We start from the raw sequence: 264,915 nt of genomic DNA, 5'->3' as shown, positions 1-264,915 counted from the left end.
TCTGATTTTATTTCATATTCTACCTATGTCCCATCCACCCATAAAGACTCCTTACTCTCTCAACACACCAGGTCTGCCGTGTTTTCTTGTCTTTGAAAGCACTTAATTCATGATCAGGTAGGAACTTTTCACTTTCAACCTTTTCAGTTACTTTCATTTCAATTGAGATCCTATCCCGTTGTACTCCCCCAAAGGCCTCCAACAGGTGAGCCAGGCTGACGTCCAGGCACAAGGACTCCCTCTGGGGCTCCCCTGTGGGGGACAGAGACGGAGGTGCTCCGGCCATCACCTGGCTTCCCAGGGTGTGCGTTGGCAGGAAGCTAGGTCAGAGCTGTAGTCAAGCCAGGCACTTGGAGATGTGGGCACCTCAACAGATACCATTTTCTGCTTTACAGAGATTTATGTATTTAAAAAGCAAAATTATGGGGAGAGGAAGAGAGCTAGCTCTTGAGTCTGCTGTTTTGTTCCTCAATGGCCACAGACGGGGGCCAGGTGTGGCAGCAGCAGCTTCAGCCTTGGCGTCACGGTGCTGCTCCCTGCTTTCTCTTTCCAAGAGGAAGTTCGAATGGAACCGCTCTTCTCTTTTCTCATTCTTGTATTCATCCATCCACCCATCCATTCACACAAAGTTTGATTGCAGTATGACGGCGGTAGGCCAAAGGCAGAGGGTCACCTTCACCATGCTCTCGGAGGGCTGTCAGGGGAGACTTGACCAAGCCCTGGTGGGGGCCAGTGCTGTGCACAGCAGGTAAAGCTGTTGCCTGGGGATGCCAGCCTCCACACAGGTGCCAGTTGGAATCTCAGCTGATCCACTTGGTTGTGTCGTCTCACAAAGGAATGTCTTTTTGAACAACTCTCAGTTGGTATTGTACGCATCAATATGCACCTCATTTTGTTGTTGTTGTTGCTATTGTGAAGAACTTTTTGGTTTCAAAGTCAGAATTACAGGGGCTGGTCCTGGAGTGTAGTAGGTTAAGCCTCTGCCTGTGGCACTGGCATCCCATATGGGCACTGTTTGTTAAGTTCTGGCTGCTCCATATCTGATGCAGCTCCCTGCTGATGACATGGGAAAAGCAGTGGGGGATGGTTCAAGTCCGTGGGCCCCTGCACCCACATGGGAGACCTGGAAGAAGCCGGTCTTAGCCCTGGTTTTGGCCTGGCTCAGCTCTGGTTTTTGCAGCTACTGGGTACTATATCAGCAGGAAGATTTCTTTTCATTCTCTCTCCCTCTTTATAACTTTTTTTAAAAGATCTACTTTTTAAATGAACACTAATTATCTTTAAAAAAATTTTTAAATTTTGGGCCCAACACAGTAGTCTAGTGGCCGAAGTCCTCCCCTTGCAAGCACCGGGATCCCACATGGGTACCAGTTCATGTCCTGGCTGCTCCACTTCCCTTCCAGCTCCCTGGTTATGGATTGGGCAGGCAGTGGAGGATGAGTCAAAGTCTTGGGACCCTGCACACGCATGGGAGACCTGGAAGAAGCTCCTGGCTTTGGATCAGCTCAGCTCTGGCCATTGCAGACACTTGGGGAGTAAACCAGCAGATGGAAGATGTTTCTGTCTTTCCTCCTCTCTGTAAATCTGACTCCCCCTCCAAAAAAATTAATAAATCTAAAAAAAAAAAAAAGATTTTCAAATTTTAAAGGCAGGTTTGCAGAGAGAAAAACAGAAAGATCTTCCATCTGCTGGGTCACTCCCTAAATTGCCACAGCGGCCAAAGCTGAGCCAGGAGTTTCTTCTAGGTCTCCCACGAGGGTGCAGAGGCCCAAGCACTTGAGCCATCCTCCACTGCTTTGCCAGGCCACAAGTAGGGAGCTGGGTGGGAACTGGAGCAGCTGGGACTCAAACCATCACCTAAATAGGATGTTGGTGCCATAATTAGAGGCTTAACCTACTATGCCACGGTACCAGCCCCTTAAGTCAATCCCTAACAACATGTTAATGTTGATGAATACATGACTGTCTAGGGCATGCTCTGGAAAAAAACAAAAACAAAACGAAACAATTCTACTTGTTGCGAGGACAAAACCAAGGAAGCTCTCCTAGCTGGGGAGGAAGCTGTGGGGAGAGGGGTTAACATCCATTTGTTAGAACGTTACATTGTTATAACTATTATATAAACATACTATCCATGCTGTATCCGGATACTGATACACATTGTTATGGAACCTGATTTAGCCTCATTAACTGGCCAAATCGGAAACAAAACAAGGACAATCTAGACAGAGGGACAGGACGGGGAGACACGCCGAGGAGCTGTGTTTGGGTGCGCTCGACACCCAGAGCCTGTCTCGGGCAGTCAGCCCGGCTCAGGTGGCCAGCCCGGCTCGGGTGGTCAGCCCGATTCGGGCGGTCGGTCATGTCGGCTCGGGCGGTCAGCCCGGCTCGGGCGGCAGGTCATGTCGGCTCGGGCGGTCAGCCCGGCTCGGGCAGCAGGTCATGTCGGCTCGGGGACCGGGAGCCGCCGCCGGAAGCTTCCTCTCGGCTCGCCAGCCTGCACCCGTCCCCGCCCAGTCCCCAGACCTCGCGAGAACTACCACCAGTCCCGTAGCGGCCCCGCCCCCGCGCGCTCCGCCCTCGGATTGGCTCCGTGTTTTTTTTTCCCTGTCCAGGAAGCGGCTCAAAGAAGAGTCCTTGTGGCCCCGCCCTCCCGGCCCGCGGATTGGCCTGCGGACGCCGATGTCACGAGCCTCCGGCCCAGCCAATCAGGAGCTTGGCGTATTTTACAAACGGAGAAAGTGGCCGCCGCCGAAGCCGAGGAGAGTCCGGGCAAGCGGCGCGCCAGGCGGTCCTGGGAAGGTGCGGGCCCGGGCACCCTGCGGGGAATGGGGGCCGTGGGGGTTCACAGCAGGGAGAGCAGTTCCAGGTGCTGGGACGACACGGGGGATCCAGCACGTCGGAGGTGGCACCCAGAAAAGCGGCCTTGCAGACGCCCGGGGAGGCTTCCGGGCGCCCGGCTTTGGAGGCGTCCCGGGCCCGAGCCTGGTTGATCTTTGATCCCCTCCTTCCAGGCTCCACTGTAGCCATCATGACCACCCTCCACGCCTCCAAGGATCCCCTCCCCCGGGGTGTGTCTCCCACCCCTAGCAAGATTCCCGTGCGCTGTCAGAGGCGCCCACCTTTCCCCACAGTCAAAGCACGCGCCCCGGACCAGGAGAACCAAGATCCGAGGGTAAGAGGGGCCCGGCGGGGGGGGGTGAACTTAGTAGTTACAAGGAATCGGTTCACTCCAGTCATGCATCCCAATGCGTTTTGTCCCCTTCCCTTCCCTGCCCCCCCCCCCCCCCAGGGAGCGATGCAGAAGCCACTGCTCACCCTTCAGCGCCCTCTCCAGCGCGACTCCCCAGGCCCCCGGTTGAAAGCCAAGCAGCAGACCAAGAAAGCACAGTGCTCGGAGGGCATCACTCCGGCCCGGACCACTCTGGAGGAGCTGAGGCCTGACACTGGGAGACAAAATGTGGGGCCTGGGCTGCCTCCCCATACAGGTACCTTTTTGGGGAGGGTCTGGGAGCACAGCCTGGTCAGCTGAATGGAGGAAAGGAAGAGCTCGGTGGGCTTTGGGGCCTTGCAGTCTCCCTAGATCCCAGTTCACTGTTGGGGGGGGGGGACAGGGCCTGGTCCCTGATCCTGGGCAGCCCTCTGCTGTTCAACCCTGTCCCTCCTCCTCACAGCACATCTCATCCCTTCTGAAGTTAATTCCAGTCCCCCCCCCAACCTGTCTTCCTAATATCTCGATATGCAAGGTCTGCATTCCGGCTTGAAACTGTTATCTCCATAGTTTGAGGATAAGGGTTTTGTCTTAATTTGTTGGGGGCTTGGAGGAACATCTTTCATGAAGTCCAGTGCTCATCTGGCGAGCTGGGTTGAGTTGAACGGGTCTCTTCTTCCCATTCCCGCAGCCCCGGGTGTCTGTCCAGCTCCCTCCCTCATTCCTCCCTGTCTCACCTTCCCTTCCTTTCCCTTCCCTTCCCTTGCAGAGGCTCCAGCAGCTGTAGAGTTTGTAGCTGATCCTGTAGCCCTGGCCACCATCCTGTCAGGTGAGGGGGTGAAGAATGATTTTCTGGGGTGCCACTCCGGTCTGGCTAGGAGAGTCCTGATTCAAGGCAGCAAGGGCAGCACCTCCCAGAGGGCCCAGGTAATGAGACAGGTTGCGGGGTGGTCGGGTCTGATGGGCAGAGGAGGCACCCGGGCCTGGGCGGGCTGACAGCCTCTCTTGGGGTCCCAGGGTGCTCGGGCCTCTGCGTATCTGGCTCCCAGAACCCCCATCCACCCACTGGATCCTGCCAGGGCTTCCTGCTTCTCAAGGCTGGAGGGCCCAGGACCCCGAGGCCGGATTGTGTATCCCCAGAGGCTGGAGGCTGTGGTGAGTGCCCTTAGGCTCCCGGGGACAGAAGGGGGTCCTGTGGGCAGAGTGGGAGCGGGCCTTAAATCCTGGACCCACCTCTGACACTGCATTCTTCTCTCACTCTTGTGCAGCAGGCTCAGCTGGCAGGACCCTCCTTGCCCTTCTCTGCCACCCGCCCCAACTTCCAGGAACTAAGACAATTGGCAGGTGGTAACAGCCGGTGAGGAGGAGAGACTGGGGCAGGATGTTGGGGAAAAGAATGGGTCCTGTGGAGCCAGGGCCTTGCTGTAGCTTTCAAACTCCCCACCACCCAAGGAGGGGATCGGGGGACATCTGTGGCTGCCTTAGGGACCAGGCCTGCGTGGCCAAGACTTGGTGTGACGTGTCCTTGGATTCTAGTGGGGAGAAGGGGGCAGGCATGTGAAGCACTGAGTGGCTTAGTGGTCATTGTGGACAGTGACCCCAGATGGAATCTGGGTTGAGTCCTTGACTGCTACTCACTGGCTGTACAAGCTGGCCTCGCCCTCTCTGGGCTTGGGTTTCCGTACCTGTGGAGTGAGGACAGTGTTTGCAGTGACGTCAGAAGTCGTGACCATAGAACACAATGATGTGTGTGAAGCTCTTAGCACATGGCCAGGTCACACCTGCTACTCAGGGCCTCCTAGCTGTCCTTCTTGTCATCAGGAGTACGGCGAGCCAGGCTTCTGAACTGCTTCTAGAGACCCCGGCCCAGCCTGGTGAGTTGTGCGGCTGTGGGGGAGAGATCAGAAGTGGGTGGGCTGCCTGCATTGGGAACCCAAGAGAATGCTCAGTAGGCTGTGTGCGGGTAATGGGGGCCACGACAGGGGGCAGGTGAAGCTGAGGGAGGGGCCTCTGATGGACCAGCAGTCAGCCCACTTGCCCTTGGGACAAAGGAGATGGTCTTGACTTCTTCACTTTCTCTGCCACCTTCCGCAAGGTTTGCTTCATGCAGCCCCCAAGAGCCACCACCATGTCCTCAGCCCGCTCAGGGTGTAGGGAGGATTTTCCCGAGTCAGTGCTGGCCCTTGCATGGGCCCTTGTCCTGTCCATGTAGGCTTACCCTCAGGGCAGGTATTCGGTATGCACTTAGGGACCCATATTGGATACTCACAGTAGAGTCTCTGGGTTCAAGTCCCGGCTCTGTTTCTTTCTTTCCTTTTTTTTTTTTTTTTTTTTTTTTCTTTTTTAAGCCATCACCGACTGCCTTCCCAGATCCATTTGCAGCAAGCTGGAGCAGCCAGGACTCAAACCATTGTTCCAGTCTGGTCCAGCTTCCTGCTAAGGGTCATCCTGGGAGGCAGCAGATGATGGCTCAAGGGCCTGAGTCCCTGGACTGTGTTCCCAGCTCCAGCTACTATGGGCATTTGGGGGAGTGAATCAGAGGGAAGATCTTTCTTTGCCTGTCTCTGTGCCTTTCAAATAAATAAAAATGTGAAAAACCAACTAGTTCACCCCCTTCAGAGGTTGCCAGATGCCACGCTAGGCTTTGGGGGATGTTCTAGGTTGTACAGTAAATTTCCCGTCTTCTCCTCCTATCTTCCTCTCTTCCTGAAGGAGAGCATGAGGTTGCCCCTCACTCAGATGAAGGAGGAGGGGCTCCCCTTGGCCTGGCCCAGCGAGTACCCTTGAGAGAAATCCCAGAGATGCCACACAGCAAGGTGAGAAGGGACCCTCCTGGGATGGTGGGTAGGGGAACAAGGCAGGCCTGCAGAGCCTGGCAAGCTGGGCCTTCAGGTATTACTGGAGTAGGGTTTGCTGTAGATGGACTCAAGCCCTCGCTGGAACAGGACCGGTCCCTGTTTCCCAGGGGCCTGGGGTGAGAGGTTACAGATGGGGGTGTGTTTGTATCACTGGTCTGTGCTGAGGGCGAGACAGCTGACACACCTGTCAGCCACACACGTTGATCCCTTCAACTCAGTTATAGGCTGCCTACTGGTACCAGACCTTCTCCTCCCTGGGCCTTGGACATACAGCAGCAAACAGGTTCACAGTTTAGAAGGGGGAGGCATAAATAGAGTTTTCAAGATGGTGCTAAGTGCTCTGTAGAAAATATAATGATATGTAAGTTGCTGATGGGAAGTGAGGGGTGAGTTACAGTTCACAATAGATCAACGAAGTCCAGGAGTGCAGGGAGTGAGCTGGACAGATGTTGGGAGGGGGGTGGGGTTGGGAGAATGTTTTCAGGCCTAGAGAACTGTGGAAGCCAAAGCCCTGGAGTGGGAATGTGCCTTGCGTGTGCGTGCGTGTGTGTGTATGTGTGTGAGAGACAGAAAGAGAATGAAGCAGAGTGAGGAGAACTCTTAGGAGGTGAGGCTACCATGATGGGGAGAGCAGGAGGGATGAGGACTTGTGAGGTGGTGTCCTTTGTGTGTGATGGGTGGAAAGCTGTGGGGAGAAGGGGGAACACGGGGGTAATGGGCTGCAGTCCACGGAAAGGGGAGCCTCACGCAGGCAGGGATCATTCCGCTTACGTTGTCTTCCCGCCATAGGATCGCCAAGGCTCTCACCTGATGCCCTCCCCTGCGACCCAGCCCATGCCCGGCCGTGTGGTGCCTCCTTCTATCCGCCACCCGTCGCCTTTTGGGCGAGCTCAGCGCGTCCCCTCCCCTGGCGTCCCCGCAGCAGCGGTTTGTACCCGTAGCAATCGGGAGGGCTTGGGCAAGGGCAGGGTAGCTTGGCTGGCATTCGCCACTCAACCACTCTCATCTCTTCCCCAGACATCCTATTCAGTATTGCGGCGTTTCACCATGCGACCCAAGACCCGATTCACACCCATCTCATCAAATCCCAGGGTTCAGCAGGTAGGAGAGGGCCCAAGGGAGGTAGCTGCATAAGGCCAAGAAGGGGGAGAAGACAGGTGGGGGAGGCAGGGGGTGGCTAAAGCAGAGGCAAGGAGAGAGTGGGTCCCAGGCAGGGGTGTGGCCTTTGCTGACCTCTCATTTCCCTCCCAGGCCCGGTGGCTGCGGGGCCTGTCCCCTCAGTCCTGCCGTGAGGACCCGGCCCTACCCTGGGTAAGTGTGGGAGACACCCGTGTGTAGGCCTGGTGGCTGCAGGTCCAGCAGTTAGGAGCAGCTGTGCTTCCAGGAACCATTTCTCCCTTCCTCTCTGCTGCCCCTTCCAATCCAAGTCCAGGGCCTCTCGTTTTGGGGCTTTGCCTCCCTTCCTCCTAACGGTTGGGCTCAGGCTGCTCTTCCCAGCCAAGCCTGGCTTCCTCATGTACCCCTTCCACCTCCGATGCAGGGACAGATTGCAGTGCGGTTGTTTGACCAGGAGACTCACGGTGAAGTGCAGGAGAGTCCGGGGGAATCATCAGTGGCCCCTCTTGGTCTCCACCCCAACGCAGCCTCCAGCCTCCAGGAGCTGAAGCTGCAGGTGAGTCAGTGGGGACAATGGGAAGAGGACGTTGTGGAGGGCTGCTTGTGCCTTGATGTCACATCAGGATACTCTTCCCCCCCACCCCACCCCATCCCACCCCATAGCGTATCAGCATCCTGCAGCAGCTGTTACGGCAGGAGGTAGAGGGGCTGGCATGGGACAAGTGTGCCTCCCTCAATGGTGCCCCATCTCTGGACATGGCTGAACTTCAGTCCCTGCTGGCTGAGATGTCTAGAACTGTGAAAGCCGCAGAGCCTGATTCTGGGACTGCCTGCCTTCACAGACTGTCACAACCTGCTGGGCTGCTGGAGTCTTGCCTTCTAGACAAGGGTGGGGAGGCACAGCCCTGCCTTACGGCTATGGCTCCGGCTCCCCCAGAGTCCTGTAGCAATGAGATACCAGAGTCATCTCCCCAAGAACAGCATGGGGTGCCAGAGCCCTGCCCTGCAGCAGAGCCTGAAGACCAGCAGCCCAGCTTCCAGGGGCAGGCCAGGTGCCTGGAGCCCAGCCCTGCAGCAGAGCCCGAAGCCCAGCAGCCCAGCTTCCAGTTGCTGGCCAGGTGCTTGGAACCCAGCCCTGCAGCAGAGCCCGAAGCCCAGCAGCCCAGCCCTGCAGCAGAGCCCGAAGCCCAGCAGCCCAGCCCTGCAGCAGAGCCTGAAGCCCAGCAGCCCAGCCCTGCAGCAGAGCCTGAAGCCCAGCAGCCCAGCCCTGCAGCAGAGCCTGAAGCCCAGCAGCCCAGCCTCCAGGGGCAGGCCAGGCACCTGGAGCCCTGCCTTGGGGTGGAGCAGAGGGCCTCCAAGGTCTGTTTCTTGCAACACAGCAGCCCAGGGTCAAGCACGCAGCCCTACTGCAACCTGGGTACCCCCGGGACCACCAGCCTGAGCTTCTCTTCCCAGCAGCCACTTTGTGCCAACCCCCCTATCTACTCGCTCCATTCTCCAAGGTCCCCCATTGGCCAGGCAGGTAAGAGAGGGTTGGGAAGGCCATGAATCGAGGAGATCCTGGTGTTACCCTGGGAGCTGGGCCCTGCCCTGGGCCAGGCAGGGCTGTTCCTGCTCCTCCCACTCCTCTCTGGAAGCAGGGAGGAACTGCCACCAGTCTGGGTCTTGGTGGATACTGGGAGAGTCCCCAGGGGACAGGGCTGGGGAGGGTGCAGGTGGGACTTCAGGGTCCTCTCTACTCTCTGCGGCCCTCAGGCCCCAGCAGTCTGGCGCCAAGAGCCCTGGCCCTGAGGCAGCGCCTCAAAGCCTGTCTGTCAGCCATCCACGGCTTCCATGAGGCCCGACTAGATGACGAGTGTGCCTTCTACACTAGCCGGGCCCCGCCCTCCGGCACCAGCCGGGTGTGCACCAATCCTGTGGCCACACTCCTCGAATGGCAGGATGCCCTGGTGAGCCACTGGCCCCATTCCAGCCTTCAGGGGGAAGTGGGGTGGGACAGGGAGCCAGCCTCAGCTGCTTGACAGCTAGGGAGGTGGGTGGATCTGCCAGTCTGCCAGTCTGTGCCAGACTATAACCAGGTCTGCTCTCTCCGCAGAGTTTCGTTCCAGTTGGTTCTGCTGCCCCCCAGGACTCTCCACCCTGAGCCACCCACTCCACCTCCACTCACCTTGCATGCTCCTTCCCTTTTAGCCCTTATTTATTGCCTGTCCGCCTTTGGGACTGGGACCCAAATCCCGTCTGTGCTTTAATAAAGTTTCTAAAGTCTTCAGATGTCCGGCTGGGGGGAGGTTGGACTAGGCCAGGTCTGCTGTTGCTCCCCAACTGCCCACATGGTGGCAGTGTACCCTGGCCTAAGAGGCCAGCTTGGCCCCTCAGGTCCCCTCAGCTCCCCCCATCTGCCATGAAGGGAGCTGTGTCCTTCCACTCCTGCCTGCCCCACCCCTGGGTTGAGCTGTTGTGTGGTGGTGGCCATGTAGCACCTGCTCCTCTCCCAGGGACCAGCTGCCACTCCCTCATCCCCTGGGCACCAGGCCCACACCCTTGTGAGAGCCACTCTGATGGGGTCTCCCTCGGCCTGCAGGTGGGAAGGAGGCTGCAAATCTCCCTCTTGCCTGCCTCCTTCCTCCCCACTCCCCCAGGGGCAGGCCTTGCCATCAACGGTTTCCCCCTGCCCCCCACCATGCACCAACCCAAGCAGCCACACACAGCCCCCCAGCCCCACTTTATTGGAGGAGGCAACAACAGCTGTAGCCCCAGGGTCTGGCCCAGCCTAGGGGTGGAATGGGACTGTACAGAATGAGTTTTCAGTGCCAGTGAAGAAATCGGTGTTCCCGCAGCTCACAGGAAGGCCACCGTGGCTGGGGCCTGGAGATGCCGATGAGGGAAGGAGGAAGTGGGAGGGAAGTCGCGACAGGACCAGCACCTACCCCAAGTCTCCTGTCGCCTCAGACGGGCTCCTTCTGTTTCTGTTCTTTTCCTTCTGCTTCCAGGGCCTCTGAGCCCCGGCTAGTGGAGCTGCGCCTCCAGGGCGCTCTCGGTGTGGGTGGTCCGCCTGCGGGCAGTCTGCTCCTCCCCCGGGCCCCTGGCTCACCCCTTCAGGCTGCTGTTCAAGCGCAGGAGGACCTGCCCCACTGCCGGGCTCTCATAGGACTGGTGGCGCCCGTGGGGCTGGCGCAGGTGGGAAGCGGGGAGGTGGGGACTCGCGCGAGGGGCGGGGAGGGGGGTGCGGGGGCGCAGGCTCAGTCCGGGTAGATGATGAAGCCAGAGAAGGTGCTGTACTTGTTGGTGTTGCCACCGTGCACCTTGCCGCCGTCCAGCTTGATGAAGACCTCGTCACCCACGTCCAGGTGCAAGATGACGCTGTTGCTGGCGTAGTCGTAGTTTTGGTCGGCGTCCTGCGCTATGGCGCTGGCTCGGACCTAATGTAGAAGCAACAAGCCCTGTGCCGCACTGGGGGGACCGCAGGTGGAGTGCCCCAGGGCAGCCGGCCGGGCACGTGAGCCACCAGTGGTCGGGACAAGGGGGGACTGGGAGAGGCCTGGAGCCCGCGCAGCACCCCAGGCTCTGCCATTCTCCGACTGGGTGACTCCAGCAAATCTCACTTATGGCCTAGAACTCAATTTGAACTACACAGTTGACAGTAATAATGGAGCGTACCCCCTAAAATGATTAGGATGAAAGGAGTTAGGTGGGCGTGGTGTGTTCGGAACTGCGGTTTTCCTACAGAAGATGCTATGTGGGCTTTGCTGTTAGTATTCTCCTTTTGAAAATAAAATCACCCCCTAGGATAATTGCCTAGGTTTGATGCGTACAGGGCACTCCTGTTAGTGCCAAGCTTGGGTTTCACTTCCCCCAGTGTGGGGCTGGGAGGGAGGGGCACTGTGGTGCTCTGGCCTCTGGGGTGCACATTCCCATCCTAGGGGTACTTGTTGGTGCTGGGGCTCATCTTCCACCCAAATAGGGAGCCCTCCTCTTCTCTGTTCTGGTGGTGTGGGACCCCCACAGGCCACCAGCCCCCTCTTCCGGTCCCACTGGGGCTGGTTATTAACTCATTAATTATTCATCATTATTCTAATCATTATTTACCGTCCCCAGGGCCGCAGCGCCCGTGCAGTGGAATACAGAGTGGGAGCGGTGCAGCCCCCGCCTCTCTGAAGCCTGCATAGATGGCTACATGTAGGTCCTGCAGCCTCTCCCGTATGTCCTGCACAAGCAGAGCACCCTTACCAGGTGCCACAGGCACATGTCACCATGTGACCCCTCTCCACCCTAGGCACCACAGACACATACATCTTGCAAAACATGCACACTTGGTTACACATACAGAGCGCACCCCCATTCACACATGCACACACATCCTGGGTCTCCAGGGCAGCTCTGCTGTGAGAAGAACCCAAAGCTGGCCTACAGATGGGGGAGAGGGCAGGGGGCACCACGGCTGAACCAAGTCCATGGCAGAGAATAGAGAGGCAGGTCCAGCAGGCCCTTGCTAGCCTCCCCTCCATCATTCAGGACATGCAGAGGTCACCTCTCAATCCCCACCTGCAGAGGCCCTGGCACCTCCTCTTCCTTCAAGCCTGTGCCAGCTGTCTCCCTCTGTGCACACCCTCCCCCCACCCCCCAAGCAAAGTGCTTGCGGCTATTTCTTCGGTCCCTGGTGACAGTGGCTCTGGCTTTGCCCATGGGGCTGGGGAGCAGGCACAGCTGCAGACCAAGGCTGCTAAGGCCAGGCTGCGGGTCTACCTGCCCCCTTGCGTCTCTGCTGCCAGCTCTCTGCCTGGGCTCCGAACTGCCAGGCCACCTCCCACCTCCGCCTCTGTCTCGGGCAAGAGCTCTCTGGTGGGTTTGGTCACAAGCCCTGGGGCGAGGCAAAGGTTCGCTGCCTGGGGAGTGAGGCTGCCTTTTTTTTTTTTTTTTTTTTTTTTTTTGCCTTTTCTTCCAGAACCGATGCTGAGCACCTCCTGTTCCTGCCTCCCACCCACCCCCCTGCCCTCATGGCTGACCACTCTCCAGTCCCTGGGACGCATATGCCATTCCAATCCGCAGCAGCCAAGACTCTGAGCAGCTCACCCAAGGCAGGAGAGGAGCCCAGAGGCCACAGGGCTGTTAGAGACGCTGGGTAGCCACGCAAGATGAGAAGAGCAGGAAGTAGCGCTGCCGAGGAGAGCTTTGTATCCCAAGTTCTAATTTTCATGCCATTTCTCCCATATCCGGAGACCCCCAGCAAGTTCCCCCACTCCCACAGCTGGCCTCCAATTGTTGTTTGGCCCAATGACACGATTTATGTTGTTGTTGTTGTTTAAAGCAGCCTGGTGTTTCCAGGTTTGGCAAGGACGTTGGCGGAAAGGAGCTCAGGATGAGGACTGATTGCGGGGGAGAATCAGAAAGCTAGGGGCAGCGGCCCTGGGCGGGGCGGGGACTGGGGGACACCTCACCTGTCCGTTCTTCATCAGGTCTGCCCACATGCTGGTACCGTCGCCCCCGCGCATGAGCACGTGGTAAGCGAAGAAGTAGACGCCCGGCATGGGGCAGGTGAATTTGCCGCTGGCGGCCTCATATGCATTGCCCACGTTGGTCACCACGTCGTCGAAGCGCAGCACCTCGTAGCCCTCGTGAGGCCGCCGCAGGCCGGCATAGAAGGCAATACGCGGCACGTAGCCGGCTGGAGGCGCCACCCCGCCGGGGCCCGGCCCAGGGGGCCCTGGAGGCCCGGGCCTGCCAGGCTCTCCCGGCGGTCCTCTAGGTCCGGGCGGCCCCGGAGGTCCTCGGAGGCCCGCCTTTCCGCGGCGGCCCACCTCTCCTTTGGCTCCCGCCGGGAAGGGGGCCGCAGATGCGGGCGTGCCGTCGGGGCCACGGGGCCCGTGCGGGTCGCACACCATGCGGCAGCGACCCAGCATCTCGTAGTGCGCCGGCCCGCGGGAGCTGTGCACCAGCAACGGGATGGCCACTAGCAACAACAGCACCATGGCCACCCCGACGGCTGCGCCCGCCACCCGCTTGCGGCGGTTCAGCCGCGACGCGGCCAGGGCCAGCAAATCCTCCTCACTCTTGGGCGCAATGGCGGCGGAGGCCCGGGGCTTTCCGCGGGCCCTGGAGAAGGAGGCGGCGGGACTTCTGCCCGGGTCTGGCCACCCCCGACGGCTGCGCCTGGGCTCCCCCGCCCCCCGCGGGCTCTCTCCGCAGCTGCTGTGCCGTCCCCCCAAACCGTCCGTCCGGGCGGAAGGCTCCCCGGGTTCGGCCAAGGGCGGCTCCAAACGGCTTGGAGCCCGGGGCCCTAGGTTACCCTCCGGTGCAGTCTGAACGGTCCCGGGCGCAGGAGCAGCTTCGCGGCTTCTTCTGGGACGGGCTGGCTCTCCCACAGGTCAGTCTAGGGAACCTGCTCTCCAGGCAGCTGCTGTCTCCCCGTTGGCAGAGCCAACCGGCGGGGCCACCCGGACAGATTGCTGCCAGCCGGCTTGGGGTGGCGTTGGGGGTTATTCCTCTCCTGCGCTCCGGACGTCCCAGGCTTGGAGCTGCGGCTGGCGCGACCTTCTAGGAGGTGTTGCGCTGCGGCTCCCGGAGACCACGGCACGCCTTGCCACCCCAGCCACGGCTCCCCCCTGCCTCTTCAAGCCCCTGCCCGCGCGCACTCCAGCTCCCGGCGACCCTAACCTTCCTCGCCTCCCTCCCGGGGCGGCGGTGCGGGTGGTGTGCGAGTCGCCGCGCGGCGGGAATCGCTATAAGCGGCCGTCCGCGGAGCGACCCCTGGCGTCGGCAGCGGGCAGCGCGGGGGCGGGGCGCACCGCGGCCCCCTGCTCCAGCCAGGTCCGGCGGGCTCTGCGGGGAGGCGCGCCCTGCCCACCCCGGCTGCACTCTCCCCGCTTCTACCCGGAGTTTGGCCTTCCCGGCGCCTAGAAGAAGGCGGTGGGCAATAAGGCAGGACCAAAAATGCAAGCACGCAGAGAAAAACAGGTGGATCCCTGGAGCGGAGAAGATGTGGGGTGGGAGCCTCTAAAACCAAGCAAGGAAATGAGAAGGAAGAGAAGAGGTGTTGTCACCTCTCTCCCTCCCTGTGGCTAGGCCCCCATCATGTACTGGCAGCAAGGGCTGAGTCAAATGAGTGCACCCTGGCCTGGTCCATCCCGGGTAGGGGGCTGCAGAGCAAATGCAAGTGTGTGGGGAGAGAGAGGCGGGAGGGGAGGGGAAGAGCGAGGGCGCAGCAGAGGTAGGCCAGTCCCTGGGAGCCAGCAGGAAACCGACAGAACAGAGGGGCAGCGACAGAGGAAATCAGACGGAAAGCCGGCAAGAGGCGCAAGGACAGAGACAAAGCTACTCTTAGAGACTACCTGACGGCATTCCCCCCCAGCGGGCGGTGGGGGAGGGAGCCCTGACAGGCTGACGGATCCAGAGGGAGAAATGTAAATGGCGCTGCGGAGACACCCGGGTCCGTGTTCGGACTCCAATGTGACATATCAACTGTGGGGCCGGCGCGGGGGCGGGGCCCTCCTGCAGGCAGGGTGGCCGCTGTGGGCCTGTGCCTTGTGACAGGGGGTGGGAGAGGGTGCAGGTGGCCACAGGATCCTGGGCTGGTGGGCTGGCCCCCTGGGTGAGTGGGTTTGTGCCTTTGTTTCTGTGTGTGTGTGAGGGCTGAGCGAAGGGGACAATGCCTGGATTGAGTACCCTATCAATGCCATTTCTTCTGCCTCCGGATTTAAAAGTAGGGAGTCTCCTCTGGGCAGTGGGGTGGAGAAGGCCACTCTAACTCTACTGGCCCTGCCCAGCCCAGCCATCCTTACCTGTGCCAGGCTTGTCTGCCCCCATCCTCTTGGCTCTTAGGGGAAACCCAGCAACACACAACGGGTGTTTTTACTGGAGAGGGGTGGGAAAAGAGTGAAGTTAGTTATGCAAATTTAAGTAATTAAAATGCAGATTAAGTGCTGGGCACCCTCTTGGAAAAGGCAACCTTGACTACTTTCAGAGTGACCAGGAGGGGCGCGAGCTTTGACAGGTGAGGGTCCAGCGCTAAAGTGATCATCTGCGTCCTGCAGGCCCAGCCCCTCCTTGGGGAATCACAGGGACCATGGGCCCAGAGGTCCAGCTCCCAGGATAGGTGGAAATGGGGCTGTCTGGAGGTGGACTGCTGCAACAGAGAGCACAGGGCACACGGGGCGTGATTCCTGGGTGATGTTCTCTCCCCTGCATCTGCCGCTCCAACACCACCATCACCATACGGTGGTGCAGACTGAAAGAGGCTGTGAGGGGCACGGCCAGTCCCTAGGAGCCTGCAAGGATTGGCAGGCGGTGGGGGAGGGGCCTTCTGCAACCATAAATACAAATTTTATTCAAGGTCTTTGTCGCCATTTGTCTTCCTCGGGGGGCTAAGGGCCGTGTCGGCCCCTTGCATGTCTAATTCCAGATCTGCTCCCCCAGGCTGGATGATGGATGGATCAGAGAGGAGAGAGCAAGGCTGAGCTCACCCTAGCCTCCCTGCCCGATCTCCAGGGCCAGCCGCCCCTTTCCTTTTCCCTGTCCCTCCCCAGAGGCCCTCTCTGGCCCAGCCACTCCCGGGACCCCCTTTCGGAGCCCTGCACCTCACCCCCTTCAGGTCAAATTCTGGCCTCTCTTTAGAGCATCCCTTTTCCTGCCAGCTCCAACCAAGGCATTGAGCTGCAGTGGCCAGCGGGGCTGCAGGCAGCAGCCTGTGTGTGTGGTGGGGGAAGTAGGCTTGGCTCACGGAGCTGAGGGGCCAGCCGCATGCATTTATTCATGTTCTGTTGCTCTTTCCCCACACTCTGGAATGAGGCTGCCAGCTCACCGGGTCCTTGTTGCTTCCCTGCAGCTGTCACATTCGGCCCAAGAGGGATCCGGGAAGGACCAAGGCCAGCCTGTGCCCCTGGGACTGGAAGCCATAGGAAGGAGTGTTGGGGCCCTTTACCCAGAGCTGTTCAAGCAGCCAGCCCCGGGAGGCTCCTGGGAGGTGGGGACAGGGTTGGCAATGAGGAAGAAGCGATGGGGCAGGTGGGGGAGGGGAGAGGAAGATGGTCTCAGACGTGCCCAGTCTGGAGTCTGCACTAACCCTAACGCTAACCCCAAATGACACTCTGGACTCCTGCTCAGTCCTAGACCTCTTCTTAACCCCATTGCCTAACCCCGCCTGGAACACACTCCCACCTGTCTAGGAACCCCAGGTCTCCCCAGAACTCCCCCCTGGGGCTACGGTCAGGTGTGTGCCAGAGTTCTAAGGATCAGGCTTTGGATTAGCGCGTGATTAGCATATGATTTGCATGTGCTATGTGCCTTCCACTCTGCGCAAGTTTTCATGTTAAAATTTTATGAAGTCTAGCGGAAAGGTCCCGGCTCCTTGAAGGCTCTCTGTTCTCCTTCCTTCGCTCATACCTCTTGTCACTGACCCAGACCTCTCCCCAAGGGAAGCAGAGGTGTGAGGAGGTGACAGCCGCAGCCCCATGGGTGACAGGATTGTGGCAGTGTAGTCTGCCCCCACCGCTGGCACAAGCCTTGGTGTCCTTGGGTGTGAGGGGAGAGGAGCCAGCTGGCGGATGTTCCCTTGTAGACCTAAGAGAGCATGATCCCCCCCCCCCCGTTTTCTCCTTCCTCCTCTTCAGTGGCTTCCCCGCCACACACAGAGCACACTGGCTTCCGGTGCCCAGGTGGAGCTGTTGGTTCCAGACCCTCCCCGTGCAACAAGGGATGTCTGTCCACACGAGAGGCAGTAGTATCAAAAGGAAAACAACATAACTGAGTGTGCATTCAAGCTCAGGGTTTTAAAAGTCATTATTCTTTATTTTTCATTAAAAACTGCTAGCTGTTCTTTACATAGGCAGATTCCAACTCCTGGTCTACTCACCAAATATGTACAGCAGCCAGGGCTAGGTCCAGACTGGAGCTGGGCGCTGGCAACGCAACCCTGGTCTCTCACAAGGGTAGCAAAGACCCAGGTCCTTGAATCATCCCTAGTGGCTGTGCTAAGGCTGTTCGCTGCCCTGCAGCCTACTCACCTTACACCCTCAGAAGCCGCCCCCTCCCATAGACACATTGTCTCTATTTCCCAGATGAGGAACCTACAGCTTGTCACTGTCACCTTGTAGAGGACAGTGCTAGAGTTAGGTGTATGACCTGGCTTCCTTCTCTCCACCCTGCAGGCAAGACTCATGGCACCCAGGCCGACGGAAGAGTGAGAAAAGCACGACGGAGAATGGGCAACAGGACCCGCACAGCCTTCACCCACAGGAGACTTGGTGTGAGACCAGCTAAGCAATCCCTCCCCGAGGCAGCCCAGCCTGAACTCGTCGGGTGCTCACCTCTTGGCTCACGTTTGGCCAGCATGAAATGTAGACAGTTACTGTACTGGGGGAAGAGAAGAGGGCATGGAAACATAAGACAGCCATAGGGGCAAAAGGGGATGGAAAGAGGCTGAAGCTGGCTCCATGCTGGCCCCAGCACCTGCACAGATCTGGCTACCGCGCTTAAAAACTACCGAGGAGGAGCCGGAACCGTGAGGGCAGCCCACAAGCGTGTCCCCGGGGCCAGTAGCCCAGGCCCGGCAGTCCAGCGCAGCCTCGGATCGGAAGGGTTCTGCGGGGCGCGCAGGACTGATAACAGGTTCCCAGCAGCTCTGAGTATCCGGTAGGCCAAAATGCACTGAGGACTGGCCTCGCAGCCCGGGGCGGTTCCTAGTCTTGGAGGTCTTCTCCACCCACCCCCGTCTTGGTGCCTCGCTCGTCCCCACCGCTCATCCCCTTCAGCTTCAGGTTAATGAAACAAGGAGACTGGCTGCACAGACAGCTGTCAGGCCCCTCATTTCTCCGCCGGGACGTGGGCTGCGGCGCGGGGGAGACCGACAGGTGGGAGGAGGCGGGCGCCAGAAGCCCAGGGAGAGGCAGGCGCCCGCCGCGCGCGCCAAGCCTCAAGGTCCTCGAGGCGTGGTAGGCCCTGGGATGCTCTTTGTGCCTTGAACCCCGAGCTCTATCTCCATGTCTGCGGAGCAAGCGACTGAACGAGCCCCTCTCCTTCTCCCCTTGCCCCCAATTCCGGGTCTACTCCGGTTCGGCTGCCGCGCGCGCCTGTGGCAGGTGCGGCTGCGGAGCGCGCTGCGCGCACCTCCTGAGTCCGCGGCAGCTGCTGGGCGCTTCCTCCCACCTCCTTGCATCGCTTTCCTCCGGCTCCCCCTCCCAGCCGCACTCCCTCTCCGGCGGCCGCGGCCTTTATTAGGGATTCCGCGGCTGTCGGTCCCGCCATCCATCCTGTCCGCCGGCAATTAGGCGGCCAGACAAAGAGCAGCTTCGGATGGATGAGGGTCCCGGCGGATCGGAAATGTGAAGGGTCAGCGCTGCCGCCCGCGGCGCACCCCGCTCCCCCTTCCGCATAATCACCGGCCGCCCGTCACTCAGCTGGCCTCCCGGGGAGCTCAGGGGCCCGGCCCGGCAGAGGGCGGGGCTGCGACTGCAGCCTAGGCGCAGAGGGCTGCGAGAGGTCGCGCCCGCAGCAGGTGCGCCTCCCACGGGAGGGCTGAGCCGTGTGGCCTCAGGCACCTGGAGACGGAAGAGGACGGGGTGACTGCCCGGCCGTTCCCTTCAGGGGTCTGGGGGCTGGAGGCCCAGGAGGGGACTCGAGAATGGCCCGGAGCGCCCCCTTCTGACAGCGGGAAAGGCCTCTGGCTCATCAGTCCACACAGGTGGAACTGCGCCCAGGGAGAGCTCCTCTCAGGGACACTGAGGCTCTCCAGCCCCGGGCGCCTCCTATCGGAAAAGAAAGGCTGAGCGCGGCCCAGCGCGGAATCCAAACCCACTCCCACCCACTAAGAAAAGTCCCAAGGCAAAACCCGGGGGGGTCGAGGCAGCGAATTCAAGGAGCCCGGGTCTTACTGCGCATTCCGTGGCGCTGGCTCCTGGCTGACAAATCAACATCTCAATCTGACAATTAGTGGTCGGGTGGGGTGGGCAGAGGGGCTCTCGCAGCCCAGCCGCTTAGCCTTCCCAGCGGGAGGCAGAGAGGTGGGCGGTGCTGGCAGTGATGAACGACTCTGGGGAGGGGGGACCCGCGGCCCCGAGCGCGCATTCATTACTCGGCTGACAGGCGGGCGGCAGGCGGACGTGCGGGCAGAAGGCCCGCAGCCAGAGGGAGAGGGTCCGGGAGGGGGGCACAGCACAGTCCCACTGCCCGGCGGGTGCTGGAGGTCCTAGAGCTGTGCCCCCCGATGTCGTAGTAGGCCCCGGGGTCGGTGTTTGAGAAGGCTCTCAGCGATCTGAGGTCGGAAGGGGTTGTAGGAGCCGGCGCTGTGGCGCGACCCCAGCAACAGTGCGCAAAGCGCGCTCCGAGGCGGTGACAGGGATGGATGGTCTGGTTGGAGTGCGCAGGGGGACAAGTGCCTGGATGTGTCAGGACCGGGCCTGATTTTGTCAGCGAAGGTTTGAGCCTCGCCCGGCGGAGGATGGGCCCTCCTCGTCCGATCCCCCCACCCCCCCGCCGCTGGCTGTCAGTTCTGTCTCCAGTTTTGGAGGCAACGGTGGCGCGCACGATGACAGCTGAGGTGTGTGTCTGTGTGACACACGTTAACTGTAAGAGCGCTGCTGCTGGGGACCACCGCTCCCTTCCCAGCTGCAGTGACAATAGCAGGTTGCTGTCCACAAAAGTCTGCAGAGCTGGCTGCTGAGTCCTGGGCACACGATTCCCACCAGGGCACCCTGTGCGCACCTCCCCATGCATGTACTCTCCATCGAAGACATACCCCGCCCAGCTTGCTGAGCAAGCGATGCGGCAGGCCCTCTCTCTTTCAAGTGCCCATCTTTGGGGCCCCCAGCTGCAGCCTCTGGGAACCTATCTTTGGATTTAAGTGACACCCTGGGTGGATAAGGAACATTCTAAATGTTCTTAGGAACCTCCTTTCCTCGTCTGCCTTTATCTCTCCCATTCTGCCCCCATTCACCAAATCACGAAGAAGTCGAGCAGTGTCCCTTGCCCTCTGTGTGAGCAAGGTCCACACAGCAGGGCCATGCGTGACCCTTGCTTTCCAGCCACCTGCTTTTCTTTAAGGTACCCTCCCTTTGCCCTGCTCTTCCTTAAGGCTATCGTCTTCACCTTGCAAGTCCAACCCCCTCTTTGTGTAGGCCTGCTGCTCTAGTTAGGGATCTGTTGCAAATTCGGGGAGGTTTTGGTTGCTCTTGGGGCTCCTCCCTCTGGGAATACCCTCACAGGACAGGGAGACCCCCTGGGAATTGTGCGGATGAGGGGAAGGGAGAGTGGTGGTGGGCAAGGCTTTCTCCCTGGGCTGCATCCGGAGGTGACTGCGCAGGCGAGCATGGTCACAGAGTGTCAGGGTCAGGGGCAGGCTTGGGTCGCTTCTCATTCCGGGCACAGGCGGCTGGTCGATGCCCCGCTGTCCTCCCCTGGTCCAAACCTCCCTCCTCCCGGCCCCCGCTCCCTCCGCCCTCCTGGAAAAGGCAAATTTGACATTTTTAAATCCCGAGCCTTAGAGGGATCGATGCGGCCCGGGGGCCCCGCCCGGGGTCGATATTCCTGATTGGGAAGCGGCCGCTGAGCGGAGCCCGCGTGTAAATCACCGGGCAGGGGGAGGGGGCGCCGGGAGCCCAGGCCGCCCCGGTGCACCGAACCCGGCGGGGGTCGCTGCGAAATGAGAGCTACGCCCTGCCTTGAGGACCCCCTCCCCTCCTTCTCCTGAACCCTGCCAACTCCCCTGGACCGCTCCGGTCTCGCTTCAGCGGCCGCCACCCTCCGCTGCCCCTGGAGCCGCCGGGGAGGCCGGTGTCGGAGCCAGCCATGCGGCGGCTCCTCTCCGGCCGCTCCCGCGGGGCCCAGGCTTTGGCTGCGGCTGTCACGGAGCCGACAGGCCGCGAGGGCGGGGGCGGCGGGCGGGCTGCGGGGGGAGGGCTGGTGGGGTGGCTGGTGCGGCTCGCGCTCAGTGCGCGCGCAACAGATGTCTGCGGGCCTGAGGCCGGGTCTGGCGGCCAGGGATGCGGAGGGCACTGGCGGGGTCTGAGTTGGTGCTGCGCGAGATACACCGCCTACCGTACAAGGGAGCCTTGAGTATAGAGGAAGAGGGAGCCTGGTGGGCACGCAAGTTTGGGCTGCCCTTGGCCTTCAATCATCCTTGTCGCGATGTGCGGGGAGGGGGGGGGAGAAGAGGATCAGCCGGGGCTGGGCAGAGCCAGGGAAGGCCAGAGCGGGGTCAGCGACCAGGATTCCCGCATAGGTCGGCCTCTGGGTTCGTCGTGTCACTTGAATCAGTGTGCACGCCGGTGCAAGCGTCGGCTTGCCTCCGTGGCGACTTGGCGCAGCCTCTTTGCTCCAGCGCGCCAGGTGCTCCCACCTCCCAACCCCGCTCCAGTTTATAGAACAACAGTTTAGGGAAAAACAATCCGGGCCGAGTGACGGCCCCGTAATTGTGACAAAGTGAGTGCGTGCGGCTGCAGGGAGCACAGGGGCGGGCGCGCGGCGGGGCGAGGCGTGCACCGGCCACCCCCGCCCGCGCCGCCGCCCCCGCGGTCTCATTCCGCTCACCCGCGTGCCTCTCCTCTCGGCCCCCCACGCTTGCTCCTCCATCGCTCTTCCCTTTCCTCTCGGTAACAGCTCTCCTCCGCTCCCCCCCCCCCCGGGGAGGGGGCGCCCTTTCCTCGCTCGCGTCTTTCTCCTGCGCGTTCCACTCGAGTCTCCATCTTTTCCTCGCGCTAACATCGCCCTCGGGCCCCTCGCTCCCTCTGCTCTACCTACACAGTTTGCTCTCCAGGTTCTCTAAACGTCGAGCCCTGCCACCTCCCCCTCTTTGTGACCCCCCACTCAGCATTGCGGACGACGGCCTCTGGGCTCCCACCGCCGCCGCCCGCACCCGACTCCCGCTCCCAGAGCGAGTTTGTTTGTCCTGCGGCCGCCGGCGCCGTCGTCCGCGCTGTTTGCCTAGCTTAGCGCGCTGCGGCGCAGTGCGGGCCCAATTAAGTCTCATTCATTATTCAGCGCCCCGTCGGTCCCCGCCCCCAGCCGCAGGCTAGGGCGTCTCCTGGCCGCCGGCGGGACCCCAAGGGGCCTTGTAAAGGAGCGCATTTCCTCCCCCACTGACCCGCTGGGGTGGGGATGGCCAGACAGGGGCTTAGAGGGAAACAGAACCCCTCTGCCTGCTGTAAGCGACAGCGGCCGGCGGGCCCTGAGTCGAGGCTGGGAGACCCGGGAGTTCCAAGTCCCTTCGTTACAGGCGGGAAACTGGAGGCCCAGCATGCGTGCGGCGAGACTTGGCCAAGGTCACCTAACAGAACCCAGGACCAGAACCGGGGGCAAAGGCCTGGAGGCCTCTGGCATCCTGGCCGCACGTTAGTGCCGAGTCCTCCAGCCGGGCCCGGGCTCGCCTGGAGCGGCATTCCACTTTCCTTGCCTCGGCTGTCAAGTTTTCAGCCTCTCGCCCAGGGCACGGGGCGGAGCCGCCTCGGGGCTCCTCTGCCTTGGGGCTCCGATCTAGACAAAGAAGACCCTAGTAGGAGGCCTGGCTACTAGGCAGCCAGGCACACCTGCGGGAGGAGTCAGACACCGAGCCGTCCAGCGTGGCCTCCGCGGAGTGCGCAGCCTACGCGAAGGGCGTAGACGCCCTTTCGTTTGTGGTACGAAGGGCAATGCGGGCCGTGGAAGCTGGCTTCCTTTTTGTTTTAGCGGACCACCGCATCTTGACAATCGCCTGGCAGCCCCTGCGTGGGAGACAGCCCCGGGCCGCGGCAGGGCCCGTAATCGCGCCAAGGTGAGTCTGGGGACGCGCGTGCCGCAAGCGGGAATGCCAGATGGCAGCCGGGGCGCCGCGGTGCTCTGGGGGCAGCGTGCCCAGGGGTGGCGTGGGCGCCGCGAAGCACAAGTCAGGGCAACTCAAGCGCGCAGGCCGGGATCTCCCTGGAGGAGGGCCTTGGGGAGGGGCCTGGCTTGCTGTGACCCGGCAGACACAGCAAAGACAAAGTCCAGTCGGATGTAAGTGGGAGGGGAGTGACAGGGGCCATTTTGGTTCCGCGGAGCGTCGGGGCTGCCCGCGGTGTGACCAGGTATGGCTGCTCCACTCGGGCTGCGGATACTGCCGGGTGGGCACTTAGGGGGCTGTGAATCAACACCCGGGCTTTCGGTGAGCTAGGCTAGGCGTGGTGCAGCCTCGGAAGGAGGTGGTCGAATTTGCGTGGATGTTAAGGTCCAGGTCAAAATGTAGTTTCCAGAACGTTTCTGTGCTAGGGCAAGGAGCTGAATCCTGGGCCAGGGGTGTCTGAGGCAGCCATGATGGGACTTGAAGGGGCTCAGGAGGACATGGGAAGCCTTCTCTGGCTCCATTCCTCCTGCCTGCCTCCCAGGCCCTCTGAGACCAAGAGAAGCTGTGAGCTTTTCGCTTATGTTGTTTCCTTTACAGGGCCCGGTTTCTCAAATCAAAGCATTGAAAGCATTCTTCATCCCTAAGTTTGGAGGCTGTGAAGGGCAGAGCTGGATTGGCACAGGCGCTTATGCTCTGTATAAGCTTTCTAAACTGGAGTGGTTCAGACGCTTACATCCGCTGTCAACAGGCCTGCACTCTGTAGCAGGCTTCTGTCTTCTGCTGATGTAGACCTGGGAGGTGATGACTCAGGTAGCGGGTTGGTTCCTGCCGTCCAGGACACCTGTGTGGTGTTCAGCCTGGCCCAGCTCCAGCCATCACAGGCTTTTGGGGAGTGAACCAGCTATTTGTTCTCTTTGAAACGAATGAGTAAAACGTGAACGCACGAGACTGAGGCGCTGGAACAAGGAGTAAGGGTTAGTTAGCATTGCAGGGGCACACAGGCAGGTTTAGACTGCAGAGGAGATGGTTCCTATGTTGGGGCCTGAGTGTAATCATCACATTGTGTGTTTTATTTTTTCTCTCTTAGGGGCTAAGGCTAACCGTGGGTCCACGAGAACCAGGAATCTGGCAGAGTGCCCTGAGATGAGCTCTGCACTCCGAGCAATGACAGGTCCCACCGGACTGGGCTGAGACCTCGCCCTGGACAATGGCCAAGGGACTCCTGGTGACCTATGCCCTCTGGGCTCTAGGGGGCCCTGCTGGGCTCCACCATCTGTACCTGGGAAGGGACAGCCACGCCCTGCTCTGGATGCTCACCCTGGGTGGCGCTGGACTGGGCTGGCTCTGGGAGTTCTGGAAGCTCCCAAGCTTTGTAGCTCAGGCCAACAGAGCCCAGGGCCAGAGACCAAGCCCGGCAGTGGGGATACCCCCTCTGAGTCCCATTCGTTTTGCTGCCCAAATCCTAGTGGGTATCTATTTTGGCCTTGTGGCTCTGGTCACTCTTTCTTCAATGGCCAACTTCTACATTGTGGCTCTGCCCCTGGCAGTGGGCCTAGGGGTCCTGCTGGTGGCTGCTGTCGGCAGCCAGACCTCAGACTTCAAGAACACGCTTGGGGCAGCATTCCTCACCTCTCCCATTTTCTACGGCCGCCCTGTGGCCATCCTGCCCATCAGCCTGGCTGCCAGCCTCGCAGCCCAGAAGCACCGGCGTTACAAATCTCCCATGAGGTCTGAGACACTCAGTGTGCGGCTGTACCGCCTGGGCCTGGCCTACCTTGCTTTCACGGGCCCGTTGGCATACAGTGCCCTTTGCAACACGGCTGCCACCCTCCGCTATGTGGCAGAAACCCTGGGCTACTTCCTGAGTTGGTTCAGCTTTTTCCCACTGCTCGGTCGCCTCGTGGAGGGTGGCCTCCTGTTGCCTTGCCGTGTCTGGTGGCTGCTGCTGGGGGACCCTGGCTTCAGCAGCAGCTCCTTCCAGGAGTGGGAGAAGCTCTATGAGTTTGTGGACAGTTTTCAGGATGAGAAGCGGAGGCTGGCTTCCCAGGTAGGCTCCCCTTGTCTCACTCCTGTCTGGGGGGCTGTGGAAGCTTAGGTACTCCCACCTGCAGAGGTGGCCTCTGTTGTGAATTCTGCCACCATAGATGAGTGGCCTCCATTCCTGACCTTCAGGTAAATGGAGTTACCTAGCATGTGTTCCATTGAGTCACAGGCACTTGTGTCCCTTTGCATGATTCGACTATCATTTGTTCATTTGCGTCATTGCTAATGAGTATGTGGGTCGTTGCTTCTACGATACTGGTTTCTACTAAGAAAGCTACTGTAAACAATGCTTATGCACATCTGGTTTTCTTGTGGGGAGATCTCATCAGGGATGTCAGGTTCCACGTTGGAAAATGGACAGTTGTGAAGGGCACCTTCTGATGGCTGGCTTTGTGGTACAGGCCATTAGCACGGAACTGGATTGGAAGTAGAGTGGCTAGAACTTGTCTGGTGCCCGTATGGAATGCCAATGCTGCAGACAGAAGTTTAGCTTGCTACACCAGGGCTTTGTCCCCCTAAATATTTTCCTTTATTGGAACATGTAGCTGTTGCTGTGAGGCACACAGCTCGTCCAGAGGCTGGAATTTTGTTTTCTTTTTAAAATTTTTTATTTTTAATACTGATTAAATAGTTGAGAGGGATGGGTCCACATGTGGGCCTCCAGTTAGGGTGGGGAGGATCGAGGCATGGAAGACAGTGGGTGGGACAAATGCTTCATTTACTTAATTCTTTTTTTTCTCCTGGGAAAGAGAGGGGACTGCTCCTTGCTGTCATCAGCACTTGGGCATAGGGGACAATCATTTGATGACATCTTGTGGGGAAGAATGTTCGAGGGTGTTACTTGAATGGTTTTGATAGTTCTGGGACATCAGCTTCATTGAAGCAGGGTTGAAAAAATTTTTCCAAGGTTTATTGGCTGACCAGGTCCACCTCAGGGTGCATCCATAGAGCCAGACACTCCCTGTAAAATTTGGCCAGAGTGGTCCAATCTGTTCTGCTTTCCATCCTCTGATGAGGCACTCGGTGTCCTCTGCTGGCCTAGGTGAGCTTGCTGTCGTGTTCTCCCTGTGCTTCCGGGCATGCTGTCCACTGCACAGGCATCAGCCTGTGAGGAGGCCCAGTCCTGATGCTCGCTCTCCAAGGCTGGACCACATAGATGGTGGCTGGGATTTGAGTGGCAGCATCTAATTGGGAGTTCCCCAAGAAGCCTTGCCTGGGGTGACCTCAGACGACTCTGGTGTGTGTCAGGTAGTGCAGTGTCAGGCTTTAGTTCATTGCCTGCACCAGAGGATGCGCACACCAGTGGATGCAGCTGCCTGGTCAGTTCTGATCGAGCTGCATCTGTCATGCTTTGTGTGAAGTGATGGGTCATGTGACCCAGCCAAGCCCATGCAGCCATAGGCCTAGTCTTCACACACACCAGCAAGTACTGTAGTCTAGTTGGGGTGGTCCACAGTAATTCCCAGCAGGCCTGCCCCAAGTCCTAGTTTTTGCCAGCATGTGCTGTGGTCCATCCCTCATCTCATCTGACGGTTGTGTACCCCAATGGATGCTGAAGCTTAATTCAGCCCAACCTGCATCCAAACCCAGCCTACATGTATGCTGACAGGTGCCGCTGCCTTGACCAGCCTGGCGCATCCCCAGCCCTGGCTCTCACGCTCATTAGTGGGATCTGCAGCCAAACAGGGAAGTGCCCACAATTCCCAGCTCTGGATTGTGCCTGCCAGGGAGTACTGCAGTAAGCTGAGACCTTGCCTATGAGCAAGTAGGAATCAGTTCAGCCTGACTTAGCACCTTAGCAGGGAGGGGGCCAGGTTCACAGCCTGTGAAATGATGAATTCTGTTTCCATCAGGTTTTGGGCCTTTCAGAAGGGGCAACAAATGAAGAAATACATCAGCGCTACCGGGAGCTGGTGAAAGTCTGGCACCCGGACCACAACCGGGAACAGTCAGAGGAGGCCGGGAGGCGCTTCCTGGAAATCCAGGCTGCGTATGAAGTCCTGAGTCAGCCCAGGAGGGCCAGGGCCTCCGGGAGGTGAGAGCCAGCCTTCCTCACAGTGCAAGCTGGCCAGCAGTGCTGGAGTCTTGCTTGCTGACACAAAGCATCCCAACGACGTTGAAGAAATAAGCTTGCAGTCGAGATGAGCAAACTTTAAAGGGGTGGGAAGGGTTATGGTGAAAGCCTGTGTGTGTGTGTCCCCCCAAATCTGAATTTTTTTTGCTTTATTCCTGACCATTTTTCTTAAAGGCAGAGAACGAAAGATGTGTTACAAAAATAATAAAGCATCTTTTTGAAGAATACAAAAAGCCTCTGGTCCAACTTGTTGTACATTAGCATGTCATAAAGAAATCTTATTTATCATTTTAAAAAAAATATGGAAAGCCTGAGGTTAGGGGATGGCAGAACAAATGGGAAGTTTCTAGTGTGTCATAAAACTGCCTGTAACAGGAGGGCTTAGGCCTCTTGTGTAGATGAACAAGGGCTGAAACTTGGGTTAGAATTTTGAAATTCTGGGGCCAGTTGCTGTGCTGTGTGTGTGTGGCAGGGGTGGGGCAGTGCCTTGGCTTGGGGGAGAACTGCATGGCAGACTGGAAGGGCAGAGTCCTCAGCCCTCCTGAGACGTGAGGTCTGCTCTGATCACACACCCTGCTCCCTTGGGAGGAAATGGCACGGGGACACAGGCTTGCTGTTTCCAACCAAGAGCCATGGGGAGTGTTATTGGGACATTGGAGAAAGGGCAGCGGGCCTTGTTTAGGGAGCTTCATGGAGAACATGTGTCCTTATGATGACTTGGGGGGACCGTGAGGAACAAGCAGCTCAGGCACCTCAGGGGACCTTATTTAATTCTGGGTGACTGGTCAAGTGTCGAGAGCCAGGAAACCTGTCTGCAGAGGAAGGCTGGAGACAGGACTACGGTGGCAAAAATTTGAACCTTTGCTGCAGTTTTCCTGCTTGGGGTATGTGTGTGTGTGTGTGTGTGTGTGTGTATGTGTGTGCGAGTGATGATGTTCATGGTGAAAGAAAGCAGGAAATTTACTCCAAAATACTGCATCCTGGTACACTGATGAATTGGAGAGCAGTGAATGCTGCATCAGGCTTTGTTTTGATGCTCTGTCATCTGCCCAAAGACTGGATCCGCCCAAGAAGAAAACAATTACTTTACTTCCCAGCTTGAATTTGTGCCAGCCAGTTCATACTTGCAGGATTGAAGGTGAAGGAAGAGAACCACCATTGGACAGATTTTAACACAAGCTATTATTTCTACTCTTGGTTAATTCAATTCTCAAAGAGAATAGCTTGCTAGGTGTTGTGTGAACACAGGACCCATTCCTTCACAGGAAATCATTTGCTACTCATTGGACAGCCACATTCTGCGCGGCACCCTGCCCTGTAAAGAGGGGCATCTGCATGGCATGTCTCATGGGATTGCTTGGATAATCACAGGTGCAGTTCTCATCCACGCACTGGTTTTTTGTTTTGTTTTGTTATAAATTTTATTTTTGATGTTTACATGGTTGATTAACATGGACAGCATAGAGGTTTAGGGGAAAGCGAGTGAGACCATTGTTTCCACACTTTCTTTTTCTTCTTCCTGTGTCTGGGGGAAGGAGGCAGATGAGGGAGAAGTCACACCCAGCCTCCCAACTGCCTCAGTAGCTGGGAGTGGGAAATGGCCAACCAATGTCATCCCAGGGACACCAGTGGATTCGGCTCAAACAGTTTCGAGAGCTCTGAAATGCTGTCATTCTTGCCACTCCAAGGATGAGGTAATCCTTCCAAGGTCCATTCACTGACATAGTCCACCTTAGAGTCATTCCCTCAGAGATATTTGTTGTCAGTGCTTGGCTGGGGTAGTTGATCAATTTGTTCTGCCCTTCCTCCTTCTGCTATGGTACCAGATGTCCTTCATAGGCTCCAATAGACTGCCATATCCTCCATGTGCATCTGGGCATGCCGTTCACTGTTCTGTTCTAAGCCACCGAGGAGGCCCAGTTCTGACACATGTGCTCCATGGCCAGACCACAGATCCCACAATTCTCCCCATGGTTAGAGTTCTGAGTCCAGCGGTTCAGTGTGGGGGGATTCTCAAAGAAACCTCATCTGAAGTGATCCCACACCTGACTCTTGTGTGTGATTACAGTCTGGGGTCTAGCTCATCTGTCACCCACATCAGCCAACGCACACACTGGTAGTTGCGATTACTGGGTCAGTTCTGTCTCCAGTCCTATCTTTTATGCAAACCAATGGTTGCTGGGGTCCAGTCCAACCATGCCCGCCACACTTTTGACCCTCATGTACACTAACAGGCGCTGCAGCCTAGTTGGAGTGACCCCCAATAACCTAGGGTAGGTCCACCCCCAGCCCTGGTTCCTGTGCTTGCCAGTATGTGCAGCAGACTGGTCCCATCTGTCCCACATCTCATTCAGGTCTCATACATGTCAATAGCAGTTGAAGCCTTGTTCAACCCAACCAACCCCACTATCCAGTCCACACTCATGCAGGGGGCATCTCACTGCCTGTCTAGCCATGCCTGCCCCCAGCCCTGGTTCTCATGCTCACCAGTGAGAGCTGCAGCCCATTAGAGAGATGCCCACAGTTTCCCTACTGGCTCCACTCACAGTCCTGGATCTTGAATTCTCCAGGTGGTTCTGTAGTCTAGCTTGACAGGACTTGCCCCCAGTCCCAGCACTTGCCAAAGCCCAACCAGTCTGCACTTACTCTGGCTTATGTATGCACCAGTGGGTACAGTCAGCCCAGGTTGGCTCTCCCCCTAACCCAGTTCATATGCAGATTAATAGGTGCTGAAGCCCTGCCTGGCCTGGTCTGCCCCTGATCCCGGTTCTCATGCCCACCCTTGGGACCAGTGTCCACACAGGGGAGCCCCCCGGGTAGCCACCCCACTGGGATTGCACCTCCTACCCCCAGGTCTCATGTGTGTTGGTGAGTACTGCTGTCCAGTCTGACATGGCCTGACTCACCTTGGCATTTGCTGGAGGGTACTATAGTCAGACCCTGCCTGTCCTACCCCCAGTTCCAGTTCATGCTGGTGGGTGTGCCAGCACCAGTTCCAGCCACAGTATGAACTGGCTGCTGATGCAGCCTGACCCAGCCTGTCCTGCACACTTTCCTGGGGTCTCAGATCTGCCAGAGGGTGTTATTTTTTTTTAAAGATTTATTTATTTTATTGGAAAGGCAGATTACAGAGAGGAGGAGAGACAGAGACAGAGAGGATCTTCCATCCGATGATTCACTCCCCAAGTGACTGCAATGGCTGGTGCTGCGCCGATCCGAAGCCAGGAACCAGGAACTTCTTTCTGGGTCTCCCACATGGGTGCAGGGTCCTAAGGCTTTGGGCCATCCTCGACTGCTTTCCCAGGCCACAGGCAGGGAGCAGGATGGGAAGTGGAGCGGCCAGGATTAGAACCGGCGCCCATATGGGATCCCGGCGCGTTCCAGGCGAGGACCTTAACCTTTACGCTATCGCGCCAGGCCCCAGAGGGTGTTATTAATTGGCCTAGCTTGGCCCATCCCCAGACCTGAGCCACACGTGTGCCAGCATGTACTGTAACCTGGTATGGTTTGGGCTGCTGCCAGCCTTTGTGCTTACCGTAGAGTTGCTCAAACTCCTCTATCAGGTCTCTTCCCAGTGACAAATTTTGCTCCCATGGGTCCTGGGCTAGATTGACTTAGTGCACCTTCTTTCCTGGCAGGAACAGTGGCCTTGCTCAACCAGCCCACACCCATTCTGGTTCTTACTGTTGGGTACTACAGCCCAGCCACCCATGGACCACACCTAGACACAGCTCTTGGTTGGCTCAGTGGGAGCCGAGACCTAGCCTAGCCCATTCTACACCCACCCTGGGTCTAATGAGCACCAATGGGTGCTGGCGTCTAGCAAAGTCTGGCACCGCCCCCAGACCCAGTCTACATCCATGTTAAGGAACATTGTAGTCATGTCCAGTCCAGATTGCCACCCCGACTTTGGCTCTTGTGCTCACCAGTGGAAAGTATGATTCAGCGGGGCATCCCTTTAGCTCCCGAAGTAGACCTGTTCTCAGCCACAGCTTTTGCATGTGTCAGTGGTTGCTCTGACCCAGCTTGGCATAGCCCATCCATTGGCCTTTGCCATTGGATGCTGTAGCCTGACCTGGCCTGACCTGCCCCAGTCCCAACTCTCACTGGCGAATGCTGCAGCTAGCCCTGCCCCATCTACTCCTATCCCTGGCTCATGCAAACCGGTAGGTATGATAGCCTAGCCAGCCATACCCGCCCCCAGCCTGACTCCTGCACTTGCCAGTGAGCTATGTTTGGCCTGGCTCTGCCTAGTTGTCCCCCTTCCAGAACTAACCTGTACAGTGCAGACAAGGTGGAGCTACTCTGCTCAGCCTGACCAACACCCAGGGCTGAATTACATGCTCACAAGCGGGAGCTACAGCCCACCAGAAGAGTTCCAGAATTTCCCGGCCAGGCTCACTTCCAGACTCAGATCTCACATGTTCCGGTGACTGATAGGCCCCCCATCTGGCATAGTTTGCCCCCTTCGACCTGGCCTTTGTATGAGTTGGTGGATGTTGTGGCCAAGCCCACCCCACACCCTCTTCTTGGGTATGCCTGTGGGTGCTCCAGCCTGGACCTCCCTGGTCTGTCCCCAACCCCAGCACCCATGAGTGTCAGAGGGTTCCATGGTCATGCCTGGCTCGTCACTACCCCCAACTCTTAAAGCAAACCAGTGGAAATTGCAGTTCCATACAGGGGTGAACTCACAGATCCCCCCACAGAATCTGCCCCGCAGACTTGGTTTTCTTGTGTTGGTTGGTATCATGGGGCAGCCTAACATTTCTTGTCCCGTTTCAACTCTCATTGGTGGATACTGTGATCTAGCCCTGCCCCTGCCAGTTAGGCTTCCAGTCCTAGGTTCAGTGTGGGCCTGTGAGGAGTGGTCAGCTGTGATCCATGCTAATTAGCTCAACTCAGATCTCCCGTGTGGTTTGGTGCACTCTGCCTGACTCACAAAAGTCCTGCAGTGTCCCCCCTGCAAACCGCTCTCTCAGACCCCTTGCTTCCCTGAAAGTACTATGGCCTTGTGGGTGGGAGTCCCTCAACAATCCTTCCTCCCCGCATTCCCTTACCTCTTTCCCTGATCAATCTGTAGTCCCTAGGTCTGGGTTTTCCAGCCTGGTCCACCAGCACCCCACACCAGCATGTGAATCCAGGACTCCACGCCGCGCCCCCTGCTGGGTCAAGCATGTGGGGAAATCCCTAGTCTTGCACTACCTGCCTGGACGAGAGTCCCCAAGTCCCTGCAAGCCCCCGCTGGAGCCATCCCGTGTCTCCCTCCCTGCAAGCCCACACCCCCAGTCTCCTACAAGCCCAGCCGTGGCTGAAGCCTACGCCATGCACTGTCAAATGTCAAGGTGATGGGTGAGGAATAATATCAAATGAAATTAATGTGCATTTCCTTGGCTCCCAGAGGAGTTCAGCATTTCAAATGCTATTGTACATTTACATTTTCTTTTCAGTATGTGCCTAACTTATGATTATTTTAAATATTTATATATATTTACTTAATTAGAAAGGCAGATATACAGAGGGAAGAAGATACAGGGAGAAAGATCTTCCGTTGGCTGTTTCACTCCCCAAGCGGCTGCAACAACTGGAGCTGAGCTAATCTGAAGCCAGGAGTCTGGGGAAGCAGAGCAGCTGGGACACAAACTAATAATAATAATAATAACAGAGAAATACTATTTTCCACCTGCTGGTTCACTCCCCAAATGGCTGTGACAGCCAGTGTTTTGGGCTGAAGTTAGGAGCTTGTAACTCCATCTGGATCTGCCATGTAGGTTACTGGACCCCAAGTACTTATCTGTGGCTTTCCTGAGAACCTTAGCAGCAGGAAGCTGGATAGCAAGTGGAATAGCCAGGATTCAAACTGGTACTTTGCTGTAGGATACTGGGATTGCAAGCAGCAGTTTAACCCACTGTACTACAGTGCCTGTCGCTATTATTACTTTTTTCAAAAAGAGATCACTTGTTTATTTGAGTGAAGAGCAATCGGGGGCGGGGGGAGATCTTGCATCTGTTGATTCACTTTTAAATGGCTGCAGGCAGCCGTGATTGGGCCAGGAGCCCCATCTAGGTCTCCCACATGGGTGGCAGGAGCCTGAACATCCGAGTCAGCACCTACTGCCCCCCAGGCGTAGTGGAGGCAGTTCTCAGTGCAGACGCTTTGATGGGGGTGTACGCACCCAGCAGTGACAGCCTGCTGTGCCGCATTGCCTGTCCGTTCTGTTCTCTGTTGGGTGCGTTCTTTGTAGACTCTGCATGTAGGTGAAATCATGGAAGACTCACCTTTCGGGTCCTGACTTATTTGTCTTCCAGCTCTGTGTCTTCACAAGCAGCAGGCTCTCCTTTAAGGCTCGCTAGCTCGTGGTTTCTGTGTATAACTGAGTGTTTATCCACTGTTCTGTCAACAGGCGCTTAGGGTGACTACAGTGAACAAGCAAAAATGGATGATCACTGAGATGCATGGGGTTGCTAAACCTTACAACAGCTTCATTTTTACTTTTCTTTCTTTCTTTTTTTTTTTTCTTGAGGAATCTTCATCATGTTTTCCACAATGGCTTTATTCGTTTTGCATTCCCTGCCACCCTGGTGGCAAGCCACCCTCACTCATGGCCTCACTCATGGCCTCAACAGTTCTGGCTGGGGGAGTAAAGCTGTAGATGGGGTATCTTTGTCTCTCTACCTTTCAAATAGAATAGCTAATTTAATAAAATCTCTCTTTGGTTCCTGTAAACTACTGTATGAATGCCCACACAAATGATCATGAGGAAGTAAGTGGGAGTGTTGGGTTCCTGGGGCACACCCGGTGAGCCCTCCCATATCCCAGAGTGTCTGGGTTGGAGGCCTGGGCCTGTTCCCGAGTCCGGCCGCCTGCCTCCTGCTAATGCAGATTCTGAAAGGCAGCAGGCCATGATGGCTCAAGTTAGCCTGGTCCCTGAGAAAACTGGTTTGAGTTCTGGGCTTCAGTTTTAGCCTGCTTGCAGGCATCTGGGAATGAATACGCAGGTGAACAGCTGTCTGTCCATCGGCTTCTCCCGTTTTATTTCCCATTGAAGGTTTTTTTTTTTTTTTTTTTTTTTTTTTTTTTTTTTTTTTTTTAAGAAAAGAGCAGTCTTAGGCCAGGTACAATGTGATTGGCTAATCCTCCCTTTTCAAGCACCAGGCTCCCATATGGGCGCTGGTTCGTGTCTCCTCTTCCCATCCAGCTCTCTGCCTGTGGCCTAGGAAAGTAGTCAAGGACGGTCCTGCAACAAGTTGGGATCCTGCAACTTGTGTGAGACTTGGAAGAAACTCCTGGCTCCAGGCTTTTGATCAGCTCAGCTCCAACCGTTGTGGTCACTTAGGGAGAGTAAACCAGTGAATGAAAGATTTTCCTCTGTCTCTCCTCTCTTTAGATCTACTTTTCCAATAAAAATAAATAATAAATGTTTTTTAAAAAACACCAACCTAACCTCCTTCAGCTCCACAAACATGAAGAATCAGTAAAGTTACTTGGGTTCCACTATATATGGGCTACATTTTATTTGCTTGTTAATTTATTTTTTTAAGATTTTTAGACTTATTTATTTTTTTCTCTTTATTTTTGACAATCTTTAAATAGTTAATTAGGGTACAAAGTTTCAAGGAAAGTGGGTAAGACTATTATTTCCACTTTTTTTTTTCTGTATCTGGGGTAAAGCGGGAGATAAAAGGAGAAGCCCCACCCAGCCTCCCACCCATCCCAGATCCCCGATGTGGGGCATGCTCCGAGGGTCTTGCTCAGGTGGTTTTGATAGTTCAACAGTTATGAATTGCTGCCAATCTTGCCATTCCAAGCACGATGAAGTCACTGTAGAATCCACTGATTGACGTAGTCCACCTTAGAGTCTCCGTTTGCCCAGTTTTTCACTGCCAACATATGGCTGGGGTAGCTGGTTGATTTGTTCTGTCCTCTGTTGTGGTGCCAGGTGTCCTCTGCAGGTTCCAATAGACTGCCATATCCTCCATGTGCACCGGGTTATGCTGTCCACTGCTCAGTCCAAGCCTCTGAGGAGGCTCGGCTCTGCCAGGCCATGGAACCTGCGCTTCTCTTCATGGTTAGGGATCTGAGTCCAGCAGTTTGACTGGGGAGATCCCCAAAGAAACTTTATCTGAGGTGATCCCAGACCAGATTCTCATGTGTACTTGCAAGCACAGGGCCCGGCACAGTCCATCACCCCTATCAGCTGGTGGTTGCAATTGCTGGGTTGGTTCTGTTTCCAGTCCCGTCTTCCACTGGAACCAGTGGATGTTGCAGTGCAGCCTGGTTCTGCCCAGCACATACTCAGCCCTCATGTAAACCAGTGGGAGCTGCAGCCTAGTCAGAGTGACCCACATTAACCCCCACCTAGCCTGCACCCTGCCCTGGTTCCTGTGCTTGCCAGTATGTACAGCAGACTAGTCCAGTCTGTTCCACATCCCATTCGGCTCTTATACATGTCAATGGGCATTGAAGCCTAGTTCAACCCGACCAGCTCCACTATCCAGCCCACACACATGCTGGTGGTTGCCTTTCTATCCAACAACCCCTGCCCCAGGCATGGTTTTCATGCCCTCCAGTGGGAGTGGTAACCCAAGATGGAGGTGAATTTATATATTTTTTATTAGAAAGGCAGATATACAGAAAGGAGGAGAGACAAAGAGGAAGAGCTTCTATCTGATGGTTCACTTCCCCAAGCAGCTGCAACGGCTGGAGCTGAGACAATCGGAAACCAGGAGCCAGGAGCTTCCTCCGGGTCTCCCAGGCAGTTGCAGGGTCCCAAGGCATTGGGCATTCTCGACTGCTTTCCCAGGCCACAGGCAGTGAGCTGGATGGGAAGCGGGGCCACTGGGATTAGAACCAGCGTCCATATGGGATCCCGGCTTGTTCAAGGCGAGGACTTTAACCACTACGCTATCACACCAGGCCCTTGTTATTCATTTTCAACACTGCTCACATAGTTGAGAGGGATGTATGTACATGTGGGCCTCCAATTAAAGTTGGAAGGGTGGAGGCATGGAGTAAGGTAGCTGGGACTAATGTTGCAGTTTTCTTTTTTTTCTCTCATGTTTCCAAGAGGTGGAGAGGGGCTGCTCCTTGCTGTCAAACTACATCAGCATCTGGGCATAGGGGACAGTCATTTGATGATCCCTTAGAGACCCCTGCGTGGGAAAGAGTGTTCTGAGGGTGTCGCTTGAGTAGTTTTGATAATTCTGACGCATCATCAGCTTCGTTGCACCAGGATAGAGAAAATCTTTCCAAGGTCTATTGGCTGATCCAGTCCACCTTGATGCATTCCCAGGCCCAGGAACATGTTGCATAGCTTGGCCAGGAGAGTGGTCCAATCTGTTCTGCTTTCCATCCTCTGATGAGGCACTCGGTGTCCTCTGCTGGCCTAGGTGAGCTTGCTGTCGTGTTCTCCCTGTGCTTCCGGGCATGCTGTCCACTGCACAGGCATCAGCCTGTGAGGAGGCCCAGTCCTGATACTCTCTCTCCAAGGCGGGACCACATAGATGGTGGCTGGGATTTGAGTGGCAGCATCTAATTGGGAGTTCCCCAAGAAGCCTTGCCTGGGGTGACCTCAGACGACTCTGGTATGTGTCAGGTAGTGCAGTGTCAGGCTTTAGCTCATTGCCTGCACCAGAGGACGCGCACACCAGTGGATGCAGCTGCCTGGTCAGTTCTGATCGAGCTGCATCTGTCATGCTTTGTGTGAAGTGATGGGTGATGTGACTCAGCCAAGCCCATGCAGCACACCAAAGACATACTAGTGGGTACCGTGACCTAGTTGGGATGGCCCCCAGTAACCTCCACCAGGCCCACCCCCAGCCTTGGGATTTTTTTCCCAGCCCTGGTTTTTGTGTGCTGGCATGTGCTGCAGCCTGGTCTGGTCTGCTTCACATTCCATCTGGCTCTTGTGCACACCCATGAATGCTGCAGCTTGCTTGGCTCATTCCAATCTGCCCCCAAACCCAACCATTCCTCAAGCATGCTGATGGGTGCTGCTATCTTGCCCAGCCTGGTCTGCCTCAGCCCTGGCTGTCATGCTCAACAGCCTAGCAAGAGTACCCAGAGTTTCCCTACCAGGCCTGTCCCCCGTTCCTAATCTTGTGCCTGTGGGGGGTGTTGTGAGCTAGCCTGACACCATTTGTACCCAGTCCTGGCACTTGCCAGCTGGTGTCGCAGCCTAGCTTAGCTGGCCTGCACCCATTCTGGCTATCATGTATGCCAGCGGGTATGGCAGCCTAGCCCAGTCTGGCCCACCCCTCTCAGGCTCACCAGAGGAAGCAATAGCCCAGCAAGGGATTCCCCAAAGTTCCCATATCAGGCCTGCTCCCAGCCCCAGATCTTGTGCATGCTAGTGAGTGCTGTGGTCCATCTGAGATGGATCAATCCCAGCCCTGGCATTCGCCAGCAGGTGCTACAGCTTGGCTCTTCTCCAGTCTCTACTCTTGCTGGTGGGTGCAGCAGCCTAGCACATCCTGGCCACTTCTAGCCCTCATGTGAACTAGCATGTGCTGCAGTGTAACCTGGCTTGGCCTGTGCTCCATCTTGGCTCTCGATTGACACAGTGTGTGCTGTGGACTGAACCAGCCCAGCTCTCCCTCATATCTGACTCACATATATGCTGACAGGCCTGGCCTGCTCCCAGCCCCAGCTCGTATACTCACCAGCGGGAGCTGCAATCTAGCAGGAAGAGTTCCCCAAGTTCTGCTACCAAGCTCAGGAGCTTACATGTGCCAGTTGATGCCATGGCCTAGCCAGACATGCCCAGTCCTTAGTCTTGGCACTCACAGGTGGGTACTGGAGCCTAGCCCCACTTGCATTCACTTATTTAGGCTCTTTCTGGTGGGTGCTACCGACTACCCCAGCCTGGCTCACCTCCAGACCTGGCTCTCATGTGAAACAGTGGGTGCCACAGTGGCCTAACCCAGCCTGCCCCATACCCATTCTGGCTCTTGGAAGCACCAGCAAAAATTAGAGCCCAGCCCAGTTTGGCCTGCTCCATAACCCAGCTCACACGCACGCTGACTGATACTACAGTCCTCCCTAGCCTGGTCTGCCCCCAGACCAGCTCTTGCACTCCTCAGTGGGATTGACAGCCTTGCAGGGGAGTCCCCAAAGTTCTCCTACAAGGTCTGTTCCCAGCCCTGAATCTTGTATGTCCTGGCAGCTACTTCAACCCAGCCTGGCATGGCCTACACACAGTTTCAGCTCTTGCTGGTGGGTGTTGCAACCTGGCCTGACCCGGCCTCCTCCCAGCCCTGGCTCTTGTGTCAGGTAAGAATGTGGGTTCCTATCAGATGAATTTCATGGCTCAACCTGTCATCACCCTCAGATCTCTGCGTGCAAACTGACAGGTGCTCCAGTCCCACGGAGGCAAGTTCACAAATCTCTTACAGAACCTGCCCCGGTTCTATAAGAGATCTGGTTTCTCTCATGTTGTGGTGGGTGGTACCCACCTGACATGGCACACCTCTGACATGGCAGATGGGTATTACAGCCTGGCCCAGCCAGGCATGTCCTCCAACCCCAACTTTTGCATGTGACGTTGAGTAGTAAGTAATGCTACTTAGCCAGCCCAGGTCTCCCTCGTGGGTAGGTGCCTTGGCCTGACCCAGACATGACCTCTGATTTTCCCCTCTAAACCACTCTGTCTCAGTTCCCTTGCCTACCTGCGAGTGCCATGGCCTACTCCATGGAAGTCCTCAGAAGCCATTCCTCCCCTGTCAAACATGCCCTCCGTTTTCCCACTCCGGTATGTTCCCGGGCCCCCTTCCCTGGGCAATCTGCAATGCCCCCACCTGGGAGCTACAGTGCAGTGTTCCAGTCCGGCACTCCCCACCTTCCCCACATATCTTTGAAAAATCAAAAATAGAATAGCATAGGTAACTATGCTGACACACTGGTATAGTTAACATAAATTTGGCATTAACCAGGCCCAGAATGTCTGCCAGCCTTGGCTGCTTTTCTCCCAGCAGTGTAACGCTTGCCGAAGCAGTTGTCTATGGCTGGGGAGGGGCTATAGTTTTGAGACAGGGTAGAGATCTTGGGGGCCATTTATAATAGCAGAGGCCCTCAAAACGAGAGAACCTGCAGTGTTATCTGAACAGAGGAGATACTGCCCATGGCAGTAAGATGCACGTCCGTAGGGAGGCTGCTCTCTGAAGTCTGGAGCGCCAGCTGACTTGACTCTGCACCCACTGGCCACCTTGGTGGGGACTGCGGTGGGTGTGGGCTGTGGCATTAGGAAAAAGAGATGACAGGTATTGCGATTAACGTGCTTGGATTTCTTCTTTCTTCTTGTCCTGGCTGCAGGAGCAGGAGCTGACCTTGCGCCCCTCCTGGGGCTGGGCTATCCAGACACCCAGGGAAGGTGTCATCCCAGACTGACCACCAGTGGGTGGCATGTTTTGGAGGAAGAGGCACAGAAGCATATGCATTTGGAACTTTTTAAAAAAGATTTGCTTATTGATTTTGAAAGAGTTACAGAGAGAGAGAGAGAGAGGAGAGAGAGAGACAGAGAGAGAGAGAGAGAGAGAGAGAGATCTACCCTCTGGTTTATTCCCTAGATGGACACAATGACCCAAACTGAGCCAGACCCACAGCCAGAAGCCAGGAGTTTCCTCTGGAGCTCCCTCTAAGGTGACAGGTGCCTGGATGCTTGAGCCCATCCTCCACTACCTTCCCAGACCATTAGCAGGAAGCTGCATTGGAAGTGGAGCAGCCAGGATGTGAATCAGCGTCCGTGTGCGATTCTGGTGTCATGGGCTGTGCTTTTACCCATTATACCACAGTGCTGGTTGCAAACATTGAACTTGTGGCGAATTTAATGACAACCAACTGAAAGCAGAAAGTTGGTAAAATAATTTAAATCTAAGACATTAGCAAACGAGTCTCCCTGATTCCCCACCTCTGTCGCTCTGTTGGATTCCAGTAGTCTCGTTTCTCTCAGAAGCGCAAATAAATAGGAGTCTTCTTGCCCCAGCACCCAATCAGGCAGAAGCCTGGACATCGCTTACCTCTGAGATGATGGCTTAGGCTTTTGCTTGAGTTAGTAATCCCCATTTTTTAGACTTCCCTTATTGTTAAAAAATTATTTGTGCGCCAGAAGTTTTTCTAGACCTGTCCTTTCTTTTTAACATGGTACTTTTTTTGCTTTTTGCTTTTTATTTTTTATTTTTTTTATTATTATTATTGGAAAGGCGGATATACAGAGAGGAGAGACAGAGAGGAAAATCTTCCATCCGATGATTCACTCCCCAAGTGAGCCGCAACGGGCCGGTGTGCACCGATCCGAAGCCAGCAGCCTGGAGCCTCCTCCAGGTCTCCCACGCGGGTGCAGGGTCCCAAGGCTTTGGGCCATCCTCGACTGCTTTCCCAGGCCACAATCAGGGAGCTGGATGGGAAGTGGAGCTGCCGGGATTAGAACCGGCGCCCATATGGGATCCCGGGGTATTCAAGGCGAGGACTTTAGCCGCTAGGCCACGCCGCCGGGCCCTAGACCTGTCCTTTCTTGCGATGAACAGCAACTTCAGCCCTCTGCTGGTGGGAAGGTACCCACCGTCGCGTATCCTTTGCAGGCTTCCTTTGCCATCTCAGACATTGCCTTGTGTAAGGAGGCACCACAGCTTGGCAGCAGGAGGGACAACCAAGCCAAGGCCAAGTCCACCAAGTCCACTGCCTCTGGTGCTCAGCAACCTTGTGACTTCAGATGAGCTATCTCCCACCCTCCCTGGGGTCTCAGTTCCTTCCTGATGGGGGAGTTAGACTCAAGATGATGGCTAAAATCAATGGGGAGGGTCCGGTGTGATAACGTAGCACTCAAAGTCCTTGCCTTGGAAGCACAGGTGTCGCTGTCCCGCAGCGATGGACTTGGCGCACGGAGCTGATGATAACACACGTGGGCTACTGAATGATGATCAACAGTGACATCAGACTTTATACACTGAGGGTCATATGGGATAAGGGAGGAAGTAATGTGCTTATCAACAAAACCCATCAACTGTTTCTATACTCTTGTTTGGAACTCCTTTTAAATTTTTTTTTAAAAAATTTGTTTATTTTTATTACAAAGTCAGATATGCAGAGAGGAGAGACAGAAAGGAAGATCTTCTGTCCAATGATTCATTCCCCAAGTGACCGCAACAGCCAGAGCTGCGCTGATCCAAAGCTGGAACCTGGAACCTCTTCTGGGTCTCCCACACAGGTGCGGAGTCCCAAGGCTTTGGGCCGTCCTCTGCTGTTTTCCCAGGCCACAAGCAGGGAGCTGGATGGGAAGTGGAGCTGCTGGGATTAGAACCGGCGCCCATATGGGATCCCGGGGCTTTCAAGGTGAGGACTTTAGCCGCTAGGCCGCGCTGCCGGGCTGGAACTCCTTTTGTCTTGTATATTCCACCAAGTGTTCTCATTCACATGCTGTCCACTTAACTGTCCTCATACAAATGATATCCAGTTATACAAAAGGTATCCATTCGGTTGTTATCATACAAAGATTATCCAATCAACTGTAATCCTGTGCTCGCTGACCTTCAAAGGTCACAATGTCCTCCTACACGCCGGGATCCCATATGGGCGCTGGTTCTAATCCCGGCAGCCCACTTCCCATCCAGCTCCCTGCTTGTGGTCTGGGAAGGCAGTCGAGGACGGCCCAAAGCCTTGGAACCCTGCACCTGTGTGGGAGACCCATAAGAAGCTCCTGGCTCTTGGCTTCAGATCAGCTTAGCTCCAACCGTTGCGGACACTTGGGGAGTGAACCATCGGACAGAAGATCTTCCTGTCTCTCCTCCTCTCTGTATATCTGCCTTTCCAACAAAAATAAAATAATAAATAAATAAATAAAATCAATGGGAGGGCATTTGGCACAGTGGTCAAGATGCTGTGTTAGGGGGCCAATGTTGTGGCTCAGTGAGCTAAACTTCTCTTTTAGCACCGGCAGCCCATACTGGAGCCCTGGGTCAAGTCGTGGATGCTCAGCTTCCTGTCCAGCTCCCTGCTGATGTGCCTGGGAAGGCAGGGAAGATGCGTCAAGTGCTTGGGACCCTAAGGTGCAGGTGTGGAGTTCTGGGCTCCTGGCTTCAGTATGGCCAAGCCCAGCCAGTACTGCCATCTGAGGAATAAACCTCTAAGTGTGTGTTTCACTTGAAGTTTCAAATAAATAAGTAAATCTGAACCAAAAAAAAAAAGATGCAGCTTGGGCTGTTCACATTTTTTATTGGAGTTTCTGGATTCAAATTCTAGCTCCAACTTCTCTCCCAACTTCCTGCTAATGCATACCTTGGGAGCAGTCCTTGCCGGTTCTGGAGTGAGTTCTGGGCCCTTTGGCCTGATTCAGCCCTGGCTGTTGTGGTCCTCCGGGGCAGTGAACCAGCGGATGGAAGACCTCTGTCTCTAGTTCTCTTTCTCTCTGTGCTTCAACTTAAATTAAAAAAAAAATGAATAAACAAACAAACAAACAAACAAATAAATAGAATTGCTTTCAGCACTGGATTCTGCGGGGTCTGTGTGGAAAGGTTTGTCATGTCATTTCCTCTCTGCCCTCTTGTGGACAGTGCATTGGGAAAACAAATTTAATTGCTAGCAGAACAATGTCAATGTCATGATCCCCACCCCCATGCCAAGCACAATTCACTTGCATACCATGCTTCATCTTCAGTTGTTATGTTCCCTTCTCGTCCTCACACACAAACATGTTTCATTCTGCATGGCTGAAATATATCAAGAACACATGTTTCATCTTCCCTGATAATAATGATGACTTTAAAGAGATAATTCAAGACACTTATGCAACAATAAGCACTCTTGAATATTATTGTAAGATTCTTTTATATATTTTCCTGAAATATGATTCACATGCCATAAGGTTCACCCTTTTAAAACAGTTTAGTGGGCTTTTTTTTTTTTGGATGCATATTCGCAAGATTGTACAATTGTTTTCATTCTCTAATTCCACAATGTTTCCACAGCTCCAAAAAGAAACCCCAAAGCTATTAGCATTCACTCTCCCATCCCTCCTCCAGCAGCCCTGGCAGCCACTCATCTACTTTTTGTCTCTGTAGATTTGCCTGTTTGGAACATTTCCTATAAATGGAATCACACAGAATGTTGCCCTTTGTGTGTGTCTGGCTTCCTTCATTTAGCATAATTTCTTCAAACTTCATGTTATATTTTTAAATAATACATCATTTAATTTTAATGCTGAACACAATTCTGTCTTTGTGAGAGATTTTATGTAACACACACATACACACATATATGTTGTTATAAAGAACACTGCATCTATATCTTTAAACCTCTAATTCATCTATTTTCTTGAAATATTTCCTTCGAACAAATTCCCATGGGTGGGATTACTGGGTCAAAGGGTAGGAACATTTTTATAGCTCTTGTCAATATTGCTCTTAAATTGTGGTGCCCAGAACTAAATGCAATTCTCAGATGTGTTTGGACAGAACGGGGTACTGTGGGGCTATTAAGTTCTCAAGGTCTGGACATACATCATGTTGTAAATCAAGCAGCCGAGGAATTTATTAGCTGCTTGGGCTGCTTTGTGTGCGTGGCTCCCAAGTCAGCTAAGATCCTTACACCGTTTCTGGATGCTTGAGCCTTGTCTGGATCTGCTTGAGGGCCTGGAGGCCTTTTGAGGGCTCCCTGTCTTGAATTTGGTGTGTTGTAGTTTTTCTTTCTGGGGCAGAGTGGGGGTGGGAGGTATGATTGACTGTAGTCCTGGCTCAGAGCTGCAGGTGGTGCTCTAAGGCTGTCACAGGAAAGCACGCCCCTCCCTGTGGCTCTTCACAGGCTCTCAGTCTGGTAATGCCATCTCCATGGCAGGCTCGTTTCCTGAGTTCTGTTTCCCCCCTTTGTGAAGAAGCCTGGGTTTGGGGTGTCACTGGAGGCCAGCTCCAATGCAAGCCTGATTTCCAGGTGTCGCTGGAGCTTTTTGGGGCGTCTGGGACAGTTGCTGCTGTGTTGGACACAGCTCTGGTAACGCTGCTAGGGCTGTGTGAAGAAGCTGGCTTTATTTACTGTTTTGCTTCACATTCACGGTCTTCTCTCTCTTTTAATCGCCACAAAGGATAGAAACTTGTTCAGCTAGCTGTTTCACTCATTGGTTGGCTGGTTCTGTTTGCTTCATGTGAAGGGGAATGTTGAAAAACGAGAGTATAAACTCAGGGGCTTCTAGCTGAATGAGATCCCATTCCACAATGCGCTGGTCTCTCTTACTTCTTCCGAATCCTCTTTTTTCTCCCCATCTCTCATTTATGTTTTCTGTTATCCTTTTGATTATCTGCAAATCATTTCTACAATATTTTATTACATTAATGAATTATTTTAAAATATTTTATTTATTTTTATTGGAAAGGCAAATTTACAGAGAGGAGAGACAGAGAGGAAAGATCTTCCATCCACTGATTCACTCCTCAAGTGGCCACAGCAGCTGGGGTGGAGCCAACCTCAAGTCAGGAGCTTCTTCCAGGTCTCCCATGCAGGCCTAAAGTCCCAAACTTTGGGCCATCCTCTACTGCTTTCCTAGGCTACAAGCAGGGAGCTGGACAGGAATTGGAGCAGCTAGACTCAAACTGGTACCCATATGAGATGCCAGTACCACAAGTGGGGGGAAGATTAGCTTGTTTTGCCACTATTCCAAACCCAACCCCTCTTTATTATTACCATTTTTAAAATTTTATTTTTGATGATGTTTACATAGTTGATTTAATCGGAAGGGTTGAGGATTGGTAGAAGGTGGGTGAGATCATTGTTTTCACACTTTCTTTTTCTTCTTCCTGTATCTGGGGGAAGGAGGCAGATGAGGGAGAAGTCACACCCAGCCTCCCAACTGCCTCAGTAGCTGGGAGTGGGAAATGGCCAACCAATGTCATCCCAGAGACACCAGTATGGAGTATGTTCCAAGGATTCTGCTCAAGCAGTTTCGAGAGCTCTGAAATGCTGTCATTCTTGCCACTCCAAGGATGAAGTAATCCTTTGAAGGCCCACCTTAGAGTCCCATTCCCTCAGAGATATTTGTTGTCAGTGCTTGGCTGGGGTAGTTGATCAATTTGTTCTGCCCTTCCTCCTTCTGCTATGGTAACAGATGTCCTTCATAGGCTCCAATAGACTGCCATATCCTCCATGTGCATCTGGGCATGCCGTTCACTGTTCCGTTCTAAGCCACCGCGGAGGCCCAGTTCTGACACATGTGCTCCATGGCCAGACCACAGATCCCACAATTCTCCCCATGGTTAGAGTTCTGAGTCCAGCGGTTCAGTGTGGGGGGATTCTCAAAGAAACCTCATCTGAAGTGATCCCACACCTGACTCTTGTGTGTGATTACAGTCTGGGGTCTAGCTCATCTGTCACCCACATCAGCCAACGCACACACTGGTGATTGCGATTACTGGGTCAATTCTGTCTCTAGTCCTATCTTTTATGCAAACCAATGGATGCTGGGGTCCAGTCCAACCATGCCCGCCACACTTTTGACCCTCATGTACACTAACAGGCGCTGCAGCCTAGTTGGAGTGACCCCCAATAACCTAGGGTAGGTCCACCCCCAGCCCTGGTTCCTGTGCTTGCCAGTATGTGCAGCAGACTGGTCCCATCTGTCCCACATCTCATTCAGGTCTCATACATGTCAATGGCAGTTGAAGCCTTGTTCAACCCAACCAACCCCACTATCCAGTCCACACTCATGCAGGGGGCATCTCACTGCCTGTCTAGCCATGCCTGCCCCCAGCCCTGGTTCTCATGCTCACCAGTGAGAGCTGCAACCCATTAGAGAGGTGCCCACAGTTTCCCTACTGGCTCCACTCACAGTCATGGATCTTGAATTCTCCAGGTGGTTCTGTAGTCTAGCTTGACAGGACTTGCCCCAGTCCCAGCACTTGCCAAAGCCCAACCAGCCTGCACTTACTCTGGCTTATGTATGCACCAGTGGGTACAGTCAGCCCAGGTTGGCTCTCCCCCTAACCCAGTTCATATGTAGATTAACAGGTGCTGAAGTCCTGCCTGGCCTGGTCTGCCCCTGATCCCGGTTCTCATGCTCACCCTTGGGACCAGTGTCCACACAGGGGAGCCCCCAGGTAGCCTCCCTCCTGGGCTCGCACCCCTGCCTCCGGGTCTCATGTGTGTTGGTAGGTACTGCTGTCCAGTCTGGCATGGCCTGCCTCACCTTGGCATTTGCTAGTGGGTGTTGTAACCTGTGCTAGTCTGGTCTGCTTTGTTCCAGCTCATGCTGTCTAGCACTATCGTCTAGCCCAACCCAGCCGGCCCCAGTTCCAGCCTGGCTGAGATTAGTCTGCTGAGCCACTGTATCAGCTTCCCAAGCAGTATTTTAACTAATACACTGAATATACTTCTCTCATGAAATCCCAACCACCCAAACGACTCTCAATTTTTGCTTGTTTTTCTCCTCCTTGTTTGTGTAGCAGGGAGCATAATTTTTCTGCTTTTCTGTGTAATTGGGTTGGAAAGTAACTAACAGCTCAGATTAAGCAAGTGATGCCTGATTATTTTATATTGAGCGACAGGGAACTCACTGCCTCATAGCGGGTGACTTTTCTTGCACAGCTAATGGGGTTGATCATTTCAGACCTATCTTCCTCTAAGCTCTAATTCTTCTTGGTCAATGAGCTTCTAACTGTGATGTTTTTGCCGATGTCACTTTTTTTTCCTGTAATTCTTTTTACTCTTTGTTAATCCAGATCTTTACACTTGTTTTATGGCAGCTTAAGCTTTATCCGTAAATGATGACTTCGCTGATTAATTCCACCTCAGGTAAGCTTTCCCTTGAATATCTTCAGTTTTTGTGTCCAGTTGGTATTTTCCCAGCATTTTCTTTTTTTTGTTGTTTTTTTTTTCCTTTAATATTCATTTATTCATTAATTACATTGCATTACATGACACAATTTCATAGGTACTGGGATTTCCCCCCCCTTCACCCCAAACCCTTCCCCCATCATGAATTCCTTCACCCTGATGCATAACCACAGTTCAAGTTCTGTTGAGATTCCCTAATTAAAAGTTTACACCATACAGAGTCCAGCATCCCACTTGTCCAGTTCAAGTTCAACGGCCTCTTAGGGAGGCCCTCTCAGGTTTGAAGGCAGAGCCAGCAGAGCGTCACCTCGATCAATTAGAAGCTCCAACATATCATCAGCAACAGTCCAGGTATGATGAGGCTGGTGCAGAGTCCACTGATTGACATAGTCCGTCTTAGGGTTTCCCCTTGTCCAGTTTTCCGCTGCAAGCATAAAGCTGAGGTGGTTGATTCATCTACTCCATTTTCCATCTTTTTTTGATTAATGCTTTGATTCCTCCATTTTGTTCAGGGGAATCCCCCTAAAAAAAACTTTGAGGCATTCCCAGTCCAGGCTCCTACATGTACTACTAGTAAGCACAGTGCCCGCCACCGTCCATCACTCCATTCCCAGCATTTTCTTAGGCATTGCCATATAATTGTTCTCCACTTTATATTTTCAAGTTGTTCCTACTGAACTATACCAAGTCTCCCTGAAGGTAGAGACTGTGTTCTAATGAAAATAATAGGAAAATGATTTAAATTTTTTTAAATAGCAATTCTTTTTTGTAAAGATGTATTTATTTTTATTACAAAGTAAGATATACAGAGAGGAGGAGAGGCAGAGAGGAAGATCTTCCGTCCAATGATTCATTCCCCAAGTGAGCACAACGGCCGGTGCTGCGCCGATCCGGAGCCAGGAGGCAGGAATTTCCTCCAGGTCTCTCACGCGGGTGCAGGGTCCCAAGGCTTTGGGCTGTCCTTGACTGCTTTCCCAGCCCACAAGCAGGGAGCTGGATGGGAAGTGGAGCTGCCGGGATTAGAACTGGTTCTCATATGGGATCCTGGTACGTTCAAGGCGAGGACTTCAGCTGCTAGGCCACCATGCCGGGCCCTGATTTAATTTTTAGAACACTTTTTAAAGAACATTTTTAAAGCATATGGTCTTGGGCAAATGAATTTAGAACTTCAGATTTTTAAATTTGTTACATTGGAATAATGTGTGGAAATAATCAAATGAGAATATGTTGAGAGAGATCTTACAAACTACAAAACATGACTATGTCAATCAGTGGATTCCTCAACGAGCTCATCGTGCTGGGAGTGGAGAAACTGGCAGTGATTCATAACTGGTGAACTATTAAAACCACTTGAGCAAGGATCTCAGAGTATGCCCCACATCCAGGACTTGGGGTGGGTGGGAAACTGGGTGGGGCTTCTCCCTCAATATCCCCCTTTACCTCAGATACAAGAAGGAAACAATATGGACATAATAGTCTTACCCACTTCCCTATATCCCCTGAACCTTTTTACCGTAATTAACTATGTAAAGATTGTCAACAATATAATAATAATAAAAAAATGAAAAACAAACTACAAAACATGTTACACAAGTAGGGTAGTAGTTTTTTAAGATGTAGCAAAATGTATAACTGATAAAGTGTGCTAAGTGAACTTGGAGTATGGAAGTATTAGTTATTTCTTCCATACAGAATAAATTCATTAAAGGTAAAATTTAAGTTTTTGGTGAATATGCAAGGCACTCATACAGAACTGAATATTTCAGATCTGAATTTTGGTGTTGACAATGCTAGTGGTTTTCTTTACTTTTTTTTTTAAGACAGATTTTTTTTGGAAAGGTGGACTTGCAGAGAGGAGAGATAGCGAGAGAGACCTACCATTCACTGGTTCATTCCCTTAATGGCAGCAGTGGCTGAAGCTGAGCTGATCTGAATCCAGGAGCCAGGAGTTTCTTTCAGATCTCCCATGTGGGTGCAAGATCTCAAGGTTTTGGGCCGTCCTCTGCTGCCATCCCAGCCACAAACAGGAAGGTGGATGGGAAGTGGAGCAACCAGGACACAAACCAGTGCCCGTTTGGGATGCTGGCACTTGCAGTTGGAGGATCAGGCAATTGAGCCAATGCATTGGTCCCAACAATGCCAGTGGTTTTCTAACATATCAACCTTTGATGGGCCAAGGCTTGTATCAGCTCTAAGATTTTGAAAGCAAGTGAAAAATCTGTGTGCTTGTCATGTCTTTGGACCTCAGCTGTTATCTGTGAAATGATTTAATTGAAGCTCTTTAATAGGACTTAACAGCACGAATGTACAAAGAAACATTAATCCACAGAAAAGCATTGTGGCGACAAAAAGCTCCCGGGGGAAAGTTGTGTGCCTGTTCCCTCCTGCCCAACACACCTTCGTATACATGCTCTGCGAAGGAAGGAAACAAGCTTAACTTATTTAAACCAGTGTTTCTAAAAGCTTACTTGAATGCAGTTTAGTTTATCTAGATAATACTTACTTGGCATCCTGTGAAATGAATTTTCTGATATACCCAGTTTGGACTCCAATATAAACCTCTTAGGCATTTGGGGTGGCATGGGTAAAGGCAAAAGTACCTAGTAAGGTGTTTTCTGTTTCCTGTTTCTGCTGCAGTTTGTAGCCTCAGCCAACAGACTTAAAAATGATTAATTAGTCATTGATTATCAAATCTCTAAGGCAATGAATTAAGTCTCTTAATTTATCGTTGAATCAAGTTTTTGTTTTAATAGAATGCTGAATTTTTAAATATTTTTTTAAAATTGGAAAGTCAGAAATATAGAGAGGAAGATCTTCCACCCACTGATTCACTTCCTAAGTGACCACAACAGCTGAGCTGATCTGAGGCCAGGAGCCAGGAGCTTCTTCCAGGACTCCCACAAGGGTGCAGGGTTCCAAGGCTTTGGGGCGGTCCTTGACTGCTTTCCCAGGCCACAGGCAGGGAGCTGGAAGGGAAGTGGGATAGCCAGGACACGAACCGGTGCCCATATGGGATCCTGGTGGTTGCAAGGCAAGGACTTTAGCTGCTAGTCTACGGTGACTTAGACAGGAAGAGTGCCAGAGACAGAGGGAAAGACTGGGCTCTCTTCCATCGAGTGGATGGATTCACTGCACTTTGACCTGGGCCAGTCAAAGTCAGGAGCCAGGAAGTCGAACAGGGTCTCCCGTGCACACGGCAGGGACCCAGGCGCTGAAACCAGGCACTGGAACCATCACATGCTGGGGCCCAGGGTCAGCCTTGGCAGAAGGTGGATCTCGTTAAGAAACCCAGGCAATATGGGATGTGGACTTAAAACGAGGCAAATGCCTCCCCGGCCCTCCACCGTTCAACAGCTCCCCAACACTGGGCTTGCCTGTTAACCCACCTCCCCTTTGAGTGGGCTCTCCACGTGTTTAGATGTTTCTCCTATTAGAACAGGATTCTTTCAGAAGAGGCATTATGTCTTTCTCAAGACTCTAAGGTGTTCTGGAATGGGGTCTTTATTGTCTATCCAGAGGAAGGGAGGAGCTCCCCGAGTGATTTTTGGGGAATGGAATCGGTTTTCCGGGTATAGGACTCCGGGCTCAGGGTCCCATCGTTCTGTTCTTGCGCTACCTGGGAAGCAAGACTAATTGGGAAAGAATGAGTCACTCTTGTGTGCTTGTGTGTGTTCCTGCTTCACCGAGAATGTTTCTGCTTGAAGCATTTATCACATTACTATACTTAATTACTTAATAGCAGTTCTCATCCCTCATAACTGGAAATTCTCCTTGGGGGTGAAAATCCTGTTTTATTCTCCACTGTAAGTGGCCCAATGCCTAGAACAATAGCTATCACTCCATAGATACTTAGCTCAACTTAATGAAGAAACATTTCAATGGTATGGTCTAAGTCTTTGAGTCAATAGTGACACATGGCCAGGTGCCTGAATTAGCTCCATGACCTAGTCTTCTGCTTATTTAAATGTTAAAATTATATTGCTGGAGGGCCTGGTGCGATGGCTCAATGGCTAAATCCTCTTGTTGCAAGCACCGGGATTCCATTTTGGGTGCTGCTTCGTGTCCCAGCTGCTCCACTTCCTTTCTAGCTCCCTGCTTGTGGCCTGGCAAAGCAGTCAAGGACAGTCCAGAGCCTTGGGACTCTGCACCCGTGTGGGAGTCCTGGAAGAAGCTCCTGGCTCCTGGCCTCAGATCAGCTCAGCTCTGGCTCTTGTGGCCACTTGGAGAGTGAACTAGTGGATGAAAAACCTCTCTCTGGAAATCTGTCTTTCAAACAACAATAACAAAATACATTTTTAAAAAATATTTTAAATTTTGAAATTTATGACACAATTCTGTGGAGTCTGAGATTCCACCCCCTTTCTCACTCCCAGACTGATTTTCCCAATATCAACAAAATCTTAAAAACAAAACAAGAAAATTATATCACTGGAGTAGATAAGATCAGGCATTGTGTTAACAGGGGGAGGGGAGTCTTATGGGTCCAGTTTTATTTTTTTTTCAAAGATTTATTTATTTTTATTGCAAAGTCAGATATACAGAAGAGGAAGATCTTCTGTCCGATGATTCACTCCCCAAGCGGCCACAATGGCCAGACCCGCACTGATCCAAAACCAGGAGCCCAGATCTTTTTCCAGGTCTCCCACATGGGTGCAGGGTCCCAAGGCTTTGGGCCGTCCTCCACTGCTTTCCCAGGCCACAAGCAGGGAGCTGGATGGGAAGTGGGGCTGCTGGGATTAGAACCGGTGCCCACATGGGATGCTGGTGCTTCCAAGGCGAGGACTTTAGCTGCTGGGCTACCGTGCTGCTCCCTCCCCTCCTTTGTTTGATTTATTTATTTATCTGAAAGGCAGCTACCAGTATGCTCAGAACATGCTCCACCCTGGGTGGCTAGAATGACATTTCTGGGTATGGATGAGGCTAGGCTACTGGGAGCAGCCCTCTTTCCTTCTCTTTCCCCAGATACAGAAAGAAAAAAAAAAAAAACACATTGCAGGCAGTTGTCTCATCCACTTCTCCCCCATTCCTCGACCTACCCTTATCAGTGGTACACATGGACATGCCTCCTTCTCAATCATATAAACATAAAAAATAAGTTATTATTTAAAAAGACAGCAGGTACAGAGAGATTTTCCATCTGCTGGTTTACCCCAAAGGACAGAAGGGTCAGGCTGGAGCTAGACGCCAGGTGCCTCCTCTGGGCCTCTCATGTGGGTGGCAGGGGCCCAGGTTCCAGGGCCACTCTTCTAGCAGGCTTTTGGACACCCTGCCTCCCCCAAGGAAAGCTTAAAGCTACAGGAGCAGATGAGTTGATAATTTTCTATACTATACATGTAGTGGCTGCAATAGTAAGTGCGTGGAAATCCCAAGTATAGCGTGTGCTTGTGGTTTATAAGCCACACATTCTACCCTCAACTCTTGGCCTCAGGGGCTAAAAAACGTGGGGACGGATCCTGAGGAATCCCTGCAAGGCAGACTCACACCCCAGCTTCTAGCTCCTCCTAAGGGGCCTTCCTATCCCTCACACCTGCAGAAAACACACAAGTATTGGAGAGGGCTCTGGCCGGGAAGATACAAAGATTCCGCCATAGGCTCGTGGAGGGACGCGGCCAGGGGGAAAAATCGGAAACCCAACCCTTAACCGACTTGAACAGGGAACCTTCAATTCGCCCTCCAGGTTATCCGGAGCCAGTCCCTAAACCCACGCCCCAGCGGCCTCCAAGGACCTCCCTGGACCAGGTGCTGGCGAGTCAGCCGCGGGACGGCGGGACGCTCTCAAACGGCCTTTGGGGACAAAAGCCAGGTCGAGAAGGAGATGGAGGGGACGGTGGTGGCGAGTCATCCGGGTGAGGTCGCCAGCGCTGCAGAGGTCGGCCGAGAGAGCGCTTCGCGGCCTGGACCGGAGGACCAACCGCGCGCAGGCTCCCCTCCCGCCACCCGCCTTCGGCCAGCTCCGGGCAGTTTCGGCTGTTTCCGCCAGTTCCCGCTCGGGCCCTTCGCTCCCAGCGCGCGCGCTTTCCCCGGGCCCTCCTCCATCCCCCGCGCCGCCCCGCGTCTCCGGGCCCGCATCTCCAGGTCTCCCACCGTTCCCCATTCATCCACTCCCCCTTGTCCCTTCTCTCCCTTGGTCATTTCCGACCTCCGGCCACACCCGCGGCCTCGGCGCGTAAGGCGGCGGCCCCCGACAGACCGGCCGGCTCCCAGGTGTCCGGCGCGCCGGCCGCCTCCCGCGCCGGCCTCCTTCGCGCGCCCGTTGGCGGCCACGGCCTCGAGCACGCGCCCCGTGCGCCGGCTGGCCGCGCGCGCGCTCGCGCGGGCTCCGGGGCGGGGCGAGCCGCTCGAGCCCCGGTGAGGGAGCCGGTGTGGATCCGCGGGGCGCTCGGGGGGCCCCCCAGCCGCGGTGCGATTCGCCGCCGCCCGCCGCCCGGCCCGGCGGCGACGCGGGGAAGGCGGCGGTGGGGGCGGGGCGCGCCGGGGAGGAGCGCGGCGGCCGCGGCGGAGCGGGCGGCGGAGGCTCGGCTTTCCTCTCCTCAGACGCGGGAGCGTCCCGGACGCAGAGCCCGGAACTGGGAGGACGCGGCGGCGGCGGCGGCGGGGTCCGGCCGGGCTCTCGGTGAGGCTGCCCGCGGAGTCGGCGCGGCTGCGAGGGGGCGCCGAGTGTAGGGAGGGGAAGGGGGAAGGGACAGTTGTGGGGGGTGGGGTGCGGAGAGGAGAAGGTGGGAGGTCTCCCGGGGGTCCGTGGGGACGGACGACCTAACCGGCTCCGAGTTGGGGGCGAGTTTCCAGAAGGATGGGGTCGTGGAACAATGGCGTGAGGGTGTGCGAGCGGGGTCCTGGGTTTTAGGAAGCGAGGAGCGAGAGCGAAAAGAATGAAAGAATAGATCGTGGGGGGGGGCGTGAAGTACAATGAACTGGCCGTGTCGTGGGGCCGCGTGTAAGGTCAGCTGCGTGGGCGTCGGAGGTCCTTAGGGATGGGGGGACGTTAGTAGGATCTGAGAACACAGGATGTGGAAGGGCTTGAGTGGAGGAGGGAGATGGAAACGAACAGAAGGAGAGCGAGAAAGCCTGCAGGGGCGGCTTGCGCTGGGATTAAAGCAGAATCCAGGGCGAGCGCAGGGGAGTTCAGTCCCGCTCCCCTGATGGAGCCAGGACAGGCGGATTCTTTGAGAAAGTGCATCTGCCCTCGGGTTGAAATTTCCCTCTGCGGAGGAGCACAGGCCAGATTTTTCTTTCTCCCTGCCTTTTTTTTGTTTGTTTGTTTGTTTGTTAAAGAGTTTAAGAATTTAGCTTACCATTGATGAAGCCTTACCTGTAATATTTATTTCCTCTCTGTTTAGCAGGTTGTTGGACATAGTTTAACCTGGGGTTCCTGAAGTGGGAGAGATAGGTCATCAAAAATATGTTGCTTTGATTCGTTTGAGGAAGAACCCGAAACTCGTTTCTTTTCGGTTGGACCAAAAAGCGGTGGATAGCCTTGGCAAAAATCTGAGTTGTCTGTACTTTGTTAGAATTGCAGTTTGTCCCTGAGAAATGTGCATATGACATCTGCTCCTAGTTTTAGGCTCTCGGAAGAGAGTTTGTTCCTTGAGGCTGGCTTCAAATTACCAGGCTTCTCTTCCCTTCCAGTGTGAGTTAAGGTGATTGGAGAGTGTGGGTGGGAAAGTGTTTCTGAGGTTAGGAGTTTTGCCTTTCTTCAACACTTGGGTGTCCAGGCCAGATTTGGAACGGCACTAAATACAAAACTGCTGATTTTGAAAATCTAGTTATGTATTCATAAATAGCCCATGTTAAGCTTTTCATTTGTTAGGCATGGAGTTTCGCTGACTCATCTGAGTTTTCTGGGTGCTCATCAGTTTGTATTTCTCAGCTCAAGCTCAGATGGAAGTGTTAGGTTTTAGTTCAGAAAGGCCCCCAAATTATGAATCCAACAGTCGAAAAATGAACCAAGCCAGCAGTGAGCGCGGAGTCCCCATTGGGATCATGTTGACTTTTTTTTTTTAAAGATTTATTTTTATTAGAAAGTCAGATATACAGAGAGGAGGAGAGACAGAGAGAAAGATTTTCTGTCCGATGATTCACTCCCCAAGTGAGCCCAATGGCCGATGCTATGCTGATCCTAAGCCAGGATCCAGGAACCTCTTTCAGGTCTCCCACGCTGGTGCAGAGTCCCAAGGCTTTGGGCCATCCTCGGCTGCTTTCCCAAGCCACGAGCAGGGAGCTGGATGGGAAGTGGAGCTGCTGGGATTAGAACTGGTGCTGATATGGGATCCCGGTGCGTTCAAGGCGAGGACTTTAGCTGCTAGGCCATGCCGCAGGGCCCCATGTTGACTTTCTGTTGAGCACTCCAGGTGCTAAGTTTGACAAGATCTTGGTCACCATGTTCTCTTCTGTCACTTAAGAGATTAAATAATTTACCAGGTTCACCGAGCTGGTGAATAAAGCTGAATTCAGACCCAGTTCTGTGGAATGTCTTCCAAGCTTTGCTGTCAGATTGTCTTGTTTCTTCCACTCCGTCTTGGTTGTTAGCAAAGCAGCATGAACTGGTTGAAACTTGGGTTTGGTAGGATATTAGTGATGGACAGGAAGGTTGGGGAGAGTTAGGGGAGGGTTATTGTTCCGTGACTTAACAAAGTTGGGGTCTTGACCGTGGAGCCGGGGCTGCCTTCTTGCAGAGGGTCTGTCCTGGGAGCATATGTAGTTTTCAGTGAAAAGCTGTGCATAGGTGGCTCGCCTGCAGAAGTCAGAACTTCCAGTTGTGAAGCCAAAATCAATTCACCCTCGCAAACAATCGAAGACTGCTCAGGGCTCCCTTGCTGCTCCTTTGGTGCTAGTGTTACCTTTAAATATGAACAGCTTCTAGAAACCAGGAGTTGAACAGAATGGAAACAGCTGGGGCTGGAGGGAGGTGCCGTCAGTGATTGCCCAAAAACAACAGCGTAGGCCCTGGAGCTGATGGGGCCCATAAACACTGGTGAATGGCTAGAGAGGGTGACGTTTTCATTTTTTCTGCATTTGCAGGACTCAGCTGGAGGTGCTTTGCGTAGTAAACTGAGTTATCCCTGTTTTTCAGCAGAGGCTTCAAAGAACTAAGTAATTTGCAGAGTTGGTTAATAATGGCCACGATGAAAGTTCAGTTTGTATATACTCTTCACTTGCTGCTTGCAGTTTTCCACTGTTGAACCACCATATTAAAACTGGGAACTGGACGTGGCTCTTTGAGATCCACCTTGCTTGTCTAAGTCAAGCCGAGGATTTCAGTTTTGCTGTTTTCACTGGGGACTGGAAGGAAGAGCCTGTAACATTAACAATTCTGTTGGGACCGACTGATGTTGCATAATGGGTTGAATTGCTGCTTGGGATCTCAGCATCCAGTATTGGGGTGATTGGTGTGACTTCTATCTCTGCTATGATCCTTCTGGTGGAGTGCATGGCTTTGGCCTGGCCCAGCCCTGGCTGCTGGCTTTGGGTGAATGAACCAGTGGGTGGAAGCACTGTGTGTCACTCTGTCTCTCTTGTTTGTCTGTCATTCTTTAAAATAAACAAATATTTTAAAAAATCACATTAGGAGCAAGCATTGTGGTGTGGTGGGTCCGGCCACCTGTGATATCCCATATAGACACTAGTTCGAGCTAGCTCTTCCAGTTCCCATCCAGCTCCCCCTACTGTGCCTGGGAAAGCAGTGGAAGATGGCCAAGTGCTTGGGACCCTGCATCTACACAGGAGACCTGGGTGAAGCTCCTAGCCCCTGGCTTTGGCCTGGGTTGGCCCCAGATGTTCTAGGCATTTGGGGAGTGAACCAGCGGATGGAAGATCTATGTCTCTTCTTCTGCAATTCAAACAAGTACTCATTTTTTTAATATGAATTTACTTTGGTATAAAAATTTTAGAAATTCACGCAGTTTATTTTTTTAATATGCATTTCCTTTGTATGTATGGCTTTACATTTTTTTCAGCAAAATATATTTCCTTTAATTCTGTTTTTCATGTGTATATTCAGCAGCAGCATACAGATGGCATATCCCCTTCTGAGCTTTTTGTTTGTTTTCTTTTAATTTGTGTGCTAGAGAGAGCAGAGAGAGAGAGGGCACATCAGTTGTTTTACTCCCCAGATGTCTTCATGGAGTTGGGAGCTGGTTTCTCACATGTGTGCCAAGGACTCATTTTTTTACCTGCTACCTCCCAGGTGCACATTAACGGGAAGCCAGAAATTTGTAGTGGACTTGGGATTTGAACCCAGGCATTTCATTGTGTATGTAGTGTCCCAGTTGAGGAGGGTACCTTAACTGCTGTACCAGACTCCGACCTCTATTCTGAGATCTTGGTAAGGCATTTGCTTCAGACCAGAGATGGTCTGCCCAAGAAACTGTTGAACTTATCTGGACAATAAAATGCTGGATACTGTGCAAAGTATATGCTTGCAATGGAGGAATGAGGATTGGATTTGAACTGTTATACTGCAAGTAGGTGGAGAAATCCACTATGGGGGGAAGGTACAGGGAGGGGTTGGGGGAATCCCAGAGCCTATGAAACTGTGTTATAAAATCAAATGTAAACAAACAAACAAATAGAAAAAGGTAAGGCATTTGGGTCCTGCACAGTGGCTTAGTGGCTAAAGTCCTCGCCTTGAATATGCTGGGATTTCATATGGGCGCCGGTTCTAATCCCAGCAGCTCCACTTCCCATCCAGCTCCCTGCTTGTGGCCTGGGAAAGCAGTGGAGGACAGACCAAAGCCTTGGGACCCTGCTTCCGTGTGCGAGACCCGAAAGGAAGCTTCTGGTTCCTGGCTTAGGATCGGCTCAGCTCCAACTGTTGCGGTCACTTGGGGAGTGAATCAATGAACAGAAGATCTTCCTCTCTGTCTCCCTTTCTCTCTGTATGTCTGACTTTCCAATAAAAATAAGTAGATCTTTGAAAAAATGGTAAGTCATTTAGACTTGATGATGACAGTGAAGTGTGAGTGTTCCAAGCTCTATGTTTGTTTATTTTTTTTAAAATTATTTTCATTTTGTTTGAAAGAGAGAGAGGGAAATCTTCTGGTTACTGGTTCAACACCCACATACTGGGAACATTCAGGGCTGGGCGAGGTGGAATTGAGTGTGGATCCTTTTTTTTTTTTAAGATTTATTTTTATTGCAGAGTCAGATATACAGAGAGGAGGAGAAACAGAGTGGAAGATCTTTCGTTCGATAATTCACTCCCTAAGTAACCGCAACGGCTGGCACAGCGCCAGTTTGAACCTCCTCTGGGTCTCCCACGCGGGTGCAGGGTCCAAAGGCTTTGGGCCGTCCTCGACTGCTTTCCCAGGTCACAGGCAGGGAGCTGGATGGGAAGTGGGACTGCCGGGATTAGAACCTACGCCCATATGGGATCCCGGCGCGTTCAAGGGGAGGACTTTAGCTGCTAGGCCAATGTGCTGGGCCCGATTGTGGAATTTAATTGGGATCTCCCATGTGGGTGACGGGAACCCAGGTGCTCGAGCTGGTGCTTGCTGCCTGCGCTGGTGCATAGAGCTAGAAATGGGAGCAGAGCCAAAACACAAACCCAGGCACTCCAAAAAAGGATATGGGCATCCTGAGGAGTGCCATACTGCTGTGTCAACTCCCCAGCCCTTCTCACTTATATTTTTATTTATTTATTTATTTGAAGATTTATTTATTTTTATTATGAAGTCAGATATACAGAGAGGAGGAGAGACAGAGAGGAAGATCTTCCGTCCGATGATTCATTCCCCAAGTGACCACACAGCTGGTGCGAAGCTGGGACCAGGAACTTCCTTCTGGGTCTCCCACGCGGGTGCAGGGTCCCAAAGCCTTGGGCTGTCCTAGACAGCTTTCCCAGGCCACAAGCAGGGAGCTGGATGGGAAGTGAAGCTGGTAGGATTACAACCGGCGCCCATATGGGACCCTGGCGCGTTCAAGGCGAGGACTTTATTTTTTCTATTTTTTTTAAAGATATATTTATTTTTATTACAAAGTCAGATATACAGAGAGGAGGAGAGACAGAGAGGAAGATCTTCCATCCGATGGTTCACTCCCCAAGTGTCCACAACGGCTGGTGCTGCGCAGATCCGAAGCAGGGAACCAGGAACCTCTTTCAGGTCTCCCACGCGGGTGCAGGGTCCCAAAGCATTGGGCCGTCCTCCACTGCTTTCCCAGGCCACAAGCAGGGAGCTGGATGGGAAGTGGAGCTGCCGAGATTAGAACTGGTGCCCATATGGGCGTGTTCAAGGCAAGGACTTTAGCTGCTAGGCCATGCCGCCGGGCCCAAAGGTGAGGACTTTAACGGGTAGGCTACTGCACCAGGCCTAAATTTGCCCTTTGACTAAAACAAAGAAATCTTTAAAAATATAAGTGAGGGTCCGGAGGATTAGTGTGCTACACTGCGGCATCAGCCCCAGTTACTTTCTTTTGTATTATGGTAAAATGTACGTAACAAGACGTATTTACTTTTATGTGTATGACTCAGTGGCCCATAGCATTCCTTACATTCCTGTTGCCTTACAGCCATTATTGCCATCCTCCTGAGAACCTTAGCCCTGCACTGCTTACGCAGTAACTTCTCCTTCTCTCCCAGCTCACACCCTGACAACCACCTTTCTGCTGCAGGACACTTGCAGTGGAAATGATTGAGAAAGAGTTTCCCCCAGTGTTCGTATATCCAGTGTGGAAGGAGCTGTTTGTGATACACGCGTCATCTTAGTCACACATGCCAGTGTGACTGACGGTCTGAAGAATGTTGTGTGTGTGTCTGAAAAATTTGTCGGTAGTATATTTTCAGGATTCTCTACCTTCTGTTGAAACTCAGGGCACTTTTTTTTATGTAGACGTATTTCACAGGTAGTATGAGTTGCTGGTCACGTCATAACTTCTGTATCCTTTCTTCATTAATTGAGAAAGCCTGCCTGCTGTGTGCTTTAAATGCGAGTGTATCAAGCAGGTGCCAGCCGCCAGTCAGTTGAATTAATACTGAAACATCACTCAAGATTTGCGGTTGTAGACACCTTTTTATAAAAAAAAGTAATTTTTTTAATGTGTTTGTTTGAAAGGCAGAGACGCTGAAAGAGGTTGCATCTGCTGGTTCTTTCCGCAAACGGCCGTAGTGGCTGCGACCTGATCAGCCGAAGTCAGTAGCTGCTTTTATGTGGGTGCCAGGACCCAAGCACTTGGGCCATCTTCTGCTTTCCTAGGCACATTCACATGGAGCGGATTGGAAGTGGAGCAGCTGGGACCCAAACTGGTGTCTGTATGGGATTCTGGCCTCACAGACACAGCTTCACCTGCTATCCCACAGTGTCGGCCTCCAGTCCTTTGTCTTTAGGTTGCTGAATGTTAAGGCTTGGTCCAAAGCCAGTATTTATTCCTCATGTATGCAGCTCCCACGGTGGTTTGTAGACATCGCTGCTTGCATGGATCCACACAGACGCTGCAGTGACTGCAGGTTTTGGTAGCACTCTGCTAGGTCTGAGGATTTAGGCTTCAGGTTCAGGGCAACTTTTACAGTTACCCTTCAGTTACCCTGCTGTGACCCATTCATGGTTAGGCACACATCAGAGGGTGAGGGGGCTTCCCAGGGTTCACATAGAGATTTGTACTGGTCCACACCTTAAATAATTACCTTGAAGTGCTGGGAATCAGGAGAAATGTAACATCAGTGAGATTGTGGGATGCGTGCTTACCAGCTGTGGGGTGTCTGTGTGCTTTAGAGTGGGCAGGTTTAGGGTGTTGGGATTGAGAAGGAGGTTTGTGGTGGCCGTCATGTGTAAGAGGTTCAAAATGTCAGGGAAGTGTGCAGAATGAAAAAATATCCACGGCTTTCAAAATGCTTTACGTGGCGGACTTTTTTTGAAAGATTTATTTTTATTGGAAAGGTACTGGATTTACGGAGAGAAGGCAAGATAGAAAGATCTTCCATCTGCTGGAGCCAATCTGAAGCCAGGAGCCTAGAATTGTGGGTCTCCCACCCGGGTGCAGGGTCCCAAGGCCTTTGCCCATCCTCCACTGCTTTCCCAGGCCACAAGCAGGGAGCTGGATGGGAAGTGGAGCAGCCGGGACACAAACTGGCACCCATATGGGATCCCAGCGCTTGCAAGGTGAGGATTTAGCTGTTGAGCCACCATGCTGGGCTCCACAAGTAAACTTTTTATTTTTTACATACTTTTTAAAAAAAATACTTATTTTGTTTGAAAAGCCGAGTTACTGAAAGAGAGGGAGAGAGCGAGTGAGTGACGTTTCCATCGCTGGTTCACTCCCCAAATGGCTGCAGCTGCCATGACCAAAGCCAGTAGCTTCTGGGGACCTAGGCACTTGGGCCATCCTCCCCTGCTCTCCCAGATGCATTAGCAGGCAGCTGGACCGAAAGCTGTGACATGAAACTGCTCCCATATGGGCTACTGGCATTGCAGGCAGGGACTGCCCGCTGCATCACACTACTTTTCATTGAGCTGGACAGGCCTGTAAGGACCAGCTGGTAGAACTGGCAGTCCTCCCTGTCTTGAGTACATATGGTCTGTGTGGTTGCCGTCTTAAGGCTACCTTCATTAGTAGAGCAGTGCTTTCCCTTAAATGATGCACTTGGTCTCTGGTTAGGGCTCCTCAGCGCCGTGTGCCCCGCCTGTTCCCTTGGCCTGCTCTTAGCTCATCAGAATGGGCCTGGTGTGTGGGCGGGGTGACTCTTCTGCTCCCTGGTTTGGTTGTCGCACATCTTGATAGGACGTTGCCCTCGTGGCCTACCTGCCCATTCTGCACCAGCGTCTCATCCAGAAAGGCTTCATCAGCTTTGGCAAAAATGGCAGGATTCGCCTGTGATGTGGCATGCAGGAGGTTGAAGGATTGTTCCTGAGTGCTCTGTGGACAGTCACCACAGAACCGAGTGAGACCAAGTTTTGATATTTTGTTCTAACTAGCTGGCACACAGTAGGTTTTTGGAAATTGTCATCTTAATTAGTGGACAGTGCTTTAAAAAGCACTTAGTTGCTTTCATCTCTGTCACTTCTGAAAAGTTGTGTTTTATGTAGGAGCCTTTTTTCTGTTTTAAGATTTTATTTGAAAGGCAGAATGGTAGAGAGGAAGGGAGGAAGAGATAGATCCAGAGAGAGCGGGAGTGATTTTCCATGAATTGTTCACTTTGCGAATGGCCAGAGAGGCCGGCCTGGTGAAGGCAGAGCTGAGGTGCTGAATGCGTTTGGTCTCCCACGGTGGACACAGCGCTGCTGCAGCTCTTCCAGCTGCATTAGCACAGAGTTCGACTGGACGTTGCAAGTGGTGACTTAACTTGCTGTGCCACAATGCAAACCTAATAGGTAGGAATTTTAGAAGTTACTATTTGTCATTAGTCTGACAGTCTTTAATGCTACAGTGATCCTGGGATCCTATAAACTTGACTATGGACTGTTGTGTAATATTACTGTAATTTTGGAGTACAATACGACAAGGAACAATACAGCAGTGATTACTGAAAGTATGTTTGGTAAACCAGCCTGAATGAAGTAGGAAAAGCGCCTCATAAAGCAGGGCTCTTTTTACCTTCATCCTGACCACTTGTTGCCTGACGTTCTAACACCTTAGTGAGATTAAATAGAATTACAGCCAGTTTTTATGTGAGTACATTTTTGCTAGAGTTAGTAGAGCTGAGAACACAAGCTTCTTTCACACTCTACTGGCTAATCATTTCCATTGTGTGATAGCCCAAGTGTATCATTAACTTGGCTTGGTAACTGCAGTTTTGATGCCTGTGTAGTGTTACTTGTGATCAAGTAGGTACTGCTAGTCTAGTCAAAATAACTGTATGTGTAATATTGCCAGTATTTTTCTTTAATTTCTCATCAAAATAGGGAAGTTGTATAACGTGTTAGTTAACAGTACAGGCATTAGGTAAATAAATAAGACTTTGGATCTCTATTCTTCTCTCTACTCCTCTGGTTTTCATCATTTAATTTCTCTGTGCCAGTTTTCTTCTTCTTCTTTTTTAATTTAAGATTTATCATTTTTATTGGAAAGGCAGATAGAGAGGAGGAGAGACAGAGAAGATCTGTCTGATTCACTCCTAAAGTGGACACAACGGCCGGAGCTGAACCAGTCCAAAGCCAGGAGCCAGGAGCTCTTCTGAGTCTCCCACACAGGGTTCCAAGGCTTTGGGCCGTCCTCGACTGCTGTCCCAGGCCACAAGCAGGGAGCTGGAATGGGAAGTGGGGTGGCTGGGATACAAACCATTGCCCATATGGGATCCCGGCATGTGCAGGGTGGGGAGTTTAGCCACTAGGCTACCTTGCCTGGCCTTGCCTTTCCCAGGTCTTAGGCAGTAAGTTAGATAGTAAGTGGAGCAGTCAGGACTTGAACCAGTGTCCATATGGGTCGCTGGCTCTGCAGGTGGAGTGTCAGCTCGTTCTGCATTGCAGCCAACCCCCTATTACCTTTATCTAATTCCAGGATATTTTTTTTATCACCCCTGAAGGAGAACTCATCCTATGAAGTTTAATTCTTTTTAATAGATTAGCATTTTATTCATTTATTTATGCCTTTTGGGAAGAAGATATTTTTTTCCTCTTTAAAATTATTGAAGTAGGGCCTGGTGCAGTAGCCCAAATGGGTGCAGCGGTTAGAACTGAAGTGATGTTAAGCCAGGAACCAGAAGCCTCTTCTGGGTCTCCCACGCGGGTGCAGGGTCCCAAGGCTCTGGACCGTCCTCTGCTGCTTTCCCCGGCCACAAGCAGGGAGCTGGATGGGAAGTGAAGGAACTGCAGCACGAACCAGCGCCGTATAGGATTTCAGTGCTCAGAGGTGGAAGATTAGCGCCAGCCCCTCTCATCTTCAATAAAGGTTATTTAGACCTACAGTCTCTTGCGTACATAGGCGTGAATTCAGGTTAATTTGTTTTTTAAAGTTTTATTTATGGTAAAAGCAGTTACGGTGATTGAGAGAGCCCACTGTTTTCTTTGCTCCCCAAATGGCCGTAACAGCGGGGACTGGGCCAAGCCGGAGGTCGTAGCCAGAAGCCCGTCAGGTCTTTGACGTGGATCCAGGGCCATAGTGACTCACGTGTGGTTCTGCTGCTTTCCTGGGTGTATAAACAGGGAGCTGGATTGGAAGCAGAGCAGCTGGGACTCCATCTTCGGCCCGTATGGGATGCCGAGCTTGCAGGTGGTGGCCTCAGGCCGAAAGTTCTAGCCCGGTTCAGGCATGTAGTATAGTAGGGAAGCAAATATTAAGTGAGAGTAAAATATGTAATATTTGTTGATGATAACTAGTATTGTCAAATAATAACAAAAAATTCAGAATAGGAAAATGGAAAAGGAGACGGTGAAAATGTAGCCGTGTGATGGGGAGAGAAAGAGGCAGATAGAGACGCAAGGAGAGGCCTGGCTGGAGGGTGAATTCTGAGCAAAGATCTGAAAGGCATTCAACTCCTTTCTCTTACACCCTGTGCTAACTGGGCCTCCAATTCCTGTTCATTTCATCTTCAAAATATATGTCAAAACACACCCATCAAGTAGGTGTTTTGATTTGGCAGTGGGAGTTTGTAAAACTTTTCTTCTGATTGTTTTAAAGTCCATCGAGAATTAGGAAGCGAAGTGGCCACCTGAGAGTGAGAATGGGAAGGAAGCGATGAGTTTTGTGGAGAGAGAAGATGGGAAATTGTTATTTGGGATACTGGTTGCCCTAGAGAAATAATGTATGATTACCAGTGGCGTTAAGGGCCCCTTGAGGTTTGTGGGGATGAAATTAGAGTGAGATCAATCAGTATGTTTTTTCTCTCCACCACTTCAGCTGCAGGATTGTGTGAGTGATTTAACCACGGACAAGTTTTGCCAAGGTGGTAAAAGAAGGGCAGGGGGAAGGAGCTATATGTGAGGGAGTGATTGCAAAATAGCGTGCAGTTTGAATCAGATAGGAGAGGTGGGAAGACGGGAAGTGGCTCATAGGAGGTGGCGAGGCAGTAGAGCCTTGGTGGGCTCAAAGGCTGTTGAGTTAGGGTACGGGAGGCTGAGCGCATGTCATTGGCAGGCAGGAATTGGTCTTGTGCGGGAGGTGAGAAATTTAACAACCATGTGGGAATTCAGGGAAGTAGGGTGATGACTTAGAATTATACGCTTGGTCAAAGTTCTGACTTGTTTTGAAGATTTATTTATGTATTTGAAAGAGTTAGAGCAAGATCATGAGAGACCAGGAGAGAGAAAGAGAAAGAGACATCTCCCGTTGTTTGCCTCATCCCCAGAAGCTGCACTCCCCAGGGCTGGGCCAGACTGAAGCCGGGAACCTCTGTGTGGGTGGCAGGAGCCCAAGAGCTTGAGTCATCTTGCACTGCGTTTCCCAGGTCGTTAGTAGCGAGCTGGATCAGAAGTGGAGCAGCAGGATACAAGACAGAGCCCAGATGGCATGCTGACACAGCACGAGGCAGCTTTACGTGCCCTGCCACGACTCTGGCCCAGTTGGAGCTCTTGTAGAATCTTCAAGGCAGAGTTGGTTCTTTTTAGAGAAGGCGGAGGTAGACTGATTTGGAAGTACTGTAAGAAACAAGCACACTTGCCCTTTCCCAGGCACTGTGGTGTGAGGGGGAGGGAAGGTAACTTCTACCACTTCAGGACTGGGAGGGGAATATAGTCTGTCTGTCTGTCTTGTCCTACCCTGTCCGTCCATCCGTCCGTCCTTCCTTCCTTCCTTCCCTGTATCTCTCTGTCTCTCCCTCTTTCTCCCTCCCCTTCCCTTCCTCCCTCCCTTTCTTCCTTTCTAAAGATTTATTTTATTGGAAAGTCAGAATTATAGAGAGACAGAGAGAAAAGTATTTTCCACCCACTGGTTCACTTCCCAAGTAGGCGCAATGACTGGAACTGAGCCAGTTTGAAGCCAGCAGCCAGGAGCTTCTTCCAGGTCTCCCACGCGGGTGCAGGGTCCCAAGGCCCCGGGCCGTCCTCCACTGCTTTCCCAGGTTACAAGCAGGGAGCTGGATGGGAAATAGAGCACCTGGGATATGAACTGGCGCCCATGTAGGATCCTGGCATGTTTAAGGTGAGGTTTTAACCGCTACGCTATCACACCAGGCCCAGAACCTAGTAATTTTTAAGGCAGAATGTTGAAGGTGTTGAAACCCTCAGTCACAATGGAAGGGTTTTAGCATTTGGAGAAAAGTGAGTGACATGTGGAGAGAGAGCTGGCAGTCCACACAGCTGTGTGGAGCCCCTTGCTCCTGGCTTCGGATTGATTCAGCTCTGGCCATTGCGGCCACTTGGGGAGTGAACCAGCGGATGGAAGATCATCCTCTCTGTATCTCCTTCTCTCTAAATCTGCCTTTCCAATAAAAATAAATCTTAAAAAAAAAAAAGATATCTTCTGATTTACAGTATCTGGGCCTGGGCCAGTCAAGGCTAGAAACCAGGCACTCCCTCCGGTCTTGCACAGGGATGGCAAGGACCCAGCTGCCTAAGCCATCACCACAGGTGTGTATTAGCAGGAGGCTGAAATCCAAGCAGAGATGGGTTTTGACCTTAGGCCCTTCCATACGGGATGCCGGTGTCCCAAGCAGCGTCTTTAACCTTGTGCCAAATTCTCATGACTGAGGCTTCTTTGCATGGACAGCATAAACAGCTCAGCAACAGGAGGAGTTTTGGCCTGGTGGAGGGTAAGTAGATGCGAGGGGTGATGAGGTGACTGTTGAGAGGGGAGCAGAGACACTCCAAGTCCCTGGGCGCCCTCCTAGGTGTCCGTCCCTGCTGGACAGTGTCCCCTCCAGGTGGTGAAGGCTGCAGGCTGCCAGATAGCCACACACATTGTGTTAATTTGAAATCAAGAGTGGCAGAGAGGTCAAAGGAGAGAGATCTTTGTTTCTCTAGTTCACTCCCCAGATGGCTGCAACAGGAGACAGGAACTCTATCCCTCTTCAGTTGGTAGCTTAAGCTGTTACAGCACCCACCCCCTAAAGTTAGAACAAGTAAATAGATATTTAGAATTTATTTGAAACCCACTGTAACAGAGAGCGGGAGACAGAGCTCTTTCTTGCTGGTTCATTCCCTAAGTGCTCACAATGGCCAGCGCTGGGCCAGGAGCCAGGAACTCCATCTGTGTCTCATGGGGGTGACAGCGGCCCTGGTGTATCAGTAGGTCAGAGCAGAGCTGGATCAGAAGCAGAGCTACCATGGGGGTTGCTGGGATGGCCTACAGCAGCTTAGCCTGTTGTGCCACAGCCTTAGCTCCTAATGAATAGTATTAATTTCTTTTGTGTTACAAGTTAATATTTGTGTCATGTACTTTTCCTTGAACCATTTTTACATTTCAAATGGCCTGACTCACTTAGCTTTTTTAATTTAACATGTATTCATTTATTTATTTATTCAAACTGCAGAGTTAAAAAGTTGGGTGGTGGGAGGGCAGGGAAGGGAAAGGAAAACAAAGATTTTCCATTTGTTGGTTCTGTCTGCAAATAGCTGCAGCAGCGGCCAGTGCAAAGCCAGGAGCCAGGTCTCCCACCTGAGCACAGGGCCCCAAACACCTGTGGCCCGTGTTTGCTTTTACGTGCTGCTGCTGCTGCTTTTAACATTTATTTATTTATTGGAAAATCAGATATACAGAGAGAAGGAGAGACAGAGATCTTCGTCCGCTGATTCACTCCCCAAGTGTCTGAGTCGATCTGAAGCCAGGAGCCCGGACTCAGATCTGAGTTTAATGGCTAGAGCTGAGTCGATCTGAAGCCAGGAGCCCGGAGCTCTTCCAGGTCTCCCACATGGGTGCAGGATCCCAGGCTTTGGGCCATCCTCGACTGTTTTCCCAGGCCACAAGCAGGGAGCTGGATGGGAAGCGGGGCTGCCAGGACATGAACTGACCCGTATGGGATCCTGCCGTGTGCAATGCGAGAACTTTTGCTGCTAAGCTACCATGCCGGGCCTAGTGTTTCTTCTTTGTATATTGTTGGATTTAAAAAATTAATCTGCTAGTCTCTCTTTTGATATGCTTACTCTTTTCACATAATATGATTACTGGTACATATGAACTGAATCTGCCATTTTAGTTGATACTTCCAAAAAATATTTATTTGAAAGGCACACTGGCTCTTCCACCTGCTGATTCACTCCCCCAGTTGCCACATGGTGCCTGCTGTATCTCCCTTGGGGCGCTGGGCCTGTGTTCTCTGCCTTCCAGGCATGTGAGCAGCACAGAGGAGCAGCCAGGATTAGAGCCAGTGCTGTTGTGGGATGGCAGGATTACACAGGGCAGTTTAGCCCATTGCACCAATGCTGTCCCCAGTTTGTGCTTTTTTTAAGAAATTACACTCTTTGTTCTCTGTTACATGTATGAAGTTCTTTTTTATTCCACTGATATTTGAATAGCTTATTTCTTTTTGGTAGCTAACTATTATATTTTTAAAAAAGTTATTCATTTGAATGGCAGAGTGACAGCGGGGGACAGAGGTCTTCCACCCACTGGCTCCCTCTCCCCATGGCCACAGTTGTGGGCGCTGGGCCAGGAGCCAGGAGCTCCTCATGTAGACTTACTGAAACTTGAGATCAATACAGGAACCTTGGGACGATGTAAATCACATTGCTTCTCTATTCCACAATGTCCTTTTGATTCTGTTTTACTGCTGCCTTAAATCTTAGTTATTGTGAAACATTTCAAGTATGTAGGTAAAAATAGAGAATAATATGGAAATGTTTGTGTACTTATCACAGTGCTTTGTTTCGTTTTAATTATTCAATTTACTGTATGTCTTCTTTCATTGATATTTTTATGTAAAAATTTTTAGCATTTCGCAGAAGTGTAAAGAATATAGCAGTGTTCAACACTGTTCATCTAGCTTTAGCAATTATCAGTATTTTTTCCACTCTCAGTTTCATGCATCCTTCTCATTCTTTACTTAAATTTTTTTTAAAGATTCATTTATTTTTATTGGAAAGTCAGATATACAGAGAGGAGGAGAGACAAAGAGGAAGATCTTCCATCCGATGATTCATTCCCCAAGTGAGCGCAACGGCCAGTGCTATACCGATCCAAAGGCAGGAGCCAGGAGCTTCTTCCAGGTCTCCCACACGGGTACAGAGTCCCAAGGCTTTGGGCTGTCCTTGACTGCTTTCCCAGGCCACAAGCAGGGAGCTGGATGGGAAGTGGAGCTACCAGGACTAGAACCGGCGCCCATATGGGATCCCGGGGCTTTCAAGGCGAGGACTTTAGCCGCTAGGTCACGCCACCGGGCCCTTAAAATTTTTTTTTTTTAAATTTGCACTTACTTATTTTAAAATGTTTGTTGCATAGGTGAGGGGATTGCAGACCCATGAGGTCTCTGGGTGGGATGGTAAGGGATGGGGTAGGGGCCGGTGGTTGAGGGAAAAGACCATGACCTCTGCTGTGATTACGTGGGTGGGGGCAATGGGGGGGTGTTACACCGCTCCTTGCTGCCTGGTCAGTTCAGTGTCAGGGACAGAGATGGGCTCCTGATTTTGTTCCAGGGACCCTGACTGGGAGAAGAGCGTGCGAGGGTGTTACTTGAGTAGTCTAGACTGTTCTGAGATGGACTTTGTTGTACCAGCTGTGAGGTAATGCTTCGCATAGTTGCCAGCTGTCTGGGTTTGGGTGTGTCCCTAGCCTTAGGTGCTTGGTGGAGACTAGCCTGTAGTGTTGTTCAGCTGCTCTTCTTTCCATCTTTTGGTGAGCCTCTCAGGGTCCTCTGTTGAATCCCAGAGGCTGGCTGTCCTGTCTTCTGTGCATCCTGGGATGATGTCTTTCCTTACATGGAGTCAGCCCAGTCCGACAGCATGTGCTGTGATTGAGGTTGGGGATTGTGTGGAGTGGACCCGTTGGGCTGACTCCTAAGAGCCCTGGCTCTCATGTGCACCACTGGGTATTGAAGCCCAGTCTAGCCCGGTTTGCCCCCAGACCCAGTCTTGTGTGTGCTGGCAGGTGCTGTGGCCTGGTTAGGGTGACTCCAAAGAACCCCTACCAGCCCTGTGCCCAGATCTGACTTTGTGTACTGATGGGTGCTGTGGCCTGGCCTGGCCTACCCCCAGACCCTGCCTTTACTTGTAGTGGGGGTGCTGTGGTAGTCAGGAGCCACTTGAGGCCCCCTATTCAGGTCTGTCCCCAGACTTGGATCTTATTTGCATTGTCCCAGCCAGCCCCCAGCCCCAGCTTTTATATGTACTGGTAGATGCTGTGGCCCAGCCCAGCCCCCCCATCCTAGCTCTGATGCACACTGGCAGGTGCTGCAGCCTAGCAGGGGCTACAGCCTAGCAGGGGCATCTCCACAGTTCCCCCATCGGGCACGCTGTGCTGCTTTGCCCGGTGTGGCCTGCCCCCAGGCCTGGCTTCACTTATGCTGGTGGGTGCTGTGGCCCAGCCCAGTGTGGTTTGACTCCAGCCCTGGCACTTGCTGATGGGTTCTGCAGCTTAGTTCGGGTAACCTCAAGGAACTCCTGCCAGACCTGCCCCCAGTCCTGGCTTTCACGTGTGCTTGCTTGTGCTGCAGCCTGCCTGTTACCGTCTGCCCCCAGCTCTGGCTCTCGTGCATGCAGGCAGGTGCTTTGGCCTGACTCAGGAAGGCCCTCCAAATTTCTCCTTCTTATCCACCCTATCTCAGTTCCCAGGATTAGCCGTGGGTGCAGTGACCCAATCCATCCCAGAAATCATTTTGTGTATGTCAGAGAAGCCCTCAGTGGCCCCCATTTTGACTCCCCAGCAATGCACCTACTCTGGCAGCAGCTTAATGGTGGTAGGGAGGCCCCAGCTGGTGCGCATCCATGGGGGCATGGCAGGTCCTGTGCCCTCCTTTCCTCCAAATCTTTTTTTTTTTAATACGAAATATGTGATATTTTTAAAGATTTATTTTTATTGGAAAGTCAGATACTCAGAGGGAAGGAAAGACAGAGAGGAGGATCTTCTGTCCACTGATTCACTCCCCAGGCGGCTGCAGTGGCCAGAGCTGAGCTGAGCTGAAGCCAGGAGCCTCTTCCAGGTCTCCCATGTGGGTGCAGAGTCACAAGGCTTTGGGCCGTCCTCAACTGCCTTCCCAGGCCATAGGCAGGGAGCTGGATGGGAAGTGAAGACTGCTGGGATTAGAACCGGCATCCATATGGGATCTTGGCATGTTTAAGACAAAGACTTTAGCCACTAGGCTGCCGTGCCTGGCCCCATCAAAATCTTTACCAAAAAAAAGAAGCGAGTAGGCTACTATGCTGGCACACTGGTATAGTTACCACAGGAATCAATCAGACCCAGAATGCTTGCCAGCCATTGAAAGCTTTTCTTCCAGCAGTGTGACACTTTCCTGGGTACAAGACAATCTAGGCCATTGCCTACATCTGGGGTAAAACTAGCTTTTTCCTTTTTAAAAAAAGATTTATTTAATTATTTTTATTAAAAGGCAGATTTTCAGAGAAGGAGAGACAAAATGAAGGGTGTTCAGTCTGCTGATTGACTCCCCAAGTGGCTGCAACTGTTGGAGGTGAGCAGCTCGGCTGCCGCACTGGGCCTGGTGCAACTTTAAAAAAGAAAATTGATTGAAGGGTCCAGCACGATAGCCTATTGGCTAAAGACCTTGCCTTGCAAGTGGTGGGATCCCATATGGGCGCTGGTTCATGTCTCAGCTGCTCCACTTCCATCCTGCTCCCTGCTTCTGCCCTGGGAAAGCAACAGAGAATGGCTCAAAACCTTGGGCCCCTGCACCCACATGGGAGATCTCGGAGAAGCTCCTGGCTCCTGGCTTTGGTTCTGCTCAGCTCTGGCCATTGTGGCCCTTTGGGGAGTGAACCAGCAGATGGAAGATCTTTTTGGCTGTCTTTTGTTTGGAAAGCTGTCATTCTCATAATTAAACATAAAATCTTTAAAAAAAGTTGAATTGGGGCCCAGCGGCGTGGCCTAGCGGCTAAAGTCCTCTCCTTGAACGCGCCAGGATCCCATATGGGCGCCGGTTCTAATCCTGGCAGCTCCACTTCCCATCCAGCTCCCTGCTTGTGGCCTGGGAAAGCTGTCAAGGATGGCCCAAAGCCTTGGGACCCTGCACCCGTGTGGGAGACCCGGAAGAGGTTCCTGGTTCCCGGCTTCGGATCGGTGCAGCACTGGCCATTGCGGTCACTTGGGGAGTGAATCACCAGACAGAAGATCTTCCTCTGTCTCTCCTCCTCTCTGTATATCTGACTTTGTAATAAAAATAAATAAATCTTTTAAAAAAAAGTTGAAATGAGGGGCTGTGCAATAGAGGTGGAGCTCTTCTGTCTGCTGGTTCATTCTACAGATGGCTGTAGTAATTAGGGCTGGGAGGCAGAAACTTGCCTTTGTTTTCTGTGCAGGTGCAGGAACTTAGGGACTGCCATCTGCTTCCCTCGTGGTGTGCCTTGGTGGGAAGCAGAGGTGTGATGGGATATTAGGCCCTTTGATCTGGGATGTCATGTCGCAAGTAGCAGCTTAATTTGCTGTACCACAGTGTCTGTCCCTTGTTAGCTTTTTTTTTTGTAGAGTGGTTTTTTCTGGGGCCGGGTATGGTGGCCTAGTGGCTAAATCCTTGCTTTACATGTTTTGGGATCCCATATGGTGCCAGTTTGTGTCCCAGATGCTTCGCTCCCCATCCAGCTCCCTGCTTGTGGCCTGGGAAAGCAGGAAAGACTGGCTTAAAGCCTTGGGACCCTGCAGCCATGTGGGAGACCTGGAAGAGGCTCCTGGCTCCTGCCTGGCCTAGGAAGGGCTCAGTTCTGGCTGTTGTGGCCACTTAGTGAACCAGTAGACAGAAGATCTTTCTGCATCTCCTTCTCTCTGTACATCTGCCTTTCTAATAAATGATAAAATAGTTTTTAATTAAAGTTTTTTTTTTTTTCTGAAAGCATGATAGAGAACAATGAGTTTTAAAACATTGTTTTAGTTGAAAAGGTTTCACAGAGATCTTCCATTTCCTATTTCCCAATTGGCCAGAGCTGAGCTGGTGCTAAGCTGGGAGCCAGGAGCTTTTTGTGGGTCTCCACATGGGTGTAGGATCCCCGGGACTTGGACCGTCTCTGCTACTTTCCCAGGCCACAAGCAGAGAACTAGATCAGAATTGGAGCAGCCGGGACTTGAACCGATATTCATGTGGGATGCTTGCGTGTGCTGACCCTCTTCTTGTTTGTTTGTTTTTTAAACAAAAGCAATCTTTTAGGTATAATTGAGATAGATTAGACTTGTATATTAGCCATGTGCACTTGGACAAGTGTTGAAATACCTCTCGGGGTCGGGATGTAGATATTCATCACCTCTCCGATTCCCTTCTATTATCATTGTGCTTCCCTGCTCTGTCACAATGTTCACCAGTACTTCGTGTTTTATACAAATGGGGTCCGACTGTCTCCTCCCAACCCCCTTTTCTCTTTTAGCTCTGGCTTCTTCCAGCCGGCACAGATAGTTTGGGGTTAGTCCTGATGCAGGTGTGTTTCTGTAACTCATCCCGTTTGTGCCTGGCTAGTGTAATTTGTCACCGTGGTGATGGACTCTTGGGTTGTTAGCTGTTTCTCACCACCATAAATAAAGCTGCTAATGAACATCTCTGTGCAAGTGGCAGTCTGGAGATGGACTTTATTTTTGCTTGGGTAAGTCCTTAAGATAGCGAGGTCATGTGGTAGATACATCCAACTTTTTAAGAAACTACAACGCTGTTGTCCAGAGCGACTCCCCTTTCTCGTCCTCTTAGTGCCATAGGAGAGTTGCATTTCCTTCACATCTCTGCCAGTGTGCAATATGGTCTGTCTTTTTTTAAAATTAAATTTGTTTTATTTATTTGATGGTGATTACAGGGTTGACCAGAGTGGGAAGGATTGAGGATCAGGGAAAAGTCTGTGAAATCATTGTTCCCTAATTCTCCATTTCTTCTTCTTTTTTTTTTTCTTTTTTTTTTAAAGATTTATTTTATTTTTATTACAAAGTCAGATATACTGAGAGGAGGAGAGATAGAGAGGAAGTGGAGCTGCCGGGATTAGAACCAGCAGCCATATGGGATCAAGGCGAGGACCTTAGCCACTAGGCCACGCTGCCAAGCCCTCCATTTCTTCTTGACTCTGGCGGAAGGGGAGAGATAAAGCCACACCCAACCTCCCAAATGTCTCAGTGCCCAGGAATGGGGAACCAACACCAAGTATTAACCCAGGGTCGTGTTACAGTGCATGTTCTGAGGGTTCTGGTCAAATGGTTTGCATAGTTCTGAAATGTTGTCGATTTTGTGTATGTAAGAGTGAAGTAACCCATTGGCTAACATAGTTGACCTCAAGTCTCCTTTCACCCAGATTTTGCTGTCATCATCTGCAGGGGTGGTTGTCCAGTTTGCTCTGTTCTCCTTCCTCTGCAATTGTCCCAGATGGGCTGCCGTATTCTCTGAGCATCAGGGTCTGCATCCATTACTACACGTTTTCACTTGTGAGCAGGTGCAAAGACCAGGATCAGGCGACGTGAGCCTCACCGATCGGGTCGGGTGGCCTGAGCCCTGCTGGGGCTCCCACCCCCAGGGCTCATGAGCTTGACACCCACCTCGCAGATGTGACTCTAACTTGTAGAAAATTTAGCCATTCTGAAGGTGTAACTGTAGTAACTCATAATTCATCATGGGATGTGGGTGCTGCTAGGTGAGGACTTTAGCTGCTAGGCTACAGTGCCAGGTCTTTGCTTATTAAGTTGTGAGAGTTCTTTGTAAATTCTGTGTATAAGTCCTTGATCAGCTTTGTGACTTAACAGTATTTTCTCTCAGCCTTCGGTTTATCTTTTAACAGCATATCTTTGAAACACTGAGCTATTTTGCAGTCATTTATGTGTCACATATGACCAAAAGGTATCATATCTTAGAAATCTTTGCCCAACCCGATTTCACAAAGTTTTTCATCTCTGGATTCTTCTGGGAGTTTTAGGCTTCACCTTTAGAGCTATGATCCATTTTATTTGCTGTGGACCAGTATTTTTCTGCTTTGGGTGTCTAGTTGTTGAGTGCTACTTGTTAAAGACAAAGTTGCCTTTTTGGTTGAAGATTACTTGTCTATACGTATGTTGGTATATTTCCTGCCCTTCTGTTCTGTTGTGTTGATCATTTTCTAGTTGCACCACTTCATGATACATGTTCAAATCAGGTAGTGGCAAGCCTCCAGTTGCACCCCATTTTGCTCTTGTACACATCAATGAGTGTTGGAGTCCAGCTCAGCCCAACTTGCCCCACTATCCAGCCCACGCTCATATTGGTGGGTGCCACTGCCTGTCTCGCCAGACCATGCAGTGGGAGCTGTAGCCCATCAGAGGGGTGCCCACAATTTCCCTACTAGGCCCACTTCCAGCCCTGGATCTTGCACTTTCCAGTTGGTTCTGAGTCTAACCTGACAGGACTTGCTGCCAGGCCTAGCACCTGCCAGCTGGTGTTGAGGCAAAGCCCAGCCAGCCTGCACTTATTCTGCCTGATGCATGTACCAATGGATATGGTCGCTTAACTCAGCCCGACTCTTCTCCCTAACTCAGCTCATGTGCAGGCCAGTGGGCTTTACAGTTTTTGCCCAGCCTGTTTTGCTTCCAGTCCCAGCTCTCATGCTTACCAGTGGGAGCATTGTCCCAGCAGGGGAGCCTGCACTGCTCCCCTTCTGGGCCTGCGCCCCATCCCAAGTCTTATGTATGTTAGAGCTGTGGCCCAGACTGGCATGGTTTGCCTCACCTTGGCATTCACCAGTGAGTACTGCAGCCTGACCTGGTCCAGCTTTCACCCAGTCCCAGTTCTAATGTGAACTGGCTGGTGTTGTGGCCCAGCTTGGCTTGTCCTGCACCCTGTCCTGGTTCTCAGATTTGCCTGGATGCTATAAATTGACCCAGCCTGGCCCATCCCCAGGCCTGAGCTACATCTATGCTGGTGAGCACTGTAACCTGGCCTAGTCTGGGTTGATTAAAGGCTCAGTTTTTGCACTCACCTGCAGGGACTGCATCCTGTTAGGGGAGTTCCCCAAGCTCCCCTATCAGGTCACCTCCCAGTGGCAGATCCTGTGCATATTGGTGGGTCCTTGGCCTAGCCTGATATGGCCCATCTCCTGTGCTGGCAGGGACAGCAGCCGTGCTCAACCGGCCCACACCCATTCTGGCTCTTACTGTTGGGTGCTAGAGCCTATCTCTGTCTGGTCCACTCCCAGACCTAGTTCTCGCATGGTTCAGTGGGTGCAGAGACCTAGCCCAGCCTGTTTCACACCTACCCTGGTTCTTGCAAGTGCCAGCAAATGCTGAAGCGTAGCCCAATCTGGCACCCACTGGACCCAGTCAGTACCCATGCCGAGGGATACTGTAGCCATGTCCAGCCCAGTTCACTGCCCCCATTCTGGCTGTCAGGTTCACTAGTGGGAATTGCAGCTCAGTGGGGGTGTCCCCTTAGCTTCCCAGCCAGGCTTGCCTCAAACACGGATCTTCGTGCCAGTGGTTGTCCTGACCCAGCCCAGCATAACCCATCACCTACCTGTCTTGGCTTTTGCCATCCAGTGCTGCAGCCTGGCCTGGCCCAATCTGCCTCCCATCCCAACTCGTGCTGGTGGGTGCTGCAGCGTAGTCCTGCCCAGCCTGCCCCCATCCTTGGCTTTCATGCAAACTGGTAGGTGTGATAGTCTAGCCTAGCCCAGTATGGCTTGCACACCCACTATCCTGGCTCTGGTTCCCTACCTCCACCTAGGCCAATCCACAAATCTTCTGACAAGTGAAGCATCCCTGCCTATCCTGGCCAGTACCCAGCCCTGACTTACATGCTCACCATTTGGCGTGACAGCTACCAGGTGAATTCCCCAGGCCCGCTCCCAGACCCAGATCTCACATGTGCTGATAGGTGCTAGGCCCTTACTATACAGTCTGCCCTCCCCTCCTCCCCCATCGCCATCCCCCCCCCCCCCCCCCCGCCACTCTGCGCCTCAGCCTTTGTGTGTGCTGGTGGATGTTGTGGTCTGGCCCACTGTACACCAACTCTTTGAGTGCGCCTTTGGGTGCTACTGCCTGGACCAGCCTAGCTGTTCCCAACCCCGATACCCATGAGTGTTGGTGAGTTCTGTGCCTAGCTCAGCCCGTTATTACCCCCTGCCCTCAAGCAAATTGGTATGGCAGTCCCACACGGGTGAACCCATGATTTCTCACAGAATCTGTTCCCAGACCCAATTCTGTCATGAGCTGGCCAGTGACATGGCCCAGCCTAACATGGTCCACATGCTGCCCTGACACTCATTGATGGGTACTGTGGTTCAGCCATGGCTTTTGTGTGTGCCAGTAGGTGGTGGTTGATGCCAGCTAGCCCAGCTCAGGTCTTCCATGTGAGCGGGGTGTATTGGTTTGGCCTCAAAAGGCCCTGCGGTTTCCCTCCTCCATACCAGTCAGTCTCCTTACTTACCTGCAAGTGTAGTAGCCTGGTTGGTACCAAGTCCCCCAGAAGTCACTCCTCCCCTGTCATGTTCTCCCTTAGCAGTTCTCCCATCCACCCCAGACCTGTTTCTCTGAGCATTCCACAGGCCCCATGCCTACGAGTACTCAGATCCCCAAACCCAATCCTCCAGCAGTGTGCCGCGTCAGCCGGGGGCCTGTCTTCCTACCCAGGACCTGTACATACTTGCACGTGGGTCCCCATCCCTGTCTGCTGATGTGCTGGCATCTGCTCCTTAGGTATCATAAAAAAAAAATAGGCAGCTATGCTGGCACACTGGTATAGTTAACACAGATTTGGCACTAACCAGGCCCAGAGTGCCCACCAGCTGTTAGCTGCTTTTCTCCCAGCAGTGTAACACTTGCCTAGGTACAGTACAACCTAGGCAGTTGCCGACAGCCAGGGTAGGAACAGTGTTCTAAGTAGACTTCTACAAATCAGTCTTGTGTAACTGCAACTTTATATTTAATGAATGGCAACTCCTGATTTTTCTCCTCCCTGTGTCTGCTGGCAACCACCATTCTGTTTTCTGCTTATGGGTTTGACCATTTTTATATATACCTCATTTAAGTGGTATTTTGCATTATTTGTTCTGGGACTGGCTTCTTTCATTTAGCATTTTTTATTCTAAAGATTTATTTATGTTTTACTTGAAAGAGTTCCAGAAACACATACACACACACACACACGCGCACACACACACACACACACACACATATCTTTGCTCTGCTGGTTCACTCTCCAAGTGACCACAAGGGCCAGAGCTGGGTAGATTCAGAGCTGGGATCCAGGAGCTTCTGGGTCTCCCACGTGGGTGCAGAGACCCAGGGCCTTGGGTCATCTTTTATTGCTTTTCTAGGTCATTAGCTGGGAGCTGGATTGGAAATGGATCATCCAGGAATTGAACTGGCACCTATATGGGTTGCTGGCACCAAAGGCAGAAGATAATCAGCTCCTCACTTAGTGTGTTTTTGAGATTTATCCATGTCATTACATGTGGCATTTTTTTCTTTGTAATTTATTATTTATTTGAAGAGTAACCTTAGCGGGGGGGTGGGGTGGGAGAAGAGATTGATTTTCCATTTTCTGCTTTACTGCCAGATGACCACATTGGCTGGGCCTAGTCCAGGAGCCAGGAACTCCCTCTGGGTCTCCTACATGGGCAACAGGGACTCCAGCATGTAGGGCCATTCTTGCTGCGTTCCCAGGGGGCTAGATAGGAAATGGAGAGGCTGGACCAAATGTGGGATGCCAGCATTGCAGATGACAGCTTAGCCTGCTGCACTGCAGTGCCAGCCCTAGAATGTCTAATTTTTTAAAGGGCAAATAATCCATTGAGGGTGCATACTGCTTTTTTTTTTTTTTTTTTTTAACATGAAAGAGTAAAGTGTTTATTTCGATTTCACTTAAAGGCTTAAAAGTACTGTTTTGGAATTTTGGAATTTGTCATATAAAGTGTCCTTGTGTTAAAAAAAAAAAAAAACCATGCGGGCCCAGCGCAATAATGTAGTGGTTAAAGCCCTCACCTTGCGCGTGCTGGGATCCCATACGGTCGCCGGTTCTAATCCTGGCGGCCCTGCTTCCCATCCAGCTCCCTGCTTGTGGCCTGGGAAAGTGGTTGAGGATGACCCAAAGCCTTGGGATCCTGCACCCTCATGGGAGACCCGGTGGAAGCTCCTGGCTCCTGGCTTCGGATTGTCTTGGCTCCAGCCATTGCGATCACTTGGGGGAGTGAATCACCGGTTGGAAGATCTTCCTCTCTGTTTCTCCTCCTCTCTGTATATCTGGCTTTGCAATAAAACTTAAAAAAAAATGCAAAAATAGCCCAAAATGTTATGAATTTATTTACAAAACCTCTTGTTCTACAGAAAGTAAAATGCTGTTCGAGTACTAGTGTAATGGCTGACTCACCAGTCACAGCTACTCATGCTGTAACAAGTTTTACACAAAACCTGACACCTAACGGTATTTACAGTTCTGTTGGAGGTGAGTGCCCCAGCTTGGTGATAGGGTCCCGAGGAGCGCGGAATGTCACAGGAACCATTCTCTGGCCCTTCGGCTGTTTGTGTCACAGCTGCCACACCCATGAGTAGTCCAGCCAGTTGTGAACCATTCTTCATCATCTGTTTCTCTTACCCTTCACCTTTTCTGCCTTTTTTCTTTTTAAACAGCTTTATTTGCTTTTATTTGAAAGGTAGATTTACAGAGAGAAGGAGAAACAGAATCTCCTTCTTGTTCATTCAAACAACCGTAATGGTGGGAGCTGAGCTGAGCTGCGCCAATTCCAGGCCAGGAGCCAGGAGCCTCCTCCAGGGCTCCCATGTGGGTGCAGGGTCCCCAGGCTTTGGGCCGTCCTCGACTGCTTTCCCAGGCCACAGGCAGGGAGCTGGATGGGAAGTGAAGCTGCTGGCGCTAGAACTGGCATTCATCTGGGATGTGGGTCCTGGCAGGAGGAGAATCAGCCTGTCCAGCTACCATGCTGGCCTCTTTCTTTCCTGCTTTCTTTCTCCTCTTCATCCTCATCCTCTTCAGTTTTAGTAACTTCTCCATCATGTCTAGATTCTTCTTCTTCTCCTCCTTCTCGTCTTTTTTCCCTCTTCATCTTTGTCACCCTCCCCACCATCCTTACCCTCTTCCTCTTTATCCACACCTTGAACCTCAGTATCCCAGTTTGGGGCTTTCCAGTCCTTGGTGCCATCTGGGAAGGTCAGCTGGGGCAGGAGCAGGAAGACGCTGTCTCGGCAGTCATTTGGATTGGCTACCTCGTGGTTAAACAGATCATCCAGCCCTTTTTAGGGCTCCAAGGAGCTAGTGTCTTTGAGCTTATTTCCACTCAAGTTAAGGTGTGTACAGTTTGAAAGTGTTTCTGCCAAGGTGTTTAGACATCAGGTTCTGTTGTCACTCAGCTCAAGGTTTTTCAACTTAGTTGACTTGGGAAGATTTGAAACTGAAACCAAACCTACATTTATTAAACTTAGAGAATCTGAATTCACAAATTCAATGGTTAAGCCCTTAATTTTCCATGATTTGGTTTGCGGTTGTGTAGGAAAGCTTCCTCCACAGCTGCTGGGTGCAGTTCCCTAGTTTGAGCCTCCATATGTCCCCCTCTTCCCTGCTCTTCAAGCTTTCTGCGGTGGGAGGGGCAGGGGTGCAGGCAGCAAAGGCCATTGAAAGGAGTCTGCCGTCAGCCAGCGGGGTGTGGTGTATGCCCAGGCCAGCCGGCTGCTGGCCACCCCTGTGCCAGCCAGGCTGTTCATGGGAGCTGGGAAAGCAGAGATGGAACCCAGCACTAGCCTCTCTACCACCACCCCTGGCCATGGCCTTGTGCTCCGCATTTTTTTTTTTTAACCATTCATCTGTTGATGAGCATTTATGGTTTCTACATTGTGGCTATTAAAAGGACCTTGTGATCCTAATTTCAGTTGCTTTGAATAGAAACCCAGACGTGGGCTTGCTGAAGCCTGTTGTATAGCTATCTTTAGTTTTCAGAGCAACCTCTGCTTTTTCCCATAGTAGCTGGATTATTTTACATTTATGCCAACAGTGTTTTAAGAATTCCATTAGCTGACCCTGGCACAGAGGCCTGGTGACTAAAGTCCTCACCTTGCACGCACCGGGATCCCATATGGGTGCTGGTTGGTGTTCTAGCTGCTTTGCTTCCCTTCCAGCTCCCTGCTTGTGGCCTGGGAAAGCAGTCGAGGATGGCCCAAAGCCTTGGGACCCTGCACCCCCATGGGAGACTTGGAAGAAGCTCCTGACTCCTGGCTTTGGATCAGTTCAGCTCTGGCCGTTGCAGTCGCTTGGGGAGTGAATCCACAGACAGAAGATCTTCCTCTCTATCTCTCCTCCTCTCTGTATATCTGACTTTCCAATAATTAATAAATAAATATTTAATAAAAAATTCCATTAGTTGGGCCTGGAAGGATGACTCAATGGCTAAATCCTCACCTTGCAAGCACTGTGATCCCATATGTGTCCCGGTCCATGTCCCGGCTGCACCACTTCCCATCCAGCTCCCTGCTTGTGGCCTGGGAAAGAAGTTGAGGACAGCCCACGGCCTTGGAATCCTGTACCCATGTGGGAGACCTGGAGGAGGCTCCTGGTTTCTGACTTCAGATTGGCTCAGCTGGGGCCATTGCAGTGACTTGAGGAGCAAAGCAGAGGATGGAAGATCTTTATCTCTGTCTCTCTTTCTCTCTGCAAACCTAGTCTTTCTTTGCAGCTGCCTTTTGTAGCTCCGCAGCCTCGCTGTGGAGCATGGTCTCACTCTGCTGATTTCCTCCGGGACGTTTTGTTCCTCTCTGTGTGTGTTTTATCTTTAAACTCTGAAATTAAGTTTTAGGTTTCTCAGGTTGTTGCGATCCCTGTGCACAGTTTCTCATTTGCTTATGACAGAGTGTCAGTGCGTGTGAATTTGGACTCCATGCCTGGGAGTCGGCGTCTGCTGGTTACGGTTTTCTATCCAGAGGCCATGGTACAAAATTGTGCTTCTCTGGTTTTCTCCTTCCATCCTCTTCTTGTATTCCTTTATTTTTTCTCTCTTACAAAAAAAAGTTTTATTTATTGTAACTAGAGAGAGAGCAGGAGAGACGCAGAATCTACTGTCCGCTGATTGACTCCCCAGATGGCTGCACGTCACAGCTGAGCCGGTCTGAATCCAGGAACCAGGGCCTTCCAGGTCTGCCATGTGGGTGCAGGGGCCCAAGGAACTGGATCATCCTCAGCTGCCTTCCAATGGAAGTGGAACAGCAGGGATTTGAACTGGTGCCCATTTGGGATGCTGACTACACAGGTGAGGACCAACATGCTATGCCCCAGCTAATGTACGTTTATACTCAGCTCCACTTTGTTCTGGACTGGGTGCAGGACGTGAGGTTGTGACCCGAATTTCTTTGTTCTTCCTGACATTGGAGCATCTTCTGGTTCAGATACTCTGGGAGTGTGTATCGTCTGGTGTCAGCTCTGGGCTGCTGTAATAACATTTTCAATGGGCTCCCAGAGTTTCTGTGTATGGCATGTACCCCTTGTAGCACAGCATGGTGATGGTTTTTCTGGTTTACATTTAGTGCCTGTGTTGCCAGTTTAGGCTGGCACCATCCTTCCTCTCTGATTGTTTTGGTCTTTCATTTCCCACATGCCTGTGCTGGTACTCTCCTTAGCACTTACTGTTCTTTCTGCTCCCTTGTTATCACCTTCTCGTCTGTGGAATGTTATCTCCACTGTTGCTTTCTGAGTTTTTCTTCTCACTTGGTTTCAAACTTCTCTGTTCCTGTGCGTTTTATAGTGTTCTGAAGTTTAATGTCATTGCAGTTTGTCACTAGTTGATTTGTAAACTGTTTGGGATGGATGGTGACTTTGTTTTGTTAAAGTTTATACAAATAACTGCTATAGAGAAATATTTGGAGGCAATTGTGGTGGCTGAACAGGCTAGTCCTTCACCTGAAAGTGGTGGCATCTCATATGGTTGCTGGTTCATGCCCTAAGTGTTCCACTTTCAGCCTAGCACCCTACTTTTGGCTTGGGATAACAGTAGAGGATGGCCTAGATCCTTGGGACCCTGAATCCATGTGGGAGACCTGGAAGAAGCCCCTGGCTCTTGGCTTCAGACCAGCTCAGCTCTCACATTGCAGTTATCTGATTCCTGGATCCTGGCTTCATATGAGCTCAGCTGTGGTCACTGTGACTGGGGAGCAAACTGGTAGATAAAAGATATTTCTGCTTCTCATCCTTTCTATAAATCTTCCTTTTAAATATAAAGTAAGTAAATATTAAAAAAAGAAGTGTTTGTTGATGGGTGGACATTTGACACAGCAGTTAAGATACCGTTACATACCTGTATCTCATTGGAGTGCCTGAGTTTGAGTCTTGGCTCCGCTCTGGTTGCACTTTGATTCTAGTCTGTTGCTAACGTGTACCCTAGGATATGATGAGGATAGCTCTGATCCTTATCACACATGGTAAGTCTGTTTGAATTCTGAGCTCCTGGCTTTGGCCTTTTCCAGTACCAGCTGTTGGAGCATTTGGGGAGTAAACCAACCAGTAGATGGTAGATCTCTGTCTCTCTTTGTATCTCTGCTTTTCAAACAAAAAAGTAAAAATGATTTTGTTGTGGTGGTGTTGTTGGACGTACATATTTGGCCTGTCAAGATGCTTGTATCCCATATTGGAGTGCTTGCGTTCAACTCCTGGCACCCTCCTGCCGATACAGACCCTGGAAGGCCTGGGTAATGGTTCGGGGACCAGAGGTTGGAACTTCTGCCTTCCGAGTTTGATCCCTGCCCTCAAGGGCACTTAAGGAATGAAGTAGTGGATGTGAGCTCTGTCTTTTAAATAATAAATTAATTAAAATTAGGGCCCAGCGGCGTGGCCTAGCAGCTAAAGTCCTCACCTTGAACGCACCGGGATCCCGTATGGGCGCCGGTTCTAATCCTGGCAGTTCCACTTCCCATCCAGCTCCCTGCTTGTGGCCTGGGAAAGCAGTCGAGGATGGGCCAAAGCCTTGGGACCCTGTACCTGTATGGGAGACCTAGAAAGAAGTTCCTGGTTCCCGGCTTCAGATTGGCGCGCACCGGCCGTTGTGCTCACTTGGAGAGTGAATCATTGGACAGAAGATCTCCCTCTCTGTCTCTCCTCCTCTCTGTATATCTGACTTTGTAATAAAAATAAATAAATCTTTAAAAAAAAAAATAATAAATTGATTAAAATTAAACAAAGTTTTAAAAATTAGTGAATGCATGTGTTGAGCGGTTTGGCTCATTTGGCCTAAACAATGAGAGCAGAGGAGTTCTCTGTTGTGTTTCCTAGGGTGTATGTCCAGGTGCCTGGCTCACGTCTAACACATTAGAGGCGTTTCACAAATACTTGTTGGTTGCCTGGCCGACTAATAATGAGGCCGGTAGTTTTATTGATTTATTTTAAACAGCTTATTTATTTACACGTACTTGAAAAGTTGAGAGAGAAAGGGAGAAGGAGGTTATCTATCCACTGGCCTGTTTCCTAGATGCCTGCAGCAGCTAGGGCGGAGTCAGGCCGTCCTGGGAGCCCTCAGCTCCACCTGGGCTCCCACATGGGCAGCAGGGGATCAAGCGCTTGACGTACCGACTGTTGCCTCCCATGCATGTTAGCAGGGAGCTGGGTCAGAAGTTAAACAGCCGCATCTGGAGCCAGCGCTCTGATACAGGCTGCAGGGTTTGCCACAGTGCCTGCCCTGAGATAAGTAGTTTTAAATGAGGGTGGAGGCCAGATAAAGGTGAGTTCATAGAGAATTCTGACAATGCTGAGGAGCGTGCTGAAATATTGGAGGTTTTAAGTTGGAGAGTGACATGCACACTTTGGTAATGTTGTAGAGCTGGTGGGACTATTACAGAGCTATTGCTGTAATCCAAGGGAAAAAAAGTCCTAGTATAAGATAGTTGGAATACAAAAGACAAATCCATGAGAATTTAGAAATAGATTAGAAGAGCTTGGTTGGAGAAGGGGGTAGGGAGAGGAGTACTACAACACCTATAGGGTTTCCTGTTGGGAAAATTGAGCGTTGCCTCCACAGCAGTAGGCTGTAGGAAGCAGACCAGGCTTGGCAGCAGATTGAGTATGTTAACTTTTTTTTTTTAAAGATTTATTTATTTTTATTGCAAAGTCAGATATACAGAGAGGAGGAGAGATAGAGAGGAGGATCTTCCGTCTGATGATTCACTCCCCAAGTGAGTACAATGGCCGGTTCTGTGCCGATCCGAAGCAGGGAACCAGGAACCTCTTCCAGGTCTCCCACGCGGGTGCAGAGTCCCAAAGCATTGGGCCGTCCTCCACTGCTTTCCCAGGCCACAAGCAGGGAGCTGGATGGGAAGTGGAGCTGCCGGGATTAGAACCGGCGCCCATATGGGATCCCGGAGCATTCAAGGTGAGGACTTTAGTCCGCTAGGCCACCGTGCCAGGCCCGGGTATGTTAACTTTTTAAACATGGGAGAGCTGGATGTTTGTTTTTTTTTTTTAATGTCTTTTTTTTTGTTGTTGTTCAGGCTTAGATGAATACATTTTTTTTTTTCATTTTATGATACAGTTTCATAGGCTCTGGGATTCCCCCAACCCCTTTCCATGCCCTGCCCCCCATGTTGAATTTCTGTACATTGTTGCAGTAATACAGTTCAAATCTAGACATGATTCCTTCTTTGCGGGCATGTACCATGCATAGAGTTCAGCATCTTATTGTCCAGATAAATTCAACAGTTTCCTTGGGAGAGCATCCCTGGTCTGAAAGTAGAGTTGGCAGAATAGCATCCCCTCCAATGAAAAGCCACAGCATAACATCAGCAACAATTTACAACATCATGGAGTTAATTAGCATGGTATTGAGTGACCAATATGTTAGGAAATGTAAGTTCTTAACCACATCCTGTGACTACTTCATTGACATTTCAATTTTAGTTTATACACAACCGGGTGCAATCCACTTTAAAATGGCTATAGGGTACTATTCAGCTGTCTCATGTCTATTTTCATTTTTATATTTAGCATCTTATAGTGTTCAAGCATGATTTGTACTGAACTTGGCAAATTTTAGGATAGTCCAAACAGGCTTATAACTCTAACAAGGCATATGTTAACACTTGAGGCACAGAACAGTTTTAGGAGGGGTGAGCAGAGAAATCTTCGATACCTTAGTGAGGAGTAGCTAATCTTAGTGTCCTGCCTGCAGTGCCAGCATCCCATGGGGGCACTGCTTTGTGTTCCAGCTGCTCTACTTCCTGTCCAGAGCTCTTCTAATGGCCTGGATAAAGCAGTGGAGGATGGCTTAAGTGCTTTGGCTCCTGCCACCCCTCGGGGCAATTCGGAGGAGGAACCAAAAAAAGTAGAGAGAGGAACAAAGAAATCTTAGATCTGCTGATTCACTCTCTTTTTTTTAAATTTTTAATTTATTATTTATTCTATTATCATTAATTATAATTAGGATTTTTCTGTAAAAGTCCTAAGTATAAATTACCTAAATTTTTTCAATAAAATACAGACTGGGCCAAGCATGGTAGCCTTGCAGCTAAAGTCCTCATCTTGTACACTCCAGGATCCCATATGGATGCCGGTTCTAATTGCGGCAGCCCTGCTTCCCATCCAGCTCCCTGCTTGTGGCCTTGGAAAGCAGTGGAGGGCAGCTCAAATCCTTGGGACCACACCTGTGTGGGAGACCCACAAGAAGCTCCTGGCTCCTGACTTTGGACTAGCTCAGCTCCAGCCATTGTGGCCACTCGGGAAGTGAGATATCAGATGGAAGATCTTCCTCTCTGTGTCTCCTCCTTTGTATATCTGCCTTTCCAATAAAGATCAATAAAAGTAAAAAAAAAAAAGAGATACAGACTGGTTGAATGGGTTGAAATATAAGATCCATCTACTTGTACCCTACAAGAAACACATGTCATCAACAAAGATACACATGGACTAAAAGTGAAAGGATCAAAAAGATATTTCACACCATCTGAAAGACAAAAATTAATAGGTATAGCCATCCTAATGCCAGATAAAATAGATTTCAATATAAAAACTATTAAAAGAGATGAAGAAGGACATTACCTAATGATTAAGGGATCAATATGAGAAGATGTGAGCAGAGTAAAAGCATATGACAGGTCAGCTGACTATTTAAAACAAGTGTTAATGGCTCTAAAAGGAAACATGCTCCAATCAATAATAGAAAATTTAAACATCCCACTTTCACCAAGGTACAAATTAAATTTAAAAAATCAAGAAAGAAACACCAGAGCTAATCTACACTATGGACTAAATGCAGCTAATTGATGTCCACAGAACATTTCCTTTTTAAAAAATTTTGTATAATTGATTCATGTTTACTGGAAAGACAGATTCTATAGAGAGAAGAGACAGAGAGATCTTCCCTCTGCTGGTCACTCCCCAAATGGCCACAATGGCCAGAGCTCAGCCGATCCGAAGCCAGGACCCATGGGTCCCTTCTGGGTCTCCCACATAGGTGTAAGGCTTTGAGCCATCCTCCACTACTTTTCCATGCCACAAGCAGGGGATTGGATGGAAGGTGTAACAGCTGGAACACAAACTGCTGCCCATATGAGAGCCCAGTGCTTGAAGTGGGAGCATTAGCCAATTGAGTCATCATTCCAGCCTCTATCCACAGAACATTTCATCCTACAGTTGCAGAACACAAATTCTTTTCATCAGTGCATGGAACTTAACTCTAAAATACTCAATTTTCTAGTCCATAACAGAAACTTCAGCAAATTCAAGACAAGTGAAATCATAGCATGTACCTTTCCTGACCACAATGATATGAAGCTAGAAATAAATTAAGAAACTCCTGAAATCATGAAAATATATGGAGATGGAATATAACACTATTGAATGAATAATAGGTTATGATGGCTTCACAGCTCAATTCTATACTTTTTTTTCTGTCTATTTTTTTTATTAATTACATTGCATTATTTGACACAGTTTCATAGGCACTGGGATTCCCCCCACCCCTCCCCACACCCTCCCCCCATGGTGGACTCCTCCACCCTGCTGCACAACCACAGTTCAAATTCAGCCGAGATTCTTTCATTGCAAGCATATACCAAGCATAGAGTTCAGCATCTTATTGTCCAGATAAGTTCATTGGCTTGTTGGGGAGACCATCTCTGGTCTGAAGATAGAGCCGGCAGAGTATCATCCCCTCCAATGAAAAGCCCCAAAGATTCACTCTTGAAATACCTACAGCTGGCTTGGCCTGGTCAAAGGCAGAAGCCTGGAGCTCCATCTGGGTCTCCCAGGTGAGTGGCAGGGGCCCAAGTACTTGGGCCATTTGTGGTGCAGTAGGCAGGAAACTAGTTTGGAAGGAGAACTAGACTTGAACCAGGTATTCTGAAAGGGGGCATACATTTCTCAAGTGGCAACTTAACTTCTGGGCCAAAAGCCTGCCTCTTGGATTACTCTTGTGTCAGTAGTCATAGCTGCTTTTTTCTGTTTTATATTTGCTGCTGCTTTTGTTCATTCAGAAAATACAAATATAACCTATTCAAATGTGTATAGTTAGTGGTGGGAATACACCTGGATAGAATGTGATGTTCTTGTTCTGAAGGATTGTATAACCTAGTTGGAGACAGCAGACAATATACTGGAGAAGTCATAACTTAAAAGAACATTAACTGGGCCCGGCGGCATGGCCTAGCGGCTAAAGTCCTCGGCTTGAAAGCCCCGGGATCCCATATGGGCGCCGGTTCTAATCCCGGCGGCTCCACTTCCCATCCAGCTCCCTGCTTGTGGCCTGGGAAAGCGGTCGAGGATGGCCCAATGCATTGGGACCCTGCACCCGCGTGGGAGACCCGGAGGAGGTTCCTGGTTCCCGGCTTCGGATCGGCGCGCATCGGCCCGTTGCGGCTCACTTGGGGAGTGAAACATCGGACGGAAGATCTTCCTCTCTGTCTCTCCTCCTCTATGTATATCTGGCTGTAATAAAATGAATAAAAAAAATCTTTAAAAAAAAAAAAAAAAAAAAAAGAACATTAACTGGATAGCATAGCAGTTAAAGTCCTCGCCTTGAACGTGTCAAGATCCCATATGGGCGCCAGTTCTACTCCTAGTGACCCCACTTCCCATCCAGCTCCCTGCCTGTGGCCTGGGAAAACAGTCGAGAATGGCCCAAAGCCTTGGGACCTGCGTGGAAGACCCGGAGGAAGCTCCTGGCTCCTGACTTCAGATTGGCTCAGCTCCAGCCGTTGCGGCTACTTGGGGAGTGAACCATCAGATGGAAGATCTTCCTCTGTCTCTCTTTCACTCTGTATATCTGCCTTTCCAATAAAAATAAATGAATGTGTAAAAAAAAAACAAAACCCAAGAACATTAACTCCAAACTTAGATCCCATGGCCTGGTCTCTTGAGTGTGTAGTAGACTTGGTGTTTCTCCAAGCCTGTTTGCACAAGTCTTCCCATCTCAGCAATACACTTCTGTGAATCTGGGCCTAAAATGCTCTACTGCCTTGCTGGCTTTTCTCCCTATAATATACTGAATTAAATTCAATTTCAGTAACATACTGAATTTAATCACTGTCTGCTCCTATTGCCAATATTCCCACTGGCCTTTTCTCTTACCTGGATTTAAAAAATACATTTATTTGAAAGGCTGAGTGGCAGAGCAATGGCAAGACAGAGATCTTCCATCTGTTAGTTCACTCCCACTTGGCCGTGATTGCCAGGGGGGCCAAGCAAAAGGCAAGGAAGCGGGTAACTCCATCCAGGTCTCCTATGGGGCCTGTCTTTTGCTGCTTTCACATTAGCAGTAAGTTGAATCAGAAGTGGAGCAGCAGTAGAGTGGGCCTGGTGCTGTGGCCTAGTGTCTAATGTCCTAGCCTAGCATGTGCTGGGATCCCATATGGGCCTTGGTTCTTTTTTTTTTTTTTTTTTTTAATGATCTTTACATAGTTGGTTAGGGCTAAAAGGGTCAAGGGCTACAGGAAAGTGGGTAAGACCATTGTTTACACACTTTCTTTTTTCCTTCCTGTATCTGGGGGGAAGGGAAAGACAAAGGGAGAAGGTCCCCGATGTGGGGCATGCTCTGAGGGCACTGCTCAAGAGGTTTTGATAGTTCAGTTCTTCTGAACTGCTGCCAATAATGATTACATGGTTGTTCAGGGTGAGAATGATCAAGGGTTAGGGGAAATTGGGTGAACTCATTGCTTTCAAATTTGCTGTTTCTTGTTGTTTGTGGGGGAAGGGGAGAGACAAAGGGGGAAACCACTCATGACTTTCTACACGTCCCAGCACCCAGGGATGAGGAACCGTCACCTCATGTCAACCCAGAGTCTCCATGTGTGCATATTCCGAGGGTTCTGTCCAAGTTGCTTGGATAGTTCTGAAATGATTCCAGTTTCACCAGTCCAAGAATGATGTCATCCTCCCAGTGTCCACTGACTCTATTCAACCGGGATGTTTTTTTGCTGTCATTGTTTGGGGTAGTTGTCTAGTTAGTTCTGTTCTGCTACAGCACCAAATGAGCTGCCATATTCTCCTTTTACAACAAGGATCTGTGTCCACTGCTCCACCTTTTTCATTAAGTAGGGCACGTTTTTGCAGATGAGTCCTAGTACCTGGGCCAGGTGTCCCAAGCATTGCTGGATCCCCCATCCCTGGGACTCACAAATCTGGCACCCATGTAGCATGTGGGCCCTGGGACCCAGGCCAGGAGACCCAAGCCCTGCCATATCCCCTACTCCTGGGGTTCATGAAACCAGCACCCACCCAGAAGTCAGGCCCCAGGATCTGGGCCAAGTGACCCACACCCCACCAGTTCCCCTGTCTCTGGGGCTCAGGAACCCATCCCCCACCACACAGGTGGGCCTCATGTCCTGAGCCAAGCTACTCGAGCCCTGTCAGATCCCCCGTCCCTGAGACTCACATACCTGGCCCCCGCTGGGCCCAGGCTGGCATGACTCGCCTCACCTCAGCGTCTGCAATCTTTTTGCACAGCCTGGCCTAGTCTAGTCTGCACCCTAATCCAGCTGCTGTTGGTGGGTGCTGCAGTCTATCCTAGTCCAGCCTGGTAGCTGTCCCAGTCCTAATGTGAACTGACTGGTGTTGCAGCCCGATCTGGCTCCTCCTATCGCTGCCCTGGTTCTCAGATCTGCCAGTGGATGTTATGTGCCGTCCCAGACTGGTCTGACCCACATGTATGCTAGCTGGAACTGTAACCTGGCATGGTCTGGGCTGCTCCTTGCCTTGCTTCTTGCGCTCACCTGCAGGGTCTGCGTCCCAAGGAAGGAGTTTCCTAAGCTCCTCTATCGAGTCTCCTCCCAGTGACAGTTCTCACACAACAGTGGGTCGTTGGCCCAGGTTGACTTTGTCCAGCTCCTGTGCTGACAAGAACAGTGGCCTTGCTCAGCTGGCCACACTCACTGTGGTTCTTGTTGTTGGGTATTCTAGCCCAGTGCTACCTGATCTGTGCCCAGACACAGCTTTTACATAGTTCAGCAGGAGTCAAGACCTGTTTTTGCCTGTTCTACACCCAGCCTGGCTCTCACATGTACCAGTAGAGGCTGGAGTCAAGTTCAATCTGTTGCTCCACTGTCCCAGTGCACACCTACGCCAATGTAGCCATGTACAGCCACGCCTGCTGCCCTTAGTCTGACTATCATTCTCACCAGTGAAAACCCCAGCCCAGCTGGGGCTCCCCCTTAGCTCCCCTGCAAGGCCTGACTCCATCTGCAGTTCTTGGGGGAGCCAGCAGAGATTGCAGTTCCCCAGGGGTGAGCCCACATTGCCCCCACAGATTCTGCTATCAGACCCACTTCTCTCTTGTTCTCCCTTCCAAACCACCTTGGTGTCGGTCCCTGTTATACATATACATGTCATGGACTTATCAATGGAAGTCCCTCAACTATAATTCCTAACCTGGGCTTAAAAACCACAGGTCATCTCCCACTGCCACCTGTGTGATCCCATCATCCCCTATAATTCAAGACCCTCTAACTGAGGGTATGGGTGCCGGTTCTAATCCCAGCGGCCCTGCTTCCCATCCAGCTCCCTGCTTGTGGCCTGGGAAAGCAGTCGAGGACGATCCAAAGCCTTGGGACCCTGTACCCATGTGGGAGACTTGGAAGAGGCTCCTGCCTTCAGATCTGGTCAGCTCTGGGTATTGCGGCCACTTGGGGAGTGAATTAGCAGATGAAAGATCTTCCTTTCTGTCTTTCTCTCTGTATATCTGACTTTCCAATAAAAATAAATAAATCTTAACAACAACAACAGAAAGAAGTGGAGCAGCCAGGACTCCTGTCAGCCTCCAGTATGGCAGACTGATACTGCGTGTGGTGGTGGAACTGATATTGCAAGGTGGTGTTACAACCTTGGCCCCTCCTTCCTGAATTACTGCATTGGGCTCCTGACTGCTTTTTCTGCTTCAGCCTTTGTCTTTGTGGAGTCTCAGCAGATAATCCAGAATTGTCCTGTTAAAAGCCAAATCAGGTTATCACTCCTTTGTTCAGTACTTTCTAGTAGGGATCTTGCATTGTGGCATGGTGGCTAAGGCCATCGTCTTGAGCCAGCATCCCATACGGGCCCCTGTTCATGCTGGCTGCTCCACTTCCAATCTAGCTCCCTGTTGACGGCCTGGGAAAAGCAGTGGAAAATGGCCCAACTGTTTGGGCCCCCTGCTACCCACACGGGAGATCCAGAAAGTTCTAGGTACCTGGGTTCAGCCCCACCCAGTCCTGGCTATTAACCGATGTTTGGGAAGTGAACCAGTGGGTGGAAGAGCTCTGTCTCTCTGTAACTCTGACTTTCAACTGGATAAATCATAATCATAAAAAACTAGACTTCCAGTGGCTTTCTGCTTTAGAGTAAAAACTGAAGTTGTACTGTTGGTCTAAGGTGTGGCTTCAGTTTACCCCTTTAGTGTAGTTTACTGTGACTCTTTTCCGCTCCTCATTTCCCTCCAGCCACAGGGACATTCTTGCTGTCCCTCGAAGGTGCCAGGTGGTTCTTTCTCAAGAGCCTTGATACCTTCTGTAAAAAGTTGTTGAAGTGCTTTCCTTCCTTCAAGTGTCAGATTCAAGTGTCACCGTTTCAGTGAGGTCCTGCTTTCTTTTCTCATTTTCTTCTGCTTTCTTCTTCCCCTTAGCACTGTCAACATTTGATAGGTGGGGTGTGTGTGTGTGTGTGTGTGTGTGTTACTTTCAGTTAAATTTTATTTCATTATTGTGGTTGGTACACAGTTCTTTGTTTACAGTCATTTGTGCCACTCCCTCCAGTGAGTTCCAGATCTGGGCTCTTATGTTAGACTTCCACCATGGTCTCTGTAGCCCCAGCTCCTGGCTCAGCACTCTGTCTCCTGTGATCCTGTGCTGTTGCTGCACCGTTGTCTGTACAATGTGTCTCCAATTCCAGTTCACACAGTTCCCGGGATTAGGGAGACACCAGGCATCTTAAATAGCTGGATTGCTGGCTGTGCTGATCTTGCTGGAACATCCTGGCTGTTATGTCTGAGGGCTACCTGAACCTATTTTGACCCATAGGATGGCAAATTTGGTCCTGTTTTTGCAGTGGGACCAGTGCAATGCACTGAGCTGGAAGCGAGCTCACTCCTAGCACAAGTATATATGTGGCTCACTGTTGTCCTTGCAGTCTCATAGCCTTTGCCGCACAGTATAAAATGGTGCTTGATGTGCCACTTGTGAAGTTCTGGATCTGCTGGCTATTTTGGGTGGAACCTGCAGGATGCCACGTTGGTGCAATACACTGAGCCAGAAATGAGTTCTCATCAAGCTTAGTGCATGAGCAGTCTTCTTCCGTAGCTTTTGCCTCCCCACACAAAATGGTACCCAATGTGGCTCTGGTGGGAGGGTCTGGGCTGTGAAATCTACCCTGTCCACACACTGCCTCTTTGGAGTCTACTGCTCAATCTTTGTTGCTGGTCAAATCAAACAAATCAGCAGGACGGTCAGTTCTTTACCTAGGTTCTCCTGCTGAGCTCCCAATGAATTCCCTTTCCCACCTGGCTGCTGGTGGAGCTCCATCTGCTGGAGTTCAGATCGCTGCTGACTGCCACTGCGGTATCTGGTCATTGCAACACTACACTGTTGTCTCCGCTGCTTTCCTGTGTCCATCGGTCTCCAGATGCCCCTCTGCTGTTGACTTGTCCTCTCCTATTTTCTGGAATGTGCCTTCTCTGCCTCACCCTGGCTAATGATTCTCCATCTGTTTAAACATGTCCTTGCTCCATTCCGCCATCTTGATTCTCTTAACTTTTTTTCAAGGAAGATTACTATATTTGGTTTTTTTCCTCTTAGTATTTGCTAAAAAAAAAAACAAACAAACCCTCTAACATTAGCTATTCTAGGATAAGTGAAATAAGGTTAATTAAACTGATGCTAAATAATTTAGGATGTTTTAGTTATTTGGTGACTTGGCTGACAAAGGCTTCATTTTCCTCAGTGTTGGAGGTGCTCCTACGATGGAGAAAGTAATTAGTCCTTCAGCTAAAAGTTACCTTGACCTCAGGCCTTCCAGAGTATGCTCTGCCAGTTCTGCTGGGGCCAGTTAGTTTTTGGCTCAGGTGTTCTAGTTTCCCTAAAGAAGTTGAACTGAGCTGTTTATAATCTGTGAAAATCAGATTTATTTTTTTCTTTGAACAGCTCTGGAGCATTACATTCTTTCTGAGTGATCTCAAGTACATTGATTTATATATCATCAAGGTCTAAGTTACCTGAACTTAGAGCCTTGACAAAAGGGGAACTATGAAGCAGTAGTTATTGTGTGTTAATTATAATTATTTTAGTTCTGTAATCATAGCCATACTTTTAAAAAATTTTGCTTTTATTTGAAAGACGGAATTACAGAGAAGAGAGACAGAGAGGTCTTCCATTTGCTGGTTCACTCCCCAAATGACCACAACAGCTGGAGCTGAGCCAATTTGAAGGCAGGAGCCAGGAGCCTTCTCTGTGTCTCTCACAAGAGCTACGTGGTCACAAGGCTTTGGGTCATCCTCCATTACCTCTCTAGGCCACAAGCAGGGAGCTGGAAGGAAAGTGGAGCAGCTAGGACACAATACAGCACCCATAAGGGATGCTGGCCCTTGTAGATGTTGAACCATCATGCCTGCACTTCTCTCTCTCCCCCTCCCTCCCTCTCTTCCTCTCCTCTCTCTCTCTCAATATCTAGTTATCTTTCAAAGACTGATTTTACAGAGAGAGGGAGAGAGAGAGATAGGTCTTCCATTTGCTCGTTCACTCCCCAAATGGCTGCAACAGCCAGAGCTAAGCTGATTTGAAGCTGGGAGCCAGAGGCTTCTTCGAGGTCTCCTGTGTAAGTTCAGGGTCTTAAGGACGTGGATTGTTTCCAGTGTTTTCTCAGTCCATAAGTAGGGAGCTGGATCAGAAGTGGAGCAATGGGACACAAATTAGTGTCCATAGGGGATGCTGGCACCGTAGGGAGGAGGATTAGCCTGCTGCGTCCGTGTACTGGCCCCACATACCCACGCTTTAACACTACAGGCAATTTCTAAAAAAGACTTATTTATTTTATTTTTATTGCAAAGTCAGGTGTACAAAGAGGAGGAGAAACAGAGGAAGATCTTCTGTCCACTCGTTCGTTCCCCAAATGACTGCAATGGCTGGAGCTGAGCCAATCCAAAGCCAGGAGCCAGGAGCTCTTCTGGGTCTCCCACACAAGTGCGGAGTCCCAAGGCTTTGGGCCGTCCTCTGCTGTTTTCCCAGGCCACAAGCGGGGAGCTGGATGGGAAGTGGAGCCACCAGGATTAGAACCTACACCCATATGGGATCTTGGCTCGTGCAAGGTGAGGACTTTAGCCTCTAGGCTATTGTGCCAGGCTCGAGGTTTATTTATTTTTATTGGAAAGACAGATTTACAGAGAGAAGGAGATACAGAGTTAAAGATCCTCCCTGCTGGTTCACTCCCCAAGTGGCTGCAATTGCTAGAGCCGGACTAGGCGAACACAGGAAGCCTGGGACTCCATCTGAATCTCCCATGTGAATGACAGGGGCTCAAACACTGAATTCATTTTCCTCAGGAGCTAGATCCAAGTGGGATGACAGCTTACCGTGCTGTACCCCAATGCTGGCCCTCCTAAATAGCTCTCAAGTGTGCAGTAGGAGTAAGCTGACTGGCCTCTGTGCTAAGATTTGTTTTTATGTTTTTAAAGGATTGGGAGAAAGAATTTGTCACGGAAAGCATATATGGCTTCCACATCTAAAATACCAATCAGGTAATATTTATCTGGTCCTTTGCATAAAATATCAACTTTTGGTCTGTGTTTTAGTGACACTGCTTTGGATTTGATCTTTGCCCAGAGGAAAACATGATTTTCATTTTTTTCTGAAGCCGTTCTCCACTGGCTCACTCCCCAGATGCCTGAGGCAAGCCAAAGCCAGGAGCCAGGAGCTTCATCCTGGTCTCCCACAGGGGTGTTCGGGACCAAGCACTTCAACTTCTTCTGTTGCTTTCCTGTGCATTAGTGGGGAGCTGTATCAGGAACAGGACAGCTGGAATGCTGATGTGGGTGCCAGCATCCTAAGCACTGTGCCACAATGAGGGTGGGCCTACCTGCCAACCTGCCAGCCTTGATAGGATTTAGCTTGACCATTTCATATGTAGGTTTTCTTGTTTGTATGGTATGATTTATTTAGTTATTTTTTAAAGATTAGTTTATTTGGGCCCGGCATGATGGCTCAATGACTAAATCCTCACCTTGCAAACACTGGAATCCCTTATGGGCGCCAGTTTTTATCTTGACTGCTTGGCTTCCCTTCCAGCTCCCTGTTATGGCCTGGAAAAGTAACGGAAGATGGCTCAAAGCCTTGGGACCCTGCACCCATGTGGGAGACCAAAGGAAACTCCTGGTTTTGGTTTGACTCAGCTCTGGCCATTATGGTCATTTTGGGAGTGAACCAGCAGATGGAGGCCCTTTCTGCCTCTCCTCTCCGTAAATTTACCTGACTTTCCAATAAAAACAAATAAATCCTTTTTTTAAAACAAGGTTTATTTAGTTGAAAGCAGAGGCACAGTGAGTGGAGACAGAGAACTCTTGCATGCACTGATTCACTGCCTAAACGTCCACAGTGCCTGGGAGTGGGCCAGGCTGAAGCCAGGAGTCCTCTTGGCCTCCTGTGTGGGTGTCAGGTGTCTGGGGACTTGGGCATCTTCCCCTGTTTTCCTAGGTGTGTTAACAGGGAGCTAGATTAGCAGTGGAGCAGCCAGGACATGAACCAGTGCCTGTAAGGAATGCCAGTGCTGTAGCTAGAGGCTTTGCCCAGTACTTCACAATGCCAGCCCTGGGCATTTCTTAATTTGACAAGTGTTTGCTGTATGGGAAGACTGAGAAAAACGTTTCTCAGGACTTCTTTGATAAGTTACCAGAAACACAAAGCCAAAATAAACAAATGGAACCGCATGGAAATAAGAAGCGTCTGCACAGCAAAAGAAGTGATCAACAAAGTGAAGAAGCAACTAACGGAATGGGTGGGAGAAAAATCTTTGTACACTGCACAACTGATGGGTGACCAATATCCAGGATTTATAGAGAGCTTCAGAAAGTCAACAGCAAAACAAAAAACCCTGTGAAGAAATAGGCAGAGGAAGTGAACATTTTTCAAAAAAAAACCAAAATCAGATGGTCAGTAGACATGAAAAAATGCTCTGGCTCCCTAGCTAATAGGGAAATACAAATGAATACTACATTGAGATCCACCTAACTCCAGTGAGGTTGGCCTACATTCAGAACTCTACTACCAACACCTGCTGGCGTGGATGTGGGGAGAAAGACACCCTCCTTCACTGCTGGTGGGAGTGCAGGCTGGTACAGCCACTGTGGCAGTCAGCATGGAGAGTGCTCAGAGAACTGAAAATTGACCTGCTGTGTATACTGGCTCTCCTGATTCTGGGAATATATATATAAAGGAAGTGAAATCTGCAATTGAGAAGGTGAACTGCAATATTGTATTTACAGCAGCACAATCTACAATAGTGAAGACATGGAAACAACCCAGATGTCCTTTGAAGGAAGTATTAATCATTAGAAAGAACGGGATTCTCCCAGTCTATACGAAATTGTAATACATAATTCAAAAATTCAAAATAAAAATATATATCAAAAAAAAAGAGGAAGAATGGGATTCTACCATTTGCAACAAAATGGTCCCAGCTAGACCGTTATGCTCAGTGAAATAAGCCAATCCAGGGCCCGGCGGCGTGGCCTAGCGGCTGAGGTCCTCACCTTGAATGCCCCGGGATCCCATATGGGCGCTGGTTCTGGTCCCGGCAGCTCCACTTCCCATCCAGCTCCCTGCTTGTGGCCTGGGAAAGCACTCGAGGACGGCCCAAAGCTTTGGGACCCTGCACCCGCGTGGGAGACCCGGAAGAGGTTCCTGGTTCCCAGCTTCGGATCGGCGCAGCAGCGGCTGTTGAGGTCACTTGGGGAGTGAAACATCGGACGGAAGATCTTTCTGTCTTTTCTCTCTGTATATCTGACTTTGTAATAAAAATAAATAAATCTTGGGCCCGGCGGCCTGGCCTAGCGGCTAAAGTCCTCGCCTTGAGCACCCCGGGATCCCATATGGGCGCCGGTTCTAATCCCGGCAGCTCCACTTCCCATTCAGCTCTCTGCTTGTGGCCTGGGAAAGCAGTCGAGGACGGCCCAAGGCTTCGGGACCCTGCACCCGCGTGGGAGACCTGGAGGAGGTTCCTGGTTCCCGGCATCGGATTGGCACGCACCGGCCCGTTGCGGCTCACTTGGGGAGTGAAATATTGGATGGAAGATCTTCCTCTCTGTCTCTCCTCCTCTCTGTATATCCAGCTTTCCAATAATAATAAATCTTTAAAAAAAAAGAAATAAGCCAATCCAAAAGGACAAATATCAGATATTCTGTCTGATATAAAGAAACTTTCATGCAAAACACAAGATTGATAGATACATAGATAAATATGTATATACGTATATTCATGTAGAGGAACTGTGTAACGGAGACTAACATACAGAGAAATGAAGTTAGAGTGCAGTATGCATCTCCACTCCTGAATAAAAGATGGACTCCCAAAGGAACTGTTAAATATATCTTGACAATAGGGTGCTGGACTTTACCATTGTCTGTACCTACATGTCATATATTCTTAAATAGGATGAAGGACATGAAACTGTTGCTGAAGGATTATAGTATTGTAATGATATAGTGTTTGAGGGGGAGAGGGGAATAGAGAGGATGGACAGGGAAGTCTCAGAGCCTATGGAACTGTAGCATGAAAAATAAAACAAACAAAAAAATTGGGCTTGGTGCAATGGCCTAGTGATTAAATCCTTGTATTGCAAGTGCTGAGATCCCATATGGGGACTGGTTGATGTTACCATCCAGCTCCTTGCTTGTGGCCTGGGAAAGCAGTAGAGGATGGTCCAAAGCCTTGGGAGCCTGCACCCACTTGGGAGACCCAGAGGAAGTTCCTGACTCCTGGCTTCGGATTGGCTCAGTAGTATTCGTTGCAGCCACTGGGGAGTGAACTAGCAGATGGAAGATTTTTTTCTCTCTCTCTCCTCTCTGTAAATCTGCCTTTCAAATAAAAATACACCTTAAAAAAATTTTTTTTGAACCTACTAATTCCTGGCCTCTTTATTTACTTGTAATTCTATTTTACAAGATTTTTTTGTGTGTGTGTGTGTTAAGAGTTAAAGCGGAGGGACAGAGAGTGAGAGGTCTTCATTCCTCCAGCTCACTCCAGCTCCCTGCTTGTGGCCTGGGAAAGCAGTCGAGGACAAGGACGGCCCAAGGCCTTGGGACCCTGCACCCGTGGTGGGAGACCTGGAAAAAGCTCCTGGCTCCTGGCTTCGGATCCGCTTAGCTCTCGCTATTATGGCTACTTGGGAAGTGAACCATCGGACGGAAGATCTTCCTCTCAGTTTCTCCTCCTCTCTATATATCTGACTTTGCAATAAAAATAAATTAAATCTTAAAAAGAGGAAAAGCAGCTCATAATACCATTTCAAAACATTGTGTGTGAGTTGTAGCTTTGTTCATGAAAGATCTATTTCATAAATGAGAATTCTTCCTTTAGTTCTGACAGTTCACTAGTGGGAAGAAATGTATGTTTTGTCCTTCCTTAAATGTGTAGATGGAAAAAATATTTTTACTAGGGAAAGAATGTGTGCATGGGTCGAGAGGAGTGTTTCTTGGGCTGATATGTGAGTTAAGCTGCCACTTGGAGCACTGGCATCCCATATTGTAGTGGTACAAGCCCTGGCTGCTCCGCTCCCAGTCCAGCTCGCTGATAATGGGCCTGGGAAGGCAGCAGACGTCCTGGAGCCCCTGCCATCCTGGCTCTCAGCCATGACTTGACCCCAGCTTGGTTATTGCAGTCATTTGGGGAAGTGAACCAGTAGATGGAAGGTCTTTCTGTCACTTTGCCTCTCAAATAAATAAGTAAATATGGGGGAGATTCTTTTTTTTTTTTTTTAGATTTATTTTATTTTTATTACAAAGTCAGATACACTGAGAGGAGGAGAGACAGAGAGGAAGTGGAGCTGCTGGGATCAGAACCAGCGGCCATATGCGATCAAGGCGAGGACCTTAGCCACTAGGCCACGCCGCCAAGCCCGGGGGAGATTCTTGAAATTAATTTATAAATTGATACAGAACTGACTTTAGGATTCCTACTATCGGACACAACTTATATTCGTGTGTGTGGCTGTGAATCCTTTACATTGCCACCAGTTACCTGTCACTTTGAGAGTTTTAAAAAATAGCTCAAAGACCTTGAAGAATACAAATCCCATAGGATTGGATAGGTAGGAAATGTGGGCATTACTCAGTGCTTACTGTCCATTGAAGATGCCTAATGGTCTTTCTGGTCTACTAAAGTCTTTCACAGTTTTTCTCTACATTGATTGAAAAGGAAAACACAGGGGCAGGTGTGTGACGCAGTCCGGAGACCTGCATCACACATTGGAATGCTTAATTCACGTTCTGGGTCTGCTGCTTATCCAGCTTCCTGCTGATGCACTTCCTGGGAAGCTGATGCGATGGCTTACATCCCTGGATGGAGTTCCGGGTTCTTGGTTTTGTCTGCTGGAGCCCTGGCTGTTGTGGGTGTTCCAGTAGTGAAGCAGGTGGGAGCTCTCTTCCTCCCTTCCCTTTCTGTCTGCCTCCCTCTCCCTGTTTCCTCATCTCCCTGCCTTTCAAATGAAAAATGAACATGAGTAAAATTTAAGCGTAAGTGATTTTTACAAGAGGTGAAATTGTTGGGTATGTATTTTAATTTTTGGCAGTATTCCAGGATCTTTCAGCTTCAAGGCCTATTTCTCTTTGTAGGTGGAATCAGTTTGGCAAAACTGAAGAAAATTGAATTGCTCTTTAAGTGAATATTTTCTGACATTTCAATCAACATTAGCTGTATTTTCAGATGAGTGTTGAATTTTGGACTGTTTATAGATACTTAAATTTCAGTTTCAAGAGATTAGATTGCAAGTGTTTAATGTTTTGTACATGTTAATTGGTAAAAACAGTGTTAGTAATTTAAATGGAGATGAAACTCTTTGGTCTTTTATTAGTTCTTATGGATATATTTTTAATTTGTTGCAACTTTAATCGACTGAATATACCATTGATTTGTCTTTGATTAATTTTTGCCTTTCACCATTCCTTTTTTTTTTTAAGATTTATTTTATTGTTATTGGAAAGTCAAAGATACAGAGAGGAGAGACAGAGGCAGATCGTCTGTCTGGTGATTAACTCCCCAAGTGGCTGCAATGGCCAGAGCTGACCTGATTGGAAGGCAGGAGCCAGGAGCCTCTTCCAGGTCTCCCATGTGGATGCAGGATCCCAAGGCATTGGGCCACCCTCCACTGCTTTCCCAGGACACAAGGTGGAAGCTGGTTGGGAAGTGGGGCCTCTGGGATTAGAACATGCACCCATATGGGATCCTGGCATATGCAAGGCGAAAACTTTAGCTGCTAGGCTGCTGCATTAGACCCTGTTCTTTCTGTTTTTCACCAGGTTTCTCTGTGTGTTGGGGGAACCTGCAGCTTGGCCTTTCTGGGCACTCTGGTGAATACCCTATTTCTTGGATTCCACTGTTGTCAGCTATCAATAGGCTCAGGAATATGCTTTGCAGTGTTTCACCACCTGTACTTGTAATAACCCTGTGCATCCTGAAACTGAGAGCGCCTTGCTGCTCAGGCTCCCACAGGCTCAGAGTGTTAGCATTCAGTTTATATCAGCTGACCCAATGAAATGAGAAAGTAAAGAACTACAGCCGAGAGCCCTCTAATATTTTTGATGGATGGGTTTAAGAAAATTTCATAAGAAACTGTCATACTCAGCTTCAGTCTAAATGAATGTTTGGGTACAACCTGTGTTTTATTTGTTTATTTATTTATTTTTGTGCAACTTGTGACTAATATCAGTTTCTGAAGGAATTTTAAACCCTTTTAGAGGAAGATTGACTCTGAAGGCATATTTATTAGCAAAAGCATCTTTGGGGCCAACACCATGGTGTAGTATGCTGATCCTCTGCCTACGCTGCCTGCATCCCATTTGGACATAGGTTTGTGTCCTTCCTGGCTACTCCGCTTCCCATCCAGCTCCCTGCTTGTGGCCTGGGGAGGCAGTAGAGGATGGGCCAAAGCCTTGGGACCCTGCACCCATGTGGGAGACCCAGAGGAGGCTCCTGGCTCCTGGCTACGGATCAGCTCAGCTCTTGGCCATTGCAGTCATCTGGGGAGTGAACCAATGACTAGAACACCTCTCTCTCTGTTTCTGTGTTCTTTCTTTCTATAACTGTCTTTCAAATAAACATCTTTCTTTAAAAATACATGTTTTCTGTCAAGGAGAAGTGGACAGTTGTTTTTCATACTTTTATTCTGGAGCCCTAGAGCATGCTCAGCCAGCTATCTTCTGTGACTGCTGTTGGGCTGGCCTGGGATAGTGGTGTGGCTCTTTGGGTTAAGTCTGGGGCCTGGTGGGGTGGCCTAGCGGTGTGGCCTAGCAGACTAAAGTCTGGGGCCTGGTGGCGTGGCCTCGCCTTGAAAGCCCCGGGATCCCATATGGGCGCCGGTTCTGATCCCGGCTGCCCCACTTCCCTTCCAGCTCCCTGCTTGTGGCCTGGGAAAGCACTTGAGGACGGCCCAATGCATTGGGACCCTGCACCCGTGTGGGAGACCCAGAAGAGGTTCCAGGTTCCCGGCTTCGGATCGGCGTGCACCGGCCCGTTGCGGCTCACTTGGGGAGTGAATCATTGGACGGAAGATCTTCCTCTCTGTCTCTCCTCTGTGTATATCTGGCTGTAATAAAATGAAGAAGTCTGGGGTAGCTCCAGTGCCTTTGGGTTCAGCTCTCCTGCTTTGCTCAGTTTACTTCTCTCCTCCCTTCTCTCCCCTTCCCTCCTTTTCTTTGTAAAGTGTTCTTACAGTACTTGTTATAGTTGATGTCTTTACTGATTCTATCTAGTAGGCACTATCAATTTGCCAAAAATCATTAGAGCAAGTTTTCTTTGATTATGGAAGTTCTCTTATCATCCTTTACTGTCAGATCTTATCTAATTCACTGTTGTTAAAGCAGGAAGTGAAAAATGATGCATACCCAGCATTTTGTCTTAAAGCCACATTTACTCACCAATATTTTTTAAAGATTTATTTATTTTTATTGCAAAGTCAGATATACAGAGAGGAGGAAAGACAGCGAGGAAGATCTTCCATGTGATGGTTCACTCCGCAAGTGAGTGCAACAGCCACCGCGCTGGGCCCTGCTCACCAATTTTTTTAATGTATTCAATTTGAGTCTGTGGTTAGAGTTCTTTATCTTTTTGGCATCAGTTATATCAGAGACTGAGAAGGAACGAAAGAGAGAGAGATCTGCTTGCTCACTCTGAGTGCTCATGATGAGTGATACCAGGTTGAAATCAGAAGCCTGGGACTCAGTCTAAGTCTGCCATGGGTGGCAGGGACCCAGTCCCTTGAGGTGTCACTCCAGAAAGAGTTGTGTGTGTCCCAAGCTGTATCTCATTTTTTATTTTGCTTTTTTTTTTCAGATGTACTTATTAATTTTACTTGAAAGGCAGATTTTGCAGAGAGAGAGAGAGAGAGAAAGAGATGGAGAGACAGAGGTCTTTCACCCATTGATTTACTCCCCAAATGGCTGTAATAGCCAGAGCTGAGCTGATCTCAAGTCAGGAGCTAGAAACCTCTTCTGGGTCTCCCGTGTGAGTGTAGGGTCCCAAGGCCTTGAGCTGTCTTCTCCTGGCTTCCCAGGCCACACACTCTGATCTGACATTGGGCATCCCAAGGGTCGTCTCAGCTGTGACACCCAATGCCCTCCTCACCTTCTTGTTCTGACTGTAGGTGTGGTGCCATTTTAGCTCTCTCCCTTACATTTCTCTATGTCGTGTTTTCATTTTCTTGCAGTTCACATTATTTTCTAATCTATTTCCTTTGTGATCTTTTCTTTGACCTCTGGTTTACTTCGAAGTATTTGTTCAGTTTCAGATATTTAGAGGATTCCCATACTTCCTTTTGTTCTTGATTTTTATTTAATTCTGTTGTATCGGAGAGCTTGTTTTCTGTTATTTTAATCCTTTTGCATTTATTATGGTTCATCATATTTCTTGACATGTTTTCTGTAATATTGGCAAAATGTTAGGCTAATCAGACAGATATTCTCTCTTGCAGTTTCTGGTACCTGAGCAGCACAAAAGCAGCCACAGAGAGTATACAGACTAGTTGGTCTGCCTGTGTGAGAATGAAATTTTATTCTAAAAACGGACAGTAGGACTTAAAATACAGCAGCAGAGAATCTCAGTGGGACTTGAAATAATACGATCTGGGTCCTCCCAGGCATGTCTGTGGGCAGCCGGGCGGCTTAACCCTGGCAGTGGGGAAGCTTGGCAGGACTTGGAATGGCATGATCTGGGGACTTGGGGGTATTGGCTTACATTTGGTCTAGGGGATGGCACTGGTTTGGGTGAGCAGGGACCTGAGAGTTCATGTCCAGGTACGAAACTACTTCTGAGGGTCTTCCATGGACAAAGGCACTGTACTTGCAGGGCTAACCACTGAACCCACCAGTGAGAGTTGGACCAGGGAATGAATGATGTGAGGCTAGTCCATGACACTCACCAGCACGTGGGTGAATCAGGTCTGGGGACAGAATCTATGGGGAGTATGAGGGCTCATCCATGTGGAACAGCAATCTTTGGCATGCACAAGATCTGTGGCTCTGAACAGGCCTGGATGGGAGGCGCCAGACTGAGCTAGACTCCAGCACCCACTGGTACTCATGAGAGCCATCGTGGACGTTGGAACAGGCTGGACTAGGTCTCGGCTCCCGCTAACCACATGAGAGCTGTGTAGGGGGGTGGACCAGGTGTGGCTGGGCTGTAACACCCAACAGTAAGAACCAGATTGGGTATGGGCTGATTGGTCAAGGACAGAGTTTCTGCCAGAACAAGAGGTGGACAAAGTCAGCCTGGGCCAAGGACCCACCAGCATGTGTATAAGATCTGCCACTGGGAGGTGACCTGATAGAGGAGCTTGAGGAACTCAGGACACAGTCAGGACACAGTCCCTGCAGGTGAACACAGCAACTAAGGCAAGGAACAGCTGAAATCAGGCCAGGCTACAATACCTGACAGCATGCATGTGGGTCAGGTCTGGGGACGGGCCAGTCTGGGCCAGTTCATAACATCCACTGGCAGATCTGAGAACCAGGACAGGGTACAGGACAGACCAAGTCAGGTCGCAACGCCAGCCAGTTCACACTGAGGCTGGGACAGGGGGCTGGCTGGGCCAGGTTGGACTAAGCCAGGCTGAAGTACCCTGTGGTTGATGCTGAGATGAGGCAAGCCATGTGGGTCTGGGGCAGTGGGTGCTGGGTCCATGAGCCACAGGAGCAGAGGTGTCTGACAGGGCCAAGGTTGCCTGGCCGGGTCCTTTGACTTGCGTGTGTGTTGGGGGCCAGGGCGGGGCATCTGGCGGGGCCTGGGTTACTTGACCCTGGTCCTTGGGTGTGCCTGTGCAGTGGGTGCTGGGTCCATGAGCCCTGGGAGTGGGATGTCTGGTGGGGCCAGGTCGCTTGGCCTGGGTTCTTAGTCCCACCTGCCCGGTGAGTGTTGGGTCTGTCAGCCCTGGGGGTGGGAGAGGGTTGTCTGGCAGGGCCTGGTCACCTGGCTCGGAACCTTGGGCCTGCCAGCAGTGTGTGTGCCAGGTCCAAGAGCCCCAGGGGTAGAGGGTCTGGCGGGACCCGGGTCGCCTGCCCTGGGCCCTTGGGCCTGCCTGCAAGAACTGGTCCTCCTCAGTAGAAAATATGGAGTAGTGGATGGCTGGCCCAGATCCACATAGAGGATATGGCAACCCGTTGGGGCCTGCAGAGGACATCTGGAACCATAGTAGAGGAGGGATAACAGAACAGATTGGACAACCACCCCAACCAGTCACAGCAGATATCTGGACGAATGGAGACTCTTAAGGTTGACTAGGTCAGCCAATGGACACTGAAAGTTTTCCCTCATTCTTGGATCGATGAGCTCGACAACTTTTCAGAACTATTGAAACCTCCTGGGCAGAACCCTTGGAGCTTGCCCCTTATTGGTACCCTGGTGGATATTGGGTGGCTGTTCCTCATCCCCAGGAAGAAATGGAAAATTTGGAAATAACTAACTCTCAATCCTCCCCACCCTGATCTACTGTGTAAACATCATCTAAAATAAAACCTTTCAAAAAAAGCAGACAGTAGTTGGGCCTTAAGTTGCTAATTGAGATTCCCAAGGCTTCATGCCAGTGTAGACCCTGGGAGTGATGGTTTATGTCACCCACATGGGATAACTGGGTTGAGTTCCTTGAATCCTGGCCCTGGGTGAGTCCCAGGCATTGCAGTCATTTGGGAAAAGAACCAGCAAATGGGAGCTTGCTTGCTCTGCTTCTCATATTTTTTTCAAATATTTATTTATTTATTTAAAAGCCGCTCATTTGGGATGCCAGCGTTGCAGGTAGCAGCTTAAGGCACTAAGCTATAATGCCAGCCCCAACTGCTTCTCAAAGGAAAAAACAAGAAAAGAAAAAGACACTGAGACTGAATTTCACTCTTGGATCAAAATCTGATGCTTAGTTCAGTACATGATCTGTCTTGGAGAATGTTCCATGTTTGCTTGAGAAGAACATATAATAATATAATAATAATAATTATATATATATATAAATGCATATATATGCTTTTTTTTATTAGTGTGTTCGTGCTGGTTTTGTATGGATTTTTGATCAGTTACTGAGAATGGGATATTAAAGACTTACTGCTTTTGTTGAACTCACTGCTTTCAATTCTGACAGTTTTTGCTTTCATATATTTTAGGTCTGTTAGGTGGATATACATTTATAATTACTGTGTATTTTTAACATTTAAAAATATTTTCTTTTTTTCAAGATTTATTGATTGTTACTTAAAAGTCAGAATTAGAGGGAGAGAGGCAGACGGAAAGAGAGGTCTTCCATCGTCTGGTTCACTCCCCGAGTGGCCACTACGACCAGAGCTGGGTCAGTCTGAAGTTGGGAGCCAGCTTCTGGTTCTCCCGTAAAGGTGTGGGAGCTCAGGGACTTGGGCTGTCCTCTGCTGCTTTCCCCAGGCCTGTCAGCGTGGAGTAAGACACAAAGCACAGCCAGTGAAGGATTAGTTTGCTATGCCACCAAGCCAGCCCCTGGGTATTTTAGATGTCGTAATCTTTTCATCACAGTGACATATCTTTATGGTAGTATTTTTGTCTTAAATTCTTTTTTTTTTGTCTGATATTAAGCTCTTATTGTTAGCTCTTGGTATGTCTTTTTTTTTTTTTAACCCTTCTTCCAATCCCTTTGTGTTTGAATCTGTAATTGGGTTTTGTGCTATCTAATCTGACAGTTTCTAGAAAGATTTATGTATTTGTTTATTTATTTGATCTGTAGGTTTGCAGAGAGGAGAGGAGCAGGGAGAAAGAAATTTCCACACTCTGGTTTACTCTCCAAGTGGCTGCAACAACCAGAGCTTAGCTGGTCTGAAACCAGGAGCCAGAAGCTTCTTTGGGGTCTCCCATGTGGGTATAGGGTCCCAAGGCTTTGGGCCTTTGGGTCTGCTTTCTCAGACCACAAGCAGGGAGCTGGATAGGAAGCAGGGCTGCCGGGATTAGAACTGGCGCCCATATGGGATCCCGGTGCGTGCAAGGCGAGGACTTTAGCCACTAGGTCACTGTGCTGGGCCCCTTGGGATTTGGCCATCTTAACCAGTGTCTTAATTTATTAGGCAAAACACCTGTACTTAAAAAAAAACCCTGTGTATTTTTAAATATTGTTTACGTAGATGAAAGGAATGCATTTCAATTAGAGTGGTAAAGGTAGAGACATGGAGAAAGGTGGATGCAACAATGTGTCAATTGCTGGCGGGGGAAGGGAAGCTCTGCTCCTTGCTGTCAGACAGCTTCTTTCTTCCTGTTAGTTGTATCTGTGTTCGTATTTATTTATTTATTTATTTAAATACTGTATTTGAAAGGCAGATTTTTCAGAGAGACAGTTCTTTCATCCGCTGGTTCACCTTCCAAATGGTCACAGTGGCCAGAGCTGATCTGATCTGAGGGCAGGAGCCAGAAGCTTCCTCTTAAGACCCCCAGGTGGATGCAGGGTCCCAAGGACTTGAACCATCCTCTGCTGCTCTGCTGGGTATAAGCAGTGAACTGGATGGGAAGTGGAGCAGCTGGGACATGAAGAAGTACAACAGATAGAGGATTAATGTGCCACACCACTGCACCAATGCCTACATCTGTATTTGTTACAAACCCTTCAGTGCTTGATAATATTGTCTTTGAGATAATATAAATTCTTTCTTTTAGAAGGAAATTTGAAAATACATATTTATCCACATACTTACTTTTCTGGTGCTGTAATTTCGTTGCGTGGGTTCAGGTTACCATCTGGCCTTATTCTCCTCCTTGGGTAGAATTCTCCGCCTAGCCTGGGGGTGAGGGGCATGTGGTGGCAGCAGCCTGGGGCGCCAGTGCTGTGGACTCCCATGGTTCTGAAGGCTCAGTAGTGCTTGTCAAAGAGCATGAAGAGCATCAGGTTTGCAGGGGCCCTGAATGAGGTGAGGGTGGGGAAGTGCAGTCCTCACGCAAGAACTCCTTAGGACTCCAAGGGAGGGATTTACCTGAGTCATCAGGAAATAAGTATTAGTAAGGCCATGTGGCCTTGTGGGGTACCTGAGGTGAAAAGTGGTAGGATTCAGGTTTTTTCCTTTGTTTTGTAGATCTCAGTCATCTCTTTCTTCCAGTATCATGTAATGTTCTGTGTGACCCACTCTGCCTAAGGGGGTATTTCCTGTGTTTCCGTGGGCGTGGGCAGGCCGTGGAAGGTGATAGGTTCCACGTGTTCATCCACCTTCCCTAGGTCCCACAGTGGTTTGGAGAAGCTCCCACACTTGATGGAATTTGACTTTCCTGGGATTGCCTCCTCGTCTGTCATTGTCTTTCCACACCGGAAAATTTTTCACTGAAGGCAACTTTGCTTTCTTTCCTGCACTGCGTTTTATAGAAATATTTTGACTGTCGTCTAGATGTGAGAGTGTGAGATGCTCTTCGTGCCTTCTTTCCCCAGCAATCTTAGTTACGTGTCTTTAAAACATTTAGGAATACAGGTGGGGGAAGCATTTCTCTCTTAACAAGTTAGAGAAGCTTTCTGAAACTAATCCTATTTTGATGTTTTGAGTTTCCTTATTAAAATTTCTCCGAATTTCCTCCATTCTCACTTCTCCCCCAGGTTTATTTATAGCTGCATTTGGGCTGAGGAACCTGAGGAGTTTAATTCTAGAGGAAGGGAAAAGACCTTTGATTTGGACAGGAAGGTTGGGTGGTAAGGAGGACCTTATGGGATGATTGGATGGAGTAATTTCGTTGTGGAGCAGAGGTGGGGATGAGGTGTTAGAGAGATGAAAAAAGTAACACAGGATACCCTTTCCAAGCCAGAAAGGTGAGCTGAGATTAAAGGGAAAAACACTGCGGTCCGCAACAGTTACCTGCTTTCCAAAGTACTGAAACAATACTGATCTTACGCAAATGAAACCTGTGTCTCAGAGATTTCATGCAGATGATTATTACTGTGTAGTGAAAAATGTGTTTGTATCCTTCCCTCCAGAATCTCCCTGGAAGAAGAGACATGAGAATCTGCAATGCTGTTTCCTGACAAGAAGTTGGTCCAAGAGAAGGGAAGGAGATTAGCAGCTAGTGGGCCGGATTTCCAGCAACCAGGATTTTGTATTTATTGCGTCCAACTGCAGACTTCCGTTGCAGACTTTTAAACCAGGGGTGCTCAGAACCCACACAAGCCAAAGGATTTCTTTCTCCTGTGTTTTTTGAGATCAACGAAACTGCAATGTCTAGGAAACACAGCCAGAAGGGTAAGAATGCTGTGGGCATTAACTGTTAAAGCATAGCCGTGTACCACTCATCCCCGTTCCCAGCCATATAGCCAAAAACTGTTCTTTTAATTATGGGTTTTGGATAGTTTTATAAATGTTTGTGGGTTTAGCAGTATGTCTTTGTGTATTACCCTTATGATTGTTAATCCATCTAATAATTGGTTTACTATTCATGCAAACTTGGCTTGTTACAATATACTTGCCAGGAAGTTAAATGCTTCAGGGTGATGTGTAGGAAATGGTGCAGGATGTTCTGTGTTGTGTGAGCTGACATTTCACGGGGAAAGGGAACGGAGCAAGAGTAGATGCTTGCCGCGCTTGCTTCCTTCCACAGGCTCCTTTCTGCTGGAGTTAGCTCAAGCTGCCGGTCTGAGGTAAAATGCAAAGGGCAGAGCGTGGACAGCCAAGAGGAGCTGCAGCGAGGGGAGGGACAACCAAGGCTTGGCGAGACCTCTGCTTTAGCTTTTCTGGAGCAGCTGCAGAAATTTAAATTTAATAAATTTTTAAAAAGATTTATTTATTTTTATTGGAAAGGCGGGTATACAGAGAGGAGAGACAGGAAGATCGTCCGTCCGATGGTTCACTGCCCAAGTGAGTGCAACGGCTGGAACTGAGCCAATCCGAAGCCAGGAGCTCTTCCGGGTCTCCCATCTTCCGGGTCTCCCACGTGGGTGCAGGCCACCAAGGGTTTGGGCCATCCTGCACTGCCTTCTCAGGCCACAAGCTGGGAGCTGGATGGGAAGCAGGGCCATCAGGATTAGAACTGGCGACTCTATGGGATCCCGGTGTGTGCAAGGCGAGGACCCCAACCACTGCGCTATCGCGCCGGGCCCTAAATTTAATAAAATTTAACAACAGCATATATGTAACTGGAATATATTAATTTTAAAATGGCCATGGTGTAAGAATTCTGCCTGCTTTACCTCATTCAATTTCATTTTCAATTTAAATTAATGCACTGTAATTCAAAACAAAGCTCCATCAATCCTGGTCGCACATTTTAAATATGAAGGGAATGCTCTTGAACTTAATGTTGAATTGGTAATTCAAAAACCTCATTATAAGATAATCGTATACCAGAGCTGCTTGTGGTTTTGAAAGCTGTGGTCTCATTGGATAGTAAATCCAAAGAAAATCTGAGCTCTGAGGAATAACCGTTTCTTACCACAGAGTCTGAACTGATCTATGGGATGAAATTTATAAACTGCAAAGCTTTTTATAGCCCAAATTTGTTTCTTCTTAGTCATCATAATTCAGTTTGGTTTTTTTCCAGTTATGCTTGAGACTTTGAACATCTTTTTCTATTGAAAATGAGAAATCCTGAGCTTAAAATCTTGAGCTTGAACATTTAGTAATTTATCAAAAAATTTAGTATATAACTTTCGCTAAAATTAACTGAAGCAAATTGCTTTCATTTTTATAAAACAAGGTTTTTAGTTCATCTTTTTATTTTGCTTGAGCTTTAAAAAAATCAGTGCTTTTTTGTGTTCATTCTAATTACTGTAACAAATTTAACTTTTAGATCACATTGTAGGCATTAAGTGCTTATAAATTTTGGTTGAAGTTACCCTAGACTTACACTTAGTTGGATCAAAGTAAACTTACGTGTTTTTAGGATTTTGCTGGAAAAAAATCTGTGCAGATAAACTATTTAGCATTCTGATGCTCGAACTAAAACACAAAATATTATGTTTTTACCTTATTATTTATAAATTTTAATCTTATTGCTGTATGTCTTATTAGTCCAAATGATTTACAGTTCTGCTGACTTTGTGGTTTGGTTGTGAGGTCCTGTGGTGAAGAGAGGTGCTGTGATGCTCCTTGTCCTCTCATGGCAGCTTATTTGCAAACTGTGATTTTATAATGAATTACTGTTTATTCCTCAAAAGAGCATGTTTCTATACATTTCTTTCACCAGTAATAACCTATAAATTCCTTATTTAGTGAAATACTTAGCAGAGTCAAACTTGAATGGCTTCAATTAAATTAAATCAATTTCAATTAAAAATATTTTAAAAGATGTATTCATTTTTATTGCAAAGGCAGATATACAGAGAGGAGGAGAGATAGAGAGGAAGATCTTCCGTCTGATGGTTCACTGCCCAAGTGAGCGCAACGGGCTGGTGCTGCGCCAGGAACCAGGAACTTCCTCCAGGTCTCCCACATGAGTGCAGGATCCCAAAGCTTTGGGCCGTCCTCTACTGCTTTCCCAGGCCACAAGCAAGGAGCTGGATGGGAAGTGGAGCTGCTGGGATTAGAACCGGCGCCCATTTGGGATCCCGGCGCATTCAAGGTGAGGACTTTAGCCGCTAGGCCATGCCGCCGGGCCCAATTTCAATTAAAATTATTGATTGCTGCAAGCATTTTAGTCAACACCTAGCAGGAATCAGTTAAGTCAGGGCCCTGTCTGTAAACTGGAGAAATATGTGGAAATGGAGAGCATTTTAAATTTTTTTTTCAAGATTTATTTATTTTTATTACAAAGTCAGATATACAGAGAGGAGAGACAGAGAGGAGGAACTTCCGTCCGATGAATCACTCCCCAAGTGAGCCGCAACGGGCCGGTGCTGTGCCGATCCGAAGCCTGGAACCTGGAACCTCTTCCAGGTCTCCCACCCGGGTTCAGGGTCCCAAAGCTTTGGGCTGTCCTCGACTGCTTTCCCAGGCCACAGCAGGGAGCTGGATGGGAAGTGGAGCTGCCGGGATAAGAACCGGCGCCCATATGGGATCCTGGCGCGTTCAGGGAGAGGACTTTAGCCGCTAGGCCACGCTGCTGGGCCCTAGAATTTCTTTCTTAATGATTTGTCCAGTATTGCAACATCTGAAGTCCTTTTCTTAAGTTTTATTAAAGTTTAACTTTAATGTCATAAAGCACACCCACTTTAAGTGTAAAATTTGATTATTTTTAGTAAGTTTATGCGTTTGTGTGAAATTACATCAATCTTATTTGAAAAGTCTGTCCCTTACCACCTGAAATTTTTTTATTGTGATCAATTCTTGGTCTCTACCACCTTAGGCAAACACCTGTCTTTTTAGTTGACTCAGTTTTACCTTTTCTAGAATTTCACACAAATTAGTACTTTTTTTTTTAATGTCTAACTTCTTTTACTCAGTGTAATGTCTCAGGTTTCTTCATTTTTAATGTGTCAGTAGTATATTCTTTTAGTATAGTATTTTTTTATTTCTGCATTCACCAGTTATTGCTTTAGATTATTTCAAGTTTGGGCGTTTTTGTTTGGTTTATTATATAAATCAGATTTTAAATAGATTATTTATTTGAAAGTCAGAGTTGCAAAGAGATCATCCACCCTCTGGGTCATTCCCTAGCAGGCTACAGGGGACAGTGTTGGCCAAGCCCAAAGCTGGAAGCTAGGCACCTCATCTGGGTCTCCCACATGGGTGGCAGGGCTGCGGACACTTGGACCGTTAGCAGGTAGCTGAACTGGGGCTTGATACAGTGCTCATATGCCAGTGCGTGAGCCATGCTAGTCCCTAGGCTGTTTTGGATAATTAAAAATTATGTACATTTGCCTACTAGTCTCTGGAAATAAGTTTACATTTCTCTTGGGGAAATACTTAGAAGTAGAATTATCTTCATTTTACCTCACTGACTTGCCAGTGAATTTGCTGAAAAATCGGTTGAGGGGCAGGCATTTGGCCTAACAGTTAAGCCACTGGCTGGGAAACCTATCCCCTATCAAAAGGCCTGGGTTCAAATGCTGGCTCTGCTGCTGATTCCAGCTTCCTGTTATTGTGTGTTAGGAGAAACCTCTGCAAACCCAAGCACCAGATGCAGCCAGTCACACAGGAGCTCTTTATTTCTCACAGAGAAGGATGGGAAGCAGAGAAGGGACATGCTTTTATAACCTAGGGGTGGTTGCTGGGAGCACTGGTAGATGCTGCGGTAGGCGGGGTCAGGGATGCTGGGCTGCCAGGGATGGGTGGATGGACCTGTGGGTACAAAATTGGGCATGGAACTAAAGAGCCCAAAACTGAAACCAAAACATAAGGAACTGAGAGTCTGAGGGTAACCGCAACTGAAAAGTAATGGAGCTGAAGCCTAAAGGTAACAGCTATTTATAGGGTAGGTCTAAAATGGTGGGGGTCTCTTCAGTCTTCAGCTGTTCCTTACAATAATGACTCAGCTACTTGGGTCCCTGCAACTGCTCCACCTCTTGGCTAAGATGAAGTGTAGCTGGGTCCCTGCCACTCACAGAGACCTGGATTGAGTTCCCAGCTTCTGTCCTCAGCTTGGCCCAGCCAAGGCAGTGACGCAGTAGATGGGCGCTCATCTGTTGCTTTCAAATAAATAAGTAAGTAAATACATAAAATTTAAAAATCGAGAAATATCAATTCACCTTTTTAGTGTTGATTCTTTTACATTGATGTTTGTATCTACCTTTATGGTGGTCCACTGGATTTTTCTTTTTCCTTTCTTTTTCCTTCCTAAGGAAGGAAATCTATTTATTTGAAAATTAGAGGAGAGACACGGAGATGAGACCGATCTTTCCATCCACTGATTGATTCCTCAGATGGCCACAGCTGGAGCCAGGAGCTAGAAGCTTCATACAGGACTCCCGCTTGGATGGCAGGAACCAAACACTTGGACCATTCTCACTGTTTAGGTTACTAGTAAGAAACGGGATCGGGGGGTGGAGCAAGGAATCAGTGCCCAGGTAGGATGTTGGCATTGTAGGGGCAGCCTTACCTGTTACACTGCAGTGCTGGCCCCGGGGTTCGTTGTCTATTGTTCTGCGGCCTGTGTAGTAAGTACAGTCTGCCTTCTGTCTGTGCCTTCCGTATTCTTGGAGTCAATCAACTGCAGAGTGAAAGTGTTCAAGGAAAACACCACAGCTGTACAAGACTTGGACAGACTTTTGTTCTTGTCATTGTTTCATAAAAAATACAGTGCAGGGCCCGGCGGCGTGGCCTAGTGGCTAAAGTCCTCTCCTTGAATGCCCCGGGATCCCATATGGGCGCCGGTTCTAATCCCGGCAGCTCCACTTCCCATCCAGCTCCCTGCTTGTGGCCTGGGAAAGCAGTCGAGGACGGCCCAATGCTTTGGGACCCTGCACCCGTGTGGGAGACCTGGAAGAGGTTCCTGGTTCCTGGCTTCGGATCGGCGCAGCACCGGCCCATTGCAGCTCACTTGGGGAGTGAAACATCGGATGGAAGATCTTCCTCTCTGTCTCTCCTCCTCTCTGTATATCCGGCTTTCCAATAATAATAAATCTTAAAAAAAAATACAGTGCAATGCCTATCTACCTATTACCTACTTGCTGTGTTGGATATTACAAACAACCTAGAGATTACTTAAAATGTGCGGGAGGGGCCGGAACTCTGGTATGGCATTTGAAGCTGCTGCCTGTGATACCAACACCCCAGATGGGCACCAGTTTGAATCCTAGCTGCTCCACTTCCAGTTCAGTTCCCTGATTATGGCTTGGGAAAACACTGGCAGATGGTCCAAGTGCTAGGACCCCTGCATCTAAGTGAGAGACCTGGAAGAAGCTGTTGGCTCCTGGCTTTGGACTGGACCAGCTGTGGCCGTTGCAGCTACTTGACGAGCGAACCAGCTTGTCTTCTCTCCCTTCTGTCTTCCTGTAACTCTTTCAAATAGCATAAATAAATCTTAAAAAGAAAGACAAAGAAACATGGGGAGGTTGTGTATAGGGTTTATGCAAATACTCTCTCATTTTATATAGAGGAGTTGAGCATCCTCAGAGTTTTGTATCAGTGGGAAAAGTGGGAGCTCATGGCCCTCAGATACAGGTGGGTAACTGTAGTCTGTGCTACCTAAGGTAGGGACTTTCATCTACCTTTTCCCTCAAAAACTATTTGGTCTGGATAGTATTTACAATCAGACTGTCAGTGAATTGCACTGAAATTTGGAGAATTGTTACTTTAACAATTGGATCTTTCAATTCATGAACTTAGTATATTTAATTTATTTGGATTGTTTTCTCTCAGCAGTTTTATACTGCTTTTGTCGTATTTATTTCTAAGTAATTCTAAGTAATTTGTTCCTTTTTTTTTTTTTTTAAAGATTCATTGATTGGGCCTGGCATGGTAGCCTAGCAGTTAAAGTCCTCGCCTTGCACGTGCTGGAATCCCATATGGGTGCTCGTTCTAATCCCAGCAGCCCCACTTCCCATCCAGCTCCCTGCCTGTGGCCTGGGAAAGCAGCTGATGACGGCCCAAAGTTTTGGGATCCTGCACCTGTGTGGGAGACCCGGAAGAAATTCCCGGCTCCTGGCTTCAGATCGGCCTATCCTTGGTTGCAGTCACTTGAGGAGTGAATCATTGGACAGAAGATCTTCCTCTCTGTGTCTCCTCCTGTTTGTATATATGACTTTCCAACAAAAAGAAATGAATCTTTGAAAAAAAGATTTGTTTATTTTACCTGAAAGCTAGAGTTACAGAGGGAGGGGAAGAGAGAGGGAGAGATTTTCCACGGACGGTTCATTCCCCAAATAACAGTGGTCACAGCTAGGCCTGTCTGAAGCTGGGAGCCAGGAGCTCTTTCTGGCTCTCTCACAGGCACAGGGGCCCGAGAACTCTTTGGAAGTGGAACAACTGTACCTTGAACCAGCACCTCAGGTGCTGGTGCTGTAGGGTGAGGATTAGCTGACTGTGCCACTATGCCAGCCCCAATTTGTTTTTTTTGATGCTTTTGTGAATGGAACATAGGTATGTTTTTAAAATTTTTATCTTTGGGCAAGGTGTGATGTCTCAGTGGCTAAATCCTTGCTTTCCATGTGCCAGGATCCCATATGAGTGCTGATTTGCTCATATGGGATGTTATTAGCATTTAGCCATTGTGACCAGCGTAAGTATTGAAATCTTGAGCATAAGGATTGAATTGGGTGTTTCCCCTTCAAATTAAATTTTTTTGAAAAAGATTTATTCATTTTCATTGGAAAGTCAGATCCAAGAGAGAGAAAGATCCTCTGTTAGGTTTTAAAACGCACTTAAAGTTCTTACATGCAGCTAATTTCCCACAGCCAAGTCCTCTTTTCACGATTAGTTTACTGCCTGGTAAACTAATACCAGATGCCAGGGCCCATGTTCGAGGCACTCCTCACATCCTCCAACCGCTGGTCCACTGCCCAAAAGGCCACGACAGCTGGAGCTGAACCGAGCTGAAGCCAAGAGCCAGAAGCTTTTCCAGGTCTCATGCAGGTGCAGAGTCCCAAAGCTTTGGGCTAGCTTCCACTGCTTTCCTGGGCCACAAGCAGGGAGCTGGAAGGGAAGTGGAGCAGCTGGGACATGAACCTGTGCCCATGTGGGATCCTGACGCATGCAAGGTGATAACCTTGGGCACTAGGCTACTGTACCAGGTGCTCAAGTTTAATTTGTAATTCACACTTTTTATGCATATGAAAAGATATTATAGTTGTTATGTGTGTTGTTGATATATTGATGTTTATCATTTTTAATCTAATCAAATTTGCCTCTAATTAAAGTTGTCTCTAATCAGTTTTTTTTAAGAGTTTATTTTTTCAGATAGTAATAATGTAGTTGGTTCTACTGTCCTGTGAGAAGTATGTTTTGTTAATGCTTGTTTTCAACAGCTTGTGTCTGACCCTGAGATCTGTCTATTGTAGGCACCATGTAACTGGATCTTGCTTTTTCATCCAAATTGAGAACTCAATCTTTTCATTTAATAGTCCATTGAGAATTACTGTAATTATCAGTGTGATTTTGGATTTATTTCTGTTTTTTTACTGTTTTATTGCATGTTTTACTTTTTGTTCCTCTGTTATTCCTTTATTGCCTTTATATTTATTCCTTGTGTTATTAAATATATAGTAGTTTACTATCTTAGTTCTTGTAATTTTTAAAATGTTCCTAGTGGTGACTTGAGGAGTTGTGTGATGGGGAGAGCTGCTTGATGAGCTGGCGTTTGCTGCTGTGTTTCTGAGGTGCTGTGCCCGGGCACCTCCCTTGCTGTGCAGGTTAATTGAAGCTGCCACTGGCTGCGGACTCCGTGCACCCCTGGCCCCTCCGGCCTCCTGCTGGGCTACTTGAGATAAACAGAACTACAGGGAAATTGTCCTGCTCTGGACACTTTGTCCTGTACAGCTGCCGATCTGATTGGAGCGTGAGAGCTTAAAAACCCCTGACTTCTGCCAGGCTAATTCTGACTTAATTCTGGTCAAATATAATGCTTTTGTTTCAGTATAGCTTTCTTCTCTTTCTGCTTTGAGCTATTTGTTTACACATGCCACATGTATATTATTGTTTTAAGCAATATATACTTTTTGAAGTAATTAAGAGGAAAAAAATTAATGCTGTACACACAGTCTTTCATATTTACCAGATATTTGCTATTTTGGTTGTTTTGTTTTCTTGATGCAAGGAAATTGTTTTAAAAAAGTTCATTTTGTTTGAAAAACACAGAGATGGAAAGAGAGATAGATCTTCTTTGTATCTTGGTTTACTCCCCCAATGACAGTAACAACCAGGACTCAGCCAAGCCAAAGCGAGGAACTTAGAACTCAGTTTGAGGCTTCTGTGTTGGTAACAAGACCAGGCACTTGGTTATTGATGTGCTGCCTTCCCTGGGTGTGTGCTAGCAGGAAGCTGGATTGAAAGTGGAGCTGATGGAGGGGGATGGCACTGCCTTGTGTTACAGTGAGTTTTGCCAACAGCCCAAACAAGTTCCAAGTCCTGGCTCCCTGCAGCAGACAACCACCCAACTGCTAGGGTCTCTGCCACCTACATGAGAGACCTCTTTTTTTTTCTTTTAGTTTTATTTTTGATGATGTTCATATAGTCGATAAGCATGGGAAGGGTCTAGGAATAGGGGGAAGTAGGTGAGGCCATTGTTTCCACATTATCTTTTCCTTCTTTCTGTAATTGGGGGGAAGGGAGGAGGGAGGAGATGACAATGGGAGAAGCCAAACCTGGTCTCCCAACCACTTCAGTACCTGAGGGCGTGTGTAGGAACGACTACCTGATGTCATCCCAGGGTCCCCAGTGTAGAGCATGTTCTGAGGGTTCTGTTCAAGTGTTTTTGCTAGCTCTGAAATGCTGTCCATCTCACTGATCCAAGGATGAGGAAATCCTTCCAAAGTCCATCGGCTGACACAGTCCACCCCAGAGTCTCCATTCACCCAGATATTTGTTGTCAACACTTGGTTGGGGTAATTGACCAATTTGTTCTGTCCTGCTTTCTTTGCTATGGTACCGGATGTCCTCTGCAGGCCCCAGTGGACTGCCAAGTCCTTCTTGTGCCTCTGGGTATGCCATCCACTGCTCTGTCTAAGCCACTGAGGAGGCCCAGTTCTGACACATACTTTCCACCGTCAATCTACAGGTTAGCTGGACTGTCTGGTCCAGCTCTGGCTGTTGTAGCCATTTGAAGAGTAAACCAGTGGGTTTATTGTCTCTTCCTTCCTCTCTGTCTTTAGAATAAATAAATGTATGGTTAAAAAAATAAAGGGAGTGGAGCTGGACTGGAACCAGGTACTCCAGTAGGGCAAGTGGACATCTTAACACACGGCACTGAATTTTTGGGTGCACACCTGATTCTGGTATGCTCGTAATAACTCTCTCTGAACTTGTGTTACTGTCTGGTTTTATTTGCCTTCACCTTGAAGGATCTTCTTTAGTATTTCTTAGTATTTCTCAAGGGAAAGCAGTGATAGCAATGGAGTCTTTCAGCCCTTGCCCACTGACATGTCCTGATTTCACCTGCATTCTCTTTCTTTCTTTTTTTTTTTTTTTGAAGATTACTCTTCTTTTAATCTTAATCTTATAGTATTTTCCCATGTTTGTTTTCATATTGCTCTGTGAACTGTCTATTTGATGGCTTTGGCAACTTTTTATTGTTTTTCTATATTGTCTTATTGGCATGATTTGAATAATAGATAAGTAAACCCATAGTGATGAGGTATAAGTTTTCCCTAAACTTTGTAATCTGTTTTTGTTTTTAATTAATTATGTTGCATTATGTGACACATTTTTATAGGCTCTGGGATTCCCCCAACCCCTCCCCATGCCCTCCCCCCATGGTGGATTCCTCCACCTTGTTGCAGTATTACAGTTCAAATCCAGTCATGATTCCTTCATTGCGGGCAGGCATAGAGTCCAGCATCTTTTTTTTTTTTTTAGATTTATTTATTTTTATTACAAAGTCAGAGATATACAGAGAGGAGAGACAGAGAGGAAGATCTTCCGTCCAATGATTCACTCCCCAAGTGAGCACAACGTGCTGGTACTACGCCGATCCGAAGCCGGGAACCAGGAACCTCTTCCAAGTCTCCCACACGGGTGTAGGGTCCCAAGGCATTGGCCTGTCCTCGACTGCTTTCCCAGGCCACAAGCAGGGAGCTGGATGGGAAGTGGAACTGCTGGGATTAGAACCGGCGCCCATATGGGATCCCGGAGCATTCAAGGCGAGGACTTTAGCCACTAGACCACGCGCTGGGCCCCGAGTCCAGCATCTTATTGTCCAGATAAATTCAACAGTTTCTTGGGGAGACCTTCTGTGGTCTGAAGGCAGAGCTGGCAGAATATCATCCCGATCAATTAGAAGCCCCAGCACAACATCAATAACAATTTAGAACATTATGGAATTAATTGACATTCACCTTCATTTTCAAAAGATGGTTTTGAAAAAAAAAATGTGTGGAGATGATAGTCTTACCCACTTCCTGTAGCCGTTGAACCTTTGTGCTCTCATGTAAAGATTGTCAAAAATGTAATTTAAAAAAAAAAAAGAAAAAAGAGATCGTTTTGCTGGATGTAGACAATTCATTGGTCATTTTTTTTTTTTTTAGTTTCCACATCTAGAATATCCCATTTCAGTGACTATATCATATTGATGGTCTCATGTTTGTAGTGAATCATTTTTCTCTTGTATCAATTCCTTCTCGTTTGTAGCAGTTTGTGCTACATCTTGGTTTGAATCTCTTGGGAATTTCATTAAGTATTAGTCACTGTTTCTTTAAATAAAATTTACTTCCTCTTAGTTTTCTCTTTTCTCTCCTCCTTGATGTCCTGTTACATGGTGTTGATAAGCTTGGTATTTCTTTACCAGTGACTGAAGCATCTTCATTTTTCTTCAGTTTTTTCCCCAGTTTCTTCCGATTTTTTTTTTAAGCAATGCTTTTTTAAAAATTTATTATATTTACTCAAAAGGATTATAGAGAAGGGTAGAGAAGAGAGAGAGGTCTTTATCTGATGGCTCACTCCACAAATAGCCCCAATGACTGGGGATGGGCCAGGTAAAAGCCAGCAGCTTCTTATGGGTCTTGCATGTGGGTTCAGGGGCTCAAGCTCTTGAGCAATCCTCTGTTGCTGTGCCAGCCAGTGCAGGGTCAGGTTTGGTTTGTCAGCTGCACCATCTAGTACATATACCGGTAGATGTAGCTGCTTGCTCAGTTCTGCCCCAGCTCCATCTCTTAACATAAACCAACAGTGATGTAGGCCAGCCCAGCCAGCCCTTCTAGGCCTCATCTTCATGGACACCTGTGTGTACTGTGGCCTAGACAAAGCAATTCCCAATAACCCCCACCAGGCCCACCCACAGCCCTGGTTTTTGCTCATGCCAGTACGTGCTGTGGCGTAGCCCATCCCACCTGCATCCCATCTGACTCTTGTGCAAACCCATAGGTGCTGTGGCTTAGCTCAATCTGACCTGCCCCCAGACCCAGTCCACATGTATGCTGATGGGTGCTGCAGCTTTGTCCAGCCTGTTCTAGGCGCAGCCCTTAAGCTTGTACTGATTAGCGGCAGGTGCAACCTAGCAGTAGAGTGTGTACAGTTGCCATGCCAGGCCTGCTCCCAGCCCTGGATCTTGTACTTGCCAGGGGGCACTGTAGTTGAGCCTGACATGACTCGTACTCAGTCCCAGCACTTGCCAGCGGGTATGGTGGCCTAGCCCAGCCAACCTGTACCTACTCTGGTTCTCCTGTACACCAGTGGATGTGTCAGCTTAATCCAGCCTGGCCTCCCCAAGTCCCAGCTCTCATGTTCACCAGTGTAAGCAGTGGCCTAGCTGGGGAATTCCTGAAGATTCCCTGCCAGTTCTGCTCCCAGTCCCAAGTCTTGCTGGTGGGTGCTGTGGCTCAGTTTGGCATGACCTGCCCCCCAGTCTTGTCATTCCTTGGTAATTGCTGCAGTCTAGCATAGCACAGCCCACCTCGAGCACCGGACTTCATGTGAACTGGCCAGTGTTGTAGCCCAGCCCAGCCTGGCCTGTACCCCTCCTGGCTCTCGTCCATGCCAGTGTGTTCTGCAAACTAGCCCAGGCCAGTGTACCCTCAGGTCTGACCCCACACATGTGTGAGTACGTGCTGCAGCTCAGCCTGGCATGGGTCTGCCCCAGTTCCGGTTCTTGTACTCACCAGTGGGATCTATAATAGCCTAGCAGTGGAGTTCTCTAAGTTCCTTTTCCAAGCCTGTTCCCAATCCCAGATCTTGCCAAGTCTAGCAGGTGTTTTGATCCAGGCTGGCATGGGCCACCCCCAGTCTCAGCTTTCCCTGGTGGGGGTTGTAGTCCAGCCCAGACCATGCCGTCCTGGCTGTCACACATGCCAGTGGGTGATGCGGCCTGGCCAAGCCTGGCCTACCTCAGCCCTGGCTCTTGTGCTCCTTAGCAGGAACTGCAGCCTAGCAGGGGAGTTCAGTTTCACCTACCAATTCCACCCCCAGCCCTGGATCTCCTGTTTATCAGTGGGCAGCATGGCCTTGCTTGGTGTGTTTTGCCCTCCTTCCTTGCCTTTGCATGTGTCGGTCGGTGATGCAGCTTGGCCCTGCCCAGCCTCCTCTCCGCCCCAGCTCCCATGAGTGTCAGGTGAGTTATTTGGTGCAACCTGGACCAGCCTGTCACCACCCCCAGTTCTCACACAAATCCTCAAGTGCTGCAGTCCCACAGAGACAAGCCCACAAATTCCCTGCAGAATCAGCCTCCAAATCCAGTCTCTCATGTTCCGGTGAGTGCTACAGCCCAGCCTGATACAGCCCATCCTCTGTCTTGATGTTCATGCATGGGTACTGCAGCCCAGCGCAGCCCAACCATGCATGTCCCCCAGCCCCAGGTTTTGTGTGTGCTAGCAGGCAGCAGGCGATGCTACTTGGCGCAGCCCAGGTCTGCCACATGGGCTGGTGCCTTGGCCTGACTCAGGCATGCCTTCCAATTTCCCCCGTGTAAACCACCCAGTCTGTAAGTGTAGTGGCCCAGTTCGAGGAAGCCCTAAGTCACTCCTCCCCTGTGAAATATGTCCCCGATGGTCCCCACTCCTACACTTGTCCAGGCCCCCTTTCCCAGGCAATCTGCGGCTCCCCCACTGCTCTGTGGCATACAGCATGCCTGAGCAGAGTGTCCCTGCCTGGTGTCCCCCCCACCTTCCCTTCATATGTTTAAAAAAAAAAGGAAAATAGAATGGGCAACTGTGCTGAAATACTGGTATAGGTAACACGCATTTGGCACTAAGCAGTCCCAGAGTGCCTGCCAGCTATTGGTTGCTTTTCTCCCAACAGTTTAATACTTGCCTAGGTATAAGGCAACCTAGACAATTGCCGATAGCTGGCAGTATATTAGTTTTTTTTTTTTCAAGTTTTGTCAAATCCACTAAATTGGTCTTCTCAGTTAATTTCTAGGTTTTTAGGTTTTTACCCTTATGTGAGTCATTCCCTTTCCCTCCTTCCCAAAGAATTGATAGTTTGTAGAATATTGGGTTAAGTCTGGATTCCTACTAAATTTTCGGAGTGTTTGAAAATAGTTTGGACTTAAACTCAGGAGTCACCCTCCCCATGTATACAGTCCTTAATGTGTCTGCACAGTTTTAAAAGTTCTAATTTTCATTCTATTAGCCTGTTTTTAGGGGTTGCCTCTGTGTCTGCATGTTTAGTAGTAAGCAAGCATCTAACTACTTACTACTTACAGCTGAAGTACTCAGACATCCAAAGCCCATAGGCTTGCATCTCTGCTGGCTGAACCATGCGGGGCAGTGAGTGCATTCAGACGTCAGGCAGTTCTCAAGTGCTTTGACTTGTTTTCCACTGGCTGGTCTGAGAGTCACTGTTTAGCTAGGCCCACGTAGAGAGCATGCCTTGCTACTCAGTGGCACTTTCATTTCAGGATTTCATTGTTAAATTCACCATTTGTTGGGGCTGGCACCATTGTGTAGTAAGCTAAGCCTCCTCCTGAAGTGCCAGCATCCTATGTGGGTACTAGTTCAAGTCCTGGCTGCTTCACTTCTGATCCAGCTCTCTGCTTATGACCTGGGAAAGCAGTTGAAAGTGGTCCAAGATTTTGGGCCCCTGCATCCACTTGGGAGACCCAGAAGAAGCTCCTGGTTTCTGGATTCAAATTGGCTCCTTTCTGGCCATTACAGCCATTTTGGGGAGTGAGCCAGTGGACGGAAGTGCTCTTTCTCTTTCTCTTTCTCTGTCTCTCTCTCCCTCCTCCACCCCCATCTGTCTGTGTCTGTCTTTCAATCAATCAATCAATAAATAAATAAATTCCCCACTTGCTGACCACTCACCTATCAAGAACCTCCAATGTTAGCCCTGCATGTTTTCCTGTTTCCTTCCGGCTTCACTGACAGTTGTGGATTTTTAGGTCGTTTCCAGCTTGAGACAGCCCCCGATGGCAGTGAATTACTGATTTTTATGCATTTATAAGGGGATAGATAGGCACTTTTAAAAAAAGATTTATTTATTTTTATTGGAAAGGCAAATTTTCACAGAGAAGGAGAGACAGAAAGATCTTCCATGTGCTGGTTCACTCCCCAAGTGGCTGCAGCAGGGCTAAGCCAATCTGAAGCCAGGAGCCAGGAGCTTCTTCCGGGTCTCCCACGTGGGTGCAGAGTCCCCAGTCCTTGGCCTGTCCTCTAATTCTTTTCTAGGCCACAGGCAGGGAGCTGGAAGGGAAGTGGGACCACCGGGGCATGAAGTGCTCATATGGGATCCCAGCCACGTGCATGGTGTGGACTTTAGCCAGTAGGCTACCACACCAGGCCCAAGCCTCTCTCTCTCTCTTTTTTAAGATTTGCTTATTTTTTATTGGAAAGACAGATTAGATTTATGGAGAGGAAGAGAGACAGAGAAAAAGGTCTTCCATCCATCCGTCCACTGGTTCACTCCCCAAATGACTGCAACGTCTAGAGCTGAGCCAGTATAGATCCAGGATCTTTTTCCGGGTCTCCCATGCCAGTGCACGTCCCAAGGCTTTGGGCCGTCCTCCGTTGCTTTCCCAGGCCACAGGCAGGGAGCTGGATGGGAAGTGGAGCAGCCAAACCGGCCGCCTTACGGGATCCTGGCATTTGCAAGGGGAAAATTAACCAATTGAGTCATCTTGCCAGACCCAACAATAAAGCCTGTGAAAAATAATTTAGAAGAGTTTCTTTTTAAGATTTCAGAGTAAGGTGGATTTTTTTATTACCTTATTTTTCTAGTAATCATAACATTTTATTATTGGTGCCAGTGTTGTGGTCTAGAGGGTTAGGCTGCCACCTGAGATGCCAGAATCTTACATAGTGTGACATCCAGCTGTTTCATTTCCAGACCAGCTCCCTGCTAAGCAGTAGAAGGTGGCCCAAGCGTTTGCACCCCTGCACACATGTAGCAGACCTAAAAGAAGCTCCAGGCTCCTGGCTTTCACCTGGCTTGACCCCAGCCATTGTGACCATTCGGGCAGTAAACCACAGATGAATGATTTCTCTCTCTGTTTCAAAGAAATAGAACAAATCCTTAAAAAATTTGTTGAAGAATTTAAGCTTATAAAAAGATGAGCACAGTGGATTTGCGTATCTCTGTAACTCAGCTTCAGTAATTATATAATTATATAGCTAACTTTTTTTGTCAGTGCTTTTACCCACTTTATTTTAAAATAAATTCATGACATCGTGTTAGACAGAGTTTCTGAATAGGACATAAAAATGGTAACCATAAAGAAAAAGAATTAATGTTCGCATATTATTATGTTAAAATGAAGAACGTGTTTTCACCAGAGGGCACAAAGGCATGTCACAGATGGAGAGATGAGGCTTCCATTGTGTTCAACTGACACAGAACTATAGATAGTAGAAGAAGACATAGTTCCCCTCCAAAAACTGAGAAATAAGCATGTCAGGAAAGAATGATCTAAACATTTATAAAGGTGTTCAGTCAATTAGAAATGAATGAAATGCAAATTAAAAGCATGAATTACTGTACTCTAGTCTCAAAATGACTAAAATTTAGACACCGAAGTGTATGATGAGCAATACAGACTTTCCAACACTGTTGGAATCTAAATTGAGACAGTTGCTTTGACAAGCTGACATTATGTACTGGAGTTGATGCGCGTACCATCGACAAAGTCTATTTCTGCATGTATGTGTGAGTAGTCAGTGGAAATAGACACACTCCCAGAGACTCAAGGATGCGTGTAACAACATACAAATCTTAGAAACAAGCTATTGGGTAGCATGGTAGCCAAGTGGCTAAATCCTAGCCTAACAGCTGCTAGGATCCTATATGGGCACTGGTTCATGTCCCAGCTGTTCCACTTCCCATCCAGCTCCCTGCTTGTGGCCTGGGAAAGCCTTGTGTGGGAGATGCCATTTGAGGAATAAATCAGCGGATGGAAGATCTTCCTCGTCTCTCCTGTCAGTAAATCTGAGTTTCCAATAAAAATAAATGTATCTTAAAAAAAACATGTTATTGAGCAAAACAATACCAAAAATAAAATGCATACAGACTAAAGCTATGCCATAACATGTAGGGATGTATGCTTAGGCAGTACCAACATAGAGAAAGAAATCCAGGAAGTCAAAGTCTGGTTCCCTTTGACACGACCTTTGTGAGAAATTGTCAAGCTCTCACACTTTCTACACGTACACTGGACGTGGATTATAAAAAGTATGAGGCCAGGAAGGGCTGAAACAAGAGCATGCCTGAAGTAGTGTCTTCTCAGGAGTAATATACAAAGCTACTTTGTGATAACTATAATGAGTATTTGGAGAAATATCTGTAAGTTGAAGTAGATCATTTGTCAGTTTAACAAAGAAGCTGGCAGGTCTAATTCTGACTTGTGTGAAGGTTCATGAATGGAGGGTGACAGATTTCTCTGTGGGAGTTTTATGAGGAAGCTGGTTGTTTTATTGAAGTCAGAAGCAAGTGGTTGGATTGATCTGCTCATTTCTGTTGTTTGAAGCACAGGGACTGGGGTGGTGGAGAGAGCAAGCATTCACTTGGCAGTGCTGGGAGAAACATGCCAAGTCTTTAATAACCACAACTAACTCAAGTCTAAACTCGAAACAGTGGAGAAAGCACTGTTTAGGGGCAGGCATGTGGCACTGTAGGTAACACTTCTGCCTTGGACACCGCATTCCGTTTCTGGGCGCCTGGTTCCAGGCCTGCCTGCACTCCCAGCTCCAGCTTCCTGCTAATGCACAGCTTGAAGAGCAGCAGCTGATGGCTTCAGTGCCTGACACATGCCTAGGACTTAGTTTCTTCTAGAGTCTCTAGAAAGGAGTGCAGTCTCCTGACACCTGGATTTTAACTGAGCAAGAGTCATAAAGGATTATATAAAGCAAGAGCCAACAGTTTGGCACAGTGAACTAGTTACTCCCTGCGATGCCCGTAACCAGTAATAGAATGTAGCTCTTTTACCAGCTGCTCTGCTTCTAATCCAGCATCCCGCTAAGACTCCTGGGAAGCAGCAAGTTACAGCTGAACTGTGTGAACTCCTGCCACCCATGTCGGGCCTGAGTGGAGCACCGGCTCCAGGCCTCAGCATGACTCAACCCTGTCCTGCAGATCAGCCCCTCTCTCTCTCTCTCTCTCTCTCTCTCTCTCTCTCTCTCTCTCTCTCCCTCTCTCCTCCCACCCCCTTCAGCCTCCTCCTCCTCTTCTTGTCACTCTGCCTTTCTGATAAATCTTAAAAAACATAGAATAAGTTTGTTACAGTAACTCTCATATGATTTCTGTCATAAACATATCAATATTAAATTCATGTCATAAGGTTAATAAATTTAACATTTTAGTACACAATACATTATTTAGTACTTTTGGCTAAAATAAACAAATAATTAAAATCGGTGTCACTGTTATTAATACGGTAGATTTTTCAAAATGTTAATAAAGAAGATACTGACTTCTTAACAAGTCATACTGTAAGATAAAAATAAAAAGTTGCATGAATTTATCCCTGTGTGCTATTGTCCTTTTGAAATGAGTAAAATTTATTTTTCCAAAACTAATGCCACAGCATATTATTTCTAATGGGATATCTACTTTAGAAAGAGGAATAACATAAATAAATATTTATCGAACAATTATGTGACTATAACAATGTCATAAAATGGATTGATAATACCTTAGAATGAATAATTGATTGTAGTTATGAATTATAATCTCTTCTAGCTGCTTATTAACATTGAAGCCTGTAAAAACATTTAAATTTATAAAATGTATTTAAAATATAAAAATATCAACCAAAATATTTACTTTGAAAAATAACACAGGTTAATGCAGTTTAGACCACTTTAATCAAAGTGCCATAAATTGTCTGAATATAAATATTCATTATACTTAACAAACATTATAGTATCTAAGTAACAAAAATGAATTAAAAATAAATCTTTAAAAATTTTCCCTTACCCAAATTGATTCATACTGATCAGTATGAAGGGATCAGGGACAAAATCCAGCATGTTCTTGACTGTCCAGAGACTCCATAAGCTAGACCAGATGCATTGTAGAGGACTGGTGTATAAACCCACAATTGTGTGTGTTATTTTCTACACTTTCCAAAGGGGTGGGCAGTGGTACCAAGGAAAGTGACATTATCAATCCAAGTAGAATAGGTAAAATGGCTATATACACTGTGAGGGAAAGGTTGACTTGGCAGAACTTGATAGAGCTGGTGCTTTTCACTATGAATCTCTGTTTGGTAGATATAAATAGCTATTTGAAATCTCAGACACCTACTCTCCTGTTTTTAGAACAATGTTAGCAATTCTGTAGGTTTGACAGATAAACCTATTCTGCAAATTATTCTCCAGTCATGAGATTTAAAACAAAGGATCCTCCAGTCATTGGATTTGAAATGAAGGACTTGTGGTATCATTATTTTTACTATGAAATACTTTAGCTTTTGCAGATATTTATACACTAAATCTTGAAATGTAAACAGTTTACTTGATGTGTTAAGAATTTTGTCTTTATTGGGGAAAAAAATTTTGACAGCATAGTTCTAAAATGCTTTAGTTTTTGACTTAGAGAACTGGATTTCTTTCCTGGCATAGCTGGTAGAGTTCTTGAGCATCTGGAGACAGTGAGGAGTTGGAATGTACTGTTTTAAAGCACTGTGCATGCATTTCATGTATTGGAGAATGAATTGCAGACTAATGAGGTGTGGCATCGAGATAGACGTGGTTGGGTGTCAAAATCAATACCATTACCTCTTGGCTCTTCTTTTGAGGATGTTACTAAGAAAGTTGGTAAAAGGTGAACTGCCCTTCCATCTAATTCTCAGTTTGAAAGAATTGACAGAATTGTTATTCGAACCAACCAACTTTTTAAATTATGAGACCCTCAGGTGTTCTTGTAACTTAAAAAAAAAAAATAAAAGCTTATTTGTTGCCCTTGTTTAAACCTTGGGAAAATCTATTAGGAAGAGTGAGATAGGACTTAATTGCTTATCTGTCTCTTTAATCAAACCCTGACCTTTTCCCACCGAACTCTACGTGGAAAAATCAGAGCTCATGCTGTAAGTTGGAAACTTCCCTCTGTAAGTGCTTTGTCATATAAAGAGAAGCCCAGCCTCCTTCAGAATGTGGAAAAAATGTTAATCCAATGTTAAGAGCGAAGACAAATGAAAGCAGAAATGACAGGAAGACAAATGGCTGCTGTCTTCTCCTTGAAGACACATTTAAGAAATTGGTAGTGAGAGAAAGATGGATTTTTTTTTCTGAACCCGTGAAAACTCTTGGAATGGCTAGAAAGACTAGTCAGTGACATGATGGGGCGTGTGTTAGAGCCCATTGCGATGATGCAGCGAGCCTGGCTGCATGTCATTTACACCTTCCTTTTTTCCATAAATATTTCTTACCCATACAGTCATATTTCTTCCAACTTTAAGTAGTAACCTGGCAAAAGAAAGGATTGCCACCTGGCAAGTCAAAGTTGGTAGCACCTTTAGTATTGAAATTCCATGTACACTCCAGGCCTCAGCTGGTAGTTCTGTGGCTCTTTTCTTCTTCTTTTAAAGATATTTATTTATTTATTTCTAATTTCTTATTTCCCCTGTCCCCTTCTCCCCCCTAAATCCCCCTATATTATTACTATAGCATAGCTCTTCATAAACAGTCACATGTTCATCCTTGTGGGCATGGACAATGGCAGAGAGTCCAGCCTCCCATTGTCAAGATACCGCTAATAGTTTCATTAGTAGTCCATCTTTGATCTGGAAGTAGAGATGCACACTGCACTACATCCTCACATCTGGACATGATAGCCTCTTACATGAAAAGCCACAGCACAAAATCAACAGCAGGAAGAAAAATAGAAATTTACAACACCATGAATTTCTCCAGAGATTTTGATAGTTCACCAGTCCTGAATTGCTGGTGAACCCACCACTCCAATCATGATGAAATCTCCCGAATCCACTGGCTGCTATAGTCCACTTTAGTGTCTTCCTCAGCCCAGATCTTTACTACCAATGATTGGCTGTGGCAGTTGATCAATTTGTTCTGTCTTCCATCTTATGCTATGGTACCAGGTGTCCTCTGCAGGCTCCCATGTACTGCCATATCCTCCATGTGCACCTGGATATGCCGTCCACTGCTCTGTCTGAGCCACTGAGGAGGCCCAGCTCTAACACATCCACTCCCACGGTCAGCCCATGGGACCTGCAATTATCTCCATGGTGAGGGTTCTGAGTCCAGCAGTTCAGTTGGTAGGGAATCACCCAAGAAACCTCACTGAGGCCATCCCAGACCTGATTCTTGTTTGTATTTGCCAATACAGGGTCCAGCACAGTCTGTCACCCAAATTAGCCTACGCACATTGGTAGTTGCAATTGCTGGGTCAGTTCTGTCTCCAGCCCCGTGTTTTATGAAACCCGATGGGTGTTGGAGTGTGGCTCTTTTATTTTCCTTGCCCTTATATTTGTACAATGTAGTCCTGATCTTCACATTTGCCGTTAATGCATATGAGGATAACGAACTCTACTGTGATTTTATTGGTCAGTCCTGTGGGTTATTCTCCCAAGGTACCATGACCACTCTCTTTTATGACCGTCAAAGTGCCACCACCAGCACAGCATGAACCAGGGTTTGAAGAGGGGGTGATACATTAGGAGAAAAGAAGAATGTGCAGTAGTGTTGTTTGAAAACGGGCAGGCTTTCAAAAGGCTGCCCTTTGGAAGAGAGAGAATAGCTCAGTGCCTTTTATTCATTTTGGGAACCACATTTCATATCAGCTTAGTTCACCTGACTAATCATTGTTCTAGACAGGTTCTCAGGAGGATCGTTGTGTGCCAGGAGAGGGGAGGAGAGCAGAACACGTGGTCAGTTACCTTAGGAGTATGTGCTGCGTGGGGCTCTGGCCCTGCATTCTCAGAGACCTGGCGCTGGTCTGGCTCTGTCCTCCAGCTGCTGATGTCTTTGCCTAAGAACCCCGTGATATCTGAACTCATCGCTAAGCACAGCACCTCTGTCCAACTGCTGCCCTGCGTACAGACCACACTAGCAGAGTTGGTTCTTAGTTTCTACCTGTGGTGGTCCAGTGTTGGTTGTGTTCAGTCTGAAGAACTTGAGGTTGTTTGTTTGCTCATGAGATGTCACTTTCGTAAAAGTGAGCACATGTGTAGGCCCTGCTCTTGAGTTTACTTTCTCGTTTTTTTTTTTTTAAAGATTTATTTATTTATTTTTATTACGAAGTCAGATATACAGAGAGGAGAGACAAAGAGGAAGATCTTCCATCCGATGATTCACTTCCCAAGTGAGCGCAACGGCCGGTGCTGCGCCGATCCGAAGCCGGGAACCAGGAACCTCTTCCGTGTCTCCCACGCGGGTGCAGGGTCCCAAGGCATTGGCCTGTCCTCGACTGCTTTCCCAGACCACAAGCAGGGAGCCAGATGGGAAATGGAGCTGCCGGGATTAGAACAGGCGCCCATATGGGATCCCGGAGTGTTCAAGGAGAGGACTTTAGCCACTAGGGCACCATGCCGGGCCCTACTTTTTCGTTTTTTAAAAAGTTGAGGGGCCTGCCTCGTGTTGCACCGTAACGTTAAGAACCACCTCGTGATAGCATCCCATATGGGCATCCGTCTGTGTCCTGGCTGTTCCACTTGTGATCCAGCACCTGCTCTAGCTCCCCATGTGGGAGACCAAGCTGGAGTTGCAGACTCTCCCCTTCAGCCTGCTCAAGATGTGGCTCTTGCAGCAGATGGAAGATCTCTCTCCTTTTCTGTCATTCCAGTTCTCTGACTCTGGCTTTCACCTAAAATAGATCTTGAGGGAAAAAGAAATTTGATACAGTTAGAGAAAATCTGGCTTCATAATCACACTTGTTAGTATCTATCTATATTTGTTGTAAGATTTATTTACTGATTTGAAAGTCAGAGAAACAAAGGAGAGAGACAGAGCATTCTGCCTTCTGGTTTGCTCTTCAGATGGCCAAGGCCGCTGTAGGCCTGTATGGAGCCTGTAACTTCATGCAGGTCTCCCATGTGGGTGGCAGGAGCCCATGTGTTTGGACCAGCTTCCACTGCTCTCCCAGGCACATTAGCGGAGAGCTGGGATAGAAGCAGAGCAGCCGGGACTCCAACTGATAATCCAGTATAGATGACAGCATCACAAGCTTATTATGCTGTGCCCCGTGCTAGCCCCTTTACCTGCGCTCAGTTGGATTTTACCTTTCTGGTCTTTGTCCACAGAGAAATGTGATGAATCAACTAGTTCAGGTCCCCAGTGCTCACAGCAGCTGGGAATCAGGTACTCAGTTTTGGTCTCCCTTCTAGGAGACAGGGACAGAGTACCTGCTGCATTCTGTGGTCTACATTAGCAGGAAGGTGCAATTGAAAGCAGAGCTACCAGATGCTTTCACATGGGCTATTGGTGTTAGAGGTGGCGTCTCAACTGCGAGGGCCATGCCCACCCCAAGACTGGTTTAATACGGGGACTAGGCAAGCACTCTTCCAGCAGGATGCCGAGAAGAGCCTTTGTGCAGCTTTTGAAGCCAGCAAAAAACATTAAGAAAACTTAGAGTATTTACAGATGTTTCAGTTTTACTGTAAATAACATACTTTTCCAAAGCACTCCTAAGTATGTGTTATTGAAATAATTTGAAGCAATTTCTGAAGTGATTTTTAAAAAAGATTTATTTATTTTTTTATTGGAAAGTCAGATACACAGAGAGGAGGAGAGACAGAGAGGAAGATTTTCCATCCGATGTTTCACTCCCCAAGTGAGTCGCAACGGGCCGGAGCGCGCCGATCTGAAGCCGGGAGCCAGGAACTTCTTTCTGGGTCTCCCATGCGGGTGCAGGGTCCCAAGGATTTGGGCCATCCTTGACTGCTTTCCCAGGCCACAAGCAGGGAGCTGGATGGGAAGAGGGACTGCTGGGATTAGAACCGACACCCATATGGGATCCCGGGGCTTTCAAGGCAAGGACTTTAGCTGCTAGGCCACCATGCCGGGCCCAAAAATAAATCTTTAAAAAAAGAAATCACTGGGCCCGGCATGGTGGCCTAGCAGCTAAAGTCTTTCCCTTGAACGCACCGGGATCCCATATGGGTGTCGGTTCTAATCCCAGCAGTCCCTCTTCCCATCCAGCTCCCTGCTTGTGGCCTGGGAAAGCAGTCAAGGATGGCCCAAATCCTTGGGACCCTGCACCCGCATGGGAGACCCAGAAGAGGATCGAGGCTCCTGGCTTCAGATCGGTGCAGCACTGGCTGTAGCAGTCAATTGGGGAGTGAATCATCGGATGGAAGATCTTCCTCTCTCTCTTCTTCTCTGTATATATCTGACTTTGCAATAAAATAAATAAATCTTTTTTTAAAAAGGTTTATTTTAGTTTTTGTTGGAAATTCAGATTTGCAGAGAGAAAGAGTGACAGAGAGGAAAGATCTTTCATCCGCTGATTCGCTGCCCAAGTGGCCGCAACGGCAGGAGCTGAGCCAATCCAAAGCCAGGAGCCAGGAGGCTCTCCTCGGTCTCCCATGCGGGTACAGGATCCCTAGACTTTTGGCATTTTTTGACTGCTTTCTCAGGCCAGAAGCAGGGAGCTGGATGGTATTTTGTGCATGCAAGGCGGGGACTTTATTCACTAAGCTACTGCGCTGGGCCCATCAAAAAATAAATTATTTAAAAAAAATTATTGCTGGGTGGTGTTATGACTTAGCAAGTTAGTCTAGCATCCCACATTGTGATGCTCATTTGAAACCTGGATGTTGTGCCTCTGATGAGCTTCCAGCCGATGCGCATGGCAAGGCAGTGGATGATGAGCGAAGCACCTGGGCTCTGCCACCCACAGGAGACCTGCATGCAGTTGCTTGTTCCTGGCTTTGACCTGGCCCAGCCCTGGCTGTTGGAGCCATTTGCGGAGTAGACCACTGATGAACAATAGGAAGGTGGAATATGACTTTATTTTCTATCATTGGAGTTAGGCAAAGATTAGGCTTTCTTTTCATGAAAAAAAAAAGGTTAAAATCACTAAATTTTGTTGATAGGAGAGCTGAGAAGTATGTTCTGTCTAAAGTCATGTCTTTAATTTGGAAAGACGCCATCAGCTAGTGAATAGACAAAGATGGTAGGTTATTGATTTGTTGATTTACAGTACACATGCCAGTTAGGCGTTTGTGTCCTGCGGTGCTGACGGGTACATCTCTCCCTTGGCGAGTTATCTGGATTTGGCCACCCAGTAGGCAGGGAAGATTGTGAAAGGGGGTTGTTCTTCTCCAGTCTTTCTCTGTGGGGTAGCTGTGTGGGCTGACTGTGACCTTAGCTCGAGGGCTGCAGGTGTCTGAGGGTGTGGAAGGGCAATCCAGGACATACTCCAACGCCGAAAGTGGCAGAGAGCAAAGCCCCCTCGGTCTGGCTTCCACCAGTTGCCGCCCGCTGCCTCTCAGAAGCTCAGGGAAGTAACGCACACTTCTGTTTACGGCCATGCGGTTTGTTTCCTGAATCCCTGCCTGCACCTTTGCAAATAGCCCCTTTATTAAATGCTATTCAGATTTCCCAGTTTGGCTGTGCCATGGGTTTCCTGCTGGGATCCCAACTGAAATAACTACGGTATCTGTTTTAAGTCAATATCCTAGTCAGTATGCCGAATAAGCCCTAACAACAACTTTTAGGATAATTTGGTTTTGGCTAGCCTTTGTTTTTCTTGTATCAACTGATATGCTTTTAAAAAGTAAAGAACTGTTAGATATATAAGAGGTTAGCTAGCAGCACTAATAGTTCATTTTAACATAGGCTTCCCCAAATGCTTTTTTTATCTTTCTGTTAAAGTGATTGATGGTATGATGGATGTTTTTGTATCTTTTCACTGTTCCTTATATTCCTTTGGGAAATATTTGAGATCCATCATTTGGCTGAAATATGGGATTCTGAGAAGGTTCTGGATAGGACCTTGGCTGTAGAGAATTGTATTTATGGGCTATACTTCTTTTTAATTAAGAAAGCCATATTATATAATAATCTGGAAGACTCAAGTTTAAATACTGAGTTTTCCAAAGTGAAACCTGAATTTTATTTAAGAAGCAGTCTGGAAATTGCCAGTATCAACAGACTTTAAATATGAATTAATTCAGGTTTTATTGGTAATTGGCAAGGATAGTAGTTTCTTTCAAAATGATGTAAGCTCTATTCATGTCCTCTTTTCCACTTTTAGTACCAAAATGTTGTCATCATCCAAACTTATAAATTATCGGTCTTCCATAGCAACTAGGGCTTATTTTGAAACACAGGATAAAGACTACGCTGTAAAAGAAGCTTTAATTAAAACACATCTAAAATAATAACCAAGGAATTTGGAATGTGTACTAGAATGTTTTCTGTGCTTTTTTGTAGCTGTTTTAAAATTTCCCCTGCTTGCTTTGTTGAGCTCCTAATTCCCAAGCGACTCCCAAGTGTCGTGCAGGGCTCAGGAAGAGTGGCAGGGCCTGGGAGGAAGGACCTCAGGCCGCAGCTCAGTGAAGTCAACCCCGGGCTCCGGCGTGAGGCCCCGGGGGACAGGGGTGCAGGGATGGGAAGAGCAGTCTGTCTCCTGGGACCAGAGCAGAGGTACTGTGTGCTGAAGCTGAGGGAATTTATTGATCACTGACACTGGTAAAGAAACGGATTAAATCTCTAGGTGGTCTTTCCAGTACAGGGAAACCTGGCCCTTTTCTGATAATTGATCAGTGATCTGTTCTTGCTGATTTGTTTTTACATTGTTTCTTGGGAACAGTTTCATTTGCTTAGTGTAAACTGGGGCACACTGCTTCATCAAACATTACATGAATGTTCTATACATGAAATTCATAAATATCAGGATATAAGATATGGTAAACTCCGGATGTTGGATATTACTTTAATGCCACCATCTCCACTTATATTATCAGGTTTTTTTTTTTATTTTCAGATTTTTAGTGTTAAATTTTACCATGAGAAGCTATTTAATATAACCTTTTCAATTAAGGTTTGTAATTCAGAAAGATACCAAAGATTACAGGACAGTCTAATATAATTGGTACATTTAATTTAATTTACATTTACATTTAATTTAATAGTTTCTGTTAAAATCAAGTTTTGTTTTGTAATTTCAACTTGTAGTTATAAGTCATTTAAAACAATTTGCCAGGGCTCAGCAGTGTGGCCTAGTGGCTAAGGTCCTCGCCTTGATCCCATATGGCCGCTGGTTCTAATCCCGGCAGCTCCACTTCCTCTCTATCTTTCCTCCTCTCAGTATATCTGACTTTGTAATAAAAATAAAAAAAATTTAAAAAAAAATTGCCAGTTGGCAACCAAGTTGTTAATTGTTTAATGGGGAAAAACGTCCAGACCTAGAGGCTGGTGTTGTAGGGTAGCGTAAGGCCACCGCCGACCAGTTCAAATCCCAGGTCCTCTACTACCTCTCCCAACTCCCCTGCTAATGTTCCTGTGGTGTAGTGTAAGGCCACCACGTGCCAATTCAAATCCTGACTCCTTCATTTCCTATCCAACTCCCCTGCTAATGTTCCTGGGAAAATAGTTTGAGATGACCCAACACCTTTATTGGGACACAGTCCCTGCAGGTGAGCACAAGAACCACGATAGGGAGCAACCCAGACCAGGCCAGAGAAAGATATCCACCAGCATACATCTGACATAGGTCGGGGGCAGACAAGGCTGAACCAGTTCACATCACCCACTGGCGAATCCAAGCACCAGAACAGAGTGTGGGTCAGGTCAGGTTCGGTTGCAACACATACCAGTGCACAGTACGGCTGGGATTGGGTGCCTGCTGGGCTGGGCTAGGTTGTACCCTCACCAGCATCAGTTGGAATTGGGGGTGGCCCGGGCCGGGCCAGGCTACAACACCCACTGGCAAATGCCAAGGTGAGGTGGGCCGTACCAGACTGGGCCACAGTGCCCAACCAGCACACATGAGAACCAGGGAGGCGGGGCAAAGCCAGTAGGGGGAATGTGGAGGGCTCTGCTGCCTGAACACCACTCCCACTGGAGAGCGTGAGTTGGGATGGGGACAGACCAGACCAGGCAGGGCTACAATACCTGTGGGTCTCATGTGAGCTAGATCAGGGAAAAGCCAGGCTGGGCTGACTGTTCCAATGGTGCAAGCATAAATCAGAGTGGGTGAGGGTGGGTTGGCCTTTGCCACAGCATTAAGTGGCAGAGGCTGGCACTGGGAGCTAATTCTGTCAAGTTAAACTGCAGAACCACCTGCAGAGTGCATAATCCGGGAGTGGGAGTGGGCCCAGGAGGGCAATAGCGGGCACCTGCCTCTTGAGTTACCACTTCCACTGGAGAACATGAAAACCAGGACTGGGGCAGAGGTGGCTAGACAGAACAGCATCCGCCAGTATGTGTGTGGGCTGGACAGTAGGGCAGGTTGTTGAGTTGAACTAGGCTTCAATGCCCATTGACACGTATGAGAGCTAAATGGGATGTGGGACAGACAGAACAAGTCTGTGGTACAAACTGGCATGCATGGGAATCAGGGTAGGGGGCAAGCCTGGTGGGGGTTATGGGTAGTCACCCCGACTAGGCTGCAGGTCCCATTGATTTGCCTGAGGGCTGAGTATGAAGTGGGCAGGATTGGGCTGAACTGCAACACCCATCGGTTCATGTGGAATCAGGGCTGGAAACAGGACTGACCCAGCAATTGCAACCACCAGCATGATTGGGGCAATGGTCTGTGCCAAACTCTGCACTGTCAAGCACACACAAGAATCAGGTCTGGGATCACCTCAGACGGAGTTTCTCTGGGGATCCCTCCAACTGAACTGCTGATCTCAGAACCCCAACCATGAAGAGGATTCTGAAGAGATTTCGTTGTGCTTGGACCGCGAGATTGGCAGCAATTCAGAACTGTTGCACTATCAAAACTGCATGGGCAGGACCCTCAGAGCATGCCCCACATCGGGGACCTGGATGGGTGGGAGGCTGGGAGGGGCTTCTCCCTTGTTTCTCCCCTTACCCAGATACAGGAAAAAATAATAATAATATTAATGTGGAAACAATGGTCTTACCCACTTTCCTGTAGCCCTTGACCCTTTGCCCTAATCGACTATGTAAAGATTAGCTAAATAAAATAATAATAATAATAATAGTAATAATAATAATAAAGATCAGTAGCCCTTTTCAGATTGTTTTTTGCTGCATCCCATGGTTTGATATTTTTGTTTTTATTTTCATTTTTTCCAAATACTTTCTTTTCCTTTGTCAAATTCAACACTGGCTCTTATATCACACAGTGGCATCATTTTACCCACGTGACTTTGTGTTTTCTTTTCCTCACCCATGCATTGGTTATTCTTTGGCACATTTTTCGACTTCATGGTGTTGTAAATTTTTTGTTGTAACTTTATTCCTGTTGTTGACTTTGTTTCATGGCTTCTCATTTAAGGAAATATGTAGTGATGGCATAATAGAGGCTATCATATTCAGATGTGAAGATACAATGTAATGTGCATCCCTAAGTCCAAATCAGATGGACTCCTAATGAGACTCTTGAACTCATTTGGAGGATGGGATGCTGGAGTGTCTGATACTGTAGCAGCAATGCTAGGACATGCTTAAACAGACTGAGGGGCATGTGATTGCTTATGAATTATTATACTCTTGTACTAGCATGGAGAAAATTAGTCCAGGGTCGGGGGGGAAGTATGTGGAATCTCAGTCCCCATGGAATTGTACCGTTAAATTAAAAAAAAAAAGCCAGTATTGGAATTTCTGTCCTGAGGCTGGTTACATATTAGATTTGGATCATACTGAACATATTTTTCCCTTCATATTCTTTCAGATTCATCTGGATTAATTTTTGATTTACAGTCCAACACCGTCTTGGCTCAGGGAGGAGCTTTTGAGAACATGAAAGAGAAGGTAAGACTGGTGGGTAGTAACTGTATCATGGGAAAAGCTAGGTCCTAATATAGTCAGTGGCTTTACAAACTCATTGTAGAAGTAGAATTTGAACAGACAGACATCACTGTCTGCTAAATGACTACCATGAGAAGTCCAAAGAATCGGGTCCTGTTAAGTACAGACACGATTTTCCTTGCGTATTTCCAAATATATTTATTCTGCCTCCCCAAATAAGCTATTTAATAATAAGTGATGTTAAACCAAGTATTACATGACTGAGTGTATTTCTCATTTGCCAATATTCTTCAAGGAACAGTTTGAGTAAGACTTTCCTTTGAACTTGAAGAGCATTTTTTCAAAGTTTATTTATTTATTTATTTATTTATTGTGTTTGTGGACACAGAGAGACGTGCCATTCTCTGGTTTATGATGCAAATTCCTACAGCCAGAAACATATCCACCTCTCTGATGCAGGTGGTGGGAAGGTATTTGGGACCCAACTAATTGAATCATCATAAGCACCCTTCAGAGGGTGCATTAGCAGGGAGCTAGGGCTGAGAGTGGAGCCCTCCTCTACCCAGGGACTCTAAGACAGTGACATCTTCAAAAAGGTTCATGGATTTATTTTCACTTTATTTGAAAGGCAGAGACACAGAAATGGACAGAGATTTTTTCATTGGTCACTTCACTCCCTGAAAGTCCACAGTAGCAAGGGGCTGAGTCAGGCCCCAAACCGGGAACTCTATCCAATATGTCACGTGGGTAGCTGGGTCCTGAGTGTTGAGTCATCTGCTGCTGCTTCCCAAGACATGCATTGACAGGAAGCTGGAACTGAAGTGGAATACTTAGGACTCGAACCAGGCAATCAGATATGGGATGAGGGTATCCAAGATCAGACTCAACCACTAAGCCAGCTGTGTACGTGCAAACACTCACGCATCCCTCAAGTAGGGTCTTTTTCTTTAAAAGATTTTATTTTTTATTTTCATTACAAAGTGAGATATACAGAGAGGAGGAGAGACAGAGGAAGATCTTCCATCCGATGATTCAATCCCCAAGTGGCTGCAACGGCCGGTGCTGCGCTGATCCAAAGCCAGGAGCCAGGAATTTCTTTCCGGGTCTCCCACGTGGGTGCAGGGTCCCAAGGCTTTGGGCCGTCCTTGACTCCTTTCCCAGGCCACAAGCAGGGAGCTGGATGGGAAGTGGAGTTGCTGGTATTAGAACCGGCACCCATATGGTATTCAAGTTCTGTGCCTTCAAGGCGAGGACTTTAGCTGCTAGGCCACTGCGCCGGGCCCCCCAAGACTTCCTTTTTAAGCCATGTGACTGGCTAGACAATGTGAAGACATTTCTGTCTAGAAATCCCAAATGAAAAACAACAAACATCATTTAGAGTGCACAGCTGAACACAAGAAGCCAGGGAAAACCTTAAGAACAAGATATAAGCCTGAGCTCAGTAACAAGTGGGTTCTTACCATATAAGGCCATTCAGTCCAAGGCTTTTCCTGGGCTAAGGGTGGACCTGTATGGGGCAGATACTGAGAGCTGAGAGCTCTATCTAGGTCTTCCATTGAGTAGCAGGGTCCCAACCATGTAAACTGTCACTCGCTGCCTATCAGGGTGCACACTGCAGGAAGCTAGAGTCAGGAGCAGGGCCAGGTACTTCCGTATAAGATGTAGGCACCCCAAGCAGAATCTTAGCCAACATGCCCAATACCCACCTTCTTAGTGGCTTTAACACAGTGTTTTTACTATATTCAAGTATGTTTATAAAGGTAAGTTTAAAGGGAAAAGTGAGTTACAAATCTTAAATTTTATTCATTGTCTTTATCATTGATAGTAATGTTATAGTGTTATTAGTAGCAATGCTGTTTTATAGGTATTATAAAGAAAACTAGTAAATTATGGTTAAAATTTATGGTTGAAAGAACAGACATTAAATTAAAATTAGATGACTGTATGAGGGGTGTGGCAGGCCAGCACAATGCCAGAGGACCAGGGCTGGGCCCGCACTTTGTGTGGGGGCTGTGATTGCCCAGGGAAGGGGGTTTTGAGATGTTTGGTACTGGGACTGCCGAGGGGAGTACTTTACTTCTGGGGGATTCCAAGTACTGGGCCACTACACCTATGGTTGAGGGGTGACTTGATGGGGCTTCCATAGACCAGGCCACTGCACTTGCAGGTAAATGAGGGGGCTGAGGCCCAATAGTTTGGAGGGGGGAAACTGGATGGTATATCTGGGTCAGATCAGTGCACCCATCCGCGTGGGAGACCTGGGCTGAGCTAGGTAGCATCTCCCACCACCTGCCGGTGAACGCAAAAGCTGGAGGGCCTGCCTGGTAGGGCCATGTCCCAGTATCCGATGGTGAGACAGATGGTGAGCTGCAGCAGGTGATGGGCCATGTCGGCCTGCCAGTTGACACCAACCGGCACGTGAGAAATCAGATTTGGGGGCCGATTCTGTAGGGGATTTGTGAGCTCATTTCTGTGGGTATGCAGTACCCACTGGTTTGCATGAGAGCTTGGGGTAGAGATGGGCAGAGCTAGGAATGATCGTGAAACTGACCAACATTCATGGGAACTGGGGTTGGGAGCAGGCTGAGCTGACCCAGGCTGTAGCACCCACAGGTGCACCCGAGAGTCAGGGCCAGGGCACTAGGCTACACAAAGGATGAGAGTGGGGGCGGACTGTGCTAGATAGGACCCTAGCACCCACCGGCCCAAGTGAGATCCAGGTCTGGGATCCAGCCTGATGGGGGAACTTGTTGCAGTCCCCTACTAGACTATAGCTTCCACTGGTGAGCATGAGCAGACTCTGGAGATCGGCCGGGCCAGGCAAAGCTGCATCACTCACCAGCATATGTATATGCTCTCCTGGGGAGCAGGCCAGCTGGACTGGGCTGAGCCCAAGCCTTAGCACCTTTTGACACACTCGGCAGCCAGGACAGGGTGTGGGCTGTGCTGGACTAGGCTACTGTACCCACTGGCTCATAAGAGAGCCAGTGATGGGGCAGGTTTGGTAAGACTAGGCTTCAGCATCCATTGATAAGAATTGGGCCTGGGGAAGGCTGGGCTGGACTAGACTGCAGCAGCCACCAGCACGTGCTGAGACTGGGGGTGGGCCATGCCAGGGTGGGGCAGCACAACCACCAGCATGCATGAGATCGCCAGCTGGGAACGAAGAGGACTCCCCTCCTGGACTGCACTTCCCACTGATGAGTGCAAGGGCCTGGTGTGGACTGGACTGAACATGGCTACATTATCCCTCAGCGTGTGTGTGGGCTGGGTCCGGGGCATGCCAGGCTGGGCTAGGCCCCAGCACTGGCTGACAACAGCAAGAGCCAGAGTGGGTGTGGAACAGGCTGAGCTAGGTTATGGCATCAGCTGGCGCACATAAGGGTTGGGTCTAGTGATGGACCAGATAGGACTGGGCTGTGGCATCTACCGGTGAGAGCCAGAATGGTGCAAGCTGGCTGAGCAGGGCCACAGGACCCACCAGTGAATGCCAGTGGAGGCAGGTCATGTCAGACTGGGTTGAACTCCCAGCAGCATGCAAAAGAACCAGGCTGGGGGCAAGGCTGGTAGCGGATCTCTGAGGACTACCCTGTTAGGCCACTGTTCTCACTGGTGAGCATGAGAGCTAGAACTAAGGGCAGATTGGGCTAGGAAGAGCTGCAGCACCCATTGGCCTATGTAAGAGCTGGGTTTGGTGGAGGGCTGGGCTAGACTAGGCCACCACAACTGTTTGACACATGCGAGAATCAGGATAAGTATGGGCCAGCTGGGTTTTCCCACAGCATCCAAGGGCAGATGCTGGGATTGGGTGCATGTTAGGTCAGGCTAGACAACAGTGCCTCCTGGCAGCTACAAGATCCAGGGCTGGGAATGGAGCTAGTAGGGAAACTGGGCATTCTCTGTTAGGCTGCAGCTTGCACCAGTGAGCATGAGATCCAGGGCTAGTGGCGGACCAGGCTGGACAAGACAGCAGCACCAGTCAGCATACATGTGGGCCTGATCTGAGGGTGGTTTGGGCTGACTAAGCCCATGCGTGTGTACACCCCTAGACTGGATGCGGGAGGGATTGGACTAGTCTCCTACACTTGCTGGCACACACAGGAACTGGGCCTTGGGTTGGCCTGGTAGGGGCTGTGATTTGCACTTGAGTACATGAGGGCCGGGTTTGTGATAAGCTGGATTGGCTAGCCTGCAGCACCTGTTGGTTTTAGTAGGAGACAGGGCAGAACTGACCACGCAGCTCCATTTCCCCATGTGTACATAGGCTGATGTGGGTGTTGGACTGAACCAGACCCTGCACTAGCTGGGAGTGTGTGAAAGATATGCTAATGGGAGGCAACCTGATAGAGAAACATGGGGGACTCCTTTGTCAGGACGCAGTCCCTGCGGGTGAGCTCAAGAACTGAGTTTTGGAGCAGTCCAGACCAGGCCAGATTATAGTACCCACTGGCATATGTGTGGGTCAAGTCTGGGGTGGATTGGGCTCAACCAGCTCATAGCCTCCACCAGTAGACGTGAGAACCAGAACAGGATGCAGGCAGGCCAGGTTGGGCCACAACTCCAGCTAGTTTCACATTAAGACTGCTGGGGATGACGCGGGAGCTACACGCACCGGACGAGGCTCGCTGTGCTCCCAGTAGCTGAGCACGGGCCAGCTGAGGCAGTGCCCTCAGTTCCTCTCCTGGACACGGTGCAAGCAGCTGAATCTGCAAACCCAGGGCTGCTGTGGCAGTGAGGAAACTGGATTGGGGGCAGAACTGAAGAACGAGCTTGCTGCTGTTGTGTTGTTTTTCATAAGACTGGTTTGAAAACATGAGAAGTTGAAAAAAGAGGTAGTTGAGAGGTTTGCTGAAAAACTAACTCTAATACTTAAAGAAAAATATAAAAATTACTGGTATCCAGGAAAGCCATCAAAGGAACAGATCTACAGAGGCATTCATGTAAATAAGTTTCAGAGGGGCCCGGTATGATAGCCTAGCAGCTAAAGTCCACACCTTGAACATGCCAGGATCCCATACGGGCACCGGTTCTAATCCTGGCAGCCCCACTTCCCATCCAGCTCCCTGCTTGTGGCCTGGGAAAGCAGTGGAGGACGGCCCAAGGCTTTGGGAGACCTAGAAGAGGCTCCTGGGGCCCGGCGGCGTGGTCTAGCGGCCAAAGTCCTCGCCTTGAAAGCCCCGGGATTCCATATGGGCGCCGGTTCTAATCCCGGCAGCTCCACTTCCCATCCAGCTCCCTGCTTGTGGCCTGGGAAAGCAGTTGAGGACGGCCCAATGCATTGGGACACTGCACCCACGTGGGAGACCCGGAAGAGGTTCCTGGTTCCCGGCTTCGGACTGGCGCGCATCGGCCCGTTGCGGCTCATTTGGGGAGTGAATCATCGGATGGAAGATCTTCCTCTCTGTCTCTCCTCCTCTGTGTATATCTGGCTGTAATAAAATGAATAAATCTTTAAAAAAAAAAAAAAAGAGGCTCCTGGCTCCTGGCTTCGGATTGGCTCAGCTGCGGCCATTGCAGCTGCTTGGGGAGTGAATCATTGAAATGAAGATCTTCCTCTCTGTCTCTCCTCCTCTCTGTATATCTGATTTTGCAATAAAAAGAAATAAATCTTTTAAAATAAATTTTAGAGAGTTGGCCCTGGTGTCCTGAAGGCCTGTGAGAATAGCTGTGTCTTGCGCAGTGACCAGGGCTTGCCAAAGGAGCTCACTCTCTGGGTGGACCCACGTGAGGTATGCTAGCGGTATGAGAGAAAAACAGTGCACTCACTGTCAGGATGAGAATGAGGATGAGATCTCCAGGAAAGTTACCAGGGCTCTTGATGCAGTTACCTCTGACTATCGTTCGGGATCGTCTTCATCAGATGAAGAAACGAGTAAGGAAGTGGAAGTGAAACCCAGCTCTGTGCCTGCAGCTCCAAGCCCTGTGTACCAGACATCAGGACTGATATCACCACCCCTTACAATATGGCATCCTTTGCCCAGACAAAAGCCTGGAATATAGTGAGGGAGTGGTCGTCAGAATCGCTATCCTCCTCCCGTTCCATCTGGTTACCCAAATCAGGGAAGGAAGAATAAACCGTACCACCCAATTCCAGTGACACGGGTGCCCCCTCCTGGAATGCCCTGCGACCGGAATCACTGGTTAATCCTCGCATGTTGGCATCTCACTAGCTTCTTTGATTCTGTTGGTGTAATGCTAAAACCTTGCTACACGTTACAAGTTAAAAATTCACATTCATAGTGGTGAAGTTAGATGGGCAAGACCATCCAACTTATTTTTATAGAGAAGTTATTGAGAATAATCTTTCTTAAAATATATATATGCACTTTAGATATATTGATGCAATTCTGAGAAACTTTATTAAAATTAGTCAAGTACCTGAGTTTTTAATATTGGACTTAAGTATTTGTATATTGTGCATCAACTCTGTTGGATATGAGAACAATGTAGGAATGGACGATTTGTTCTAGCACCTTAGAACATTTACTTAGTAAAGAGTATGTAACTTATACACAAGAAAATATATTTTATGTCATTATTTAGAAGAACTGTGTGGAATCATGTAGTTTGTGAAGTGAAAAAAAAAAAAGACTGCTAGGGGCAGTCTGGGCTGGGCTAGGCTGCAGGACCCACCAGCATGAGCTGAAACTGGGGGAAGGCCAGGCTCGGCCAGGTTTCAGTACCTCCTGGCAAATGCTGAGGTGAAGCAGCCCATGCCAGATTAGGCCACAGTACCCACCATAAGATCTGGGAGCGGGAAGAAGGTAGTGAGCCCGGTAAGAGGCAATGAGGACTTCCCAGTTGGACCACTGCTCCTGTTGGTGAGCATGAGAGCTGGGACGTGGAGTGGACCAGGCTGAGCAAGGCTACAACCGCTGGTGGCCTGCATGTGAGCTGGGTAAGGAGGAGAGCAAGGCTGGGCTAAGTGACTATACCCATTGGGTCATGTATGACCCAGAGTAAGTGTGGACTGGTCATGCATTGCCACAGCATCAGCTGGCAAGTGCTGGGACTGGGGTCAAATTCTGTCAAGCTAGACTCAGAACCACCTGAAAAGTGCAAGATCCGGGGCTGGAAGTGGACCTCGTACGGAAATTGTGGGTATCCCTCTGATGCAGCTCCCATCTGTGAGCATGAGAACCAGGGCTGGGGGCAGGCCTGGTTGAATAGGTGGTAATACCCACCAGCATAAGTGTGGGCTGGATAGTGGGTTTGGTTGGGCTGAGCTGTGTACACACATTGGTGTGTACAAGAATGGATGCGGGATCAACTGGAGCAGTATGGTGTACGTAGTGTCATACGCAGAAACCAGGGCTGGGGACACACCTGGTGGGAGTTATTGAGTGTTGCTCTCATTAGGCTGCAGTTCTCACTGATATGCCTGAGGGCCAAATGTGTGGTGGGCAGAGCTGGGCTAGGCAACAACATCCATTGGTTTATGTATGAGATGGGGCTGGAGATAGAACTGACCCAGCACCTGCAACCACCAGTGTTGTTATGTGTAGACTGATGTGGGTTACTAACTGAGCCAGACCCCCGCACTGGCTGGCACACATAGAAATCAAGCCTGGGTCACCTCAGATGAACTTTCTTTGGGGACACCTCCCCACCACGCAACCGAACCACTGGACTCAGAACTCCAACCACAGGGAAAATCTCAGGATCTGTCATCTGACTGTAGAGTGCATGTGTCAGAACTGGGTCTCCTTGGTTGCTGAAGACAGTACAGTGGACAGCAAGCCGTGGGGGGACATAACTGAACACGTCTAATACCAAGCAGGGCAGAACAAATTGGAAAACTTCCCGGCCAAGTGTTCACAGTAAGTAATATGTGAAAGGAGACTCTAAAGTGACTATATCAGCCAATGGACTTTGGAAGGGTTTCCTCAACTTTGGAGCGACAAAATCAACAGCATCTCAGAACTATTGAAACCACTTGGCTGATACCCTTGGAACATGCTCCAATCGGGTATCCTAGGATGACATTGAGTGGCTGTCCCCAACCCTGGGTATTGATGAGGTTAGACTGCAGGGAGCAGCCTTCTCTCCTTCTCTCCTTCTTTCCTCCATATACAGGAAGAAGAAACAGAATTGAAAACAATTGTCTCATCCACCCGCTTCCATTCCTTGACCCTACTCATTGGTCAGCATGGGTATGATTCCTTTTCAAATATGGAAACATCATCTCCCCAACAAAAGAAATATAAAAATTATAAAAGCAATAATGGGAACAGTATGAAGCTCTTGTGAAGTGTATATTTTTAATCTTAGGAAAGATATATTTTAGAAATAAATCTGATAAAATTAGCATCATTTAGACAGACATGCAATGTTGGTGGTATGGTGGTGAGCATAGCTGCCTTCTAGACAGCAACTCGGTTCCTATGTTCTTCAGGCAACTTACTGGCAGTTTTCATTTATTTATTTATTTGTGTATTTATTTAGTTTGAGATTTGTTTTTCTTTTTATATATATTTTATTTAGCTAATCTTTACATAGTTGATTAGGGCACAAATGGTCAAGGGCTACAGGAAAGTGAGTAAGACCATTGTTTCCACATTAATATAATTTTTTTTCTGTATCTGAGATCAGGGGAGAAACAAGGGAGAAGCCCCTCCCAGCCTCCCACCCATCCAGGTCCCCGATGTGGGGCATGCTCTGAGGGTCCTGCCCATGCAGTTTTGATAGTTCAGCTGTTCTGAATTGCTGCCAATCTCGCCATTCTAAGCATGATGAAATCTCTTCAGAATCCACTGGCTGACATAGTCTCTTCATGGTTGGGGTTCTGAGATCAGCAGTTCAGTTGGAGGGATCACCAAAGAAACTTCGTCTGAGGTGATCCCAGACCTGATTCTTGTGTGAGTTTGCCAGTACAGGGTTTGGCACAGTCCATTGCCCCAATCAGCTTATGCACATGCTGGTGGTTGCAATTGCTGGGTCAGTTCTGTTTCCAGCCCTGTCTTCCACATGAACCGATGGGTGTTGCAGTCCAGCCCGATCCTGCCCACTTCATACTCGGCCCTCAGGCAAACCAGTAGGACCTGCAGCCTAGTCAGGGTGACTCCTCATAACCCGCACCAGGCCTGCCCCCTACCCTCATTCCCATACATGCCAGTTTGTACCACAGACTTGTCCAGTCTGTCCCACATCCCATTTAGCTCTCATACATGTCAATGGGCATTGAAGCCTAGTTCAACCCAACAACCTGCCCTACTGTCCAGCCCACACACATACTGGCGGATGCTGTTCTGTCTAGCCACCTCTGCCCCAGTCCTGGTTTTCATGTTCTCCAGTGGAAGTGGTAACTCAAGAGGCAGGTGCCCGCTATTGCCCTCCTGGGCCCACTCCCACTCCCGGATTATGTACTCTGCAGGTGGTTCTGCAGTTTAACTTGACAGAATTAGCTCCCAGTGCCAGCCTCTGCCACTTAATGCTGTGGCAAAGGCCAACCCACCCTCACCCACTCTGATTTATGCTTGCACCATTGGAACAGTCAGCCCAGCCTGGCTTTTCCCTGATCTAGCTCACATGAGACCCACAGGTATTGTAGCCCTGCCTGGTCTGGTCTGTCCCCATCCCAACTCACGCTCTCCAGTGGGAGTGGTGTTCAGGCAGCAGAGCCCTCCACATTCCCCCTACCGGCTTTGTCCCGCCTCCCTGGTTCTCATGTGTGCTGGTTGGGCACTGTGGCCCAGTCTGGTACGGCCCACCTCACCTTGGCATTTGCCAGTGGGTGTTGTAGCCTGGCCCGGCCCGGGCCACCCCCAATTCCAACTGACGCTGGTGAGGGTACAACCTAGCCCAGCCCAGCAGGCACGCAATCCCAGCCGTACTGTGCACTGGTATGTGTTGCAACCAAACCTGACCTGACCCACACTCTGTTCTGGTGCTTGGATTTGCCAGTGGGTGATGTGAACTGGTTCAGCCTTGTCTGCCCCCGACCTATGTCAGATGTATGCTGGTGGATATCTTTCTCTGGCCTGGTCTGGGTTGTTCCCTGTCGTGGTTTTTGTGCTCACCTGCAGGGACTGTGTCCCAATAAAGGAGTTTCCCAAGCTCCTTCATCAGAACTTCTCCCATTGCCAGATATTGTACATGGCAGTGGGTCCATGAGCCAGCCCTACTTAGTCCACCTCCTGTCCTGGCAGTAACAGTGGCCTTTCCTGACTGGCCTTCAACCCATTCTGGTTCTTACAGTTGGATATTTCAGCGCAGCTAAGGCTCGTCCATACCCAGAGACAGCTCACGCATGATCCAGTAGGGGCAGAGATCCAGCTTAGTCTGTTCTACATCTTTCCTAGTTCTCATAAGCACCAGATGGTTCTGGAGTCTAGCCTGGCCTGGTACATCCAGTCCAGTCCATGCTTGTGCCAAGGAAGACTGCAGCCATGTCCAGACCAGAATGCAGTCCCCACTTCAGTCCCCGCATTCACCAGTGGATCCCCAACCCAGCAAGAGTTTACTCTCATAGCTCCCGGGCCTATTCCCAGCCATAGATTATGCGCATGGCAGTGGTTGCTCTGACCCAGTTGGCTTCACCCCTCACCTGTCTTGGCCTTTGCCTTCAATGCTGTGACCTAGTATCCCTGGCTCATGAAGACCAGTTGGTGTAACAGCCTAGTTTGACATGACCTGTGCTCCAGCCTGATTTCTGTTCTTCCTTGGGAGTTAAGGTTAGCTCAGCCCTGCCCAGTCCGCCATCTGCCAGTTGCAGCCTGGCCCACCTCATATCCTGTTTTAGGATGCACATTCGGGTACTGCTGCCTTGACCTGCCCAGACTTGTCAGTTCCTTTATCCGTGAATTATGGCAGGTTCCATGGTCACACTTAGCTCAGCCCATCACCACCTCAACTCATGAGCTAACCAGTGGGATTTGTATTTCCATAGGGTTGGGCCCACACACCCTCCCCACAGAATATACCCCCAGACCTCGTTCTCTCGTGTGCTGGTTAGTGTCTTGACCCTGCCAAGTGTGACCTGTCCTCTGTCTACCACTCTGTCAGGTACTAGTATCTAGGCCTGCCAAACAGGTCCCCATTCCATAGGTTTTGTGTGGACTGATGTGTGGTGGTCAGTGATGCTTTACGCTAACAGCCCATCTCAGGATTCCATGTGGGCTGGTGAATCAGTGTGGCCCAAATAGATCTTATGGATTCTCCCCTCCAAACCACCAGGTCTCAGTCCCCACACTTGCAAGCAAGTTTCGTGACCCCATCACTGAGACTCAGAGGATTCATCTCTCACCTACACTCACACTGGCCTTATCCCTGGATGTCCCTATGTAGAAATTACATACTCTAAAAACCCTAGAACTGTCCGCTGGGTGGCCAGCAGCAGAGCCTGGTGCTCAAGGGCACATTGGCTGCCCAAAACCTAGGACTTGCTCACTGTGTGGCGATGGTGTCCTTGGGCCGAGTCCCAAGGATTGGGTTCGACCTGGCCATTGAAAAGGCATGCTGCAGAGGGCTCCTTTAGCCTCAGCCTTCTGGCCAAACACTGCCAAGACTCTTCCTTCTGCCACATGGTGGCGGCAGGGCAGAGTCATGGGCTTAATCCAGTTCCCAAGATTCTCTCATGGTGTACTTACCCTGAGGGGAGAAATCTCTCTGACCTGGAAACGCCTAGGTCTGTCTCACCGTGTGGTGAAGGTGTTCTTGGGCCGAGTCTCCATGCATTGGGTTCGACTTGGCTCGGGCACCCTTCACAGCCACCACGCTGCAGAGGGCTCCTTTTGCCCCAATTCCCCATCCAAACCTATTTGTTTTTCTTGAAAGGCAGGTCTTCATAGAGTAGGAGCAATAGGACTCTGTCAGCTAGTTCACTCTCAAAATGGCTGCAATGTCCGGAGCTGAGCTGATCCAATCCTAAGCTAGGAACTTCTTCCAGGACTCTCACACAGGTGCATGGTCCCAGGCTCTGGGCGAACCTCCACTGCTTTCCCAGGCCACAGGCAGGGAGCTAGGTGGGCAATGGAGCAACTGGGACATAAACCTGCACCCGTATGGGATCCCAGCAGTTGCCAGGCTAGGATTTAACCACTGAGGCATCAAAACACATCTGCTTAATAGCAGTTTGAACAGGCACACTTTCTCACTCACTGCTCACAGAGGCTGAGTTTTTTTATTGGCTACTTTGCTCTGTGTATTTTAGTCGCTGATAATTCAGTAGCAAAAAACCACAGGAATGCTCATTACACCATTGATCCTAGTAACCAGTCATTGGAACCATTACCAAGAATAAAACAAAGGAGAACAAGTAGCAAGGTCATGGAAAATATGTTGTATTATAAAAAAAAAGTGTATGGGTTTTTAAAAATGTTACACCAAAAGATACGTATTTTTGCTTTTTTTCTTTAAAAAAATAGATGATTGATTTGAAAGGCAGAATGACAGAGAGAAAGAGACACACAGATCTTGCATCTGCTGCTGGTTCACTCCCCAAATGACCACAATACCCAGTGCTATCTCAGGTCAAAGCCAGCAACCAGGAACTTCTGGGTCCCTATGTAGACACAGGGACCAAAGTAAACTTACTTTTAGTTATACTTTCTATGAATTTTTTGAAGTCCTTTCATGTTATACCATATTCTAACAACATTGAAAAATAGTCCAAGAAATAATGCTGTTAAAAAAGCAAATTGACAGTAAACATGTTACACGAATTCACTTATATAGTGAACAGTAATATATTCATGATACATATACATGTGAAAGTATAAAAATAGGGACAACTGGCCAATCCTGCCCCTTCAAGTGCCAGGATACCATATAGATGCCAGTTCATGTCCCAGTTGCTCCATTATACATCCAGCTGTCTGCTTATGGTCTGGGAAGGCAGTCGAGGACAGCCCAGAGCCTTGGGACCCTGCACACATATGGGAGAGCCAGAGGAAGCTTCTGGCTCCTGAGTTTTGATTGGCTCAACTTTGGCTGTTGTGGCCATTTGGGGAGTGAACCAGCGGATGGAAGATCTTTCTGTCTCTCCTTCTCTCTGTAAATCTAATCTGCCTTTTCAATAAAAATAAATCTTTGAAAAAAGAAGGAAAATGGAATTTACTAGATGTCATGCTGGCCTCCTTTGCTTTTGCCTTGTTTTGTTAAACTAGATTTCTTGTAGTGGGTTGGGTTTTGTTTCATATTTTATGTTTTATATTCCTGAAATAGTTTATAATAATTCAGATTATCCCTCTTTATATAATTATATAAATGAAATTTGAAGGAAGCTGTAGAAGACTCTTAAGTTGTTGGTGATGGTTCATTAAACTTTTCACCTTGCCCTATAGTATGCTAAAACTGAGGAAATGTTCATGTGAATTAATACCTGGTAACTTAAGTCACCCTTTCTTGATATAAAATCTACACCTTTTCTACATGTCTTTTTAGTGTGTATCCTCATTTCTAGAAATAGTCTGTTTTCCTAAGTTTTGAAATTAAGTCTCATGTGCTCTTATCACTCATCTGTTACCCATCCCCAGGGAGGTCGTTGTGTGTACTTTTGCAGACATAAAAGAGGGCTCCATACTGTTAAAAAGGAAATGTCATCTTTGCGTTATTCTGTGTAACAGGCCTCAGCCTCCTGGTGAGCTACTGGTGTGAGAGCTAAATGACCCTGTCGTCTTTTCCAGATCAATGCAGTGCGTGCAGTTGTTCCAAATAAGAGCAACAATGAAATCATACTGGTTTTGCAGCACTTTGATAATTGTGTGGACAAAACAGTACAAGCATTCATGGAAGGTAATCCTCATTTTTTTTAAAGTTTGCGTTTGTTCGAATAGAAATTGCTTCAGACTTGCAGAATATTCCACAATCCAGTGTGTGACAGACAACATATCAGATCCCAGCATAAAATCACATATCATGATGTATTTTTAGTTAATTTATTAATTTTTTTTGAAACAAAAAAGATACAAAAAAGAGAGTTTCCATGTAGTGGTTCACTTTCCAAGCACCTAGGAGCTAGGGCTCAGTCCAGCTCTTTGCAGTGTGTGGCAGAGTCCAGCCACTCAGGTCCTCAGCTGCTGCCTTGCAGGGTGCATGTGGCCACTCAGGTCCTCACCTGCTGCCTTGCGGGGAACACGTGGCCACTCGGGTCCTCAGCTGCTGCCTTGTGGGGTGCACGTGGCCACTCGGGTCCTCAGCTGCTGCCTGCGGGGTGCACGTGGCCACTCGGGTCCTCAGCTGCTGCCTGCGGGGTGCACGTGGCCACTCAGGTCCTCACCTGCTGCCTTGCAGGGTGCATGTGGCCACTCGGGTCCTCACCTGCTGCCTTGCGGGGAACACGTGGCCACTCGGGTCCTCAGCTGCTGCCTTGTGGGGTGCACGTGGCCACTCGGGTCCTCAGCTGCTGCCTGTGGGGTGCACGTGGCCACTCGGGTCCTCAGCTGCTGCCTTGTGGGGTGCACGTGGCCACTCGGGTCCTCAACTTCTGCCTTGCAGGGTGCACGTGGCCACTCGGGTCCTCAGCTGCTGCCTTGTGGGGTGCACGTGGCCACTCGGGTCCTCAGCTGCTGCCTTGTGGGGTGCACGTGGCCACTCGGGTCCTCAACTTCTGCCTTGAGGGGTGCATGTGGCCACTCGGGTCTTCAGCTGCTGCCTTGTGGGGTGCATGTGGCCACTCGGGTCCTCAGCTGCTGCCTTGCGGGGTGCACGTGGCCACACTTGGGTCCTCAGCTGCTGCCTTGTGGGGTGCTCGTAGGGAAGTCGGTGGGCTTTAGGCGCTCTGCTCCAGGATGTGAGTGAGCATGCCAAAGGGCATCTCAGCTGCTCTGTTCAATGCCTGTCCCCAGGACATTTTTTGAAATGTAACATAGTTCTTTCAGCTTTATTATCTGAGATAAGACAAAAGTTGAGAAAGCTGTCTCATTTTACTTAAAATGTTCTTTAATGATGTTTAAAAAGAAATCATGTGGCTGGTGTTGCAAAAGGCTGGAGTTGGGTTGAATAAACATTTAAGAGACCTGGTAATAAAGCAGAGACTTAGAGGCCTAGCAACTGGTGGCAAACTTAAGGACTCGGCATTTTCTTCCAGGCTCTAACGTCATTTAGCTTGGCTCTTACAGGTGTTCAGATGTGGTATAGATGTCACTGTCCATATCTAACAAAGAAGAGTGACTGTGCAGTCAGACCTTCAGAGTTATGGAGTTACATAACTTGTTAGAAACTTGTTAGAAACTACGTGAAACTATTTGTACAGTGATGTCAGGTTAGGTCTCCCTGTTTCCATCTTCTTGAATTTGCAAGCAGAGGATAAACATAAAATGAATACTGTGAGATTTCTCTGTCGTCATCTGTTTTGATATTAGCATTTGAGTCCGGTATAGTGTGCAATTTTCTCCAAATCACCACAGCCAAGGTGCTTTGCCACCTGGAGGGGAGCTGTTGGCACACTTGGGCTGACACCAGGCTTCTTTGCATTCAGCCTGAGATGGCAAATAAAAGAATCTTCTTCAAAGAGGCCCTGCCACTTTGGTTTCTCCTTGGAAGAACTTTCTGTGGAAAGTACATACAGACTGGGGATCTAACGAGGCAGGAATTTGAAAGGACATTCATGGCATGATTGTATCATCCCACTACTTTAGGGTTGATCCTTAACTTTGCTGTTGGGGGGCTTTTCAGATTCTCCCAACATCCAAAATGCAGGGACATTAACTCCTGCTGGACTCTGACTTTCTGTTATAGGTAGTGCCAGTGAAGTACTGAAGGAATGGACAGTAACAGGCAAGAAAAAGGTAAGTGAATCAAATTTAAAAGCAGGATGCTTGTGTTTATATTATTTTAGAAACTTAAGACTACAGATATTTGAAGAAAATATTTGTATATACATCTTTAGTTCACATGATTAGAAAGCATGTTCTTCTGACATGTGAACACAGCTGTGGTCCAACTACCATTTTGTCTGGCTTCAGTTTGCTCATCTCTAGAAGAAGAAAATAATACTGAAAAATACAAGTACCTAATTTAATGCCTGACATATGCATTAGTTCTCATTCGTTTCTCCTTACCCACTTAAAACTAGGGTGTTTTTCCCAGTTTATAGGAGCTGATCTCAGAATTCTTTCAAGCTCTGTCCCCTAAATCTGACCCTATTAGGAGATGCCTGGAAAATGGGTTTAAATCTATAAAGATGTTTCTGGGGATGTTCACTTCCTGAATTAGGCTAGTACTAGAGTCCTGAAATGCTTTTCTGATGACTCTAGGTCACTTCTTTAGTAGGAGCTGGCTGAGATCTAAACCAAACTGAGCTTGGCCCTCAAGGCTTTTTCCCCACAGGGAACCTAATCAACTACAGATTCTCCTACAGCTCTTCTATTCTAGCTGTGAACCCCTTCTTTCCACTTCCTTCACCCAGCGTAAATGAATGTTCTGAAAACACTGATTTCTGAATTTGTTGCCCAGGACTGCAGTGGTCAGTATCTGTGCATGTCTGTATCTATCTGTTTATTTAGCTAGCCATAAAATTCTGTATTTGAGTTAGTCAGACCTAGGATGAATTCTCAGAAGTAGAATTGTTGGTTGCAGGATATGTGCGTTTCTGACTTGGGGTTACTTGAACACCATGGAGGTACCAAGTGACATTCTCTCCAGTAATGTGTGAACATGCCCCCTTCTGGATGTCCTCACTCCTAAAATGGTACCACACATTTTTTCACCTTTGCTGTGTATAACAGGTGAGAAGCAGTAGGGCAGTTCTGATTTACATGTCTCTTATGAGACTGCGCAGGCGCTTGTTGCCCACAGCTTATGCCGCTTTTTTCATTGGCTTATTGTTAGAGCTCCAAGTACAGTTAGCTCTTTTTTCACATTTTATAATTTTTCTTTTGAAATTGATTAAGGTAGGTTTTAACCACGAAAAAATATTTATTTGGTTTGATTCAAAATACATGGTATTACTTAATAAAATGTTATTTTAAGTAATAGTTCAATATTATACAAAAATAGTTTTAATTTCTAGAAGAATAAATGAAAAACGATACCATAATATCAGTTGTCTTTGAGTAGTTAGAGTTATGTCTCTCTTGGCGTGGATTTCTTTTATTTTTCTCTTTTGTTTTTTCAAATCTTCAATAACTTTAGAACAAAAAGAAGAAAAGTAAACCAAAACCTTCAGCAGAAGCCAGTAACAGCATGCCAGGTCCCAGCAAGTCTGCTTCCACCCAAGAGGAGCAGTCTGCACCTCCCTCAGAGAAAGCTGCTGTGAACGGTTACCAGGTCAACGGGGCCGCCAATGACACCGAGTCTGCAGACTCCCTCAGTGAAGGTCTGGAGACACTTTCACTGGATGCCAGAGAGCTGGAAGATCCTGAGGCGGCCGTGTCAGACACCCTGGAGGGAGCAGGTGCGTCCATCACATTCGCATTCACTGGGGCTGGCATTGTGGTGTAGGAGGGAAAGCCACTGCCTGTGATGCCAGCACGCCATGGGTGCCAGTTCATGTACCAGCTGCTCCACTTTAAATCGGGCTCCCTGCTATGGCCTTGGAAACGCAGCACAAGTTGGCCCACATGCTTAGGCCCAGCTACCTGTCTGTCCAGGTGGAGTCCTGACTGTTACTGCCATTTAGAGAATAAACCAGTGTGTGTAAACTCCGCTCCCTGTGTCTGTCCATGTCTGTAACTCTGATTTTCATTTTTATTTATTTTTATTGGTAAGTCAGATACACAGAGAGGAGGAGGAGAGACAAAGAGGAAGGTCTTCCGTCCAATGATTCACTCCCCAAGCGGCCACGCCTGGAGCCGAGACAATCAGAAGCCAGGAACCTCTTCCGGGTCTCCCACGCAGGTGCAGGGTCCCAAGGCTTTGGGCTGTCCTCAACTGCTTTCCTAGGCCACAAGCAGGGAGCTGGATGGGAAGTGGAGCAGCCGGGATTAGAACCATATGGGATCCTGGTGCATTCAAGGCGAGGACTTTAACCACTACGCCACTGTGCCGGGCCCTGCAACTCTGATTTTCAAATAAAATAAATAAATGTTTAAAAATAAAGTTGTACTCACTTGAAAATACAGAGTCCTCTGGGTTGAGAAAGCAATCAATAAATCTAGTTAGTTGTTTACTTTTTATTTCCAGCCTTTTCTTGCTTCCTCCTTTTTTTTTTTAAGATTTATTTATTTTTATTGGAGAGGAGGAGAGACAGAGAGAAAGCTCTTCCGTCGATGATTCACTCTCCAAGTGACTGCAACAGCCAGAGCTATACTGATCTGAAGACAGGAGCCAGGAGCCTCTTCCAGGTCTCCCACATGGGTGCAGGGTCGCAAGGCTTTGGGCCGTCCTCAACTGGTTTCCCAGGCCACAAGCAGGGAGCTGGAAGGGAAGCAGGGCAGCCGGGATTAGAACTGGCATCCATATGGGATCCGCTGCATGCAGAGCAAGGACTCTAGCCACTAGGCTACTGCGCTGGGCCTACCCCCTCCCTCCTCTCTTCCCTTCTTCTTTTTCTCCTTTTCTTCTCATCCTGCTTTCCTTCCTCTTTTCCTCTCCCCCGCTGTTTTTCTGTTTTGTTTATCTTTTACCCTGAGGAAAAGAGAACTCCTGTGCATTAGTTCACTTACCAAAGACCCACAAAGTCTGTGGTCAGTTCAGGCTGACGCTGGGATCCAGGACGCCGACCTGTCTCCCACATGGATGGCAGGAGCCTAGCTCCTTGGGGCATCAGCTCTGCCATCCAACGTCTACACTGAAAGGAAGCTAGAGCCAGGAGCCTGAGCCTGGCTCGGTTCTAGGCAGTCAAGTGGAGGATCTTACCCACTAAGCTAAACCCTGCTCACCTCTTCCTGCTCCTTCACGTTTTGGCTCGTTGTGGGGGGGGTGTGGGGATGGGCGTTTCTTGCTTGGTTGGTTTGGTTTTGAGTTTTATAGTTGTCAGAGGCCTTGAGATATAATTTGTTTTCTGTATCTCATATTTTAACTATTCTAAATCAGTCTTATGGAAACCCTCTAACATAATAAGCAGAGGAGTGCTTTTGGAGACAGCAGAAGACTATATGTATTTTTAAATTATAGATTTCTTAAGGAAAAAATGATGATGAGATGTTAATTTTTATTTTTTTCGACTCAACCTAATGAGGAATGCCTAATAATATCTTTTTAATCCCAGCTTTTATAAGAACTAGACGGTTGGTTTTGGCAGGCCATGTTTTGCTTTCTGATTGAGGTAATAATGGTGTAAGGTAGTTGTAAGTTCACTGCTCTTGTACATTTCTTTATGAACCAACCATTTTACTGATGACGGGGAAGATACTAGAAACGTCTCTGTAAACTTTTCTGGGTTAATCTAATTCCACTTGCCTTGTTCCCAGAATGAGAACAGGGTAAGAATTATGCTGCACTTTTCTGATGAGCTTTTCTCAATTAATTCATACACACAAAAGAAAAATATTGTATCTACCCTGAGCTAAAATAAACCAGTCATGATGATTCCATTTATTCTCTGAGATAGTTTTTTTCTTACTTTTTTTCTCTTTCTCTAAAAGCTTTTTTTTTTTTTAATTGGAAAGGCAGATTTGTAGAGAGAAGGAGATACAGAGAGGAAGATCTTATGTCCACTGGCTCACTCCCAAAGTGGCCACAAAGGCTGGAACTGAGACATTTCGAAGCCAGGAGCCAGGAGTCTCTTCCAGCTCTCCCAGGAGGGTGCAGGGTCCCGAGGCCTTGGGCCATCCTCTGTTGTTTCCCAGGCCACAAGCAGGGAGCTGAATGGGAAACAGAGCAGCTGGCTCATGCATCGCGCCCATATGGGATCCCCACGGTTGCAAGGCCACTAGGCTACCATGCCAGGTCCCCCAAAACCTTTTAGAATTCTTTTCCTAAGAAAGCATGAAAGTCTTTTCTTCAGCGTGACTTAAAGGCATCCAACGGAAATTGGTGGTGGTAGCTCTTTTTGCTTTTTTTTGTACTGAAGCTACACAGGAGGTACAAATTACAAGAGCTCTGAGGCCTAGGGAGTGAGCTCCTTGCGTAAAGATGGGTCATGGGTCAGCCACATACTCCTGCCAGAAACTACTGACAGCTGACAGCCAACCCCCGATTCCAAGCTTCCCTCTGTGCCGTCAGCTCATGTCCGCAGCTGTTGAAAGATACAGTTGTACTTAAATCATTTGTACTTGCTTTCCTGTGTACTTTAGGCTGTTGAATTGATTCGCCCCTACATTGTCCTCTAAAGCACCATCCTCTTTCTTGGACAGGATCCATGCTGCAGAATGGTGTCTCTGATTTTGAGTGCAAGTCTTTGACGACACACTCCACTCAGGGTTCCCAGCACATCAGGAATGCTGCCAGAGGGCCCTCGAGATCTACCAGTGGACCTCAGTTTTCAAATCTGGGGGTGGAAGATGCTCCAGTCTCCTCCTCCAATAAAAAACTAGGTAAGTCAGAGACCCCTGTGAGAAAGAATAAAAAACTTCACTGTTAATCCTGATAAGATTTGAAGAGAATCAGGTACCTTTTGTGTTTCCCACACAACGACTCCTCACCACACTGTGTACCCAGATGAGTAGATGCGAAGCAGCCTTATTAGAGTGACAGGTCAGACTCTCCTGCGAGGATGACTCACCTGCCAACAGCCTGTTTCCCTTGTTTGTTTAGCTGCAGTATTTGTGTGCTGTCTCCTTCCTTTTTATTTCCTGGTTGACATAACAAGTAAAAAATCTTCCATCTCTGAGATGTATATAAAAGATTGAGTTGTTTAAAAGAGTTAGTAAGAGGAAGAGATAGAGGGAAACAGAGAGATTTTTCATTCTCTGGTTTACTACCAACATGACCACAGCAGCCCAGGCTGGACCAGGCCGAAGCCAGAAACCAGGAACCTCTTCCAGGTCTTCCCATAGATGCTGAGGCACAGACACTTGGATCCTTTCAGCTGCTTTTCCCAGACTGTTAGCATGGAGCTGGAGTAGAAGTGGAGCAGCTAGGACATAAACTAGCTCCTGCTTGGGATTTGACTTTGCAGGTGGCCAACCCAATGCACTGCAGTGCCTGCCCTGACATGACTTAGAGAAATATCTTTACAACTGCACGATTTTACTAATATTTAAACAACTCTAACTTTTAACAAATCACTTTCTCTTCTCAATGCTTAACGTTGACTAGTGGTAACTCTTTTTTGTTTAAGATTAATTATTTATTTGAAAGAGTGCTTCTCAGCCTTTTGGCTAAGATCAAATGAAAGTCGGAGAAAAAGAGAACCTTCCATCTGTTGGCTCACTTTCCAAAGCCTACAATAGCCATGCCAAAGACAAGAGCCAGGAATTCCATCCAGGTCTCCCACATGGGTGACAGGAACCCAAACTTGAGCTGTCATCTGCTGCGTTCTGGACTCATAAGCAGGAGGTTGCATCAGAGGCGAAATATCCAGGCCTTCAGCTGACACTCCAGTACGGAGTGCTGTCCCACATACCAGCCCTGTCTTTAAAAAAAAAAACAGTATTATTCATTTAAATACACAGGCAATAATCACATAGAAATAATAGCCCCTCTGTGTTTTATATATCTAAGCATGGTGGTCTGCCTCACTCCACTGAGCAATGAAACAAATCTAAAGGACACTTATAACCCATAGCTCTTTGGTGAATTATTCAACCACCAGAGCTGACTTTTAATCAGAGTGAAGTACTCCTTTTCATCTAGGTACTAACCCTCAGGTTGTTACAAAATAGCAAGACTGACAATATCCAGTCAAACACCACCACCCCCAAAAAAAGAAATGTATAATCATAAGGCTTGAGAGTTTTTAGGTTGCTTATGAAAAAAGTCAAGTTGGGGTGAGGAACAGTTGAAGAGTCGATAATGTGCGTCTTTTCACAGCTGTAGACTTAGAGCTGTGCTTCCAGCAGTCAGTTGTAGATGACTTTAGCATCAGTGAACACAAGGGCTTAAAGAACTCTCAGACTGGTTAAAATATGTTGGAAAATAAATGTTTTTCTATTTTTTTTTTAAAGATTTATTCATTTTATTACAGTCAGATATACACAGAGGAGGAGAGACAGAGAGGAAGATCTTCCGTCCGATGATTCACTCCCCAAGTGAGCCGCAATGGGCCGGTGCACGCCGATCCGATGCCAGGAACCAGGAACCTCTTCCAGGTCTCCCACGTGGGTGCAGGGTCCCAAGGCATTGGGCCGTCCTCAACTGCTTTCCCAGGCCACAAGCAGGGAGCTGGATGGGAAGTGGAGCTGCCAGGATTAGAACTGGCGCCCATATGGGATCCCGGGGCTTTCAAGGCGAGGACTTTAGCCGCTAGGCCATGCCGCCGGGCCCAAAAATAAATGTTTTTCGAACTTATGCAAAGCTCACTTCTCTGCATAACACACTTTAAGCTGCACTATTGAAAGAGAACATTTAACTCCTTAGGAAATTGTTCTATTAAAGTCTCCCATTTAGGGAGGTTTGACAATTTGGAACCTATTCAAATAGTTTGTTGTTGTTGAAGTGGTATTTTTTCCTCTGTGTTTCATTTCATTTCAATAATTTAAAAATTGCTATATGCAAATTCATTATTTTTTTTCTAGTTAGTGTTTCTGTTCTGCTATTCATTCCACCCAGTGTGGTTTTCATCTTAGATTCTGTGTTTTTCCTCCTCAGAGCCTTTTTGGAGTTTTGTAAAATATCTCCTGAATCTTTTTTTAATAGGCTGAGGCTGCCCTCTGCCTTCTTGAACATATGATACTTCTTTAAACATGGTCTTGATTTATTTTATTTTCAATGTTGTTTACATGGTTGAGGAGGGATACATGTTCGTGTGAGCCTCTGCTTAGGGTGGAGAGGGTCAGGAGTGGAAGGTGTGTGGGACGAATGTTTCAGCTATTTATTTTTTCTCCTGCAGGGGAGGCAGAGAGGGGTCTGCTCCTTGTTGTCAAACCACATCAGCACCCAGGGATGGGGGATGGTCATTTGATGACCCCAGTGTGGGGAAGAGAGTTCCAGGGTGTTACTTGAGTGGTTTTGATAGTTCTGAGAAGTTGGTGGTTTTATTGCTCCAGAGCTAAGAAAATCTTTCGAACATCCATTCGTTGACAAAGTCCACCTTAGTGCATCCACTGACCCAGGAACATGCTGCAAACCTTGGCCAGAATTGTCCGACCTGTTTACTTTCAATTCTGTGACGTGGCACTAGACATTTCTGTGCTGGCTTACATGAGCTGACTATCATGTCCCCATCCAAGCATCAGCAATGAAGAGGCCCAGTCCTGGTACTGCATTCCAGGGTCAGACCACATATCCTGTAATTGTCCCTGTGGCTAGGGTCTGAGTTCTGCAGTCTAATCAAGGAATCCTCCAAAAAACCTCAACTGGGGTTACCTCCTATTTGACTCTTATGTGCACCAGCCAGTACAGAGTCAGGTTCCGTCTTTCACCTGGACCAATCAATGCAGGTGGATGAGGCTGCCTGGTCAGTTCCACCCAAGTCCCATGTCTCATGTAAATTGATGGTGCTATGGCCAGCCCACCACAGACCTGGTTCTCATGCATATCAGTGGATCCAGTGGTCTAGTTGGGGCAATCCTTCGATAATTCTCAGCAGAACTTCCCCCAATCCCCGTTTTTGTGTGTGGCAACCTCTGCAGTAGGCTAACCCAGTCCATCCCACATCCCATCTGGCTCTCATGCACACCCATGGGTGCTGCAGCTTAGCTCGGCCCAAACTACCCCAGACCCAACCTCTTGTGCTAACAGATGCTGCTACCTTGTCCAGCCTGACCTGCTCCCAACCTCGTTTCTTGGGTTCATTAGTGATAGGTATAGCCTCGCCAAGAAGTGCCCACAGTTTCCCTAATAGACATGTTCCCAGGCCTGAATCTTGCACCTGCAAGTGGGCACTGGGGTCCAACCGACTTGTCTCTCACCCAGTCCTGGCATTTGCCAGCTGTTGTTGCAGTCTAGCATGGCTGGCCTATACCCATTATGGCTCTTGTGCGTACCAGAGGGTATAGCAGCCTAGCCTGTCTTGTCCTGTCCTCAGAACGGCCTACTCCCAATCCCAGCTCTCAACACTCACCAGTGGAAGCAACAGGAATCTCCAGTGTTCTCATTCCAGGCCCACTGCAAGCCCGGGGTCTTAAGTGTGCCAGCAGGTACTATATCTTGGCTCAGCCCAGCCTACACCCAGTCCTAGCTCTCACTTGTAGGTGCAGCAGCTTAGTTCAGCCTGACCCTCACTCAGCCCTAATGTGAACTGGTGATTGTTGCAGTCCAAACTAGCCTAGCCTGTACCCTGTCCTGACCTACTCGTGCCAGTGTATGCTGTGAACTTACCATGCCTTGCCTACCCCCAGACGTGGCTCCCCTGTATGTCAGTGAGTACTGCAGCTCAGCCTGGTCTAGCCTGCTATCAGTCTCATATCTCACACTCATCAATGGGAGCTGCGGCCTAATAGGGGAGTTCCCCAGACTCCCCTACCAGACCTACCTGCAGCAGTGGATCGTGTGTGCCAGCACATGGTGTTGCTCTGACTGACATGGGCCCCAGTCTTGACACTCACCAGTAGATACTGTAGCCTAGCCTAACTTACTGTCACTCATTCCAACTCTCACCAAGAGTGTTTTTGCCTAGCCTAGCCTGGCCCACCTTCAGACCCAGCTCTCATGAGACCTGAAGGGTGCCAAGGCTAGCCCGGCCTGTCCCATACCCATTCTGGCTCTCAGGATCGCCAGCAGGTGGTGGAACTTAGTCCAGTCTGGCCTGCACCCAGACCCAGCACACTCTGGTCAACCCACAGGCCCAACTTTTGAATTCAGTAGAGGGAGCTACAGTCCAGAGTCCCCAGAGTTTCCCTGTCAGGCCCGTCCCTAATCCTTTGTCTTTTCTATGCTAGTGGGTGATGCCTTGACCCACCTGCAGTCTCAGCTCTTGCTAATGGGTGTTGCAGTCTAGCCCGTGTGGATGTGGCCACACCCTGTCCTGGCTCTCCTGCATGGCCCACCTCAACATTTGCACGTGGGTACTGAGGCCTAGCCCAGCCAGGCATGACCTCTAGCCCCAACTGTCTTGACTGCCAGCAGGCAATACTGTTTAGCCCAGCCCAGGTTTCCCATGTGGGCAGGTGCTTTGGTCTGACCCAAACATACCCACTGGTTTCCCCCCATCAAAAACCACTCTGTGTCAGCTCCCTTGCCTACCTGCAAGTGCAGTGGCCTGGTCAGTGGAAGACTCCAGAAGTCATTCCTCCCCTGTCAAACATGCCCTCAGCCACTCCCACTCCAACACATCTTCAGACACCCATCCCTGGGCAACCTGTAGACCCCAACCTCTGGGCTGGGGTGGCATGTCCCGGCCAAGAGTTTCTTGCCTTCCCCACTTATCTCAGAAAGAAAGAAAAAAAGAGCATAGAATAAGCAACTATGCTGGTATAGTTAACACAGATTTGGTGTTAACCACGCCCAGAATGCCCAGCAGCTGTTGGCTGCTCTTCTCCCAACAGTGTAATGCTTGCCTAGGTACAAGGCAACCTAGGCAGTTGCAATTTTGATTTTTTAATCTTTTTTGATTCTGTCATCCGTGTCATTTCTACAGCTGGTTTGAATTAGTTCAAATCTTATTTTTCTGTCTATTTACTTGATTTTTAATTTTATCTGGTTATGAATTTTACTTTGGTGGTGGTTAAATATTTTTGTTGATCATTAATTAAAGGCAGAAAGAGAAGAGACTACGGAAAGAGATCTTCCATTGATTGGTTCATTTCCCAAATGCCCACAATATCTCCAGGGCTGGCCAAACCCAAGTTCAGGAACCTAAAACTCTACCTGGGTTTCCCATGTTCTTTTTCTACCACCTGCCACCTCCTAGGGTACACAACTCTAGAAAGCTGAAATTGTAAATGAAACTGAGGCTTGAAACCAGGTTGCACAATCACAGGAAGGTGAAACTGAAGGCAGAGCTGCATGGGGCCAGTCCATGGTGTCTCAGGCTAAGATTCAGTCTGCAGTTCTGGCATCCTGTATGGGCACCAACCCAGTTCAAATCCTGGCTGCTCCAGTTCAAATCCTGGCTGCTCCAGTTCAGATCCAGTTCACCGTTAATATGCCTGTGAAAGCAGTGGAAGATGGCCCAACGCCTTGGGAGCTTGTACCCACATGGAAGAGCTGGAAGAAGCTCCTGGCTCCTGGCTTCGGATTGGCTCAGCTCCGGCTGTTATAGCCATTTGGGGAATGAACCAGTGGATGGAAGGTTGATTTCCACCCCCTTCCCTTTTTCTCTTTCCCCACTCTTCTCTGTCCTTTTTCCTCCCTCTCCCTTTCTCCCTCCCTCATTCCTTCTTTAAATTGATTTTGAAAAAAAGACAGTAGAGCTGAAACTCGTAACTAGGCATTCTGATATGGGATATGGGCATCCCAAAGAGTTATGTCTTTATATTTTCATAGCAGGTTTATTTTTGATGATGTTTACATAGTTGAGAAGGATGCATGCCCATGTGGACCCCCAGTTAGGGAGGGAAGGATCAAGGAATGGGGCAAAGTGGATGAGATAGCTGCCATCAATCTCCTTTTTCCTTCCTCTACCTAAGGGAAGAGGAGTGAGAGGAGGAGAGGGCTACCCCTAGCATCTTTTTTTTTTTTAACATTTATTTATTTTTATTGGAAAATCAGAGAAGATGCAGAGAAGAGGAGAGACAGAGAGGAAGATCTTCTGTCCAATGGTTCACTCCCCAAGTGACGACAAAGGCTGGAGCTGTGGCAATCCAAAGCCAGGAGCCTCCTCTGGATTTTCCCCCACGGATGCAGGGTCCCAAGGCTTTGGGCTGGCCTTGACTGCATTCCCAGCCACAAACAGGGAGCTGGATGGGAAGCGGGGCTGCCGGGATTAGAACCAGTGACCATATGGGATACTGGCGCATGCAAGGCGAGGACCTTAGCCACTGTACTATTGCACCGGGCCCTAGCATCCTAACCACACCAGTACCCAAGTAAATAGGGTGGCCATTCGATGTCCCCCTCGGGTCCTGATGTCAAACCTGTTCTAAGGGTACTGCTCAAGTGGTTTCGATAGTTCTGATATACTGTTGATTTTATTGCTCCAAGATTGAGGAAATCCCTCCCAGATCCATTGGCTGACATAGTCCACCTCAGTCTCCACTTGCCCAGATACCTGCTGTTGAAGCTCAACCAGGAGAGCTGTCAAATTCGTTCTGTCCTGCATGTTGCTAGACGTTCTCTGCAGACCTCAGTGATCTGTCCTGTCTGCCCTGTGCACCTAGGCATGTCGTCCACTGCACAGGCTTCAGCCACGGAGGAGGCCCACTTCTGACGCATGCACAGGGAGTTGTGCCTTAAGTCTGCCAATGGCCACCCCATTAAATATTTTTATATTTCTTTAAGTACTTCCTTACTCTTAGACTCCATTTTGTGAAACAGTTTGATGCTTGCTTAAAGGTTTTTTTTCCAGTGGAATTAGAGCAGACTACTAAAGCCGTACTCTTTCTCCTGCCCCATGTGTTGGGGTTTTTCCTGGTCTGGATGAGCTCACTGAATGGTGCTGTCTGCTGCTCTCCAGGGGTCCTCACAGCCGTGCACTGGAATCCTGAGCATCCTGTCTCTGCAGTGTCTCGCCTTTGTATTGCTCTCCTCAGGACTCTGTCCACCTTGGCCTCCCTGCATGCTCCACTCTGTCCCCAGTATTCATGAGACTGCCAGGCCCGCTTCAGGACTTTTTCTTTGCATTGCTGCCTGGACATTCTTTTGAGGTAGTAAGTTGGGACTGTTACCTCATTTTGTTTTGTTTTCTTAGAGGAAAAGTACTTCCTGATATATGTTGTCCAAAAGCCAGTTTCATATAGTGTATGTTTGCATGCTGTGTGCATGTGCATGTGTGTGTGTATGTGTGTGATTAAGAGGAAAGGATAAATCCAATTCTTTTCCTCCATCTCAACCAGGATGCTTTGTTTAAAAAAAAATCTGTGAAGATTCAGGGTTTTTGGATGGGGAGGGTGGTCATTTAGAAAACAGTTTTACTCCATGTGGTGTTCAGTCTAGGTGCTCAACTCCAACTTTCCAATTATGTGTGCTCTTTTTTAAATTAATTCTTGGGTTTTTTAAAATTAATTCTGGTTTTTCTTTCCCCCCAAGGTTCCAATATTGAAAAATCGGTGAAAGACCTCCAGCGCTGCACAGTGTCTCTTGCACGGTATCGAGTTGTAGTTAAAGAAGAGATGGATGCTTCCATTAAAAAAATGAAGCAAGCTTTTGCTGAGTTGCAAAGCTGGTAAGTTCAGTTGCAGTTGATATCAGTAACACAAAAATGACCAGTTATAAAGATGAACAACCATTCATTGAGTTACTTAATTCCCAATTTCTGACTCCTTCTCCTCATAGGGAGAGATCGAAAACTCCTGTGCTTCATCTAGCTTTCTCTTTCTTTTCTTCCTTCCTTCCTTCTTTCCTTTTTCTCAGTGTTGTTGCTTGTGTGTTAACTTGCTTTATGTATGTATTTTTATTTGGAAGGCTGAGAGAGACAGAAACCTATGGAGAGAGATCTGACTCTGATTCACACCCGCCTCTCACCCTACAATACCTGCCACAGTGAGGGGTGGGCAAGGCCACATCCACAAGCCTGGAGCTCCCTCCACATCTACATGGATGGCCGGGACCTTAGGCACTTGAGCTGCTCCCGGGGTGCACTTCAGCAGGTCACTGGACTGGAAGTGGATGCGCGAGCACTCAGACCAGTCACTGTGAAACGTGGGATGCAGGCGTCCTAAGCAGCAGCCGAGTGTTCTGCCAAGAACCTGCCCCTTTGTGCTCCCTCTGCCTCTGTCCTTTTGTTGAGCACAACATGGCAATGAGTGTCTCAGAGACTACATGATGCTTTAAAAATGGGTATTATTTGGAAAGGAACAAGTAATTGTAGAGTAGATAATGTACTCCTACTTTATATTCTTATTTTAAGATCTGTTTTGTTTAACCAGGGGCCCATAATGAAGGACATATTTTGTTTTATTTAAGGCGTATGTGTATATGTGTGTGTGTTTGAAAGGAAGAGTGACAGAGAAGACAAGGAAGGCCCACAGCAGCCAGGACTGGGCTCAGCCACAGTCACGAACTCCATCCAGATTTTCCATGTGGGAAGCAGGGACCCAGTTACCTGGGCCATCCATCAGCCACTGCCTGCTAGGAACGTTAGCATGAAATGGGGCAGGAAGCAGAGGCGGGACCCCATCCCAGGCACTGCACTGTGACAGTCCCCAAACACCGATTTAACCTGCTGTGTCACAGTGTGGGTACATTGACTTTTTAAAGCAAAATTATAAAGTAGGAAAGATCTATCCTTGCCTTAATACATCCTTTCTACCTTCTTAAAGCTCTATCATCAACCATTAGCTTGCTTTTAATTTTGTATTTTTCAAACTTTATACATTACTCATTCCTTAAATTATATTAATATGTTATATATGATAAAATGATGTTTTTGTAGGTTGAAAATATTTAAGAGGTTTGAAATACTTTTTAAAATTTTTCTACTGGATTTCTCAAAATTGTTTTAATTTATTTGACAGAGGGAAAAGGCTGGCATTGTGGCAGGCTAAACCTCCACCTGTCATGCTGTATCCATATGGGTTCAACTTCCAATCCAGTTTCCTTCTGATGCACTGGGGAAAGAGGCAGAAGGTGGTCCAAAAGCCTGGGCTCGTGTATCCATGTGGGAGACTTAGAAGAAGTTCCAGACCCCTGGCTTTGGCCTGGCAGAGCCCTGGCCCTTGCTACCATTTGGGAAGAAAACTATCAGAAGATTCTTTGTATCTCCTCCTGTCTATGTAACTGTCTTTCAACTAAATAAATAATAGATTGTTAAAACGGGCAGTGGCACTATGGCATACAGTAGGCTGTGCCTCATGCCAGCATCCCATGTGGGAACCCATGTAGTCCTGGCTGCTCCATTTGCAATGCATTTCCTTGTTAGTGGTCTGGGAAAGCTCCAGTCCTTGGGCTCCTGCACCCATGTGGGAGACCAGGAGAAGGCTCCTGGCTCCTTGGCTTCAGATCTACTCAGCTCCTGCCTTTGCAGCCTTTTGGGGAATGAACCAAATGGAAGATCGATCTGTCTATCTCTATCTCTTTGTGTAAGTCTACTTAAAAAATAAAAATTGATCTTTGAGAGAGAGCTTGAAAGAGGAGGAAAGAAAAAGAGATCATTCATTCACTGGTTCATTTCCCAAAGGTCTACTACAGCTGGGGCTCGCCAGACCAAAGCCAGGATCCCAGAGCTCCATGTAGCTCTCCCACGTGATTGGACAGGGACCCAAGTACATGAGCCTGCACTGGCTACTCCTTCCCAGGGCAGACATTAGCAGGCGTATGTGTATTGAAAGTTGAGCTGAAACCTGATGCTGGTCCTCCTGTATGGGGCACAGGTACAGCAAGTGGCACTTAAACCACTGCCCCACAGTTCTCACCCCTTCAGTGCCTTTTTAATGCCGACGTGCATCATGAATTGTAAGAAGGCTATACTGTGAGTATTCCTCAAATGTATCTAACTATAGAATCTTTTTGAGGGAGAAATATATTCTGTTTCCTAGAATGGCAAAGCTGTTTGCCTGTTAGTCCTTCTTTCTTTCCTTCCTGCTTCTTCCGATAAAACTTGCATCTGGTGGTTCACTCCCAGATGCAGTCCAGGTCTCCCACGTGGGTGAGAGTGCTCCGCCTGCTTGAACCATCATCTTCTGCTGTGTCCCAGGGGATATTTTAGAGAAATGGCTAGGCTCAGGAGCCATAACTCACTGTTTAGTTCAGTCACTCCTATTGGGGATACGGGCATTTTAATGAAATACCCGTTCCTTTAACTATCAGGTAGATATGAAAGTATCAGCTGATATTTAAGCTATAGCTCCTCTCTGGAGAGTATTTGCATTTTATATGGGATTATTCTGAAAGTGGAAAAGACTTAAGAGCCAAATGAGAGGCCTGTGTTGTGGCCCAGCACATAAAGCCAGCCCTTCAGAGCTGTCTCCACAGGAGTACTTGTTGGAGTTTTGAGTTTGTGGCCCAGCAAACAAGAAGAAGGGAGAGGGGATGTGTGTGAATGGTTAATACGTGTGCTTCTAGAAGTGGAAGAGTGAATTATTAAAGGTAGAATAATGTGAGGCCAGCACAGTGGTTCAGTTGGCTAATCCTCTGCCTGCAAGTGCCCACTTTCAGTATGAGTGTTGGCTGATGTCCCAGTTACTCCACTTTTCATGCAACTCCCTGCTGGTGGCCTGGGGAAGCAGTCAAGGATGACCCAAAGCCTTGGGATCTTATACCTAAGTGGGAGACCTGGAAGAAATTACTGGCTCCTAGTTTCAGATTGGCTCAACTCTAGCTGTTGCAGCTAACTAGGGAGTGAACCAGCAGGTGAAAGATCTTTCTCTCCATCTTCTCTATGTAATCTGCTTTTCCAATAAAAATAAGTTAATTATTTTTTATTTTATTTTCATTTTTTAAATTATTATCATTTTATGATATAGTTCCATAGGCCCTGGGATTTTCACTACTCCCTCTCCTAATCTGCCCCAACAGAGATCTCCTGTATTATTACAATAGCATAGTTCCTCATAGTTATGAGTCCATCATTATGGGCATGGACAGTGGCAGAGAGTCCTGCATCCCGTTGACAAGACACATCAACAATTTCACTGGGAATCCATCCTCGATCCACAAGTAGAAATGCACACTGCACCGTATTCTCACATCTACACATGTCAGTCTCCACTGCACAGTCACTATAAATCCTCCCAAGTGAAGAGCCACAACAAAATCAGTGACAGGAAGAAAAACAAAATTTACAATGCCATGAAGCTAAGCAACATGCATTGGATATAATAATCTCCATTACACGGTTATTTACACTCCCTTAAATGAAAAGCCACAGAACAAAATCAACAACAGGAAGAAAAAATAGGAACTTACAAACATCATGAAGTTAAATAACATGCTACTCTTTTTTTTTTAAAGATTTATTGTATTTTTATTACAAAGTCAGGTATACAGAGAGGAGGAGAGATAGAGAGGAAGAGAGATAGAGAGGAAGTGGAGCTGTCGGGATTAGAACCAGCGACCATATGGGATCCCAGTACATTCAAGGCGAGGACCTTAGCCACTAGGCCACGCCACCAGGCCCAACATGCTCCTCTTTGACTAACATGTCACTGAAGAAATGAAAAAGGAAATCAAGAACCCTCTTGAAGAAAATGATGCTACTGTATGATCTATGAGTCTTTTAATGAATTTAATGAAAAAAAAAGTGTTTTGAAGAAATGAAGCTAAAAACAAAAACATCAAAATCCATGAGATACAGCTTCCGCTGATCTTTGTTGGTGATCTTTGTCTCCTGTAGGCAACAAATAAATGGGTTTTGTTTTTTAAATCCACTCTACTAATCTATGACATTTGATTGATGAGTTTAATCCATTTACATTTAGTGTTCATATAAATAAGTGGTAATTTAGTCCTGTCATTTTAGCAGTGGTTTGTTCATTGATTTAGTCTTCTGTGGTTATTTTGCTGGAATGTTCTTCACATTTGCCCTTGGTTTTGGTGGGTGCTATTCCTTTTCTCTGTGAAGAGAACATTTTTAAGTATTATTTGTAGGGCAGGTTTAGAAGAGGCGTATTCTTTTAACTTTACTGTGGAAGAATTTTATTTCATTTTCAAAGACAAAGGAAACCTTGCTGGATATGTTATTCTGGGCCAACAATTTTTTTCTTTTAGAATCTGGAATATGTCACTCCATTCTCTTCTTGTCTGTAGAGTTTCCTGTGAGAGGTCTCCTGTGAATTTAGTTGGCATTCCTTTATATGTCAATTGTTTTTTTTTTTCACAAGCACATTTAAGGATCTTATCCTTATGTTTGATTGAATAGAGCTTGATTATCACGTGTCGTGGTGAAGATTGGTTTTGGTCAGCCCTGTTGGGAGTTCTGTGCCCCTCCCGCATATTGTTTCCCAATTCTTTCTGCAGATTAGGGTAATTTTCTGTTATTATTTCATTGAATATGTTTTTAAACATAGCTTCTCTTTTTACACCTTTTGGAACTCCCATAACTCTTATATTTGGCCTTTTAATAGTGTTTCTTATTTCTTGAATACTTTTTTTAGCTTGGCCCAGCTCTGCTTCCAGCTTTTTGTTTGTTTCCCCCTGGAAAACAGTATCTTCCAATTCTGAGATCCTTTCTTCTGCCTCTTTCATTCTATTATTGAGACTTTACACTGAATTTTTAATTTGCTCTATTGTGTCCTTCATTTCCAATAATTTGGCTTGATTCTGCTTCAGTGTTGCCATTTCCTGTGTGACATAGTCCTTATATTCCTGCATGTGCTTGTTGTTATTAATAAGCTTTAAAACAAGTGTTTTGAATTCTGTATCTCCCATTTTTCTATTTCTTCTTCAGTTGACTCTGAGGTTGGCAAGGGCTTTTGCTCCCTTGCAGGGGAGTCTTCAGTAATATTCATTGTGTCTTTGTCTCTTCTTTGGCTCTTGGTCATTGTACTTCTGGTTAGCAGATTCTTTTCCTTGGGGCAGATTTACAAGCTGTGTCACCACAATTCCGCAATTCAGTTTTACTTATTGTGGTTGGCACACAGTTCTTTGTTTACAGTCAATTGTGCCACTCCCTCCAGCGAGTTCCAGATCTGGGCTCTTATGTTAGACTTCCACCATGGTCTCTGTAGCCCCAGCTCCTGGCTCAGCACTCTATCTCCTGTGATCCTGTGCTGTTGCTGCACCATTGTCTGTACAGTGTTTCTCCAATTTCCGGTTCACACAGTTCCCGGGATTAGGGAGACACTGGCATCCTAAATAGCTAGGTGGCTGTCCGTGCTGATCTTGCTGGAACATCCTGGCCGTTAGGTCTGAGGGCAACACAGACCTATTTTGAGTTATATTATTTTTTTTTTTAAGATTTATTCATTTTATTACAGCCAGATATACACAGAGGAGGAGAGACAGAGAGGAAGATCCTCCTTCCGATGATTCAGTCCCCAAGTGAGCCGCAATGACTGGTGCTATGCCGATCCGAAGCCGGGAACCTGGAACCTCTTCCAGGTCTCCCACGTGGGTGCAGTGTCCCAATGCACTGGGCTGTCCTCAACTACTTTCCCAGGCCACAAGCAGGGAGCTGGATGGGAAGTGGAGCTGCCGGGATTAGAACCGGCACCTAGATGGGATCCCGGGGCTTTCAAGGCGAGGATCTTAGCCGCTAGGCCACACTGCCGGGCCCGAGTTGTATTATTTTTGATGTGGCACCAATGCAATGGAATGAACTCAATGAGTTCTCTCCCAACTTAGCGCATGCGTAGCTCACTGTTGTCCTTGCAGTCTTAAAGCTTTTTCATACTGTACAAAATGGTACCTGATGTGCCACTACTAGAGTTCTTGATCTGCTGGCCCTCAGGCTAAGGACTACTCAGACCTATCTTGGGTGGAACCTGTAGGATGCTGTTGCAGGGTTTTTGACCCAGAATATGGCAGCAGCCTCAGTTCTTGTCTCGCAGGAAAGAAGAATTTTCATGCGGACACAGTTTAGTTTTAAAGCCAAATTTATTAGAAAAGCTGAGAAAAGGAACTCCCATCCTAGTGACAGGAGGGGGCTTCGAGGGAAAAAGAACCCATATCTCCTGCCACAGTGCCTGGAGGAGGAAAGAGAGATACCCTAATTAATGGTGGGGATAGCATCTGTTAAAAAGTTCACCTCAAAGAAGTTTCTCCATAAACAAAGGAAAATTCCTGGTTACTACCCCTTTGGCAATGGGGAGAGAGAAAAGTGGGCTGCTGGACTCTTTGGGTGGGGAATTGGTATGTTAATGTCACCCTTGTCTCTTGGGGAAGCATGTTCTGGATGTGTTAAAACATGCACTTGTCTCTTGGGAGAGCTCTGGTAAATCCAAGACATTTTTGGGAAAATACCCTTTTATATTTGAGAAAAAAAATGATGACTCGGGGACCCACAATACCCTAACTGCCTACTACCCAGTCTAACTTCTCTCACAATGCCCCGTTGTTTCAGTTCACTGAGCCAGAAATGAGTTCACTCTCAGCTCAGTACATGTGCAGTCTTGTCCCAAAGCCTTTGCCTCCCTGCACAAAATGGCGCCTGATTCAGCTCTGCTGGGGGTTTGAGCTGTGAAATCCACCCCTGTTCCCACACTGCCTTTTTGGGGTCTATTCCTGTGTTTCTGCTCCTAGTCAAATCAAACAAATCAGTAGGACAGACAGTTCTCTAGGTTCACCTTCCGAGCTCCTGATGAGCTCCTGTTCCCTCCTGTTACTGGTGGAGTTCCGGCCGCTAGTGCAATTTACATCGCCGTTCACTGAATGCTGCTGGGGTATCTGGTCACTCAACACCACACCGTCATCTCTGCTGCCTTCCTGTGTCCATCAGTCTCCAGGTACCCCTCTGACATTGATCTGTCCTCTCCTGTACCCTGGAGTGTGCCCTCTCTGCTTCACCCTGGCTAACATTTCTCCACCTGTTTAAACCTGTCCTCACCCTATTCCACCATCTTGATTGTGTTAATTATTTTTTAAAAGATGAAATAATGCCTCCACAAAGTGAAATCCTTCAGAGCCTGGCTTAATATCCTTCTGGCTAAATCCTTGCCTTGTATGTGCTGGATCCCGTGTGGGCACCAGTTCATGTCCCAATTGCTCCATTTCCATCCAGCTCCCTGCTTGTGGCCTGGAAAAGCAGTGGAGGACGGCCCAAAGCTTTGGGTCCCTGTACCCATGTGGGAGACCTGGAGGAAGCTCCTGGCTCCTGGCTTCAGATGAGACCAGCTGTGGCTGTTGCAGCTACTTGGGAATTGAACTAGTGGATGGAAGATCTAAGTTTTTCCTCTCTGTAAATCTGACTTTCCAATAAAAATAAAATATATTTTTTTAAAAAGTTAAATCATTCAAAATCACTTTCAGGATAGATAATTCATTCAGTTGTCTCTCCATGCCCAGTCCTGAGCTCTTGCTAGAGCTTCATGTCACGGTTTTTGTTCTTAATGAACTTTTTTGCTACTACGTTTCCTATATGGGACATAATTAATGCTACTTTTAGTCCAGTATGTTCTCTCTCTTAAAAAAAAAAAAAAAAAAGAAAAAGATTTATCTATTTGAAGAGCAGAGTTAAAAGAGAGGGAACGACACAAATGGCCACAATGGTTGGGACCTGAGCCAGGCCAAAGCCAGAAGCTGGAACAACTTCTGGGTCTCCCATGTGGGTGCAGAGGTCCAAGCGCTTGGGCCGTCTTTCCCAGGCACATAGCAGAGGGTTGGATTGGAAGTGGAACAGCCAGGACTCACACTGGCAAACAGATGGAATGCAGCATAGCAAGTGGTAGCTTTACCTAAAATATCATTAACACCAGCTTCTGATATGTCCTCTTATACCTTTGCCTTTTCTAGACCAATCAGTTCTCCAAAATGCTCTCCAATTAAGCTGCAGCGTCAAGTTTTTTTTTTTTTTTAAGATTTATTTTATTTCTTTTTGAAAGACAGAGTTAAAGAGGTGACAGAGATCTTCCATCCACTGAGTCACTCCCCAAGTGGCCATAATGGCCAGAGCTGAGCTCATCGAAAGCCTGGAGCCAGGAGCTTCTTCTGGGTCTCCCCCGCGAGTGCAGGGTCCCAAGGTTTTGGGTCATCCTCTACTGCTTTCCCAGGCCACAGCAGGGAGCTGGATGGGAAGTGGAGCAGCCAGGAATGGAATCGGTGCTCATATGGGATGCTGGCACCAGAGGCAGAGGAGGATTAACATAGTATACTGTGACGCTGGCCTCAAGATCTGGAAATTTTTCTAGATAACTGATTCCTCCTCCTCCTCCTGAACCTCGGGTAGCAAGTGTTCTGCCCTTTCCATTTGCCACACAGGATACAGTTGGCTCAACTGGAAAATGACCTGAGCCAAGTCCAGGTCATCACAGCTTTGCTTTGCCTGGCCTCTGATCTCTGTGGATGTTCAGCTTACTGATTACTTAGCCACCAGATGTGACTACTCATAACAGACCTGACCGAGAAAACACAGTTATGCGAGAGATATTTGTGAGTTCCTGCTGACGTGGAGCCTGACCAGAAGGAACTTCCTTCAATAAATGACAAACAAAATGGTTTTCTACCTGGGAACTGTGTATTTAGGATTGATTTGCAGGAGTAACAGCCAGGTCGATTTAACTTGAGGAAAAAGATTGCCTGTCTTTTCCTGCTGTGTGTGAAGCCCTGCTCTTTGGCTGACTGCATTTTCAAACTACCTTATTTCAGTGTTCTGAGTAGTTGTTACTTCAAGACATAATTGACAGGTGAGCTAACTCCATTTGGCACCAAACCAGAGCTGGGAACTAATGCCACTTAGGGAGCCATTCTGGGTTGGCTGTAGTATCAAAACCAAGCAGTGTTCTGACATGTTTGCAGCCTAAGATTGCCTTACGCCTCAGGGCACTAGGGAAATTACATAGGTAACTCCTTTCACTTGGGTGCCAAGTAAAAGCTGAAACCTATCTCTGCCGAGGTAAAATCAGAAATTTTCCAATATTTAAAAATCTGTTCTTGGGCCCGGCGGCGTGGCCTAGCGGCTAAAGTCCTCGCCTTGAAAGCCCCGGGATCCCATATGGGCGCCGGTTCTAATTCCAGCAGCTCCACTTCCCATCCAGCTCCCTGCTTGTGGCCTGGGAAAGCAGTCGAGGACGGCCCAATGCATTGGGACCCTGCACCTGCGTGGGAGACCTGGAAGAGGTTCCAGGTTCCCGGCTTCGGACTGGCGCGCACTGGCCTGTTGCGGCTCATTTGGGGAGTGAATCATCGGACTGAAGATCTTCCTCTCTGTCTCTCCTCCTCTCTGTATATCTGGCTTTCCAATAATAATAAAATCTTTAAAAAAAAAAAAAAAGAATCTGTTCTTATTGGAAACTTAGTAATAACACCTATCTAACCAAGTTTACTTTTCTTTTTTAACTTGCTAAAATTTGCTTTCCACTGTTGGTGCCGTTAACTGAGGTTCAAGGCGGTGAGGGAGGCCAAGTATGGGCTGGAACGTGACCCTGGAACCTGTAAGCTGTCTGGGAATTTGTGCCACCGGAAATGCCCACAGGCTGCGTCTCTCAGCTGCCCTTCTATTCAGCACATGCGCCCCTTGGTGGGAACCTCAACCCAGTTAGGGTGTCCCCTTACCTCCCCAATTGGGCCTGTTCCTAGCCGTAAATCATACACCTGCCTGTGGTTGCTCTGAGGACTAGTAGGTGCAAGAGCCTAGCTCGGTATGACCTGTGCTCCATGCTGGTTTCTAGTTTTGCTTGTAGGCAAAGGTTTGCTCAGTCCTGCCCAGTACATTCCATTCCATTACCAATTTACACATTTTGGAGCTACTATGCCCTGCTTGTCCGACCCCCAGATCTGGACGACGTGTTCACCAGCGAGAGCTATGACTCGCCAGGGGAGCTTCCCAAGTTCCTTCACTTGATCCACTCCCCGACCCAGTTTACATACATGCCATTGGGTTTTAGGCCAGTGCCCGGTGTACTCTGGCCTCCCATTTGGCCTTGTATGAGCTAGTGAATGTTGCAGCCCGGCCCACCCCACAACCTATTCAGGATGCACATTTGGGTGCTGCTGCCTTGCCCAGTGCAGTCTGTGGTGGGTCCTTTTGCCTGTGATTGATGGCAGGCTCCTTGGTCACACCTAGCTTAGTCCATAACCACCCAAACTTTTAGGTTTACCAGTGGGGCTAAACTTTCTACAGGGTGTGGTCCACACATCCTGCACAGAATCCACACCAGGAAAAGGTTCTAGAGTGCTAGTTAATGTTATGGCCCTGCCTAATGTGATCAGTCTCCTGAACCATCATCATGTCAGGCAAAAAAAAAATCCTGCTAGACAAGCCAGAGCTTGACTTTTGCATGATAGGTATTCAAAGCTCAGCATTATTAAGTGATTAGAAGTTCTTCAAAGGGAGAGTTACTGGCATTGGGAATCTTTAGGATTGACTCAGATCCCAGAAACAGTGGGGTCAGCCTAGAGCTATCTAAGCAGCAATTCGAACATCCATTACCCCAGAGCTCCCTGGCCGGGCGGCCAGCAGGCACAACCTGGCGCCAATTGGCGGACTGGCTGCCCGGGCCAAGTCAGCATGAGCACATGCTGGCTGGGATCGGGATCTGAGCAAGACGCTCTCTCCTGCAGCCCCCAGCAGCCTCCTGGGTGCTGAAGTTTAAACCCACAGGCCCAAGGTTGCGCCCCACCCCAATACCGTCTGCCGCCGAATGAGGGCGGTGGGTGACCCCGGACCCACCCAGTCCCAGAGACCCCCCCTCGGTGTACTCACCAGAAAGGAAGCAGCCCCTGAATCCAGGTGGGCCCGGGCCCAGTCAGCATGATGACATGCTGGCTGGGATCAGGATCCGAGCAAGACACTCTCTCCTGCAGCCCCCCGTCACTTAACATTTTACCGAAGAGTAAACAAATGTGACAACAAAAAGAGACAGAGACCTATTTTCTATCCTTGCTTTTATTTAGACAAGTGCTTCTCAAGCCAATTGTGATGAAGAACTGTAGTTAAAATTCTTTGCTGAAAAACAATACTTTTGAAGCTAAAATAAAAATAAAGTAAGGGAGAAGTATGCGTGTCAAATCATCAAGTTGTCTGAAGATTTACTCTCAATGTTTGTATTTGTCACTGTGAAGACCTGCCAGTAGTGCTTTGTGGGCTCCAGATCATGCTTTAAGAAGTGCTAGATCACTTACCCACTCATGGGTACTTACAAAGTTTCCTTGTGTTGAGGGGCAGGACATTCAGCAGTGAACAGAGCAGACACATTTCCTGTCCCCAAAGGACCTGTTTTGCTAGGGAGACAAGTAGACACGAAGTGAACAACCAATCAATGAAGAATGTGACTTTACATAATGAATAGTGTTCCCAGGGAAGTCAAGGAAGGTAATGACAAGTAGACTTACCAAAAGACAATTCATTGCTGAGAGTGATGAGGGAAGCTCTCTAAGCAGCAGACCATCACAGAAACCTGAGCATTTCAGGCAGCAAGAACAGAACACGCTACAATCCTGGACGAGAAGCAAACTTGCAGCTGTTGAAGAACCGAGGAAAACCGGCGTGGTTGGTGTCTGAGGAACAGGTGGATCCCATCAGAGGTGGAATCTGAGTTAGAGCAGGACAGGCTGCACAGAAATTTGTAGACCAAGGTGCAGTGTTTGTATTTCCTCAAGTTAGGAAGTATATCCTGGAAGATTTGGAGTGGGAATGTCTGGTTGACAGCTTCATCCAGTGACTTTGGCCTCTACGTGGCAAATGGACTGTGGAGATTATTGTGGAAGTTCACACAGAACGGCAAGATTGAACTCAGTCACAGGTGTGAAGATGGAGAAGAAGTCACAGACTCAGGACCTGTCCTGAGGAGGGAGCTGATGAGACCCCCTAACAGATTAAATACTCAAGGCAAAAACGAAGCTAAAGACATCTGTGAGCGTTTCAACACTCTGTGGAGATGAAGGTCTCCATGGAGAAAGCTCTCTGGTTTCTTCTGGGATTTATTCCTCGTCTTTTGTATCCAAATCCAGCTTTCTCTGATATCGTCTTTATCTAGGCTTTAGAAATACCTGGAGCAAGAGAACAGCCTAGAGACCACACCAGACAAAGCAGAAGCTCAGATGGATGACAGTGTGTGCACGGGTTATCAGGAACACGCATGACGCTAGACTTGGAATGCACTCAGTTGTGTCAGAGCCTGTTGATGTCCCCGTGCTGGTGTTCTGCTCTGGCATCTGGATTTATTCTTTTCCCTTTCTTGAAGATTCTCCCATTTATTTTTAAAGATGTTATTTTACGTATTTCCAGTATTTTCTTACAAATATTTAAAGGTACTAAGTAGAAGCATGTATTGAATATTTCTCATCTTCTGTTCCATCAGAAACTTCAATATCTCCCATTATTTCAATATAAACTCTCATTTTGTGATAAATCTTGTATGACTTCCGCTATGATTTTATGTTCATATGCATAATGTTACTGTGTTCATATTTATAATGTTTACGCATATGGAGATTTTTTTCCTTTTTAAAGCATTGTTTTCTTCGTTTCCATTGCATATGGAGACATAGTTGGTTTGTGCCACAAATACTTCTTTAATATTCATGGAAACCTGGTTTAGGGCAAAGTATGCTTCCAATTTTATAAACATGGAATTATTCATTAATATATGTACTCTCCAGTGATTAGAAGTGGGCTTATGTACATATAAACTTGCTACTCATGTGCTCAAATTGTTCTATCTGTCCTAATATTTTTGTCGGCCTCCAAAAAGGGTATATCAACATTTTTCTCCATGATGGTCATTATGTCAATTTCTTTTTGTTATTGTGTCATGTTTTCATACATCTATTTGAAGATTTATTTATTTTTATTACAAAGTCAGATATAGAGAGAGGAGGAGAGACAGGAAGATCTTCCGTTCGATGATTCACTCCCCAAGGGACCGCATCCAGGTCTCCCAAGTGGGTACAGGGTGCTAAGGTTTTGGGCCGTCCTCAACTGCTTTCCCAGGTCACAAGCAGGGAGCTGGATGGGAAGTGGGGTTGCTGGAATTAGAACCGGCATCCATATGGGATCCCGGTGCATGCAGGACAAAGAAATTAGCTGCTAGGCTGTCGTGAGGGGTCCCGTCTTGATTTACTTTGTCAAACTACTTTACTAACAGAACTAGTGTAGCATCATCATGGCTGAATGCCTGCACCATGAAATCAGATGTCCCCGACTTCAACCCTTCAACATCACTTTTCTGGCTTGGTGACCTCAGGCAAGTAACTTAACTGTGTCTCAGTTATCCAATCTGTGTGCGGGGGGGGGGGGGGGGGATGCAGGAATAGCAGTTTTTAAGCATACATTTACAATAAAATGTTAGTGTAAAGAAGTTCATGTCAAGTTCTTGGGCTGGCAGTAGTAGTATATAAGAATATGTATTTTATTGAATTTGTATCAAGCTTGGTTGTATTTGAAAAAATTATAAATGAAAAATTATATTTTGATTTGGATTTTTTGAAATTCTCTTATTTCTACTAGGTAGGTTTTTTTTGAAGCACCACTTTGGGAAAAGTAGAAATGGTTTATTTCTGGGCATTTGTGATACATGTGAGTTTTACCTAAAGTAGGATGATTTCTTTCTTCTCTTGATGATGCCCTTTGTAAGCTGGATAAAGACCAGCTTCTTAACAGGCAGTTCAAAGTGCAAAGAGATTTCCAATGGTATTTACAAGCAGTTTGCAAGGAAATCATGTTTTTCTTTTCTTTCATTTTCTTTCAAAGTTTCTATATTTATTCAAAAGACAAAGTGACAGAGAGAGAGAGGGAGAGACAGAGAGAGAAATCTTTTATTTGGGGCTTAACTCTCCAAATGACCTCCATGGCTAGGGATGGGCCAGGAGCCAGAAGCTTCACCCTGATCTCACATGTGGGTGACAGGGGCCCAAGTGCTTGGGTCATCTTCTGATGCTTTCTTAGGAATATTAGTAGGGAGCCGAATTGGATGTGGAACAGCAGGGACTCAAACAGGTGCTGTTCCAACTGGTACCATGTTGGGATACTAGCGTAGCAAGCCAGAGGCCTAACTCGCTGAGCCACAGCATTGGTCCCCAAATCATGTGTCTCTAACTAAACATTTGTGGACTAGTTTAAGGAAACTCTCAGTGACTTGGGCTTTAATAAGTCTTTTAGATCAAATGGAAGACTTGCAAACCATGAGTGAACATCAACAAATAATTGATTGATTTTTACTTTTGCACTTGCCTTGAGCTTTGTCCATGAATGTGTGCTTCCAAAATAGTATCATTTTGTGTGAATTAGACTTTGATTCCTCCAGACCATCTAAAAAAGTCGGATTCATAGAAACTAAATGTAAGCAGTTGGTTCCCATGGGTTTGGGCTGGAAACTAGGACAGAAAAGAGTTGAGCAAAGAGTTGACCCCACTTGTGCTGGGGGCAGGTTATGTTTTAGTGATCCATTGCCTAATACTGACCATAGTTAACAATAACATATTATGTGTTTCACAGTTGCTGGATGGTCTCATTATACACATCAAATAGCAGGATTTAGATAAAGTGATGGGAATGTTTACTAGCCTGGTATAATAATTCTACAATGTATGCATTTATCAAAATATTATGTCTCTAAATACATACAATGACTGTCTTTTAATTAAAAATAATCTTTAAAAATATAAATATGAAATCTGAGAAACCGGAACTGAGATCTAGAGTTCAGGCAAGATACCGAGTTAGAATTTATCACTATCACAAAGAGTGAGAGAAGCTACTTATGAAGGAACGAGTTTATTTCAGTCCATACTTTTGTTTTTTATAATTTCTTTATTTTATTATATTTATTAATATACATGTTAGCTTTCTCAAATCTCAAAGTTCCAAAAGTATATAATTTTAAAGGTGAAAAATCATTTTTCTTTAGAAGTCATAGTCCTAGAGAGCTGGTAAAGTCTATTTATAAACAAAAATAACTGATAAACTAACACACCTTAGAAATCAGAATATTTTAAATTAAGATATCTTTAGTGAATACAAGATATGTCTTTTTAATTAATTATCATAGTTAAATTTACCATCACAAAGCAAAATAGCCTCTCCCCACTAACCTCTCATGAGGGTGATCCTCATTAGGATTTACACTTAATATTAGTTTTAAATCTGATTATTAAATGATAATATTTTATCAATTATAGGAAATATTCATTTATATAAACTTCCTATCAGTTCATAGTTTTGAAGGCTGACAATTTAATATTAGGTGCCATCATTCATCTGGTATCAGAATGAATACAAAAGAAGGAGTGTAGGAGTTTATAGTGAATCATGGAGGGGAGAGATAGAGATACAGATAGAGAGAGAGAGAGTTTAATTGGGGTAGTGCACAGTGGGACCTGGATCTGGTGCTGGGGAGGAGTCCAAGAGAACTGAGAGGCTGATGAACTTGGGGGGCATGGTGGCACACGGCCATGCCCGAGTTCCGGGATCTCCAGGCAACCAACGGCCATTGTTAGCTGCCTATATAAGTCCCAGCATGCCTTGCTCTGGCGACACTTTGTGGGACTGTCCGACTGAGCTGGACGTGCTCTCTGAGCACTCCAGGGCAGTTAAGTGACCCACAGCCATGTCCTCAGGGATTCCTGGCCGAGGCTCCAGGCTAGGCCATTACCCAGGACTGGCAAAGGACATTGGTGGCTATTACAAATATATACCAGAAAGCGTCCAGAAGAACAACATTGAAAGAGGTCAAGGTGACCTGCTGACCAGTCTCACCAGAGACCTGGAAGCGTGGTGTCAGGCATGGGAGCAGCACAACAACCCGCACACCGCCATTCAACCTACAGTACCCAAAACTCTGGATGAAATCAGGATTGAATCTGGATTGTTGAACACAGACTTGGCTGATGGAGTTGAAAGAGGTCAAGGTGACCTGCTGACTAGTCTCACCAGAGACCTGGAAGCGTGGTGTCAGGCATGGGAGCGGCACAACAACCCGCACACCGCCATTCAACCTACAGTACCAAAAACTCTGGATGAAATCAGGATTGAATCTGGATTGTTGAACACAGACTTGGCTGATGGGGACAACAAAGGAAAACCTGGAAAGTATGTAAAGGGAGCTGACCACATCCTGGAAATCACTGGGGAGATTTCCAACAAAGATCAACTCAGAGAGCTCAAGGGAGTGTTGGAGGCCTCTAGCAATCTTGCCTTTCTTGATCAAACAAAACCTGAGTCCTGGAGAGAGGCACTTCAGCGTCTCCTACAAGAGAATGAAACGCTCAAATCATCACTAGCGACAAAAGAAGAAACCATCAAGCTCCTCCAGGTCAGAATCGAGACACTATCTCATGGGATGCTGCAGAAAACCAAAGTGGAGAGAAAATATCAAGAAATGTCCCTAGCACTCAAGCAACTAAAGAAGAAGGAAGATCGTCTAGAGAAGGTCATGGAAGGTAAAGAGCTCTTTCTCACAGTGAAAGTTCATCAGGTTCGTTCCCTGCAGAGTCATCTGACAGACATCCAGCAGGAGAACAAGACATTGAAGCAAACCATGAAAAATCTTCAAGAGTTGGTGTGTCTTCAACATGTGTTCGGGAGGATTGGTACACAGCCCTTCACGGCTGGAAACCACGTTGGCCAAGAGTCGGAAGACAGAGATTTGGCACAAAATGTCCAAGAGACTGACAACAAATCCAGAAAGTTCAAACAGGAATTTGCCCAAGTCCTTGAACATCTTGGGCAATTCTCCTCAACCAAAGAAGATCTTCCAAAACACCTAAAGGATATATTAGAGTCCTCCAATCAGGGAGGATTCACACAAGGGTCAGCAGAGCTGACAAAGTCTGTTCCCTTGAGGGAGCCTGCTGAAGGCCTTGAAGAAGCCATGGAAACACTGGAACCATCTCGACTAACCAAGGAGAGCACAGTCAGGCTCCTCAAGGAAGAAATACCCAGAAGGCCTTCTTCAAAGCCTGACACCACCACACTGGAGGCACAAAACCAGCAGATGTCTTCACAGATCAGACACCTGAAGAAGAACCAGGCATATTTGCAAAAATTAATAAAAGGTAAAGACATTTCCATCAATGCCAAAAATAGGCAATTGTGTTCCCTGAACAAACAGCTTGCAGAGAAAGAGAGAGAGAATAACATTTGGGAGAAAATCGTGAGGAAACTCTGTCACTCCCCAACTGAGAACATCACCCTGGAGACAGAGGAGGACCAAAAGTCTGCAGAACTCAGAAAACTGAAGAAGCAGCAACATGCACTAGAGAAAGTAATGAAAGCAAAAGGGCTTGTTGTGAAAGCCAAAACTCACCAGGTACACACACTGGAAGACGCCCTTCTCAAGAAAGAGGAGGAGAACAGCATTTTAAAGCAATCCATGAGAAAATTAGAAGAAGCAGTGTCCACACTGCAGATGGATATAGCCAAACTCCAACAAGAACAGGAGAAAAGCCTTGAAACAACTCAAGAAGAGAAGAAAGTGTTCGAAGACACCAAGACGAAGATGCCCAAGTCCTTCCCAGAGAAGGAGGGGGCTGCGTGTGAACTCAGGGAGGAAGTCCCCTCTGGGGCACAGCTGCTGACAGAAAAAGAAGACACATCCCAGCAGCTCTTGAGTGCCACAGAGTCCATGCTGAAGAAGAGTCCCGAGATTGAGCAGGAGAGAGGGGAAATTCTGCTGGCCCTGCAACAAGATCAGCTCAAGGAAGAGCCCCTGCAGAGCACAGTGAAGCATTCACAAGACAAGTTAAGCTGGGAGCAGGACAGAGAGCAGTACCATCTTGAACAGTCCCAAGATTCTCGGCTGGTTGAAGCCCTGCAGGAAAAAGATGGACAAGGTGCTGTTCAATCAGAAACAGGAGCAGAGAGCAGACCACTGAGAGCTCTGATTAGCCCATCCAGTGCTGCTGGCCCTGTGATCGAGCCACCCTGTGAGGAAGCACAGATGCCACTGCCTATACTGACCACCTGCACTGCCAGCCTGAGTGGCCAGGCTGAGGCCAAGGTGGAGTCCAAGCAGCTGCCTGCTGAGCCCAAGCCCTCCACCACAGGACACAAGAAGCAGCTTGCCACCAAGGTTGTGGGAACCGTGGTGTGGTTCAATGTCAAGTCCAGATATGGCTTCATCAGGCGCCATGACATACAAGAAGACGTCTTTGTTCATCACACGGCTATCAAGAGCTACAATGGCAGGTCTTACCTGCCCAGCCTAGCGGAGGGTGAGACAGTGGAGTTTGATGTGGAGGAGGGCAGGCAGGGTGTGCAGGCTGCCAATGTTACAGGCCCTGGTGGAGCTGCAGTGAGGGGCAGCAGATACATGTCCGAGTGGCGTGGTTCCCATTTCTTCCCAGGACGCAGGGCTCCTCGGTACCATCCCCTGAAGAGACACTTCAGTATCCACACTGAGGGCTCAGGCAGCCTGTGCGACATCCAGGCCCAACCCCGCTGGCCCCAAGAATGCCCAAGGGTCGTGCGCTGCTACCAGCTAAGACAGGATTCCCACACTCTGGTGTTGCGTGAAAGGGTAGAAGATGCCCAGAGCCCAGCTGCAGGACAGCACCGAGTGCAGAACCCAGACCACGGAGAAGACACCCAAGGCCAGCAGCCTCCTCTCAGGTGCTCCTCATGCAGCTGGAATTTGAGACCTCTACGCCAAGATGGCACAAAGGCCAGGGCTGCCCAGCGTGCTGCTGGCAAGGCACCCTCTTCTGATCCAGTGTAGTGAAGCCCGGCTTCATATCAGCACCCTTTACTCTGCTGAGTTTTACCTAAGGCTTTCATTTCTTGGTCCTGAAAATGATGACTTCAGCTCTTTTCAAGTTTGTTACATTATTTCCATATCATTTCAAGTTGAGGTTTTGAATAATTTGTAATTTGTCAATTTCTTCCAACAACTTTAATGTACAACTTTAATGTACATCTTGTTTGTAAGAAAATAAGCAACAAAAATGTTGGAGTGGTCAAATCATACTATTTTCCAACAGAGGACACTCTAGTTAATGTGTTATTGAAGTTGGAATTATGCAAGAGAAACGTACCAGATATGATTAACTGTGGAAGTTGAAGGGGATTTTGAAGAAGATTGATAAAAACATAGTTAAAGTCCTTTCCTTCAAAAAAGAGAAATCAGTGCATTGCTAAGTAAGGGGGAAATTTCACAATTGAACAAGAACTGGCTACAGAACGTCTTAGCAAACAGATACAGAAGAAAGCACACAGCAGAAGAAACAGTTAAACCAGGTTTCTCAGGAGACTTCTGAAATTCCAAATTGTTGGAAGAGAATATGGACAAAGTCCTAATAAAATTTGTAATACTTTCCACAGCTGTTTGGAGGCTATTGATTGAACCAGCTGAGGGTGGGTGTGGGAGGAGAGGTCGGGAGGGGTTGAAAGACAGAAGGGATTTATGGGGACCAGCCCTGTGGCAGGGCAGGCCAAGCAAGCATCCCACATGGGCACTGAGTCTAGTCCTGCTTCCCTGCTTGCAATCCAGCTCCCTGCTCATGTGCGTGGCAAGCAGTCCGGATGAAGTAGGTGTTTGGGGGCCTGGTACCCTCACAGGGGAGCCACACACACTTGTGTCCCCTAGCTTCAGGCAGGCACAGTGTGGCCCTTGCTTCCAGTTGAGCAGTGAACCAGCAGGTGGGAGATCTCTGTCTCATTCTTTCCCTGTCATCTGCCATCAAATACATTTCTTTTTCTGAACGGTTTTATTTTCTCAAATCTATGGATTTCCTTTTTGTGAAGATCTAGTGAAGATCCAGGTTTATTTATTTATTTTGTAATTAAATAGAAAGATTTACAGAGAGGGTAGCCGAGACAGAGATGTTTCTTCCTGCGGGTTCACTCTTCAGTGGCCACAACACTGGAGCTGAACCTGTCTGCAGCCAGGAGCCTGGAGCTTCCTTCAAGTTTTCCACATAGCTTAAGGGCTCAAGGACTTGTATTGGCTCCTTCTGCCTTCCCAGGCACATCACCAGGGAGCTGGTCATAAGTGGAACAGCTGCAATTTGACCCAGCTGCAATGGGGAATGAGGTCCTGCAGGGGAGGCTTAAATACCCATGCCATAGTACTGGCTCCTCCAATAAATATCTTTTAAAACATCTGTGTGTAACTTGAAGAGCAAAGAGTTGACAGTTATGGCTTAATTCCTAGGCTCACCAAGGGTGAAAGTATGGTAAATTAAAAACAATATTTTGATGTGTCAAATTTCTCTAGAGAAAGAAGGAATTTGCAATCTTCCCATTCTTTGGTTCATGGCCCAACAGGCTACAATCGCTGATGATATGGTAACCTAAGCCCAAGAGCCAGACGCTTTCTTGTGTCTCCAGCATGATGTCAATTTACAACCTTATCTTCACTGCAAAATGTAATCAAATTAGTACCCAAATGGAGACAACACAGGGCTTGTCATAGTTATTGTAACAAAAATCGATGACTAATTTGCGAAGAAATTCAAAATGGGCCAAATTAAAAAAAAAATTGGAGAAGTGTAAGATTGATACTGTATCCAGCTTTTTAGAGAGCTTTCCCATGTCTGCATTGTTATACCACATTTTGAAAGGACAGATCACAGCATGTGTGTGTGATTTATTGAGAAAAACACAAACTCTAATTAGGGGATCCATATCCAGAGAAATAGCCTCCTGGCCCACATTTTACTTACTCATCAACACTGATATGTTTCACATTTTCATTTAAAAATGTGTAACACAGAAGGCTTTATTCCTTGCCTGTCCCAAGGTCATGCTCCCCTATTCTGCATTTTGTTCTGGGTGATATGTTAACATGAGGACAACTTTGCATCAATCAATTATTATGTGTTTAAGCCCATTTCTTTCAACAGAGCTGTTACTGACACTTGGAGTTAGACATTCTACCTCCTTTGGAACTGTCACATATCTCAGGAATTCAGTGCCCATGACCCCTGCCACTACATGCCAGCAGATGTGGGGATTGTGGCACCGCAGGTTACGCTGCTATCCCCCATTGGAGTGCCGGTTCAAGTCCCAGCTCCTCTGCTTTCCATCCAGCTTCACACTAATGAGCCCAGACAGGCAGCAGGTGACGGCCTGAGCATTTTTGTTTCTGCCATCCACATGGGAGAGTTCCTGGCCCTTGGCTTTGGCCTGGACCAGGTCCAGCATTATGAACATTGAAGGAGTGAGCCAGCAGATAGAAGACTTCTTTCTCCCCAGTGATGTCACTTTAGCTTTGTTTTTGAAAGATCTACTTATTTTTATTGCCAAGTCAGATATACAGAGTGTAGGAGAGAGAGGGGAAGGTTTTCTGTGCGATAATTCACTCTCCCTGTGTCCCCATGGCTGGTACTGAGCTGATCCGAAGCCAGGAGCCAGGAACTTCCTCCAGGTCTCCCATGTGAATGCAGGATCCCAAGGCTTTGGGCCATCCTTGACTGCTTTCCCAGGCCACAGGCTGGCAGCTGGATGGGAAGTGTGTCTGCTGGGAGAAGAACCCATGCCCATATGGGATCACTGTATTCAGGGCGAGGCCTTGAGCCACTAGGCCCCTGTGACAGGTCCTCACTATATCTTTGAAGTAAACGAACCTTCAACAAATAATAATAATGTCAACAATATAAACTGTGTTTTCCCTGCAATTGTAATAGAAATTAGGAATGAACCCACTTCCATCCTTGAAAACAGCAGGCAAACACCACAAGAGTTCTCCTCCCTTCTTTGTGGCCAGTCTTCCTTTGCAGCTAAGAGTAGCTATGAGGCCCAGGTCTAGTGAAAGAGACCAAGGGACTTCTGCAAGGCCCCAGAGCCTGGAGGGGCACCACCCACCATCCGTACCTGGCAGTTAAACTGCCAGTTCTCCCTTCCTCTTGCTGGTTCCATCATGGAGGATGCCGTGAGCTCTTCCAGAACAGATGACCATGCCCAGAGCAGCCCCTGACCTGTGGCTTCCATAGCCCAAGCAAGAGTGTGACTTCTGGGGTCTCTGCTGGCGAGCTGCACCACCTCCAAGCCTTCATGCTCTTCTTATGGGGTCCAGGCTGCTCTGCTGGGCAGTAGAGCCTGTCTGAGCCTCCATGGGCCTCCATGTGTCCCTGCCTTGATTCCTGATCTTCCCAAGGCAGCCTACAGTGTGCAGAGCTGCCAGAAGGGCAGAAAGCTGTTGTCTCGTGCATTCCTGGTGCAGCATGCTGACGTGATCTGGTGGAGCTCCATGTGGCCACTGCAGCCCAGGGATATGACCAGCAAGGAGCAGTCCCTCTAGAGCAGGCAATGGACCACAGCTCCGTAGCACCAGTTACTCCACAGCAACCAGCCCGACCGTCCAGGGCCCCCGTACCTGCCTTCCCCTGAGGCTGCTGCTAACTGGGCCGCCCCAGAGAGTGCAAGGTAAGCGTGGGCTCTGTCTTGGTCTGTGGTTGCCTTGGAAGGAGAAAGGCCAGAGTGTTTCTTGAGGGTCACCAGTGTGACAGAGAACCTCTCACAAGCCTCTTGGGTTGAGGAAGAGCCCAGGGGTGAAATCTCTTCTCTTTTGTTTACTCCACTTTCTTCCCGCCCCTACCCTTCCCCAGTTGACTCTATTTCCATCCTCTTGGAAAGACTGCCTCCTATTTGCAGTTCCTTGGGAGCGTCTTCTGCATGCTCCTCAGGCTCCACGTGGTAGAGGTGTTGGAAGAGAAGAGGAAAACTGATGAGGTCCCATCCAGGGCTGCCAGATGCCCTGCTGCAGCCCGCCCTGGGAATCTGCTTTTTCCCATGCACCCTACAGTGCCTTGCAGGGAGTGTGTGGCTGATGGTCATGTGCCTGGCAGGAGTCCCAGTAGTGAGTTCAGGGTGGTTGTTTTAGCTGCCTGAGGTCAGTCATGGTGAAGTGCACCCTTGACCTTTCTCCCTGCAGGATGGATGGCAAGGAGCAGGGAGGAGGCATGTAGTAAGGACATGTGTTGGAGAGTGATTGGCTGGAGGGTGAAAGTGAGGGACACTTAGGCCTTGTAATTTGGCTTGTGGTGAGCCAGAGTCTGTCCTGCCCGGGAACCACAGGCTGTGCGGGAAGTGTTAACTGTGCAACTGGACAGGCCCTGTACAAACCCGTCACCCTTTGTGCAGGGGAAGGTGTCTGATTCATCTTTGATTCATTTCTTTGAAACTACAAATACTTTGTTAGCATATGTGCATATTTGTTGGAAAATTTCTAGGCAGTGATCTGGCAGTTAGTATGAAGGCATTTTACCAAAGAGGTAGTTTGCTAGAACTGAAGAATCAAAAGGAATAGAATATAGAATTAAGAGTCATTGCTGCTGTGCTGAGCTCTCATTGCATGTTTTATGCACATCGTCTCTAACATAAGTAGCAGTGCCATTGTGCTCATTGTAAGAAATTATGTCCGAAGTCACATCTGGTATGAAACAATACTTTTCCCTTAAACCGTTCTCCTGTGTTTTGCATTTTACCTAATGTTTCTCTTCGCTTCATTCTGCCGTCTTTACCTCCTTGTCTGTATTTCTCCCCTGTTTCTGGAGCTTTTAGACAGCAGTGTCATGATTCCACAGAGAATTTGAAAAGGACAGTCCATAATATTAAGTGATGATCTGGTCAGCCATTTTTGCTGTAACACTCTCATCATTTTTTTATAAAAAACTTGAACATATTTCATGTTGTTAAGGATTGCTACTTGTTCCTTTTTTCTGATGCAAATTTTACAGTAGCGTTAGTTCATAGCACTGCTCCCTGGCGATTGGTGTGCTACAGAGCTGCCTTGACCGCTGGGCGTGACCTGTGCCCGTAAGACCTATGGCGTACGCTCTTACTTCATGAAACTCCTCGGTGTTGGTAACATATGAAATCACATGTCCACCTAACAAAAAAGACCCATCAAACGTTTTGTAGTTTTCAGATTTGATTTCAGAAGCTGGTTCTGTGAGTTCAGTGTGTCCCTGTTAGTCAGCTTACAGTGGGGGTCTGGCTGCTGCCTGATCCCTGGTGAGTATGTAGAATGCTAGCAGGATCAGTGCTGGGAGCCTGGAATTTCATACAATCAAAAGTATTAATTATCTGCTGAAAAAACCATTGGCCTTTTAAATGGGAAGAGAACAATATTTTCAAAGGGAAAAAAAGGCATTTGCTTTGCCTTTGCTCAAATTTCTGCTTTGATTGGTTAATGGAATTAAAATTGATAGATTTTAGGTTTTAAGTGAATAAAATCAAGTACAAATGTTTCCTAAGACTATCATTGAGTGGCTTAGTTCTATCCATTGAAATATTGACTGTGGAATTGCCAGAGCTAGGCTTTCATTTATTATTTTAGTGCAACAAATATACATAAACAATAACTTAAAATTTTTTTGCAAGAAATTACTGGAAGGCAAGTACTAGAATCAATAACTTCATGTTAAACATATTAATTAAAAGATTTGCTTCAAATGAGGGGCACAGGATGTGTTGAGGGCGTTATGGTGAAGCTGTAGGAGCAGCTCCTCTGTCAGCCACATCCTGCAAAAGCTTTTACTAAGCCGAGCAGGAGTGAGGACTGCAGAGTCCAGGTGCAGAGGGACGGAGGCGCTGACATTCAGCCACCAGCCTCGGTTCTTAAGAACATGGTCAGTCGTGCGAACTTCTTTCATGATTGAATAAAATAGATGCAAATTCCCTTCATTGAACAAGGCCAGGCTTCAGTGACCCAGTGTCTTTCTGAGCAGAATTCCAGCAGCATGTGGCAAATGTCATTAGCAGTTCCTGAATTAGTATAACAACTGCTTACTATTGCACACCTCCACTCAGAGACGACTTGACAGAGGCTTGCTGTCCGCAAGTTTTGGGGTGAGTGAAGCTGACAGAGTCACCATTCTCTGAGAGGACCCCTCGCTTACAGTTATGACCTTAAAACCTTTGCCTCAGAGGCTGGTAAAGTAGCCTAGCAAGCTCACCCTCCACCTGCAACTTGGCAGTGCCATATGGGCGCTTGTTTTGGCTCCACTTCTGATCCAGCACCCTGCTTATGGCCTGAGAAAACCACTGGAGGACGGCTCAAGCCCTTAGGCACTCACCTGGATACCCAGAAGCAGCTCCTGGCTCCTGGCTTTGGATTGGCTCAGCTCCAGCTGCTGTGGATAGCTCGCTCACTCTGTCTCTCCTATCTGTAAATTTGTCTTTCAATTAAAAATAAATCTAAAATGAAACAAAAGCCGTTGCCTCAAATCATAGGTGCTTTTGAACCTCTTAGCCGCAGTATATCCTGGAAGCATCAGCTAGCTTAGGAAAAGATGGAAAACTTTAGCTTAAGTTTGTTATTAGAAAGATGTGTTATAAAAATTACTGTTTTCAATTGCTGGAAATGCTTCTGCTGTTATACCTGATCAAGTTTTCCTTTTTTAACCTTAACACTTCGTCCATTTATTTTGTGATACACACATTTTCCTTTTTATTGTAACCATTTTCAAGAACACAGGAAAGTTGATAGCAAAGTGAGCAGCGTAATTTCTCTCTGTGTGTGTGTGTGTGTGTGTGTGTGTGTGTGTGTGTGTTGATGGGCTCGTTTAGAAGCTGCAGACATGTATCGCTCATAAATGCTTTGTTTAGCATGAACAACCTAAAAATATGCCATTCCTCTATGGTCATTATAAGCCGCATAACGCCACACTATGAGGTACCTTTATTATTATTATTACTTAACATCTATTCATTTTAATATTTTAAAGTCTTAAACATTTTAAGGAAAAAATACAGATGTTGGCTGAGCTTGTAGACAAAGTGTGCGCACAGCCTCCGTTGAGCAGGTTCCCCTGGTGAGCCGAGCCCCGCGGGACCTTCTTGATGTGCTCAGGAGAGGCAGCCGGACACACACAGACACGAGCCACAGCGCACGCCTCATCATCTTGGCATGAAAATACAAGCTAGCTTTTTTAAATGGAGGAGTCGCATTCTTATCCATGCACTGCCCTCTGAATTTTTGTGTGTGTGTGTGTGATCATCAGTGAGTTAATCAAGAAGCAAAGCTTATTTACATGGTTCTTATGGGGGGTGGTATCATATTGCTACAAAAAATCGATTGTGTTGGTAGAAAACATTATTTCTATGCTAGATATGTCATTCATTTTTTGTAATAGAGATTGTTAGCTTGAAAAGCTTACTTATGTGCTCAAGTGTTTCAATAAATATTTTACAAGCTTTGTGAGAGACAGAATTGGTTACCTGCTGGGAGCAGTGTCTGCATCTTAAAGCGCCTCTCAGGCAGCAGAGGGGAGGCCAGGCTGCAGGCCGGCAGCAGAGGGGAGCCAGGCTGCAGGCCGGCAGCAGAGGGGAGCCAGGCTACAGGCCGCAGCTCCTGGCTCCGTTGTGCTTTTACTTTACCTTTTAGGTGTTTCAAATGCTGCTAGAGTCCTTGGAGCAAAATCTTGCCAAGGTTTGGGAAATGCTTCTTTAGCGAAGTGTTACTGCCCCACAGTACTTGTGTCTTCTCACCAGCCGGGTGCTTTTGGGTTACTGTTTAGTTAGAATTCTGTTAACATCATGGGTAACTGCTGTCAAGCCTGCATTCGCTGGCACCTCCCTGTAAAGGAGATTCTTCTTGCAGAAATGATTCTGCCTAGTACATTTTTGCATGTCTCAAACTAAAGCTTCATCTTTTTTTTTAAGATTTATTTATTTTTATTACTAAGTCAGATATACAGAGAGGAGGAGAGACAGAGAGGAAGATCTTCCATCCGATGATTCACTCCCCAAGTGAGCCGCAACGGCCGGTTCTGTGTCGATCTGAAGCCAGGAACCAGGAACCTCTTCCAGGTCTCCCACACGGGTGCAGGGTCCCAAAGCATTGGGCCGTCCTCGACTGCTTTCCCAGGCCACAAGCAGGGAGCTGGATGGGAAGTGGAACTGCCGGGGTTAGAACCGGCACCCATATGGGATCTTGGTGCGTTCAAGGCAAGGACTTTAGCTGCTAGGCCACCATGCTAGGCCCCTAGAGCTTCATCTTAACTGTGTTATTATAATGTCACTACACACTGTGCTAAATTGAATTTGTGTAGGTGTGATTGCTTCCTTTTACAACTGGAAACAAAAACAAAACTTGTATTGATTAGCACTGTAGTTATATTCCCATTCAAAGGGAGAAATCACAGTGAACTCCAAAGTTGAAGAGGTGGAACAGTTCATGTTCCTGCAGATGTTTAAAATTTTAAGTATCTGCATGTTTGTGTGTATATATGTACCATATTTGATATTGGCCACAACCAAAACGATGTGGTGGTAAAACTGTTTACATCCAGAAATCGTGTACTGAGGTAACTTTTTTTTGCCTTAAATATTTTTAAAGATTTGTTTTATTTTTTATTTACTTATTACTTGGAAGAGCAAGAGAGAGATCCTCCATCTTCTAGTTTATTTCCCAAACGCCTGCTCCAGCCAGGTCTGGGCCAGACCACATCCAGGGTGCAGGAACTCTGTCGTGGGCTCCCACATGCATGTCATGCTGCTGCTTCCAGGAGCATTAGCAGAAAGCCGATGGGAAGCATGGAGCCTGGACACTGATGGACGCTCGCTCAGGGGGTGTGGGGCTGACGACTGTGCCACAACACCAGCCCTTCTATTTCCCTGGGCTTCTAAGGAAGTCCATGCTCTCTTTTGTGAGGTCATGGGACGTGGGAAACTTCCTGTGCCTAAAAACCATTTGTATTTGCACTGGAAAAAATCCTGTTCTTCCTGATTGACTGTTAAGTGTTGACAGGCTCCAGCAGCCTGGTGTCTTCTGAGTGCCCTGCCCTCTGAGGACTAAGGTGCCAGTGGGCTGGGCACAGCCGGGCTAAGCTGTTGACAGCACACAAACCCTAGTTACGAATAGATTTCCTGTGTCTCAGCAGGGATGTTACCCAGCAACGCCTTTTTGGAAGAAGGGTTTTTGAATTTTATAAACCTTAAATATAAAAGCTATCTGAGTGCCTATGTGAAAATAAGTATTCTACACACAACTTTTGCTTTAGAGTAATTTACTAAGAAATGTTTTGTATAGCTTGCTACTGCCATCTGCTGATCCTGAGCTCTTTGGTTTTCTGCTGTAATATAAGTTTGTTTTATTGGAAATCTTTCAAATGGTCTTTAGGGAATGGGAGTCATTGGCACGTTTACGTGGCCCACCCGGTGTTTCTCTGTAGTAAGCTTCCAGGGAACAAAATCACCCAACGTTCTCTACTGTTAATAACCTACTGTTTCTGTGTTTGAGTTTCTAACCAAACCTTTTTTCCCTTTGTCATCTTTTCCTAGTTTAATGGATCGGGAAGTGGCATTGCTTGCTGAAATGGACAAAGTGAAAGCTGAAGCAAGTAAGATGATCCATCCTTTATTTTGTAATTCGTATTTATTTGAGAGGGAAATCGAAATAAAGACAAAAACCAAGAGCTCGCACCTATGAGCTTACTCCTCAAACGCTCGCAAGAAGCCAGGAACCACGACCTCCATCCCTGTCTCTCCCGTGGGCCCCAAGGACCTGGCCACCCAAGGCCTGTTAGCAGGAAGCTGTCGAGGAACCAAGTACCATGCAGGGATGAAAACATCGTAACTGCTCAAAGCTTCCTCCTGTGGAATCTTTAATTAAAGTTATTACCTACATTAACTTTAGGTATCTCTTAGCAGAAGTGCAATATAAATGCCACTTAAGGTTTTATATATTTAGAAAATATTGCACAGTTATACTGCACTGGCTTGTGAAACCTTTCAGGCATAATGAGTATATAAGCCAGGTTTTTTTTTTAACAGAAGATGTATATTTTTTTAATCGCTTCTATGCCTTTTTGCTAAGATCAAGTGCAGAAGGTATTTTTAAAAGTATTTACTTATTTTACTTGAAAGTCAGAATTACAGAGAGAGAGAGATCTTCCATTCACTAGTTTGCTCCCCAAATGACAACAACAGATGAAGCCAAGCCAATCCTAAGCCAGGAGCCTGGGGTTTCTTTCTGGGTTTCCCATGTGGGTGCAGGGGCCAAGGGTTGGAGCCCTGCTCTGCTGCTGTCCCAGTGTGGAGGCAGGGAGTTGGATTGGAAGTAGAGCATCCAGGACATGAATCAGTGCCCGTCTGGGATGCAGTGCCATAGGTTGCCGATTAGTCTGTAACACCACCATACCGGTCACAAAAAGGCAAGCTTTTGTTTTTGTTTTTAAGGTTTGTTTGTTTGTTTGTTGGAAAGGCAGATACGGAGAGGAGGAGAGACAAAGAAGAAACTCTTCCGTCCGATGATTCACTCCCAAAGTGATTGCAACAGCTGGTCCTGCGCCGATCCGAAGCCAGGAGCCAGGAAACTTCTAGGTCTCCCACGCTGGTGCAGGGTCCCAAGGCTTTGGGCTGTCCTTGACTGCTTTCCCAGGCCACAAGCAGGGAGCTGGATGGGAAGCAGAGCTGCCAGGATTAGAACCGGCGCCCATATGGGATCCCAGTGCATGCAAGAACAAGACTTTAGCTATTAGGCTACTGTGCTGGGCCCTGTTTTTTTTTGTTGTTTTTTTTTTTTTTTTTGATGATGTTTACATAGTTGAACAGGGTGGGAAGGATGGAGGGTTAGGGGAAAGTGGGTGAGACAGTTATTTCCAAATTTTCTTTTTGTTGCATCAGGAGAAGCCTCACCCAATCTCCCAACCATCCCAGTATCCAGGGATGGAGAATGGCCACTCGATATCAACCCAGCTTCCCAGATGTGGGGCATGTACCAAGGGTTCTGCTTAAGTGGTTTCACTAGTTCTGAAATGCTGTCTTATCTAGCCAATCCAAGGATGAGAAAATCCTTCCAGTGTCCACTGGTTGACGTAATTAACCTTAGCGTTTCCATTCGCCCAGATATTTGCTGTCATTGCTTGGCTGGGGTAGTTGTCCAATTTGTTTGGTCCTTCTTTCTCTGCCGTGGTAGCAGATATCGTCTGGAGGCCCCAACGGACTGCCATCTGAGCGTGCCATCCACTGCTCCATCTTTTCCTCTGAGGAGAGTGCCCCTCCAGACCTTTCACCCACTGCACACAGGTGGGCCTCAAGATCCAGGCCAGGTGACCTGGGCTCCACCGGACCCCTGTCCCTGGGGCTCACAGACCCAGCACCCACCTCGCAGGCAGGCCTAGGACACAGGCCCCACTGGATCCCCCGACCCCGGGGCTCACAGACCCAGCACCCCACCACACACAGTGTATCTTTAGAAGAAAAAAAAAAACAAATAGGCTAGGCTACGGTGCTGGCACATTGGTATAGTTAACACAGATTCCTGGCATTAACCAGGCCAGGATGCTTACCAGCTACTAGTTGCTTTTCTCCCAACAGTGTAACACTTGCCTAGGTATGATGCACCCTAGGCCATTGTCCACGGCTGTGGCAGAAGCCAGTTTTTACAAGCGTTTCCAGGGACAGTTATTTTTTTTTTTTTTTTTTTAAAGATTTATTCATTTTATTACAGCCAGATATACACAGAGGAGGAGAGACAGAGAGGAAGATCTTCCGTCCGATGTTTCACTCCCCAAGTGAGCCGCAACGGGCCGATGCGCGCCAGTCCGAAGCCGGGAACCTGGAACCTCCTCCGGGTCTCCCACGCGGGTGCAGTGTCCCAAAGCTTTGGGCCGTCCTCAACTGCTTTCCCAGGCCACAAGCAGGGAGCTGGATGGGAAGTGGAGCTGCCGGGATTAGAACCGGCGCCCATATGGGATCCCGGGGCTTTCAAGGCGAGGACTTTAGCCGCTAGACCACGCCGCCGGGCCCTCCAGGGACAGTTATTAGATTCAGTGATCTAGGTATCACTTGTTTAGCCCACAGCCCTTTTTGGAATCTCTGGGTTAAGCACTGGCTCTGCTTCCAATTCTAGCTTCTTGCTGGCGCATACCCCAGGAGGCAGCAGGTAGCTGGATCCCTGCCACCCATGTGAGAGATCTGGCCTAGCCGCACTGTCGAGGGAACCTGGGGAGTGAGCCAGGGAGCAGAGGAGCTTTCTCGGGGCTGGTGACATGGTGTAGTAGGCTAATCCTTCATCCGTGGTGCCAACATCCAATAAGGGTACCAGTTTGAGTCCTAGGTACTCTGCTTCCAGTCCCGCTTCCTGCTTGCGACTTGAGAAGGCAGTACAGGATGGCTCAAGGCCTTGGGCCCATGCACAGACATGGGAGACCCAGAGGAAGCTCCTGGCTTCCAGCTCTGGATTAGCCCAGCTCTGGCCATTACAGCCATTTGGGGAATGAACCAGTGCATGGAAGATATCTCTGTCTCTCCCTCTCTATGTAACTCTGACTTTCAAGTAAAATAAATAAATCTTAAAAAGAGGAAATCTTTTCTTCTTTTGAATAAAGATTTTTAAAATTAATTTCCAAGTGGATTTGAAGGTAAAATTCATTGTATCACATGGTGTCTGCCACAATAGTGTCAACCCTTTTGCCTCAAATGATTCAGTAATTCCATTAGGATTTTTTTTTTCTATTTGGAACACAAGTAGAGGAGGTTTCCCCAGGGCGTGTGATCTGCCGCAACCTATCTCAGAACTGTGTCTCACCCTGTGTGGACAGTCTTCACTCAGGGTCAGTGGTCAGTGGTCAGTGGGTAAGGGAAGTGTGAGGATTCAGGATACTGTGATGAGGTTCCTAGAAAGCTCTAGAGGAAGAGACTAATTTGAGTCATTTGTAGGGATTTGTATGGAAGGCCTTTTCGTTTTTGTTCTTTTAAGAATTAGGTTGAGATACTCACCTTACATAAAAAAAAAAAGGGAATTCCAGCCACAGCTTTTAGAGTGAAATGATTTGGGGCTTCTCAGTGGTGGGTTTTTTCCTTCATACATTCATAGTGCTAGGTTTGTAATTGGGAAAGTTGTTGCTTTGAATACACTCTCAGATTAGTAAGAATAGAAATGTTGGGCAAGAGCCCAATACGATAGCCTGGGAAAGCAGTCAAGGACAGCCCAAGGACTGGAGACCCTGTACCCATGTGGGAGACCCGGAAGAAGCTCCGGGCTCCTATCTTTGGATCAGCTCAGCTTGGTCCAGTAGCGGCCACCCAGGGAGTGAAACAGCAGATGGAAGATCTTCCTCTCTGTCTCTCCTTCTCTCTATAAATCTATCTTTCCAATAAAAAGGAAGTAAAATTTTAAGAAAGAACATGTTGGACAAAGTCGAGGTGCTTACCCAGGATTACGTTATTTGTAACTGTGGTCGAGGGCCAGAAGAGGCAGCCGGGAAGCACTGCCTGGATTGAGTCTTGTCTGTTGGAACTGAAATGTTAGGCGTGTGGCTGAGATCCTGGGAGATTCCCTTTGCGATGAGCAGTGTGCTTTGACAGTTTGAGCTCTGTGGATACACAGTGTTTCTGTTTTGAAGATGAAGGTCCAGATAAAGCCGGTAAACTGGCTGCCTTCTAAGAAGGAACTTTCTAGAAGAAAGATTTCAGATAGACTAATACAGTGAACCCTTTTGCCTGATTTTAATCAGTTGTCAATTCATGGAAAGCGTATATTATCAAATTAAAATATACCCTTTTTCTTTTTAGACATTATAATTTTATGAAATAATTTACATGTTGAGTACTTGACAGTTCAGAATTTTTTCACACACATTCATACATGATTTTCATATCAATTCTTTTAGTTAGTTAAACGTTCCTGTTTTTTTTATTTCGTAAATAAAGAAACTTGTTCTTTAGGAAAATATTGACTTGTATCATCCAGTATCATGAGATTTGGTCCTCAGAGTTACCTGATTTAAAATCCGTAATTTTGTCACTGGGTCTTCATAGTGCTAGAACTGAAATAGAATGAACTTTGAATGGCAGGTTGGTTTCCTGGTGGGAGCTAGGCCACTAGACGTTGGTACTAAGGGGACTTGGTGTTAGGAACTTGCGTAGGTATGTCTCCAGCTTGAGTAACTGGTCTGATTGATTGGCCCGGCATGGGTCTGGGCAGCCCTTGGGTGGCTTATGGCATTTGGGCAAAGTAGGTTTGCTAAAACGTGGGCTTCTCTGAATACCTACTGAGGGAGCACTCTAAAAACTTCTTATTTTTTTCTAACACAAATTCTGCTGATTTCTTCATGCATTAAGGATTCTGAGGGTGACCTATAGATGAATTTCACTACATGCAAAGTCCAGAGGTGAGCAATGTGGGGCTGGCCGGGCACCTCTGAGATAATGTTAGGAACCCAGGCTGTTCTGTGCATGTGCCCAGTCATACTTGGAGTGTACTCAGTCGGAAGGTAACATCTGAGCAGGAAACAGCGAAATGTTACCTGCCAACAGATGAGAGACTCCTGCCATCAACCCTGCAGTGCGAGTTCTGCCTAGATCTCGGTGACCAAACCTTCTCACGTAGTCATGTCATCTGGAGCAAAGCCAGGAAATGTAGATTTTTACCGAAGCACATTGGGACCCCACAGTGGACTCTGGTATCTATCTGAAACGGGGAAGAAGGAAGAGTCAGTTGACCCCTTCAGCCACCTGACATCACACACTCTGCCAACCGAGCACATTCTCGCCTCACTGGCAGTCCCTTCAAGTCTCATCTAGTTGGGGAGTTTTGGGCAGAAAGGCCAGGTCTCCTCAGCGGTTTCAGAACTTCCATCAGGAACTGGGGTCTCTGCTCTGGTGCTGGGGAATGTTCTGTAGCTGTTCGACAGTCCCTCGTCCTGCCCCCTGGGATAGCTTTCCTTGCCCATTATTCACGGTAGTTGAAGCTCTCTTCTCTAAGAGTTGCTTTCTGGTGTCAGCCATGACCATAGCTGGGTTATGCATCAAGTAGATGCCAGAAGGTGTTTCTTAACAGTTTGCAGCATCTAAACACAGAGCAAAATACTGGGTGGTTATTGGATGGAACGGAGGTAATCTAGTTATTAAGTAGAAAGAGCTAAGATCAAGGAGAGACTTTGTTTTTTTATTTATTTATTATACACTTCAGTTTGCGAAGAGGGCAAAAAGGAAAGATAAGCGTGTTCTGTTCACATTGAAATATTTTGAAATATAAGTAAGAAATGACCAACAGTGGTTTCCTTTGTGAGAAAAACCACAAAATCAGCCGTTAGAGATCTACTTTTGTTTCTTGATTTATACACATCTGCTCTTGATGAAGTTTCTTTTTTACCATGTGTGCATATTTGTTTTAATTTATATTCATGATAAAAAAAATTTCTTTTGACTGTGAAAAGGAGAAATACTGAGTGATATATGAGTTTCTGTGTCTTCGGAGATCCTTCAGAAGGTGGGACTTGGACCTTGGGTGTTTCTTTCTGGAAGGGTGGTGGCTGTCCAGATACGTGACACATGGCTTCTGGGACTCGTTCTCCTTCATCCTATTTGACAACAGCTTTTCCTCTCCAGTGGAAATTTTGCTCAGTCGACAAAAGAAGGCAGAACTTCTGAAAAAGATGACTGATGTGGCTGTTCGAATGTCAGAAGAGCAGCTGGTTGAGCTCAGAGCTGATATCAAGGTAAAACTTCTTCTCCTTTCTGCCTTTCTTCTTGCTCTCAAGGGCCAGCGTAATAAATCTCCATAATTCATGCCCACATCAAACAGAGTGAACTCATGACCGCTTCCAGGCTCCCTTCCTCAGTAAGTGCTACTGTTGTCTCAGTCTCTCTAAGCTGGAAACCTTAGACAGTTTGTCCATTTCCCACATTAGATCTGTCGGTGGACCTTGGCCCCTGGACCCTGTTTATCATTGCCATGAAGGATGTTGTGCTTGCACTCATGTAACAGCCTCTCTCTCTCTCTCTCTCTCTCTCTCTCTCTCTCTCTCTCTCTCTCTAAGATTTATTTATTTTATTTGAAAGGCAAAGTTACAGAGAGAGCGAGCGACATCTTCCATTTACTGATTCACTCTCCCAGTGCCTGCAGAGGCTGGGTCCGGGCCAAGCTAAGCCCCGGAGTACAGAGCTTCATCTGATCTAACGCCTGGGTGGCAGGGGCTCAGGTGCTTGGGGCCGTCCTCCTCTGCTTTCAGGGAGCTGGACCACAGCTGGAGCAGCAGGGAGTGGAGCTCGCACCCAGCCTCCCTAGCCCTCAGTGTGTAGTACCCATGTCAAGCGTAGTGTAGTCCTCAGCACTGCCTTTAGAACCCTGCATGAGCCGGTGCTGCTGCTGTGGCTTCGCAGCAGGCCTGGCTCGTCCTCCCTGCCGCGGCCATCCCAGCCCTCCCGTTGTTTTGGAGAGTCGCGGCTCATGCTTCGCGCCTGTCCGCTCCTCCTGCTTTGGTGCAGTGTCAGTCCAGGCCCTTGTGTGTTGGCGCCTCTGACCACTGCCTCACTTCCATGCTCTCCTAACATGGTCACCATTTCGGGTGCATTTGACCCATCTGTGTTACCCATGACATCCGGGTTCACAATGGAACAACTACCGTCTCCATCAGAGCCTACCACAAGAAGTCGTGGTTGTTCTATTCTGATTTTATAGAGAAGAAGAAAGCAATTTGAGCTAACTATAGTACAGCCTGTTTACAAAGATCACCTGAGTTTGACATCCATACACCTAAAGAACAGTGTTTGTGAGTCCAGCTGTGTGAGTGCAAGACAGGTTGGCATGTTTTGGGTGATTGTGGACAAAGTTGTTCTAAATAACTGTATGAGCTACAAGCTGTGTGAACAAGGAGAGTTGGCCTTCTTTGCCGCTGAGCTGCTAACCTGCCCTTTCTGAGCACAGCAGCAGTATTGCCATGTGTGAGAGGGACACCTGCTCTAGAGGCTGACAGTGTGGAAACTCATCACCTGGCACCTTGCAAGGACCCAGTGTCTAACAGAAACCTATCACTTCTCCCCATCAGACTGGGGGTAAAACAGCCAAATGATGCAGATGTTAAATTACGGTTTTCTTTTTATTACTGAATGTTATAGATACCCTTCCCTGCATTGAAGCCAGCCAGTCTCATTCAGCCATCTACGAGAAGCCGGAAACCCTTAGGAATGAGAAGAGAATTCTGGCTCTCAGTGGCTTCATCTGTTCCCCTGCCCACGTGGCTGAAAAGCTGCTGGAAGTATTTATGTAGGCTGACTAAGGATCTGTTTCTCCCCGTGTTTTCGGTGTACTTCAGTGGGGACTGTGCAGCTTAAATGCCTTACTTCCACATCATCTTATTTCCACCATTGCTTTTATGTCTTTGGCTCAAGAACCGTAGAATGTGTTTGAGAATTCATCTCCGAAGGCCGTGGCAGGAGTCCGTGTGCTTTCCTGAGCTTCAGGCTGCTCTGAAGCGTCAGGACTTGGAGGTGCACAGGTGGCTTTTCTCTGCTTTCCCTCTCGGCACTTCTGGGTGCATCTGGTGGATTCGGGTGTGCTCGGGCTGGGAGCAGACCACCTCCTGTTCCGAGGCCTGCCTTAAGAAGCAGCTCTTCCAAATTCTAGAGGATTAACATTTCATTTCCACTTCCTTTTCATCTGAAATAAAATTATTCCAGGCTGTGTTAACTGAGGTAGCCACCCCCCCCAACTCTATTCCTGATGTTTCCATAGGGTATTCTGTAGGGTGTTCTATAGGATATTCCCTAGTTTCTGTAGGGTAGTTTTTGACCCAAGATTAGGTTGATTGCTTCTCAGTTCCATCTGCTTTAAAGATGAAACTACATGCAGGATAATCTCTCCTCATTTACGAAGTTGTTGAGCTATGCCTCTTTACAGGACTAAGAAATCCTGTCTGATGCAGAGTCAGCGGGAGTTTCCTAAGGAAATCCCTCCTGTCAAGTGTCACAATGTCTTGATGAGGTCCTTCTGCAAGCTTTTGGACATTTCCATTGCCCCTGCTTGTGTGTAAGATGGAGCGGGGTGAGAGGGGCAAGGTGTTCAGCCTACCAGCTTAGAATGAGACGCTGCCCTCCTCCTGGGGTTGAATCCTGACTCGCTCTTCCTGCTATTGTAGACCATCAACAGTGAGGGCTCAGGCGCTTGGGTCCTGGGGTGTGTTTTCTCGGCTCCCAGCTGCCCCTGTGCCAGGCCCGGCTGCTGTAGGCATTTGGAGAGTGGAGTGGAGGGTGTGCTCTCTGTCTCCTTGCCTTCCAGATGAATGAGCAGTGTCAAGGACAGCCAGGAGTGGAAAGGTGACTGCAGCTATAAATCTTTTTCCCCCTTTCCCTTCTTCGACTGTAATGTAGCATTTAAGAAAACTCTCAGACTTGTCTTTGCACCCTGGGAAAATAAGGGAATTTGTTCAGTTACCCAGTGTTGGTAATATGATCGCAATTTAGTAAAGTTGGGAGCAGTAGAAGGAGAACAGTTGAAAATCATTCCGGAGGCAGACAATGCAGGTCAGCAGGCTACGTTGCTGCTTGTAATGCCAGAACCCCATGTCGGACTTTCGAATCAAGTCCTGGCTGCTCCACGTCCCATGCAGCTCCTGCTAATATAGCTCGAAAAGCTGTGCATGATGGCTCAGATGCCACCCGTATGCATGATGGCCTGGCTACCATCCGTGTACACCGTGGCCCGGCTGCCATCCGTGTACACAGCGGCCTGGCTGCCGTCCGTGTGCACGGATGGCCCAGCTGCCGTCCATGTACACAGCAACCCGGCTACCATCCGTGTACACAGCAGCCCAGCTACCATCCGTGTACACAGCAGCCCAGCTACCATCCGTGTACACAGCGGCCCAGCTGCCGTCCATGTACACAGCGGCCCAGCTGCCATCCATGTACACAGCAACCCGGCTACCGTCTGTGTACACAGCAGCCCGGCTGCCATCCACGGCTGCCACCCATGTGCATGACAACCCGGGTGGAATTCCAGTTCCTAGTTTCAGCCCAGCCCAGACCAAGTTGTTGTAGCTATTTGAGAAATGAACTAGCAAATCAAAACTCTCTCCCCCTGTCTCTCATTCTCACTTGGCCTTTCAGCTAAGTAAATTAATAATACTTTTTTTAAGATTCACTTATTTTTATTGAGAAGGCAGGTTTTTTTTTTTTTTTTAGACAGGAGAAACAGAAAGATTTCCACTCACTGTTCACTCCCCAAGTGCCTCAGTGGCCAGAGCTGAGCCAATCTGAAGCCAGGAGCTTTTCCTGGGTCTCCCATGCGGTTGCAGGGTCCCAAGGCTTTGGGCCATCCTCCACTGCTTTCCCAGGCCACAAGCAGGGAGCTGGGTGGGAATTGGAGCTCCCGGGACATGAATCTGTGCCCATATGTGATCTCAGTGCATGCAGGGCAAGGATTTAGCCACTAGGCCATTGCACTGGGCCAAATTAAGAAGGAAAAAAATGGCTGTTATTGTGGCACATCAGGTTAAGGCACCCTCTGCAATACTGGCATCTCAGAGAGTCCATCTGAGTCCCAGCTGTTCTACTTCAAACCCAGTTCCTGCTGATGCTCCTAGGAAGACCAGCAGAGGATGGCCCGAGTGCCTGGGCCCTACTGTCCACATGGCACACCCACACCCAGGTTGCTGACCTTGACCCAGCTCAGCCCTGGCCATTGCAGCTGTTTGGCTGTTTGAGAGGTGAATCAGTGAATGGAAGATATTTGTGTGTGTGTGTGTGTGTGTGTGTGTGTGTGTCTTAGATATTCTCTGTGTGTGTGTTTCCTTTTCAGTCTGTGTCACTTTCTTTTAAATGAAATCTGCACAGTTCTGGGTTCCAGTGGTCATTACAGCCATTTAGGGAATGAGCCAGTGAACAGCTATGTCTCTCTCTCTCTCTTTCCCTCTCTCTCTCTCTCTCTCTCTCTCACTCTCACTGCCTTTCAAATAAAAGAATACATCTTTAAAAAGAAAATGTGCTTCGTCTATGTCTAGTAAGAGTCACAGGTTTGCTGTGTCGTTGTCTGACCGAAGGCCTTTCTTCCCCTCCCCAGCACTTTGTTAGTGAACGCAAATACGACGAGGATCTGGGGCGAGTGGCTCGCTTCACCTGTGATGTGGAGACGCTGAAGAAGAGCATTGATTCGTTCGGACAAGGTGAGTGAGGTTGTGGGCAGTGGAGACCTGTGGACTGACGGGCCCTTCCCTGTGGTTGTTCGGCTTCTTTCCTGAAAAGTGGCTCCCCGGGGGTTCTTGAGGGAGCCCTGGTGAGGAGTTCCCTCACAGGTGCTCTGCTTCCCAGTGTCTGCTGAGGTTACAGACCTGAGCCCTTGCCTCTACACTGACCTCCTGGAAGCTCAGTTTACTGTCTCTGAAATGGAGGGAGCGGTGTGTTTGGGCTCCCACACGGGACACCTGCCTGACGCGTTGGAGTGCCAGCCTCGGGGCCCCACTCTGCTTCCAGTCCAGCTTCCCAATGTGCACCCTGAAAGGCGGCTGTAAAGGTTCAGGTCACTGGCTCCCTGCCTCCCCAGGGGGAAGCCTAGGTGGACTGCCGAGCTCCTGGCTCTGGCATTTGGGAAGCAAATGAAGCAGACGGGAGCTCTCTGCCTCTCCAAAGATACAAGCAGGTCTGGAGAAGCAGGTCAAGGCTCGGCCTATGATGCTGGCATCCCCTACGGGCACTGGTTCAAGTCCCAGTCGGTCTACTTCCAGTTCCACTCCCTGCTTGTGGCCTGGGAAAGCAGCAGAGGACAACCCAAGTGCCTAGACCCCTGCACCCACATGGGAGACCTGAAAGAAGTTCCTGGCTCCTGGCTTCAGACCAGCCCGGCACCATCCGTTGTAGCCATTTGGGGAGTGAGCCAGCAGGTGGAAGATCTCCCCTTCTCTCTGATTCTACCTTTCAAATAAGAGAAATAAATCTTTTTTAAAAGAAAGGGAAAAAAAGCATTGACAGGTCGCAGTGCAGCTCCTACAAGGTGAGAGTTTGCAGTGACTAGGGCAAGCCCCTGAGCCCGGCTCCTGCAGTCTGCCTCTGTGTTGGCAGCTGGGAACGCATCAGCGCAGCTGAACGCCAAGAAGACCTGGGGAGTGTAGCTTTAAAACACTGAATTCTGAAAGTAATACTTTCAGTTATGTTGATGCTTTTAATTTGGAGATTATTTTTGCAAAGAATTTGGCAGGACACATGTTTGTTGTTAAGAGCAGTTATGCTCATATTTAGTCTTGATTATTTACACCTTGCATCATTCAGATTTTTGAAAGGGATTTGAAATTTGATTTATTCACCGTTTTCTTCCTTTCCAAGCCTGTCCTTTAGACTGTTCCTTGCATAGGAAACAGAACATATGGCTCCTGGTATTGTTCCCAGGCTTAGTCAGCTAGCACCGTAACCAGGGGCTTAGGTACTGGTAGGATATGCCAAGAAAGTCATGAGTCAGTGAGGGGGAGGGCGGATGGGTCACTTCCATCTTACTCTGTTTTCCTGTTTTTCTTCTCTTAGGGAGTTACTGATTTATTTTGAAACCCAAAGTGACAGAGAGAGAGCTTCTTCTGCTGTTTCACTCCCGAGATGGTTGCAGCAGCCACCGCCAGGCCAGGCTAGAGGCAGGAACCAGGAGCTTCGCCTGGCTCCCCAACTTAGGCACAGGGGACCAAGCACTTTGGCCGTCCTCTGCTGCTTTCCCAGGCCGGAAGCAGGCAGCTGGATCACAAGTGGAGCGCCCATCTGGGATGCTGGTGCTGCAGGCAGAGGCTTGACCCGCTGCAGAAGCCAGTCCCTCTTCTGTGTCTTCAGAGTCCCATTACAAAGCAGGGGTTCAGAGGAAGCCAGGGAGGAAGGCAGCAGTGCGGCTAGCCCTCCAGGGCCCGTTTTGTAGGGTGTTTATGGCTGGCATGGGAAGATGCTGCTCACCATGAACTGGAGAGGCTGGGGAGGCCCAGCCCTCACACTGTTCTGCCCTGTGACCCCATCTGCCTCTTGTTTCTGTCCAGTGTCTCACCCCAAGAACAGCTATTCAACCAGATCCCGGTGCAGCTCACTGACACTGACATCCTTGAGTGACACTTTTGTCGCTGCTGCTTCCACCTGTGCCTCTGATCCTGGCCTTACAGGTGCTAACAAGAAAAACCCTGCGCCAGAAGAGCCTCCCGCAGCCACGGCAAGCTCCAGCGGCCGCCCCTGCCTGCCCCATCGGGAGGTAACTTGGCTTCCACACTGAGCACGTTAGAGAGAAGAGGCCCCAGGTTGGCTTGAATGCCAGTATCTTGGTTTATTACCTCCTCTCCTTTCCTACTTTGAATCTGCAACCCCCAGCCAGTTCCCGGGAAAGCATTTGGTACATGTATCCAAACCACCAGCCAGGTGAGACTTCCTGTTGCCAAGAAGTGCAGGCTGTTCCACTCCGTCTGTAGGTAGCACTGCCCTGCAATTAGTCACAGTGGGAGTTGTGCACCCCTCTTCAAGGAGCTGAGCACGCAGGTGGTGGAAAGTGGCAGCTCCTAAGAGCTTAAGGAAAGAGAAAGGTAATTTGGTGGGGTAGGGAGCTAGCTCTAGTAAGTGAAAAAGGAATCATTTCTTTCCCTGGTCTGAGGAAGAACCACCGGAGTAGCTACAGGTGGTGCTGCCAGGGGTTCTTCAGAATTGGGGTGACACTGGAATTAGGAGTGCAGAAACCACGCCCCGGGACTGATGCTTTCTGGCTGGTCTGGGGAAGCTGGGAGGAGCGTCGGATAGTACGGCCTAAGCTGCGCGCCACAGACTGCAGCAGCACACACCAAGGTCCCTTCTACCCCCCGCGTGCTGATCGTCTCGACAAGGGGCTTGGCATTGACCAACTCCAGACGTGAGGAAGGAGTCTGACAGTGCTGATCTGTCCTCCTTGCCATTCTCTGGCCCAGCTAAGAAGGTGAACTTAACCTCTGTGAAGAACCAGGAATGGCCGGGAGAGACAAGGGAATGGGGTTGAGCTGGCTGGCAGAGTTCTGCAGGTCTGAGAGGAGACGACGGTTAGTCTCAACACTGGACTGGAGCAAGTACAGTGCACCGTGAACACTGTTCTTTTATTCACAGGTACTACCAGGGACTAGGCGAGGAGCACAAGGCTACAAGCCAGCAGGCCCCAAGTCCAGTGAGCCAGCCAGCCAAGGGCGACATGACAGTGCAGGGCGCTACAGAAATAGCTCATGGTATTCATCTGGCTCCAGGTTCCAGAATGTTCCTCCCCAGACACCAGGAAGCACTGGCGAACGGGGCCTGGCTCACTCTGCAGGGAACAGCATGGAGCCCGGCACGCCCAAGCCGCCGTTCAAAAAGGGGCTTCCTCAGCGCAAACCCAGGACCTCTCATCCTGAAGCCATGAACTCCTGAGGGAACTCCAGCTGGCCTCGCTCTCCTCTCCGTACAATTCAGCTTGTAACTGGACTTTAGAAAATTTACAGTTAGATTTAATAACAAAAGAAGTTTATGCATATCTACTTTTTTTGTGCCATTCTGAGTATTTTTGGTTTCTTCTCTCCTTGTTTCTTCTTTACCATTTTTGGAGGGGAAGCTGTTTTTTTCCTTTGACCTTTCCCAATGCTATGGATTGATTCCAGTTGATATTTCCACCAGGAATCCGGGGGAACTGTTAACCAGATCTCCCAAGGTGAGCAGCATCCTTCCCGGTGTACCAGGTCTTCCAGGCGTCCAGAGAGGCCTTACTCGCAGCCCCCCTGAGTGAGCCCGCTGCAGGGTGCAGTCAGAGCTCATCCTGTCGCCTCGGCCACCCAAGCAGAAGCCGCAGGTACCCGGCTGGCTTCCTACACATGGCACTCTGGGCAGGGGAGGCAGTCCGGGGATGAGAGCCAGCACCGGGTTAGCCAGAAAAGGGAACCACGTGGTTGGTGAGCAGGAGACGTGTGAGAATCTGCCTCTGTGTCAGAATGTGCCTGAGGGCTGACAGTCAGGGTGTCAGGCTCCAGCAGTTCCCTCAAGAAGCCCAAAGCCTTGTTTCCTGTACCTTAGACTGTGTTCCAGTCTATGGGAAAGTAGCATTTCATTAAACTTTAAAAGAAGTATTTCTCTGTTTCAATGTTCAGAGATGTGTTTGTTTTCCCCATTTTCTGAATCCTGTTCTGATCCTGAACCAAATTTATAGCAATATGATTCATCTAAATCTGTCACCCATCAAAAAATTGCTGCAATCAGTCTTTATAGTTGAATAAATAAAAACAGCTACAGAAGCGTGTTTCATAGCAGCAAGTGACTTCATTTCCTGATTGGGTTCCTTGAGCCACGTGGGCAGACATCACTTGGACAGCCTGTTCTGGGTTGAACTGGGGTGTCTGACTCCCAGGTCATCTGTCCATCCTGCTTAGCTTCCGGACCACATTAAACTGTGATGGCCAGGATGAGATCATGCAGCTCTTCCTGGGGAGAAAGGAGCTGTCGCACAGGGAATGGGGACTTTGCACAGGAGTACTCCACAGCTGCCAGAGGTTCTTCCAGGCAACCAGAGGCTCAGTGGGTGCCCGCCTGTCTTCTCCGCTGACTGGCCCCTGACAGGCGTGCTGATCGTAACCGTGTAATTGAGTTCCTGCATTAAGCAGGTGGCTCGGTTGCCATCCCCTCACGCCACCCCCGCCTTCAGCCGCTGGGATGAATAGCAGCAGTGCCAGCTTGCTCCAGCGTGTACTTCTCTGAGTCTGAAGCGCCAACTGCAAGTGGCAGCCACGCAGAGCCTAGCTGCCTCCAGGCTTCCACAAGCGCGCTGGCCGAAGCTGAGCTGCTTGGGTTCAGGTTGTTTGAACAGACTGAGAAGACAGAGCGTGTACACATTTCAGTAAAGAAAACAGTGGACAAGGAGTATGGGGGAAGCCATTTTCCAAGGCGCTGGTCACATCTGGGGGGATTTGTCCAGCACCATCAAGCCAGCTGGAGTCAGGAAAATTCCCACATGTCCTGAGTAATTCTGATTGAGGAGGTGACCTTGAAGGGTTATGAATTCCATCCCTCCATCCAGGCAAGACTGAATTCAACTTCCTAGACAGATAGGAAGCCACGTGTTAGTCAAAACTGCCTTAAAGTTGAAATTAAGATCTCATGATTGAAATGTATATGAAAATGTTTCTTTTCCCAAAAAAATGTGGGCTCTAGGCACAGAATTGGTCCATCAGACTTTCAGTGGTCAGGTGGCTGCTTTGTCCCTCATGGTGACGCAGACGACGACTCCCACATTGGACACTGTGTCGCGGTCTGTAGATTCAGCCTGCAGATGTTGTGAACCCGTGTTGGGTCCCCAGAGGGACTCACCTGTCTCATACATTGGTTTGGCACAGGTGCCACTGACTACAAAGTCATTGGTCACCCTGGGGCACAGATGGAAGGCATGAAGATGAACCCAGCCATGACCAATCCACAGTGGAGGGTAGCCACCACACTCACCAAGCGTTCGTTACACAAGGCTTGTTCTGCCGACCTTGCTTCAACTCGTACAATATGCTGGGAACGTGGGGCTCTGTGCATCTGTCTGGGTGTGGGTGGTGAGCTCCGCTGTACACCTGTGGCAAAGATCTTACGGAAGTGTGTGGTCATCCCTCGGGCCTGGATCCCACAGGGTCCATACAGTTCTTTCCTTTTGTGGCCAGGAAGGCCCCTCCACCAACGATGTGGCAGACATGATTGCAGTGTACAAGCATGCCTTACCCCACTCCAGTTTGACGTGGTTTTTGTTTTGTTTGTGTAAAGATATACTTATTTGAAAGAATAACAGGGAGAGACAGCTTCCCTTGGCTGGTTCACTCCCCAGATGGTGGCCACAGTGGCTGGAGGTAGATCACACTGGAGCCAGGAGCCAGGAACTCCTTGCATGTGGGTGGAGGGGCCCAAGGAGTTGGGGCAACTCTCTCTGTTTTCCGGGATGCATTAGCAGGGAGCCAAGTCAGAAATTTGGCAGTTGGAACTGGAGCCAGTGGTCATACAGGATGCAGCTTATATCGCTGTACCACCCCAGTCCCTCAAGATTATTTTATGTCCAGAAGTAAAGGTATTTTTTTTTAATTTTGACATTTGGGGGAGTGGTTCTGAATTACTGGTCATTTTGTTTTATTAATTTTTTTAAATTTATTCTTATTGGAACGGCAGATCAGATTTACAAAGAGAAAGATCTTCCATCCACTGTTTTACTCCCCAAGTAGCCACAATGGCCGGAGCTGAGCCAAACCGAAGCCAGGAACCAGGAGCTTCTTTTGACTCCCACACAGGTGCAGGCTCCCAAGGCTTTGGGCCATTCTTTACTGCCTTCCCAGGCCACAAGCAGGGAGCTAGATGAGAAAAGGAACAACCGGGATATGAACCTGTGCTCACGCAGGAGCTCAGCACTTGCAAGGTGAGGATTTAGCCATTAGCCATCTTGCCGGGCCTAATTTTTTTTTTTAATTTTTTATCACAGGTAAACCTGGGAAATGTAGAAAGGGTTAGGAGGGGAAAGCAAGGTGGGAGAGAGGCAAATGTTTCAGCCCTCCATTCTGTGTCTGTAGAAAGAGAAATGCCAGTCCTTTGTAATCTTGGGAAGGGGAACGGTCTGATACCACCCCGAGTCCCTGGGGAGAGGAAGTAGGTCCCTGGGGGCGAGGTCACTGATTGATAGGTGGGTGGAATTTACAAGGGCAAGAGGGATTGTGGCTTCTGGCTCTGACCCTAAGCTTCCTGGTTACCTGTCCCATTTCATCCCTCCCTTAGAGACGGATGTCCTGTGCAGTCTGAGGACTGTTGAAGGGTGCGGACGGATCCCATCTGTGGTTACATGCTGCCGAATAGGAGCATTGGGCTTTCCCAGAGATGCTGCTGGCTTCTTGGCACAGGTATCAGGAAAGCACAGAGGCCCAACAACACCCTTACAGGTTCTGGTCCCTGAGGTCGGAGATGCGGACGTGAGATGAAAGCAAGTGCTGTTTGCTGACATCCGCCTGGGAGACCCAGGGGAAGCTGGCTTCCGATCAGCTTAACTGTGGCTGTTGCAGCCATTGACGTAGTGGGCCAGTGAATGCAAGATCTTTCTCTGTCTCTCCTTCTCTCTGTAAATCTTCCTTTCCAATAAAAAAATAAATCTTAAAAAACAACAACAACAAAAAAAAAGACCCTCAATGGACAGCCCATGGACCCCAGCAAGAGAGTGATAGCAGTCACCTACAGGTTTAACATTAAAGAATAGGTAACTATGCTGGCACACTGGTATAGTTTACACAGGGCTACCGTGAGCCAGGCCCAGAATTAGCAGCTATTGGCTGCTTTTCTCCCAGCCTTGTAACAGCATTTTAGTTATAAAATTCGCATTTAAATTTTTTTGTTTGTTTTACTAACAGAGGTGCGAAAGGAGAAGTAAACAGGCTTCCATCGTCCCATTCTGCTCTCGAGGGCAATGACAATTTGGCAGAGATCTTTCTAGACTCTCTTGGAAGGTTTGAGGTGCATATACATGTGGACCTGTAGGTTTTTTCCTTTTCATATAAAAGGATTAAGCCTTCGTGAAGCCTCATGCTGTGTTATGTCCTAGGTGTGCTGGTTTTCGCTTTCCTTCAGTGAGAAGTTTGCTGCAGCCCACAGCAGCTTTGGGCTTCACAAGAGCAGGAAGGGTCCTTGGCCTTGGCGGGTGGTGCTTAGAGGCCCTGCCTAGCCACAGTACCACCTCCCTCTTCTGTTTCCCTCAGGGCAAGCTAATGTCTTAGCCTGCCCAACCCCAAAGAAACTGAACTGGAAAATTAAGTTGCTTACTCTTTGCCACCTGAAAGAAACAATTTAAGTTTGAATGTCTTCCTTATGCATGTCAGATAGTTTCGAAGGCCCCTAATTTATGTCCATTTAAAAAGTTTACCTTTGAAAATTGATACAGTAGGGCCTGGCACAGTAGCCTGAGAGTTGGAGTCCTCCTCTTGCATAAGCCAGGATCCCATATGGGCGCTGGTTCTAATCCCGGCAGCTCCGCTTCCCTTCCAGCTCCCAGCTTGTGGCCTGGGAAAGCAGTGGAGGGTGGTGCAAAACCTTGGGACCCTGCAACCATGTATGGAAGATCTGGAAGAAGCTCCTGGCTCCTGGCTTTAGATCAGTGCCACTCTGGCTGTTGTGGCTACTTGGGGAGTGAGCCAGCCGTCAGAGGATCTTTTTCTCTGTCTCTCCTCCTCTCTGAATCTGGCTTGCCAATAAAAATAAATCCTATAAATAATAGTAACACAGCAGCTGACATTGTAGTGCAGTGAGTTCCGCCGCTGTCTGCAATGTCAGCATCCCATGCAGCGGTGCCTCAACTCCAAGCTACTCCTGACCTAGCTCCTTGCTAATGGCCTGGGGAGGCAACAAGAGATGCCTCAAGTGCTTGGGCCCCTGCACCCACGTGGGAGAAGTTCCTGACTCCTGGCTTCAGCCTGGCTCAGCCCTACCTGTGGCAGCCATCTGGGAAGTGAACCAGCAGATGAAGATCTCTGTGTGTCTCTCCCTCTCTCTTCCTCTCCAGCTCTGCTTTTTAAATAAATCAGACGTAAAAACAAATAAATAATACAAAATAGTTTTTAAAAGAAGAGGCATGGCAGAAAGTAAAAAGTTCTCCCCAACCTGCCGCATTTACCAGAAGAAACAGCAGTAAGTTCCTTGTGTGTTTTTCCATTCTCCAAGCTGAAATATGGAATGCATTTTTTCCTTTTTTTTTTTTTTATTGGAAAGGCAGATATACAGAGAGGAGGAGAGACAGAGAGGAAGATCTTCCATCTGATGGTTCACTCCCCAAGTGACCGCAACGGTCGGTGCCACGCCGATCCGAAGCCAGGAGCCAGGAGCTTCTTCTGGGTCTCCCCCGCGAGTGCAGGGTCCCAAGGCCTTGGGCCATCCTCGACTGCTTTCCCAGGCCACAGGCAGGGAGCTGGATGGGAAGTGGGATCACCGGGATTAGAACCGGCACCCATATGGGACCCTGGCGTATGCAAGGCGAGACTGTAACCACTATGCTATCGTGCCGGGCCCATTTTCCCTGTTTTTACAGCAGAGTTCTATTACCCATGAACTTGCTTTTTACAAGTAGCTGTTGTCGTTTTTTTTTTTTTTTTTTAACGAAAAAGCATGTATAGATGTTGGTTGTACATTGCTTGCTTCCCAGACTGGACATGTCCCACCTCCCAGAGGCAGCCGGTGGAGGCGTTGGCGCCTCCCGGCTCGCTGCACCTTAGCACAGCTTACTCTTCTGGTGTGTGAGCTGTGCTCAAGGTTTGACGAGCCCCTCGAGATGCTTCTAAGTTGCTTGTTATTACAGGTGCTGCTGTAGCGAGTGTCCCCGAATATCCACTTCCTCCCTGACTTGAGTGGCCATGCAGAATGGACAAAGTATCCGTTACTGCTGACGAAATTGCCCAGATTACACAGCTTCATGCAGGGGCCAAGCTGAACACTAAGGAGAGAAAAATCGAAGTGGCTAACACACACAAAAATGCTACAAGATAATACCCTTGCAAGTCACACTGGCTAGGAAGCAGACGCGGAAAAGGCACCAAGTGCATACGGCATGTGTTGGGAGCCACCAACCCATCCAAAGGACCGCCAGCATGTCCTGAGGGCAACCCTCGGTGCTGCCAGGCAAAACAACACCACGAAATGAGCCGGTGTCTGGTGTTTGCAGCACCTGGGCACTCCCTTCCCTTCAAGCATTAACTCACCTGCTGGCACTCGGCAGGTGAAGCACAGCTCTTTCTTTACCCCTGGAGGCCTTGCCAGGGGGCAAGTCAATGCAGCAAGAAATATTGGGCCCCAGTGATGACCTGGTGGCTTAATCCTCACCTTGCAAGTGCCAGGATCCCATGTGGGTACTGGTTTGTGTCCTGGTAGCTCCACTTCCCATCCTGCTTGTGGCCTGGGAAAGCAGTCGAGGACGGCCCAAAGCCTTGGGACCCTGCACCTGTGTGGGAGACCCAGAGGAGGCTCCTGGCTCCTGGCTTTAGATTGGCTCAGCTCTGGCTGTTGTGGCCACTTAGGGAGTGAACCAGCAGATAGAAGATGTTTTCTCTGTCTCTCCTCTCTAAAAATCTGCCTTTCAATAAAAATAAATCTTAAAAAAGAAAAACTGGACTTGTGTTTTTTCAATGATTGTTTATATTTGATTTTGAAAATATAGTTGAAAGAGAGAAAGAGATTTTTCCCTGTAGCAGTTTACTCCCTAAACAGCCACAGCAGCCAGGGCTGGGCCACGGCAGTCAGGCGCCTGGGACGCCAGGTGAAGGTCTGAGTAGCAGGGGCCCAAGCCCCTGAGCCGTCACCTACCGCCTCTCCTGAAGCATTAGTGGGAAGCTGGGTTGGAAGTGCAGCAGCCAGACCTAGAGCAGCACGTGGGCATCCCAGGCCACAGCTTAACTCACTGTACCACAACACTCCCTCTCAGGCTCGGCAGCCTATCTGCCCCTCTCCCTGTAACAGTGGCAGGTACTGCGGAGTCGGACACCTGGGCACCTCTGCACCCAGCGAACTCCTCTCTTCTTGAGGTGTCCCTCAAAGGAAATGAGCACACATTTTTCATAAGAACAAATTCAAATGGCTGGTAGACATGAAAGAATGCTCACGCTCCCTGGCTGTCAGGGAAATACAAATAAAAACTACGTGGATGTTCCACCTAACTCCAGGGAGACTGGCCTACATTCAGAACTCTACTACCAACACCTGCTGGCGTGGATGTGGGGAGAAAGACACCCTCCTTCACTGCTGGTGGGAGTGCAGGCTGGTACAGCCACTGTGGCAATCAGTATGGAGAGTGCTCAGAGAACTGAAAATTGACCCAACTATCCCACTTCTGGGAATATATCCAAAGGAAATGCATCTGCAAATGAGAAAGTGACCTGTAATCCTATATTTACAGCAGCACAATCTACAATAGCAAAGACAGGGAAACAACCCAGACGTCTGTCTAAACAAGAGTGGATAAAGAAACTCTGTGGAATACTACACAACCATTAAAAAGAACAAAATTCAATCCTTTGCAACAGAATGGTACCAACTAGAGACCATTGTGCTCAGTGAAATAAGCCAATCAATCCCAAATGGCCTAATGTCACATATTCTCTCTGCTATAAGGCAACTTCATGCAAAATACAAGACCGATTAAACACATAGGCAAGCATGTATTCACATGTGTTCATCTGTATAAGAGAGATAAGTGTGTGATGAAGCGGAGATACATTGTAGTATGCACCTCTGCTTCTGAATAAAAGATGGACTGGGCCCGGCGGCGTGGTCTAGCGGCTAAAGTCCTCGCCTTGAAAGCCCCGGGATCCCATATGGGCGCCGGTTCTAATCCCGGCAGTTCCACTTCCCATCCAGCTCCCTGCTTGTGGCCTGGGAAAGCAGTTGAGGACGGCCCAATGCATTGGGACACTGCACCCGCGTGGGAGACCCGGAAGAGGTTCCAGGTTCCCGGCTTCGGACTGGCGCGCATCGGCCCGTTGCGGCTCACTTGGGGAGTGAATCATCGGACGGAAGATCTTCCTCTCTGTCTCTCCTCCTCTGTGTATATCTGGCTGTAATAAAATGAATAAATCTTAAAAAAAAAAAAAAAAGATGGACTCCCAATGAAACTGTTACATATATCTTGACAACAGAACGCTGAACTTTATATCACCGTCTATACCTACAATGTCAGGATACACTTAAATAGCAGAATGATTGACTTGTGACTTGTTGAAGAACGAAACTATCCTTGCAATATAGGGAAAAGCTGGTAGAAAGGATGGGGAGGGTAAAAAGGGGAAACCCCTGAGCCTAAGGAACTGCATCATGGAAAACAAAAGTATCCCCTAGGCCAGCCACAGAGACCTTACTAACCGAGGAAAGCAGTCAATACAGTGATGCTGAGCTGGGCATTGTGCTGCTTGCAACACTGGCATCCCTTATTGGAGTGCCAGTTCAAACCCCACGGTGCTCTGCTTCCTGTTAATGTGCCAGGGACGGCCAGGGAGTGACGGCCCAAATGCCCGAGTCCCCAGGTCCATGGCAGCTCCAGCTGGGGTTCTGGTCTGCTGGCTGCGGCCTGGCTCAGTCCTGGCTGCCGCAGGCGTTGGGGGAGTGTGCCAACAGAAAGCAGATCTCTCTCTCCCTGGCTTGTTCTCTTCCTTCCAAATAAATAACCGTATTGCTTTTTTTAAAGTATCTATTTTTACTTGAAAGAATTAACAAGAGAGAAAGGGAGAGACAGAGAGAGTTAGGCCAAACTGAAGCCAGGAGCCAGGAGCTTCTTCTGGGTCTCCCCCGCGGGTACAGGGTCCCAAGGCCTTGGGTCCTCCTCCACTTCTTCCATAGGTCATTAGCAGGGAGCTGGATCAGGAAGTGAAGTAGCTAGCTAGCATTCAGACTAGTGCCCATATGAGATGCCAGTCCCATAGGTAGAGAACACCACACCACTGTTGCAGCCCCAAGTATGTCTTTGTTTAAAGATGATCCTATTCTGTAACTTTTCTCTGGGTGCCCTCCAGCATGGGAGCTAGGTGCCCCTCTGTGTTTCTGCCTTAACCTGTCAAAAAAGGTCATTTCAGAGCTATGGCAGGCAGGACAGGTGCACGTGGAGCTGACCGCACAGAACTGACACACCTCTCCCTCAGCAAGCAGGTGGGAGTGTTGCCGGGCCCAGCACTTCCACGGGCCACGGGGAACCGTTATCTTCACACGGCCAAAGAGCGAACTGTGTTCCCAACGAGGAAAGATTCTGGAGAGATTTTTCTGGGTGAGGAGCTCCCTCACCGTCACCCTCGCCGTTCTGCCCGCCCCTTTACTGCCATCACAACAGCAGGCACGAGCCCACCCACTCGATTCCTCGGGGAACAGGCGGGTCTGCCTTTCCCGTCTCTGCCGTGTAACCCAGTTAGGCTTTCTGTGGAACTTGATTTCAGACAAGCCGTTTCCCAGCACTCCCGTCACACGCAGGATGGGAGAAGGAGCGGGTCGGGCACCCATCCTTGGCAGCAGGGTGATGCCGCATAGGCACCTGACACTGGATGCCGTGTGGGACAGCTGGGCCTGTGGCGCCGTGATTGGCTGTTGTCGCAGGGCACTGGCTGTGGTCACTCTCAGACCACCGTGCCATTCCTTCGCCAGGGCTGTTCCCCAGGGACAGGATGCCTCCCGACCCCTGTTCGGTGGCATGGTGCAGGGACAGACTCCTGTCATCTGCTCAGGTTTCCCCTCAGAGCCTGGTCCTTTGCTGGCCACGGATCATGTGACAATTCAGTTGTAACGGTGCCTGCCAAGGTTCCCTTGCTTGAAAGTTGATTTGCAGGAATAGCCTAGAAGGAGGCAGCCCAGGGCGGCCAGCTACTCGGAGACCTCAGGAATCCCAAACCACGTGCTGGGCTTGTGGGGTTGGCGACCCTCCCGTGGGTCTTCGCCCTGAGCGCATCCCCGGGGCTGGGGGTGCTCTGAGCAGCCACGCAGGACGCGTTCCACAAACAGGAAGGCTCTGCCACACCAATAAGGTCCTCCCGCCACCCAACCCTCCTCCCACACCCCGCCAGGGCAGTGTCCAAGCTGGAGTCTGAGCCCAGACTCCTCTAATCCAAAGGCCCAAGATTTTCCACCACATGGCACAACCACACAGGCAGTGCTGGCGGCCAGGGGAGGGGTGTGGCATGGGAGTAAACTTGGACAAAGCCAGCGCCTACAACACCAGCAGCCTGAATGGACACAGGTTCGTGTCCCAACTGCTCCACTTCTCATCCAACTCTGCTTATTTTCTGGGAAAGCAGCAGAGGATGAGCCCCTAATCCCGTGTGGGAGGCCTAAGCAGCCCAAGGCTGCCAGCTTCCACCTGGACCAACACTAACTATTGCAGTTATCTGGAAGTGAACCTGTGTGTATCTCTCTCTCTCCTGTGTATGTGTATTCCTCTCTGTGTAACTCCACTGTTCAAAATAAATAATCTTTTTAAAAATCATTGGGCCTGGTGCAATAGCCTGGTGGCTAAAGTTCTCACCTTGCAAGCGCCAGGATCCCATGTGGGTACTGGTTCATGTCCTGGTTACTCCACTTCCCATCCAGCTCCATGCTTATGGCCTAGGAGAGTAGTCAAGGATAACCCAAAGCCTTGGGACCCTGCAGCTGCGTGGGAGACCTGGAGGAAGCTCCTGGCTCGTGGCTTTGGATTGGCTCAGCTGTGGCCATTGTGGCCACTTGGGGAGTGAACCAGAGGATGGAAGAGCTTTCTCTTTGTCTCTCCTTTTCTGTATAGATTTGACTTTCCAATAAAAATAAATAAATATATCTTTTTAAAGATTTATTCATTTTATTATAGCCAGATATACAGAGAGGAGGAGAGACAGAGAGGAAGATCTTTCGTCCGATGTTTCACTCCCCAAGTGAGCCGCAACGGGCCGGTGCGCGCCGATCCGAAGCCGGGAACCTGGAACCTCTTCCGGGTCTCCCACGCGGGTGCAGGGTCCCAAGGCTTTGGGCCGTCCTCAACTGCTTTCCCAGGCCGCAAGCAGGGAGCTGGATGGGAAGTGGAGCTGCCGGGATTAGAACCGGCGCCCATATGGGATCCCGGGGCTTTCAAGGCGAGGACTTTAGCCGCTAGGCCACGCCGCCGGGCCCAAATAAATATTAGCAAAATTAATAATAAGCAGAGCGTGGACGCTCTGAAAACCAGCCTGAGCACAGGCCTGGGGACCTCCAGGAAGGAAGCGGGGAATAAAGAAGGGCAGCGCCGCCCTGTTCCTCGACAGCCACCTGTTCCCTCCCCCTGCACAGAGCGGCTGGCTCTGCCTTTGTCTGTGTGTGTGTGTGTGTGGGTGTGGCGGGGGGAGCTGTCTCCATCTTTTGTGTCTTGTGAACACGTCTTCCTTGCCCTGCTCTCCCTCCGCGTTCCTTTTTGTAGCTAATACTCCCACGGGCCTCCCACGGCAGCTCCCAAATGCAGCCGCCCCGAGCGCCTTCTTGTTGACAAAGGCTGGGAGCTGTCTGCACAGGGCTCCCCCTCCAGCTCCCCTCCCCGCCACCCCTCCCCTCGCTGGGGGGAAGGGGAGAGGAAGCAGACAGCACAGTGAGAGGACCCAGCCCCCACCTGCCCACCCCCTCCCGCAGCCCCCTGGGCCAGTCTCAGCTCTGCCTTTCGTCCACTCACCTGCCGTGGCCTTATGCGTCATGGGGCTGGGTGGGGACAGGCGCGGCTTCACCGGCAGGAGCTGAGGGTCAGGCAGAGGTGCTGAGCCTGCACACCCACTCCATGCACAGGCAGTCTTTGAGGGGCACGGGAGAGAGGGGAGGCTTGAAGACCTTAAAGACGAGAACGAGGGGAATGGGCAGTAAACACGAGTGCATTTTCTTCCCGGAGTGTCCGGTCAGCTCAGCGCCTCCAGGAGCCCAGGCAGGTGAGCTGGAGTTTGCACTTCGGAGCACTTGGTTCTCTGGGGTGACCCTGGGACCACCGAGGCCCCACACACTGTCCGGAGGGCTCGGGGGCAACCATCAGGGCCGCAGCGCTGGCTCTGTCACCAGACTCCTGACCTGCAGAAAGTCTCCCATTCCCGCTGTTTTTCTCTTCTGCAGCGTCCTTGCTGGCAACATGGGGGGTAAAGCAGCGCCGTGCTTTTTGGAGGGTCACCATGACACATCTGCATGATACGAGTGCCAGACGCGCTTCTGGCTCCTTTTCAGACGTCCACTCATGAGGCTTAGGTCAGCCTTAGCCCCATCTTACAGATGGGAAAACTGAGCCCCGGAAACGTTAGCAACCTCCCTAAGTGGTGAGGAAAAATGAATCACCGAGACGGCAGATGGCGGAGCGGTGTTCAACCCTGGGCATCCTGGATCACATCTGCTCTCAGAGGGAGCTAATTCCCAAGAGGGCTCTGCCTAGCGGGGGACTCGGGAACACCCCGGGGGAGCACTCCTTGGCCAGGACCAGGCCAGACGTGGGAAGGTGGCCGGACGCTGTAGCCGCTGACCCTGCCTGGGCGCGCACCCTGCCAGCCAGAGGTTCCGGGGGAGAGGGTCCTGCCCCGCCTCTTGCCCAGGCCCGCCTCTCCGAAGCTAGGTGGGCGGAGCGGGGGACGTGTGCGTGTCTCCTCCAGGAATGGGGTGCTGGGCTCTACGCTTCCTTGGATAGGGAACAAACTGCAGCTTTGGCCCCGGCGCTGCTGGGCGCGGGCAGCAGCCGCGCTCGCCGGCGGCCGTGGGAGGAGGAAGAGCGGTGCGGGCAGGCGCGGCGCGCACGGCGAGGTCCAGGGCTTTGTGCGGAGAGACGGCGCCCCGCGGCTCTGCTCGGCCGGCGCGCCTGCAGCGTCCCGGGCAGCGCTCGCCCTGGGCGCGCAGCTGGGTCTTTGCCGGTCCGCACGCGCGCGCGCCGGGCCAGCAACTTTCCCTCTAGGAGCCTGACCTTGATCGCCGCCCTTGTGCGCGACCTAAGGGGCGGCGCAAGGCCACAGGTGTTGCAGAGAGACACGAGAAAGGATGTGAGCCGCCTGGTCGCCTCAAGCCTCCTCTGGGCCCGTCCCTTTGAGGCCAGCCCCAGAGGCCTGGAACGCAGCTTCTAGTCGTGGCCAAATCCATTTTCTGGAGGGTCAAGTTGAGGCTCAGACAGGCTCTGACTCCAACAAACAGAACACCATCCCACCCACCCCCGTCTGCGGTGAAACTGCAGACTCTCTGGGGGCCCCGACCTGCGCCTGCCCGAGCGCCCAGTTCCCGTCTAAGGGTGACAGCAGCCCCCGCCCGACCCTCTCCCCGCCCCTGGGGGCGGGGGGGCGCCGGGAGACGCTACCAGGAGACTGAGAACCACCCTCCGCCCCCCACCCCAGCTTGCAGAGACGCCTCGCCCCTGCTCGCAGCTGAGTCAGAGCCGACCCGGCGCTCGCCCGTCATCCTCCGAGGGGTGGGCGGGCTGTGCGCGGCGGCCCCTGGGGCGGGGTAGGAAGGCGGCAGCCTCCAGCTCCCCCACCGGGGTGCCCTGGGGTGGGGTACGTGTAGCGGGGGTATCCCTCGGCAGGCGGCCTGTCCCTTTAAGGAGGCGGCCCTGCCTGGGTGTGCCCCGTCTCCATGGTTACCCCGGTGCGGACGGCGGCGGGCGCGGGAGGGAAGGAGGCTGCCGCTGTTCCCCGACAGACGGAGGACGCTGCGGGGACCCGGCGCCGAGCGCAGCCCGAGCGGGAGCAGACCCGCAACGCAGACGCCAACTGCGGCGGGGAGCGGAGTGGGGGTGCCCGGAGCGCCGCGGCCGCGGAGCCTGGAGCCCCGGCTTTGAGGGGGCCATGCCCGGGGCCCCGACGGCGCGGACGACCCCCAGCGCACCCGCGGCTGGCGGGGCCTTCAAGTCCGCGCCGGGCTCTGAGCTTCGACGGCTGCGCTAGGGGTTGCGGGGCCCGGCGGGGGGCGGCCGAGCTGGGCGCCCTCCCCCGGCGCTGAGTCCCCGCGCCCCGGAGGGATGGGGCAGGCGGCCGTGGCAGCCTAAGATGCCGGCCATGCGGGGGCTCCTGGCGCCGCAGAACACCTTCTTGGACACCATCGCCACGCGCTTCGACGGCACGCGTGAGTGTGACCCCTGATCCCCCGCTGGCAGACGAGCTGGGCCCCTCCTGCTTGTCACTGGGGTCCGGGTCGCTGCGTTTCCGGGAGAGGGGGGGGCTCGCCAAGTCTGACCTAGCAGGCTCCCACGTGGCTGCCCTTCGACCGGTGAGTGGAGTGCAGCCGGGAGCAGTGCTGCGGGCAGCCAGAGAGTCTGCAAGGGAGGTGGAGCGTGTAGGTGCCCGCGCCCCTCTTTGCTGCTTCCCCCCTGCCCTGGAAGCTGCCTGGGGACGCCCAGCAGCCCCGGGGAAGTTCTGGCTCCTGCGTTGGAGGTGGGGGTCAGCTCTGAGCTGGAGGACAAGTGCTAGAGCCCCTTCCCCTCCTCCCCCACGCACCGCCCCCCTGGGGAGGGGGGTGTTCCCAACTCTTGGAACAGACAGGCCCTGCACTGACTGGGTTCCGCAAAGAGGCCCGGAGCCTGCGAGCCCTTCTCCAGCCTCCTCCATCTGCTTTGTCAGCGTGCTTGGCTCAGCAGTCTGCTGATTAAGCGCCCCCCCCCCAGCCTCCATTCCTCACGCCCCCATTCCTTATCACATTCACTGCTTCCTGAGCAGGTCCAGCGCCCCCAGGGCTGCCGGACCACTTGCTTCCCCTGCAGGGTGGGCGTCCCTGGGAGGCACCCACAGCCTACCTGAGCACCTGGCTGAGTGGGCAAGCCTGGCAGGGGTGCAGGTGGGATGGAGGTGGGCCTCGCACCAGTTGTGCCATGCCCCTCTGGGCATCCCCATGCCCACCCAGGAGGGCTCAGGAGCCATCCAAGGCCATGTTGAGTTCCCACGTTGCACAGGATGCCAGGTGCAGGACCACCCCCTGTCCCAGGCTCACACAACCTCCCTCCTACTCACCTTCCTGGCCGGGGCTGGGTCACAGGCATCTGGGAGAGGAGGGCCAGTGGCCGGGCACCCCTCTGACAGGCGGGCGCTCTCCTGCAGACAGTAACTTTGTGCTGGGCAATGCCCAGGTGGCGGGGCTGTTCCCCGTGGTCTACTGCTCCGATGGCTTCTGCGACCTCACGGGCTTCTCCCGGGCCGAGGTCATGCAGCGGGGCTGCGCCTGCTCCTTCCTCTACGGGCCGGACACCAGCGAGCTGGTCCGCCAGCAGATCCGCAAGGCCCTGGACGAACACAAAGAGTTCAAGGGCGAGCTGATCCTGTACCGGAAGAGCGGTGAGGGCCACTGGGCTAGCTGCCCTCCCTCCACCTTCCCACCCCGTGGGCACCAGCTCCCCATCTCACCCTGCTTGCTCCTCCAGTCCGTACCCTGCCCGCTCCTTTGGCCCAGGACCCCTCACTCCTGCCCTCCCCCCAGCCTCAGATGCACAGCAGGGCACACGTCTGGGGGTCCTGTCTGCTCTCCCCCGGCCCTCCCACCCTGGTCCCTCAAGCCTCAGCCTCAGGGGGAAGTGAATTGCTGCAGGTTCCGCTTGTGAAGACACCCGGAGTGGGGGGCAGCTGAGTCTGTCTTTGTGCCCAGGGCTCCCATTCTGGTGTCTCCTGGACGTGATACCCATAAAGAATGAGAAAGGGGAGGTGGCCCTCTTCCTGGTCTCCCACAAAGACATCAGCGACACCAAGACCCGAGGCGGCCCTGACAACTGGAAGGAGACAGGTGGGTATCCACAGGCTGTCGTGGCCAGGCCGCTGGCCTGTGTTAATCCCCCTGCCCACCTGCCAACTGATGCTGGGGGAGAGGTGTGTGCTGGCCCCACCTCTAAAGGCCCAGTGCAGATATCTTTAGCTAGACCAGGTGAAACCCAGAGGGATTGAGTTTGCTAAGACCCTGGAAGCGGGCCCACTCAACACCTGCTGGTTGAGCTCAACCCCGCCTGGCTCCCCGGCCAGCTGGCACACCGCCAGACCAGCCCTGGTCTGAGTCCCTACAAGTCCTTCCAGGCCTGGGGCAGCCTGAGGTGGGTTATAAGTGAGCTGTTATAAGTGGGGGGGACTCTCCTCCTCCATGCCCCCACCCCAGTCCTACATTTACCTCTTCATGATGTCAAGCTTCAACATCACACCCCACTCCTACTGCACCCAGACCTCGGGCCCTTCAGAGCCCCACACCTGCCCAGAGGACCCCCTGTGCTCTCTTGCTTCCCCTGGAGACGGTTCCTGTGGCCTCGCTGAGCCCATACCACCTGGAAGCAGGGCCTGGGAGTGGTGTCTTTAAGCAAATGGCCCCCGAAGTGAGGAACGCCTAAAATCCCAGCTCTCCCCAGAATAAGCAAGTGATGAGTGAGCCAGACCCGCCCTTGGGCTTACAATCAGTGTCAGGTGCTCCTGCATCTTTGTTTAAACAAATATTTATTTATTTACTTACTTAAGAGTTCTGCCCCTTCCCGATGACAGCTCAATTACCTAATCCTCCCCTTGCCAGCACCAGGATCCCTTATGGCCACCGGTTGGTGTCCCGGCTGCTCCACTTCCCATCCAGCTCCCTGCTTGTGGTCTGGGAAGGCAGTTGAAGATGAACCAAGGACTTGGGAACCTGTACCTGTCTGGGAGACCCAGAAGAAGCTCCTGGCTCCTGGCTTCGGATTGGCTCAGCTCTGGCTGTTGCAGCCACTTGGGGAGTGAACCAGCAGATGGAAGATCTTTGTCTGTCTCTCCCTCTCTTTGTAAATCTGCCTTTTCAATAAAAATAAATCTTAATTCTAAAAAAAAAGAGTAAAAAGTTTCACAGGGAGATGGAGAAAGATAGGGTGAGGAAAAGAGATCTTCCACCCACTGATTCACTCCCTAAATGGCCACAATGGCCATAGTTGAGCCCATCCAAAGCCAGGAACCAGAAACTTCTTCCACGTGGGTGCAGGGGTCCAAGCCTTTGGGCCATCCTCCTTTACTTTTCCAAGCCCGTTAGTGAAGAGCTGGATGGGATATGGAGCAGCTGGGATTCAAAGTGGCACACATATGCAGTGCTGCAGGTAGTGGCTTACCGCGCTGTGCCACAGCACCAGTCCCAACCCTTCGTGTTTTGCAGGTGGTGGCCGCCGCCGCTATGGCCGGGCAGGGTCTAAAGGCTTTAATGCTAACCGGCGGAGAAGCCGGGCCGTGCTCTACCACCTGTCTGGGCACCTGCAGAAGCAACCCAAGGGCAAACATAAGCTCAACAAGGTAGATGGTGCAGGCATGTGGGTGTGCCCGGGTGTGGGAGCAGGCAGAGCAGGGGAGTGGGGACACTACACCCAGAATGCCCAGGGAGCCCCGCTCAGGGTGCATGTTGGGGCTGGGACAACAGGAGGCAATTTCCTGCGTCTGACCCAGACAGGCGAGCCTTGGCTCTTGGTGTCAAGTGCGCCCCATTCCATCCTCGCTCTGCCCCTCACCAGCTGGTGCCCTCAGGGAAGGGGTCTCTGCTGCTGTCTTCTGATCTGTAAAGTGGGCCCATGCTGCCTGGCCAGAGGCTGCTGGGATGAAGCTAAGGGCGATGACTGCCCTTGTGTGTGTGGCTGGGGGCGCTGAGCGAAAGCCCACCTCAGCCTGTGCCTTCCCCAGGGGGTGTTTGGTGAGAAACCAAACCTGCCCGAGTACAAAGTGGCCGCCATCAGGAAGTCGCCCTTCATCCTGCTGCACTGCGGGGCTCTGAGGGCCACGTGGGATGGCTTCATCCTGCTGGCCACGCTCTACGTGGCGGTCACTGTGCCCTACAGCGTGTGCGTGAGCACGGCGCGGGAGCCCAGCGCCGCCCGCGGCCCACCCAGCGTCTGCGACCTGGCGGTGGAGGTGCTCTTCATCCTGGGTATGTGTGCCTGTGCGCCGTCCACCCACCCTGTGCTGCGCGCCCTCTGTCCCCGTGCAAGCTTGGAAGTCAGACCCAAGCCCCGGCTGACCCCGAGCCCCCGCATCTCCCTCCTCAAGACGGGTGTAAGGGTGTGCGGCTGCCGGTGAGGACTACCTCAGACGATGTGCACCGAGGGCATGGGGCAGCGCCAAGCTCAGGGCAGGTGCCCACCAAGAGTGTCCTCCCTCCCGGCCCCCACTGACTCCCTCGGGGGCTCCTCCTCGCAGACATCGTGTTGAATTTCCGCACCACGTTCGTGTCCAAGTCAGGCCAGGTCGTGTTCGCCCCCAAGTCCATCTGCCTCCATTACGTCACCACCTGGTTCCTGCTGGACGTCATCGCGGCGCTGCCCTTCGACCTGCTCCACGCGTTCAAGGTCAACGTGGTCCGTGCAGCTGGGCTGGGTGGGGGGCCCGGGGCGGGCCGGCGGGGTGGAGCCGGCCCAGCCTCGGCGTGACCTCCCTGCTGCCTCGGCTTCCTCAGTACGTCGGGGCGCACCTGCTGAAGACCGTGCGGCTGCTGCGGCTGCTGCGGCTGCTCCCGCGGCTGGACCGCTACTCGCAGTACAGCGCCGTGGTGCTGACGCTGCTCATGGCCGTGTTCGCCCTGCTGGCCCACTGGGTGGCCTGCGTCTGGTTCTACATCGGCCAGCAGGAGATTGAGAACAGTGAAGCGGAGTTGCCCGAGATCGGTACTGGGGTCCTGGGGGACAGGGGAGGGGGCTGTGCTGTGCCCCAGCGAGTGTGTGCCAATGGTTACCCTCCCTACGTGGACGGCCTCCTGGTCCAGCCTGCCCACACTGCCTGTGGCGCCCACTCCCTCGAATATCCCTCACCCTCCTTATACCCAGCCAGGACGCCTTAGCTGGAGCTCCCATTGCTGCGCCACCCACCTGTCACCTCACTCTCCCAGGACCCTCCAGTAGCCATGCCCGTATGCTCGGTGGCCACAGCCTCTCCCACCTGCCCTTGGATACTTCAGTCCTGATGGGGAGGTGGAGGGGTGTGTGTCCCCACCTCTGCCCACAGATTGCACTCACCTGCTTGGGGACACACACTGTGGTGGCGAGCCCTTCCCTCCCCTCTGCTGGCCTGACCTCTGCTGTGTCTTCACTTCCTGTCCTCAGCTCCTGTCCTTTCTCTCGGGTCCCCACCACCTCATCCTGCCTGCACTCCCTACTTCTTAGTGCTCCTTGGTGAGGTTGCAAGGGGTCCAGCCCTGCCTGGAAATCCCACTCTGGGCACTCCCTTGGGGTGACAAGGCTGCCGTGTGTGGCCTGCCGCTTAGAAGGAGACCCGTGTGTGTGTGTGTGTGAGCTGTGTGTGTCTGTCCCTGACTGCTGCAGCTCACACAGGCCCCACCGTGGTGGGACCAGAAGTGCTGCCTCCCCCGCCACCTCTGTCCCCTGCCATGGGGGCTGCTCCCGGCCGGGCTACAGGCCCCTCTGCAGTTGGCATGGGAGAGTTGGCGGGGCTCTGCTAGCTCTTTAACAGACATACACATGTGGGTGTCCTGCCACCTTGACCCGTGAGTTCAGGGTGGCCTCTGTGCTTGGGCTAGCATTCAAGTGGTTTTCATTCTCCCCACCATCACTCTCCCTCCCCCACTAGGCTGGTGCCAAGATCTGGACCTGCCAAGACCCTCCTCCCTGCAGGCATCTCAAACAGGAGGGCAGCCTCTGTCCACCCCCCAGCCCCTCTCTTTAGAAAGAGCCCCTCTCACTCCTTCACCTTGGATCTGAACTCTACCTGTCCATGGAGTCCAGTCACACAAGTCCCCTCCTCCAGGAAGTCTTCCAGCTCCAGCTCACAGCACTGTGGCCTGGGCCCCTTGGGTGGCAGCTGCCCTGGCGCCCAGCGAGGTCACTGGGCAGGTGAATGGCAGATAACAGGAGGGCTGTGGGCACGGCAGGGACATGCGGCGAGGTGCTGGGAAAACACAGGGTAGGTCTGTGTGCCCAGCAGGAGGGCGAGGGAGGCAGGCAGAGCCATATTCGCATGGGTACCCACGGTCACCAGCCCACGCTCACCACCTCCTCAGGGCCCTCAGCTCCGCCAGGACACTACGACACCCCAGAACTCCCACAAGGCTCTAGCTAGGCTCAGAATGACTCTCAGCAACCATGAGCTCATGAAAGACCCTCTGGCCCAGTCCTGCCTCCTGCCCAGTCCTGCCTCCTGCCCAGGCCAAGCGGAGGATGTGGGATTGCTGGAGGCACCGGGGCTCATTCGACCTCCACCTGGTGGCCCAACCTTGCCTGCACAGGTGCACGCACCTGCCAGCCTGTGTCCACTCTGTACTCAACCTGAGCTCTAGTGTCTGTCAGTGTGCCCACCCTCCCAAGTGGCATGCAAGCCCCGCATGCACCTGCCTGTCCCCCACGTGTGCAGAGGCTCCTCAGGAGGGCCTGGCTGCAGCTCCAGTCAAGGTGCTCACTCATGGGTCCTCATCTCCCCAAGAAGTGGGGCAGCTGTGCCACCTCAAGCAGGGGACACATGTCCACGTGATTCGGGGTGGCTTGTAGGGAGGGGTGAAGCTGTAAAAGGGGGAGTCGGTGTAGGCTTCTGGACTTGGGCTGGTAGAAGAGGGAAGGAGAGGGCCTCTGTGTCAGACTTGGGAACCGAACCTTTGTCACCCACCACTAGCTGGCTACCGATGTGGCTGGCTGCAGCCTCAGGTTCCCCAGGAGTCCTCCACGCTCCTTCTGTCGGGGGTCCCTGGGCTAGGAAGCAGGTGCTGGGCTGACCAAGGAGGGGCAGGGGCAGGCAGTTCTGGGCTGGGGGGGGGGCGTGCGTGGCTTGTCCCGCACCTCTGCCTGCTCAGGCTGCCTTCTGCTCTTTCCAGGCTGGCTGCAGGAGCTGGCCCGCCGCCTGGAGACGCCCTACTACCTGGTAGGCCGGTCGCCCGCAGGCAGGAACGGCTCTGGGCCAAATGACAATTGCAGCAGCAGCCCAGGCGAGGCCAATGGGACGGGGTTGGAGCTCCTGGGTGGCCCTTCACTGCGCAGCGCCTACATCACCTCGCTCTACTTCGCACTCAGCAGCCTCACCAGCGTGGGCTTCGGCAACGTGTCCGCCAACACGGACACGGAGAAGATCTTTTCCATCTGCACCATGCTTATCGGCGGTGAGACCCGGCAGGGCCCCAGCTCGTCCGGCGTTGGGGGGAAAGCCGCGGGCAGCCAGGTCGGTGCTGGGGCGGGCCTGCAGGTGTGACCGGCTCGTGCCGCCTCCTCCAGCCCTGATGCACGCAGTGGTGTTTGGCAACGTGACGGCCATCATCCAGCGCATGTACGCCCGCCGCTTCCTCTACCACAGCCGCACCCGTGACCTGCGAGACTATATCCGCACGCACCGCATCCCCAAGCCCCTCAAACAGCGCATGCTCGAGTGCTTCCAGGCCACCTGGGCAGCGAACAACGGCATAGACACGGCCGAGGTGCGCGGGCCTTTCAGAGGGCTTGGGGCCTTCCTGCCCAGCCCCGGGTTTGCGTGGAGATGGGCTGTTTCAGCGAATTTTTTTTGCGGGGGAAGGGAGGCTGGAGAGCGAGCTCCTGCTGGGCCCGTCTGAGGCCTGGAGGGAAAAGCTGGGCTGTGCCAAGCCGGGAAGGCGGCGGGGTGGCTGGAGCGCGCCCCCAGCCCTCTCCACCGGCTCTGCTCACCCTCTTCCCCCGCCGCAGCTGCTGCAGAGCCTCCCGGACGAGCTGCGCGCAGACATAGCCATGCACCTGCACAAGGAGGTCCTGCAGCTGCCGCTGTTCGAGGCCGCCAGCCGCGGCTGCCTGCGGGCCCTGTCGCTGGCCCTACGGCCCGCCTTCTGTACACCGGGCGAGTACCTCATCCACCAGGGTGACGCCCTCCAGGCCCTCTACTTCGTGTGCTCCGGCTCCATGGAGGTGCTCAAGGGCGGCACGGTGCTTGCCATCCTAGGTTCGTGAGGATTGGGGAGAGGGCACAGGGACCCATGAGTGCGCCTGGGAGAGACACCCAGGCCCCCCATCTGCAAAGTCCCCAGGGGCTGCTCAGTGAGCACAAGCTGGGCAGTCTTGCAAGCTGGGTAGTCTTGCCATGTCCCGGCGATGGACAGAGTGAGGGAATGGGGAGGGCAGAAAGTCAGACGGCACACATGCAAATGCCAGGGCCCCCATCTGCAGAGCCATAAGGCAGGGCTGAGCAGAAGCCGGATTTGTGGCCTGATCCCCCGCTGAGCTTGTGGGAACAGCACCCACAGTGCATGCACTTCATGACTTGGTACAAGGAAGGGGCGAAGGTGAGGACTCAGCCCCCGGGAGAGGGCGAGGGGTGCCCCTGTGGGGCGGACCCAGGCATGGCACACCTGCCACATCTGGTCCAGCCCTCCCAGCTGGCCAGGGGGCAGAGGAGGAGACAGAGGCTGAGGTCAGGGAGCTTTAAGAACAACGGGCACTGGCCGCCTGGGTGGGTGGGTGGGGTGTCTGCTGGTCCCCATCATGTGCTTCGGGAAGGGGTCGCAGGACGCTGTCCCGGAACTTCAGGAGAATGTAGTCAAGCTCTGTGGGGCTCGGGCTGCCTCTGTAAGGTGCCATGGGCTGTGACAGGTGACAGGTGGTCAGGAATGCTGGGATTTGGAGGGACAGTGCAGAGTTACACTGAGGCAGAGAAGCGCTTGTGGATTCAACATGGAAATACCTGCAGCCCGCAGGCACTGAGGCTTGAAGCCGACCTGGCAGCCCTCTGAGGCAGAGGCACATGGTGGCATTGTGGTGCCCATCCCCAGGCAGCTGCTGTGTGTCCAGTCTTGCTCCATGCAGGAGGAAGCAGCAGATACCATGGGGTCCTTGGCAGCTGAGTCCAGCCTTTCGGCCTCCCCATGGTTCCCACCAGGTCCCAGCAAACACGGATGTTTCCCCCAAGTTGCCTGGTGATCCCAGAGAGGGCGTGGAGAACTGAAAGGATCAGAAAGGTGGAGAGAGGATTTTGATCCCTTCATGGTGGCTAGCTGGGAGCAAGACTGCAAGGCAGTTTTGGAGCAGAGTTCTTTAGCCTGGGGCACAGAGGCCATGTGGCCTGAGGGGCATCCAGGCACTCCTGAGGGTGAGGGGAGTATTTCACCCTGGTCCCAGAAGAGCCATGTTCAGTGTTAGTGATTCAGGCCGAGCCACAGAATGGCGGTGTCTGAACCCGGGCCCTTTCCCCCAGAGCATCCCAGCAGCAGGACTTCGGTGCCGGTTGATGCATCCTGTTGCTGCTGCACACAGGTTCCTGGTACGCAGTGTGTCCCCATGGCCTGGTTCCACCTAAGGCTGGCCCAGTGACCCCTGTGCCCATCCTGTGAGGGGCTGTGCCCAGACCCTGGGACCATCCTCCTCGGTGCTGCTCTTGGCTTTGGGGTCACCTGCTGGAAGGAGACAAGAACCTCACACACCTATTTGAGCTGGCCTGAGGGACAGCCAGTGCCTCTGCCACTCCTTCCAGAACGAGCTCCCGATGGCCTGGGCTGGGAAGACAAAATGTACAGATGTGTGGGAACCTCTTCAGAGATCCAAGCTCAAGTCCACTGCCACTTGGAGGCATCCCTGGCTCTGGGTGTGCCGCCCGGCTCAGCACAGGACATTGTCATCCTGTTGAGGCTGCTGGGCAGGATCTAGTGGGAACTCGGGCTTGGAAGGAAAGGGAACGAAAAGGATTTCCTCTTTTTTCCTCCGATTTTTTCCGTCTCTGCCGGGCACTTAAACTACGTGAACTCCCAGGGTGCCTAGACGGAAGTGCCCAGGTCACGGCCTATGTATCTGTCCCACTCCTTCTGGTATCTCAGAGGCAGTGCAGCCAGCACAGGAACACCCTTTGAGGGAGCAAAGAAAGGCCTGTGGACTCCACTAAGCACATCATCTCTGGAGCTGGGAGGCAGTAGGGCTTGGGGCCTGGAGGCCTTTGAACTGCTGGACCAGCTGCACCTTGATGGCCTGTGGGGATTTTAGAGGCCAACTGGGGAGCTTCCCCTGCGCCCCACCAGATGGGTGGGGGGCAGGCAGCAGGGGTAAGGGCCTCGTCCAGCCTGGGGCCCCTGTCCTTGGTTCTGGGGCCAGAGGTCAGGGCTGATGGGCTCTGCTTCTTCTCCCCAGGGAAAGGCGATCTGATTGGCTGTGAGTTGCCGCGACGTGAGCAGGTGGTTAAGGCCAATGCCGATGTGAAGGGGCTCACGTACTGTGTCCTTCAGTGCCTGCAGCTGGCAGGGTTGCATGAGAGCCTCGCACTGTATCCCGAGTTTGCTCCACGCTTCAGCCGCGGCCTCCGAGGGGAGCTCAGCTACAACCTGGGTGCCGGAGGAGGCTCTGCAGAGGTGAGGGTGCTGGGTACACGTACACAGGGGCAGGCTTTGGAGGTGCTGCATGTGAGGCATGGCTTTGGTCTCCAGCCCTGCCCTTCCCGGCGTGCACACATTCATCAGCGGCCCAGCCCTCCCTCGTCCATCCAAAACAGCCAAGTCCTCGGTCAAGGAAGCCAAGTCCACTGGCACTGATGAAGGGTCATGGCGCATGGGGGGTGGGGGCAGCAGCTTCTGGCTTCCCACACTTCTTTGTGGCATAGCTGTACTGTTAGACAAATTCTAAGCCACAGCTACCCATGCTGCAGCTAAATAAAGGGAGGCCAGTCCCGTGTGGCTGAAATTCTGATGGGCAGCAACATACCTCGAGGGCTGTTTCCCAGCCTGCACCCCCGCCGAAGCCCCACTCTACAAGTGTCAACTCTGCCTTTCCATTTCAGCAGGGCTGCTTGTCCCTTCTCAAGGAAGGAGGAGGCTTGGGAGGGCAGGCAAGTGGGGCCTCCCACACTGATCATCTCCAACCACGCCATGCCTGTCCCCAGGTGGACACCAGTTCCCTGAGTGGTGACAACACCCTCATGTCCACGCTGGAGGAGAAGGAGACAGATGGGGAGCAGGGCCCCACAGTCTCCCCGGCGCCTGCCGAGGAGCCCTGCAGTCCCCTGCTGTCCCCTGGCTGCACCTCTGCGTCCTCAGCTGCCAAGCTGCTGTCCCCATGTCAGACGGCACCACGGCCTCGCCTGGGTGGCAGAGGGCGGCCAGGCAGGGCAGGGGCTTCCAAGGAGGAGGCCGGACCCTCTGCTCACCCGCGGACCCTGGAGGGGCTGCGGCTGCCCCCCGTGCCATGGATCGTGCCTCCAGAGCTCAGCCCCAGGTGAGCTCCCAGCCAGGCCCGTTCCACCCATATCAACTTCCAGCCTGCATGGGGCAAGCCTGACTCCTCCGGGAAGCCTTCCATGACTCTGTCCTGCAGCTGTGTGGGCTCCCCTCTGCTCAGGCTGCGCACCCTCAGTGGAGGGATGGCGTGTTAGCATCCTCTCGGGGCCACTCTGGGCTGCAGCAGCTGCTGGCTGTGAACATGGTGCAGTGTCTGTCCACTGACTGCCCTCTTGGGTCTGCAGGGTTGTGGATGGCATTGAGGATGGTTGTGGCTCCTCGGACCAGCCTAAGTTTTCTTTCCGTGTGGGCAAGCCTGGTCCAGAATGCAGCAGCAGCCCTTCCCCAGTGCCAGGTACCTGGGCCAGGGATGGGTGGGTGGGCGGACAGCCCCTCGCTCTGGCACACCTCGGCACCTCTTATCTCAGGCAAGGTGTGTTTAGCGTTAGAGCAGTGCCTGTGTCTGGGGACTGGCTTGGGGTCCCTGCTCTGTCAGCTCCCCCACACGTGTACTTAGCTTCTGTCTTGTGCTTGTTCAATGAGATTGCGTAAACTTAAGCCCTCACCAAAGGGCTATTCTCCAGAGGTCGAAGCCTGGGGAGCCAGAGGCTGGAACTGGGCCCAGGGCAGGGCCTGGGCAGCACAGGTCAGGAGCTTTGAGTATTTGGAGTAGGGGGCAGACTGCGGGCAGCAGCCTTAGGGTCTCCAGGGCGCCAGACATATGAGCAAAGCACGGTGCCTCAGGCCAGGCCACAAGCTGTTACTGAGTCAGGTCCAGTCTGGCAGAGGCCTGGGCCACACTCGCTGGCTGGTAACCCTCTCCTCCCATCCACAGACAGTGGCCTGCTTACTGTCCCCCTTGGGCCCAGCGAGACGAGGAACACAGACACCCTTGACAAGCTCCAGCAGGCGGTGGGTGAAGGGCAAGGCGGGGAGGGCACAGGCAAGGGCAAGGCAGCTGACCCTCCTGCCCTTCCTGCCTGGCTCCCGCCCTGCAGGTGATGGAGCTGTCTGAGCAGGTGCTGCAGATGCGGGAGGGGCTCCAGTCCCTCCGGCAGGCCGTGCAGCTCGTGCTGGCGCCCCCGGGGGAGGCCCAGTGCCCGGCCAGCCCCTCAGGGCTCCTGCGGCCCCTGCGGGTGGACACCGAGCCTGACTCCCACGGCCTGCAGCCCCCGGCTGGCTCTGTCTCCAGCGGAACTTGGCCCCATCCACGAGGAACCTCTCCTCTCCTGGCACCCTGGCCCTGGGGCCCCCCAGCATCTCAGAGTTCCCCCTGGCCTCGAGCCTCTGCCCTCTGGGCCTCCGCCTCTGACTTGGAGCCCCCTGCCTCAGAAGAACTGTGCTCTGAGCCCAGCACCCCAGCCTCACCGCCTCCTCCTGAGGAAGGAGCCAGGACTGGAGCCCCTGAGTGTGTGAGCCAGGCCGAGACCACCAGCACTGGAGAGCCCCCACCGGGGCCAGGGGGTCTGGCCTTGCCCTGGGACCCCCACAACCTAGAGATGGTGCTCATTGGCTGCCATGGCTCTGGCTCGGTGCAGTGGACCCAGGAAGAAGGCACTGGGGTCTGAGTGCCACCTCCGGCCTGTGTGCTGCGCCGTGGCTCAGCACTGCGGGTATAGCAAGGTGGCCAGGGCTCTGCCTGCCAGGCCTGCTTTCTGCCACCCCCAGCCTCAGGATGCCGTGCTGCCCGCTGGCTCAGGGTAGGGAGCTGGACAGTACTATGCTGCAGCACCTAGGCCAGGCTGGGGATCTTTAGGGACCCCCTCCTGGGATCCCCCAGGTCAGGTGGGGGCAGGGGCCTGAAGACAGGGAGGGGTTCTGCCATCCTTGCATGTGCCCCTGCCTCTACCTGTCCCCACATTTTTTTATATTAAAAAAAAATAACAAAGGAAACTACTTTGGGATTTGGTGCTTTTTATTTACAAAAGAAAAAACAATACAACAAAGTCTGACGCTAACAGCTGGGGACCTGGAGTGGGATGGTAAGCGGCAGGGCGGAGGGGAGAGGACGGTGGGGGCTCCAGCCCAGGAGCCAGGTTCTCCAGCTCCCCAGGGCTGCGAGCAGTGGGCTGGCAGCTGCTCTGCTGCCTCCCCCAGGCCCAGGTTCCCCAAAGCCCAAACTCCATGCCCCGAAGGCGGGCTGGGGCAGCACGGGGCACAGGGCCCCGCTATCATGAGTCACTGTGGTGTGATCTTGGCAGCCTCGGCCCGGATGAGGGCGATGAGATCCTGGTTGATGAGGAAGACGAACCGCAGGCTGGCGATCTGCAGAGGGGAGGGCAGAGGTGGCATGGGGCTCAGGTGCCCTGTCTGGCTCCCCACGCCCCCAGCTCTGCCTGCCTGCCTCCCCTCCTCACCTCCACCACGGAGTTGTTGCTGAGGCGCCACTTGGAGCCGCACAGCACAGGCCTCCCGTCGATGTAGATGGGCCGCCGGCCCTCGTTGGCGATGAAGAAGTCACCGTTGTTCTTGAGCTTGATGACACCTACACAGCAGAGGGACACGGGGGGTTGGGACGGGGAGGCGGTGGCCCTGGGGAGCTAGGAGGGAGGCATTCACACCACTCTCTGCTGTTACCTTGCTTCCGTGAGATCTTCCAGGCAGGACCCTCAAGTGACAGGTCCACGTCGATCTGGTTATCCTTGGTCGCCCGGCCCAGGGTAATCTGGGGAGGACGGCAGGTGAGGGCTGAGCCCGTGGGACGGGCAGCACCCACAGGCCAGGGAACAGGATGACACCCAGGCAGGGCTCTGTGGCGGCCTCACCTCTCGTGAACGCATCAGGTAGCGCACCATGCGGCCCCGCAGCACCGCCAGCGTCTGGTTGTCAAAGTCTGGAGAGCTCATGCCTGGGGTCAAGCAGTCAGAAGGGGAAGGTGCCGGGTGTGGGCCACGGGATGCAGGAAGCAGGGCATGGGGCGGAGCCACCGCCGGTGCTCACCTGTGATGCTGTCCACCAGCACCTGCCACTTGTGCAGCTCCTGCTCCAGCTGCCGGATCTCTCGCTTCTGGCGCCGGTCAGCCACCGTCAGCTCTGGGGGGCAGGGGAGGCAGTCAGGGGGGAGCAGCCCTAGGGCCACGGCAGCCTGCGCTGCAGCCTGTCCCACCAAGGCACACTCACCGTGTTCCAAGACCTCATCGCGCATGTCCCTGTGGGGGAGAACAGCTCAGGCTCAATGGGGTGGCCACAGCCCCTCCTGACAAATGACCCAAGACGCTCTCTGCCCAGCCCTGACTGAGCTCCATCCTGGGCGGACAAGGGCGTGGCACGGGGCCACAGGAGATGGGCAGTCTGCAGAACCGGACCTGGCCACTCACTTGAGCTTACTGTCGTCAATCAGGTCTTCGGCATCAGAGAAGTTCAGCACTTGGTCCCCCTTGGGCAGTGGCTGCACTGAACAAATGACAGAGGAAGGTGAGCACCCGGCTATTCCATGCAGCTGAGCACACAATCCGACCCGGAGCCGGAACAGGAAAGAATGGAGACCGGATTATGCAGGCTTGGGCTATGTGGAGAAGGTGCTACTCCTGACTCCATTTTACAAAGAAATGGGTACAAGAGGAAGGTTAAACTGCTTGACCGTCCCCTGAGCCAGAGCCAGGACTGCCAGTGGGAGCTGCTCCCTGTGCCACGCCACATGCTGCCAGGCACCTCCTGATGAGGTGGGGTGGAGGGACCCAGAGAGTGCGGCACAGGCAGGGAGCTGTCCCGCCTCGAGACGGCTTCCTGCAGGGCCGTGAAATCAGTTTCATTATTTTAACAGTGAGACATCTGACAGGCTCCCTGACAGCCTCTCAGTGTTTTTTCCTTCCTGATGAAAACATGCAAGGGCCCGGGGCCCCACATCCCAGGTGCAGTGTCTTCTGGGTGGTATTCGCGGCCGCAAGGCATGTTCTGTCACAGCTGTGCAGCCCTGGCCTGTAGGAGCCTCCTGTGCCGGGAGGCAGGGGACAGGGCAGTCGGCTCTGAAGCCCTTTCCTTGCCCGGGCTGCTTGAACTCCCTGGTCTGATGGCTAACGGGGCACCACCCATTCTCTGAACAGCAAAGGAGAAAACACAGCCCCCACACACTGAGTCCTAAGAAGCACATCCTTATGGCAAGGACATTCTGCCAGAGACGGTTCACTCCCTTCTGGCAGCTCAGGAGCCTGGTCGTAAGGGGAAGAGCGCCACCACCAAGCTTCCTTCCCAAGTGGGGTGGAGAGCCACACTGCCACCCCAGCAGCTCAAGTGTGCCGCACAGGGCACTTGGAAGTCAGCTCCCCGGTGTCACTTGGGAGACCTGCCCACGTCAGTCAGCAGGGAGGGAAGGCAGGAGGCCCACGGCTGCAGGAGACAGATGCACTGGGTGTGGGGCCCCATGGGGTTTCTCAGTAGTCTCAGGGTTGTGTGTGGCAAGTCCTGGCAGAGGTGAGGTGGGAGAGGGAAGCAGGGAGAGCGCCACGGGGGCACAAGGGCCTGGAGACAGGCCTGATCGGCCAAGGTGGGAAGGAGAAGGAAGGGTCAGTAGTGCGGGCAACAGCTGGAACATCATCCATGGAAAAGATTCATGTGCTATTCACGGTAAGGTGAGAGTCGCCCAGGAGAAACAAGCAGGTGATGACTCCAGGGCTTGGCTCTGCGCCCAGGGCTGCAGGCTCCTTGGGCCGCCTGCTGCGCTGCCTCCCATCGCATGGTGAGGTGGGCACGACCTAGAGCCCCCAGCCCCGGCCCGCTCCTGGAGGGTTACCTGTCTGGTCCTCAAGCAGGTAGTACTGCTTCATGAGTTGCCAGTGTGCCTGCAGGGCCTTAGCCGTCCGCGTCAGGTAGAAGGCGTCTGGGTGTCTGTGCAGCAGGTCCTGGAAGGTCTCCAAGGTGGGCTGGCTGCTCTGTGGGGCCAGAGACAAGCTCCAGGCACCAGATACTCTCCCTCTGCCTTGCCAGCCCTGCCCCTCAGCGGAGCTCCCCAGGAGCCTGTTGGGGGTCCTCCTGAAGGCCCAACCACTAAGGCCCCTGAGAAACACACGGCATGTCAGCGTGGGCAGGGGTGGGGACGGCATGTCTGTGGTCCCATCTTGTCCTTTCGCAGGTGGCCCAGCTCTCACCCCACCCTGGCCCTCAGCCTTACCGAGCCCACTTTACTCAGCAGCTGCTCCTCTGCCTTGCTGAACAGGGCCTTGCTCTGGATGGCCGCGATTGCCTCCGGGTGCAGCTGCCTCATGGCCTGGCAGGCCAGCCTGAGCACAGGAGGAGAGGCGGTAAGGGGAGGCAGCCCCACCTCCTCCCCCACACCTGAGGACCCGGGTAATGCACAGCCTAGGGCCAGGCCTCAGAGCAAGCCCACAGCACAGCCCCTGGGGCCTCAAGGGCTTTGGGAAACCACAGCTCTGGCTGCAGCATAGTGCTGCCAGAGGCTGCAGTAAAGACGGTGGCAGGAGCATGAGGCAGCCACCCGAGCTCCGCAGACGGCCTCCTAAGTGGCTGAGAAGGACAATGTGTACGGCATGTGCCCGGCTTGGCCTGGACACGGGGAGTGGCCCAGGTGCTCCTCGCCGCCAACGTCTGGGAGATGAACTGCCACGCAGCACCCAGTGGTGGAACTGCAGCTCCTGGCACTGACGTGGGAGCTTGCAGGTACCTGGTGGCACTGCGCCAGGAGGTCAAGGGCAGGGACTGGGTGAAGCTGGCCACTCAAGCCCTGGTCCTACGCTCTCCACTCCTGGGGCCAACTCTGGGGTCCCCAGAACGTGCCCCCTGCTAAAGCCAACCACACTCACTTGGAGATGACAGGATCGTAGAGCAGGGCATACCAGCGCTCCTGGACCTCACGCAGAGTGAAGCGGCAGCTGAACTTCACGCCCAAGTGGACAGACGTCAGGTCGTTGGTCTGCAAGGCCCGGAGGGGTTCATTCCAGGATGGCCCTGGGCCCCTTTCCGGGCCACCCACAGGGCCTCACTGGGGCGGGGGTGGGGTGGGGGCCCACCTGCAACACAGCGTTGATGAGCAGGAGGTCGTCAGCTGGCTTCCAACGGCCTAGGTCCTTGGTCACCTGGAGCGGCTGCTTGCTCTTCTTCACGCGCTTGGTGAGTCCTGGGGCCGGGGCGGGGCTGGGCGGCACGGGCGTGCTGGGGGCCTTGGACACCTGGGCCGAGGTGAGGAGCAGAGTGAGCCCAGAGCTGGCCCCAGTGCACTGGGGGCTGCAGGCCCAGGACCCCGTCCATGCAGCAGCAGCCCTGCCCCCGGCCCCTGCTAGGAAGCAGAGGCAGCGAGCTCAGCTCCCTGTCACCCAGGCCCATCCCTGCCAGCTAACCGCTGCACAAGCTTTGACCATATGGGGTCTGCTGTGAGCTGGGGGCACCCCAGCCACAGCGTGGAGGGTGGGTGGGTGGCGAGGGGCCGGAGCAATGCCACCTGGGGGTTATTTTTACACCCTGCCAATGCTGGGAACAGGCTGTCTGCTCCCAGAATAGATGCGCGCTCCAGGCCTCCCACACGGAATGTGATACAGGATGCACTGGCAGGTGGGGGAGTTGCAGCAGAAAGCAGGAGGGAGAGGAGCTGGAGGAGCCGGTTGGGAGCAGGGCAGGAGCTCACACTCAAGCAGCCAGGTGCCTCAGTGGGGCTCTTGGGGATACGAACCCCGGCACTGCCCCCACCCGTGCCTCTCAGCCCCTCACCTTCTTCTTCTCACTCGAGGAGGGCTCACTCCCGGAGCAGCGCCCCGGCTCCACCCCGCTGGCCCCCTTGGCCCGCGTGGAGGACTTGGCCAGGCTGCTCTCCACCAGCTCATCATCGAACTTCTTCCTCTTGATGAACCTGCAGCAGGACCTGTCTGGTGAACACTCCCAGCCCCTCGCTGATGCCAGGCACACATAAGTGCTAACTGCTCCCACCCACCAGCCAGGACCACAGAGCCCAGCCACGCCACAGCGGCCCTCTGAGATGACCCGAGGCTAAAGGCTGGGAGTGACTTGGCAGGGACAGGTAGAGCACAGGCTTTGCTTGGGGCTGCCAACCGAATGCCATGGCTCTTCCCCCTGGCCATCACCTGGCCCGCCAAACCCTACCTGGAGGAGCTTCTCCGCTTCGGGATGGTGCCCAGAGCCTGGGAGGAGGACCGCTTCTGCCCTGCCAGTGACTCCTCGTCCTCCGAGCGGCTGGCAGCGCCGGATGCCATGAGGGACGACTCTAGAAGCCCCTGAGAATCTGCAAGGAGAGAAGTGGCTAGCTCAGGCCGTGCAGAGCTGAGCAGAGCCATGCCCCCTTTGGGGACCTCGCCTCAGCTGGCCCTCCCCTGCCCCCTTGGCCCTTGGGGTTTTAAGGCCAGAGATCCCATTCCGCTCGGCCTGGCCCCGACCTTCCGCACTGGGTCATTCTCCAGGTGCCACGTGTCGTGTGCAGCACATGGTGCTCAAGTCAGAGTGGTAAGGCGGAGCCACTTGGCAACAATCCTGCCAAGTTAATGAGTGCTGCTGCCCAGGGGGAGGTGGCAAGGCATGGGCAGGACTCAAAGACACATGTGCTGGGTGCCTGAGCATCCGGGCACTGGTCTGGCCCCTTACTACCTTTGTCCATCCTCTCACAGTCCCAAAGCCACGGGTTCCACACCACAGGGCCAGGAGGAAGGGTCCCACAGGCTCATCCACGGATTCAGAGCAGGTGGGCGGGGAGGCTGAGAGGTGAGTCTGCAAAGTAGAAAGAGAGCTACCTGAAGCCCAGTCCCACCTCCTGGTCCTGGCTCAGGTACCCCGCAGCCCCACAAGTGGAAGGGGGTACCAAGTCAGCTTTACTCTCAGAAACCAGGAGCCTTAGAGACGGATAACAGCTGGAGAACTACAGATCCCAGAAAAAGGAACACCCTGGACCAAGGCCAGGGACGGGGGGCATGAGCTCCACACACACACCCCTACAGGAAAAGGCAGCGGGAGTGAACCCTAACCAGCCCATCTCAGTGGCTTTTATTGGCAAGTTACTGATATTTTATGCAGGCTAAAACAAACACCAAACCAACACACACCAAAAAGCCCAGGTTGGGTACTTCACACTTATCCCCCAACAGGGGTCTCTGTTCTTAGGGGCCACCCCAGGCGACACGAACCCCTGAGACGAGGGGACAGGACTCGGGCCAGGCTGCCTCAGGGGCTCAGGAGTGGAGAGCGGGAAGTGGGTTCTAGAACTCCTGGATCCACAGCCTGCCGGCGGGACGCGAACCCGCACACTACCCGACGCCACCCCCGCCTTCCCACGCCGCAGTGCGCACGCGCGACACCTCCCGGGGGGACCCCCCCCCCGGCCGCTCCAACCGGCGCATGCGCACACACCGGAGCGCTCCCGGGGCGGAGCCCCAAGCCCGGAGCTTTTGTGTGGGGTGCCGGTCGTCCCCGCGGCGCTCCGGGAAGCCCCGCTTCGCCCTCACGTTCGCCCTGAACGCCCCGGGGCCAGCCGCAAGGTCTCACCATTCCTACGCTGCCGGCTCCAACAACTCGGCGGCGACGGCAGCTGCCGCAGGGCCAAAGGCGGCTTCCGTGAGGCGCATCTACTTCCGGGCCGGGACCGGAGGGCTGGGCGATGCCTTCCGGTTCGTCCTGTGGGCGTGAGGGAAGGGGGCGTGGCCATGGCTGCCAGGACAGTCCGAAGGAGAAGTTCCCTCCGGGGCGTGTCGTGGATGGTGGGCGCTCGAGGGCCCGGCGGCCGGGGGAGAGGAGGGGGCTCGAGCGCTGGCCAGGTGCAGGAACCTTAGAGGGCGTCCCGGGACCGAACACGCACTCCCCCTGGTTGCACGCACCTGAGGGGCGAGCCAGAGCATGCAACAGCTCAGTGTCCTTGCTGTTCAAATAAGATGGAGCTCCTACTGCACTTATTTCCTGCGAGAGATGGCCGGTTTTCTGATGTGGCGCGCTATGATTTATGGAGGGCGGTGTTTGAGTCCTTGGGGAGCGCAGTCTGGGAAATGGCAGAATGACCCAGTGAGAGGGGACAGCGTGGCCGTATTGCCGTGTGGCTGGAAGCAGAGTACAGGAGAGAGAGAGAGAGGGGTTATGTCAGCCCTGTAATTCACAGTATACACTGTGGTTTGTATTTTTTTTTAAGGGTGTATTTGAGACTGGTACCTTGGCATAGCAGGCTGCCGTCCTGCCATCCTATATGGACACCATTTAAGTCCTGGATTTTCCACTTCTGGTCTGCTCCCTGCTAATAGCCTGGGAAAGCAGCAGAGAACGGCTCAAGTCCTTGGGTTTCTGTGTCCACACAGGATACTCAGATGAAGCTCCTGGCTTCTGGGCTAGCCCAGCTCTAGCTGTTGCTGCTGTTCAGGGAGTGAATCAGCAGACGGAGAAACTTTTTCTCCCTAATGGCACAGTTACAAAAAAGTAGAGACACAGAGAGCTTTCTTTTGATGATTCATTCCCCAAATGGCTGTGCCAAGTCAAAGCCCAGAGCCAGGGGATTCCTGTGTCTCTCACACGAGGGGATGGGGCCCGAACAATCAGGTCATCCTCTGGTGCTTTCCCGAGCGAGTAACCAGGGAGCTGGAAGGAACGGGGAGCAGCCAGGACTTGAACCAGTATCCCATGGGATGCTGGCCCCTTGACCTTTGTTCTTAGTAAATAGTCTTAAAGGATTGTAATCAAGGGCATCCTATGAAATGATTCACTTTTTTTTATTTGCAAGTCAAAGAGGTAGAAGAGGAGAGGCGTTGATATTTTCTGTTCACTGATTTACTCCCTAAATGCCTGCAACTGCCAGAGCTGGGCCAGTCCAAGGCCGGGCACCTGAAATGCCATCCAGGTCCTTGTGGCGGAAGGTGGGGACGCTTGTAGGCCACCACCTCCTACCTCCCAGGGTTCATGTTTACAGCCAGCTGGATCAGAAGCAGAGTAGCCAGGGCTTGAACCAGGTACTCTGATATGAGTTGCTAGTGTCCCAGTCGTACCAAAAACCCACCCTGGTTTAATACTTAAAACTTCTAATTTTATTTAAAAGATGCGGAGGTTACAGCTCTACATAAGGCATGTTCTGGGGTGGAGTGGGTGGCGAAGGGAAGGCTGGGAGAAGGCAGAATATTCTGTGTCTGTGGGAAGAGAAAGAGCCCTCCTCTGCATTGCCAGTCCTCATGTAATCTTGGGAAGGGGAGTGGTCTCCTGATGCCACCCCAAGTCCCTGGGGAGAGGAAGTAGGTCCCTGGGGGCGAGGTCACTGATTGATAGGTGGGTGGAATTTACAAGGGCAGAGGGAGTGTGGCTTCTGGCTCTGACCCTAAGCTTCCTGGTTACCTGTCCCAATTCATCCCTCCCTTAGAGACGGATGTCCTGTGCAGTCTGAGGACTGTTGAAGGGTGCAGCCTGATCCCATCTTCTGTGGTTACATGCTGCTGAATAGGGGCATTGGCCTTGCCTATCCTGGGTTTGAAAAATTTCATCTAATGGATAGTTCTCACAAGCTGGAAGACTTCTTTCAGTGCTCATGGCTACATTGTCATCAGTTCTCTGAGGTGCTGTTGGCTTCTTTGCACAGGAGTCAGCTATGTAAGTGGTCTCATCAGGCAACATGTGAGCCAAGGTTAGATCACACCCATGAGTTCTGGTCCCTGAGCTCGAAGTCCCGACATGTCTGGGGCCAACATGAGATGAAAGAACATGTTGCTTGCCAACACCAAAAGCCTCCCTGACAAGGCAGGTGCAGCGACCTGGCCCCTGGATGCTTGCAGCTCCGGCCCCATAGGTCCCTCTGCCTGGCCCACCCCCAGTTCTGGCTTTTGCACCTGCCAGCAGGAGCAGTGTCTGGCCCATGACTTAATTCTTAAAATGATGCCTCTCTGGTTGCCTGTGCAGAACAGATTGTAAAGGGCAACAGAAAGCAGAGGTTATTGTAGCCGTCACAGTGAGTTAAACCAGGGTGGTTTAGCTGTGATGTGGGGGCAGCGGAGCTGGACAGGAAATGGTGACCGCCATGTGTCTTGCTGCTAGTTAGCTGAGCGATTACATGTCCAGGATAAGACAGACTCCTGGTCTAAGAAGCAGTGGAGGGTAGATAGCCCTTCAGAAAATATGCAGCGTCTGACCCTGTCTTACTTTCTGCCGTTTCCTTCCTAACTCTCTCGGCTTGCATGCTCCTGGGTATTCCTATTGAAGTGGAAACATGCTTGTTTCCTGCCTTTGTTCAGAGTCCTCCATCTTCCTCAGGTTAAAACCTTCTGGCCCCTTCTCTCTTTGAGCTCATCTTTTTCTCTCAATTTCCCCTTGAAACATTCTCAGCTCTTTGCTTTCGCCACCCCATCTTGGCTTAGCCTGCAGTATTCTCTTTTCTTTTTTAAATAGATTTTACTTATTTGAAGGGCAAATGGCACAGGGAGAAACAGTAAGATCTTCCATCCACTGTTTCACTCCCAGAATGGTCCCAGTGACTTGAGAAATCCAGGAGCTTGGAATTGACATGCGCCGTCATCTGCTGCCTTCCCAGGCGTATTGGCAGGGAGCTACACCAGGCCCCTGGGACTCAAACCAGCACTGGAGCATGGGACACTGGTGTTGCAAACAGTGGTGGAATGTGCTACACCACAGTGCTGGCTCCAGCCCTTATTATTTTCTATCGTATGATGTCATTTACTTACTTGTTTTCTGTGTGTTATAGGGCCCACAGCAGTAGAATATGAGTTTTGTGAAAGTCAGTGTTTTATCTGTCTTGTTCCTTGCTGTAGTAGGTGCTTTAGCAGATATTTGTTGAAAGAATGTCAAATAACCTTACTGCCAAGGAGAAAGCTGGGTGGACATTATGCTGCAGTGGGTTACAGATCCACCTACACTACCTATTCCTCTTCCCATCCAGCTTCCTGCTAACGCATCCTTGTATGTACCAAAAGATAGCGCAAGTCCTTGTATTGCTTCTACCCATGTGGAAGACTCAGATGGAGTTCTAGGCTTCTAACTTTAGCTTGGCCTAGCCCTGGCTGTTGCAGATTTTTGGGTAACATTAGCCAGCAATATAAGATTCTCTCTTCCCTTCTGTCTGTTACTCGGCCTTTAAAATAGACAAAAATCCAGAATAAGTGAGCATTTAAAAAAAGAAGTCTATGGGGGCCTGGCTCAGTAGTCTAGCAGCTGAAGTCCTCACCTTGCACGCACTGGGATCCCATATGGGCGCTGGTTCTAATCCCAGCAGCCCCACTTCCCATCCAGCTCCCTGCTTGTGGCCTGGGAAAGCAGTCAAGGACGGCCCAATGCCTTGGGACCCTGCACCCGTGTGGGAGACCCGGAAGAGGCTCCTGGCTTCAGATTGGTGCAGCTCCAGCCATTGCAGCTGCTTGGGGACTGAATCAACAGACGAAAGATCTTCCTCTCTGTATATCTGACTTTACAGTAAAAGTAAAATAAATCTTTAAAAAAAAGATTTTTTTGTTCTTAGGGTTTGGGTGTTATGATTGCCTGCTAGGTGGTCTGTGGAAAATAGTTCCTTCCTCCTGCCATCCACACATGCAGAGAAGGCTGCCCTCTCTGCCCTGCAGGGACCAGTCAGAGGGCCCAGGATCTTTGTACCACTGTGTAACTTCTGTATCTAAGATTCCTAGAGGGTCAACTGAATGGAGCTCTCAACCCAGACTTAACTTTGGATTCAAGATGTAGTGGAAGTCAGCAGGTGTCTTCCTGGATAGCCGCACGCTGCTTTATCGCTAAGGGAACAAGAAGCACCTGAAGAAAGTCTCATACACACAGCCTGGAAGCCTGTCACCAGCAAGACTCCAGGAAACATTCCATCTCTTTCTCTTAAAAAAAAAAAAGAGAGAGAGAGAGAGGGAGAGAGAGAGAGAGAGAGAGAGAGAGAGAGAGAGAGAGAGAGAGATAAGACAGACAGAGAGAAAGAGATCTTTCATCCACTGGTTCATTCTCCAGTAGCCACAATGGCTAGAGCCAAGCTAATCCAAAGCCAGGAGCTTCTTTTGGGTCTCCCACATGGGGGAAGGGTCCCAAAGACTTGCTCTATCCTCCACTGCCTTCCCAGGCCATAAGCAGGGAGCATGGATCAGAAGTGGAGCATCTGGAACTCAAACCAGTGCCCATATGGGATGCTGGCATTGTGGGCAGAAGGTTATCATACTATACCACAGTGCCAGCTCCACAATGCAATTCAAGTCTGAGGTCACCCCAGATGAGGTTTCTTGTGGGACTCCCCAAATAGGCCACGGGATTCAGACTCCAGTCACAGGGAAAATCACAGGATGTGTGGTCCAACCTTGGAGTGCTTGTGCGGATGCCTGTGCAGTGGTCAACATGTCCTAATCATTTGGGGGACATGATGACCAGTTCACCTAGGCCAGCAGAGACCATCAAGTGCCTCATCAGAGGACAGAAAGCTGAACAGGTTGGACAATTCTCTTAGCCAAGCTTTGCATCATCTTGGGTTTGTGGATGCACCAAGGTGGACCTTGTCAACCAACAGACCTTGGAAAGATTTTCTCAACCCTGGAGTAATGAGGCAAACAACTTTTCAAAACTATCAAAACCACCGAAGTAACACCTTTGGAACACTCCTCCCCACATGGGGGTCCCTAGGGTGTCATCAAAGGACCACCCCTCATTCCCAGGTGCTGATGTGGTCTGACAGCAAGGAGCAGCCATCTCTCCTTCCTTCCAAGTGGACACAGGAGAAAAAAAGCCTGTCCCATCCGCCTTCTGTGGTACTTCCCCCTTCCCCCTAATCAGAAGTCCGCTTGAGCACATCCCTCTCAACCTTGTAAACAATATTTAAAAGAAAATTTAAAAATGGGAAGTATAACCTATCAGGATCATAACTGGTAACTCATAGGCAACAGACTTGAATCAGCGTTAGACAATAGCAAAACTACAAAGGCATATAGAGGGAATCAGGAGCAATTCTAACAACCTCTTAACAGGAGGTCAAACACATAGAGCAGGGGGGACCCCAGAGTGGAGCAGGAGGACAGGAGGAGGCTTGTATCCCAACCCTGGAGACTCCCAGATCCTCACCAAGGACTATCAGTGCGAGCACCAAGGACTACATCCCTACTGCCAAGGAGACCACGGGGAAATGGAGTGCTTTGGAGGCCAAGAACTCTGAGGTCACCCACCCCCATTTGGATCTACCACATGGGATGGAAGAAGCCCAAGTCCTGCCTTGCAGGATCCAAAGTCATTGGAACAACAACCAGGAGCACTGAGCGGTCCACAGAAACAGAAGAACAGTAAACTTCCTTTGGGACTAGGGAGAGGAGCTTTCTCTGGTCCTTGCCTGCTTCCAACTTTGGGTCCCCACCCTCTCCTGTAATGACCATCAGGATCACTCCAGAAACCCCTCAAAACAAACAAACAAACAAACAAATAAACTAGGATAGACAGAGAATAACAAGGAAAGCTTAGAAACAGGAAACGGTCAGCGGGGATGCACTTATAACTCACTGGGTGGGACACAAAGATCAGTTACTCCTCACTGGGGTATGGAAGATTTCTCTGCACACCCCTACTATAACTGTTCACCTAAACTGTTGACATATGTCTTGTTATAGAGTTAGACTACCCAAAAAACAGCCAGGTTCAGAGAAACCATGCTTCAATGCTATAAACTGCTAAATACTAAAACTAGAATAGTCATGAGACAGCTGAATGGCGATCTATAGCCATTTTAAGGTGTATAGAACAGGGTTGAATATAAACCAAAATGGAAATGTCTATGAAGAAGTCACAGGTTGTGGTTGAGAACCTGCATTTTGCTATTAACATATTGGTTAATCAATACCATGTCAATCAATGCCATAATGTTGTAATTGGTAGTAAATATTATGTTGGGGCTTTTAATTGATTGGGATGATACTCTGCTGGCTCTACCTTCAGACCAGAGATGGTCTCACCAAGAAACCATTGAACTTACCAGGACAATAGGATGCTGGACTGTATGCTTGGTAAATACCTCCAATGAAAGAATCTCAACTGAATTTGAACTGTGGAAATGCAATAAGGTGGAGCAATCCACCGTGGGGGGAGGGTTTGGGGAGGGGTGGGGGGAATCCCAGTGCATATAAAAATGTGCCACATAATGCAATGTAATTAATAAAAAAAAAAAAGATAGTAGATTTTAAAAAATCAAACACCAAAAAAAAGAAAAAAATAGAATGGTCCGTGAGACTGTTTTTATGTAACACGTCATCGGAAGTCCTGACCTACATAATTACAGGAGTGAGATGTAAAGATCTAGAAGACGTAAAAATCAAAGAGCATCAACTGAAAGCTAGGCAAGTGAGATATTTCAGCAAAATTGCGACAAATGAATGTTTTTTCTGGATGGCCAATTAGAAAGTATAAGGGAGTCAACCAGTAGTAATCTTAACAATAAATTTGCTCGTCTAGGTGCCCAAAATGAAAATCTTATCAAGGGACCCAGCAGGAGGCTTGAATGAATGGAAAGACATTTACTCCATTTTTGAGTAGAAACACTCACTATTGCGAAAATGTCATCTCTCCAGGAGTTCACCTATAAATTTAACACAATCTAATAAGAATACAGACTACATAATGTGAATATAAATTTCATTATGGAAGGTGTTTTTTTTGCATCTAGAATAGCTACAAACATTTTGAAAGTAAAGGCTAATGAAAGGGAACTAGCTTCTAAAAGATATTAAAACATTGAAAGTACAATAATTAAATCAGCAAAATCCAGGGGCTCAGGGAGAGCGAATTACACCAGAAATAGAACCATGGCATTAAAAAAAAATCACAGTATGTGATAAAGATTGTTTTGTCAGTAGGGAAAAGAATGGATTATACAGAAAGTGGCATTGATACAACTGTGTAGTCAGCTGGAAAAAAATAATGTGGTGTCTCTCCTCTGGTTCTTACGCTAGAATAAATCCATAGAAGTCAATTATATTTAAATAAATGTGAAGTCATAAGCCATACATTTATAATGTTATATGAGAAAAAGTATTTTTTTCAGAACAGCACAAAATTTTTTGAAGCATAAAAAGACAAATTCTGTCAACATAAAAATCTATAATTCCTGCGGAGAGAAAAACCATAAACAGAGACAAATGGCAAACTGGGAGAAATGCTTGCAATACATGGCACAGAGACAGTAATTTGCCTAATATAGACAAAATCTCTACAAATCAATATGAAAAAAAGACAAAAATCCAATAAGAAAATGGAATAGTTAACAGAAAAGGAAAGATAAATGGCACTTTGAAATATGAAAAAAGACTCAACCCCACTCACAAGAAAATTAAAACCACATTTAGAATGGCAAAAAAAAATCCCAATATTTGGTATGGAGTTTAGCCCTGCCATGGTGCTGTTAGAAGTATAAATTGTCAACACTTGTACACATGCAAAATAAAATATGCACAGTTATCCCCCATAGTATTGTTTGTAGTGGTAAACATTCAGAAACAACCCAACATTTATCACTTAGTAAATCATGATGCATCTATGCAATACAGTATCATCCGAAACAAAGATCCGTCACAAAAATTCTTTAGATCATGATTGAAGTTTAGTCTAGGAAAAATGTAGAACCATTCATTTTATAAAAAGATTTATTTTTATTGGGAAGTCAGATATATAGAGAGGAGGAGAGACAGAAAGGAAGATCTTCCGTTCAATGACTCACTCCCCCAGTGACTGCAATGGCCAGAGCTACACCAATCCAAAGCCAGGAGCCAGGAGATTCTTCCGAGTCTCCCACGCGGATGCAGGGTCCCAAGGCTTTGGGCCATCTTCGACTGCTTTCCCAGGCCATCGCGCTGGGACCGTGCTTCCCATAAGCAGGTATGAGATATACATTGTAGGTGTCTCTGGCCTGGCCTGGAACATACATCCCAAAGGTCAGGCCACAGACGGGGAGCCGGTTGGTTGTCTAGATTAGGACACGGAGATGTGGCATGCAGAGTGCTTGCCACAAGAGACGAGGCGCTGGGGATGCCCTGGTTTCCAGCTCTGCCAGTGCCGAGACAGGGAAAGCTGAGAAATTTCATTTGGTTACAGTAAGGTGGGAGACAGCGCTGGCCAGTGTCTGGCTGGGCGCCTGCATATGCAACTCTGTGGCTTGGGAGAGAGCTTAGAATTGGAGCTAGATGGAAGAATCATCCGCAGCTGATGTTGGAAGCCCCAAGGGAAGTGGGGGAGGCCAGGCACAGGAGCCCAGGACGGTGAACCTGTGCGGGATCTGATGGAGAGCTGTGTCAGAAAGTGTATCATTCAGAGTGAGGAGAGGGGCAGGGTTACTGTCCTGGGTCTCTCACTGGACTTGCAGTGCATGAGGACATAATACACAGGGCGGGGGGCAGAGGGAGGGAGGGAGAGAGAAAGAGAGAGAGTTGCTGGTTTACTCCCCACGGTCATAACATGGGCAAGACTCGCAGCCAGGAGCCAGGAGCCTCATCTCAGTCTCCCAGGGGGGTGCAGTTGAGCCATCTTTGCTGCTTTCTCTGGCCCGTTAGCAGGAAGCTGAATAAGAAGTGGAGCAGCCAAGACTCTAAACACACCCACATGGGTTGTCAGTGATGTTCTTACCCACTATACCACAACACCTACCCTTCTTTGTTTCCTTTCTGCCTGTCCTATCCTGCCTTTAATTAGCACAAGGTGTTGTACGTAATGGATGCGTGACTGTGAACAAAAATGGGTGTGAGTTCGGCCATGGGGCTGGAGCGAAAGAGCCTCCTGCTGCTGGCTGCTGCAGGGGTGCCCCAGCCACATGTGAGACCAGGGAGGGAGGGGGCAAAACCGGTAGGGGGAATGTGGAGGGCTCCCCTGCTGGGCAGCCACTCCCACTGGAGAGTGTGAGTTGAGATGGGGACAGACCAGACCAGGCAGGGCTACAACACCTGTGGGCCTCATGTGAGCTAGATCAGGGAAAAGCCAGGCTGGGCTGACTGTTCCAATGGTGCAAGCATAAATCAGAGTGGGTGAGGGTTGGTTGGGCTTTGCCACAGCATCAGCTGGCAGAGGCTGGCACTGTGGGCTAATTCTGTCAAGTTAAACTGCAGAACCACCTGCAAAGTGCACAATCTGGGAGTGGGAGGGGCCCAGGAGGGAAATAGTGGGCACCTCCATCTTGGGTTACCACTCACACTAGAGAGCATGAAAACCAGAACAGGAGCAGAGGTGGTTAGACAGAACGGTACCTGCCAGTATGTGTGTGGGCTGGACAGTAGGGCAGGGTGGGTTGAACTAGCCTTCAATGCCCATTGACACGTATGAGAGCTAAATGAGTTGTGGGACAGACTGAACAAGTCTGTGGTACATACTGGCATGTATGGGAATGAGGGTAGGGGGCAGGCCTGGTGCGGGTTATGAGGAGTCACCCTGACTAGGCTGCTGGTCCCATTGGTTTGCCTGAGGGCCAAGTATGAAGAGGGCAGGATCGGGTTGGACTGCAACACCCATCGGTTCGTGTGGAAGACAGGGCTAGAAAGAAGGAGGTCCCTGGTGTCTGATAAGATTCACTACCTTATAGCCCATCAATTTGTGCCTTTTGAAAGTTGCTTGCTTCAAACCCACCAGTACAAGCCTGCTAAATCATTACGGTATAATTAATAGCCTAAAATGTGTAAGAACCCTGTGCTGTTCAACCTGGGGCGGGGGGGCTCTCTCCTCTTTCTCACTCTTTTTCTGCCCTGCTGTTCCTGCAGCAGCCTCCGCTGTGGCGGCCCCTCCCCCTCCAGCCCTGCTGGGCTGGGGGAGGGGGCTGGGAGACCTAGGCTAACCTGAATAAACCACCTTTATGCCTCAGCACCGACTTCAGACTTGATGATTTTCTGGGGATTTCAAAATCCAGCACAACAGTACCAAAGGTTGAGGTTTTATTCTAAAACGTGGAGCAGAGGGAGACAGAGAGAGAGAGAGAGAGAGAGAGAGAGAGAGATCTCCCATCTGATGGACCGACCCAGCAATTGCAACCACCAGCATGTGCATAAACTGATTGGGATGACGGATGGTGCCAGACCCTGTACTGGCAAGCACACACAAGAATCAGGTCTGGGATCACCTCAGATGAAGTTTCTCTGGGGATCCCTCCAACTGAGGAGACTTTGTCAGCCAGTGGATTCTGAAGAGATTTCATCATTGTGCTTGGAACGGCGGGATTGGCAGCAATTCAGAACAGTTGAACTATCAAAACTGCCTTGAGCAGGACCCTCGGAGCATGCCCCACATCGGGGACCTGGGATGGGTGGGAGGCTGGGTGGGGCTTCTCCCTTTGTTTCTCCCCTGACCCAAGATACAGGGGGAGAATGATGATATTAGTGTGGAAACAATGGTCTTACCCACTTTCCTGTAGCCTTTGACCCTTTGTGCCCTAGTCAACTATGCCAGATTATCAAAATAAAAATATATTTAAGAAATTAATAAATACAAATAGAAAGTTAATAAAAACAAAAATGGGTGTGAAAGAATAAATGCATACATACCTGGTTCTTTGAACCGTTTGCATCCAAACCTCAATGCTATTCCTCTATGCTCGCCTTGTCTCCGATTCTAAATCCTCGGCATCATCGCAGCTTCCTCCCTAGAGCCCAGATGTGGCCCTCCTGCCCTCCTGGAACCCCCTTTTCAGAAATCATCTGTGGGGCTCTACTGCGTGCAGGAAAACCCTGTGATTGCCCTTCAAACCATGCAAGTCCAATCCTGGCTGTTGATGGCCTGTGACACTCATGGCACCACAGCCCCACCTCCCCGCTCCTGCTCCGTAAACACACTCCCCTGGAGCTGCCCGGCTTGCCCGCCCCTGCAGTCTGGGTAGTCACACATCCTTCCATGTTGATTGAAATTCCTCTCAGCCCTAAAGGACTTCCCAGGCCTTGTCCTCTCCTGTGTACCCCCGGTGCCCTGGAACATGTCTCTCACACGTGCCACCTCCCCACTATTTGTTCCTCTGTCTCCATGCTGGAGTGTGACAGGAGATTGCGTGTGGATGTCATCATTACAAATCCGGCACTTGGCACGCACACTCAGTAAACAATTGCAGAGTGGGCGGGTAGAAGGATGGGTGGATTGTGAGTGCTGGGAGCACAGACACTGAGTTGGACTCATTTTTTGTAACCACTCCAGTGCTTTGCATATACTGTATATAGCAGCACCCCATCAGCAGAAAGCTCCCTGGAATGTTGCTTTATTTACTTTTGGGCCCCCAGTGTCCAGGACAATGCATGGTGCCACAGCAGGTGCTCAACAGATATCCAAGCCATCATTGAATAAGGAGTTCAGTGAATAAGGTCTCACTTCTGACTCCAGCACCCCATGTGAGTGCCGGGTCGATTCCCGCTACTCCACTTCCCATCCAGCAGCAGATGGCCTAGACGCTTGGGCTGCTGCCACCCATGTGGGAGACCAACTTGGAATTCCAGGCTGCTGGTTCAGCCCTACCATTAAGCCATTTCTGGGAGTGAACTGGCAGGTGGAGAATTTCTGTCTCTCCCTTTCTCTGTAAGAATGCTTTTCAAATGAAATGAATCTTAAAATAAAACACAACTCACTGGGGCTGGCACAATGACATAGTAGGTTAAGCCTTCAACTGTACTGTCAGCATCCTATATGAGTGCTGACTTATGTTTTGGCTGTTTCTCTTCCCGTTCAGCTTCCTGATTGTGGCCTGGGAAAGCAGTGGAAGATGGCTCTAGTGCCTGGATCCCTGCACCCACGTGGGATATCTGGGAGAAGCTCCTGGCTCCTGGTTTCAGACTGGCTCAGCTCCAGCCACTGTGGTCCTTTAGGGAGCGAACCACTAGCTGGAAGATATCTCTCTCCTTTTCTCTCTACAAAATCTGCCTTTCAATTAAAAAGAAATAAAATATTTAACTTACCAAATGAAAAAACCTCGTGTAATTTGCTCTTCGGGGGCTCTGGAGAGGACTCCAGCTTTGTATTGTGCCAGCTCTCTGACAGGCTGCGTTAGCAGGCCAGCGGCCAGCTGTGTCACGTAAGATGCCTGTGCCGAGGGCCTGTCAGTGTGGCTGACAGATGGGATCAGGGCTGTCACGCTGCCCGAGCATTTCATGTGAGACGTGGCTCTTCAAGTATAAACAGCGCCCTGGGAAGCCTCCGAGGCAGGACCCAGGTGGCTCCAGGACAGGGAGAGGGGGTCATCTCTTTCCCAGGGGCACTGGGGGTCTCGGCTCCTGCAATGGCACAGCACTCCGGGGCAGTGTGGCTGCACACCGCAAACACTGCCAGTCTCGTGGGGTGGAGGCCAGGCTCACCTGGAGCCCAGGCAAAGGTGAAGCGCGCAGACATGGACACGGGGCGGAGAGTCCCTGGAGGGAGGCGAGTGTTGGGCAGGGAGCACGGAGGCCTCTGCAGGGACAGGGCTGGCATCGGGGTGGCAATCATAACACCTTCCACCTGCTCTTGCTGCCCCCTCTCAGCCTTTTGTGTGCCAGCCTTCAGGTGTGTGTGTGTGCGTGTGTGTGTGTGTGTGTGTGTGTGCCTTCAGCTGTATGTGTGTAGGCCTTCAGGGGTGTGTGTGCCGGAGTCCAGCTCCAGCTTTTTGTGTGCCAGCCTTCAGGTGTGTGTGTGTGCGTGTGTGTGTGTGTGTGTGCCTTCAGCTGTATGTGTGTGGGCCTTCAGGGGTGTGTGTATGTCGTAGCCTTCAGGTATGTGTGTGTGTGTATTTGTGTGCTTTCAAGGCTGTGTGTGTTTGTGTCAGCTTCTGGGGTATATGTGTGTGCGCCTTCAGGGGTGTGTGTGTGCCGTCAGGGGTGTGTGTGTGCCTTCAGGGGTGTGTGTTCCAGCCTTCAGGGGTGTGTGTGCCTTCAGGGGTGTGTGTATTTGTGCACATGTGTGTGTGTGCTGTCCTCATCTTGGCGGACCATGCTCCCAAGTGAAGGTCAGACCACGTCACCTCCCTGCTCTGCGTTCCACATGGCTCCCACTGCTTCCAGCACAGTGGCCTGTGCGGCTTCTTGTGTGCCACTGTCCCCCAGTCACCTCTCCAGCACCCATCCTCCTCCCACCACTCGCTGCAGGCTAACCCTCTCCCTGGGTGCTCTGCCTGTGGCCCCCTCCCTGTGGCTCCCTCCCTCCCTTCCTTCAGGTCTACTCAAACGCAGGATTCTATTTTCTCCTTCTCATGATTTATGTATGTATTTGAAAAGCAAAGCGTCAGAGAGACAGGAAGACAGAGACATACTGCATCCGTTAGTTCCCAGTAACTGGGCTGGTCCAGGCCATAGGCAGGAGCCGGGAATCGATCCACATCTCCCATGGGGGTGCAGGGGCCTCGGCATTGGATCACAATCCTGAGCTTTCCCAGGAGCATTGGCAGGAAGCTGGATTGGAAGTCGAGAAGCCAGGATGCCAACTGGCATTCTTGTGCCCGCTTGATGACCTATTTACTCGAGAGCTGGAGACACCCAGAGTTGGAGATAGCAGCAAGACAGAGAGAGATCCTATCCACTGGTTCACTTTTCCAGGAACCTGCAACCCCCAGAGCTGGACTGAAGCTGCAGCTAGGAGCCAGGAGCCGGGACATGGAGTTGGGAGCCAGGAGCCAGGAGCCAGGAGCCTGGAGCCTGGAGCCTGGAATTGGAAGCTGGGAGCCAGGAGCCAGGAGCCACACACTCTATCCATGTCTCCTGATGGGAATTTGGGGTGGTTTGGGGGGGAGTGTGCGCAGGAGCCCTCTATGTGAGGCATCACCATGGCTCCCTTCCCCCACGGTCTGCAGCAGCAGGAGGCTGGAGGCAAGCATCAAATCCAGGCACACGGGGGGAAAGAAGGGGTACCTGGCATGATAGCCTAGTGGCTAAAGTCCTCACCTTGAACATGCTGTGCTGGGATCCCATATGAGCACCGGTTCTAATCCCGGCAGCCCCACTTCCCATCCAGTTCCCTGTTTGTGACCTGGGAAAGCAGTTGAGGATGGCCCAAAGCCTTGGGACCCTGCACCCGTGTGGGAGACTCAGAAGAATCTCCTGGCTCCTGGCTTTGGATTAACTCAGCTCTGGCCATTGCAGTCACTGGGGGGAGTGAGTCATTGAATGGAAGATCTTCTTCTCTGTCTCTTTCTGTCTGTATATCTGACTTTGCAATAAAAATAAATCTTTAAAAATAAATCCAGACACACAGAGATGGTGTGTGTAAGGTGACAAATGACCAGGCCAACAACCTGCCCTTCTCCATTTTTACTTTTTATCTATTGCCCTTCTGTCCGTGTCCAGTCCTTCCTGTCTCCTACATGTCTTACCAAAGTCCGTCTCGTGGCTGGTTGGGCTCTGTCCCAACGCTTGTGGGCCGGTTAGATGGAATGCTACAGGGATACGAAGGAGCACACAGGGCAAGGCATGTGGTGGTGGGAGGGGCCTGGAGCTTCCCTACCCTCCCAGCAGCCACTGCTGTGGCAGCGGGACACCAAACCCAGGGACTCCAGGGTGGGACAAGGGCTTCTTCCCTGGAAGCCTGAACACGTGTCCACTCCTGCCTAGGATTTCTTATGACCCACCTGGAGGAAGATAAATTCTGGTTATCGTGGCCTGCCCAGGAAAAGCAGTGACAAGTCAAAACTATGGATGAAAAAAAGGTATTCACATATTGTAGCACCGCAGGCCACATCTCTGGTATTTGAACACAGCCGAAACAGTAAGCCCCTTGGAAGATGCTGCTGCGTCCCCAGCAGGGATGAGAAAGTCATTGTTTGGCGACAGTGTGTCTCCTCGGTACCCTCAGAGTCTGTGAAGGACACGGGTGGGACCAGCAGCATGGAGCCTCCCTCCCAGTCCTGGGTTCAGGAGCCTCCCTCCCAGTCCTTGGTTCAGGAGCCAGCAGCAGCTGGCCAGCTCCTGTGGGGCACATCCTGCTTCTCTCCCACCATGGCCATGAACACCCTTAAGCAGGCACTTTGCTGCCTCCTTGTGGCATAAGGAGCTCTGTGGCACAGACAGGGAGAGGGAACCTTTCAGGCTGGGAACCTAAAGGACCCTAAATGACCGACCCCTTCTCAGACTACTATCAGTGGCCAGGACTGTGGGCTGCCTTGTTCCAGGAAAGGAACAGTCCCTGGGCTTGCCTCCAGGGAGATTCAAATCAGGGTGTAACTGTAACGGCCAGTGATGGACCAGGTGAAAGCTAGGAGCCAGGAGCTTCTTCCAGGTCTCCCACGTGACTGCAGGATCCCAAGGACTTGGGCCATCCTCCACCGCTTTCTCAGACCATTAGCAGGGTGTTAGACGGGACATAGAGCAGCTAGGACTCAAAACCAATGTCCCTCTGGGTGCCAGCGCCACAGGCAGTGGCTGTACCAGATGTGCCACCCAGCCAGCTGATGCGGATTTCATTTTTAGCATCTCAGTGCTTCCAATTCTTTTTTGGCAGTGTCCCACCCTTGCTCGGCATCCCCTCTGTTCCTGCATGCTGACTCGCCTTCAGAGCAGGGTCTGGCTTCTGCGCAGTGCCCAGCTGAGAGGGGCGGTTCTCAGCTAGACGCGTCTCCTCGTGCAGCGGTGACTGCTCCAGTCGTGGGGCTGCGCCTCTCATCTCTTTCTGACTCTTCCAAGTCAGCCTCCTTCAGCAAGACTACACAGGAGACATGGGGCGTGGTCTTCCTTTCCAGGCTGGGTCCTTGCCTCTTCTGTTTCATGCCTCTCTGCAGTCATTGTTTTATTTTTTTAAGATTTATTTATCTTTTATTGGATAGTTAGATATACAGAAGCCAGGAGCCAGGAGCCTCTTTCAGGTCTCCCACTCAGGTGCAGGGTCCCAAGGCTTTGGACCGTCCTCAACTGCTTTCCCAGGTCACAAGCAGGGAGCTGGATGGGAAGCGGGGTCACTAGGAGGCTGGGCTGACTGTTCCAATGGTGCAAGCATAATTCAGAGTGGGTGAGGGTTGGTTGGGCTTTGCCACAGCATCAGCTGGCAGAGGCTGGCACTGGGGGCTAATTCTGCCAAGTTAAACTGCAGAACCACCTGCAAAGTGCACAATCCGGGAGTGGGAGGGGCCCAGGAGGGAAATAGTGGACAACTCCATCTTGGGTTACCACTCACACTGGAGAGCATAAAACCCTGGACAGGGGCAGGGGTGGTTAGACAGAACGGTACCCGCCAGTATGTGTGTGTGTGGACTGGACAGTAGGGCAGGTTGGGTTGAACTAGCCTTCAATGCCCATTGACACGTATGAGAGCTAAATGGGTTGTGGGACAGACTGGACAAGTCTGTGGTACATACTGGCATGCATGGGCATGAGGGTAGGGGGCAGGCCTGGTGCGGGTTATGAGGAGTCACCCTGACTAGGCTGCAGGTCCTACTGGTTTGCCTGAGGGCCGAGTATGAAGTGAGCAGGATCGGGCTGGACTGCAACACCCATCGGTTCATGTGGAAGACAGGGCTGGAAACAGACCTGACCCAGCAACTGCAACCACCAGCATGTGCATAAGCTGATTGGGACGACGGACTGTGCCAAACCCTGTACTGGCAAACTCACACAAGAATCAGGTCTGGGATCACCTCAGATGAAGTTTCTTTGGAGATCCCTCTAACTGAACTGCTGATCTCAGAACCCCAAAGATGAAGAGACTATGTCAGCCAGTGGATTCTGAAGAGATTTCATCATGCTTAGAATGGTGAGATTGGCAGCAATTCAGAACAGTTGAACTATCAAAACTGCCTTGAGCAGGACCCTTGGAGCATGCCCCACATCGGGGACCTGGGATGGGTGGGAGGCTGGGTGAGGCTTCTCCCTTTGTTTCTCCCCTGACCCAGATACAGGAAAAAAAAATCATAATATTAATGAGGAAACAATGGTCTTACCCACTTTCCTGTAGCCCTTGACCCTTTGTGCCCTAATCAACTATGTAAAGATTACCAAAATTTAAGAATTAAAAGACAAAAGTAAAAACAAACAAATAAACAAACAATAACAACAACAAAAACTGATGTCCATATGGGATCCCAGGGCATGCAAGGCAAGGACTTTAGCCACTAGGCTACCGCACCGGGTCCCCTACAGTCACTGTTAATGTCAAAGTAAGCTTCCCTCTGGTCTCTCCCATTTGAGCGTTGGTTGATCAGCTTGGGGGCAGCTGTGGACCCCACAAGCACAGAACAGAGTTGAGACATGCCTTCAGGAGCTAAGACTTCTTGGAGTGTTGTGGGGGGTGGAGGTAGTATCTTGTTTGACCAGACATGTCAATTTTATCTGAAAACAAAAACTGAGGCTCATGGCTAGTGGAGTGGTATACCAGGCTAACCCTGAAGCACCAGCATCCTATAGAGTGCCAGTTCATATCCCAGCTGCTCCACTTCCCATCTAGCTCCCTGCTTGTGGCCTGGGAAAACAGTAAGCTTTGGGACCCTGCCCCTTGTGGGAGACCCAGAAGAAGCTCCAGGCTCCTGGCTTCAGATCAGCTCAGCTCTGGCAAGTGTAGCCATTTGGGGAGTGAGCCAGCAGATGCAAGATCTTTCTCTCTGTCTTTCCTTCTTTCTCTCTCTAAAAACCTCCCTTTCAAATAAAACTAAATAAATATTTAAAATATTTAAAAATGAAAAACAATTTAAGATTTTTTAAGCTTTGTGTTGGAAAGTCAGATTTGATGGGGAAAAAAAGGAGAGACAGAAAGATCTTCCATCCCAATTAGCCATGACGGCCAGAGCTGAGCTGATTGGAAGCTGGGAGCCGCAACTTCTTCCATGTCTCCCATACAGGTTTAGGGTCCCAAGGCTCTGCTTGCTTTCCTAGGCCACAAGCAGGGAGCTGGAAAAGTGGAACAGCTGGGACACAAAAGGCTCCCATATGAGATCCTGGCAGTTGCAAGGCAAGGATTTAGCCACTAAGCTAGCACACTAGGCCCAAAAAATAAAATTTAAAAACTGCACCTGTACTAAACATTTACAGATTTTTGTTGTTGTTGTTGTTGTTAACATGTGCTCCAGGCAAAATAGCCTGGAGCTGGGTGGGAAGTGGAGCAGCCGAGACTCGAACCACAACCATATGGGGTGCTAGCACCACAGGTAGTGGCTCTACTTGCAGCGCTGGCTCCTAGGGTTTTCATTTCTAGCATCTTAACCTTTCCATGTCTTTTTTTTCACAATGTCCCTAGTTCCCCATGACATGTGGCTTTTGCATATTCTGGTTCTCTGGTTCTTACCCTCCTGGCACTCATGCCAGTTCCTGGTGTGCCAGGTGCTTACTTGCCCATGTGTCTGATCGGATAAAGAGATCCTGACACCCCTGGGTGCCGGGTCCTGAGCCTGTGGACGCTGTGGGATGAGGGCAGCTCAGGGAGGACATCTCTGAGGGAGACTTAAACAGTGACCAGCTTTTCCCTAGCTGCAGGCAACTGCCTGGACTGCCTCGTACCTAGACAAGTGTTAAGCTGCTGGGAGAAAAGCAGCCAGTAGCTGACGGGCGTTCTGGGCCTGGTTAGTGCCAAATCTGTGTCAGCCACACCAGGGTGTTAGTGTAGCTGCCACTCCTTTTTTTCCCACAAATATTTTTTTATTATTAAATATTCAGTGTCTATACGTTCCTCATCCCTTTCATCTGTTTTTGGCTTTTTAAAAGATTCTAATTTTAGTTTTGAATACATAGTAGAGAGGGATGCATGCCCATGTAGGCTTCTGATTACAGTGGGGAAGGTCAGCATGGAGCAAGGGGGGTGGGACACATGGGTCAGTTTTTCCTCCTGTGTCCCCAGGGGAGGAGGGCAGAGGGTCACCCTTGCTGTCACACCACATCAGCACCCCGGGATGTGATGACGCCTTAGAGACCCCGATGTGGGCAGGAGGGTCCAAAGGTGTTCCTAGAGTGGTTTCCATATATTGTCAGTTTCCTTGCTCTAGGGTTGAGAAAATCTTTCCCAGGTCTTCTGGTTGACAAAATTCACCTTAGTGCCTCCACAGACCCAGGAACATGCTGCAAAGGTTGGTCAGGAGAATTGTCCAACCTGTTCTGCTTTCTGTCCCCTGACGGGGCAGTGATGTCCCTCACTTGCCTAGATGAGCTGCCTGTCATGTCCCCTGTGTGTATCTGGACCTGCTGTCCACCGCACAGGCATCAGCAACTGAGGAGGCCCAGCCCTGATACAAGCACTCCAAGGTTGGACCACACATCCTGTGATTTTCCCTGTGGGTGGGGTCTGAGTCCAGTGGTCTCCCAAGAAACCTCATCTGGGGTAACCCCAGACTTGACTCTTGTGTGTGCCAGCCAGTGCACGGTCAGGTGCAGTCTCTCACCTGCACACCCCATGCACATGCCAGTGGCTGCAACTCCCTGGTTAGGTCCACCCCAACCCCATATCTCATGCAGACTGACAAGTGCTGCGGCTCAGCCCATCAGCCTGCCATAGACCTAGACTCCCAAAAAGCCTAACCAGGCCCACCCCCTACCAACCCCATTTTTTGCACATGCCAGTCTCTGCTATGTCCTAGCTCAGCCCAGCTGTATCCCATCCAGCTCTCAGGCACACCTGTGGGTGCTGAGGTTTAGCTCAGCCCAACCTGTCCCCAGACCTAACCCTCACATATGCTAGTAGGTGCTATGCCTTGTCCAGCCTGCCGCGTCCCAGCTCTGGTTCTTGTGCTCACCAGTGATCAGTACAGCCTAGCAGGAGAGTGCTCAGAGTTCCCCTAACAGGCATGTTCCCACACCTGGATCTTGCTGCTGCCACAGGGTACTAAAGTCCAGCCTGACATGACTTGCACCCAGTCCTCGCATTTTGCAACTGATGCTGCAGCCTAACCTGGCCTGTCCTACCCCATCTTGGTTCTCGTGTGTGCCAGGGGATTCTGGAACCTAGCCCAATAGCGCCCACCCCCAGTCCCAACCCACACATGTGCTGACGGGCTGAAGCCTTGCCCAGCCTGGTCCTCCCACAGCCTCAGCATTTGCATTCACCTGGGAGCTGAAGCCCAGCAGAGGAGTCCCCAGAGTTCCCCTACTCTGGATCACAGGCGTGAGAGGGGGCAGTGGCTCTGCTTGGCGGGGTCTGCCCTCAGTCCAGGTGCTTGTAAGTGCTGGTGGGTGCTGCAGCCTGACCCTAGCAGGCCTTCTCCCAGCCCCAGCCTGTACAAATGTCAGATGGGTTCTCTGGTCCAGCCTGGCTCGGCCTGTCACCTCCCCCAGCTCACCGCATAAAGTGGTAGGTACTACAATCCCACATAGCTGTGCCCACAATTCCCTTATAGAATCTGCCTCCAGATTTAATTCTGTGGCATTTTGGTGGGTGCTGCAGGCCAGCCTGCCTCAGCCTTCCCCCTGCTCTGACTCACGGGTGGGCACTGTGGCCTATGCCAGTCAGGCATGATTGCCAGCCCCGGCCTTTGCATCTACCCGCAGCAAGCAAGTGGAGCTGCTTAGCCCAGTCCAGGTCTCCCATGTGGGCAGGTGCCTTGGCCTGACCCAGACACACCCTCCGGTATGGTAAGCAGAACAGGCTGGACAATTCTCCTGACCAACCTTTGCAGCATGTTCCTGGGTCTGTGGAGGCACTAAGGTGGATTTTGTCAACCAGAAGACCTGGGAAAGATTTTCTCAACCCTACAGCAAGGAAACTGACAATATATGGAAACCACTCTAGGAACACCTTTGGACCCTCCTGCCCACATCGGGGTCTCTAAGGCGTCATCACATCCCGGGGTGCTGATGTGGTGTG

At 50.1% G+C, this 264,915-nt stretch overlaps 6 protein-coding genes and 2 pseudogenes across 12 annotated transcripts; 5 read left to right on the top strand and 3 right to left on the bottom strand.

Moving 5' to 3' along the window:
- The first annotated feature begins 2,679 nt into the window (after positions 1 to 2,679).
- TROAP (trophinin associated protein) lies at positions 2,680 to 9,451 on the top strand. 4 transcript variants are annotated; one of them, XM_058673387.1, is made up of 16 exons: positions 2,680 to 2,802; positions 3,015 to 3,175; positions 3,293 to 3,488; positions 3,981 to 4,138; positions 4,229 to 4,366; positions 4,483 to 4,568; positions 5,033 to 5,085; positions 5,924 to 6,027; positions 6,859 to 6,996; positions 7,087 to 7,170; positions 7,321 to 7,380; positions 7,610 to 7,741; positions 7,849 to 8,237; positions 8,502 to 8,707; positions 8,941 to 9,134; positions 9,281 to 9,451. In XM_058673387.1, the coding sequence occupies exons 2-16, from the start codon at positions 3,032 to 3,034 to the stop codon at positions 9,326 to 9,328; spliced, it is 2,130 nt and encodes a 709-aa protein (XP_058529370.1). In that variant the 5' UTR covers positions 2,680 to 2,802; positions 3,015 to 3,031; the 3' UTR covers positions 9,329 to 9,451. The 4 variants fall into 4 exon arrangements, with proteins under 4 accessions (XP_058529370.1, XP_058529369.1, XP_058529372.1 ...); XM_058673386.1 differs by having other exon boundaries at positions 4,480 to 4,568; XM_058673389.1 differs by lacking the exon at positions 4,229 to 4,366 and having other exon boundaries at positions 4,480 to 4,568.
- A 949-nt stretch (positions 9,452 to 10,400) lies between these two features.
- Positions 10,401 to 13,770, bottom strand: C1QL4 (complement C1q like 4). The gene is made up of 2 exons (XM_004598993.2): positions 12,621 to 13,770; positions 10,401 to 10,604 (listed from the first exon to the last, which is right to left on the bottom strand). Exons 1-2 carry the CDS (start codon positions 13,149 to 13,151, stop codon positions 10,425 to 10,427), a joined length of 711 nt encoding a protein of 236 aa, XP_004599050.1. The 5' UTR covers positions 13,152 to 13,770; the 3' UTR covers positions 10,401 to 10,424.
- Positions 13,771 to 23,146: 9,376 nt separating this feature from the next.
- On the top strand, positions 23,147 to 27,196 carry DNAJC22 (DnaJ heat shock protein family (Hsp40) member C22). Its single transcript, XM_012930881.2, has 3 exons — positions 23,147 to 23,210; positions 24,054 to 25,013; positions 26,863 to 27,196. Exons 2-3 carry the CDS (start codon positions 24,174 to 24,176, stop codon positions 27,046 to 27,048), a joined length of 1,026 nt encoding a protein of 341 aa, XP_012786335.2. The 5' UTR covers positions 23,147 to 23,210; positions 24,054 to 24,173; the 3' UTR covers positions 27,049 to 27,196.
- A 26,021-nt stretch (positions 27,197 to 53,217) lies between these two features.
- Positions 53,218 to 211,066, top strand: SPATS2 (spermatogenesis associated serine rich 2). Of its 3 annotated transcripts, XM_058673511.1 has the most exons (13): positions 53,235 to 53,500; positions 109,857 to 110,118; positions 139,594 to 139,673; positions 153,296 to 153,404; positions 155,349 to 155,398; positions 156,744 to 157,005; positions 159,848 to 160,027; positions 167,721 to 167,856; positions 196,387 to 196,445; positions 202,441 to 202,550; positions 206,891 to 206,993; positions 208,833 to 209,038; positions 209,911 to 211,066. In XM_058673511.1, exons 2-13 carry the CDS (start codon positions 110,094 to 110,096, stop codon positions 210,205 to 210,207), a joined length of 1,617 nt encoding a protein of 538 aa, XP_058529494.1. In that variant the 5' UTR covers positions 53,235 to 53,500; positions 109,857 to 110,093; the 3' UTR covers positions 210,208 to 211,066. The 3 variants fall into 3 exon arrangements, with proteins under 3 accessions (XP_058529496.1, XP_058529494.1, XP_058529495.1); XM_058673513.1 differs by lacking the exons at positions 208,833 to 209,038; positions 209,911 to 211,066 and adding an exon at positions 208,411 to 208,622 and having other exon boundaries at positions 53,218 to 53,500; XM_058673512.1 differs by lacking the exons at positions 53,235 to 53,500; positions 109,857 to 110,118 and adding an exon at positions 114,172 to 114,205.
- Positions 79,692 to 80,330, bottom strand: LOC118757609 (acidic leucine-rich nuclear phosphoprotein 32 family member B-like; annotated as a pseudogene).
- On the top strand, positions 144,024 to 149,889 carry LOC105942547 (protein BTG3-like; annotated as a pseudogene).
- A 12,815-nt stretch (positions 211,067 to 223,881) lies between the features above and the next one.
- Positions 223,882 to 237,221, top strand: KCNH3 (potassium voltage-gated channel subfamily H member 3). Of its 2 annotated transcripts, none has more exons than XM_004598991.2 (15): positions 223,882 to 224,355; positions 225,324 to 225,557; positions 225,865 to 225,999; positions 227,368 to 227,501; positions 227,883 to 228,126; positions 228,396 to 228,553; positions 228,652 to 228,859; positions 231,013 to 231,294; positions 231,407 to 231,606; positions 231,848 to 232,097; positions 234,269 to 234,486; positions 235,014 to 235,345; positions 235,593 to 235,702; positions 236,183 to 236,259; positions 236,346 to 237,221. In XM_004598991.2, exons 1-15 carry the CDS (start codon positions 224,280 to 224,282, stop codon positions 236,913 to 236,915), a joined length of 3,228 nt encoding a protein of 1,075 aa, XP_004599048.2. In that variant the 5' UTR covers positions 223,882 to 224,279; the 3' UTR covers positions 236,916 to 237,221. The 2 variants fall into 2 exon arrangements, with proteins under 2 accessions (XP_004599048.2, XP_058529377.1); XM_058673394.1 differs by having other exon boundaries at positions 223,883 to 224,355; positions 225,353 to 225,557.
- Positions 237,222 to 237,244: 23 nt separating this feature from the next.
- Positions 237,245 to 243,909, bottom strand: MCRS1 (microspherule protein 1). The gene is made up of 15 exons (XM_004598990.2): positions 243,784 to 243,909; positions 242,893 to 243,012; positions 242,395 to 242,533; positions 242,005 to 242,143; positions 241,311 to 241,469; positions 241,104 to 241,213; positions 240,455 to 240,563; positions 240,077 to 240,215; positions 238,665 to 238,740; positions 238,468 to 238,496; positions 238,288 to 238,380; positions 238,113 to 238,195; positions 237,925 to 238,012; positions 237,705 to 237,832; positions 237,245 to 237,612 (listed from the first exon to the last, which is right to left on the bottom strand). Exons 2-15 carry the CDS (start codon positions 242,900 to 242,902, stop codon positions 237,526 to 237,528), a joined length of 1,389 nt encoding a protein of 462 aa, XP_004599047.2. The 5' UTR covers positions 242,903 to 243,012; positions 243,784 to 243,909; the 3' UTR covers positions 237,245 to 237,525.
- Positions 243,910 to 264,915: the final 21,006 nt, after the last annotated feature.

This window comes from Ochotona princeps, chromosome 15 (assembly GCF_030435755.1).
Source record: "Ochotona princeps isolate mOchPri1 chromosome 15, mOchPri1.hap1, whole genome shotgun sequence".
Lineage (NCBI taxonomy): Eukaryota > Metazoa > Chordata > Mammalia > Lagomorpha > Ochotonidae > Ochotona > Ochotona princeps.
The sequence above is the reverse complement of the archived record's forward strand: the minus strand, read 5'-3'. Positions and strand labels throughout refer to the sequence as shown.

What these genes read in the sequence shown, in the direction of transcription:
- TROAP (XM_058673386.1), top strand. Translation starts at nt 3,032, where the DNA reads ATGACCACCCTCCACGCCTCCAAGGATCCCCTCCCCCGGGGTGTGTCT. An exon ending in CTGGCGTCCCCGCAGCAGCG is followed by an intron (nt 6,997 to 7,086) that starts GTTTGTACCCGT and finishes TCTCTTCCCCAG; the next exon opens with ACATCCTATTCAGTATTGCG. An exon ending in GTCCCCCATTGGCCAGGCAG is followed by an intron (nt 8,708 to 8,940) that starts GTAAGAGAGGGT and finishes TGCGGCCCTCAG; the next exon opens with GCCCCAGCAGTCTGGCGCCA.
- C1QL4 (XM_004598993.2), bottom strand. Translation starts at nt 13,151, where the DNA reads ATGGTGCTGTTGTTGCTAGTGGCCATCCCGTTGCTGGTGCACAGCTCC. An exon ending in ACCTGATGAAGAACGGACAG is followed by an intron (nt 10,605 to 12,620) that starts GTGAGGTGTCCC and finishes CTTCTACATTAG; the next exon opens with GTCCGAGCCAGCGCCATAGC.
- DNAJC22 (XM_012930881.2), top strand. Translation starts at nt 24,174, where the DNA reads ATGGCCAAGGGACTCCTGGTGACCTATGCCCTCTGGGCTCTAGGGGGC. An exon ending in AGCGGAGGCTGGCTTCCCAG is followed by an intron (nt 25,014 to 26,862) that starts GTAGGCTCCCCT and finishes TGTTTCCATCAG; the next exon opens with GTTTTGGGCCTTTCAGAAGG.
- SPATS2 (XM_058673511.1), top strand. Translation starts at nt 110,094, where the DNA reads ATGTCTAGGAAACACAGCCAGAAGG. An exon ending in CTCCTCCAATAAAAAACTAG is followed by an intron (nt 160,028 to 167,720) that starts GTAAGTCAGAGA and finishes TTTCCCCCCAAG; the next exon opens with GTTCCAATATTGAAAAATCG. An exon ending in CAAAGTGAAAGCTGAAGCAA is followed by an intron (nt 196,446 to 202,440) that starts GTAAGATGATCC and finishes TTTCCTCTCCAG; the next exon opens with TGGAAATTTTGCTCAGTCGA.
- KCNH3 (XM_004598991.2), top strand. Translation starts at nt 224,280, where the DNA reads ATGCCGGCCATGCGGGGGCTCCTGGCGCCGCAGAACACCTTCTTGGAC. An exon ending in GATCCTGTACCGGAAGAGCG is followed by an intron (nt 225,558 to 225,864) that starts GTGAGGGCCACT and finishes CTTTGTGCCCAG; the next exon opens with GGCTCCCATTCTGGTGTCTC. An exon ending in CCGGAGGAGGCTCTGCAGAG is followed by an intron (nt 234,487 to 235,013) that starts GTGAGGGTGCTG and finishes GCCTGTCCCCAG; the next exon opens with GTGGACACCAGTTCCCTGAG.
- MCRS1 (XM_004598990.2), bottom strand. An exon ending in CCTGCTTGAGGACCAGACAG is followed by an intron (nt 238,741 to 240,076) that starts GTAACCCTCCAG and finishes TCATTTGTTCAG; the next exon opens with TGCAGCCACTGCCCAAGGGG. An exon ending in GCAACAACTCCGTGGTGGAG is followed by an intron (nt 237,613 to 237,704) that starts GTGAGGAGGGGA and finishes TCCCCTCTGCAG; the next exon opens with ATCGCCAGCCTGCGGTTCGT.